General features: G+C 45.0%; 6 protein-coding genes across 8 annotated transcripts in view; 1 reads left to right on the forward strand and 5 right to left on the reverse strand.

The window, feature by feature from the left end:
- The first annotated feature begins 2,486 nt into the window (after positions 1-2,486).
- On the forward strand, positions 2,487-15,725 carry LOC140128353 (phospholipid scramblase 3-like). Its single transcript, XM_072149988.1, has 7 exons — positions 2,487-2,856; positions 7,690-7,820; positions 8,571-8,598; positions 8,913-9,070; positions 9,959-10,108; positions 10,710-10,850; positions 14,096-15,725. The coding sequence occupies exons 1-7, from the start codon at positions 2,844-2,846 to the stop codon at positions 14,354-14,356; spliced, it is 882 nt and encodes a 293-aa protein (XP_072006089.1). The 5' UTR covers positions 2,487-2,843; the 3' UTR covers positions 14,357-15,725.
- Positions 15,726-19,923: 4,198 nt separating this feature from the next.
- LOC140128355 (NACHT, LRR and PYD domains-containing protein 1-like) lies at positions 19,924-87,469 on the reverse strand. The gene is made up of 14 exons (XM_072149992.1): positions 87,093-87,469; positions 84,719-84,889; positions 80,667-80,837; positions 65,196-65,275; positions 55,834-56,130; positions 45,279-45,542; positions 44,469-44,551; positions 44,327-44,388; positions 41,509-41,732; positions 38,913-39,181; positions 37,960-38,088; positions 31,953-32,082; positions 31,825-31,875; positions 19,924-21,711 (listed from the first exon to the last, which is right to left on the reverse strand). Exons 1-14 carry the CDS (start codon positions 87,467-87,469, stop codon positions 21,374-21,376), a joined length of 2,646 nt encoding a protein of 881 aa, XP_072006093.1. The 3' UTR covers positions 19,924-21,373.
- Positions 87,470-88,167: 698 nt separating this feature from the next.
- LOC140128356 (NACHT, LRR and PYD domains-containing protein 3-like) lies at positions 88,168-116,593 on the reverse strand. Its single transcript, XM_072149993.1, has 5 exons — positions 116,508-116,593; positions 110,080-110,131; positions 99,306-99,359; positions 95,921-97,574; positions 88,168-88,345 (listed from the first exon to the last, which is right to left on the reverse strand). Exons 2-5 carry the CDS (start codon positions 110,102-110,104, stop codon positions 88,174-88,176), a joined length of 1,905 nt encoding a protein of 634 aa, XP_072006094.1. The 5' UTR covers positions 110,105-110,131; positions 116,508-116,593; the 3' UTR covers positions 88,168-88,173.
- A 3,501-nt stretch (positions 116,594-120,094) lies between these two features.
- On the reverse strand, positions 120,095-162,107 carry LOC140128354 (NACHT, LRR and PYD domains-containing protein 1b allele 2-like). Of its 2 annotated transcripts, XM_072149989.1 has the most exons (18): positions 162,010-162,107; positions 159,541-159,593; positions 157,502-157,555; positions 155,129-156,776; positions 152,645-152,815; positions 151,469-151,639; positions 148,173-148,343; positions 136,251-136,330; positions 133,784-134,080; positions 131,724-131,987; positions 128,176-128,249; positions 128,029-128,090; positions 127,266-127,489; positions 125,590-125,858; positions 125,054-125,182; positions 123,148-123,277; positions 123,012-123,062; positions 120,095-121,630 (listed from the first exon to the last, which is right to left on the reverse strand). In XM_072149989.1, the coding sequence occupies exons 2-18, from the start codon at positions 159,554-159,556 to the stop codon at positions 121,338-121,340; spliced, it is 4,104 nt and encodes a 1,367-aa protein (XP_072006090.1). In that variant the 5' UTR covers positions 159,557-159,593; positions 162,010-162,107; the 3' UTR covers positions 120,095-121,337. The 2 variants fall into 2 exon arrangements, with proteins under 2 accessions (XP_072006090.1, XP_072006091.1); XM_072149990.1 differs by lacking the exons at positions 120,095-121,630; positions 123,012-123,062 and having other exon boundaries at positions 123,145-123,277; positions 124,992-125,182.
- Positions 162,108-164,507: 2,400 nt separating this feature from the next.
- LOC140128357 (uncharacterized) lies at positions 164,508-219,585 on the reverse strand. Of its 2 annotated transcripts, none has more exons than XM_072149995.1 (16): positions 219,484-219,585; positions 205,499-205,914; positions 202,057-202,095; positions 200,466-200,765; positions 198,337-198,633; positions 187,839-188,153; positions 185,130-185,432; positions 178,366-178,539; positions 174,384-174,544; positions 174,189-174,241; positions 172,424-172,656; positions 172,028-172,317; positions 167,333-167,458; positions 166,487-166,631; positions 166,354-166,404; positions 164,508-165,337 (listed from the first exon to the last, which is right to left on the reverse strand). In XM_072149995.1, the coding sequence occupies exons 2-16, from the start codon at positions 205,842-205,844 to the stop codon at positions 164,991-164,993; spliced, it is 3,180 nt and encodes a 1,059-aa protein (XP_072006096.1). In that variant the 5' UTR covers positions 205,845-205,914; positions 219,484-219,585; the 3' UTR covers positions 164,508-164,990. The 2 variants fall into 2 exon arrangements, with proteins under 2 accessions (XP_072006096.1, XP_072006095.1); XM_072149994.1 differs by having other exon boundaries at positions 202,057-202,098.
- A 10,350-nt stretch (positions 219,586-229,935) lies between these two features.
- The window catches only part of LOC140125817 (uncharacterized), an 80,191-nt gene continuing 21,768 nt past the window's right edge, over positions 229,936-288,358 (reverse strand). The window contains exons 3-14 of the mRNA XM_072144688.1: positions 263,565-263,888; positions 262,246-262,287; positions 260,428-260,718; positions 250,771-251,043; positions 245,991-246,070; positions 243,786-243,841; positions 241,185-241,417; positions 240,815-241,104; positions 236,882-237,007; positions 236,447-236,591; positions 234,228-234,278; positions 229,936-230,613 (exon numbers count right to left, since the gene is read on the reverse strand). Of these exons, the coding sequence (XP_072000789.1) occupies positions 230,267-230,613; positions 234,228-234,278; positions 236,447-236,591; positions 236,882-237,007; positions 240,815-241,104; positions 241,185-241,417; positions 243,786-243,841; positions 245,991-246,070; positions 250,771-251,043; positions 260,428-260,718; positions 262,246-262,287; positions 263,565-263,888 (2,258 nt within the window). The 3' untranslated portion in view covers positions 229,936-230,266. The remainder of the gene's footprint in view (positions 230,614-234,227; positions 234,279-236,446; positions 236,592-236,881; positions 237,008-240,814; positions 241,105-241,184; positions 241,418-243,785; positions 243,842-245,990; positions 246,071-250,770; positions 251,044-260,427; positions 260,719-262,245; positions 262,288-263,564; positions 263,889-288,358) is intronic.

The raw sequence follows: 288,358 nt of genomic DNA on the forward strand, positions 1-288,358 counted from the left end.
ATTCTGGCGCACTGTTTTGCCAGAATTATCACAAGCTACAACCATCTGTGATAAGGTAATTTCCTGCCTCTTATTAATCACTTTACTTTAACACAGTTTAGGCGCAGTTTAGGCTCAATGTTAGATTCAGGCACTTACATGTGATCCTGCTACAAGCTCCTCTCTGCTTCTCCCACAGCCCAGAATGAAGATAACACTCACAGCAGCACCCAGGTGTGTGACACCCTGCACCCAGTGACCTCCTCAGCAGGGGCTTCTCCTGGAGGGGATCCGCCAGTGCCGGTCTCCTGCTGCACCCCTGTAATTCTGCACAGTATCCCCCTCAGATACTGTGCAGAATTACATGGGGGACATACATGGGGGACACTTGTATGTAGTATCTGCAACATTCTGCAAACTTTTGCAAAGTTCTGCAAACTTCTGAGCTCTCTTGCTCTGAGCTCAGGATTTTGCAGAATGTTTTGTAAATAGAAGGTGATGAACTGTAAATAGAGTCTGCAGCTCCTGTCTGTAATGTATCTAATGTATCTATTATATGTTCTAGTGCAGTGATGGCAAGCCTTTTAGAGACCGAGTGCCCAAACTACAACAAAGACCTACTTATTTATCGCGAAGTGCCAACACAGAATTTAAATTGTGATTTATACTCTCTTCTCTGTCACAGTTTTCATTGATACCAGCCCCTGAGGACACCAATAAAGCAGAAAATAGTCCCAGGTCGAGCTGTCACTTTAAAATACCTCTGTGCACAGCAAGTCTGGACTGTCTGGGACTGCAGGAAGATGCTTTGACTCATCTCTGGTGATGGCCTGAGTGTCCACGGAAAGGGCTCTGAGTGCCACCAGTGCCATAGGTTAGCCATCACTGTTCTAGTGTCTGGCTGAGCTCTGCTGCTAGAAATGAGCTGTTCTGCAAAGGGGCTCAGTGCTTTCTTCTCAGATAACGCCACCTTCGGGCTGGAGTGTTTTTGCGCCCGTTTTTGCGCCTAATTGCAAAAGTCGCACGTGATGAATATCATTAGGTGCAGCATAACATCTGGAATTGAACGATAGATGAGGGAAAGGTGGTTATTTTAGCTGCGCGGCTAATTTGACGTTTAATCGCAAACAGGGCGCAAAAACGGTGCGCCTAAACGAAAAGGCGCAAAAACAACAGAAAAAACAAGTGATAAATGTGGCCCCATGTTTCCTGTGAACAACGTGATTGGTCAATCATGGGGTTCACGTCATCAGGACCAGCACCGATCAGGTCCTGATAATTACCCTCAGTACTTGTAATGCTGATCGCAGCAAGTAGCAAGAGATGAAGCCGGGAATCACTGCCAGTGCAGAAAGCGTCTGCGTCTATTAACCGGGTTCAGGCAGAAGGACCCGTTCTGAACCAGGTCAATTCATCGTTAAGGGTTTTTTTTTTTGTTTCCCCAAAAAAGTAGTTTTGTAAAATGCCAGATTGACCCAGCACTGGTAACAATGGTAAAACATATCTCACAAGAAAAGTCCATTGATCAGAGTGAGAGACGTCAGGAGTGGAGGCAGCAGAAATTGAGTAGAACATTGCCCGATTCTTGCACTATGAGGCTCAAACTTCTGAATCCTAAAACGTTTATCAGTTCTACACAGACAGCGCAGGAAAGATAAGATGTGCAGCCTCTTCTTCTGTGGGCGCATTGCTTGGTATGTTCATCTAGAAACTCATCAACATTTGCCAAAGTTTAACATTTCCCGACATGTGACGGCCCTGAGTTGAGGCTCTTTAGAGCATAACAGGGACCCCCATATACCCCATTTAGGATGAAATAGTGACCCCCGCACTTGATGCCCTGAAAAGTGCCATACCTCTCCCTTCTGTGTATTTGTGAACTATATCCTTCTTACCTCACCTGTCCCTCATCCACACAAGTGAAGCTTGGTTAGAGGAACACTCTATATTCAGATAAACTGGAGAATATGGTCCCCTAGACCTGCCTTGATGTTTCGAGGACTGCCATTGTGAGAAACTTGTATATCACGTGGACAGGTACATGATCTTTCGTTTGAGAGAAAAATGACTTCTCCTTGAGGGTGTAGGACGTTTTTATGTGCCCTACGGTATAATACACTTTTAGCGATCTTTGCCGGTTTGCTTTTAGTAATATCTTTGTTTATTGTATACTGACTATTTGATTGTATCTTATTAAAAGTTATGTTTTATATTGGGCTCTTCCACAACTTGTACTCTCCTCTAACCTTGGCAGGTGGATGCGGCAGGGAACCTATGTTTACCCGCCTAATGTACTCCCATTCCAAAGTTATTACCATCTAACGGGACAACTGTGTAATTAAAAAAATAGGGTTTCATAAAACTGCTTTACCAGGTTCAGCCATTTATTAGTCCCACAGGCTTTAGACACGAATACTGATGGTTTCCAGTCTCTCTCATCACTTGTGTTACTAGAAATTCCTGTTAAGCGATGTCAGCAGCATCGACCCCTCCCCGTTACAACACAAGGAGCCAGATCCCTTCCCGTTACAACACAAGGAGCCAGATCCCTCCCAGTACAACACAAGGAGCCAGATCCCTTCCCGTTACAACACAAGGAGCCAGATCCCTCCCAGTACAACACAAGGAGCCAGATCCCTTCCCGTTACAACACAAGGAGCCAGATCCCTCCCAGTACAACACAAGGAGCCAGATCCCTTCCCGTTACAACACAAGGAGAACTTTATATTGTTTCCTCGTTGCACCAGACAGGAAGTTATCACAGAGGAAACAAGTGTTCAGGGAGTGGTGAGAGATGAACATAAGGAAGAAGTAACGCTGTGTCTCTGCTGTCCTCGAGCTAGAATCCAGGGCAGCATCTCCTCATGGATCCTGCAGGTAGGTGGCTGGGTCTTGTATTGAAAGAAAGGTGTCAGCTGACCCATGTTCTGTGATTCGGGGCTTCATCACAGACACAAAATACCACGATGCTGTGGCCAAGTTAAATCCAAAAAAGAGAAGAATTTCCAGCTTGTGAAGATCCAACAGAATTTAGGCTTAATTTTGACAGATTTAAAACATCCATGCCAGTTGCCCGCCCTCAATCATGACTCCATGAATGCTTTAAAGTTGGATAAATTAAGCCTGAATTCTGTTGGACCTTCACAAGCTGTAAATGTATCTCTTTTTTTGGTGGTTGTATCTAACTTCATATAATACTTTTCATTACCTGCTACATCCAGGCAATTGGCAGCAGTCTATAGAGAGCAAGCAGTGATGTCGTGTGTGTCCTGACACCTTTCTATCATAGCCAGCAGTGGTCAGGGGTCAGCATGGGTGCTCTGACCCCTCTGTGACTACACCCCCCATACACAGCGAGCTGCCATGTCCTGTGTGTCCTGACACCTTTCTATCATAGCCAGCAGTGGTCAGGGGTCAGCATGGGCGCTCTGACCCCTCTGTGACTACACCCCCCATACACAGCGAGCTGCCATGTCCTGTGTGTCCTGACACCTTTCTATCATAGCCAGCAGTGGTCAGGGGTCAGCATGGGCGCTCTGACCCCTCAGTGATTACACCCCCCATACACAGCGAGCTGCCATGTCCTGTGTGTCCTGACACCTTTCTATCATAGCCAGCAGTGGTCAGGAGTCAGCATGGGTGCTCTGACCCCTCTGTGACTACACCCCCCATACACAGCGAGCTGCCATGTCCTGTGTCCTGACACCTTTCTATCATAGCCAGCAGTGGTCAGCATGGACGCTCTGACCCCTCTGTGACTACACCTCCCATACACAGCGAGCTGCCATGTCCTGTGTGTCCTGACACCTTTCTATCATAGCCAGCAGTGGTCAGGGGTCAGTATGGGCGCTCTGACCCCTCTGTGACTACACCCCCCATACACAGCGAGCTGCCATGTCCTGTGTGTCCTGACACCTTTCTATCATAGCCACCAGTGGTCAGCATGGGCACTCTGACCGCTCTGTGACTACACCCTCCATACACAGCGAGCTGCCATGTCCTGTGTGTCCTGACACCTTTCTATTATAGCCAGCAGTGGTCAGGGGTCAGCATGGGCTCTCTGACCCCTCTGTGACTACACCCCCCATACACAGTGAGCTGCCATGTCCTGTGTCCTGACACCTTTCTATCATAGCCAGCAGTGGTCAGGGGTCAGCATGGGAGCTCTGATCTCTCTGTGACTATACCCTCCATACACAGCGAGCTGCCATGCCCTGAGTGTCCTGACACCTTTCTAACATAGCCAGCAGTGGTCAGGGGTCAGCATCGGCGCTCTGACCCCTCTGTGACTACACCCCCCATACACAGCGAGCTGCCATGTCCTGTGTGTCCTGACACCTTTCTATCATAGCCTGCAGGGGTCAGGGGTCAGCATGGGCGCTCTGACCCCTCTGTGACTACACCCCCCATACACAGCGAGCTGCCATGTCCTGTGTGTCCTGACACCTTTCTATCATAGCCAGCAGTGGTCAGGGGTCAGCATGGGCGCTCTGACCCCTCTGTGACTACACCCCCCATACACAGCGAGCTGCCATGTCCTGTGTGTCCTGACACCTTTCTATCAAATCCAGCAGTGGTCAGGTGTCAGCATGGGTGCTCTGACCCCTCTGTGACTACACCCCCAATACTCAGCAAGCTGCCATGTTCTGTGTGTCCTGACATCTTTCTATCATAGCCAGCAGTGGTCAGGGGTCAGCATGGGCGCTCTGACCCCTCTGTGACTACACTCCCCATACACAGCGAGCTGCTATGTCCTGTGCGTCCTGACACCTTTCTATCATAGCCAGCAGTGGTCAGGGGTCAGCATGGGGGCTCTGACCCCTCTGTGACTACACCCACATACACAGCGAGCTGCCATGTCCTGTGTGTCCTGACACCTTTCTATCATAGCCAGCAGTGGTCAGGGGTCAGCATGGGCGCTCTGACCCCTCTGTGACTACACCCCCCATACACAGCGAGCTGCCATGTCCTGTGTGTCCTGACACCTTTCTATCATAGCCAGCAGTGGTCAGGGGTCATCATGGGCGCTCTGACCTCTCTGTGACTACACCCCCCATACACAGCGAGCTGCCATGTCCTGTGTGTCCTGACGCCTTTCTATTATAGCTAGCAGTGGTCAGGGGTCAGCATGGGCACTCTGACCGCTCTGTGACTACACCCCCCATACACAGCGAGCTGCCATGTCCTGTGTGTCCTGACACCTTTCTATCATAGCCAGCAGTGGTCAGGGGTCAGCATGGGTGCTCTGACCCCTCTGTGACTACACCCCCCATACACAGCAAGCTGCCATGTCCTGTGTGTCCTGACACCTTTCTATCATAGCCAGCAGTGGTCAGGGGTCAGCATGGGCTCTCTGACCCCTCTGTGACTACACCCCCATACACAGCGAGCTGCCATGTCCTGTGTGTCCTGACACCTTTCTATCATAGCAGCAGTGGTCAGGGGTCAGCATGGGCGCTCTGACCCCTCTGTGACTACACCCCCATACACAGCGAGCTGCCATGTCCTGTGTGTCCTGACACCTTTCTATCATAGCCAGCAGTGGTCAGGGGTCAGCATGGGCGCTCTGACCCCTCTGTGACTACACCCCCATACACAGAGAGCTGCCATGTCCTATGTGTCCTGACACCTTTCTATCATAGCCAGCAGTGGTCAGGGGTCAGCATGGGCGCTCTGACCCCTCTGTGACTACACCCCCCATACACAGCGAGCTGCCATGTCCTGTGTGTCCTGACACCTTTCTATCATAGCCAGCAGTGGTCAGGGGTCAGCCTGGGCGCTCTGACCCCTCTGTGACTACACCCCCCATACACAGCGAGCTGCCATGTCCTTTGTGTCCTGACACCTTTCTATCATAGCCAGCAGTGGTCAGGGGTCAGCATGGGTGCTCTGACCCCTCTGTGACTACACCCCGCATACACAGCGAGCTGCCATGTCCTGTGTGTCCTGACACCTTTCTATCATAGCCAGCAGTGGTCAGGGGTCATCATGGGCGCTCTGACCTCTCTGTGACTACACCCCCCATACACAGCGAGCTGCCATGTCCTGTGTGTCCTGACGCCTTTCTATTATAGCTAGCAGTGGTCAGGGGTCAGCATGGGCACTCTGACCGCTCTGTGACTACACCCCCCATACACAGCGAGCTGCCATGTCCTGTGTGTCCTGACACCTTTCTATCATAGCCAGCAGTGGTCAGGGGTCAGCATGGGTGCTCTGACCCCTCTGTGACTACACCCCCCATACACAGCAAGCTGCCATGTCCTGTGTGTCCTGACACCTTTCTATCATAGCCAGCAGTGGTCAGGGGTCAGCATGGGCTCTCTGACCCCTCTGTGACTACACCCCCATACACAGCGAGCTGCCATGTCCTGTGTGTCCTGACACCTTTCTATCATAGCAGCAGTGGTCAGGGGTCAGCATGGGCGCTCTGACCCCTCTGTGACTACACCCCCATACACAGCGAGCTGCCATGTCCTGTGTGTCCTGACACCTTTCTATCATAGCCAGCAGTGGTCAGGGGTCAGCATGGGCGCTCTGACCCCTCTGTGACTACACCCCCATACACAGAGAGCTGCCATGTCCTATGTGTCCTGACACCTTTCTATCATAGCCAGCAGTGGTCAGGGGTCAGCATGGGCGCTCTGACCCCTCTGTGGCTACACCCCCCATACACAGCGAGCTGCCATGTCCTGTGTGTCCTGACACCTTTCTATCATAGCAAGCAGTGGTCAGGGGTCAGCATAGGTGCTCTGACCCCTCTGTGACTACACCCCCCATACACAGCGAGCTGCCATGTCCTGTGTGTCCTGACACCTTTCTATCATAGCCAGCAGTGGTCAGGGGTCAGCCTGGGCGCTCTGACCCCTCTGTGACTACACCCCCCATACACAGCGAGCTGCCATGTCCTTTGTGTCCTGACACCTTTCTATCATAGCCAGCAGTGGTCAGGGGTCAGCATGGGTGCTCTGACCCCTCTGTGACTACACCCCGCATACACAGCGAGCTGCCATGTCCTGTGTGTCCTGACACCTTTCTATTATAGCTAGCAGTGGTCAGGGGTCAGCATGGGCACTCTGACCGCTCTGTGACTACACCCCCCATACACAGCGAGCTGCCATGTCCTGTGTGTCCTGACACCTTTCTATCATAGCCAGCAGTGGTCAGGGGTCAGCATGGGTGCTCTGACCCCTCTGTGACTACACCCCCCATACACAGCAAGCTGCCATGTCCTGTGTGTCCTGACACCTTTCTATCATAGCCAGCAGTGGTCAGGGGTCAGCATGGGCTCTCTGACCCCTCTGTGACTACACCCCCATACACAGCGAGCTGCCATGTCCTGTGTGTCCTGACACCTTTCTATCATAGCCAGCAGTGGTCAGGGGTCAGCATGGGCACTCTGACCCCTCTGTGACTACACCCCCATACACAGCGAGCTGCCATGTCCTGTGTGTCCTGACACCTTTCTATCATAGCCAGCAGAGGTCAGGGGTCAGCATCGGTGCTCTGACCCCTCTGTGACTACACCCCCCATACACAGCGAGCTGCCATGTCCTGGGTCATGTCATGTCTGCCTTATTCACAGTGATTTAATTACACTTGTCTGATTTCCAGTAGATTACTTGACTTGTCACTAGTCACCTCCATTGTCACCAGTCATCATATTGTTTTAAATATTATAGCTCATTCATGTATTTTTTGTATTTTTTTAAGGATATAATGGGAGCAAGAATTTTGACCCGGTCCAAACCCAGCCTCAATGGCAGAACACTTTCCCACTCTCCCACCCAAATGAGAATTACACCACAGCGATAATTGCCCCAGGACTTAAGTGTCTCGTAGAGGTAAGAGCTGGAGAATAATTTTATGGGGTGCATATGGCCATCAAAAATGAAAGCGGTTTTCAAGTTGCTTGGGCAGGGGACAAAGGAAGGAATTAAAAATGACTTAACTGGCTCCTTATATCCGTTTCCATCTCATGTTTCCGCCTCATTCTCATTTATAGACACTCCCATCGGGGTCCAAAGTGTCGGTTTTCACAAGACTGTAGCCAATCAGTGGCCTCCAGAGGTCACAGAAGCAGAAATAGTGACACCGTCCTGGCATCTGTCATCTTTGAGGTCAATGATTGGCCGCAGCAGTCACATAACTGGGAGTTAAAGAGGATCCAGTGGCCAATAGACTGGAAATTCCCTTAAAGTGGCCCAAACGGTGTCTTTTTGTGATATGAGGGATTTTTGTTATAAGTAATAAATAATGGTTAGTGACTTGATACAGATTAGTCATTGGGGTCCTACAGCTTCAATTGCCCTGAGTATCAGATACCAAACAGATTAAAGGGGTTACCCGGGAGGTGGTTTTTTCGTAATGGCTGGGGGCGGGGCTATGAAAATAATAAAGAACATACGTATACTCACCTCTCCCCACGCTCCCGTTCATCTGCGCTGGCATCCATCATGGCCAGTGCCTTTTTGTACACAAAGCCAAGCGCAAATTTCACAATCGTATCTGTAACCTTCTAAAGAGACTGAAGGGCGACGTCTTATTCTTTCTTTCCTCCATGAGTTAAGATGATTTTATTCCTTTATCGATAGGTGGATGAGGTGACACTGCAGAAGAAAGGTGAGACCGTTTTGTTTTATTCTGTAAAATTTCAATTCTTTCCGTACTTTTTCTGTTACTAATCCTTGTCTGCTCTCTAGATCCTCATGGTGCGTACATAGTGGTGTTTACAAATGCAATGCAATGCCCAGGGGCAGTTCTCGGGGCAATTGTAGCTGCATTTCCAGTTATGCGATTGGAAAAACTCTTATTGAGAAAAACTAATAAAATAAATTTTCTCTAATTAACAAAACCCCAGGAAAGATAAACCCTAGATTGATCACTTTTGATATTGTTTGTTACATTTCTGATCCTTAGGTGAGATTTGTGTTCAGTTTTCTTCGACAGATCAGAGCAGACGCTCTTCACGATACGTCGGGAGTCGGAGTGCTGTGGACCTGCCTTTAATCTGAGGTTACAAGACCCGTACAGGAGGGATGTGGTGTCACTGTATAGAGAGTCCGACGGAGATTGTTGTGGAGGAGTCTCTTATGTAAGCCATATACTGACCCACATACTGACCCATAGTATTGACCCACATACTGACCCATAGTACTGACCCACATACTGACCCATAGTACTGACCCACATACTGACCCATAGTATTGACCCACATACTGACCCATAGTATTGACCCACATACTGACCCATAGTACTGACCCACATACTGACCCATAGTACTGACCCACATACTGACCCATAGTACTGACCCACATACTGACCCATAGTACTGACCCACATACTAACCCATATACTGACCCATATACTGACCCATATACTGACCCATAGTACTGACCCCCATACTGACCCATAGTACTGACCCACATACTGACCCACATACTGACCCATAGTATTGACCCACATACTGACCCATATACTGACCCATAGTATTGACCCACATACTGACCCGTAGTACTGACCCCCATACTGACCCATAGTACTGACCCACATACTGACCCATAGTACTGACCCACATACTGACCCATAGACACGTCTGTCCCATATGAGGTGGTATTGTGTTATGTATAGTTTCCCCCATGGTGGGAATGTGGGTAAAAACTGAACACTTACTGTTCTGTCTCACCAGATATCCTTCAGAATTTACACAAGTTCTGTAGAGCTTCAGATCTTGTAATGTAAATGCTTATGACCCAAATGATTCTTGGTAAAGTGTTGTCATTGATAAATACTCTTCCTATCCCAGGTAGGGCACAGAAAAATGATGTAGACCATCCGTATCCATTGTATGGTCAGTCAAGTACTAGACCTCAGATGTAGAGGTCCTTTATTCCACCCACAATAAGAGTTGACCAGATCCAAGTGTTTACTTCAAATCTGTCATAAATGGTCTTCCTTATCAAAATGTCTTTTTGTTCTCCAGCTGAAGATCATCGCTCTTCCTGGGACAATCATAGGTTACATCAACATTTCAAATTCTTCTCATCAAATGAATGTCTCAATCCAGATGAAGTTTGGAGAGACCGCCTTCACTGCAGAGCTGCCCCTATACAGCTCCCAAGACACTATTGAGGTGAGGTATGACCCATGTTGAGGTCCATCCATGACTCCTGCTTCTCCTGGTGGGGCATGTAGTTCTTGGAAGAGAAGACAACATAAAGGGGCAGATTTACTTACCCAGTCCAATCGCGATCCAGCGGCGCGTTCTCTGCGCTGGATTCGGGTCCGGCCGGGATTTATTAAGGTAGTTCCTCCGCCGTCCACCAGGTGGCGCTGCTGCGCTGAAAAGCATCAGAACGCGCTGGAGTTCACCGAGCCGGGCTGAGTGAAGGTAAGTGCAAGCTCCGCGACAGATTTTTTTTAAATGCGGCGGTTTTTCCGAATCCGTCGGGTTTTCGTTCGGCCAGGCCCCCCCTATTTCCGTCACGTGCATGCCGGCGCCGATGCGCCACAATCCGATCGCGTGCGCCAAAATCCCGGGGCAATTCAGGGGAAATCGGCGCAAATCGGAAATATTCGGGTAAAACGTCGGGAAAACGCGAATCGGGCCCTTAGTAAATGACCCCCAATATGTTACATCCACAGAGCGTTTGTTAATTCTCTTGTGTGACTGTAGTTGTATATGGTTAAACATGACATGTTCTAGGTCACGTGTAGCTTGTACTGTTCTGCAGATACTCAGTGTGAATGGGTCTTATCCCGTGGCCAAGATAATTAAGGAAGGAGAAAGAAAATCTTCCAAAGTCATCTTCCAGTTCCCCTTGGACATGGACGTTACATTGAAAGCTCTTATCTTGGCTGCATTTCTGTACATGGTGAGTTGTGAAGTGGAGTTAAGAAAGAAAACTGGTATTTACATGACCACCACCAGATACGGAGGCAAATGGTTTGGACACATATAATTATAAGAGGCGGATCCATTGTAAGAGAACTGAAGAGGGGTCCCTTTAAAAAATTAGTGTGTTGATCAAAAATTACATTATAGTTACACAGTGAAACTTGGGGTTCATGAAAATGCCAACCTGGCACTTGTTGTACAGGACGGTGAAACTTGGGGTACTGGACACTCACACTTGGGGGGACAGGACAGTGACGTGATGATACTTGGTGGTATAGGATAATGCCACCCTGACACTCAGGGTACAGGAAAGCTACAGGCTGACACTTGGGGAGAAGGACAGGGGCACGCTGACACTTGGGGGGACAGGACAGGGACACGCTGACACTTGGGGGCAGGACAGGTACACGCTGACACTTGGGGGGACAGGACAGGGACATGCTGACACTTCGGGGGACAGGACAGGGACAGGCTGACACTTGGGGGGACAGGACAGGGACACGCTGACACTTGGGGAGAAGGACAGGGACACGCTGACACTTGGGGAGAAGGACAGGGACACGCTGACACTTGGGGGGGACAGGACAGGGACATGCTGACACTTGGGGGGACAGGACAGGGACACACTGACACTTGGGGGACAGGACAGGGACACGCTGACACTTGGGGGGACAGGGACACACTGACACTTGGGGGGACAGGACAGGGACACGCTGACACTTGGGGGACAGGACAGGGACACGCTGACACTTGGGGGACAGGACAGGGACAGGCTGACACTTGGGGGGGACAGGGACATTCTGACACTTGGGGGGGACAGGACAGGGACACGCTGACACTTGGGGGGACAGGACAGGGACACGCTGACACTTGGGGAGACAGGACAGGGACACGCTGACACTTGGGGGGACAGGACAGGGACACACTGACACTTGGGGGACAGGACAGGGACACGCTGACACTTGGGGGGACAGGACAGGGACACACTGACACTTGGGGGGACAGGACAGGGACACGCTGACACTTGGGGCACAGGACAGGGACACGCTGACACTTGGGGGGACAGGACAGGGACACGCTGACACTTGGGGCACAGGACAGGGACACGCTGACACTTGGGGGGACAGGACAGGGACACGGTGACACTCGGGGAGAAGGACAGGGACACGCTGACACTGGGGGGGGGGACAGGACAGGGACACGCTGACACTGGGGGGGGACAGGACAGGGACACGCTGACACGCGGGGGGAAGGACAGGGACACACTGACACTCAGGGTACAGGAAAGCTACAGGCTGACACTCAGGGAGAAGGACAGGGACACACTGACACTTGGGGAACAGGACAGGACACGCTGACACTTGGGGGACAGGACAGGGACACGCTGACACTTGGGGGACAGGACAGGGACACGCTGACACTTGGGGGGACAGGACAGGGACACGCTGACACGCAGGGAGAAGGACAGGGACACACTGACACTTGGGGAACAGGACAGGACACGCTGACACTTGGGGGACAGGACAGGGACACGCTGACACTTGGGGGGACAGGACAGGGACACGCTGACACTTGGACAGGGCAGGGACACACTGACACTTGGGGGGACAGGACAGGGACACGCTGACACTTGGGGGACAGGACAGGGACACGCTGACACTTGGGGCACAGGACAGGGACACGCTGACACTTGGGGGACAGGGACACGCTGACACTTGGGGGACAGGACAGGGACACGCTGACACTTGGGGGGACAGGACAGGGACACGCTGACACTTGGACAGGGCAGGGACACACTGACACTTGGGGGGACAGGACAGGGACACGCTGACACTTGGACAGGGCAGGGACACACTGACACTTGGGGGGGACAGGACAGGACACGCTGACACTTGGGGGGACAGGACAGGGACACGCTGACACTTGGGGGACAGGACAGGGACACGCTGACACTTGGGGGACAGGACAGGGACACGCTGACACTTGGGGCACAGGACAGGGACACGCTGACACTTGGGGGACAGGGACACGCTGACACTTGGGGGGACACGACAGGGACACGCTGACACTTGGGGGACAGGGACACGCTGACACTTGGGGGGACACGACAGGGACACGCTGACACTTGGGGGGGGGGGCAGGACAGGGACACGCTGACACTTAGCGGGACAGGACTTCGATTGTAATTTAAATGGAAGACCTGCTAGGGGGAATCCAGGCATGAAGCTCACGACACTCAGTGTAGGGTCTGTTTATACTGAAAGTGTCGGAAAACATGCATATGTTTTCTTGGATGGGATAAGGAAAACCATGCCTCTTTTGCTACCTTGTAAGGCAGCTCCCTTGACATCAAGCATGACCTTTAGGAAGCCTTATGATGTGATGTGGGATTAAAACCAAACCAATATATCTATTCCAGAAGGAACAGACTCCCAACTATAGGCAGCGCAAGTCGAAACAGCGCTGTCTACAGTCGGGAGTCTGTTCCTTCTGGAAGCGATCTTACTGGTTTGGCTTAATCCCACAGCATATCATAAGGCCTCTTGTAGGTCATTCTTTATGTCAAGGGGCTGCCTTACAAGGTAGCAAAAGAGGCGTGGTTTTCTTTATCCCATCCAAGAAAACATATTTGCATATTTTCCGGCACTTTCAGCATAAACAGACCCTACACTGAGTCTCATGAGCTTCATGCCTGGATTCCCCCTAGTGGTCCACACATCTAGAAGAGGCTTTATGGCAGGTCTTTGATTTAAATTACAATTGGGTAAACCACAACTATAAATGATGAGAACATTTCTGTAATACCACAAAGGAACACACTGACACTTTGGGTGCAGGACAGTGACATACTGACTCCTTTACTCATTTTGTTGTAGATAAGATGATGTGAAGATGTTGATATTCTTGTGTTTTCTGGCATCATCCAAAATTTGGAAATGGTGGGAAAAGCCATAAGATAATATTAATAAATGAATTATTACTCACCTATTGTTCCTGGCAGTGGTCCAGCACTCCCTAATGGTCTATGTTGTCCGCTGCATGACCAACACCATAAGTCTGTCACCACTCGCTGGTCAAGACCTTCCAGGAGCAACGCAAGTGGAGTAGGGAATGACTTAGCTATCAGCGATGCTTTTACTACCATGGTCTTATTTTGTGCTGATCCTCATTCATATAATCATATCCTATTATTTAGATTTTTTTCTCTTTTTTTTTGAACAGAGATTTCAACTGAACAGAGAGTCCAGCAGCAGTTCTTCATCGGATAATGATTGGGGGATGGCAGCTGGAGGTTTTTTTGTAGATGATGGAGGAGGCGATTGGGGGGGTGGAGGAGGAGACTGGGGAGGAGACTGTGGAGGTGGAGATTGGGGAGGTGGAGGAGACTGTGGAGGAGGAGGTGGAGGAGACTGTGGAGGAGAAGGTGGAGGAGACTGTGGAGGAGGAGGTGGAGGAGACTGTGGAGGAGGAGGTTGTGATTAATCATAGTTTTGTTTCATACCATGTTGTGTTTTGGCCACCATCAGGCACCTTCAGTATATGTAATAGGGCTGTTTCATATTAATCTGTGATCAGTCAGTGATCATGGACGTGCCGTGGACTGATCTCTGGTGGGGATTGAATATATATGATGCACAGAGTTGTTGTTCCCCCAATTTGCAGCAGAGCCGACAGTTGGGAAATACCACCACAGTGATCAGTCCGTGGCACGGCACTCGTCATGTCCATGGCACGACACTCGTCACATCCATGGCACGGCACTGATCACATCCATGGCACGGCACTCGTCACGTCCATGGCACGGCAATGATCACATCCATGGCACTCGTCACGTCCATGGCACGGCACTCGTCACATCCATGGCACGGCAATGATCATATCCATGGCACGGCACTGATCACGTCCATGGCACTCGTCACGTCCATGGCGCAATACTCGTCACGTCCATGGCATGGCACTCATCACATCCATGACATAGCAATCATCACATCCATGGCACGACACTGATCACGTCCATGGCACTCGTCACGTCCATGGCGCAATACTCGTCACGTCCATGGCATGGCACTCATCACATCCATGACATAGCAATCATCACATCCATGGCACGGCACTGATCACGTCCATGGCACTCGTCACGTCCATGGCACAATACTCGTCACGTCCATGGCATGGCACTCATCACATCCATGGCATAGCAATCATCACATCCATGGCACGGCACTGATCACGTCCATAGCACGGCACAGGTCATGTCCATGGCACTGGTCACGTCCATGGCACAACACTCATCACGTCCATGGCATGGTACTCATCACATCCATGGCACGGCACTGATCACAAACTAATGTGAAACAGCCCATAGAAAAATAACACAAAGCAAATGTCTGTTGTTGGTCTTCAGCTTAGACCTTGTTCTGTTTTTTTTGTTACTTTTCTATGGTGAAACTTTTCTACACAGATCAGCATCAAAATCATATACAAGGCCATAAAATATTTTGATGCCAAAAAACTTAGTTTTTTTGTTTTTCAAGACTTCGGTCAGGAGTAACATCCATATATAGATGTAAAGGGTAATGTATGACTTTGTGATACCAAAAATACCCTTTATACAGGAAAAAAATCAGCAAGCATGTGGGATGAAGAACTTTCTAGAACTGTATTTCTTTATGTTGCTGTAGTAAAGCCGAATCACAAGTGGAGAACCGTATCAAGTAGTACCGCATCCATATACACTGCAGAGTCTATCAAGAAGAAGGAAAAAAAAAACCCAGTTGACAATTGTCCTCAAATTCTGAGAATACAGACACTTCAAGAAGATGATTGGCACTTTTTGACAACCATATCTGGGCACAGTAGTTGTGGGCATAGTAGTTGTGTACTGTACATGGACTGAAATCTCCGATAGGATAGGGGCACAATAACAGGGGGAGCTGCTAGGGGCTCAAAAACGGGAGCTACTGGGCGGACACAATAGGAGGGGAACCTGCTGGGGGGTACAATATATGGGGGCTTAAATATGAGGGGGAGCTGCTGGGGGGACAGTATCATAGGGGCTACAATGTGACAGGGAGCTGGGGGACACCATGTGAGGGGAAAATGGAGGGTACTAAATAGGAAATTATACTATGTGTAGGGGGAGGTGCAGTAGGTTCGAGGCAAAAGCCATGGCTTAGGGTAAAAAAAATTTCCAAAGCTCACATAGTCCTCTGCATCTTTTGTCCCTCTTTCCAACAAAAGTTTCGGGTTATGCTGTTGCATCATAATGACATCTCCACTTTTTGCTATGGAATGTCCTAAATTCTATGTTCTAATCTCCTTGTATCTACTGTATGTGGACCAATGATGTTCCGAAAACCACCAGCAGGAATCAATGGCTTTCATTCCTTTGAGTTTTTTTTCCGGTTCCACCTCAACAGTGACCACAAGTACCTGTGGATGTTCTCCGCGTCGCCTAAACCTTGTGATAATGTGGAAGTATCTGGGATATTGAAATAAACTAATATCTGTGTGTACGGTGGAGGGCTCTGCGATGTTTCCCTGACGATGGCCATGAGGATGGGGCTCGCTCAGATATATGGATAGAACAAGATCAAACAAGAACAAGAACCTCGGTGTCTTTGAGAAAAAAATTTATTACTTTACGTTAAAATCTGTGTCCACAACAATTTTGATACATATAATTTATGCTGTATGAAAATGTTATTAATATTTTGTATATATTTTCTTAAAACATTAAAAGACTAAACCACCAGATTTTTATTTACATTTCTACTAACGGAGATAGTTACCGCTCCCACTGCAGAACGAGAGGATTCACCTCAAACGTTTCAGAGAGTCACCTCGACACCCTTGGTCCCACAGCTTTACAAGAGTCCCAGTCCGCTCTCTGATGGCTGCCCCATAGGGTGAGGCCTTGCTATCTACCAGCAGTACGAGGAGGTCCTCCATCTCAAACCAACATCTCCATTAGGGCATCCCTGCTGAACAGGATGCTGTGGACACTGTGGCTAGGAAATCATCTATGAATGCTTAATGTCTTCAGATGTTCTTTTAGAGCTTATGTTATGGTTGAAGCGGATAAGGTCTTCCGAGCAGGAGATTTGGTCACATGAGGACATGTGTAGAACTCAATTCCTAAATGTTGGTGGGTCAAGCCAAGGGTCCTGTTCGGAACGGACATTGCATGTAGCGTTGGACATTGCATGATGGCGTTGGCTGATTACCTCAGAGATATATGGAGGGGGCAGGCTCTGGACGGCTTTGTGAGTGCACATTACCTTCCTCTGTACGTTGCCTGGAGGTCTTTTTTAGCATATTTCTGGGTTGCAGCATGAGTAAAAAAAATACTCCTCCTCCAGGCAGGAAACCCCGCTGCACAATTTGTGTGATTGTACGGAAGCTACAAGTAGCTATTAACATATCACTCACAACATTGTATTTCCAGAACCCCAGCAACACATTAAGGAGGTTTAGTAAGGACAGAAACACATTGCTGCTGTCTTCAGATTGTCTGTGGTATTGTACCCCGACATTTTACTTCAGTGCTGATCCATGGCCTAGTTCTTGATCTTCCAGTTCCCAGTTCCTGGTTTTGCTCCACCCCTTCCTTGATTGAACTTCCACCAGCTTCCTCCTGACTACACTACCTGCGTTATCCTCTTCCAATCGTCCCGGATTTTGCAGGAAAGTCCCAGTTTTTAACTGCTGGTTGGGAGAGCATTCCATGCTGTCTCTACTCCCCTGGGTTGTTCCGCCTCCTGGTCCTGTACATTACAGGCCAAATCATTGGGGCCAGGTGGAGGAGGAATTAGCTTCTTGCTACCTCACATGTCTGAAGGAGTCATATCAGTTGGTAGCTTCTCCCCTCGGCTGGCCCAGCCCCATCCTCCAAGTCAAATTCAGAGCCCAGAAGAAGAGGAAGAGGGACTGCTATGGGGAAATGAGGGAAGTTAAGTAACATTTTTTTTTGTTAATAACAGCAATCGGAGAAGAGGGGCTACAGTAAGAGATGGATGGAGGACAGGAAGCTACAGTATGAGGAGGGTGGAGGACAGAAGGCCAAACTACAAACTATGAGGAGGATGGAGAACAGGAGGCAATAGTAATGGTAGGATGGAAGAAGGGAGGCCACAGTACGGGGAGGATGGAGGACAGGAGTCCACAATATGATGGTGATGTAGATCAGGAGGCCACAGTATGAGGGAGATATAGGACCAGGGGCCACAATATAAGGCTGCATTCACACGACCATATGGGGGACATATGTACAGTCACCCCTCCTACTCTCCAATGCGCGGATGTATGCCCACCCGGCTACGGCCAGGTGGGCATATGTTCGTGTAAATGTAGCATAAGGGTGATGGAGGACAGGTGGCCACAATGTGAGGAGGAGAGGGGAGGGGGGAGGGGTACAGAAAGCTCAGTGATTATAAGTTTGGGGAGATAAATAAAAGTGGGGGACCAAATGTAAATTGAGGATAATATTAAAAAGGGGATATTATATGTTGCTGAGTTGCATCAGGTGTATTATATGGGTCCATGGAGGGAGTGGCCACTGGAAGGGGGCATTACACTATTCTACTTGCGGGTGTGGCAATGGGCGTGGTTTATAAATAAAGTCGGGAAGTATGTATTCTTACACAGATTTAAGGAGAAACAGACTCTTATAGAGGAAAAGTCATGAGCAGAGATGTACAGGGTCAGATATGATACCAGGTGAAGACATTGATGCAGCTGTAGATTGTGCTCCACCGGGAATGTAAAGATGAAGGACCAAACATTATCAGGACAAAACAGAGATCAGACATTTGAACATAGAAAAGTTTTTACTACAACAAGAAATACTGAAACGCTCTTCTCTTTTTCCCTCATCAGATGTGGTACAAGCGATGTAATAATGTCTACGCCTATGGGGGAAGTGTATTACAAAAAAAGAAAATGAAAACAAATAGGGATGTAATATTACCACTATACAAGGCACTGGTTCGGCCTCACCTGGAATATGCTGTCCAGTTCTGGGCACCGGTCCATAAAAAGGAGGCCCTGGAGCTGGAGAGGGTTCAACGTAGAGCCACAAAACTGATAAGGGGTATGGAGGGTCTTGGTTATGAGGATTTATTTAGTCTGGAAAAGAGACGTCTACGAGGGGACATGATTAATTTATATAAATATATGAATGGTCCATACAAAAAATATGGTGGTAAGTTGATTAAATCAAATCAAAAGACAAGGGGGCACTGTCTCCGTTTGGAGAAACCAAGGTTTAATCACCAGAGGGGACAGGGCTTTTTTACTATGAGAACTGTCAATCTGTGGAATAGCTGAGCTCAGGAGCAGAGCACAGCAGGGACAGCAGAGAGCTCAGGCGCTGGTCACAGCAGGGACAGCAGAGATCTTCAAGAAGGGTCTAGATGCCTTTTTACACCTAAATAACATTGATTGTTATGCTATGTAGGATTGTTTCCCCTAAATCCCTTCCTCATCCAATCCCTTCCCTTCCTTGGTTGAACTTGATGGACAAGTGTCTTTTTTCAACCATATAAACCATGAAATAAAAAAAAACAACTTTGCTTTTCCTTGTAAACACATTGGGGCAGATTTACTTACCCGGCCCATTCGCGATCCAGTGGCGCGTTCTCTGTGGTGGATTCGGGTCTTCCGGCTAAGGTAGTTCCTCCGCCGTCCACCAGATGTCGCTGCTGCGCTGAAGAGCATCGGAACGCACTGCAGTACACCGAGCCGGGCCGAGTGAAGGTAAGCGCGTGCCGAGCGACAATTTTTTTTTTAAATGCGGCGGTTTTTCCGGATCCGTCGGGTTTTTGTTCGACCACGATTTGTTCGATCGCGTGCGCCAAAAAACCCGGGGCAATACAGGGAAAATCAGCGCAAATCGGAAATATTCGGGTAACACGTCGGGAAAACGCGAATCGGGCCCTTAGTAAATGACCCCCATTAGGTATCACAACTACAATATACAAAGAATTATCTCACACACCATAATGATAGAAAATCATAAATATATTTTCTATTTTGTCACACTGAAAAATTTTACATGAAAATTGAAGAACATGTAATAAATATGACATCTATGTAGGGCAGAGATTATATAAACTTAACCCGTTCCGACCAGCAATATTATACATGCATCATAGAAGGAGTCTCAGGTCCTGAGATACTGACACTTACACTGGATAATATTCCAGCGCCCCCCAGTGGTGGGGCACATGTATTGTCTACCTTGTATATCTTTCTATAGAGAAGGTGAAGTTATTAAACTGAAACTGTGAATGAATAATCATACAGAAGGATGGACAATCACTTAGGGCAGAAATATGACAAGTTCCCCCCTGTAGGTAAGTGGCTGACACAATTTGCTATTGTATGTAATTCCCAAGATGTTGCGCAACATCCCAACTATATAGACAGTCACATAGACAGCTCGAGATACCTCAGCACTGAGTCTGGTAACAACCCCATGTAGGGATCGTTTATACTCAGCCATTATTAGCATTTGTTTGTTTCTATATTTTGTTATAATGATATTTTGCAACTGTTAATGTAGGATGAAGTATAATGTCCTTCAAAGGTCCTGAAATGGTTTTTGTGTACATGTGTATTGAGAACAGGAACAGATGTACAAGGATTTCATGGGTGAAGGTCCTTCTCAGTATAATATTTGGTGGGTGGTTTGGGTAGCCTTGGGCCCTTGGAAGGCTTGTGCCCCAGGCTACCGCCCAAACCGCCTGTATTATAATCGACTAGTGAAGCTGGAGCCTCCTGATAGATCCTGAACCTGGTAGGGGCACTATCATAGGTTGGTGAGCTTAGCACCAGCCTATGATCGATGTGCCCCATGATGAAACCCCTGGGCTCTGCAGTCATTTATGAAAGCCAGGATTGGTTCAGATTTCACAAGTGCAATGAACGTGAAGTCATCAGTGGCCGAGAGCAGAAGAACCAGAAAACAAAAGGTTCCTCAAAGGTTAAATATTACTTTTTCTTCTGTATCGTCTCCGCCAGCTCTTCTCCGATCTTCGGTCTTCTGTTCGGTGATATTTCGCTTCCACCACTGTAATCATTCTTCATATTTGTATTACTATACAATGTAAATAGTATGGTCCAAAGATTTGCATATTTATGGGACAATATAAATAATCAACCATCTGGGAAGGTCATATATTAGATTGACCACCTTTATGCTAATTTGCTAGCCACTATCTGACCCCCTAAAATACAGGACCATCAGAAGGCTTCCACACATTTCTGTTGCCCTGTCCATTATCTCGAGAAGTGGTTTAGGCCATTTTCACTCTTAACCCCAGAAAATAGACAGTACGGGCCATCACGTTGGATATTTGTGTTAGAACCTGGACCCATGGGGAGGATCATCTTGTTCTTTCTGGCGCCGATCCAAACCTGAACTGATAAACAAGGTTTGTCAGGTTTGAGAGGGTAAGTCCAATGCTGACATCCTTACATATACAAGATGATTTGTCTTCAGTAGAGCATGCATTTAAAGAGTCTTAAAAATTGTGAGGTTTCACGTGAAGCCTTTTTCTCCAGCTTCCTGATGATGGGACGGTTGTGTTTCCTCAGACTCTGGAGGACTTTGTCCTTGTCCTTATTACCCCAGGCTCTAATAAAATCATAGAGTCTCCTCATCTGTTCTTGGTCGGTGTTTTGGCTGCGCACCGTCTGATATTGTTCATATGTTAATAGATTTGGACCCAGGAGATCATCTAGAACAGGGTCTACAACAGAGATCATTTGGATCAGATCTGCTCGATGTTCATCCACAAAATGGAGTCTTTGCTCTTGAAGAGATGCACCGGCTCCTGTAACGAGAAATATGATCAATCTGCAAAAACTTTTCTAAACTATTACAGACATAACATAAAATATGAAACACACACAAAAGATCTACATTCCCTAAGAGCCACCAGGTCAGAAGGTCATGATCCCATTAGATAATATAACTTTATAGAACAACCACACACATATAATCTATGACACTCATTCTAGATAGCTTCGCTTTCCCATGGATATATGGAATTGGTAAAGTATCTCTGCGAATGATAAAGAAAGCTTCCAAATGTTTTACAGAACTACAAGGAACCATGGGATTCTATTAGAGATGAGCGAGCACTAAAATGCTCGGGTACTCGTTATTCGAGACGAACTTTTCCCGATGCTCGAGTGCTCGTCTCGAATAACGAGCCCCATTGAAGTCAATGGGAGACTCGAGCATTTTTCAAGGGGACCAAGGCTCTGCACAGGGAAGCTTGGCCAAACACCTGGGAACCTCAGAAAAGGATGGAAACACCACGGAAATGGACAGGAAACAGCAGGGGCAGCATGCATGGATGCCTCTGAGGCTGCTTAATCGCACCATTATGCCAAAATTATGGGCAACAGCATGGCCATGACAGAGTGACAGAATGAAGCTAGATAGCATCTAAAACATCCAATAATTGACCCTGACACTATAGGGGACGGCATGCAGAGGCAGCGGCAGCAGCGGCAGGCTAGAGAGTGGCATGGCGACATACCCTAAATGGACTCAGGCTTCAAACCAATGGGTGGCAGAGAGGAACCAAAGGAGGTGAGCAAGAAGCGCTCAAATAATATCGGTACATGATAAAAGTTTGCCAGTATATTTTGTGGATTACACAGCAGGGTGGCGACAAAGTTAACATGGAAGCCATGAAAACAACCCAAAATTCTGCCTGACACAGCTCGTTTGATAAGGGGACCATGTATGGAGGCAGTGAACTAGTAGTAGATTAAAGGTGCTGCAGTTAAAACTATGTTAGTTGGATCTTGGCATGGAGCTGGCGCTCCGCTGCCAGGCGAGCTTTCGCCAATCCAAGCCCCTGTCTCTAGGCTACTCCCCAAACAGTACTTCTAAGAACCTTTTGTATAAGATCAAGTGTAGTAGCGTTCTTATAAGTTTGGGATATGGCGGGTGAGGGGAATGTAAACAGATGCGCAAGAAGCGCTGAAATAATATCGGTAAATGATAAAAGTTTGCCAGTATATTTTGTGGATAACACAGCTGGGTGGCGACAAAGTTAACAACTTTGATGTGGAATCCATGAAAACAACCCAAATTTCTGCCTGACACACCTCGTTTGATAAAGGGACGATGTATGGAGGCAGCTATATGGACGACTTTTGGAGGTAGCAATGGAGACAACGTGTGGAGGCTGCTATGGAGACAATTTAATTTGGATAGTGCCTGTATGTGGCAGTCCCAAAAAAGTTTTCAAACCAGAGGAGCAGGTAGGTGGCCCTCCAGAATAATGAAATAGATTGAGTGCCTGTATGTGGCAGTCCAAAAAAGTTTTCAAACCAGAGGAGCAGGTAGGTGGCCCTCCAGAAAAATGGAATAGATTGAGTGCCTGTATGTGGCAGTCCAAAAAAGTTTTCAAACCAGAGGAGCAGGTAGGTGGCCCTCCAGAATAATGAAATAGATTGAGTGCCTGTATGTGGCAGTCCAAAAAAGTTTTCAAACCAGAGGAGCAGGTAGGTGGCCCTCCAGAAAAATGGAATAGATTGAGTGCCTGTATGTGGCAGTCCAAAAAAGTTTTCAAACCAGAGGAGCAGGGAGGTGGCCCTCCAGAAAAATGGAATAGATTGAGTGCCTGTATGTGGCAGTCCAAAAAAGTTTTCAAACCAGAGGAGCAGGTAGGTGGCCCTCCAGAAAAATGGAATAGATTGAGAGCCTGTATGTGGCAGTCCAAAAAAGTTTTCAAACCAGAGGAGCAGGTAGGTGGCCCTCCAGAAAAATGGAATAGATTGAGTGCCTGTATGTGGCAGTCCAAAAAAGTTTTCAAACCAGAGGAGCAGGTAGGTGGCCCTCCAGAAAAATGGAATAGATGTAGTGCCTGTATGTGGCAGTCCAAAAAAGTTTTCAAACCAGAGGAGCAGGTAGGTGGCCCTCCAGAAAAATGGAATAGATTGAGTGCCTGTATGTGGCAGTCCAAAAAAGTTTTCAAACCAGAGGAGCAGGTAGGTGGCCCTCCAGAAAAATGGAATAGATTGAGTGCCTGTATGTGGCAGTCCAAAAAAGTTTTCAAACCAGAGGAGCAGGTAGGTGGCCCTCCAGAAAAATGGAATAGATTGAGTGCCTGTATGTGGCAGTCCAAAAAAGTTTTCAAACCAGAGGAGCAGGTAGGTGGCTCTCCAGAAAAATGAAATAGATTGAGTGCCTGTATGTGGCAGTCCAAAAAAGTTTTCAAACCAGAGGAGCAGGTAGGTGGCCCTCCAGAAAAATTTAATAGATTGAGTGCCTGTATGTGGCACTCCCAAAAATTGTTTAAAACAGAGGACCGGGTAGGTGGCCCTCCAGAAAAATTAAATGCATAAAGTACTATAGCTAGAGCCAGTGGGCCCTGTCAAAAAATAGCCAGTTTCCTCTGCTTTACTGTACAAAGAGGAGGAGAAGGAGGAAAATGAGGAGGAGGAGGAGTGGATAAATTATTCAGGTTGAGCTTCCTTCACCTGGTGGAGATTGGAAATTATGAGAAATCCAGGCTTTATTCATCTTAATAAGCGTCAGCCTGTCAGCGCTGTCAGTCGACAGGCGTGTACGCTTATCGGTGATGATGCCACCAGCTGCACTGAAAACCCGCTCGGACAAGACGCTAGCGGCAGGGCAGGCAAGAACCTCCAAGGCGTACAGCGCCAGTTCGTGCCACATGTCCAGCTTTGAAACCCAGTAGTTGTAGGGAGCTGTGTGATCATTTAGGACGATGGTATGGTCAGCTACGTACTCCCTCACCATCTTTCTGTAAAGATCAGCCCTACTCTGCCGAGACTGGGGACAGGTGACAGTGTCTTGCTGGGGTGACATAAAGCTGGCAAAAGCCTTGTAAAGCGTACCCTTGCCAGTGCTGGACAAGCTGCCTGCTCGCCTACTCTCCCTCGCTACTTCTGGCAATATGTCATCAATCCAACCAGAGTTGAGAATGTTTTGGATTTGTTGTTGGTCAATGTTAAAGATGCTTATTGTCCAGTTACTCTGCCCCCGTTAGGAAGATCTGACCATAATCTAACCCTGTTATACCCCAAGTACTACTCAGTGAGACACAGTAAACCAATCAGTTCCTTCCAGATCAATGTTTGGTCTGAGGAAGTGGAGTGTGAATTACAGTCATGCTTTTTAACAACGGATTGGGACTTGTTCTTATGTGAGTCTGGAGGGGACATTAACATGTGTGTGGACACGGTGACTGATTATATTAATTTTTGTGTGGGTTCTATAGTGCCGGTCAAGACTATTAGGAAATACCTTAATTCTAAACCATGGGTCACTAAAGAGCTTCAAGTTCTTTTGAAGAGGAAGCATAAAGCGTTCCGGGTAAAGGATGGGGACCTGTATAGGGAATTACTGAAAGAGGTTAAAGTTATGATCCGTGAATGTAAAAATAGATATAAGGAGAAACTGGAAGGCAAATTGGCTGCCAACCAGGTCAGTGAGGTCTGGAAGGGTACGAAATTAATAACGGGGATGCAAGCAAAGATGGATGGTTTTTCAGGGGATAGAGATAATGCGAATGCCTTGAACTCCTTCTTTAATCGGTTTAGTACAGGGGAAGGGAACCCATGTATTGCTTGGGATGGGGACATTAACGAGGAGGATGTTATATTGGGAAGTCTGGCCAATAATGTTGTTGGTTTCTCAATTTTGGCAGGGGATGTAATATGTGAACTAAAGAAATTAAAGGTTAGGAAGTCGACAGGTCCGGACTACATAAGTGCGAAGATCCTTCGAATGTGCTCTGGGGAACTTGGTCCTGTTTTCTGTGAACTGTTTAATCGTAGTATTTCAGCTGCAGTGGTTCCTACGTTATGGAAGACGTCGTGCATTATTCCGGTACAAAAGGTCAGGGCTCCGAGAGAACCAAATGACTACCGCCCGATAGCGTTAACACCAATAATTATGAAGGTTTTTGAGCGTTTTATTTTGAGACATCTTGCTGAAGTAGTTGAACCGTATCTTGACCCTTTACAATTCGCATACCAACCACGTCTGTGTGTGGAGGATGCGATTCTTTATTTGCTCCACAGGGTATACATGCATCTGGACGAGCCGGGGTCTGAGATCAGGATAATGTTCTTCGACTTTGGGAGTGCTTTTAATAGGATTATCCCGAAACGTTTATGTCAGAAATTGGGTAAAATGGGGGTTGGTTCTGGCCTAATTCAGTGGATCTTTAATTATCTGATATTAAGACCGCAGAAGGTGAAAATTGGAAACACGGTGTCGGATGTGGTTGTGAGTAACATTGGAGCCCCACAGGGGACTGTTCTTGCCCCGTTTTTATTTACCATCTACACCGCAGATTTTCAAAAAAATAGAAGTCAGTGCTTCTTGCAGAAGTATTTGGATGACACTGCGATAATAGGGTGCATAAAAGGGGGAGATCTGTCTGAATACTGGTCGACCATTGATGTGTTCTCGGAGTGGTGCGACACAAATGGTTTGGAATTGAATCTATCTAAGACCAAGGAAATGGTAATCAGTTTCCGAAAAGAACGTGATACTGATGGTGAGCCTACAAAGATTAGGGGTGTCGCAGTGGAACGCGTCACAAACTATAAGTATCTGGGCGTCTATCTGGATGATAAGTTATTGTGGCATATAAATTCAGAGAAATTGTATAAAAAGGCGTCCGGGAGACTGTACTTTTTAAGATCGCTCAGGTCCTTTGATGTGGACCGTAGGATGTTGCTGTCCTTTTACCAGTCTGTAATTGGAAGTGTTTTATTTTATGCGGTGGTATGTTGGGGAAACAATGCTCGCACGACTGACCTGAACAAATTTAAGAAATTGGTCAGGAAGGTGAACTCAATTGTTGGTACTAAGACAGAGGATTGGGAGTCAGTCTTGTGTGCACGTATGCTCTCCAAATTTAAATCCATTGTATGTAATGAGAAAAACCCATTACATAACACACTGATGGGTCAGCGTAGCACATTTAGTAATCGGTTTTTGCACATGAAATGTAGAACGAATCGTTTTAAAAATTCTTTTATACCGAGGGCAATTGCATTAGTTAACATGGGCAAGGTTTTAATATGTAACCACGGTGTTATTCTTCTTTTTATATTTTTTATTGATTCTTTTTAAATAACTGTTATTATCTACATGTAAAGTATTTTGTATCTTACTCTGTTTGTATATGTATATCTGTGATCATGAATGGAGGTGTTGCTGCTGTCGTTGTGACAAAGTCAATTTCCCCTATGGGGACAATAAAGCATTCTATTCTATTCTACTTGTCCCGCAGAACTACGCACTCTGCCGCTAGCGCTGTCAGAAGGGAAATACTGTTTCAGCTTGTGCACCAGGGCCTGCTGGTATTCATGCATTCTCACACTCCTTTCCTCTCCAGGGATGAGAGTGGAAAGATTTTGCTTGTACCGTGGGTCCAGGAGAGTGAACACCCAGTAATCGGTGCTGGAATAAATTCTTTGAACGCGAGGGTCACGGGATAGGCAGCCTAGCATGAAATCTGCCATATGCGCCAGAGTACCAACGCGTAAGAATTCACTCCCCTCACTGGCCTGACTGTCCATTTCCTCCTCCTCCAACTCCTCCAACTCCTCTTCTTCTGCCCATACACGCTGAACAGTGAAGGACTCAACAATGGTCCCCTCTTGTGTCTCGCCAACATTCTCCTCCTCTTCCTCCTCATCCTCCTCCACCTCCACCTCCTCCGATATGCGCTGAGAAACAGACCTAAGGGTGCTTTGGCTATCAACAAGGGAATCTTCTTCCCCCGTCTCTTGTGACGAGCGCAAAGCTTCCGACTTCATGCTGATCAGAGAGTTTTTCAACAGGCCAAGCAGCGGGATGGTGAGGCTGATGATGGCGGCATCGCCACTGACCATCTGTGTTGACTCCTCAAAGTTACTCAGCACCTGACAGATATCAGACATCCACGTCCACTCCTCATTGTAGACTTGAGGAAGCTGACTGACCTGACTACCAGTTCTGGTGGAAGTTGACATCTGGCAGTCTACAATCGCTCGGCGCTGCTGGTAAACTCTGGATAACATGGTCAGTGTTGAATTCCACCTCGTGGGCACGTCGCACAACAGTCGGTGAGAGGGCAGTTGGAGGCGGCGCTGCGCTGCCCTGAGAGTGGCAGCATCTGTGCTGGACTTCCTGAAATGCGCACAGATGCGGCGCACCTTCGTGAGCAAATCAGACAGATTGGGGTATGTCTTGAGGAAACGCTGAACTATCAGATTTAACACATGGGCCAGGCATGGCACATGTGTCAGTCTGCCGAGTTGCAGAGCCGCCACCAGGTTACGGCCGTTGTCACACACAACCATGCCTGGCTTCAGGTTCAGCGGTGCCAGCCACAGATCAGTCTGCGCCATGATGCCCTGTAATAGTTCTTGGGCGGTGTGCCTTTTATCGCCTAGGCTCAGCAGTTTGAGCACCGCCTGCTGTCGCTTAGCGACGGCACTGCTGCTGTGCCTAGAGCTACCGACTGATGGCGCCATGCCCACGGATGGTAGTTCGGAGGAGGAGGTGGAGGAGGGGTGGGAGGAGGAGGAGGCATAGTAGGCCTGAAACACCTGGACCGAGGTAGGCCCCGCAATCCTCGGCGTCGGCAGTATATGACCAGCCGCAGGGTCAGACTCGGTCCCAGCCTCCACCAAGTTAACCCAATGTGCCGTCAGCGATATATAGTGGCCCTGCCCGGCAGCACTCGTCCACGTGTCCGTGGTCAGGTGGACCTTGTCAGAAACGGCGTTGGTCAGGGCACGGATGATGTTGTCTGACACGTGCTGGTGCAGGGCTGGGACGGCACATCGGGAAAAGTAGTGGCGGCTGGGGACCGAATACCGAGGGGCGGCCGCCGCCATGAGGTTGCGAAAGGCCTCGGTCTCTACTAGCCTATAGGGCAGCATCTCCAGGCTAAGCAATCTGGAGATGTGGACATTAAGGGCTTGGGCGTGCGGGTGGGTTGCACTATATTTGCGTTTCCGCTCCAGCGTCTGGGGTATGGAGAGCTGAACGCTGGTGGATGCTGTGGAGGATCGTGGAGGCGATGATGGGGTTTTTGTGGCAGGGTCCTGGGCAGGGGGCTGACTATCAGCTGACACAGGGGAAGGAGCAGAGGTGTGCACGGCCGGAGGTGAACGGGCTTGTTGCCACTGAGTGGGGTGTTTAGCATTCATATGCCTGCGCATACTGGTGGTAGTTAAGCTATTAGTGGTGGAACCCCTGCTGATACTGGTTTGGCAAATGTTGCACACCACAGTCCGTCGGTCATCCGGTGTTTCCTTAAAGAACCTCCAGACTTCTGAAAATCTAGCCCTCGCCGCAGGAGCCCTCGCCACGGGAGCTTCACTAGTTGACACATTTGGCGCTGATGCACCAGCTCTGGCCCTGCCTCTCCGTCTGGCCCCACCACTGCCTCTTCCAACCTGTTCTGGTCGAGGACTCTCCTCCGTCTCAGAAGCACTGTGTTCACCCGGCCTATCAACCCAGCTTGGGTCTGTCACCTCATCATCCTCCGATCCCTCAGTCTGCTCCCCCCTCGGACTTCCTGCCCTGACAACAACTTCCCCACTGTCTGACAACCGTGTCTCCTCATCGTCGGACACCTCTTTACACACTTCTTCCACTACGTCAAGAAGGTCATCATCACCCACAGACTGCGACTGGTGGAAAACCTGGGCATCGGAAAATTGCTCAGCAGCAACCGGACAAGTGGTTTTTGACTGTGGGAAGGGTCCAGAAAACAGTTCCTCAGAGTATGCCGGTTCAAATGCCAAATTTTCCTGGGAGGGGGCAGACTGGGGGGGAGGAGGCTGAGGTGCAGGAGCTGGAGGAGTGCCGATTTCGGTGACATGGGTGGACTGCGTGGAAGACTGACTGGTGGACAAATTGCTCGAAGCATTGTCGGCAATCCACGACATCACCTGTTTGCACTGTTCTGGCCTCAACAGTGCTCTACCACGAGTCCCAGTAACTTCAGACATGAACCTAGGGAGTGTAGCTCTGCGGCGTTCCCCTGCTCCCTCATAAGCAGGTGGTGTCTCACCCCGCCCAGGACCACGGCCTCTGACCCCTGCAGTAGTTGGACGCCCACGTCCCTGCCCTCATCCTCTACCCCTAGCCCTCGGGTTAAACATTTTGAAAATGAGAGTTATAACTTTAATTTTTTTTTAACTTTTTTTTGTGTTTTTTGTTTTTTTTTGTGTTTTTTAGTTTTTAAAACCAAACGATGCTATCCTATTGCTATGGCTATTTTCTAGCCAAGTATGAAAGCACACTGCTATGCCAGATGAGATGACGTTGAGTTATTAAAAAAATAAACGTAAAATAAAAAAGGAAATGGCAGACTGTGCCTAATTGAAATCCAACCCCTAATAAATTTTCCCACTTCGGTCTTTGCGATGGATATGTGCGTCACTAAGCGCAAAACACAGTGGTCGCAAGTCTCACTACAAATTGCTCACAATTTGCTAGTAGATGCACTGCAGCAAGTACAGCCACCAGCAGATCAACCAGAAATCAAATATATATAACGCTACTGTAGGCGTTTGGATTCTCCTATGGCTATTTTCTAGCCAAGTATGAAAGCACACTGATGAGATGACACTGAGTTATTAAAAAAATAAACGTAAAATAAAAAGTAAATGGCAGACTGTGCCTAATTGAAATCAAACCCCTAATAAATTGTCCCACTTTGGTGTTTGAGATGGATATGTGTGTCACTAAGAGCTAAACACAACGGTAGCAAGTCCCCCTGCAAATTCCTCACAATATGGTACTAGCTGCACTACTAGTGCCAGCAAGCCCAGCCACAAGCAAACAAAAAAAAAAAAGTATAACGTTATTGTAGCCCTAAGAAGGGCTGTTGGGTTCTTGTAGAATCACTCCTGCCTAACACTATTCTAATAGAACACCCTAACGCTTTCCCTGACCAGCAGCAGCTCTCTCCCTAGCGGCATCCAGACACAGAATGATCCGAGCAGCGCGGGCAGCGGCTAGTCTATTCCAGGGTCACCTGATCTGGCCAGCCAACCACTGCTATCGACGTGTAAGGGTACCACGTCATGCTGGGTGGAGTGCAGAGTCTCCTGGCTTGTGATTGGCTCTGTTTCTGGCCGCCAAAAAGCAAAACGGCGGGAGCTGCCATTTTCTCGAGCGGGCGAAGTATTCGTCCGAGCAACGAGCAGTTTCGAGTACGCTAATGCTCGAACGAGCATCAAGCTCGGACGAGTATGTTCGCTCATCTCTAGATTCTATACCATTGTGCGGGAACTACCACGTCCAGACAAAGGGGCACCCCATAGGTTGCCCTTGGCTAAACGTGTCATTTGCACAATGTGCTGCCAGTCTATAAAGAGGGGCAAATGTAAAAGTGAAGTAAACATGATCTCAGATGGAGACACCAAAAAAACCCTTGAAGCAACTGATGCTCCATCCGCTGCTTTGGTTGTCTAATCCCGAACAACTGCCTCACGAGCAAAGAGAGGATGTGATTTATTCTTTTTGTTGGTACAATCAATTGGCACCCTCTGATGACACCATGGGGGGCACTAACCGGCAGACCACTATGGCGACGCCCATGTGTGGCGCTGTTGTTGGGTTTGACCGCAGCAACTAACAGTTTAGCCAACAGCAGACATCTTGCCTGTATGGAGAGGCCACTGAGCCCTCTCCATACACCCTTGACAAAGACAAGTCGCTTAATTTACATATTTCAAGTCTTCACCTTTAAGTTACTAGATTTAGTTTCTCCCCTTGTATGATCGGTCCTGTAGTCAATGACTAACTTTCTAGTGAGTGTCAAGTCTTAGCATGTGAAGTCAGGGGTGATATTAATGTTGTCCACAACAATAAATCTCCAAATATCAAGAAGTAATCCCCTTATATAAGGACTAGAATGGCCCCTTAAACATTCACCTACCTTCATGTAGTGTAAGCTGTAATGGTGATTGTATAATGTTCTTTATGTCACCTAAACCATAAACACATAAATACCAATATTAATATAAATTTAATATGGAATGTAATAAAGTAAAGTAGAAGCCGCACTTTGTCTCAGATGAGTCGTCCAGACGGGATCTTTAGTGACTTCTTCACAGACGGACAAAAAAATTTCAGCATCTGTTTTCTTTAATTGGATCTCCGTGTACTGGTACCGCTCCGACTGGAACTTTAGAGTCTGAAAAATAACAGAAGACATTTCTAAAGTCTGATTTAAAGTAAAGCCTGATCATAACACTTGGCACAATTAAATATACAAGTACGTCGAAAATTTTGGTCACTGGCCACATCCCGACGTACATGTATGTCTCAATGATCACCTGGGCTCAGTAGCAGAGCCCGTGCCATTGCGGAGACAGCTCAGCTGTATATGAAAGTGGAGCTCCCGCACTAACAGCTGGGATTGCGATACTCACAATCCTCGTGATCCTGGCTGTTTAACGCCATAGACACTGCGGTCATAGTGACCACGGCATCTACGGAGCAGTACTGGGCATTCACCTAGTGGTTTGGCATCCTCCGTGCAGGTCATGGAAGTGCCGATAGATGCTGCGGGCATGGTGACCACGGCATCTACGGAGCAGTACTGGGCATTCACCTAGTGGTTTGGCATCCTCTGTGCAGGTCATGGAAGTGCCGATAGATGCTGCGGGCATGGTGACCACGGCATCTATGGAGCAGAACTGGGCATTCACCTAGTGGTTAGGCATCCTCCGTGTAGGTCATGGAAGTGCCGATAGATGCTGCGGTCATGGTGACCACGGCATCTATGGAGCAGTACTGGGAATTCACCCGGTGGGTCGGCATCCTCCGTGCAGGTCATGGAAGTGCCGACCGTTTCCAGGGCAGTCCTGAGGTCCAATTAAAAGTCAAATAGAATGAAATATTAAAATAATGAATAAAGATCCCCTAATGCCCCAGCAGATATAAAAATCTAATTTTACAATAAAAAAGTTAAAATCACCACAAAACCACTACACATTGGGTATTGCCACATCCTGTACAATAAAATAAAATTGGTACTAAACCCGTGTGGTGAATGCCGTAAAAAAGTTTTAAAAAATTACATGCAGAAATTTTTATATTTTCACATCCAACCTTAAGAAAAAAGATAAAAAGTGATCAAAAAGTAACATTTACCCCAACATGATACCAATAAAAAGTAAAGCTTGTCCTGCAAAAATCCCTAAACAAATCCATATACAGAAAAATAACAATGTTATGTGATGCAAAAACAAATCAATTTTTATGGCACGGCCAACAAAAAAAGCTAAAAAGCCTAAACCAGAATTTATGATTTTCTTTTCTTCACCAAGAAAGAGTTAATAAAATCTCATCAATTAGCTGTTTAAACCCCCTGAATGATGTACCCGAAAAGTGACTCTCATACCGGAAAAAATAAGCCCCCATATGTCCACATTACAAAAAATATAAACATTTTATAGCTGTACAATATGACAATGCAAATCTGCCCTGAATGACTCGGGAGAGATTGGGTAGTAAACTTTATGGATCTTTTCGTCATTTAATCCAATGTGAATTAAATAATTTTGGGCCAAAATTAATGTATTGTCCATAAATATACAAATTGTAAATTCCATCTCCAATTTGTTTTTACCCCTGTAAAACACCTAAAGGGTTAACAAACTTCTTAAAGTTAGTTTCTTATATATTGAAGGGTGTAGTTTGTATTTTGGGATAATTTATGGGGTTTTACCCTCTCAAAGTCACTTGAAAGCTGAGCAGGTTTTTGGCAAGTGTCATAAAAATGTGAAAAATGTGAAAATTGAGAATTTTAAAAACATTTTGCCAAATTTCCATTTTATTCATAACTAAATGCATCATCCAAATGTTTCCACTAATTGTGACGAGAAAACAATCTCAAAATTTCCTAAATATGTCAAAGCATTTGAAGGTTATAACCACTTATAGTGACACAGGGCAGATTTAAAAAATCAAGTGTGTTCCTTAACCGGTTCGCGCCCGCCCGCCGTGTATTCACGGCGGCGGTCGGGTCGCGCTGCATGGAGAGGGCTCACGGGCTGAGCCCTCTCCATAGCCGGTAAGTCTTTGCTGCATATTGCTAGCACCGATCGCGGGTGTTTTCACAGCGATGGCTGCCGGCAAAGCTGCCGGCAGCCTCAAACAGATAGCGGCGCATGGGCGCCGCCATCTTACCTGGGATCGCCGCTCCCCGTGACATCATCGGGGGGCGGCGATCCGTCTCCATGGTAGCCTCGGGTCTTCCGAAGACCCGAGGCTATTTCGTTTTAACCCCTTCATTACAATGTGCTGATAGCACATTGTAATGAATGAGGAAGAAAATCCCCATATACTGCCATACTGTAGTATGGCAGTATATGATAGGATCGATCAGACAACCTAGGGTTAAAGTACCCTAGGGAGTCTGAAAAATAGTATAAATAAAAATAAAAAAAAGTTAAAAAAAAAAAAAATTATAATAAAAAAACCTAAAATTTCAAATCACCCCCCTTTCCCTAGAACTGACATAAATATAAATAAACAGTAAAAATCATAAACACATCAGGTATCGACGCGTCCGAAAATGCCCGATCTATCAAAATTTGATAACGGTTTTTCAATGCGTTTAACCCCGTAACGGAAAATAGCGCCCAAAGTCGAAAATGGCACTTTTTTGCCATTTTGAAAAATCTAAAAAAATCGATAAAAAGTGATCAAAAGGTCGTACAGTCCTAAAAATGATATCATTGAACATATTATCAAATTTCGCAAAAAATGACACCACCCACAGCTCCGTGCACCATAGTATAAAAAAGTTATTAGCGCCAGAAGTTGGCAAAATCAAAAAAATTATTTTTGTACAGGAGGTTTTAATTTTTGTAAATGTATGAAAACATTATAAAACCTGTACAAATTTGGTATCCCCTTAATCGTACCGACCCAAAGAATAAAGTAGACATGTCATTTGGGGCGCTCAGTGAAAGACGTAATATCCAAGCCCACAAGAAAATGGCGCAAATGCGTTTTTTCACCATTTTCATTGCATTTGGAATTTTTTTCCCGCTTCCGAGTACATGGCATGGAATATTTAATACCATCACTATGAAGTGCAATTTGTTACGCAGAAAACAAGCCGTCACACAGCTCTTTACGTGTAAAAATAAAAAAGTTATAGATTTTTGAAGGTGGGGAGTGAAAAATGGACATGAAAAAACAGGAAAGGGCCCGGTCCATAACCGGTTAAGGGGTTAAATATTAAACTCCATTATTTGTCTTTCTTTACCGGCTGGAAGCAGTTGTTTACATGATCTTTTAGGGGGGAAGGGGGGGTTACACAATTTTTCTTTTTGCCAAAAAAGATGACGGGACACAGAAATTCCGCAGCTTTAGTCACTTTGTTTGCCTTTCTGTTGGTTCTTTTTCTTTTAGTATTTTTTATTTTAACGTAAAACAGAAAATTATTCAAACCAGAAGATCGAAAATGCATACATCCGGCAGTTTGATTGCGGTAATACAAATACAGTGTGTAGGAGGGAGGATGTGCAGAGTTCCTGCGGCTAAGGGTTAGTTTTGTATTGCTGCATTCTGATAGGTTGTTGTATTGAGGATTTTATTGGATAAAATAGACTAAGCTTGTGCAACACCCCTGCCAATACGTAGGCAGGCTGGTAGTTGCAAAGAACGCCCTCTCCAGGTCAGGAGCTGTCAGAGGGAGTCATGAACCATCTATGAAGTTTCTAGAACCTGGTCATTATGTAATCAGCAGCTGCAGATCCGGCTCAATAGTTAAGTGGGTGTAAGTTATTGACAAATGATGTTGCTGCATTGTAAACTGGTGTGTGATTGGAGAGGTGCTACCACCTGACCAGAAGGATAAAACCCCTGGGCAGGGAGGAACACAGGCCTCTTCTTAGACCACATGATCTGTCTTCAGAGACAGAGTGAACAGAGAGATACAGTGTGGAGTACACCTTCAGTACTGGCACCTAACCTAATCCCAGGACCAGAGTCAGGAGACTCAAATACAGAGCTGCAGCTTCCACAGCTTGGACACAGCTCCATTCCAGCCTGCATCTACTACCAGGCTGGTGCACTATTCCCGAGGACCACTTTCCACGATGACTCCAGTACAAGATCTGCTGTTAAACGTTTAGGCCTGTTGCCTGCTGTTGTTCAATAAAGAACCGTGAGTTAATTAGCACAACGTTGCCTCCGTCTGATCCCTGGATACGACTGTCACCACCACGGGCTCCCCATTCCTTACCCAGGGACCTATCTTACATACACTCAGGGGTTGCCTCAGGGAGAACAGTACATCAGCCTCTCCCTCCATATTTCTTGCACACACCACCTGCTGGAGAGCTGTCAGGCTGTAGGACAGCCCTCCGGTCCCCATACCAAGCACCGTGACCACAGAGTGCCTAGGCCGCAACCGCCAGCCAACGTTAACGTTATCTAATACTGCGGCGGAGTACAATGTAATCATCGGACCGCTTGCAAAGCAGTTCGACATATTCATGAGGGGGGCGGTCTGAGGCGCTGCCTCTTCCCTGGACCGCCCTGCTCGCTCCATAGGCCAGCGGCAACTGCCGCGCGTCATGCGGCAGTCACCCCCACTAACCACACCCCAATCCCGCCCCCTCATGAATACATCGAGCCACTTTGCGAGCGGTCCGACGTTTACATTGTACTTAGATAGCGTTACCGGAGGTTTACACTATCCTTCTAACACTGCTGCATTTGTTTAAGCACTACTTTAGTAAGCAGCTCCAAGTGCCAAAATTATGGATGACAGGTCCTCTTTAAAGTTCAGAGCCCCCCCCGCCCATTCAAAACAGCAAAGCCATGTCAAACAAAAATCATGGAGCAGCCAATGTTTTTTCGATTACTCTCCTAGCTGGGATTTTGTGGCCCATCCATCTGCCCCAGTTGCAGACATATAGATTCCCAAGAACCTGTGTTGGAGGATGAGGGTGTGGATGGGGGACCATCACAAGAGACAAACAATGATGATGAAACCCAACGGCTGTGGCCTTCTGCGATGTGCCAAAGGAGAAGGAGGGCAACGTTGAGGGCTCAGTTGTAGAAGATACCAGTGGTGATGATGAAGTCCTAGACCCTACATGGATCAAAGGCAGTGATAGTTTGGATAAAGAGGTGGTGGTCAGGAAACCCCAGGCAACCAGTGACATATGCAAGCGGGTAGCAAGGTTCAGCCATCAGCCCCCAGCCACAACTTTACATACTACTGTCCAGGTGCAACTAGGGACTCAGCCAACCCTTACGTTGCCCGCGGCTTGGCATTGTTTTACCCACAGTGCAGAACATGTGTCATTTACACACTATGCCACCAGTCTATAAAGTGCGACCAAAGCCTCAACAATCTGAGAACCTTGTGTATGGTCGTACCTTTGTAGCACCCTCGGGCCTGACCAGGTTGACGCACATTCCTTGCCTTGCAGGTGTGCTCAGGGCCTGCCAGAGCTGCTGCGTGCCGTGTGTGTGTTATTTCACCATTTACACCCTGCTGCTGGCCTGCAATTTATTGCAGTATATGGTAGAAGTGATCAGACCCAAGGGGTACTCATAAAGGAAAATAGTATAAAAAAACTACAAAAAAAAGTAAAACAAAAATAAAAACCTAAAATTTTAAAAATCACACCCCTTTCCATAGAACTGATGTAGAAATAAACATTTAGAATAAAAAAAAAATTGTAGGTATCAACGCGACCCAAAATGCATTTTTTTGCCTCTTCACAACACATAAAATGTTTAATAAAAAAGTGAGAAAAAGGTTCTATAGTCTGCAAAATGTTAGCAAGCAAAATGGTCCAAATGCATTTTTTTTTTGCCAATTTCACTACATTTGGATTTTTTTTCCATACTTCCCGATACATGGCGTGGAATATTAAATGCTAACAAGTACAATTTGGTACACAGAAAACAAGCCCTAATACAGCTCTGTACACAGAAAGGCAAAAACTAAAATGGGCCAAGTCGTAAAGGGCTTAAAAATCGGGTTCAACCCGCACCCATCAGTATCACAGCACAGGATATTCAGAGTATGAGATACCTCAGGACAGACGGACACTTCTGGATGCCCCGAGACGAGGTATTTCATGTTTGTGTACACAGTATTACTGGTGTGTTCAGGTTTTATGATTCTTTGATATCCACGGTATTTGTTTGTTTCGTCAAGATCCTGCAAAAAAATTATATTTAAATTAATCGATATTCAGTATATATATAAAACTGAGTGAATGTGTGTGTATGTATGTTTATGTCTGTGTGTATGTACGGTATGTATGTGTATGTTTGTGTATGCATGTGTGTGTGTGTGTGTATGTGTGTGTATGTATGTGTGTGTATGTATGTGTATTTGTCTGTATGTGTGTGTGCATGTTTGTGTGTGTATGTGTGTATATGTATGTGTGTGTGTATGTGTGTGTGAGTATGTGTATGTTTATGTATGTATGTGTATGTGGGTGTATGTGTGTGTATATTTGTATGTATGTATGTGTGTGTGTGTGTATTTGTATGTATGTATGTATGTGTGTGTATATGTGTATGTATATTTGTGTGTCCACTAAATGAATCTGCACCATTGCATTTACAATCACCACATTTTGCACAGCCGCTCCCGGTGAGTCGGGGAATGTTATAGATTTGGTTTTGAGTCTAAATTTTCACCCTGCAATTTCCAAAATCCACTTATTACCCACCATGCACAGGAGCCATTGTCTGCTGCTGCGGGGGCAGTTAGCAACCAATATTGAAATTGGATGCTGTGGATGGAAGCTTCTGGAATGATATCTGTTTTAAAGCTTCATATGGAAAAATACATTTCTTTCTCCAGCGCTCGAAATTTTGTCAAAATATCTCTGTCTTTATTGATCCATTAAAAAACACAGGATACACGGCAAAGGCCAACGCGCTTCAAACTATTAAGGTTAGTTCTTAATCAATCAAAGCTTCATATAGTAATTTTAAAATAGAAAACAATTACAGTAAGTAATGAGCACTTACCTCTTCTGCGTTTGTTGTATGGGGCAGTACATACAGATGGATCCGGTGCTCCTCCTCCGGGTCTCCTTTACACAATACGGTGAAATAAATAAGGACTATTCCATGGATCGGGATCGTTTTCCTGCCAAATCCAAAGAGAGCCCCAAGTAATGAAAATGTGGGAGCCTCCACTGTGATATAAAATGGGTCAATCCGGGTGGGTGTCTCCAGTGTCAGGTTTCCATCTTTAAAGTGAGCGCATTTAATCTGTGATGTGTCCCCACTAAATCCTGTAAGATACAACAATGACCTCACGAAGAGGAAGAACTTCAGAGACTTTCTATGTCTTTATCATTGGAATTGGACTTATCTCTATTCCTGATACATACAGTATATATATGGGCTGTCACAGTTACCATCTCAGGGCCACATCTGTCATGAGGCGAGATGAAAATCTCGCTTCAGGCAGCAGAATGCAAAGCCCTTTGGGGGGGGGGGGGCAAAATTTAGTATTCTAATGTGGTCGATTCGGGCACCGGATAAATTAATTGCACCTGTCTCTTTAAGACACGGGTGGGATTCATACGTAGGGTGACACAGCACCTGTCCGGCTATCTGTGTTGCTCCATACTATGCAGTGACACAGGCGGTGGATGATGACATCACATCCCCTGTTTCTATGCACAGAGCCGCGGCTGAGAGAAGATCCGGGAGAAGAAGAGAGCCGTCCGGCATAGGAGTACGTTGACTGCAGAGAAGTATTATTGTTTTTATTTTCAGTGGGCAGGTATTGATTAAACCAGGGGGGGCGGCTTGGGGGATCTCTATATATATTTAAATGGGGGCCGTTGTCCTCATATATATATACACTCACCGGCCACTTTATTAGGTACAATGTGCTAGTAACGGGTTGGACCCCCTTTTGCCTTCAGAACTGCCTCAATTCTTCGTGGCATGGATTCAACAAGGTACTGGAAGCTCCTCAGAGATTTTGGTCCATATTGACATGATGGCATCACACAGTTGCCACAGATTTGTCGGCTGCACATCCATGATGCGAATCTCCCGTTCCACCACATCCCAAAGACGCTCTATTGGATTGAGATCTGGTGACTGTGGAGGCCATTTGAGTCCAGTGACCTCATTGTCATGTTCAAGAAACCAGTCTGAGATGATTCCAGCTTTATGACATGGCGCATTATCCTGCTGAAAGTAGCCATCAGATGTTGGGTACATTGTGGTCATAAAGGGATGGACCTGGTCATCAACAATACTCAGGTAGGCTGTGGCGTTGCAACGATGCTCAATTGGTACCAAGGGGCCCAAAGAGTGCCAAGAAAATATTCCCCACACCATGACACCACCACCACCAGCCTGAGCCGCTGATACAAGGCAGGATGGATCCATGCTTTCATGTTGTTGACGCCAAATTCTGACCCTACCATCTGAATGTCGCAGCAGAAATCGAGACTCGTCAGACCAGGCAACGTTTTTCCAATCTTCTACTGTCCAATTTTGATGAGCTTGTGCAAATTTTAGCCTCAGTTTCCTGTTCTTAGCTGAAAGGAGTGGCACCCGGCGTGGTCTTCTGCTGCTGTAGCCCATCTGCCTCAAAGTTCGATGTACTGTGCGTTCAGAGATGCTCTTCTGCCTACCTTGGTTGTCACTGTTGCCTTTCTATCAGCTCGAAGCAGTCTGCCCATTCTCCTCTGACCTCTGGCATCAACAAGGCATTGCCGCCCACAGAACTGCCGCTCACTGGATGTTTTTTCTTTTTCGGACCATTCTCTGTAAACCCTAGAGATGGTTGTGCGTGAAAATCCCAGTAGATCAGCAGTTTCTGAAATACTCAGATCAGCCCTTCTGGCACCAACAACCATGCCACGTTCAAAGGCACTCAAATCACCTTTCTTCCCCATACTGATGCTCGGTTTGAACTGCAGGAGATTGTCTTGACCATGTCTACATGCCTAAATGCACTGAGTTGCCGCCATGTGATTGGCTGATTAGAAATGAAGTATTAACGAGCAGTTGGACAGGTGTACCTAATAAAGTGGCCGGTGAGTGTATATATTGGGACGGGGGACCTATATATGGGAGCAAGGTAGTAATTAAACTGGGTGAAAGGGGCTGTATATAGTTTGTATATAGTCAAACTGCGGGGGATCTAAATATGGGGCCAGATAGTAATAAAAATGGGTGGGGTCTATATTGGAGTCTGTATATAATTGAAGGGGGTGGGCTATATATTGGAGCCAGATAGTAATTAAACTTGGGTGTTGGACTAGTTTGATGGGTTGGATTGTAATTAAACTAGAGGGCGGCTGTATATGGGATACAGTATATAACTAAGCTGGTTAGGATCTGTATTATGGGAGCTGTATATAATTTAATTGGGGGATGTACATTGAGGCCTTTAAATATACTAGAGGGGGGCTGTATAAAAATGAATTAGAGGATACTTGTATATATAGTATGTATTCATTAGAATATATACAAGAATATGTTGCAAACCCTGCTTGCACCAGAGGTGGTAGCACACAGATGCAACAGGTCCTCTACCTGCAGCACCGGCTCCATCACCAGGACCTTGGACCTAGTTTGGCACTGGACTTACCTTTCAAGCACAGGAAATGAGGTAGGTACACTGCTGACACGGCATCAGGTTCACTGCATGACTGTATGTTAAACAAAGGACCCAAAATCTCATAATTTCCTGACATTTTTTTAAAGTGATCCCTCCAGGTGTCCAATTTATATTCAATAATAACTGGAGCTTTCAGCAGGAATTTGATTCCGGTCTTAGGGCAGCGGTAGAGCCCCGGAGATTTCACCTCTAAGCTGAAAGACGGGAGAGGTGAGGTGTTGGATGCTGGTTGGATAATCAATAGAACAATTTTTATACCAGCAAAAAATTCTGTTGTCTTTTTCTTTTTTCTTATTTTTATTGTTTTTAAGACAAGTAAAACATAAGTTAAGATACATTCTGAGCCCTCGTGGGCCTCGATTACACTATCATGTAGACAAATGAAAAAGTTAATGGGGTATTTCCACAAAGACAATAAACAGAGGGTAACAAAATGTCACATTCTATAATTCACAGTTCTTAACAAAAATGCTGAATTTCACAGATATAGGGGCTCATTTACTAAGGGTCCGAATTGCGACCTTTAGTCGGGTTCCCCAACGATTTCCGATTTGCACCAAACTGCCCTGGGATTTTGGCGCACATTACCAAATTTTGGCACATCGGCACCTGCTTTCGCGCGTCACAAATGGGGAGGTGTGGACATCGTACAACCCGACAGATTCGAAAAAAACGCAGGATTTAAAAAAGAATTTGTGTCGCAAGATCAGCACTTACAAGCACTGGGAAGAAGATGGTGAACTCCGGCGGACCTCGGCGAAGCAGCGACACCTGGTGGATATCGGGCGCACGGACCTTAGTGAATCCCAGCAGAACCCGAATCAGTGTCGGACAACACGCCACGTGATCGCTACTGGACCGGGTAAGTAAATGTTCCCCATAATTCCCACCTGTCTCTATCAGTCCTGCTGTACACAACTTCAGTTGCCACTAGACATGACCCTGGATCTTCTCACTTGGGGTCGGGGAAGCCATCTTGGATTTCTGTGGGATGGCCGTGCTTTCTGAGTTTCTCTCTCTCTGCTCTGTGCACCTAGCCCCGCCCCCTGCACTCTAATCCCACTCACAACGCAGTCCAGGATGGAGCTCACAGATGCTTACTTCCTGCCAGCAAACAACACATGATGAGGAAAGAAAAAATGCAAACTACAAACTCCAGGCAGATAAATGATCCGGGGGAAGGGGGAGGCAGGCACATATCTGTGAGAATGTAGCAGAGCTGACAGTGTGTAATAGGCATCTCATGCATCTTTCATCTCTCTGTGTGCCAGTGTGTTAGTACAATGTCAGAAGCCAGATGAAAGTGTATATACACCTGTACCCTGATAATGTAACCACACTGTCCCCCACAGATAATGGGGCAAATTTACTTACCCGGCCCATTCGCGATCCAGCGGCGCGTTCTCTGCTCTGGATTCGGGTCCGGCCGGGATTCATGAAGGTAGTTCCTCCGCCGTCCACCAGGTGGCGCTGCTGCGCTGAAAATCATCTCCACGCGCCGGAATGCACCACCTCGGACCAGGTGAAGGTAAGCGGTCACCAAGCGACACTTTTTCGGGTTTTAAATGCGGCGGTTTTTCCGAATACGTCGGGTTTTCGTTCGGCCACGCCCCCCGATTTCCGTCGCGCGCATGCCGGCGCCGATGCGCCACAATCCGATCGCGTGCGACACAATCCCGGGGCAATTCAGGTACAATCGGCGCAAATCGGAAATATTCGGGTAACACGTCGGGAAAACGCGATTCGGGCCCTTAGTAAATGACCCCCAATGTGTCTGCTTGGAGAGTCTATGCCCATAATCTGAAATTTTGCACAGAGCAGCCTAGGGAGTGATATGAGCTAAAACAGCAATAAAACTGAGTAACATTGTAAACTAAGGTGTTAAAATGATCTTTATTGTGTTAAGATCACTAGGGGATTGAGATTTTAGAATTTTCTTTTTTGTGGGAAAACCTCTTTAAGTACAGCAGTGCTTTTACATGAAACACAGTTATGGCATCTCCGTACATTTGGACAAAAGCTCTTGAGACAATATAGTGTAATATCAAGCAGGAGAAAACTATAATAGAGAAAGTATAAACTGAAAAAGAAAAAGGAGGAAATTACGTCCAAAAAGGCACTTCAGTCCACACCCTATGGTCGAGCCCGAAAATCCAACCCCTATGGCTAGAGGCATATGGTAACACACACCACATTCTCCCCAGCATCCGCAATACTTTTGATGGACTTAAAGATTCCCCCCCCCCAAATCTCAAACCATTTTAACTCATATATTGATGTCCATAAAACTAGCTATCACAAGACATTGGGGCTCATTTACTCCGAATCGGGCATTTTTGTCGGGTTTCCCAAATATTTCTGATTTGCGCCGATCGGATTGTGGCGCATTGGCACCGGCTTTCACGCGGCAGAAATCAGGGGCGTGGCCATTGGAAAACACGGCGGATTCGGAAAAAACGCGGAATTAAAAAAAAATTGTGTCGCAAGAATAGCACTCACATACACCGGGACGAAGAAGGTGAACTCCGGCGGACTTCAGCGCAGCAGCGCCACCTAGTGGCGCATGACCTTAGTGAATCCTGCCAAGCTCCGAATCAATGTTGGACAACGCGCTGCGGGATCGCGAATGGACCGGGTAGGTAAATGAGCCCCATTGGAGAGATACTCGCAGCCCAAATATTGGGACTCGTGGATGAATTGCAGGCACTTCCATGAATGTAATTCTGTAGCCATTTAAGATACTATTGAACCAGATTATGGCAGAACCAATTATCAGACCATAACTTACCGGTACCGGCTGCCGATTTTCTCGCTGACCGCTTCTGCTAAAACCTGGTTCTGGTCCTGTTTCTGCATATAAAGATATAATAATGGATTATAATCTCTGCTGTTTTGAATATTATGGTAAATATTTATCATAAAAATCTTACCTGACCACACAATTTGCAACTGATGTCGCCTACAATCATCTTCATACAACTTGACGGAGGTTCTTCAGCTTCCCGATTTATTTCTGCAAATGTAGGGAACGTTACATATTTTGATCTCACTGAGAAACTATAGTTTTAACCCCTTAACGACTTGGCCCTTTTTAGTTCTTTCACTTCCATTTTTTTTTTAATTTTGCCCTCTTCTGGCGCCAATAACTTTTTCATACTTTGGTGTACGGAGCTGTGGGTGGTGTCATTTTTTGCGACTTTTGATGGCGTTTTCAGTGCTATAACTTTTAGGACTGTGCGATCTTTTGATCACTTTTATTGATTTTTTTATATTTTTCAAAATGGCAAAAAAGTGCCATTTTCAACTCTGGGCGCTATTTTCCGCTACAGGGTATCTTTTTGAAGCCACCAGCAGCATTGCTGGCAGCGATCGTTGGGAAAACACCCGCAGTCCAAATGTTGAGTTTTATACATTTCAGCAGAGGTATGAACATGCTCTACATCTGTTATGGGCACTGATGCAAGAGCATTGAGGGCATTCATATGAATCAGGACAGCATGTTGGCCAACCTAAAGCATGTGATGAGTCATGGTCCTGTTTTCTTGCCCTCCTCATGGCTCCCCCGTGAATACTGTCCTTGCCAGGGCCAGAAGAGTTGAGGGTCATTGGCTCTGATATTGTATTTCTGGTCCTCAACGCCAACACTTCTTACCTAACCATAGCTGTACGTAAAGACCATGGTCATCAGCTTCATCTTAAGAGAATGTGACATAAAACATTAGATACATTTTTGGACTTACCCCTGATTATTGGTGGTCGATCAGTTGTTGTCAAGTCTTCATTGTATTTTTGGATAACTTTATAAGCCTTATACATCCTAATAAACTCCCAGTGTCTTGTGACATTACGCAGTTTTCCTACTTTCTCCTGGGATGTTCTCATCTCCATCACATCGGTGTATTCTTTGGGGGTCAGTAGATCCTGGTCCCGGAGATCAAGCAGGACCTGATCTATATTTGTTATCCATCTATTATCAGCTGAATGATGATGTTCTGTTACCTCACCTGAGGGAAGAATATGGGTGAAAGACACCTCAATACATACCTGGGGATGGTTTTGATTTTTTTGTGGAGTTTTTGGTTTTCTTCTCTTTAACCATCATTATTCTTAACTCAATTTAGTACAGAAAGCACCTGAAATGATAACCCACTGCTAAATGTTGAGCAGATCTAAATTTGCCCCCCAGACTAGAGATCTCTAACGTCTCTCGGTAAATATTTACTCAGATTGAGATTAAATACGTTTTAATTAGAGATGAGCGAACATGCTCGTCCGAGCTTGATGCTCGGTCGAGCATTAGGGTACTCGAAACTGCTCGTTACTCGGACGAATACTTCGCCCGCTCGAGAAAATGGCAGCTCCCGCCGTTTTGCTTTTTGGCGGCCAGAAACAGAGCCAATCACAAGCCAGGAGACTCTGCACTCCACCCAGCATGACGTGGTACCCTTACACGTCGATAGCAGTGGTTGGCTGGCCAGATCAGGTGACCCTGGGATAGACTAGCCGCTGGCCGCGCTGCTCGGATCATTCTGTCTCTGGATGCCGCTAGGGAGAGAGCTGCTGCTGGTCAGGGAAAGCGTTAGGGTGTTCTATTAGCTTACTGTTAGGCAGGAGTGATTCTCAAAGAACCCAACAGCCCTTCTTAGGGCTACAATAACGTTCTACTTTTTTTATTTTAATTTGCATCTTTTACCATTTTGTGAGGAATTAGCAGGGGGACTTGCTACCGTTGTGTTTAGCTCTTAGTGGCACACATATCCATAGCAAAGACCGAAGTGGGAAAATTCAGTAGGGGTTGGATTTCTATTAGGCAATAACTCAGTGTCATCTCATCTGGCATAGTAGTGTGCTTCCTTTGATACTTGGCTAGAAAATAGCCATAGGAGAATACAAACAGCTTCTTGAAGCCTACAGTAGCGTTCTATATATTTGATTTCTGGTTGATCTGCTGGTGGCTGTAGTTTCTGCAGTGCATGTACTTGCCAATTCTGAGCAATTTGTAGTGAGACTTGCGACCGCTGTGTTCTGCGCTTAGTGGCGCACATATCCATAGCAAAGGCCGAAGTGGCAAAATTCAGTAGGGGTTGGATTTCTATTAGGCAATAACTCAGTGTCATCTCATCTGGCATAGTAGTGTGCTTCCTTTGATACTTGGCTAGAAAATAGCCATAGGAGAATACAAACAGCTTCTTGAAGCCTACAGTAGCGTTCTATATATTTGATTTCTGGTTGATCTGCTGGTGGCTGTAGTTTCTGCAGTGCATGTACTTGCCAATTCTGAGCAATTTGTAGTGAGACTTGCGACCGCTGTGTTCTGCGCTTAGTGGCGCACATATCCATAGCAAAGGCCGAAGTGGCAAAATTCAGTAGGGGTTGGATTTCTATTAGGCAATAACTCAGTGTCATCTCATCTGGCATAGTAGTGTGCTTCCTTTGATACTTGGCTAGAAAATAGCCATAGGAGAATACAAACAGCTTCTTGAAGCCTACAGTAGCGTTCTATATATTTGATTTCTGGTTGATCTGCTGGTGGCTGTAGTTTCTGCAGTGCATGTACTTGCCAATTCTGAGCAATTTGTAGTGAGACTTGCGACCGCTGTGTTCTGCGCTTAGTGGCGCACATATCCATAGCAAAGGCCGAAGTGGCAAAATTCAGTAGGGGTTGGATTTCTATTAGGCAATAACTCAGTGTCATCTCATCTGGCATAGTAGTGTGCTTCCTTTGATACTTGGCTAGAAAATAGCCATAGGAGAATACAAACAGCTTCTTGAAGCCTACAGTAGCGTTCTATATATTTGATTTCTGGTTGATCTGCTGGTGGCTGTAGTTTCTGCAGTGCATGTACTTGCCAATTCTGAGCAATTTGTAGTGAGACTTGCGACCGCTGTGTTCTGCGCTTAGTGGCGCACATATCCATAGCAAAGGCCGAAGTGGCAAAATTCAGTAGGGGTTGGATTTCTATTAGGCACTAACTCAGTGTCATCTCATCTGGCATAGTAGTGTGCTTCCTTTGATACTTGGCTAGAAAATAGCCATAGCAATAGGATAGGATTGTTTGGTTTTAAAAACTCAAAAAAAAACAAAAAACACAAAAAAAAAAAAAAAACACAAAAAAAACACAAAAAAAAACAAAAAGAAGTAAAAAAAAAAAAAAAGTTATAACTCTCATTTTAAAAATGTTTAACCCGAGGGCTAGGGGTAGAGGACGAGGGCGGGGACGTGGGCGTCCAACTACTGCAGGGGTCAGAGGCCGTGGTCCTGGGCGGGGTGAGACACCACCTGCTGATGAGGGAGCAGGGGAACGCCGCAGAGCTACACTCCCTAGGTTCATGTCTGAGGTTACTGGGACTCGTGGTAGAGCAATGTTGAGGCCAGAACAGTGCGAACAGGTGATGTCGTGGATTGCTGACAATGCTTCGAGCAATTTGTCCACCACCAGTCAGTCTTCCACGCAGTCCACCCATGTCACCGAAATCCCCACTCCTCCAGCTCCTGCACCTCAGCCTCCTCCCCCCCAGTCTGCCCCCTCCCAGGAAAATTTGGCATTTGAACCGGCATACTCTGAGGAACTGTTTTCTGGACCCTTCCCACAGTCACAAACCACTTGTCCGGTTGCTGCTGAGCAATTTTCCGATGCCCAGGTTTTCCACCAGTCACAGTCTGTGGGTGATGATGACCTTCTTGACGTAGTGGAAGTGTGTAAAGAGGTGTCCGACGATGAGGAGACACGGTTGTCAGACAGTGGGGAAGTTGTTGTCAGGGCAGGAAGTCCGAGGGGGGAGCAGACTGAGGGATCGGAGGATGATGAGGTGACAGACCCAAGCTGGGTTGAGAGGCCGGGTGAACACAGTGCTTCTGAGACGGAGGAGAGTCCTCGACCTGAACAGGTTGGAAGAGGCAGTGGTGGGGCCAGACGGAGAGGCAGGGCCAGAGCTGGTGCATCAGCGCCACTGTCAACTAGTGAAGCTCCCGTGGTGAGGGCTCTTGCGGCGAGGGCTAGATCTTCAGAAGTGTGGAGGTTCTTTAAGGAAACACCGGATGACCGACGGACTGTGGTGTGCAACATTTGCCAAACCAGGCTCAGCAGGGGTTCCACCACTACTAGCTTAACTACCACCAGTATGCGCAGGCATATGAATGCTAAGCACCCCACTCAGTGGCAACAAGCCCGTTCACCTCCGGCCGTGCACACCACTGCTCCTTCCCCTGTGTCAGCTGCTAGTCAGCCCCCTGCCCAGGACCCTGGCACAAAAACCCCATCGTCGCCTCCACGATCCTCCACAGCATCCACCAGCGTTCAGCTCTCCATACCCCAGACGCTGGAGCGGAAACGCAAATATAGTGCAACCCACCCGCACGCCCAAGCCCTTAATGTGCACATCTCCAGATTGCTTAGCCTGGAGATGCTGCCCTATAGGCTAGTAGAGACCGAGGCCTTTCGCAACCTCATGGCGGCGGCCGCCCCTCGGTATTCGGTCCCCAGCCGCCACTACTTTTCCCGATGTGCCGTCCCAGCCCTGCACCAGTACGTGTCAGACAACATCATCCGTGCCCTGACCAACGCCGTTTCTGACAAGGTCCACCTGACCACGGACACGTGGACGAGTGCTGCCGGGCAGGGCCACTATATATCGCTGACGGCACATTGGGTTAACTTGGTGGAGGCTGGGACCGAGTCTGACCCTGGGGCTGCTCATATACTGCCGACGCCGAGGATTGCGGGGCCTACCTCGGTCCAGGTGTTTCAGGCCTACTATGCCTCCTCCTCCTCCCACCCCTCCTCCACCTCCTCCTCCGAACTACCATCCGTGGGCACGGCGCCATCAGTCGGTAGCTCTAGGCACAGCAGCAGTGCCGTCGCTAAGCGACAGCAGGCGGTGCTCAAACTGCTGAGCCTAGGCGACAAAAGGCACACCGCCCAAGAGCTATTACAGGGCATCACGGCGCAGACTGATCTGTGGCTGGCACCGCTGAACCTCAAGCCGGGAATGGTTGTGTGTGACAACGGCCGTAACCTGGTGGCGGCTCTGCAACTCGGCAGACTGACACATGTGCCATGCCTGGCCCATGTGTTAAATCTGATAGTGCAGCGTTTCCTCAAGACATACCCCAATCTGTCTGATTTGCTCACGAAGGTGCGCCGCATCTGTGCGCATTTCAGGAAGTCCAGCCCAGATGCTGCCACTCTCAGGGCAGCGCAGCGCCGCCTCCAACTGCCCGCTCACCGACTGTTGTGCGACGTGCCCACGAGGTGGAATTCAACACTGACCATGTTATCCAGAGTTTACCAGCAGCGCAGAGCGATTGTAGACTGCCAGATGTCAACTTCCACCAGAACTGGTAGTCAGGTCAGTCAGCTTCCTCAAGTCTACAATGAGGAGTGGACGTGGATGTCTGATATCTGTCAGGTGCTGAGTAACTTTGAGGAGTCAACACAGATGGTCAGTGGCGATGCCGCCATCATCAGCCTCACCATCCCGCTGCTTGGCCTGTTGAAAAACTCTCTGGTCAGCATGAAGTCGGAAGCTTTGCGCTCGTCACAAGAGACGGGGGAAGAATATTCCCTTGTTGATAGCCAAAGCACCCTGAGGTCTGTTTCTCAGCGCATATCGGAGGAGGTGGAGGTGGAGGAGGATGAGGAGGAAGAGGAGGAGAATGTTGGCGAGACACAAGAGGGGACCATTGTTGAGTCCTTCACTGTTCAGCGTGTATGGGCAGAAGAAGAGGAGTTGGAGGAGTTGGAGGAGGAGGAAATGGACAGTCAGGCCAGTGAGGGGAGTGAATTCTTACGCGTTGGTACTCTGGCGCATATGGCAGATTTCATGCTAGGCTGCCTATCCCGTGACCCTCGCGTTCAAAGAATTTATTCCAGCACCGATTACTGGGTGTTCACTCTCCTGGACCCACGGTACAAGCAAAATCTTCCCACTCTCATCCCTGGAGAGGAAAGGAGTGTGAGAATGCATGAATACCAGCAGGCCCTGGTGCACAAGCTGAAACAGTATTTCCCTTCTGACAGCGCTAGCGGCAGAGTGCGTAGTTCTGCGGGACAAGTAGCGAGGGAGAGTAGGCGAGCAGGCAGCTTGTCCAGCACTGGCAAGGGTACGCTTTACAAGGCTTTTGCCAGCTTTATGTCACCCCAGCAAGACACTGTCACCTGTCCCCAGTCTCGGCAGAGTAGGGCTGATCTTTACAGAAAGATGGTGAGGGAGTACGTAGCTGACCATACCATCGTCCTAAATGATCACACAGCTCCCTACAACTACTGGGTTTCAAAGCTGGACATGTGGCACGAACTGGCGCTGTACGCCTTGGAGGTTCTTGCCTGCCCTGCCGCTAGCGTCTTGTCCGAGCGGGTTTTCAGTGCAGCTGGTGGCATCATCACCGATAAGCGTACACGCCTGTCGACTGACAGCGCTGACAGGCTGACGCTTATTAAAATGAATAAAGGCTGGATTTCTCAGAATTTCCAATCTCCACCAGGTGAAGGAAGCTCAACCTGAATAATTGATCCACTCCTCCTCCTCCTCCTCATTTTCCTCCTTCTCCTCCTCTTTGTACAGTAAAGCAGAGGAAAATGGCTATTTTTTGACAGGGCCCACTGGCTCTTGCTATAGTACTTCATGCATTTAATTTTTCTGGAGGGCCACCTACCCGGTCCTCTGTTTGAAACAATTTTTGTGAGTGCCACATACAGGCACTCAATCTATTCCATTTTTCTGGAGGGCCACCTACCCGGTCCTCTGTTTTAAAAAATTTTTGGGACTGCCACATACAGGCACTCAATCTATTCCATTTTACTGGAGGGCCACCTACCTGCTCCTCTGGTTTGAAACATTTTTGGGACTGCCACATACAGGCACTCAATCTATTCCATTTTACTGCAGGGCCACCTACCTGCTCCTCTGGTTTGAACAATTTTTGGGACTGCCACATACAGGCACTCAATCTATTCCATTTTACTGGAGGGCCACCTACCTGCTCCTCTGGTTTGAAACATTTTTGGGACTGCCACATACAGGCACTCAATCTATTCCATTTTACTGCAGGGCCACCTACCTGCTCCTCTGGTTTGAACAATTTTTGGGACTGCCACATACAGGCACTCAATCTATTCCATTTTACTGGAGGGCCACCTACCTGCTCCTCTGGTTTGAAACATTTTTGGGACTGCCACATACAGGCACTCAATCTATTCCATTTTACTGCAGGGCCACCTACCTGCTCCTCTGGTTTGAACAATTTTTGGGACTGCCACATACAGGCACTCAATCTATTCCATTTTACTGGAGGGCCACCTACCTGCTCCTCTGGTTTGAAACATTTTTGGGACTGCCACATACAGGCACTCAATCTATTCCATTTTACTGCAGGGCCACCTACCTGCTCCTCTGGTTTGAACAATTTTTGGGACTGCCACATACAGGCACTCAATCTATTCCATTTTACTGGAGGGCCACCTACCTGCTCCTCTGGTTTGAAACATTTTTGGGACTGCCACATACAGGCACTCAATCTATTCCATTTTACTGCAGGGCCACCTACCTGCTCCTCTGGTTTGAACAATTTTTGGGACTGCCACATACAGGCACTCAATCTATTCCATTTTACTGCAGGGCCACCTACCTGCTCCTCTGGTTTGAACAATTTTTGGGACTGCCACATACAGGCACTCAATCTATTCCATTTTACTGGAGGGCCACCTACCTGCTCCTCTGGTTTGAAGAATTTTTGGGACTGCCACATACAGGCACTCAATCTATTCCATTTTACTGGAGGGCCACCTACCTGCTCCTCTGGTTTGAAACATTTTTGGGACTGCCACATACAGGCACTCAATCTATCCCATTTTACTGGAGGGCCACCTACCTGCTCCTCTGGTTTGAAAAATGTTTGGGACTGCCACATACAGGCACTATCCAAATTAAATTGTCTCCATAGCAGCCTCCACACGTTGTCTCCATTGCTACCTCCAAAAGTCGTCCATATAGCTGCCTCCATACATCGTCCCTTTATCAAACGAGGTGTGTCAGGCAGAAATTTGGGTTGTTTTCATGGATTCCACATCAAAGTTGTTAACTTTGTCGCCACCCTGCTGTGTTATCCACAAAATATACTGGCAAACTTTTACCATTTAGGGATATTATTTCAGCGCTTCTTGCGCATCTGTTTACATTCCCCTCATCCGGCATATCCTAAACTTATAAGAACGCTACTACACTTGATCTTATACAAAAGGTTCTTAGAAGTGCTGTTTGGGGAGTAGCCTAGAGACAGGGGCTTGGATTGGCGAAAGCTCGCCTGGCAGCGGAACGCCAGCTCCATGCGCATCATGCGCTTCTTGCGCATCTGTTTACATTCCCCTCACCCGCCATATCCCAAACTTATAAGAACGCTACTACACTTAACTTGGTGCAGGCTGGGACCGAGTCTGACCCTGGGGCTGGTCATATACTGCCGACGCAGAGAATTGCGGGGCCTACCTCGGTCCAGGTCTCAAAGGCCTACTATACCTCCTCCCACCCCTCCTCCACCTCCTCCTCCTCCGAATTACCATCCGTGGGCATGGCGCCATCAGTCGGTAGCTCTAGGCACAGCAGCAGTGCCGTCGCTAAGCGACAGCAGGCGGTGCTGAAACTGCTGAGCCTAGGCGATAAAAGGCACACCGCCCAAGAGCTATTACAGGGCATTCCACATCAAAGTTGTTAACTTTGTCGCCACCCTGCTGTGTAATCCACAAAATATACTTGCAAACTTTTACCATTTAGGGATATTATTTCAGCGCTTCTTGCGCATCTGTTTACATTCCCCTCACCCGCCATATCCTAAACTTATAAGAACGCTACTACACTTGATCTTATACAAAAGGTTCTTAGAAGTGCTGTTTGGGGAGTAGCCTATAGACAGGGGCTTGGATTGGCGAAAGCTCGCCTGGCAGCGGAGCGCCAGCTCCATGCCAAGATCCAACTAACATAGTTTTAACTGCAGCACCTTTAATCTACTACTAGTTCACTGCCTCCATACATGGTCCCCTTATCAAACGAGCTGTGTCAGGCAGAATTTTGGGTTGTTTTCATGGCTTCCATGTTAACTTTGTCGCCACCCTGCTGTGTAATCCACAAAATATACTGGCAAACTTTTATCATGTACCGATATTATTTGAGCGCTTCTTGCTCACCTCCTTTGGTTCCTCTCTGCCACCCATTGGTTTGAAGCCTGAGTCCATTTAGGGTATGTCGCCATGACACTCTCTAGCCTGCTGCCGCTGCCTCTGCATGCCGTCCCCTATAGTGTCAGGGTCAATTATTGGATGTTTTAGATGCTATCTAGCTTCATTCTGTCACTCTGTCATGGCCATGCTGTTGCCCATAATTTTGGCATAATGGTGCGATTAGGCAGCCTCAGAGGCATCCATGCATGCTGCCCCTGCTGTTTCCTGTCCATTTCCGTGGTGTTTCCATCCTTTTCTGAGGTTCCCAGGTGTTTGGCCAAGCTTCCCTGTGCAGAGCCTTGGTCCCCTTGAAAAATGCTCGAGTCTCCCATTGACTTCAATGGGGTTCGTTATTCGAGACGAGCACTCGAGCATCGGGAAAAGTTCGTCTCGAATAACGAGTACCTGAGCATTTTAGTGTTCGCTCATCTCTAGTTTTAATGTTATCTTTCTCTGTAAGACCAGTCCTGTGCTACGAATAAATCAATGGATTTATTTTGCTCCCTGAGCTCAGACCTGAATCCAAGATGGAGTCTATCACTCTGACAGGAGGTCTGACCATGTGCTCCCCCTGCACCGGGGTTTTATACTTCCCCTGGTCAGGTGGTAGCACCTCTCCAATCAGACTCCAATTTAAAATACAACCAACTGATTGGATAACATCTTACACCCATTTAACTATTGCCTTTCCAGGCAGAATATACAGCTGCAAGTTTTGCAGGCTCACCAGAAGGATTCTGACAGGGAAAGGACCCTACTCACAACTACCCCCTTGCCTATACGTTGGCAGGGGTGTTGCACATCCAATTGAAGAAATGTTTACATATGGCAAATTAATTAAATTAAATGTGAATTCCCAGATAGGAATACCCCTTTAAGTCTGAGATACTTAGACAAGTCAAGAGAGACCTTAACATCCAAGTATTTGAACTGTTCAACCACCAGGGTGACAGGAAGTGGGTGGTAAGAGGCATAGGTAGGGGACAGTGGAAGCAGGGAAGATGTCTGCAGGCACAAAAAGGGTCCAAATAACTCAATGAGCTGCAGCGGTGAGAGCAAAGAACACCCCGTATCACCTAGGTGAACTCCAGGATGTCAGCAGCAGCTAAGGATACTTTTTCAACTAGGGATCCTCAGGTACCACCCAATGGTTTGATGGCTAGAGCAAACAATAATGGGGACAGCAGGCATCTCTGTCTGGTGCCCAGCCCCATGTCAAATGAACCTGAAACATCCAGCTTTGTCCTCACCCTTGCCCTGGGGCTCTTTAGAGTAGTTTGTAAAAGGGTATAAAGACCAAAGTGTAAGTTGGCCTACAGCAGATAAAACCGCCCTGACACAATAGTACACAGAAAAGTGACAAGCCAATGACAAACAATTCTGAAACAGGGAAGGCAGGGTCATACCTGGAAATACACAATACTGATGGAAAAACAACAGATACAGAGAAGCAGAACTGGACAGAACCGGGTCAAAGTCAAGGTGGTGGTAAAGGGACAGAATTAAAAAGCAATAGAATGGACAATTAAACGTAGCCAAAGTCAGATACAAAGAATAGCAAGGTAGCAATAACACAAGAAAAGGCAATGAGAATGACTGCAAAAACCAGCACACTCTAAAGGAACTGAGTAGAACATAAAGGGAGTAATGGACACAGCCCCCAGCACTGACCGATTCACCTGCCCATGACTCAAGCCACAGACAAGACGATATCAAACTCTCACCCCGATTTTCCTAAGGAAAGATCCTTAAAGGAAGCTATCAATCACAGGCAGCACTGGGTGTGGTTCTCAAGCACAGAAGCCTAAAATCTGATCTGATCCTATTCAGAGCAATAAGCAAGGTATGACAGATGTAATTTGGGAGCTGTCCACAGTGGTAATCAAGTAGATAGAAGCACAAGGACCATCTACTATCACTACTCTACAACCTTAAGGAAACACTATATGAAAAAAAATAGAACAGACACTATATGAACACATGTATTTGAGGAGGCACCATGGCTAAGATCTGAGACTCTGTCAATCATGGGCCCATCTTAACCTCCCTGAATAAAATACAGATGTGGAATGTCCAGACTTACCGCTGATTGATGGTGGATGATCTACACTTCTCTGCTCCTCCACTTTCCGGTCTTCAATGGTCATTTTATTGTACTTTTGAATAACTTTAAAGCCCATAATCTTCTTAGCCTCCTCCCAGTGTCTGGTAATATCACACAGTTCTATCATCTTCTCCTCTGATGTTTTCTTTTTCATGACATCATCAAACTGTTGGTGACTCACTAGATTCTGGTCCCACAATTTGCACACAACTATATCAATATATGAGATCCACTGAATAAGATGTGGTTGGTGATGGTCTACAAAGTGTATTCCGTCTGTAGAGTCATAAATATGGAAAAGCACTGACACATTACTACAGGGCATGGTAACCAATCATTCAAAATTCTGTTGACCACATTCTGAGTATCATAGTAAATAACTTTGAAAAAGGTTTTAGGTCCATCAAGACCATCAAGACATTTGGACTACTTGGGCAACAACGAGACTGATGTGGCCCCTGATGAAAATGATTTTGATACCCCCTCTGTAGGTGAAGCCTCCTGTCTATGTAGATGGCAGAACATCCTCTCCTTTATGTGTAGAGGATGCTCCCTGTCTATGGAGATGGAAGAACATCCTCTCCTCTAGGTATAGAGCAGTGGTGGCGAACCTATGGCACGGTGCCAGAGGTGACACTCAAAGCCCTTTTTGTGGGCACCCAGGCCTTCATGCCAACAGAGTTGCCAGACAAGACTCAAAGCTTCCCAAGACAGCCCAGGACGTTCCATGCTCAGCGGCATTTTAAAGCAATATCTTTGGCTGCCACAACTACAGGAGGAGCAAGAAGGTTTGGATACATATGGGTTTTCATTGGAGCTTCTGCTCTGGTTCCCCTGATTCTTTTTCTTCGGGGGACCCTGGAGGGAAGATACAATCCAAATTTCTCCATCATGGTATTGGTGAACTCAGGACGCCAATATGATTGAAACCTGTGATACAGTAGGGATCAATAAGTTACTACAAAAATTGGCAGGCTGGCACTTTGTGACATGTAAATGGATATTGGTTGTAGTTTGGGCACTCTGTCTCCAAAAGGTTCGCCATCACTGGTATAGAGGATGCACACTGTCTATTGTGATGATAGAAACCCCTCTCCTTTTAAATGTAGAGGATGCTCCCTGTCTATTGTGATGGTAGAACCCCCTGTCAATTGTGGTGGTAGAATCTCCTCTCCTTCAGGTGTAGAGGATGCCCATTGTCTACGGTGATGGTAGAACCTCCTCTCCTCTAGGTGTAGAGAATGCCCCTTGTCTATGGTGATGGTAGAACCTCCTCTCCTCTAGGTGTAGAGAATGCCCCCTGTCTATGGTGATGGTAGAACCTCCTCTCCTCTAGGTGTAGAGGATACCCCCTGTCTATGGTGATGGTAGAACCTCCTCTCCTCTAGGTGTAGAGGATGCCCCCTGTCTATGGTGATGGTAGAACCTCCTCTCCTCTAGGTGTAGAGGATGCCCCATGTCTATGGTGATGGTAGAACCGCCTCTCCTCTAGGTGTAGAGGATGTCCCCTGTCTAAGGTGATGGTAGAACCGCCTCTCCTCTAGGTGTAGAGGATGCCCCTTGTCTATGGTGATGGTAGAACCTCCTCTCCTCTAGGTGTAGAGGATGCCCCCAGTCTATGGTGATGGTAGAACCACCTTCCCTTTAGGTGTAAAGGATGCCCCTGTCTGTGGTGATGATAGAACTGCCTCTCCTGCAGGTGTAGAGGATGCCCCCTGTCTATGGTGATGGTAGAACCTCCTCTCCTCTAGGTGTAGAGGATGCTCCTCTCTATGGTGATGGTAGAACCTCCTCTCCTCTAGGTGTAGAGGATACACCCTGTCTATGGTGATGGTAGAACCTCCTCTCCTCTAGGTGTAGAGGATGTCCCCTGTCTATGGTGATGGTAGAACTGCCTCTCTTCTAGATGTAAAGGATGTCCCCTACCTATGGTGATGGTAGAACCTCCTCTCCTCTAGGTGTAGAGGATGCCCCCTGTCTCTATTGATGGTAGAGCCTCCTCTCCTCTAGGTGTAGAGGATGAACCCTGTCTATGGTGATGGTAGAACCTCCTCTCCTCTAGGTGTAGAGGATGCCCCCTGTCTATGGTGATGGTAGAACCTCCTCTCCTCTAGGTGTAGAGGATGCCCCCTGCCTATGGTGATGGTAGAACCTCCTCTCCTCTTGGTGTAGAGGATGCCCCCTGCCTATGGTGATGGTAGAACCTCCTCTCCTCTTGGTGTAGAGGATACCCCTGTCTATGGTGATGGTAGAACCACCTCTCTTCTAGGTGTAGAGGATCCCCCCTGTCTATGGTGATGGTAGAACCACCTCTCCTGCAGGTGTAGAGGATGCCCTCTGTCTATGGTGATGATAGAACCGCCTCTCCTCTAGGTGTGGAGAATATCCCCTGTCTATGGTGATGGTAGAACCTCCTCTCCTCTAGGTGTAGAGGATGCCCCCTATCTATGGTGATGGTAGAACCACCTCTCCTCTAGGTGTAGCGGATGCCCCCTATCTATGGTGATGGTAGAACCACCTCTCCTTTAGGTGTAGAGGATGCCCTCTGTCTATGGTGATGGTAGAATCTTCTCTCCTCTAGGTGTAGAGCAGTGATGGCCAACCTATGACACGCGTGTCAGTGCTGACACGCATGGCCATTTTCAGTGACACACGGCCGCCGGAGAGTTAAAGTTCATCCTCGGCTCCTACACGGCCAGGTGCAGTAGCCAGGAGGCTGAGAGATTGTCCAGCACATTGTAATAAATAGATGATGTGGAAAATCCCCATATACTGCTATACTGTAGTATGGTAGTACATGGTAGGATCAATCACACAACCTAGGATTAAAGTACCCTAGAAGTTAAATAATTATACATATTTGTTATTTAAACTATAAATATCACAAAATTATGTTTTTTTTTGTCAAGGTGACACACCACCCGAGTTATGCTTGGTTTTTTTGCGAATTTTGACACACCAAGCTCAAAAGGTTGCCCATCACTGGTGTAGAGGATGCCCTCTGTCTATGGTGATGATAGAACCGCCTCTCCTTCTAGGTGTGGAGAATATCCCCTGTCTATGGTGATGGTAGAACCTCCTCTCCTCTAGGTGTATAGGATGCCCCCTGTCTATGGTGATGGTAGAACCTCCTCTCCTCTAGGTGTAGAGGATGCTCCCTGTCTATGGTGGTTGTAGAACCTCCTCTCCTCTAGGTGTAGAGGATGCCCCCTGTCTATGGTGATGGTAGAACCTCCTCTCCTCTAGGTGTAGAGGATGCCCCCTGCCTATGGTGATGGTAGAACCTCCTCTCCTCTAGGTGTAGAGGATGCCCCCTGTCTATGGTGATGGTAGAACCTCCTCTCCTCTAGGTGTAGAGGATGCCCCCAGTCTATGGTGATGGTAGAACTGCCTCTCCTCTAGATGTAGAGGATGCCCCCTGTCTATGGTGATGGTAGAACCACCTCTCCTCTAGGTGTAGAGGATCCCCCCTGTCTATCGTGATGGTAGAACCTCCTCTCCTCTAGGTGTAGAGGATGCCCCCTGTCTATAGTGATGGTAGAGCCTCCTCTCCTCTAGGTGTAGAGGATGCCCCCTGTCTATGGTGATGGTAGAACCTCCTCTCCTCTAGGTGTAGAGGATGCCCCCGGTCTATGGTGATGGTAGAACCTCCTCTCCTCTAGGTGTAGAGGATGCCCTCTGTCTATGGTGATGGTAGAACCTCCTCTCCTCTAGGTGTAGAGGATGTCCCTGTCTATGGTGATGGTAGAACCTCCTCTCCTCTAGGTGTAGAGGATGTCAGCTGTTCATGGTGATGGTAGAACCTCCTCTCCTCTAGGTGTAGAGGATGCCCCCTGTCTATGGTGATGGTAGAAACTCCTCTCCTGCAGGTGTAGAGGATTTCCCCTGTCTATGGTGATGGTAGAACCTCCTCTCCTCTAGGTGTAGAGGATGCTCCTCTCTATGGTGATGGTAGAACCTCCTCTCCTCTAGGTGTAGAGGATACACCCTGTCTATGGTGATGGTAGAACCTCCTCTCTTCTAGGTGTAGAGGATGTCCCCTGTCTATGGTGATAGTAGAACTGCCTCTCTTCTAGATGTAAAGGATGTCCCCTACCTATGGTGATGGTAGAACCTCCTCTCCTCTAGGTGTAGAGGATGCCCCCTGTCTATAGTGATGGTAGAGCCTCCTCTCCTCTAGGTGTAGAGGATGAACCCTGTCTATGGTGATGGTAGAACCTCCTCTCCTCTAGGTGTAGAGGATGCCCCCTGTCTATGGTGATGGTAGAACCTCCTCTCCTCTAGGTGTAGAGGATGCCCCCTGCCTATGGTGATGGTAGAACCTCCTCTCCTCTTGGTGTAGAGGATGCCCCCTGCCTATGGTGATGGTAGAACCTCCTCTCCTCTTGGTGTAGAGGATACCCCTGTCTATGGTGATGGTAGAACCACCTCTCTTCTAGGTGTAGAGGATCCCCCCTGTCTATGGTGATGGTAGAACCACCTCTCCTGCAGGTGTAGAGGATGCCCTCTGTCTATGGTGATGATAGAACCGCCTCTCCTTCTAGGTGTGGAGAATATCCCCTGTCTATGGTGATGGTAGAACCTCCTCTCCTCTAGGTGTAGAGGATGCCCCCTATCTATGGTGATGGTAGAACCACCTCTCCTCTAGGTGTAGCGGATGCCCCCTATCTATGGTGATGGTAGAACCACCTCTCCTCTAGGTGTAGAGGATGCCCTCTGTCTATGGTGATGGTAGAATCTTCTCTCCTCTAGGTGTAGAGCAGTGATGGCCAACCTATGACACGCGTGTCAGTGCTGACACGCATAGCCATTTTCAGTGACACACGGCCGCCGGAGAGTTAAAGTTCATCCTCGGCTCCTACACGGCCAGGTGCAGTAGCCAGGAGGCTGAGAGATTGTCCAGCACATTGTAATAAATAGATGATGTGGAAAATCCCCATATACTGCTATACTGTAGTATGGTAGTACATGGTAGGATCAATCACACAACCTAGAATTAAAGTACCCTAGAAGTTAAATAATTATACATATTTGTTATTTAAACTATAAATATCACAAACTTATGTTTTTTTTTTGTCAAGGTGACACACCACCCGAGTTATGCTTGGTTTTTTTGCGAATTTTGACACACCAAGCTCATAAGGTTGCCCATCACTGGTGTAGAGGATGCCCTCTGTCTATGGTGATGATAGAACCGCCTCTCCTTCTAGGTGTGGAGAATATCCCCTGTCTATGGTGATGGTAGAACCTCCTCTCCTCTAGGTGTATAGGATGCCCCCTGTCTATGGTGATGGTAGAACCTCCTCTCCTCTAGGTGTAGAGGGTTCTCCCTGTCTATGGTGGTTGTAGAACCTCCTCTCCTCTAGGTGTAGAGGATGCCCCCTGTCTATGGTGATGGTAGAACCTCCTCTCCTCTAGGTGTAGAGGATGCCCCCTGCCTATGGTGATGGTAGAACCTCCTCTCCTCTAGGTGTAGAGGATGCCCCCTGTCTATGGTGATGGTAGAACCTCCTCTCCTCTAGGTGTAGAGGATGCCCCCAGTCTATGGTGATGGTAGAACTGCCTCTCCTCTAGGTGTAGAGGATGCCCCCTGTCTATGGTGATGGTAGAACCACCTCTCCTCTAGGTGTAGAGGATCCCCCCTGTCTATCGTGATGGTAGAACCTCCTCTCCTCTAGGTGTAGAGGATGCCCCCTGTCTATAGTGATGGTAGAGCCTCCTCTCCTCTAGGTGTAGAGGATGCCCCCTGTCTATGGTGATGGTAGAACCTCCTCTCCTCTAGGTGTAGAGGATGCCCCCGGTCTATGGTGATGGTAGAACCTCCTCTCCTCTAGGTGTAGAGGATGCCCTCTGTCTATGGTGATGGTAGAACCTCCTCTCCTCTAGGTGTAGAGGATGTCAGCTGTCCATGGTGATGGTAGAACCTCCTCTCCTCTAGGTGTAGAGGATGCCCCCTGTCTATGGTGATGGTAGAAACTCCTCTCCTGCAGGTGTAGAGGATTTCCCCTGTCCATGGTGATGGTAGAACCTCCTCTCCTCTAGGTGTAGAGGATGCCCCCTGTCTATGGTGATGGTAGAACCTCCTCTCCTCTAGGTGTAGAGGATGCTCCTCTCTATGGTGATGGTAGAACCTCCTCTCCTCTAGGTGTAGAGGATACACCCTGTCTATGGTGATGGTAGAACCTCCTCTCTTCTAGGTGTAGAGGATGTCCCCTGTCTATGGTGATAGTAGAACTGCCTCTCTTCTAGATGTAAAGGATGTCCCCTACCTATGGTGATGGTAGAACCTCCTCTCCTCTAGGTGTAGAGGATGCCCCCTGTCTATAGTGATGGTAGAGCCTCCTCTCCTCTAGGTGTAGAGGATGAACCCTGTCTATGGTGATGGTAGAACCTCCTCTCCTCTAGGTGTAGAGGATGCCCCCTGTCTATGGTGATGGTAGAACCTCCTCTCCTCTTGGTGTAGAGGATGCCCCCTGCCTATGGTGATGGTAGAACCTCCTCTCCTCTTGGTGTAGAGGATACCCCTGTCTATGGTGATGGTAGAACCACCTCTCTTCTAGGTGTAGAGGATCCCCCCTGTCTATGGTGATGGTAGAACCACCTCTCCTGCAGGTGTAGAGGATGCCCTCTGTCTATGGTGATGATAGAACCGCCTCTCCTTCTAGGTGTGGAGAATATCCCCTGTCTATGATGATGGTAGAACCTCCTCTCCTCTAGGTGTAGAGGATGCCCCCTATCTATGGTGATGGTAGAACCACCTCTCCTCTAGGTGTAGCGGATGCCCCCTATCTATGGTGATGGTAGAACCACCTCTCCTCTAGGTGTAGAGGATGCCCTCTGTCTATGGTGATGGTAGAATCTTCTCTCCTCTAGGTGTAGAGCAGTGATGGCCAACCTATGACACGCGTGTCAGTGCTGACACGCATAGCCATTTTCAGTGACACACGGCCGCCGGAGAGTTAAAGTTCATCCTCGGCTCCTACACGGCAAGGTGCAGTAGCCAGGAGGCTGAGAGATTGTCCAGCACATTGTAATAAATAGATGATGTGGAAAATCCCCATATACTGCTATACTGTAGTATGGTAGTACATGGTAGGATCAATCACACAACCTAGGATTAAAGTACCCTAGAAGTTAAATAATTATACATATTTGTTATTTAAACTATAAATATCACAAAATTATGTTTTTTTTGTCAAGGTGACACACCACCCGAGTTATGCTTGGTTTTTTTGCGAATTTTGACACACCAAGCTCAAAAGGTTGCCCATCACTGGTGTAGAGGATGCCCTCTGTCTATGGTGATGATATAACCGCCTCTCCTTCTAGGTGTGGAGAATATCCCCTGTCTATGGTGATGGTAGAACCTCCTCTCCTCTAGGTGTATAGGATGCCCCCTGTCTATGGTGATGGTAGAACCTCCTCTCCTCTAGGTGTAGAGGATGCTCCCTGTCTATGGTGGTTGTAGAACCTCCTCTCCTCTAGGTGTAGAGGATGCCCCCTGTCTATGGTGATGGTAGAACCTCCTCTCCTCTAGGTGTAGAGGATGCCCCCTGCCTATGGTGATGGTAGAACCTCCTCTCCTCTAGGTGTAGAGGATGCCCCCTGTCTATGGTGATGGTAGAACCTCCTCTCCTCTAGGTGTAGAGGATGCCCCCAGTCTATGGTGATGGTAGAACTGCCTCTGCTCTAGGTGTAGAGGATGCCCCCTGTCTATGGTGATGGTAGAACCACCTCTCCTCTAGGTGTAGAGGATCCCCCCTGTCTATGGTGATGGTAGAACCACCTCTCCTCTAGGTGTAGAGGATCCCCCCTGTCTATGGTGATGGTAGAACCTCCTCTCCTCTAGGTGTAGAGGATGCCCCCTGTCTATAGTGATGGTAGAACCTCCTCTTCTCTAGGTGTAGAGGATGCCCCCGGTCTATGGTGATGGTAGAACCTCCTCTCCTCTAGGTGTAGAGGATGCCCTCTGTCTATGGTGATGGTAGAACCTCCTCTCCTCTAGGTGTAGAGGATGTCCCTGTCTATGGTGATGGTAGAACCTCCTCTCCTCTAGGTGTAGAGCATGTCAGCTGTCCATGGTGATGGTAGAACCTCCTCTCCTCTAGGTGTAGAGGATGCCCCCTGTCTATGGTGATGGTAGAACCTCCTCTCCTCTAGGTGTAGAGGATGCCCCCTGTCTATGGTGATGGTAGAACCTCCTCTCCTCTAGGTGTAGAGGATGCCCCCTGTCTATGGTGATGATAGAACCTCCTCTCCTCTAGGTGTAGAGGATGCCCCCTGTCTATGGTGATGGTAGAGCCTCCTCTCCTCTAGGTGTAGAGGATGCCCCCTGTCTATGGTGATGGTAGAACCTCCTCTCCTCTAGGTGTAGAGGATGCCCCCTGTCTATAGTGATGATAGAACCTCCTCTCCTCTAGGTGTAGAGGATGACCCCTCTCTATGGTGATGGTAAACCTCCTCTCCTCTAGGTGTAGAGGATGCCCCTGTCTATGGTGATGGTAGAACCTCCTCTCCTCTAGGTGTAGAGGATGACCCCTCTCTATGGTGATGGTAAACCTCCTCTCCTCTAGGTGTAGAGGATGACCCCTCTCTATGGTGATGATAGAACCACCTCTTCTCTAGGTGTAGAGGATGCCCCTGTCTATGGTGATGGTAGAACCTCCTCTCCTCTAGGAGTAGAGGATGCCCCTGTCTATGGTGATGGTAGAACCTCCTCTCCTCTAGGTGTAGAGGATGCCCCCTGTCTATGGTGATGGTAGAACCTCCTCTCCTCTAGGTGTAGAGGATGTCCCCTGTCTATGGTGATGGTAGAACCTCCTCTCCTCTAGGTGTAGAGGATGCCCCCTGTCTATGGTGATGGTAGAACCTCCTCTCCTCTAGGTGTAGAGGATGACCCCTGTCTATGGTGATGGTAGAACCTCCTCTCCTCTAGGTGTAGAGGATGCCCCCTGTCTATGGTGATGGTAGAACCTCCTCTCCTCTAGGTGTAGAGGATGCCCCTGTCTATGGTGATGGTAGAACAACCAAGCCATAGAGGACTCTCCCCTGCCTTGTTCACAGACCTAGATATATTGCATTTCTATGGTACCATTTTTGCAGGGATTAATTGTTATTTTGATGGGTAAATGAACTGTACTTTTCGTGTACTTTTGTTTATAGGTGTTAATTTTGGATTGGCACATGCCCTGCGGAGCAGAGTATAGTCAATTTATTTTTCTATTTTTATCAAAAATCTAACAGTGGTTTTTGGTTCTATATCTTATGGAATATCTTATGGAATAATGGTGGATCATACATAATGTATACAGAAATAAAATAAGTACCGAAGGATTCCTTACCATGTCTGAAACAGGAGGGATCCTCAGCGTCTCTGGGGGTTATTCTCTCCATAAGTAAGTCCAGCAAAAATATATAATCTCTGCAAGATTAAAAGTTATTTTACTCTAAAAAGTTCTGACAGTTGTTAGGCACATAAATGTGTTCACTACAGATACAGTATATACTCCTCCTTGATTGGTTTATATTTATCTGCGGTTTGACACACTTCTCTAACAAATGTATTCAATGATCTTTTCAGTAAGTATTTGACACTTTTATTAAGTCATTTTATTAAACTTTTATTTCTGAAGTAGAATATTCCACCTTTTATACTCATCTAAGGTTTTAGACTTTTCTCTAACAAAAGTATTCAATGTTTTTTTTTCTTTGTAGACAATGGGGCTTATTTACTAAGAGTCCCGCTGATCGCACTTTCGTCGGCTTTTAGAAATTTTCCAGATTTGAGCCAATGTGACAGCTTTTTAGAAGGGGATTGTGTCGCACACGCGGACTTTCATGTGACAGAAATGGGGGGGCGGGACGTCAGACTGAGCGTGGGATTTAACTTTAAAATTGTGTCACAAGACATGCACTTACATACACCAGGAAGAAGAAGATGAATTCCGGGGACCTGAGTGGGGAAGCGTCACATGCAGGATATCGGGCGCAGGATCTTAGTGACTCCCCGCACAGCGCATTATACACAGACAATGCACTTACATGCACCAGGAAGAAGAAGGTGAACTCCAGGGACCTGAGTGGGGAAGCGACACATGCAGGATATCGGGTGCAGGATCTTAGTGACTCCCCGCACAGTGCATTATACACGGACAATGCACTTACATGCACCAGGAAGAAGAAGGTGAACTCCGGGGACCTGAGCGGGGAAGTGACACATGCAGGATATCGGGCGCACGATCTTACTGACTCCCCGCACAGCGCATTATACACGGACAATGCACTTACATGCACCAGGAAGAAGAAGGTGAACTCCGGGGACCTGAGCGGGGAAGTGACACATGCAGGATATCAGGTGCAGGATCTTAGTGACTCCCCGCACAGCGCATTATACACGGACAATGCACTTACATGCACCAGGAAGAAGAAGGTGAACTCCGGGGACCTGAGCGATGAAGCGACACATGCAGGATATCAGGCGCAGGATCTTAGTGACTCCCCGCACAGCGCATTATACACAGACAATGCACTTACATGCACCAGGAAGAAGAAGGTGAACTCCGGTGGACCTGAGCAGGGAAGCGACACATGCAGGATATCAGGCGCATGATCTTAGTGACTCCCCGCACAGCGCATTATACACGGACAATGCACTTACATACACCAGGAAGAAGAAGGTGAACTCCGGGGACCTGAGCGGGGAAGCGACACATGCAGGATATCGGGTGCATGATCTTAGTGACTCCCCGCACAGCGCATTATACACGGACAATGCACTTACATGCACCAGGGAGAAGAAGGTGAACTCCGGTGGACCTGAGCAGGGAAGCGACACATGCAGGATATCAGGCGCAGGATCTTAGTGACTCCCCGCACAACGCATTATACACAGACAATGCACTTACATGCACCAGGAAGAAGAAGGTGAACTCCGGGGACCTGAGCGGGGAAGCGACACATGCAGGATATCGGACGCAGGATCTTAGTGACTCCCCGCACAGCGCATTATACACGGACAATGCACTTACATGCACCAGGAAGAAGAAGGTGAACTCCGGGGACCTGAGCGGGGAAGTGACACATGCAGGATATCGGGGGCACGATCTTAGTGACTCCCCGCACAGCGCATTATACACGGACAATGCACTTACATGCACCAGGAAGAAGAAGGTGAACTCCGGGGACCTGAGCGGGGAGGCGACACAAGCAGGATATCGGGGCACGATCTTAGTGACTCCCCGCACAGTGCATTATACACGGACAATGCACTTACATGCACCAGGAAGAAGATGGAGAACTCCGGGGACCTGAGCGGGGAGCGACACATGCAGGATATCGGGTGCAGGATCTTAGTGACTCCCTGCACAGCGCATTATACACGGACAATGCACTTACATGCACCAGGAAGAAGAAGGTGAACTCCGGGGACCTGAGCGGGGAAGCGACACATGCAGGATATTGGGCGCAGGATCTTAGTGACTCCCCGCACAGCGCATTATACACGGACAATGCACTTACATGCACCAGGAAGAAGAAGGAGAACTCCGGGGATCTGAGCAGAGAAGCGACACATGCAGGATATCGGGCACAGGATCTTAGTGACTCCCCGCACAGCGCATTATACACGGACAATGCACTTACATGCACCAGGAAGAAGAAGGTGAACTCCGGGGACCTGAGCGGGAAAGCGACACATGCAGGATATTGGGCGCACGATCTTAGTGACTCCCTGCACAGCGCATTATACACGGACAATGCACTTACATGCACCAGGAAGAAGAAGGTGAACTCCGGGGACCTGAGCCGGGAAGCGACACATGCAGGATATCGGACGCAGGATCTTAGTGACTCCCCGCAAAGCGCATTATACACGGACAATGCACTTACATGCACCAGGAAGAAGAAGGTGAACTCCGGGGATCTGAGCAGAGAAGCGACACATGCAGGATATCGGGCACAGGATCTTAGTGACTCCCCGCACAGCGCATTATACACGGACAATGCACTTACATGCACCAGGAAGAAGAAGGTGAACTCCGGGGACCTGAGCGGGGAGGCGACACAAGCAGGATATCGGGGCACGATCTTAGTGACTCCCCGCACAGTGCATTATACACGGACAATGCACTTACATGCACCAGGAAGAAGATGGAGAACTCCGGGGACCTGAGCGGGGAGCGACACATGCAGGATATCGGGTGCAGGATCTTAGTGACTCCCTGCACAGCGCATTATACACGGACAATGCACTTACATGCACCAGGAAGAAGAAGGTGAACTCCGGGGACCTGAGCGGGGAGGCGACACAAGCAGGATATCGGGGCACGATCTTAGTGACTCCCCGCACAGTGCATTATACACGGACAATGCACTTACATGCACCAGGAAGAAGATGGAGAACTCCGGGGACCTGAGCGGGGAGCGACACATGCAGGATATCGGGTGCAGGATCTTAGTGACTCCCTGCAGAGCGCATTATACACGGACAATGCACTTACATGCACCAGGAAGAAGAAGGTGAACTCCGGGGACCTGAGCGGGGAAGCGACACATGCAGGATATTGGGCGCAGGATCTTAGTGACTCCCCGCACAGCGCATTATACACGGACAATGCACTTACATGCACCAGGAAGAAGAAGGAGAACTCCGGGGATCTGAGCAGAGAAGCGACACATGCAGGATATCGGGCACAGGATCTTAGTGACTCCCCGCACAGCGCATTATACACGGACAATGCACTTACATGCACCAGGAAGAAGAAGGTGAACTCCGGGGACCTGAGCGGGAAAGCGACACATGCAGGATATTGGGCGCACGATCTTAGTGACTCCCTGCACAGCGCATTATACACGGACAATGCACTTACATGCACCAGGAAGAAGAAGGTGAACTCCGGGGACCTGAGCCGGGAAGCGACACATGCAGGATATCGGACGCAGGATCTTAGTGACTCCCCGCAAAGCGCATTATACACGGACAATGCACTTACATGCACCAGGAAGAAGAAGGTGAACTCCGGGGACCTGAGCGGGGAAGTGACACATGCAGGATATCGGGCGCACGATCTTAGTGACTCCCCGCACAGCGCATTATACACGGACAATGCACTTACATGCACCAGGAAGAAGAAGGCGAACTCCGAGGACCTGAGCGGGGAAGTGACACATGCAGGATATTGGACGCAGGATCTTAGTGACTTCCCGCCCAGTGCATTATACACGGACAATACACTTACATGCACCAGGAAGAAGAAGGTGAACTCCGAGGACCTGAGCGGGGAAGTGACACATGCAGGATATCGGGCGCAGGATCTTAGTGACTCCCCGCACAGCGCATTATACACGGACAATGCACTTACATGCACCAGGAAGAAGAAGGTGAACTCCGGGGACCTGAGCGGGGAAGTGACACATGCAGGATATCGGGGGCACGATCTTAGTGACTCCCCGCACAGCGCATTATACACGGACAATGCACTTACATGCACCAGGAAGAAGAAGGTGAACTCCGGGGACCTGAGCGGGGAGGCGACACAAGCAGGATATCGGGGCACGATCTTAGTGACTCCCCGCACAGTGCATTATACACGGACAATGCACTTACATGCACCAGGAAGAAGATGGAGAACTCCGGGGACCTGAGCGGGGAGCGACACATGCAGGATATCGGGTGCAGGATCTTAGTGACTCCCTGCACAGCGCATTATACACGGACAATGCACTTACATGCACCAGGAAGAAGAAGGTGAACTCCGGGGACCTGAGCGGGGAAGCGACACATGCAGGATATTGGGCGCAGGATCCTAGTGACTCCCCGTACAGCACATTATACACGGACAATGCACTTACATGCACCAGGAAGAACAAGGAGAACTCCGGGGATCTGAGCAGAGAAGCGACACATGCAGATTATCGGGCACAGGATCTTAGTGACTCCCCGCACAGCGCATTATACACGGACAATGCACTTACATGCACCAGGAAGAAGAAGGTGAACTCCGGGGACCTGAGCGGGAAAGCGACACATGCAGGATATTGGGCGCACGATCTTAGTGACTCCCTGCACAGCGCATTATACACGGACAATGCACTTACATGCACCAGGAAGAAGAAGGTGAACTCCGGGGACCTGAGCGGGAAAGCGACACATGCAGGATATTGGGCGCACGATCTTAGTGACTCCCTGCACAGCGCATTATACACGGACAATGCACTTACATGCACCAGGAAGAAGAAGGTGAACTCCGGGGACCTGAGCCGGGAAGCGACACATGCAGGATATCGGACGCAGGATCTTAGTGACTCCCCGCACAGTGAATTATACACGGACAATGCACTTACATGCACCAGGAAGAAGAAGGTGAACTCCGAGGACCTGAGCGGTGAAGTGACACATGCAGGATATCGGGCGCAGGATCTTAGTGACTCCCCGCACAGCGCATTATACACGGACATTGCACTTACATGCACCAGGAAGAAGAAGGTGAACTCTGGGGACCTGAGCGGGGAAGTGACACATGCAGTATATCGGGTGCATGATCTTAGTGACTCCCCGCACAGCGCATTATACACGGACAATGCACTTACATGCACCAGGGAGAAGAAGGTGAACTCCGGTGGACCTGAGCAGGGAAGCGACACATGCAGGATATCAGGCGCAGGATCTTAGTGACTCCCCGCACAACGCATTATACACAGACAATGCACTTACATGCACCAGGAAGAAGAAGGTGAACTCCGGGGACCTGAGCGGGGAAGCGACACATGCAGGATATCGGACGCAGGATCTTAGTGACTCCCCGCACAGCGCATTATACACGGACAATGCACTTACATGCACCAGGAAGAAGAAGGTGAACTCCGGGGACCTGAGCGGGGAAGTGACACATGCAGGATATCGGGGGCACGATCTTAGTGACTCCCCGCACAGCGCATTATACACGGACAATGCACTTACATGCACCAGGAAGAAGAAGGTGAACTCCGGGGACCTGAGCGGGGAGGCGACACAAGCAGGATATCGGGGCACGATCTTAGTGACTCCCCGCACAGTGCATTATACACGGACAATGCACTTACATGCACCAGGAAGAAGATGGAGAACTCCGGGGACCTGAGCGGGGAGCGACACATGCAGGATATCGGGTGCAGGATCTTAGTGACTCCCTGCACAGCGCATTATACACGGACAATGCACTTACATGCACCAGGAAGAAGAAGGTGAACTCCGGGGACCTGAGCGGGGAAGCGACACATGCAGGATATTGGGCGCAGGATCTTAGTGACTCCCCGCACAGCGCATTATACACGGACAATGCACTTACATGCACCAGGAAGAAGAAGGAGAACTCCGGGGATCTGAGCAGAGAAGCGACACATGCAGGATATCGGGCACAGGATCTTAGTGACTCCCCGCACAGCGCATTATACACGGACAATGCACTTACATGCACCAGGAAGAAGAAGGTGAACTCCGGGGACCTGAGCGGGAAAGCGACACATGCAGGATATTGGGCGCACGATCTTAGTGACTCCCTGCACAGCGCATTATACACGGACAATGCACTTACATGCACCAGGAAGAAGAAGGTGAACTCCGGGGACCTGAGCCGGGAAGCGACACATGCAGGATATCGGACGCAGGATCTTAGTGACTCCCCGCAAAGCGCATTATACACGGACAATGCACTTACATGCACCAGGAAGAAGAAGGTGAACTCCGGGGATCTGAGCAGAGAAGCGACACATGCAGGATATCGGGCACAGGATCTTAGTGACTCCCCGCACAGCGCATTATACACGGACAATGCACTTACATGCACCAGGAAGAAGAAGGTGAACTCCGGGGACCTGAGCGGGGAGGCGACACAAGCAGGATATCGGGGCACGATCTTAGTGACTCCCCGCACAGTGCATTATACACGGACAATGCACTTACATGCACCAGGAAGAAGATGGAGAACTCCGGGGACCTGAGCGGGGAGCGACACATGCAGGATATCGGGTGCAGGATCTTAGTGACTCCCTGCACAGCGCATTATACACGGACAATGCACTTACATGCACCAGGAAGAAGAAGGTGAACTCCGGGGACCTGAGCGGGGAGGCGACACAAGCAGGATATCGGGGCACGATCTTAGTGACTCCCCGCACAGTGCATTATACACGGACAATGCACTTACATGCACCAGGAAGAAGATGGAGAACTCCGGGGACCTGAGCGGGGAGCGACACATGCAGGATATCGGGTGCAGGATCTTAGTGACTCCCTGCAGAGCGCATTATACACGGACAATGCACTTACATGCACCAGGAAGAAGAAGGTGAACTCCGGGGACCTGAGCGGGGAAGCGACACATGCAGGATATTGGGCGCAGGATCTTAGTGACTCCCCGCACAGCGCATTATACACGGACAATGCACTTACATGCACCAGGAAGAAGAAGGAGAACTCCGGGGATCTGAGCAGAGAAGCGACACATGCAGGATATCGGGCACAGGATCTTAGTGACTCCCCGCACAGCGCATTATACACGGACAATGCACTTACATGCACCAGGAAGAAGAAGGTGAACTCCGGGGACCTGAGCGGGAAAGCGACACATGCAGGATATTGGGCGCACGATCTTAGTGACTCCCTGCACAGCGCATTATACACGGACAATGCACTTACATGCACCAGGAAGAAGAAGGTGAACTCCGGGGACCTGAGCCGGGAAGCGACACATGCAGGATATCGGACGCAGGATCTTAGTGACTCCCCGCAAAGCGCATTATACACGGACAATGCACTTACATGCACCAGGAAGAAGAAGGTGAACTCCGGGGACCTGAGCGGGGAAGTGACACATGCAGGATATCGGGCGCACGATCTTAGTGACTCCCCGCACAGCGCATTATACACGGACAATGCACTTACATGCACCAGGAAGAAGAAGGCGAACTCCGAGGACCTGAGCGGGGAAGTGACACATGCAGGATATTGGACGCAGGATCTTAGTGACTTCCCGCCCAGTGCATTATACACGGACAATACACTTACATGCACCAGGAAGAAGAAGGTGAACTCCGAGGACCTGAGCGGGGAAGTGACACATGCAGGATATCGGGCGCAGGATCTTAGTGACTCCCCGCACAGCGCATTATACACGGACAATGCACTTACATGCACCAGGAAGAAGAAGGTGAACTCCGGGGACCTGAGCGGGGAAGTGACACATGCAGGATATCGGGGGCACGATCTTAGTGACTCCCCGCACAGCGCATTATACACGGACAATGCACTTACATGCACCAGGAAGAAGAAGGTGAACTCCGGGGACCTGAGCGGGGAGGCGACACAAGCAGGATATCGGGGCACGATCTTAGTGACTCCCCGCACAGTGCATTATACACGGACAATGCACTTACATGCACCAGGAAGAAGATGGAGAACTCCGGGGACCTGAGCGGGGAGCGACACATGCAGGATATCGGGTGCAGGATCTTAGTGACTCCCTGCACAGCGCATTATACACGGACAATGCACTTACATGCACCAGGAAGAAGAAGGTGAACTCCGGGGACCTGAGCGGGGAAGCGACACATGCAGGATATTGGGCGCAGGATCCTAGTGACTCCCCGTACAGCACATTATACACGGACAATGCACTTACATGCACCAGGAAGAACAAGGAGAACTCCGGGGATCTGAGCAGAGAAGCGACACATGCAGATTATCGGGCACAGGATCTTAGTGACTCCCCGCACAGCGCATTATACACGGACAATGCACTTACATGCACCAGGAAGAAGAAGGTGAACTCCGGGGACCTGAGCGGGAAAGCGACACATGCAGGATATTGGGCGCACGATCTTAGTGACTCCCTGCACAGCGCATTATACACGGACAATGCACTTACATGCACCAGGAAGAAGAAGGTGAACTCCGGGGACCTGAGCGGGAAAGCGACACATGCAGGATATTGGGCGCACGATCTTAGTGACTCCCTGCACAGCGCATTATACACGGACAATGCACTTACATGCACCAGGAAGAAGAAGGTGAACTCCGGGGACCTGAGCCGGGAAGCGACACATGCAGGATATCGGACGCAGGATCTTAGTGACTCCCCGCACAGTGAATTATACACGGACAATGCACTTACATGCACCAGGAAGAAGAAGGTGAACTCCGAGGACCTGAGCGGTGAAGTGACACATGCAGGATATCGGGCGCAGGATCTTAGTGACTCCCCGCACAGCGCATTATACACGGACATTGCACTTACATGCACCAGGAAGAAGAAGGTGAACTCTGGGGACCTGAGCGGGGAAGTGACACATGCAGTATATCGGGGGCACGATCTTAGTGACTCCCCGCACAGCGCATTATACACGGACAATGCACTTACATGCACCAGGAAGAAGAAGGTGAACTCCGGGGACCTGAGCGGGGAGGCGACACAAGCAGGATATCGGGGCACGATCTTAGTGACTCCCCGCACAGTGCATTATACACGGACAATGCACTTACATGCACCAGGAAGAAGATGGAGAACTCCGGGGACCTGAGCGGGGAGCGACACATGCAGGATATCGGGTGCAGGATCTTAGTGACTCCCTGCACAGCGCATTATACACGGACAATGCACTTACATGCACCAGGAAGAAGAAGGTGAACTCCGGGGACCTGAGCGGGGAAGCGACACATGCAGGATATTGGGCGCAGGATCTTAGTGACTCCCCGCACAGCACATTATACACGGACAATGCACTTACATGCACCAGGAAGAAGAAGGAGAACTCCGGGGATCTGAGCAGAGAAGCGACACATGCAGATTATCGGGCACAGGATCTTAGTTACTCCCCGCACAGCACATTATACACGGACAATGCACTTACATGCACCAGGAAGAAGGTGAACTCCGGGGACCTGAGCGGGAAAGCGACACATGCAGGATATTGGGCGCACGATCTTAGTGACTCCCTGCACAGCGCATTATACACGGACAATGCACTTACATGCACCAGGAAGAAGAAGGTGAACTCCGGGGACCTGAGCCGGGAAGCGACACATGCAGGATATCGGACGCAGGATCTTAGTGACTCCCCGCACAGTGCATTATACACGGACAATGCACTTACATGCACCAGGAAGAAGAAGGTGAACTCCGAGGACCTGAGCGGGGAAGTGACACATGCAGGATATTGGACGCAGGATCTTAGTGACTTCCCGCCCAGTGCATTATACACGGACAATACACTTACATGCACCAGGAAGAAGAAGGTGAACTCCGAGGACCTGAGCGGGGAAGTGACACATGCAGGATATCGGGCGCAGGATCTTAGTGACTCCCCGCACAGCGCATTATACATGGACAATGTACTTACATGTACCAGAAAGAAGAAGGTGAACTCCGGGGACCTGAACGGGGAAGCGACACATGCAGGATATCGGGGGCAGGATCTTAGTGACTCCCCGCACAGCGCATTATACACGGACAATGCACTTACATGCACCAGGAAGAAGAAGGTGAACTCTGGGGACCTGAGCGGGGAGGCGACACAAGCAGGATACCGGGCGCACGATCTTAGTGACTCCCCGCACAGCGCATTATACACGGACAATGCACTTACATGCACCAGGAAGAAGAAGGTGAACTCCAGGGACCTGAGCGGGGAAGTGACACATGCAGGATATTGGGCACAAGATCTTAGTGACTCCCCGCACAGCGCATTATACACGGACAATGCACTTACATGCACCAGGAAGAAGAAGGTGAACTCTGGGGACCTGAGCGGGGAGGCGACACAAGCAGGATACCGGGCGCACGATCTTAGTGAATCGCGAGTTCATTTTAATTTTCGCCAGACAATGCACAGCGGGGATTGCGACAGACAGGGTAAGTAAATGTTACACGATCTTAGTGAATCGCGGGTAAGTAAATCTGCCCCAATGTGTTAGAGGTAAATTACAAGATTTTTTTAAACTTTTATTAAATCATTTTAGCAAACGTGAAAACATTTTAAGGTATGCTTTTTTTTTAATAAAGAAGTTTTAAATATAACTTTTAGAAGGGAAAACCAAACATGAAGATGATGGAAAACCTACCCAGAAACAAAAAAATAAAAGGAAGGATGAAAAAATACCTAGGGATCACATTATGACAAGCCTGGAAGCCTGTTGGGGTGATTGTTCGTCTAAGGCTAAGGCCATGTGCCCTCGACATAAAGACCTAAAGGCAATAAAGACTTTGTGCGGGAAAAAGCAATAACCTCTTATTGTAACCTCTTCCTGTCCTGTAAAAATGGATTCTACATTCAGAGTTTAACTGTGGGGAGTTATCGAGCACTGGTCACAGTCCTGTCGCGATCCCCGATCCGACGAAGATGAAGTCTGGCGCGATTCACGTAGCTCGTGCGCCCAATTTCCTGCATGTGTTGCTTCCACGCTCAGGTCCGCTGAAGTTCACCTTCTTCTTCCTGGTGTATGTGAGTGCATGTCTTGCGACACAATTAGAATTTAAAATCCAGCGCGTAGTCCGAATCCGTCGGGTTGTCCAACGTTCACGCCTCCCAATTTGCGCCGCATGGGAGTCAGCGTGATTGCGCCGAAATCCTATCGCGTGCGCCAAAAACCTCTTTTAAATGCGGCGCAACACGGAAATCGCCGGGAAACCCGACGAAAAGGCAGTCCGCGGACCCTTAGTAAATGAGGCCCATTATATGTAGTTTAATTGTATCTCATATGAAAGTGCTCAGCTTCTGCTACTTTCACACTGTTTAGCTGCTATGAACAGATTATGCACAAGTCGCCCATCTCCCGGTGTTATGCTGATATACAGAGGATTATCACAAAATTTTTTTCATCTATTGACGCTGCTCAGTGTGGGAGGGGAAAAAATTGGAAGGATGTCTTATGTTGTTTATTTAAAGCGATCTTCACACAGTTTTTAATTGAAGGAATATATGTATATGGCAGATTAATTGAAATATGAATACCCCAACAGAAATACCCCTTTAACCCTTCCTGCTCCACGGCGGAAATATCCAATGCTGAGTGCAGTGACTTAGCGCTCAGCGGCGGATATATCCGACTCTGAGCTGATGCCGGCTCAGCTCTGGATCAGAATACATGGGGTTACATGGGTTTACTCCCCGAGTAACATCCGTGGATGGAGTGGGCTCCGATTGCTGGTGTTCGACCTGTTAAATGCTGCTGCGACTGCGGCATTTAAACTCCATTTTGGGAATCTCTGCCCCATGATCTCCCCTCTCCCCCCCGCATCATCTTCGGGATCTCAAGGGGTTAACAATCTTCCTAACAGCTGTTTCTGATAGCTTAAGGGGTGCAGATTTGAAAATGGGTTGCTACACAGGGGGTTTTTAAATGTTAAATATTTAAAATTTCTTTCAAAACAGTAATTATCTACAAAATAGTCAATTCTGAAAATACGGAAAAGCGACATTCGATTTGTAAGCCGCATGACTTCAAAATAAATTTCCAGGCATATTAAAAAATAATGAAAATGTAAATTAGACATATTGGGAACTTAATTAGGTGGTAAATCTATCTGCCTGAAAGCACAATGATTTTGAATTTCAAAAATGGCAAATTTTTCTTTTTTTGGAAAATAAATTCAAAACTTATCAGCCAATATTTACCACTAAAATTAAGGACAACATGTTGGGAAAAAACTATCTCATAATCGCTTTGATAAGTTACAGTGTTAAAAAGTTAGAACCATATAAAGCGACAAATGTCAGAATACAGAAAATGGGGCTGCACCTTAAGCTATAAACTGGCTACGTCCTTAAGGGGTTAAGCTTGTGTTTTTATGTAAACAGTGGTTGTCTGTTAGACTTGAAGCACATCTACATTAGTGTGTGTCTGGGTGTTCTGCTGCTGGTCCTGGAGTAGGATAACCACAGATGTTGGCAATAAAACAATGTAAAGAAGAGCAGTCAAAATTAATCCAGAACAATTTAAGAGTTGTTGACGTTGTTGACTTAATTTAAGAGTTGTTGAATTGTTTACAGTGTTCCAATGGATGAACACTCACGATGTGCACCACCTAATGAATTTAATAACGACCAAAAAGAAACGGGGAACATGGGGAGAAAGAAGGGATTGGAAAGAAAAAGATGTGAGTGTAACTTTAAAAATTAACTTTTATTAATTGTTTAAAATTGTTGAGTATGTTCTCATACTAATCTGTAAAAAAATTTCTAGTATGGCAGTAATTTTGGCTGACGTACTATTATCCTAGTCACATGGGTGATATGAAAACACCCTGGGATTTGTAATCGGGTGTGGGTGCCCTTATCATTAATTATACCCTCCCGAAATAAATATTTCTCCCACGTAATTGTATTGTGGGGATTAAAGGTTCAGGGATGAGCTTGATAGATAAGTCAGTCCCAGCGCTTTTTGGCAACCTGATACAATGCTCTAATCATATCTATTGTCACTGTCAGAGTAGCGATCGTAATATCAGTAGCGTATATCGCTCTCTGACCAGTGACACAGTATCGCGCCAGCAGTTAGCTCTAGTGGCTGGATCGCGGCTCTTGAGAAACAAACACTGCGTTTCCCTTTACTGCCGCAGCGCGATCGCTGTTGTCTCAGCTAGCGTGCGTCCACACCGCTGAGACTGTCAGCTTGTTTGTGCGCTGATGACTGATATCTATCTCTGTAAGTGTTGATAGCAACTATCCCTGATAAAATCTGTCCCTAAGCTGTGACTAGAGATAAACTAATAGCGTCCCGACATGTGTTTCGCCGGGTCTCCCCGGCTTCTTCTAAGGGCCAGGGAAGCCGGGGAGAAATCTCTAGTTTATCTCCAGCCACTAGAGCTAACTGCTGGCGCGATACTGTGTCACTGGTCAGAGAGCGATATACGCTACTGATATTACGATCGCTACTCTGACAGTGACAATAGATATGATTAGAGCATTGTATCAGGTTGCCAAAAAGCGCTGGGACTGACTTATCTATCAAGCTCATCCCTGAACCTTTAATCCCCACAATACAATTACGTGGGAGAAATATTTATTTCGGGAGGGTATAATTAATGATAAGGGCACCCACACCCGATTACAAATCCCAGGGTGTTTTCATATCACCCATGTGACTAGGATAATAGTACGTCAGCCAAAATTACTGCCATACTAGAAATTTTTTTACAGATTAGTATGAGAACATACTCAACAATTTTAAACAATTAATAAAAGTTAATTTTTAAAGTTACACTCACATCTTTTTCTTTCCAATCCCTTCTTTCTCCCCATGTTCCCAATTTAAGAGTCTAAATCATTCCGAATCGAGGACATGTACATATCATTGCTGTAAAAGTGGAATCTGGAGGGTTCTAATCACAGTGATGTCTCTTCCTATATACATCTTTTATACTCACAGTAATGTCTCTTCCTATAAACATCTCTTCTACTCACAGTATTGTCTCCGCCTGTACACATCTCTTATACTCACAGTCATGTCTCCTCCTGTACATATCTCTTATAATCACAGTATTGTCTCCGCCTGTACACATCTCTTATACTCACAGTAATGTCTCCTCCTGTACACATCTTTTATACTCACAGTAATGTCTCCTGTGCACATTTCTTCTACTCACAGTATTGTCTCCTCCTGTACACATCTCTTATATCACAGTAATGTCTCCTCCTGTACACATCTCTTATACTCACAGTCATGTCTCCTCCTGTACATATCTCTTATAATCACAGTATTGTCTCCGCCTGTACACATCTCTTATACTCACAGTAATGTCTCCTCCTGTACACATCTTTTATACTCACAGTAATGTCTCCTGTGCACATTTCTTCTACTCACAGTAATGTCTCCTCCTGTACACATCTCTTAAATCACAGTAATGTCTCCTCCTGTACATATCTCTTATACTCACAGTAATGTCTCCTCCTGTACACATCTCTTATACTCACAGTAATGTCTCCTCCTGTACATATCTCTTATACTCACAGTAATGTCTCTTCCTGTATATATCTCTGATACTCACAGTAATGTCTCCTGTACACATCTCTTATACTCACAGTAATGTCTCCTCCTGTACACATCTCTTATACTCACAGTATTGTCTCCTCCTGTGCACATCTCTTATACTCACAGTAATGTCTCCTCCTGTACACATCTCTTATAATCACAGTAATGTCTCCTCCTGTACACATCTCTTATACTCACAGTAATGTCTCCTCCTGTACACCTCTCTTATATCACAGTAATGTCTCTTCCTGTACACATCTCTGATACTCACAGTAATGTCTCCTCCTGTACACATCTCTTATGCTCACAGTAATGTCTCCTCCTGTACACATCTCTTATGCTCACAGTAATGTCTCCTCCTGTACACATCTGTTATACTCAAAGTAATGTCTCCTCCTGTACACATCTCTTATACCTACAGGAATGTCTCCTCCTGTATATATCTCTTATGATCACAGTAATCTCTCCTTCTGTTTTCATTGGGGCTTAACTAAGGGCTTTGCACCAGTTTTTTGACAGACTTTGCACATTCTTTTAGATATAAACTTTCACACGTATTTAAGAAGTGTCAGATTCATGATTTCTGGTGCATGTTTTTAATGAATCTGTGGCACCCAGCATTATACAAGGGAAGAGCAATTTTAGTGCAGTTTCCTACATTCTTAGTAAATGTTCCCCATTGTACTTGTGTCTTATAATAACAATAATGTCTCATCCTGTACACATCTGTTATATTCATAGTAATTTCTCCTCCTGTACAACTCTTATAGTCACAGTAATGTCTCCTCCTGTACACATCTCATATACTTACTCTAATACTTTTATCCTGTAGGATGGACTGGACAAAGCTTTAATCAAGTCACTGAGGTGAGGACCAGACATACGGTTACCGGAAAGGCAAAATATCTTCAGTGACTGGTTATTTATGGTTATTGATACAGGCTGGATGTAGAATGTGTCTGGGAGATCATTCCTAGTCAAGCTGGAAGAAGATGAGAGGTGGATAACATGTTGATGCCACTTTATTCAATGTAGACGTGTCCAATATTATCTTGAATTTGTTAAAGCACTTCACTTTCTCAGTAACTAAATACAAAATGCATGTGTAACTCTTAGAAAATTATGCTTCATATTACAAACAGTTCATATGATATAATATATGATATATTACAAACTTCATATTACAAACAGTTCATATGATTTAAAGACATTAAAGGGATAGTCTCATGTGGAAATTCACATATAATGTGATTCATCAGACATATACACTCAGCGGCCACTTTATTAGGTACACCTGTCCAACTGCTCGTTAACACTTAATTTCTAATCAGCCAATCACATGGCGGCAACTCAGTGCATTTAGGCATGTAGACATGGTCAAGACAATCTCCTGCATTTCAAACCGAGCATCAGTATGGGGAAGAAAGGTGATTTGAGTGCCTTTGAACGTGGCATGGTTGTTGGTGCCAGAAGGGCTGGTTTGAGTATTTCAGAAACTGCTGATCTACTGGGATTTTCACGCACAACCATTTCTAGGGTTTACAGAGAATGGTCCGAAAAAGAAAAAACATCCAGTGAGCGGCAGGTCTGTGGGTGGAAATGCCTTGTTGATGCCAGAGGTCAGAGGAGAATGGGCAGACTGGTTCGAGCTGATAGAAAGGCAACAGTGACTCAAATCGCCACCCATTACAACCAAGGTAGGCAGAAGAGCATCTCTGAACACACAGTACATCCAACTTTGAGGCAGATGGGCTACAGCAGCAGAAGACCACACCGGGTGCCACTCCTTTCAGCTAAGAGCAGGAAACTGAGGCTACAATTTGCACAAGCTCATCAAAATTGGACAGTAGAAGATTGGAAAAACGTTGCTTGGTCTGATGAGTCTCGATTTCTGCTGCGACATTCGGATGGTAGGGTCAGAATTTGGCGTCAACAACATGAAAGCATGGATCCATCCTGCCTTGTATCAACGGTTCAAGCTGGTGGTGGTGGTGTCATGGTGTGGGGAATATTTTCTTGGCACTCTTTGGGCCCCTTGGTACCAATTGAGCATCGTTGCAACGCCACAGCCTACCTGAGTATTGTTGCTGAGCATGTCCATCCCTTTATGAGCACAATGTACCCTGTAACATCTGATGGCTACTTTCAGCAGGATAATGCACCATGTCATAAATCTGGAATCATCTCTGACTGGTTTCTTGAACATGACAATGAGGTCACTGGACTCAAATGGCCTCCACAGTCACCAGATCTCAATCCAATAGAGCATCTTTGGGATGTGGTGGAACGGGAGATTCGCATCATGGATGTGCAGCCGACAAATCTGCAGCAACTGTGTGATGCCATCATGTCAATATGGACCAAAATCTCTAAGGAATGCTTCCAGCAACTTGTTGAATCTATGCCACGAAGAATTGAGGTAGTTCTGAAGGCAAAAGGGGGTCCAACCCGTTACTAGCATGGTGTACCTAATAAAGTAAGTGTATATATATACACTTTCCTTTAGTTAGATGTTATTAAATAAAATGTCTTTGGGTGAAGATAATTTCCCATAAATGTAACCATATGGTCCCTCAGACAGCTGTCCTTGGATACAACCACAGCTGCCGGAGTGATAGCACACAAAAACCCCAAACATTTTCTGTATATGAAATAGCCGGGAGTTACTACATGTCCCTCAGTCATTCTGTGGTAATGATTGCTGAAACCAGCTGGTCGGGCAGCCTCAATAGCTCATGTCTGGTGGCTGCAAGAGTGCAATGGTGGTAGTATCCAAGAATGACCATGGACTAAATGGCTACATTTATGGGACATTTCCTTCACACAGGTACTTAATTTTTAAATGACATCCAATTGAAGAACTGTATATATTTGGCAGATGAAGTTAAATGTGAATGGCCAGGCTGGAATACCCCTTTAAGGAGAGAAATGTAATGATGAATAAAATCTGGTTGTGGGATTAAAACTTTTCCTACATGAGACAAGATAGATAAAAATCGTAATTTTGGTAAGTTTTTGAAAAATTATGTTACGCCGTCAACTATGATTTTGTTTTAACGTACAGATAAGGTGATACCATATATGTGGGGATTGTATTGTGGTTTTCACATTTTTCTTGTGTTCTATGTATAGGTGTCCCCGATGGTCATGGGAATGCAGCCTACCAGGCAGGGTCACATAAGCAGAGGCTGTACAATATGGGAAACAGAGCAAAAGGGCGTATCCTTAGGGCAATGTAAAACACCCTTTACTAATAAAAGGGTTTATAAGCTCACCCATGACCTTTGTACCTGTCCACACCTTGCATTCCACCAAGTGCAAGTAGTTGGAAATATGAAACCAGCAAACAGAATGCAACAAACTAAAGTGTTCACACAACACAATTCAGGAAGTTTGAGAAGCTTCAAATGATGGTTAGGTCTTCTTTTATTGAGCTTAGGCACATATAGCAGGTATATAACAAAAATGCAAATGTTATTTCTAGGATGGAATAAGGAAAACATTGCCTCTTTTGGCTACCTTAAAAGGCAGCCCCATTAACATCAACCCTGACTTTCAGGAAGCCAAATCAGTATATCTATTCCAGAAGGAACAGACTCCCAACTCTAGACAGCGCTGTTTCAATGTCTTTGCATCTCAGTACATTGGATGGAGCTCGTTTAGCTGAGTGAGAGACTTTTGACTGGGATTGGGAAATAAGAGATCTCCTTATAGAAGGTTGTTCAATAAAACCACCTTGCAGGTGTGTGGAGACTTATAGCCATTGATGCTTGACTACAGGATTCTGGAAAATATGAAAATTTCCAGTATGGGATAAAGAAAACATTGCCTCTTTTGGACGCCCACCAAGCTCGCCAATTAAGGCCGCCTTGTAATAGGGGCCTTAAAAGGAACCTGTCACCAGGGACCTCATTTTCACTAAAGACAGAAGCGCATCACACCTGCATTGCAACTATGCCTTTCTGCTTTCTCTAAGCATTTGCACTACAGTATAATTGTGTAGTCCCAGGGTTGGGCTTTGGTTTGGCTGCATTTCAAAAAACAACACGTCTTGTGTGGTTCTCACTCCTCAGCTCTCAGCCCCCACCTTTTTGCTCCTGTACAGCGCCTCCCTCCCCTACTGTCATCTCACCAGGCTGTGAGCTCTTTTCCTGTGAAGGCTGAGAGATCAGGAGTCTGCAGCACAGACAAGTCACATGTTGTTTTTTGTTCTGTGTGTTGAATTGTCATATGGTCCAATATAAAGATCTGTAGTATGCAAGCTGGGATTAGGAGCGGGGGTGAGTCAGGACTAACTGAGGAGCACCTATTGGATAATGATGCCTGGTTCTAGCACTGTCGGTTGTCTACAGATCCTATAAGACTAAGTACACATATCCACTTTGGGTTTGGTTACTCAGTACAGCTGTGGACAAACATAGAAGAAGTCAAAACTTATGGTAAATGATATCCCTTCTATTTACCATAAATTACAATAAAATTGCATGCATCTTTTCTTATTATTTTACTATTAGTTGGAGTAGCAGAAGCATGTTGTTCATTGTAAATAGTGGTGGGGGCTTATAAATATTGCCATTGGGTCCAGAATAATATAGTTACCCCACTGACTGGTAGAAGTGGCCTCACCAAGCCTCCACATCTATGCCTAAAAGCCAGATCTTACTAGACAAAGGTCGAGATGACCGAAACGTCGTAAAATTTTTGATCTGTTATGTATATTTCTCTTTTCAAGGCTAAGGCTATTTTATGTGAAATATTCACTGAAAAAAAAAAATTGCAAAATTCATTCCCATGTGTGCCATATTATCTATATAGTTGCACAACTGTTGCACGTATCTCATCCTGTACAAATCTCATACTCACCGGAAATCCTCCATCCTGCAGCCTGGACTGGACAGAGCTTCCATCAAGTCACTGAGGTGAGGACAGGAGAGATCATTATAAGACACATGAAGAGTCCTCAGGGAGGGGTTATTCCTTATTACAGATGCCAACTTGATACAAGATGTGCCTGGTAGATTGTTCAAACTCAAACTGTAAGAAGACAGTATCACAGATTACACCAGCGAATATACATAGCTAAAATAATAGCTGAAAATAACAGTCAATTATTGTCTCTCCTACATGGCACCTGCCTAAACTCCTGTGATAGATTTTTGTAAGAAAACTCCTCCCATTCTGTAAACTTTTCCTAGTTGCCTTGTGTCAAACGAATTAATACCTACAACAGGCAAACTCTACATAACTAAATTCATGACGAAAAAAAATATGTAATCAATACTGAATTCTCAATAAAACACACATAATACCGTATATACTCGAGTATAAGCCGACCCGAGTATAAGCCGAGACCCCTCATTTTACCACAAAAAAATGGGAAAACCTATTGACTCGAGTATAAGCCGAGGGTGTAGTATACAGCCAGCTAGCCCCCTGTAGTATACAACCAGCCAGCCCCTGTAGTATACAGCCTGTCCCAAGTAGTATACAATCAGCCTGCCCCCGTGTATTATACAGCCTGCCCCCATGTATTATACAGCCTGCCCCAAGAAGTATACAGCCTGCCCCCATGTATTATACAGCCTGCCCCAAGAAGTATACAGCCTGCCCCAAGAAGTATACAGCCTGCCCCCATGTAGTATACAGCCTGCCCCAAAAAGTATACAGCCTGCCCCAAAAAATATACAGCCTTTCCTCAGTATGCCTAGCGAATAATAAAAAAATAAACTTAATACTCACCCTCCAACAATACTCACCTTTGATGCTTAGTTGCAGCTCCCGGTCCTCGGCGGCGGCTCCCGGTCCTCGGCGGCAGTGGCTCCCGGTCCTCGGCGGCGGCGGCTCCCGATCCTCGGCGGCGGCGGCTCCCGATCCTCGGCGGCGGCTTCTCTCTTCTATCTTCACTTGCCGGCAGTCGCGTCCATGCGACCTGCCGGCGGGCGCACAGTGCGATGCGGCGGTGTCGCCGCTGATGACGTCATCAGCGGCGACAACGCTACATCATATTGTGCGCCCGCCGGCAGATCGCATAGACGCGACTGCCGGCAAGTGAAGATAGAAGAGAGAAGCCGCCGCAGAGGATCGGGAGCTGCCGCCGAGGACCGGGAGCCCGCGCCGAGGTTCCGAGAGCCGGAGGGTGAGTATTAATTATACTTAATTATACTTTTTATTAATTATTGACTCGTGTATAAGCCGAGATGAGGTTTTTCAGCACATTTTTTGTGCTGAAAAACTCGGCTTATACACGAGTATATACGGTAAGTTAATAAATGACCAAGTACAGGACAGCAAACAACAAAGATGTCAAACTGGAGGGATAAATCAATGTAAGTAGCATAAATAACAATTGTAATCTTTGACACAGGTTTTCAAAAAACTCTACATATAGGGGTTAATAAGATATCCCCAAAAAAGTCTAATGTAGCTAAAATGCAGCTGATAATAAACATAATCATTGGTGTCTACACTAAGCAAAGATGTCTACCAATTTTGTTGATATGGGTATGGCCCCACGGTGAGAAAACCCCAACATGCAATTCCGCTAAACAAACCTTCGTCCAGGGCTGTGTTGTCATATATAACAAAAGCATGGAATATAAAACAGAATAAAATCCATCCTTTTCACACCCACTGGTAACATCTGTGATCAGTTCTGGTACCGATGCCCATTGCTTTTATGCCAATGGTATTTAAATTCCGCTGTCGGCTTTGCCAGTCGCATTAAAGGGTTAAAACCTACACCATCGGCATGTTTATGTCAGGTAGTGGGGCGCCTAAGTGGACAAGCGAAAAAGAGGCTTCTGAGCTGGTCAAGCTGACCAGGTGGCAAGGACAGAGCGGCAGGCATCACAAGAGTTTTCTTCCCGTCACCCAGGAGAGTTACTCCAGGACTAGCCCTTTCATGCCAGGGAGTGCTGCATAGTTGAGGGAAACCCAAAGAGGAGACTTGAGGAGTGGGAAAGCAAGCCAGGTCACTAGTGGAGGCAGAGAGCAGAGGGTAGCATGAGACTAATTTAAATTCCAGAAACTTTGGTAGAATTTAAGCAGTTATGACCCACACTGACCACATTTAAATGTATATGCCAATGCAGCTTTGCCAGTAGGATTTAGAGGGGTAACACTCACTATAATGCCAGGTGTGTTTGGGTTCAGGTTAACCCACCAAACGAGAACCATCCCGAGTCCGCTCATCACTGGTCATCAAATGTCTCCTCTGATAAACATCTCTTATACTCACTGTAACTCCTCTATCCTGGATCTCGGACTTGACAGAGCTTCCATCAAGTCATTGAGGTGAGGACCAGACAGGCCGTTACCATCAAGGTCAAGTATCTTTAGGGACTGGTTATTCCTTATTCCAGATGCCAATTGGATACATGACATGTCTAGTAGTTTATTATAAGACAAACTGAAAAAAGGAGAATTGTGAAATACAGAAGAAAATATCATGAAAGAGGGGCCTAGATACACTAGATCCACAGATGATATCACATATGATAGCATTAGACACCGTTTGCACCACATACTGGACTGCTGGATGCACAGCAACTCAACAAAGATGTCATGTAAAAAGTAATTCATGTTTCTCATGCACATACCAATGGTACTGAGCATAGAATACAATAAAAATGCTCATGTCTTAAACTCACTGCAATATCTCCTCCTGTACACATTTCTCATCCTGTACTCGTCTCTTATAGTCACAGAAATGTCTCCTACTGTGCAAATCTCTTATACTCCCTGTAATGTCTCCTCCTGTACACATCTCTTATACTCACAGTAATGTCTCTTCCTGTATACATCTCTGATACTCACAGTAATGTCTCCTGTACACATCTCTTATACACACAGTAATGTCTCCTCCCGTATACATCTATTATATCACAGTAATCTCTCCTCCTGTACACATCTCTTATACTTACAGTATTGTCTCCTCCTGTACACATCTCTTATACTTACAGTATTGTCTCCTCCTGTACACATCTCTTATACTGACTGTAATGTCTCCTGTACACATCTCTTATACTCACAGTAATGTCTCCTGTACACATCTCTTATACTCACAGTAATGTCTCCTCCTGTACACATTTCTTATACTCAAAGTAATGTCTCCTGTACACATCTCTTATACTCACAGTATTGTCTCATCCTGTTCACATATATTATAACATAGTAATGTCTCCTCCTTTAAACATCTACTATACTCACAGTAATGTCTCCTCTGGTGCAGATCTCTTATACTTACAGTAATGTCTCCTCATGTACACATCTCTTATACTCACTGTAATTTCTCCTCCTGTGCACATCTTTTATACTCACTATAACTCTTCTATCACGCAGTCTGGACTGGACAGAGCGTCCATCAAGTCACTGAGGTTAGGGCCAGACAGATGATTATTAGATAGGTCAAGTCTCTTCAGGGAGGGGTTATTCCTTATTACATATGCCAACTGAATGCAGGATGTGTCTGGTAGATCATTACCAGCCAAGCTGTAAAAAGAAGAAGCAGATGAGTTCAGTTACATATATTGTCCATTACTACAGTCAATTCTTTAATAATACAGCTTAAATGCTCATAATTTAATGGAATTTCAATTTGGATGCAAAATTTTCATTAAACGTGCCACCAACATGTCCCTGTGCCAACTTTTTTCAAAATTCTGTCATAAAATGGAAAAGGTGTGAGGCATAAGCTACCCACCACCTCTGTCTCTGCCTACTTGTCAGGCTCTGCACTAAACTGCAGGCAGAAACTAGACAGTGGACCCTACAGTACTAAGTGCACAGTCCAAGATATGGAAGCAGAACTCCAGAGTAAATGAAAGTAAATCTTTATTCCACCTGTGGCAAAATACAACGTTTTGGCTAGCTTTATGTAGCCATTCTCAAGCATGTTTTGCGGCGGGCTCTGGTGAAGACCCGGTCCCAGGTCGACTAGTACCATCTCCCGTGGTGGTCCAGAGGGTCCACGGACTCCCCGTCCTGACACATGTTTAACGTCATAAGGCCTGGTTCCACTGCACCACTGGATCTAATGCTTTCATGATATAATACAAACATTGTCAACATCGTGCAATTCATACTGTGACCATAGATACAGAGTAAAGTAAGAAATCTAGTATGAATAGAGTACATGAGGAGCACCATCCATCGCCGGATCCATCTAAAGGCCTCTGTTGGAAATTATGTAACTGAGGGACGGAAGGCTGTGCTGGTGAAACTGGCATTTCTTCAGTTTGGCGTACAGATGATTGGCACAAAATTGACCAAGAACTTGGCATACGTGTGTCTGGTAGAATTCAAGGTCTGGAGAGTATACCAAGATGTCGTCCAGGAAGACCACAACTCGATTATAGAGAAGATCCTGGAAAATGTCATTAACAAAGTCGAAAAGGCATTACAAAATATTCAAAATGCCTGTCACGAGTATTAAACGCTGTCTTCCACTCGTCACCTTTGCGGATCGGGATGAGATTGTAAGCACCCTGAAGATCAAGCTTGGTGAACACCCTGGAACCGCGAAGGTGATCAAAAAGTTTCGTAATCAATGGCAGGGGGTAGCGGTTTTTAACCGTGATCTTGTTCAGCTCACAATAGTCTATACAGGAAATTAAGGAGCCGTCCTTCTTGGTGACAAAGAGAAAACCTTTACCAGCCGGAGAGGAGGACTTGCATATGAAACCCCTCTGCAGGTTCTCCTTGATGTATTCAGACATGGCAGCCGTCTCTGGAACCGAAAGCTAATAGACACGACCTCTGGGAGAAGTGGCGCCCGGAAGGAGATCCACAGGGCAATCATAGTGACGATGTGGTGGCAAAGTCTCCACTTGTTTCTTAGAGAAGGCATCAGAAAAGTCCCAGTAAAAAGCTGGCAGACCCTCCAGAGACTTGGAAGACACAGTAGAGGACAAGATCGGAAGTGGCGCCACCATACATCGGGATTGGCATTCAGGGCTCCAACGCCGTATCTCACCAGTCTTCCAATTGATGACTGGGGCATGGAGTTGGAGCCAAGGAAGACCCAGAAGAAGAGCTGATGTGGAGCGAGGCAGGACATAGAAGGCCAAGTTTTCTTGATGTAGGGCTCCAACCTGAAGATGGATAGGCTCCTTGCGGTACCGGACCGGATCAGAAATAAGCTGTCCGCCTACAGAGGAAATTGCGAGGGGTGACTTGAGGGGAACCACCAGAATGTGATGCCAGGAGACCAGAGCGGCATCCACAAAGTTCCCTGCAGTACCAGAGTCCAGGAATGCTGAAACTTGCACGGGAGCAGCGGTGCCGACACTGAGGAGCACCGGAATAGTCAGACATGGAGAAGCTGACTTAGGGACGACTCTCCCAAAAGACCTAAGTGCTGGCGTTTCCTGGACGTTGGGGACGGACTGGACAAGTCCCGATGAGGTGCTTGGGACTGGCACAGTACAGGCAGAGGTTTTCTTGGAATCGTCTGGATCATTCCCCAGGCGTAAGTCGAGCTCTGTCAACCTGCATAGGCTCACCTGCAGACTGTATGACCGGAGACTGGAATGGCTTCTGGAAGACCGGCGCCAACCGAGGCAGACGTGGAAGCCAGACTAGAGGTCACTTGTGCCACAACTCTTCAGCTCGTTCTAAGAACCGCACGTCTATCCGGGTGGCCAACGTGAGAAGAATACTCAAGGTAGCCGGCAGATCACAGGCAGCCAAGGCATCTTTTACCCATGAGGACAGTCCTTTCTTAAAAGTTGCCCATAAGGCTACCTCATTCCTACAGAGTTCAGACGCCAAGGAGCGGAACTGGACAGCGTATTCACCCACAGATGTGTCTCCTTGGCGTAGGTTCAGTAGTGCTGTTTCCACTGAGGAAGCTCGTGCTGGTTCCTCAAACACGGACCGCAACTCTGCCAGGAAGTTGGTAAGGGTGGCCATGACTGGATCATTCCAGTTAGGCATAAACAGACTCAGCCTAGGCTCTGGTGCTGGTGATCTAGCCGGGATGACAGGAGAAATCGCAGGGGTGGTCAATGGAACTGCTGAGGGAGTAGTCACCGGGGCCAGATGTTGAGGCCAAGAGTCAAGCAGCTGTTGGAGAGTGGAAGCGACGTGGACTAAAAGTTCACCTTGGGCAGCAATCTGCTGTGACAGCTGGGCGACACCGGAAAGTTCAGCCAGTATCTGACGTGGCTCCTTGGTGGGGTCTATGGCCAGATCTTACTGTCAGGACTGTGTGTCTGTGCACCCTCTGGACCACCGCAGGAGATGGTACTAGCCGACCTGGAACCGGAGTCTAAGTGGCACCCGGTCTTCACCAGAGACAAGCCGCAAAGCGGGATGGGCTTGCTGCGGCGGGATACCACCAGGTCGTTCCACAGGTGCGACTATCCCGCGGTGGATGCCAAGGTAGTAATACAGGAGACAGTCTGTACCCGTGGTGACGGCAGGAGAATAGCACAGAAAGGCACACTAGGACTTATGTCAGGTGTCAGGAACACAGGAACAGACTGGCACACAGAAACGCAGGAATCACAGGAATGTAGGAATCACAGGAACACAGAAATCACAGGAGAGCTTTCTCTTCAGGGGAAGTTTGAAGATCCGGCAAGAGTCACAGGAAGAGGCAGGCACTTATAGCAGGCCAGCGCCAATTATCGGCGTGCTGGCCCTTTAAATCATTGCGAGCTGGCACGCGCACCCTCGGAGATGGGGATGAGAAGCAGCCGCTGTAGCCAGGGACGGTAAGAATTGCAGAGCTCCGGGGGTACACTTTGGGGCACGCTTGCGCCCGCAATCTGAGACATGGATCGTGGGAGCACCCGTGACAATATGTTGACTCAACAAACTGCAGATCATGCCTGAGCCCTAGAAGTAGTTATTATCTGGACATGCAGGTGCAACATCAAACTTTATTACTTCAACTTCAACCCCCATAAAGGCAACATGGGCGAGTAGATCACCCCATGTTTTGTTCTATTTCTCTTTCTTCTCTACCTATAGTTTCTACTCTGTTTGCAGTTGGAAGGCTTGAGCTTAACTAGACTTGTCCACAATTTCCTGCAGGACAGAAGTACCAGGTACTTTCTTTTAAATCCAAGGAAAAACGAAGATAGCCGGAGCACTTGTATATAAAATCCAAAATCACTTTATTGGGTATCCATTAAAATAGCACACATCTTGTGCATAAACGGTGCAGGTTATAAAGGCAGAAACCTACACGTTTACCATCAAAAACTGGGAAAACCTATTGACTCGAGTATAAGCCGAGGTAGGGAAATGCATTGGTCACAGACCCCCCCCAGTATGTAGCCAGCCTGCCCCCAGTAGTATACAGCACAGCCCCCAGTAGTATACAGCACAGCCCCCAGTAGTGTACAGCACAGCCCAGCCTGCTCCCAGTAGTATACAGCTTGCCCACAGTAGTATACAGCCTGCCCAGCGTTAAAAAAAATAAGAAACTTATATACTCACCCTCCGGTGGCCCCGACGTGCAGCGCTGCTCCCCCGATGTCCGCGTGAGTCCTCTTCTGGCTTCCGTGCCCGTCTTCTTGCTTCTCTAACTTTGTGCCGGGCGCCGCCATTGCTCTTCCCCGGACGGCACCGCCATTGCTCCTCCCGGCTCGAAGTTAGAGAAGCAAGAAGAGGTGCGCGGAAGCCAGAAGAGGACCCGCGCGGAAATCGGGGGAGCAGCGCTGCATGTCGGAGTATATAAGTTTATTATTTTTTAAATATTTTTTAAGTATATATTAAGTATATATATTAAGTATTGACTCGTGTATAAGCCGAGAGGACGTTTTTCAGCACATTTTTTGTGCTGAAAAACTCGGCTTATACACGAGTATATACGGTACGCTAAATCATTTTTGGAATTCATGCCGTGGGGATACCTGGAGTTTAGGGCAAGAATCCAGAAAGCCTCCCTTCTTAGGAAGAGTTTTCTCCAGTTTCCTCCTCTAAGTGGTCGATTAACATGTTCGATACCAAAAAAGGAAAAACTAGAGAGATTTTTGTTGTGCATATCTATAAAGTGTTTAGCGGCTCCTGAAGCATTGGAGTCGCCGTTTTTAATGCTCGTGAGATGCTGAGCTATCCTTGTTTTTAATTTTTGTATTGTGCAACCAACATAAATGACAGAGCAACACGTGCATTGAATGATGTACACCACATATTGCATATCGCAGTTAATAAAAGTTTTTATCCTCCTGCTTGTGTTGGTATCAATTTTGAATTCTAGCATTCTGTTAGCTGCATATACGCACACGTTACATCTGTTGCCTCCACATTTGTAAAAGCCTGTCACAGATAACCAACTTCGAGGGTTGGCACTGGTATTAAAAACGCTGGGTGATAAAATATTACCGAGAGTTTTACCTCGTTTAGCGACGCTTCTATGGCCATCCTTCATAACCTCACACAGTATATTATCCTGATTAAGTACAGGAATGTATTTTCGAATAATATTTTTAATTATGTTAAATTGTGCACTGTAGGGGGTGCTGAAGGTAGGTATATGTGTAGTTGTTTGATTAGAGATGGGAGTATCTCTTCCTTTTAATAATTTTTAAAAAAATTTAAAACAGCTTTTTCTCTTGCATTTTTTAACATAGATGGAGAATATCCCCTCTTCCTAAGTTTACTTTCAATATTAGATGACTGTGCATGAAATTCCACATCGTTTAAACATATGCGTCTTGCTCGTAAAAATTCACCGTATGGAATCGCATGCACAGTATGTGGGGGGTGGCAGCTAGATGCAGACAAAATGGAGTTGCCTGCTAGAGGTTTGGAAAACATGGTAGCAATAACAGTTCCACCATCAGGTGTGACTTTCAGTGGACGGTTGTTCAGATTAAATTTATATAGTTGTTATTGATATATGCAACAAACTCCGAAAATAACTCTGCTTCCCCATGCCATACCATCAGTATGTCATCCACATACCTACCATAAAAAATGATATTCTGTAAAAAAGGATTGTATGTGGAAAAAATAGTTTTTTCTTCCCACCATGCCACAAATAATATGGCTAATGATGGGGAAAATTTTGAGCCCATCGGGGCACCACAAACTTGTAAAAAATATTCATCATTAAACATGAAAAAATTATTGTTCAGTAAATATTCAACACAAGATATTAGAAAGATTTTTAAATCTGGATCAAATTGACTGTATTTATTTAGGTGGTAGTGAATGGCATGGATGGCCAGGGTATGGGGAATGCAGGAATATAAATTGACGACGTCACAAGTACCAAAAAGAAAAGACTTTTCCCATTTGAATTCATCAAAAATTCGTAGCACATCTGAACTGTCCTTAAGAAAACCCGGTGTTCTGACCACGAGTGGCTGTAGGTGTGAATCCACCCAGGCACTGAGTCGCTCATTGAGAGACCCAATGCCTGAGATGATTGGTCGAAGTGGGGGAGGAAAGACATTTTTATGAGTTTTCGGAAGGCCGTGAAATATGGGCCGGATAAATATTTAGCAGTTTTAACATCCAATACCCCCAGAGATAAACCCTCTTTAATCAGTTGATTTATGGTGCACGTGGCAGAAGGCGTGGGATCTAATGGAAGTTTGACATATGTATTAGGATCATATAAGATATCCCTCGCCAGTTGCACGTACAAATGAGAATCCATCATAACAACTGATCCTCCTTTATCCGATTTTCGGACTATAAAGTATTTTTCTTAAGTGTGTGCATGGCTTTGAATTATGCATCACTAAGGTTACATTTTTTAGTACATCTCACAGGCTGAATTGTGTTATTTAATATATGTAACTCCTTTTCCACTAATGTCTGGAACACATCAAGCTCTAGATTTTATCGGATAAAAATCATTGTTAGTCATGGCATATTTCACATTAGAAATGTCAACAGTTGAAACATCTTTGAATTCACTGAGCTCATGTAGATCCAATATGGCATTCTGTTCGTGGAACAGGAGGTCAGTGTCCACAATTTCCTGCAGGACAGAAGTACCAGGTACTTTCTTTTAATTTTCACTGCGACACATCTGCATTCTTGGGACAATCTATCGACAAAGGCTTTACTTCTCCACCGTGTTTCTCAACAAGTTGCTGCTACATTTTGTTGATATTGCTGTACAGGATTTTACTACTAAGGTAAGGACTGTACTACTTTGCCTTCTACTTATTAAGATCTTTAAAGGTATCTTAACCCATATGCAATGTAACCTATAAGGAACTATACTAACAGATACTACATATACTTCCATAAGTTTATCAGAGATGGTCAGAAACTTAAAGGAAACCTACCACTTGAAGTGGCAGGTTTCAGATGGAAATACCGAGCACCAGCTCAGGGTGAGGTCAGGGTGAGCTGGTGCCGGAGCTTATTTTCGTTAGTGTTTTAAACCGCGGTATTGTGGTTTAAAACACTTTTTAAACTTTATAGCCGGCGCAGGGAGGTACGCGCTCGGCGCTTACCATGCGCGCGGCTCACCTTTACTTCCTATGTAGCCGCGCGCACGGTCGCGCGTATGGTAAGCGCCGAGCGCGTACCTCCCTGCGCCGGCTATAAAGTTTAAAAAGTGTTTTAAACCGCGATACAGCGGTTTAAAACACTAACAAAAGTAAGCTCCGGCACCAGCGCACCCTGATCTCACCCTGAGCTGGTGCTCGGTATTTCCATCTGAAACCTGCCACTTCAAGTGGTAGGTTTCCTTTAAAGGAAACCTTCCATGAGGAATCTACTACCTGAAGTAGATCTGATGGTTGATTCCACCTGCCTTCCTCTGTCCTTATCTGTAATTTCAAAATCCTTGGAACCTAACCTAACTCATTAAAAACTTCATGTTAGTAATATGTTAATTAATTGCAGAGGCTACTGGAGTAGCCTGGTCCGACACCGGGAGCTAAGACTACTCCACCCCCCAGTAGCCTCTGCAGTTATTTTAAATATTACTAAAATAAAGTTTTTAACAAGTTTGGTTCCAGGATTTTTAAATCACAGACTAGGGCAAAGGCAGAAAGAATCTACCATCAAATCTTCTTCTGATAGTAGATTCCTCATGGTAGGTTTCCTTTAATATCACAGAAAGATAAAATATATTTAGATTTTTACCTCAGTTCCTGAAGGTTGTGCCACATTGGTGCAAGTTTCCCTAATTTTTCATGGTCTATTGAACATTGAGTTAGATTAATTTCTTTTATATTTGTGCAGGATTCCATGATGGAAGCTAACACTGTGCAGTCTAGAGCTGAAATGGCAAATCCAGAAAAGTCCAATTTTGTGTATGAATTTAGTGATTCCTGTACTAGAGCCTTATTCTGAGCTTCAAAAAAATAGAAGAATGTCTTAAGATGATATCGCTTTATTGTTTTATTTTCCACCAGCTGATGCTTAGCCAAGTCCTTTAGCCAAGTGATGACTTCTCTGGAGGCCTGATCTGCTTGTGTGTCCAGGTATCCAGTTAGTATTGACCTGGTGGAGGCATCTGATAGACCACACAGGAAGCGGAGGAATATCTCACTACGTCCATCTTTTAGTGATTTCTGTAACTTCTCGGTAGAATAATCCACATAATGCACCAAGGCTGAGAAGAATTCCTGAAGAGTGAGATGTAAGAATGAGTAGGACACAGGTTCCTTCAATTCCATCAGAAAACTTGAGAAGAGCTTTGACTTATTGTCCACATGGAAAGATTCCAAATCTCGATCATCAAATATAATCCTGCGATTCAGGACTCCATGTTCTGCCATCCATCCCATGGACTGCAGGAGCTTCTGGGCGCCACTTTTCTTTAGGCTGTGATTGGACAGGATGTTGGCGACAAATATGGCAAAGAGCTGGGTCACGGTTTTGGGTAATAATGAGACCTGCTGGTCACTTCTTGTTGTCTGGAAGCTCTTGGATAATACAGTACAGATGATCCAGCAGTAGGCCGGGAGGTAGCAGAATGGGTACAGTGAGTCATTCTGGTTCACATAGGTAAAAGCCTCTTCTGACTGTTTAGGGTTAAGAAAAAAATTTTCATAGAATATCCGTCGTTCTTCTGTTAAAATTCCCATGATCTCTACTTTACACTGGAAAACTAGACGATCCGTTGCTGTCAGTCTGCTTGGGTGACTGGTCATTAGAACAGAACAACCATTAAGAAGAGACTTTCTCACTAAACTACCCACAATGTGACCACAAGGCTCAGGCTGTTTAGGATCAGAGATCAAGTGACCTGATGTGAAATCCATTGTCTGATTGCTTTCATCTAATCCATCAAATATAAAGAGAAGTTTCTCTCGATCTCGTAAGATGATCCAAAGTTGATTCTCCAGATACGGGTAATGCTGAAGGATCATGGTCTCTAGACTAACCTTATCCAGTCTGTTGAGCTCTCGAAATGTGAAGAAAAAGACAAAAGAGAATCTTTGATAGAGATCCCCCTTCACCCAGTCATAGACAATCTTCTGCATCAGCGTGGTCTTCCCTACACCGGTAACTCCAACCACCATCACCATATGTGGCACAGATGTGGATTGCTGGCTCCAATGGAAAAACTTGTCAGGGAAAATGTGTTCTTTACTTAAAAAATCTTCATGTTTCAGCGCTGTCTCTTTTAGCACATTTTTAAAGCGTTCCCTGAGGTGATCATTGGAGACTATGATGAGGTTCGAATAATGGAATGGAAAATTTTTCTCCTCCAGCTTATTTCTCAGAGGGTTGTTCTTTATAATCTTCTCACTTTTATCATATAAATATTTCTTATGACTGTTCTGGAGGTCTATGGAAAAAAATTAGAAAATAAAAATGAAGATGAGAGCAAAACACAAATCACAATCTTTAGTAGAAGAGTATAACAGAGCTACATTGATAATCCTTGGTCCCGTTACAGCAAAAAATTTTGAAGCTCCAATTGTGATAGGGGTACATTTTTTTTTTAATAAAATATATAAAGTTTCGGGTTATATACAAATTCAAGAACAAACCTATGGAACCTATCTTGTACGTAACCCGGGGGCTGTTTGTACACTAAAAAATTTCCACGATGGGGGTTAATCTAAGAGCACAGCATGGTAGGGAATTGGGAAATCTGGAATCTATGGGAATTAGGAGAACCAAAGTAGTAAAATGGACTTTGTTTTATCATATGTTCAGCTACACTTAGGCCCCATTCACACAAACGGATATTTTGTGACCAGATATCCATCCATATAGACGCCTACGGTGCCCGGCCACGTTGAACACACATGTGTCTCACCATACCCTACCATTGACAGGAAAAAGATAGGGTTTCCCTTATATGGGCAGCATGTGTCCCTATGGAGAGGGGATGGCTGAGCACTGCGTCACCCCGTCATGTCTCCAGCCATAATGTATGCAATGCCTGGGTCCTGGCTCAGGCGTAGCATACATTGGGGCTCATTTACTTACCCGGTCCATTCGCGATCCCGCGGCGCGTTGTCTGACGTTGATTGGGAGCTTGCCGGGATTCACTAAGGTTGTGCGCTCGATATCCACTAGGTGTCGCTGCTGCGCCGAGGTCCGGTGGCGTTCACCATCCTCTTCCTGGTGCATGTAAGTGCGTGTGAAGCAACACATTTTTTTTTTAAAATACCGCGGTTTTTCCAAATCCGTTGGGTTTTCAGACGACCACGCCCCCAATTTCCGTTGCGTGAAACCCAGCGCCGATGCGACACAATCCGATCGTGTGCGCCAAAAACCCGGGGCAAAACAGCGCAAATCGGTAATTTTCGGGAAACCCACAAGCGGTTTTCGGGAAACCCACAAGCGGTTCGAGCCCTTAGTAAATGAGCCCAACTATGTGCATGATGCCTTGATGGAAGTGAGCTGTTTCCTTCCTCAGACATTACAATTGTAAAACATTGTTACCCTTTTGCTCAGTGTATTTATAGTATCTCACACAAATAAGTGCACCCCTAACATGTCTGGAAATATTTTATTTGACACTGATATACAATGTAGATTATTCAGTGTACAGCTGTTATACCAGAAAAAATTTGATGGGTTCTTAAAATAATTCAATACAGCTATATTATTAGCCATGTCTAATCCCCTGTTAACAAAAATGATTATATCCTTATGCAAAAAAGGCCAAATTACACCCAAAGTGTCAATATTTTGACACCATTATTTTCCAGCACTTCCTTGACCCTCTTAGGCATGAAGTTCAGTAGAGCTTCACAGTCGTAGCTGCTACTCCCTTGGTGCTGCGCCCATAAAGTCTATGTTTATGTATTACCAGTAAGTGCCGCCGGTCCTTCTCTATTAAGATTGGAGACTACAAAGAGAATTGTATTTATATTATTTAATGTTACAAAATAGAAAATACTTTAAAACTGGACAAGTTTTTTTTACATTTTTATGGAGGTACCTTACTTGGAAAACCTCCTCTGATGGTGCAGTATCTTCTTTATATGGTTTGGTTGTATTGATTGACCTTCATAGGGTCTGGGGACATTGTTACTGTAATTTTAAAATAATGAGCACTTACCTCTCAGTTGTGGAGGAAGCTGATGTCCGTGTTTATCCAGGATTTTGAAGTCATCTAATAAGAAGTGACAGATGTGTAGGATTATCTACTACTTATTATAGTACAAGAAGAAACAATATACAATTATATAATATTATAGAACAGTCCCCGAGAGAAGCTCCTACTACTATAGTGCACAGGTAAGTCGTCGTAGTCAATAAATAACACTTTGTAGGTAATATTGACCACAGATAAAATATGCACATTGAATAGTTCTATAATTTAACACCATTCTTCCATAATCCATTGCAATGATGTGTAGCTAAAGGAGTCCTTGTATTCTTTCACTGGAAGACCTGTAATAAAGTCAGTCCCCGACTTAAGGACACTCGACTTACAGATGACCTGTGACCTCTGGTGATGCTCTCTCGATGCTGATAATTTACCGATAACTTTACGGTGCCTACAATGAAGCTCTATTGTTAATTCTTGTTTTCATATCAACCGAAAATGTTTAAAATGGTTTTTCGGTTGATTCGGGTTAAAATGGTTGATTTTTGGTTTCAGGGACCAAAAAATGTATTTTTCTGGAATTACACTTATGAAATATACCTGCTCTGACTGACAAACAAACCCATAAAACCCGTCTTGTACGTAACCCTAGTACTGCCTGTATATATTACAATTATATGCTCAAACCAGTGCATATACAACACAGAAACCAGGCTCTGTACATATATACAGAACCAGAACCAAGCTCTTACATTCCCGCCCCCTTCATGATCACTCTCCTTTTTCTGTCCAAAAGGATCTTTAGGAAGATGAAATAAAAGAAGTTTTTACAAAAACGGTGAGTGTTACCATCTTTATCCAGAATTTAATCTGTTTGTATAAATAGAGAACCAGAACAATGCTCTGCACATAAAAACAGCAACAGAAACAGGTTCAGTAAATAAATGATGCAACAGAACCAATATCTGTACATAAATGCAGCACCGGAGCAACCTCCGCCAGCCACACGGAGAACAGTGATATCTGTACTTATCATCTATAGATATATATAACTCATGTCTAGATTGGCCCATCTTGTAGGCGTCTAGGGGGGGATATCAGCCTATTATGGCAGCTTTGAGATGCATAGACTTCTTTGAGTGTTTTGGAATGGTATTTTAATACATATAAATAAATGTTCTATATATTAATACTTTGTGATATACTTTTTTTCGGCTTTATTATAACACCAGCTCTTTAAAAGCTTTTTGATACTTATCCTCATACCTGCCCATTTACCTCCTTTCCTGCCTACCTACCCTTCCCCTCTCAGCCTCCTATCCCTTCCTCCTTTCTCTTGTTGCTCAGAAACAAAATGCCTACCTTACACATCAAAGGGTTAACATTGTATGGATGGAACATGGTGCCTCCGATACCCTCCCCACCCTCCACCCCCGTTTTTTCTGCTCACCTGGGCCTTCCCTTCCCCCTTCACTTTGATTGTCTAACACGTGAGCCTTCAATTCTATGGATGAAACAAAGACTTAACAAAGACTTTGTGCACATGTCTGCCCAACCGATCCGGTCTTTACGGTTAATCTGTTGACCCCCCCACTGACAGCAATGTTATGTGATCCTATTGGTCTCCATTCTCTTTTTTATGTACCTGTCATTCATTGCCGTCTGACCGGTTTGTAGTTCTCGACTGTACGCAAGATAACAATGTATGTTTGTTTTAAGCGTTATACATTGTTTGCCTTTATTGGAATCCCGGTCCAATAAGAACCTTGGAACCTTGTTTTGTGTCTTTCTTGCCACCGAACCAATGGCTTCCATAAATGTTACCACTGTAACCAATGTCAGAGGTCTAAACACCCCAGAATTCTAACCCTCTTAGTTCATACCATACCACCTATGAGAAAGTGGCTAGAGGTGCGGGCATTATTATATCCAAATAAGTGTCAGTCACTCACACGCTCACTTGGTCAGATCCAGAAGGTGCATAATAGTCAAAAGTAATATTGGTCAATTATCAGTTACACTGACTTCCATTTACGCACCAAACAAAAGACAGTGGGCTGAGAGAGACATCAAGCAAGATGCAAGATTTATCTGAAGGTATTAGAATTACAGGCGGTCCCCTACTTAAGGACACCCGACTTACAGATGACCCATAGTTACAGACGGACCCTTCTGATCTCTGGTGAAGCTTTCTGAATGCTTTCCTATAATCTCAGGCTGCAATGATTAGCTGTAAAGTGTCTGTTTGAAGCTTTATTGATAATCCATAGTCCCATTACAGCAAAAAATGTTTAAACTCCAATTGTCACTGGGGCAAAAAATTTTTTTGTCTGGATCTACAATTATAAAATATACAGTTTCGACTTACATACAAATTCATCTTAAGAACAAACCTCCGGAACCTATCCTGTACGTAACCCGGGGACTACCCGTATACAGGGGCGGACTGGGAATTTAAAATGGCCCTGGAAAAAACTGTAAAAGCGGCCCCATTTTATGGGCGGAGTCAAGACAAGTGGGTGTGGTCAGACAATATGGGTGGGGTCATAACCGACAAATTGTTGGTATATATAGAATAACACATTTAATCCTGCCTTCTTTATACAAAATAAAACTACTAAAATACGTTTTCCCATATACAAGCTAACTATCTATAATCCTGCCCCCTATGTACAAAAATAGAACTACCGTACTATAATACTGCCCACTATGTACAGGAATAGAACTACTATAATACTGCCCCCTAGCTACAAGAATATAACTACTATAATACTGCCCCCTATGTACAAGAATATAACTACTATAATACTGCCCCCAATGTACAAGAATATAACTACTATAATACTGCCCCCTATGTACAAGAATATAACTACTATAATACTGCCCCCTATGTACAAGAATATAACTACTATAATACTGCCCCCAATGTACAGGAATATAACTACTATAATACTGCCCCCAATGTACAAGAATATAACTACTATAATACTGCCCCCAATGTACAAGAATATAACTACTATAATACTGCCCCCTATGTACAGGAATATAACTACTATAATACTGCCCCCTATGTACAAGAATATAATTACTATAATACTGCCCCCTATGTAAAAGAATATAACTACTATAATACTGCCCCCTATGTACAGGAATATAACTACTATAATACTGCCCCCTATGTACAAGAATATAACTACTATAATACTGCCCCCTATGTACAAGAATATAACTACTATAATACTGCCCCTATGTATAAGAATATAACTACTATAATACTATCCCCTATGTATAAGAATATAACTACTATAATACTGCCCCCTATGTACAGGAATATAACTACTATAATACTGCCCCCTATGTATAAGAATATAACTACTATAATACTGCCCCCTATGTACAGGAATATAACTACTATAATACTGCCCCCAATGTACAAGAATATAACTACTATAATACTGCCCCCTATGTACAAGAATATAACTACTATAATACTGCCCCTATGTACAAGAATATAACTGCTATAATACTGCCCCCTATGTACAAGACTATAACTACTATAATACTGCCCCTATGTACAGGAATATAACTACTATAATACTGCCCCCTATGTACAAGAATATAACTACTATAATACTGCCCCCTATGTACAAGAATATAACTCCTATAATACTGCCCCCTATGTACAGGAATATAATTGCAAAAAAACTGCCTCCTATGTACAGGAATATAACTACTATAATACTGCCCCCTATGTACAAGAATATAACTACTATAACACTGCCCCCTATGTATAAGAATATAACTACTATAATACTGCCCCCTATGTACAGGAATATAACTACTATAATACTGCCCCCTATGTACAAGAATATAACTACTATAATACTGCCCCCTATGTACAGGAATATAACTACTATAATACTGCCCCCTATGTACAGGAATATAACTACTATAATACTGCCCCCTATGTACAAGAATATAACTACTATAATACTGCCCCCTATGTACAAGAATATAACTACTATAATACTGCCCCCTATGTACAAGAATATAACTACTATAATACCGCCCCCTATGTACAAGAATATAACTACTATAATACTGCCCCCTATGTACAAGAATATAACTACTATAATACTGCCCCCTATGTACAAGAATATAACTACTATAATACTGCCCCCTATGTACAAGAATATAACTACAGGCGGTCCCCTACTTAAGGACACCCGACTTACAGACAACCCATAGTTACAGACGGACCCCTCTGCCCACTGTGACCTCTGGTGAAGCTCTCTGGATGCTTTAAAATAGTCCCAGATTGCAATAATCAGCTTAAAATTGTCTGCAATGAAGCTTTATTGATAATTCTTGGTCAATTACAGCAAAAAAATTTGAAACTCCAATTGTCACTGGGGCAAAAAAAAAAAATTGTCGGGAACTACAATTATAAAGTATACAGTTTCGACTTACATACAAATTCAACTTAAGAACAAACCTACAGTCCCTATCTTGTATGTAACCCGGGGACTGCCTGTACTATAATACTGCCCCCTATGTACAAGAATATAACTACTATAATACTGCCCCCTATGTACAAGAATATAACTACTATAATACCACCCCCTATGTACAAGAATATAACTACTATAATACTGCCCCCTATGTACAAGAATATAACTACTATAATACTGCCCCCTATGTACAAGAATATAACTACTATAATACTGCCCCCTATGTAGAGGAATATAACTACTATAATACTGCCCCCTATGTACAGGAATATAACTACTATAATACTGCCCCCTATGTACAAGAATATAACTATTATAATACTGCCCCCTATGTACAGGAATATAACTACTATAATACTGCCCCCTATGTACAGGAATATAACTACTATAATACTGCCCCCTATGTACAAGAATATAACTACTATAATACTGCCCCCTATGTACAGGAATATAACTCCTATAATACTGCCCCCCTATGTACAAGAATATAACTACTATAATACTGCTCCCTATGTACAAGAATATAACTACTATAATACTGCCCCCTATGTACAAGAATATAACTACTATAATACTGCCCCCTATGTACAAGAATATAACTACTATAATACTGCCCCCTATGTACAGGAATATAACTACTATAATACTGCCCCCTATGTACAGGGATATAACTACTATAATACTGCCCCCTATGTACAAGAATATAACTACTATAATACTGCCCCCTATGTACAGGGATATAACTACTATAATACTGCCCCCTATGTACAAGAATATAACTACTATAATACTGCCCCCTATGTACAGGAATATAACTCCTATAATACTGCCCCCTATGTACAGGAATATAATTGCAAAAAAACTGCCTCCTATGTACATGAGCACCTTACATAGAGGGGATGGCAGCAGTCCTGTGTAAGAAAACAAAGGTGGTCAGGCTGCAGCAGGCCATCGTAAAATATGGACCTATGGGGTGCAGCAGACCTGTGTAATTAATCCACATGGCTGCTGCACCCCATGGCAGCATATTATATGCAGGAATGCTGCGCCAGGCCTCCCTATCTTTCCTTCCACAGGACTTCTGTTTCTACCTCGTGTAAAGCAGAAAGTGTCACACTTTGTACAGGATTGTCAGAAGTGACATTTAGCTACTCACAGGTGATGATCATCTCCATCAGGTATAAAAGTGCACTGATTCTCCAGGCCTTCACTTGTCGATAAAGAATTCACGCTCACGTTTAGTTGCTTCCTTGCAGCTCCTCTGTGAGCCTAAAGACACTACAGTCACTTACACTATAGTGTCACCTGAATAACACTGTGCTCCTAAGCAATATAATATATACCCCTCACACCACAACTGACCACACGGTGCCCCCACATATATCATATATACCCCTCACACCACAACTGACCACACTGTGCCCCCACATATATCATATATACCCCTCACACCACAACTGACCACACTGTGCCCCCACATATATCATATATACCCCTCACACCACAACTGACCACACTGTGCCCCCACATATATCATATATACCCCTCACACCACAACTGACCACACTGTGCCCCCACATATATCATATATACCCCTCACACCACAACTGACCACACTGTGCCCCCACATATATCATAGACACCCCTCACACCACAACTGTACACACTGTGTCCCCACATATATCATATATACCCCTCACACCACAACTGACCACACTGTGCCCCCACATATATCATATATACCCCTCACACCACAACTGACCACACTGTGCCCTAGGATAAATTATGTGTGTACTAAAATAATAATATTTACATTGCCACTTATAATTTACTATAAAACATACATATGTTAAATCCACATATACTGCCGTACTGTCGCATTGCAGTATATGGTAGGACCAATCCAGGGGTATGAAAAAGAAAAAAAAAAAAAATTATAAAAAAGCTAAATATTTAAATCACCCACTTTCCCTAGAACTGATATGAAAATAAACAGTAAAAATCATAAACATGTAAGGTATCCCCGCAAAATGTCCTTTCTATCAAAATATAATAACGCTTATTCTCGGTGTTGAACCCAGTAATGCAAGTGATCAAAGGCCGTACAGATTTCAAAAAGGTAGCAAAGAAAACATCAGCTCATCCCGCAAAAATTCACACCTTTACACAGTCCCGTACACCCAGAGGTATCACTAAGATATTTCTAGAAGAGTAATATTACTCCTCTTACTACTTTTGAGGAGTATATAATTTTCAGTAATACAAGTATATACCGTAACTCATGGCGGTACAGAATGTTGATAGACGCTATTTATATAATCATGTGTCAGTGTCTTCTGTGTTTAAATTGAGGCAGTTGTAGTGATGTTACATTATGCATTGCCCAGACTGGAGCCACCAACCCCCCCCCCCCCCCCAACCAGACTGCGACTGCAGCCACCGAAACCTCCCACCACCAACCTGTGGCTGCAGCCACCGAAACCTCCCACCACCAACCTGTGGCTGCAGCCACCAAAACCTCCCACCACCAACCTGTGGCTGCAGCCACCAAAACCTCCCACCACCAAACTGTGGCTAACGCCACTGACACCAAACACCAAGACTGCAGCCGACGCCGCCGAGCCCCAGTGGCCAGACTGCAGCTGATACTGCACATCCATGATGGTTGCTTTGTAAAAAGCTTTTTTTTTTTTTTAAAGAAATTTTATTTCATTTTTTTTTTGTTTGTGTGTGTGTGTGTGGGGGGGGGGGGGGGGGGCATTTTTTCATTATTTTATTAATTGAATTTGCATCTTTGTCATTTTTTGCCACCTGTGCACCCTCCAGACATGCAGCCCCACGTAACACACACCTCATGCCACCTCAGCACCCGCCAGACATGCAGCCCCACGTAACACACACCTCATGCCACCTCAGCACACGCCAGACATGCAGCCCCAAGTAACACACACCTCATGGCACCTGAGCACCCGCCAGACATGCAGCCCCACGTAACACACACCTCATGCCACCTGAGCACCCGCCAGACATGCAACCCCACGTAACACACACCTCATGCCACCTCAGCACCCGCCAGACATGCAGCCCCACGTAACACACACCTCATGCCACCTCAGCACCCGCCAGACATGCAGCCCCAAGTAACACACACCTCATGCCACCTCAGCACCCGCCAGACATGCAGCCCCACGTAACACACACCTCATGGCACCTGAGCACCCGCCAGACATGCAGCCCCACGTAACACACACCTCATGCCACCTGAGCACCCGCCAGACATGCAGCCCCACGTAACACACACCTCATGCCACCTCAGCACCCGCCAGACATGCAGCCCCACGTAACACACACCTCATGCCACCTCAGCACCCGCCAGACATGCAGCCCCACGTAACACACACCTCATGCCACCTCAGCACCCGCCAGACATGCAGCCCCAAGTAACACACACCTCATGCCACCTCAGCACCCGCCAGACATGCAGCCCCACGTAACACACACCTCATGCCACCTCAGCACCCGCCAGACATGCAGCCCCACGTAACACACACCTCATGCCACCTCAGCACCCGCCAGACATGCAGCCCCACGTAACACACACCTCATGCCACCTCAGCACCCGCCAGACATGCAGCCCCACGTAACACACACCTCATGCCACCTCAGCACCCGCCAGACATGCAGCCCCACGTAACACACACCTCATGCCACCTCAGCCCCTGCCAGACATGCAGTCCCATGTAAGATACAGGTGTTCCCTGACCTTACTACAGCCATCCTATCTCCTCCTGTGAAGCCCCCTCACCTCCATACACATGTTTGCTCACAGTCCCCCTACCAGTTCTTCTTGCAGGCAGCCATTACAGCTCCACTTCCTGCACTGTGAGGAGACTGTGTATAAAGCCACGCCCCTTTCCCGGAGGCTCCGCCCCCTCCGGTGACATCACTGCTGCACGGAGCAGCTCCCGTAGGATACAGTGTGAGCTGAGCGGTGCCGGCCTGCGCGCTGTACACCTTACCTGTGCGCTCCGGACACTCAGCTCACAGGCAGCGGCGCTTCACTGCCGCTGTGTGTCACTAGTACCCGCATCAATTATAAGATGTGGGTACTATTGATTAAAGTTGTAGGAAGTTGTAGGGGGAGAGGAGACCGGCCCCAGATAGAGGAGATCGGCCCTGTCCAGCCAGAAACCGACCGGCCCACCGGGAGAATTCCCGGTCAGTACAATGGCCAGTCCGCCCCTGCCCGTATAGGAGGAGACTGAAGTCTTAGCTCTTTACCCCTCTTTTTAGTGCTACAGGGACCTCCATTCACTCAAAAAAATCCTTTGGTTCTATATACAGAAAACTAAGGGACATTGGAGTTGTAAGGGACTTGGATCATTCTCAAGTCTCCGCCTCATTATGTCTCTTCGACATCCCCAGTAGGATCCACAGTAACCATTTCCAATTTTTTCCAATAAAATCTCTACCTAGAAAACAACCCAAAAGACACCTCTCGCTCCATCACTTGTGAAACACCCAAAGGGTTTATAGGGGGGAACTTATACCCTTTTATTTAGGACTACCCAAGCAATTCATAGTTGTGATGATGACCCTTTACCAAAACCCGAGTGCTAGAATTAGGGTAAATGGAATCCTCTCCAACTCATTTAAAATGTCTAATGGAAAGCATCAGGGTTGTCCCCTCTCTCTACCCTCTTCATCCTGGTCATGGAGACACTACTCCAAGCCATCAGACTTCACCCCAATATCAATGGTTTTACAGCCGGTAAGGACCACCATTTGACTGCAGCCTCTTCTGACCATCTTTTACTGCTCCTCACCACCCTCAACGCATTCCCTCACGACGTCCGGTGTGGAATAGTTGTTGCGGCGGCAGTGTATTCCTGGTACCAGGAAAGGTCCTGTGATTGGAAGAAAAAGAGGTGTGCCATTTTTGGACTTTATGATTGGGTAATCACATTAGGGTTTTTACCTATGAAATCCCATAGAAAGTAGGTGTGTTTGTGATTGGACAGAACAAAGTATATCACCTTCTTGTTAGGTTAATACAATTTAGTTTTTTTTATACTAAAAACTCTATAGGAAGTAGGCAAACTTATGGTTGGAATAACAGTGCGCCATTTTAAAACTTATGATTGGTCATCAAACACTTTTACTTATAAAATCTCATGGGAAGTAGGCACCTCCATGACTGGATGGAATGGGGGAGGGGGGCATGATCTTTATGATTGGTCAATGGAATCATGCCTGTTTATGTTGTAAACCCTGTAGAGTTACGCATTGGAGAAAAAAATCTGTGAGAATTTTTTGGACCTTGTGACTGGTCATTCTTATTTATTTATCTATTTTTTACATCAGAAATCCCTTAGGATGAGTGACTACAAGAGAACAGACAAACTTCACAGAATCTCTCACCACAGACAGAGAAACAAGCTACTAGAAAGTATAGATGTTCCTACAGAACAGAGTCAGGGATAAGCTGCAGGTACAACAATCCCCAGCAAATACTGAATGACAAAACCAGCCGTAAATGGAGCCCGGCCCCTCCTGATAGGATAATACAAATTACCACAGCTGAGACCTAGAAACCCCAGCAGATAATGCAGCAACAAAAAGACAGGTATAAAAAAATCAGTCCACATAGCATAGGGGTAGAGAACCCACGAAAAAGGCCAAATGTCAACGGTTCAAATCCTGACAAAAATAGAGAACCTCCTATTCCCGTTTCCCAACTGCTCAGCTCCTATAAAGCTCACTCCCCCTAATTCAGGTTTTTGATGTTTTGGACACTGTCAGAAGACATCTTGCCTCAGTATCTGCAAAATTCCCTCTCCGATATGACATTGGAGACTGGAAGAGAGAAGAATAAGAGCATAGCGGGGCTAGTACTGGCCACTGTTGCCATCTCCCTGTCCAGAAGTCCCCGGGGTCCGACAACAAGTGGCCAGTCTGGTTGTTGAGTCCGGTGGACCGGGCTCTTGGACTTGTCTGAACCTATCATGGGACACTTTGAAAAATTTGTACGATGTGAGACGGTCTGGCTTAACTGTGCGCTGTCTAATTTTATGACGCTCGGGATAAATAAGTCCCATTGGCTTTTATGTGATGATGGTGTTAAGAAAAGAAATCCAGCGTAATCATTCACAGATGTATCTATAAGGGAATAGTATAGGCGAGATATCCGGCCAACATTACCCCCTGTTTACATAAACTTATTTACAAAATATTCAGCAGTCATATCATAGTAATAACTCCTAGGTACTTACCATCACTGGGATGCCTGTCACTCATTGCTGAGCCGCAAATATACTAAATTCACTGAAAAAAAAAAAATTACATTAAGAAGCAAAAATACAATTTTATCTCAATCTCTGGGATATGTTCTGGATTTGTTGATGTGTCTGACTGCGGAATAACTTCAGTGTTTAGAGTCTGATGATGGAAAAATAAGTTCTTTAGTTTACAATCAGGTCCATAGACCTGAAGACATGGAAGGGTCACTTCCATCATTTTAGAAGAAACCAAATCCTAATGGAGAAACAGGGGCCAGTGGTGACTGATGTTACATACTGTACAAGGTTTACTATTCATATGATGATACCAATATTATGTATATAGGATGTAAATCTAGTGCGTAAGATAATACCTCATTTAGATTGTGAGACGCGAAAGCAAATAATTTCTGTTTTATCTTCCATTTCCCCCCAAAAAATAATACGTGAACAATAAATTAATAAAACTGTGAATGAAATGTATCCTAATATACTGTAGTCTGGATACTGGATAAGGGTGGTTTGGTCACCAAGCATGAGAACAGCAGAAGCTGTGACAGTTCAAGGTAGGAGGATGGACTATTGGCTACTAAGTGGGGCAGGAACTATGACTTTGGCTACTCTACGGGGTGCTGTGACTGTTGGCTGCTGTGAGGCTGCTTGACTATAGGATACTATGGGGAGCTTTGACAATTGGCTACAATGTGCACCAAACACTGTAACTATTTGTGGCTGTGAACATCCTGGGGGGGGGGGGTCTAGTGGTACTCTGTTCAAGGGCCCTTATTCCAGAGCCCTATATGAGAAAAACAAATCTATACTCACCTTTTGGCTTCTTCTCCCAAGCCCCGCGGGTTTATCTTCTGCTCTTCTGGCCCAGGCGCATCACTATGATGTGGCGGTGTCGCGACCATGTGATGTATGCGCTGCGTGGGCCCTTGATCTATGACGTCACGCATCACTGCGACAGTTGCTTCTATGGGAGAATTGTGACTATTGATTACTGTGTGAGCACTGTGACTATTGACTACTTTGGGGGCACTGTGATTATTGATACTGTGGGGGTAATGTGACTATTGATACTGTGGAGGCACTGTGACTATTGACTACTGTGGGGGCACTGTGGCTATTGATACTGTGGGGGTAATATGATTATTGATACTGTGGAGGCACTGTGACTATTGACTACTGTGGGGGCACTGTGACTATTGACTACTGTGGGGGCACTGTGACTATTGATACTGTGGAGGCACTGTGACTATTGACTACTGTGTGAGCACTATGACTATTGACTACTGTGGGGGCACTGTGACTATTGATACTGTGGAGGCACTGTGACTATTGACTACTGTGGGGGCACTGTGACTATTGATACTGTGGGGGCACTGTGACTATTGGTTACTGTCGGGGCACTGTGACTATTGAGTAATGTGGGGGTAATGTGACTATTGATGCTGTGGAGGCACTGTGACTATTGGTTACTGGGGGGCACTGTGACTATTGATACTGTGAGGGTAATGTGACTATTAACTACTGTGGGGGTAATGTGACTATTGATACTGTGGAGGCACTGTGACTATTGACTACTGTGGGGGCACTGTGACTATTGATACTGTGGGGGCACTGTGACTATTGATACTGTGGAGGCACTGTGACTATTGACTACTGTGGGGGCACTGTGACTATTGATACTGTGGGGGCACTGTGACTATTGGTTACTGTCGGGGCACTGTGACTATTGAGTACTGTGGGGGTAATGTGACTATTGATACTGTGGAGGCACTGTGACTATTGGTTACTGGGGGGCACTGTGACTATTGATACTGTGAGGGTAATGTGACTATTAACTACTGTGGGGGTAATGTGACTATTGATACTGTGGGGGCGCTGTGGCTATTGATACTGTGGAGGTACTGTGACTATTGACTACTGTGGAGGCACTTTGACTATTGGTTACTGTCGGGGCACTGTGACTATTGACTACTGTGGCGGTAATGTGACTTTTGATACTGTGGAGGCACTGTGACTATTGGTTACTGGGGGGCACTGTGACTATTGATACTGTGGGGGCACTGTGACTATTGATACTGTGGAGGCACTGTGACTATTGGTTACTGGGGGACACTGTGACTATTGATACTGTGGGGGTAATGTGACTATTGACTACTGTGGGGGCACTGTGACTATTGGATACTGTGGAGGCATTCTTATGATTGGGTATTGTGGGGGCACGGTAACTATTGGCTATAATGGGGGCAGGAACTGTGACTATAGGCTGCTAACCCATAATTACATCACTACTGACAGTAAATTATGTCACTGCTTATTTCCTCCATCCCTGCAAAATGACCTCATTATTGATACACTGTTGACCCATCAATACAGAAGTTATAATCAATCATTAAAAACTGCCTAAAAAGTAACAATTGTGATAAAGTTCCTTAAAGAATCAGTAAATGTCTACAGACATCCTGCATCCAGAGGAGAGAGGGGATTGCTGTTGGTCAGTGTATCAGGCCACAGTAACCCTGTCCTAAACCTGGGTATGGTTTGGCCACAGTATACCACGGGGTGTGACTGCTATGGGCATGAAAGGAGAGAACCTCATGCTGTGGCCACCATCTTGAATTGACCTCAACACTGCAGAGAACATTGGAGAATCATCCAGCAAAAGATCTATGAGGGGGGAGGGGGCATTCACATCCGAACAGCAGCTCTGGGGGCGATTCTGACATCACGCCAAGAAATTCAAGCAGAAACTCACAAGTTCAATGGATGCAAAAATTGTGCAGGAGACATCACAGAAGGTTCCTGTGTTACATGTAACTTGGCCTGTTGGGATGTTTTGGAGTGAAATCGCTTTTGATATCAGTGAATGTGACCTCCTAAAGCTGCAAATTCAACAAATGACCATTTTCAGTTCTTTACAACCTATAAAATGTTTGGAAACTCTGCTGTGCAGGATAATATGGACCTGGGCATTCGATTTATTTTTTTAATTTTGAAGAATATCCGGTTATCATTGGGAGGTTTGTTCAATAAAATTCGATTTATACTCTTAACGGGTGATGACTTTTATTATTCTGATTGTCATTTGTATCGACCATTTAGGAAAATCAGAGATAAATATCATTTGCAGAATATTTGGGATATTTCTTAACATTTTTATACATATACTATACACCCATCTAATGTGAAAGCCAGGTATAGTGTACCCTAAGGCAGTGATGGCAAACCTTTTAGCGACCGAGTGCCAAAACTGCAACCCCAAACCCTCATTTATCGCGAGGTGCCACCCAAAAATTAAAGCAGTAACTTATTGCTCCCTGTTCTTCAACAATGTTCAGTCATAGCGGCCTCCTGACGACACCAACATAGTAGAAAGCAGGGAAAATTTGCTTCATTGTAGCTTCTTTCCAGTGTCCCTCTGTACACAGAAAATTGTGGGGCCAGTAGAAGGTCTTCCAAAGAAATTAGGCCCCGTCTCCCTCTTCCTCAGTAGCCAAGTAAGTCACTTTAAAATATCACTAAAAGCTGCATATTTGCTTCCCAGTTGCTTGGAACTGCAGGAAGATTCTTTGAGTCCTGTCTGGTGTGCTGGGGGGGATGGCCCGGGTGCCCACAGAAAGGGCTCGAGTGCCGCCTCTGGCACCCGTGCCATAGGTTCGCCACCACTGCCCTAAGGGATAAACTCTATTCTTGGGTGTGTAAAAAAGCCTAGGCCGGACTATATCCCTCTTGGCCATGATGTTATCACTTCGCTGGTTTTCTCAGGGGGTGTGACTAGGAGAGGCAGGGTTAAAAACATAACTATTAGACTCATATAGACACACACATTTATAGACCTATAGACATAAACATATAGAGGCACATTTACTTACCCGGTCCTGTCGTGATCCCCGAGGTGCATTGTCTAACGAGGATTAAGTCCGACGCAAGTCACTAAGATCGTGCGCCCGATATCCTGCATGTGTTGCTTCCCCGCTCAGGTCCCCGGAGTTCACCTTCTTCTTCCCGGTGTATGTGAGTGCATGTCTTGCGACAAAATTAGAATTTTAAATCCTGCACTTAGTCCGAATCAGTCCAATTGTCTGACGGCCACGCCCCCAATTTGTGTAGCATGAAAGTCGGCGCCGAAGCGCCAAAATCCGATTGTGTGCGCCAAAAACCCAGTGAATTGCTGCGCGAAAGGGAAATAGTCGGCAAACCCGATGGAAATGCGCTGTGCGGACCCTTAGTAAATGTGCCCCATAGTTCTTCACGCACACACATTTATACACTTGCACACAGAAATGCACACATATAGAGCATATAGCAGGTGGTTGTATCCAAGGGCAATTATCTTGTTTTTAATGGACAACATGGTCACATTTATATGCAATTATCTTCACACAGGTAACATTTTTTAATAACACTCAATAAAAAAAGGTATATATATGTCCGAAGAATTAAACTAAATGGGGCAAATTTACCTACCCGGTCCTGTCGCGATCCCCGATCCGGACGGTCCGGCGAAGATGAAGTCCGGCGCGATTCACGTAGGTTGTGCGCCCGATTTCCTGCATCTGTCGCTTCACCGATGAGGTCCGCCGGAGTTCACCTTCGTCTTCCCGGTGCTTGTAAGTGCGTGTCTTGCGACACAATTCGAATTTTAAATCCCACATGTAGTCCGATTTGCGTCTCATGAAAATCGGCACAAAATCCGATTGTGTGTGCCAAAAACCCCTGTTAAATGGAAACCCCTGTTAAACGGAAACTCCCGTTAAACGGAAATCACCTGGAAACCCGACGAAAATGCCGGGACCCTTGTGTTTGTAAATGAGCCCCAATGTGTTTGTCCAAATAAGAAAAGACAATCTACAGAAAATCATAATACACACATCTGCTGCTGCAGAACCTTGTAATATGAAAGTGCAGAACATCACCATACACACCTCAGCTGCTCCAGAACATCACACAACACACTTTAGCTGCTGAACATCAGAATATACTCAGAATGTACTCAGAACATCACAATGTAGCTGCTGTGAAACTTCATAATACACACGTCAGCTGCTGCAGAACATCAATACACAATAAATACACATACATACCTGAAGACATATGCACACACAGACACTTAGAGACACATAAACACATATATATACAAATATGCATGTACACACATAAATATGTACACATACATTCAGGGGAAAGATATTGAAGGGAGACAGCCATGGCCCCCCTCCCTGCAGGCCCAGTCACGGCACCCACCAAACTGATTACATATCAGCCCCTGTAGTATATAGCCAGCAAGCCCCCTGTAGTATATAGCCAGCAAGCCCCCTGTAGTATATAGCCTGCCAGCCCCCTGAAGTATATAGCTTGCCAGCCCCCTGTAGTATATAGGTTACCAGCCCCTGTAGTATATAGCCAGCCAGCCAGCCCCCTGTAGTATATAGCCTGCCATCCCCTGTAGTATATAGCCTGCCAGCCCCTTGTAGTATATAGCCAGCCCCTGTAGTATATAGCCTGCCAGCCCCCAGTAGTATATAGCCAGCCAGCCCCCTGTAGTATATAGCCACCCAGCCCCCTGTAGTATATAGCCTGCCAAACCCTGTAGTATATAGCCAGCCCCCTGTAGTATATAGCCTGCCATCCCCTGTAGTATATAGCCTACCCCCTGTAGTATATAGCCAGCCATCCCCTGTAGTATATAGCCTACCCCTGTAGTATATAGCCTGCCAGCCCCCTGTAGTATATAGCCTGCCATCCCGTGTAGTATATAGCCTACCCCTGTAGTATATAGCCTGCCAGCCCCCTGTAGACATCATAGTGTGTGTCAATGCCGGCACACATAGTAGAATGTCAGTAAGCGGCTGACATCACGATGCCTGCGACGGGCCGGGATACGGAGCTGATGCCGAGGCTTATACTCGAGGATATATGTTACATTCCCCCCTAGGGAATTTACCCCCCTATGGTCTCTTACACACAAACATTTTTTTCACATCTTTGCTCCAGTGATTTTCACTAATGTCTCACTGGGTTGTTTAAAAGTGCATTTTCACAATTCATTTTTTTTTTCACTTATCCAATATCGTTAGGGGGGAAAAAAACATCCGGCTCTAAAATGTTTTCGAATGACCATTGATAAGTGGAAAACATTCCATCTGTTTCTTATCACATTGTCACTACAATCACAGAGCTCCCTATACAAACATACAAGAGACTGAACGCCCCGGGGAGGGGACAGGACGCAGGCGAATGCCGGGACTATGACTTATGAGTTGTGTTACTGCTCTGTTACTATGTATATACACAAAGAGAATGTGCAGCAATATATATATATATACGGTATATATATAGAAGTGTATCCTCGTGTGTAACATGATCCGTGCACAGTATTAGTGATTTAGTGATGTATGAAGTATAAAACATACCCAGGGCAGTAAAGATTATTCCCTCCACTTCTCCCGACTGAGGAGGACACCTGTGAGCATGCTGGACAGCGCTGCACTGTGTGCTATATGTGGCGACCCTGTAACCTTGACAATGGGAGCGTCAGAAAGGGAAACCAGAAGACGTACGGTGGACACAAACAGGTCAGGTAAGTCCAGCTGTAGCACTGGATAACATGACTGGCTCAACCTGTTAGCCCAAAGCGAGTGTGGTGTAAGGGAATAGAAGGAACCACCTATTTTCTGTGATAAGGAAATGAGTTATCTCACCTTAAAGGGAACCTGTCATCAGGAACAGGCACAATAAACCTTACTCACCCCGCACTGATGAAAAGTGCAGCACAGGCTCTCCAGCTTAAATCTGACTCCTACCTTTAGTAATTTCATTACACAAAGTCTTTATGTTTTTGTCTATGCTGGCTCTATCCAGTGGTGTGTGGCTCCACCCACCACCAGGTGGCCACGCCCCTCACCATACAGTGAGAGGGACAGTATTTTGGTAAGGACAGGAAGTGGACAGGAAGAGGACTTTCTGTCTGCTCGGGACAAGATTTGAAGAGGCACTGAGCTGTCAATCAAAAGACAGAGGCGTGGTTTACTGGCAGCCTGGAAAAAAAGATGACTCTTCTGTTCAGAATATGATGCTTGTATATGTAATGACTATTGTTGCCAGAGAATATTACGTTATTCTACCTGGTTCAGAAAAGTGTGATCACTGAGGATAGCGGACACAAATACCTAATGCAGAAGTCCTGTTCTCTTTTATAAATGGATCATAAAAGTCTTGGTGTGGGTGAATAGCGTCCAATAATACGTTGTTTGTACCGGTGCAGTCGCGGTATTGTTTGGTGTTGCAGGTCTTTTAAAATGAGGAAATCAGGAATTTAGGGACAGGGACGTGGCTGTGGTACCGCTGGTGCTACAGGGAGAGGACATGTTTTGTCTTTGCATGCTCCATGTTTGTTGCTGCCAGAAGGTGCCAGGGCATGTGGGGTGTACTGGTAGGCCCCAATAGGTCACATGAAGTTGAGGCATTGGACAATTACACGGCAGCTGTGGACTGGGGTCGAGGAGCAGACAGATGAGTGGTTGCTACTGCTAAACCTCAACTCTGGCAAGGAGGTGTACGACAGTGGCTGGAACCTTGGAGCATCTTTGGGCCGAGTCAATTTGACGCACGTCTTGTGTATTGCACATGTGCTCAACTTGGTGGTACAAAGGTTCCTGGCCACCTATACAGCCCTGCCACAGCTGCTGCTTGAATTGCGCGGCGTGCGTTCCCATTTTCGGCTTCAGATCTTATTGCTTGCCTATCCACACTGCAGAGGAACTTTGGCCTGCCCGGCCACTGCCTCATTTGCGATGTACCAACTGGGTGGAAAATAGCAGCACGAGGAGGAAGTCACCAAGACAGCACAGGAAATTCATATTTTTCAACTCACGATTAATGGAAATTTGCAAAAGTGTTTCAATTCCATTGAATAGAACTTTAAATTAAAAAAAAGATTAAATTCTGGATTAATGAAAATTCCATATTCCAAAATGTTTAAATTTCAGATTTATTTTTAACTTCAAATTCAAATTTTTCAATTTCCAATGAATGGAATTTTGAACTAAAAATTGTTTCAATTCTGGTTTAATGGAAATTCAAATTCAAAACGGTCTTATCCTCGACAGTCAAAAATGAAGGGACATTTGTTTCTAGTTACAAAAGTTTTTTCTACCAAAGTCCCCGTCAACCATTCTGGTCTATTTTTTAGTCTATTGGTCTGAATGAAGGTTTATACATTTTCATCATTTTGCTTATGTTAGGTTCCCATCATTTCTGTTTGTCCGGGATTAAACCATTTTGGTCTATTTTCTTGTCTTTTAACTAAGGAATTTTCCCTTTCTTAAAGTTAGGGGCATTGTAGATCATTAAATTACATCTACTAGACACATATCAGATCTTTTAGGCAACAAGGAACTGCTGTATATGACATGTTATAGGTGACGTAGATGACTTGTGTCACTGCTGGGATTGTATTTGGCAGGTGATAGAACCGCTTAGAATTCACATCATAAAGTTCAATCTGAGAGAATCTTATTCCCCATAGTCGGGGATCCTCATGTGTTATGCACACTGTATGCGGCTTTCATATGTCTTGCACTGAGGAGAAGCTTCCAGACTCTGCCATAAAGCCCCGACTGCTGGAGGCCGCAGTGATAGGTGACTCCCATCTGCCTACTACATCTCCGGAGCTCAGGGATCTTGGGGTCTTCTTTATTTCTCTCACCAAAGCTCTTCTCCCACGATTGCTTAGTTTAGCTAGACGGCCAGGTCGAGGAAGAGTTGTGGTTGTCCCAGATGTCTTCTATTTAAGGATTATGGAGGCCACTGTGCTCTTAGGAACCTTGAGTGTTGCATGAATTCCTTTGTAACCATGGACAGATCTGTGCCTTGCCACAATTCTGTTTCTGAGCTTTTTGGGGGGTTTATTATACCTCATGATTCTCATGTGGTCTGACATGCACTGTGAGCTGTGGGCTGTGAGGTATGTGATTTTTCTAATAAGGGCCAATCAGGTTTAATAAATTTGCTAAACATGTTTAATTAAACACAACTGGACTCCAATGAAGGATTAGAATCATCTCAAGTAGGATCAGAAGGAAATGGACAGAATAGGAGTTCAATTTGAGTGTCACAGCAAAGGGGTTATCCGGGTTTAAGAAGTTACTCAGGGCCGGGCTGGGGCGAGCAATTTAAAAATAATAAACATGTACTTACCTCCTCTGGCGCCGCTGATGTCCCGTGACACGGTCCGTAGGATCTGTGCCCCTGTTTGTTTATAGGGGCACAGTGGCCACACACATGGAGCTTCTGCCCAACGCAGGGACCAGCCCCACCCATCCGTCCCTATCTCTCAGCATTAGCACTGGGGGAGGGCCCCGGCCCGTCTCTAAATTATTCTTAAACTTGGATAGTTCCAACATGTGATATTTCAGTTTTTCTTGTTTAATAAATCAGCAAAAATATCTATATTTCAGTTTTTTTCATGACAGGGTGCACATTAATGTACAAAGAGTGTACATTAATGAACAAAAAAAAAAGTTTGATCTTACCAATTGGCTGCAATGAAACAAAGAGTTAAAAATTTTAAGGGGTCTGAATACTTCCCATACCCACTGTACACACACACACACTCAAATACATTATATACAGACCACACACACATACAGTATAATTACACCCAATACACACCCAATACTCCAGATGCCGGGCCCCTTTGACACTGCAGGCCCCATAGCAGCTACCTAGGCTGCCACCCCTGTAGTTATGCCCCTGCAGTGTATTGTAGGTGATTGTGAACTGGTTGGTTTTCAGGTTATGTGTGAAGGTTTGGAAGGTGAGGGACAACCTGACACATCAGAAGCTGAAGGTCCAGTGCAGAACACAGGTAACATATGGGACGGTATCGGATGATATATGGAGGGGACAGGATGTGGACGTCTTTGTAAGTCATGGTTAGTATTTTAAATACTGAACAATATGAAATCTTTTTTTATACATTTTATTTACATTTATTATATTTATTTTCTCAACTAAAACAATCTGCTATAATGTACAGTATGAAGAATAGACCCTCATTCCAGATATGGAGAAGAGAAACTGTGTGAGGGTCCGTTCACATGTTCAGTTTTTCAGATGCAGTTTTTGTAGCTGATAATGGATGAGAAATTATCATTGAGAGAAGCTGCTCCTCCTTTATTTTTTGCTGGTTTGGACAACAGAAACTGCATCTAAAAAACTGAACGTGTGAACGCATCCTCAAGCTCTTTGGCAATTCGCTGGTTCCTGAGGTTATAGCTAATTGGTGGGAGGTTAATGGGTGGGACCATGAGTGTCCACCCCCAGACTAAGGCATTGTGCCGAAACACGCAACATTGTGCCTGTTGTTTTGGTAGGTGCTGGGCTCTCAGTCAAGAGTAAGTGGTTATTCAGCATTTACTACCTCCCAGGGTAGTGCACTTCATTTGAGAAAGAGTCTAATAATGAGCACGTTGCTGTGCACAGTATACATCACTGGTTATATACTTATCTCCTTCTCATACAACCTGAATTTTCTGGCTGCATGCTACTCATACTATACCATTTTGTTACCCTAGTACCCTATGTAGGAAGTGAATGCCGGACTTGTAGGGGCCCATATTATTCATATAGCCCTGGGCCACCCTTTCCGGTATATACGGCCAAGCTGCATGGCTCCCTCTGGAGAAGAGAGGGGTGACCAGTTGAACGTATGCTACACCCAAGTCCTGGCCTAACCTAGCATACATCGTGTTGGATATCATATATGAATTGTGTCAGCCTCCCTCGACTTGCTCCCGTTTTCTTGATTGACTGCTTTTGTACGATACACTTGTAATGTAATTTTGTGGATATTTAATGTATATAGTATGTATTCTTTCAGCTAAGCTGACTTTCATGTTTTGTAATATCTTGGTTCAACCTGAGTTGAATTACTATGTGTGATGATTCTTAAAAGTTTTGAAGAACTTGGTAAGAGGTTTTATCCACCAAGTGGCTTTCAAAACCCAACCTGACTTGTCCTCTGGCCCATCACATACATGAATTAGAGACCCCTTCTTCTGTGATATGGCCATTTAGACTGATCATAATCATTAATAATGAACCTTCTGGGGTGACCACCCTGGGACAGTGCTGCCTTCGTTGTGACACTACCGATACAGGACCGTCGGATGGCTTCCATAGATTTTCTGTTGAGATGCCTCCTGGATCTCAGCGTTATCTGGAGATTATCTGGTCCAGTGTCAAACTAAGCCCCTTTCCAGATGATTGATGATGGAACGGTTGTGTTTCCTCAGACTCTGGAGGACTTTGTCTTTGTCCTCATTACCCCAGGACTTGATATAGTCATAGAGCCATCTCATCTTTTCGTGGTTGATGTTTTGGCTGCGCACAGTCTGATACTGTTCACTTGTTAATAGATGTGGACCCAGGAGATCATCTAGAACAGGGTCTACAACAGAGATCATTTGGATCAGATCTGCTCGATGTTCATCCAAAAAATGGAGTCTTTGCCCTGGAAGAGATGCACAGGATCCTGTAATGAGAAATACGATCAATTGGCACAAGCGTTTCTGGGCCATTACACGGCTATAACATAACATTTTAAAGAACAGCCCCCACCTTTCATACACACACAAATCATGTTGTCAATGTTTAACGGTTCGAGTCCATTTGAACCGGTCCAGCATCTATCAGTACAAAGGAGTCCGTACCAGGTTTGTGGGACGTTTCTGTATGGAATCCATTACATGTCTTTGCACCCACTGTATTGGCAGGGCCAATACAATAATGCAGGCAGTCCCTGGGTTACGTACAGGATAGGTTCTGCAAGTTTGTTCTTAAGTTGAATTTCTATGTAAGTCAGAACTGTATACTTTATAATTGTATCTCCAGGCAAAATTTTTTGGGTCTCTGTGACAATTGGATTTTAAAAATGTTGGATTGTCATAAAGACCAGGATTAATAATAAATCTTAATTACAGACACTTGATAACTGTTACAGCTGTTTATTGTAGCCTAGGGCTAAAGTGCAGTAAATTACCAAAATCCAAAGGGCCGTTTGTAACTCAGGGTCATATGTAAGTCAGGTGTTCTTAAGTAGGGGACCGCCTGTATACAATATTAGCTGTAATAGCCAATATAACCCACACAATTGCAGTTGATAGCAGTTATATCCAGTTTTGTCACTGAAGAAGAAGTGCAATACTTCGATACGTGCTTGGTAAAATTATTCTACTTTATTGAAGCATTAAAGAATATACTATCTTAGTATAGTATCGAGTCGGCCGATCCTTTCCACCGATTGCTGCAGAAGAACACTACTCCATTAGAACCTGATACCAGCACAGCCAACGTTCAGCAGGAAGCGGGTCTCAGCAATAGTTAATATCGAGCAGAAACAATGTTTGTTATGCATTCATAGTGCACCGGCTGCACCTATTACACGTGCACAAGGATATACGACTACGCATGCGCATAAGGCATGAATCCGCTTCACTCATATCGCTGTCAGTAAGGGATTTTTTGAGACTGTGTGCAGCAGTAGGTCACTTACTGTATTTTTCGGACTATAAGGTACACAAAAAAATCCTTTGATTTTTTCAGAAATAAAAGATGCGCCTTATAGTCCGGTGCGCCTTATATATGAACTGTACTTCGTATGAACAGGGGAAAGAAAGAGAGCCACAGGGAACCAAACAGGACTAACAGCTAGCCTTAAATATGAACCTAGACATTTTAGCAGGCATTTATTGATGGTGCGCCTTATAATCTGGTGCGCCCTATAGTCCGATAAATATGTAGGGAAATATAGAAGTAGGGAAATCGATGCCTTGTTAAAACTGTATCATAGGCCATACAGTGTTGGATATGGTCCTATGTATCCTACCAGAATGGCCCTTTATACATTCACCTACCTTCATGTTGTATTAGCTGCAATAGAGACTGGATCGTGTTCTTCATGTCACCTAAAACAGAAACAAATACCATAAATATCCTCACAGCAAAGTAAAATGGGGGTGGAAACGGAATAAAGTAAAGTAGAAGCCGCACTTTGTCTCAGATGAGTCGTCCAGACGGGATCTTTAGTGACTTCTTCAGAGACGGACAAAAAAATTTCAGCATCTGTTTTCTTTAGTTGGATCTCCGTGTACTGGTACCGCTCCGACTGGAACTTTAGAGTCTGGAAAACGTTAAATAACGGGATCAGTAAGAATTTTTTTTGGGGAGCTAGAGTAAAGTCTGTTTCAAAGTGAAGACCAGCCTGGTCAAATTTTCTATTCCCAGCCTCCATTTTCTACATATTAAACTCTATTTTTTTGTCTTTCTTTCCTTTATTGAAGCAGCTTGCTAAAATAGGACCTTTCTTTACCCCAAATATATCAAGCTCCAAAGACCAGGATGTAGGGGCATATGTATTAATTCAGGGGCACTTTGAATTTTGCTCCTAGCCCCCACCGTTCCCGGAATACCAGTCTCTGACTATTCTAAGTCCAGGATCGGCAGAAAGGAGGAGCTCCAGCACCAGTGGGGGCGTGTGAGTATATGCTAAACTTCTCTGACACCATCCAATCAGTGGCAGACAGTGGCAGAGAAGTAGCTTCCTTGTGGTGTCTCACTATGCTGCTGCTAGCGGACCACTCTGCCTGCTGCGTGGCTCCGGCTCTGCACTGTGATCACTCAACCGTGTGTGCAGCTGCTTTGCTTGGTCAATAAAACACACCGTGATATTGTGAGATATCTTCTTCAAATTAACTATTTATACCTTTGTGCACCAGGACGTACTATACCGTACAGGTACTGCGGGGGGTGAGCTCACGGGCTGAGCTCTTTCCATACACAGCAGGTGTCAGCTGTATAATACAGCTGACACTCCCCTGTTACTGCCATGGTTGGTGCTGGCCCCAATCGAGGTAGTTACCTTGGATGGGCAATCGATGCCCCCCATGACATCATTGCCATCAGTAAAATTGCTATATACCACAATACAGTAGTAGTGCAATGAGCAATCAGACCCTGCAGGGTTAAATTACCTTACAGGGTCTGAAATAATAGTAAAAAAAAATAAAATAAAAAAAGCACAAGTTCAAATCACCAAGAAAACATCTAAAAACAAAAAGTAAAAAGCATAGACACATGAGATATTGCCATGGCCCAAAATGCCCGTTCTATCAAAATATAAAAAAAAGATTATTCTCGTTTGTGAACACGGTTACAGAAAATAGGGCCCAAATGTCCGAATCGCCACTTTTTCACCAATTTTCATTCAAGACTATTTGAATAAAAAAAAATGAAATGATAAAACAGTCATATAGATCTTAAATTGGTGTCAAATAAGAATTGCCTGTACGTACCACAAAAAATAACACCTCACACCACAGGTCCGTACACCAAAGTGCAAAAAAGTTACTGGCTAAAAAATTTGGCAAAATGTCAAATATTTTTTTTTTTGCACAAAACATTAAAATTTTTTCTAAAATCTTCTAAAACCTAATAAAACCTATATAAATCTCTGTGATCGTATTGACCCAAAGAATAAAGAGAAAGTATCATTTGGAGCACAGAATGAAAGCCGTAAAATTGGAGCCCACGGGAAAACGCCGGAAATGTGTTTTTTCTTGTTTCGGTTATATTAGTTTTTAATAGATTTTAAAACATTTCACATCTAACTTTTACAAACTTTTGTCCACTTTTTTGTTTCGATTTTTATCAGTTGCAAAATGGCAAAAAAGTGCAGTTTATTTGGACTTTTCGGTACGATAGGAGAAACCCCTTAGGAATTGTGTCCCAGGGCCCAGTGGACTCTAGTTACGCCACTGCTCCCGTGCATCTCCCATCTCCCATACTCCCCCCCATCTTCCTACATTACACAGTCACCCCACTGCTAAGCTACTTACCTAGCGTCACTATCCACACCCATCAGTATCATAATGCACAGGATATTCAGAGTATAAAATACCTCCGGACAGACGGACACTTCTGGATGCCCCGAGACAAGGTAATCCATATTTGTGTACACAGTATTCCTGGTATGTTCAGGTTTTACGATTCTGAGATATTTATGGTGTTTGTTTGTTCTGTCAAGGTCCTAAAACATGATATTAAAATGAATCCATGCGATCATTATTATTGTTATCACTGTAATCAGAACTTTGTGCAAGTGGTTAGTAGCAGCAGGACTGTGAAATATGGATTTGTATTCCAGAATTGTAGCTGGACTTGGTGTACTGGAGCACGTGATCACTAATAAATTGCCCAACAGCTCCTCCCCTGAGCTCTTCTTTGAGCTTAAGTTGTATCAGCCTTCTAGTTGTATACTACAGTAATCACGAAGGACAATACACCAAATAATGTACAAAAATACTTTATTAACAAAAAAATATAGACACGCTGCTTTCGTCTGAGGGATTGTCTGTCATCCTGGTAGATGCAGTGGATATCAATATGGCTAATCACGGTATGTACTCATATACTCATACTTTAGAAAGCACTTACCTCTTCTGCGTTTGTTGTATGGGGCAGTACATACAGATGGATCCGGTGCTCCTCCTCCGGGTCTCCTTTACACAATACGGTGAAATAAATAAGGACTATTCCATGGATCGGGATCGTTTTCTTACCAAATCCAAAGAGAGCCCCAAGTAATGAAAATGTGGGAGCCTCCACTGTGATATAAAATGGGTCGATCCGGGTGGGTGTCTCCAGTGTCAGGTTTCCATCTTTAAAGTGAGCGCATTTAATCTGTGATGTGTCCCCTCTAAATCCTGTAAGATACAACAATGACCTTGTATCACGAAGAGGAAGAAGTTCAGAGACTTTCTATGTCTTAATCATTGAAATCATTGACATGTGGGCTATTACAGTAACCTCTATGGATGGACACATTTCATGAGACTACACTATCACCAGGGCATAGTTGTAGCGCCACAAATGCCTGATATAGCAGAATGGTGACAGTCACCACGTATGAGCATCCACTTATCCATTCATTCCTCTATTTGTTTCATTCTGACTTAATTTCATAACAAAGCAAAGAACATTCTGCATTTGGTCAATATTTTTTAGCTGACACTAAAAAAGCTCCCCTTGACACCGGTGTTACCCAAGCTAAGCTAAGCTTGACACGCCGGGATCACCTAGAAAAGAAATTTATAATTAGCAGCACGAAGCACTGGGATGAGATTTCCGGCACTCCAGACTGCTAACTATGCCCGCACCTCCCTCTCCCTTGTGTGACACCTCCTCACTCTCCATTACTCTCAGCATGGGAGAGGGAGGGGCTGAGACATGCATAATTAGCAGCCCGAAGACCTGGACATCTTGTCCCCGCTCTCCGTGCTGCTAATTACAAATTCATTTTCTAGGTAATCCTGGCATGTCAAGACTAGTGACGGACAATGCCGGGATCTAGATGAAGAGGAGCGGAGGGGAGTATTTCTTTTTTTTTTTTCTAATGGTTAATTTTCTTTAAACCCTTTAAACACAATAGTCATTGGAATCAATGGATTTTCGACATTTGTTTTCAGCTGATTCCATTCTATATTATGAGCATTTAATAAATTCTCCATAGAGGGGGCTCATCATGTACATTGTATTGGGTTACCGGCTTCCACTGTGTGTCGCTGATTGTAGAGAAGAAAAGAATGTCTTATCCAGAGCAGCCGTATGTGGATTCCTTCCTGTAATAATCCAGATACAGGCAGTCCCCTACTTAAGAACACCCGACTTACAGACGACCCCTAGTTAAAGACAGATCCCTCTGCCCACTGTGACCTCTGGTGACCTCTCTGGATGTTACTATTGTCCCAAACTACAATGATCATCTGTAAAGTGTCTGTAATGAAGCTTTATTGACAATCTTTGGTCCAATTACAGCAAAAAATTTTGAACCTCCAGATGTCATTGGGGCAAAAAAGAAATTGTCTGGGTCTACAATTATAAAATTCGACCTGCATACAAATTCAACTTAAGAACAAACCTATGGAACCTATCTTGTATTTAACCCGGGGACTGCCTGTAAATCATTTCTATGCTCACATCTACCCCATTATCTTGCGCAGAGTTTCAGTAGTGTTTAGGGTATATATCTCTTTAGTTATAATCACAATCTGTGAACATTATTTTTTTCATGCATCACCAACACCTGGGACCTCTTACAGCATTGGACTTACCTTTTAAGCACAGGAAATGAGGTAGGTACACTGCCGATACAGCATTTGGTTCACCGTGTGTCTGTATGTTAAACAATGGGCCCAAAATCTCATAATTCCCTTGAAAATGGTTCAAGTGATCACTCCAGGCCTCCAAATTATATTCAATAATAACTGGAGCTTTCACCTGAAATTTGATCCCAGTCTTCCTGCAGTGGTAGAGCCCCGGAGATTTCACCTCTAATCTGTAACACCAAGAGATGGTTGATGGATTAATAACGTACGTTCTAGGGATGAGAGGACCAGTAAAGAATCAGATTTGGGTATCGAACCCGATTGCTCATGCCCACTGGAACCACCCACAATCGGTTCTGGTACTAATCACGGTTGTTACTCGTGGCACATACAGTACATGCCACAATTTTTCTTAGGCTAGTCATGAGACCCAGGTTGGAGGAGCCGAACACAAGTTGTTCAGCCCTGACAAGAACATGGCTGGTTTGGTCCAATCTACTCATCACTAATCCTAAATGATGCCTAAAATGTCACATAATTTTATGACTTTGTGTTCAACAGTGAGTATACAATGAAAAGATACTCATTCTGCATGTACTAACCCATTGCATTGATATATAGACAAGTCTGGCTGCTGCATTAATGCTTAAAGGGGTTAACTTGCTGATTGGTGGGGGTCTCACCATGCTCAGCAATCTCCATCAGCTCCATAGAGATGAATGGACACGCCAAGCTGTCTCCTCCACTCATCTCGGGGAGCAGAACTTACCGGTACCTGCTACCAATTCTCTCGCTGACTACTTCTGCTAAAACCTGGTCCTGGTCCTGTTCCTACATTTAAAAAAATCAATAATAGATTAACTTCCCTCTGTTTTGACCATCAGGGTAATTTTTTTAACCATAACAAAAATCTTACCTGACCACAAAATTCGCAACTGAAGTCCATCTTATGACAACTTGCCTGAGGCTCTGCAGGCTCCTGACTAGTTTCTGTAAATGTAGAGATAGAGAAGATATTTATAGCTCTAAGATACAACAGAAATTCAAGACCACAGAGTTTCTCATTATTTTAGACTTACAGACAACCTCAAGTTACAAACGGACCTCTGGATGTTGATAATTTACTATACTTTAGGCCTAGACTACAATAATAAGCTGTAACAGATATCACAGGCGTCTGTAATGTACCTTTATTGTTAATCCTGGTTCTTATGACAATCAAACATTTGTAAAATCCAATTGTCACAGAGACCCAAGAAATTTTGGCTGTGGTTACAATTATAAAATATACAGTTCCGACTTACATACAAATTCAACTTAAGAACAAACCTGCATCTTGTACATAACCTGGGAACTGCCTGTAATTAAGAATGTTTATTTGACAACCTTTTTCTTTGTATATTAGTACACAGATTTGTGTTATTTAAGTTGATTATTAAAGAAAACCCACCATGTGATTTGATGCAGTATGAAGCAATCATACCCTGAGAATGCTGTAGCTACACTGATGCAGGATCAGGTCTTGGTTAATCCCTGAGCTGAGCGGTTTTGCTGATAAAACAATTATAACATTATGATAATGAAGCTCTGTTGCTTCTATGGCTGGTTCAGTGCTTCTCCTAGCAGGTGAGTTTTTCTCTGCAGGAGAGGATGATGCAATCACTGTTCTCCCTGCCAGACAGAATAATCAATTGCTGCACCATCCCCCAGCTGCTGTGTATGAGTCATCCAGTTTAGGTTGATTAGTCATGCTTGACTAACCTCTATGTATAATTAGAAGCTCAGTGTCTAATATGTTGATCAAGGCTGCCAGAATGACCCAGATTTCCCAAGGTCCTGAATGTTATAATTGTTTTTCCAGCAAAACCACTCAGCTCAGGGATTAACCAAGATATGATCCTGTATCAGTGTAGCTACAGCATTCTCAAGGTATGTTTGCTTCATAATGCATCAAATCAATTAGTTTCCTTTAAGAAACTGTTCTAATAACAGGTCATTACTACATAACTAAAACCTATCCCTGGATTCAGACCATAATAAAACCATTGTTGCTATAGAGTAGTGTGACGGAAGAGGGGGGCGTGGGGTGGTCCCTTTTACATATTTTAGATAATTCCGTGTCTATACATTTGCTGTCACTGCCACCAAGGTAAGTCCAAGAGGAGGCTGCCTGGGTCATTGATTCATGTAAATGATACAATCTGCTACTTCACCACAGAAAATTCTGTAAACGCACATTGCCGACATTCCTATCATCAAAGGTAATAAGATAAACACTGCACTACTTCTGCTTCTTACTAAGGGTCTGAATTGCGTTTTTCCGCCGGGTTTCCAGAATTTTTCCAATTTGCGCCGAATTGCCCCAGGATTTTGGAGCACACAATCAGATTGTGGTGCATCGGCGCCGGTTTTCCCGCAACAGAAATCCGGGGCGTGGCCGTTTGAAAACCCGACGGGTTCGGAAAAACCGCTGAAGTTTAAAAAAAAATTGTGTCGCAAGAATAGCACACACATGCACCGAGACAAAGAAGGTGAACTAGTGGACACCTAGTGACATCTGGTGGACATCGGGCGCACAATCTTAGTGAATCCCGGCAGAACCCGAATCAGCGTCGGAGAACGTGCCGCTGGATCGCGACTGGACCGGGTAAGTAAATCTGCCCCTGTGACTTAGAGTTTTCTTAGAACAGTTCCTTCATGTGGTGCCCTGGACGTTTTGAGACCAAGATGGCTCTTATTTTAATGATGCAACCAGCAACATATGCAGCACCCAGTGACTGGCTGTGTCATGGCTGTTGGTTACCCACCACTTACCCAAATATTCCCTATCTTATTGGGGGGATTTATTTAAGCCTGTACTATTGTAACAGCCTTGATTATGTTACAATTCCTGGCAATGTGCAATGGGGGAAACATCATGCTCTGGCAATAGGTTTCAAAGACTCTCAGTGGGAGGACTATTGGATTTATAAGCTCAGTTCCTAGGTTGCTTCTAAAAAAAGCTTCCAATATACTGAACACACTACTAACTCAACTTCCCTCCTGCCTCACTGCTTTCATCCAAATTAACAATTGGTTTCGAAACACAAAACAACTGGTAATCCACCGGTGCTTGTCCTCCCTTATTAGTGAGATGAAACCGGAAAACAATAAGTAACCAATATGTGGGCATGTAACATGGACCTATACCAGGATTATATGAAATACCCCCCAAAATCCTAAGGAAAACCTGTTAGATTTGGACCCCTCTGTGAGTCGGAGCTACCGGCTGGGGCTGCTCTGTTGGCCAGATCCACCACCGGATAAGCAATAGACATTCATTGTATATTTTTCTGCAAGGTGTTTGATCACGAAATGAGGGTCAGGTCATTCCACTGAATCCACCGTACCTTGATACAATACTTTATCTTACTCCAACCAGTGTGTGTCATATGAGGTACAAGTAGGATTTTTGGGGGTATTTTGTATAATCCAGGTATACTTGGCTACTTATTGTTTCATCTCTAATGAGTGAGGACAATCGCCGGTGGACCACCAGTTGTGTTCTTCATGCTTTGGTTACTGCATCTGCTGGTTACTGCCTCTACCAGCAGCAAGTCCCTAATTTCTAGGTATATAGTAATATAGAGAATCACAGGAGTTTTTGATCAACTAATTACAAGCTGTTCTATTGCCGATGATATAATATATCAGACTCCTGTAGGCAAGTTCACATTACCCACAATGTAAGCTTGGAGTTCTACATTCTTTCTTTGTAAAAATTGGAAACACAAAGTTGGACACCAGCTACGACAGGACAAGACTTATTACAATCATTCTTTGATATTAGGATGGTGTATCCCTTTTTTAAATATGATACACACTCGTCATTTATCCATATTTTCATACAATTCGTTGTTTTTGCTTACACCTTATTTTCCCGTAGGTCTAACGAAGACACTAACGTTGTTCTTGAAGGTCAAAACACATAACCAGCATCTGCATCAACAAGTAATCTGTGTCTGTCCATCCTGATGGCCCCATGGCAGTTCTCCTAAGATCCTAATACACTACAGGGTAGAATGCAGCAGTGGAACTTCATCGGCCTCATAATTATACTTTGCTTTTATGGTTTGAGCCCATTAAGAAGGTTCCATTTGACCACAATTTTCTACAAACCTCCTTATATCTTACCATAATGCACCATTCGTGAAATGGTTTGCTAGGAATCCAGGGTTGGGTAAGTAATAAATAAATAAAAATATAGTATACTTACCCTGCTCGGGCTCCTGATTCTAGCGTTGCGGGGGCAAGCTGTGTACCCACCATCCCTGGCAGGGCCAGAAGAATTAAGGATCACGGGTCTGCTGCTATCCGTGGCCTGGTGATGTAGAATGGCTCCCTTGACCCAAGACACGTGCGGACCATAGTCATCAGCTGCATTTTAAGTCAATTAGTTATCAAGCATCATATATTCAGACTTACCCCTGATTATTGGTGGTCGATCAGTTGTTGTTAAGTCTTCATTGTATTTTTGGATAACTTTATAAGCCTTATACATCCTAATAAACTCCCAGTGTCTTGTGACATTACGCAGTTTTCCTACTTTCTCCTGGGATGTTCTCATCTCCATCACATCCGTGTATTCTTTGGGGGTCAGTAGATCCTGGTCCCGGAGATTAAGCAGGACTTGATCTATATTTGTTATCCATCTATTATCAGCTGAATGATGACGTTCTGTTACCTCACCTGAGGGGAGAATATCGGAGAAACGCACATCAATACACACCTGGGGATGGTTCCCTATTAATTATCGAAGTAGATGCAGCGAATTCTAGACACAGGATTGTAAATAAAAAAATTTGTGGAAAATAGTCTTGCTCTGCTGTTCATTAGAGGAATCCCATTTAAAGTTTTGGGGGCATCTCTCTAATAGTCAAAATTCCCTATTATTCAGAATTGCAACTGGTTTATTAATATAAAAGATCAGAGATATAAATTAAAAAAAGAAGCTCCTCCTTATAACGCTTTGTTGTTAATAATAATAAAAGATATGTAACTCACACTCAAAAAAAAAGGTGACCCCTAAAAATATTGTGTAAGAAGCAATCAGGTGCCAGATGACAAAGAAATCACAGCCATTAAATTCAGCAGCAGCAGGTTGTTCAGCCAGCTCTGTCCCCGCACACAGTGGGACACATTTATTAAGCAATCTGTGCCTGGGTATCAGTCAATCTATAGGTAGATGTCCTTTAAATCAAGTTGTGAGATTGTACAAATTGATTTTCAGATATATGTCATATCAACTTACTTATGGTAAACAAGGCCCCCATAATCACCTGGCACACTGCTGCCAGCATCAAGGCCATCAAAGCTCCTGGTATTCAGATGTATGTCATATCAACTTACTTCTTATGGTAGACAAGGCCCCCATAATCACCTGGCAGACTGCTGCCAGCATCAAGGCCATCAAAGCTCCTGGTATTCAGATATATGTTATATCAACTTACTTTTTATGGTAGACAAGGCCCTTATTATCTCCTGGCACACCGTTGCCAGCATCAAGGCCATCAAATTTCCTGGTATTCAGATGTATGTCATATCAACTTACTTCTTATGGTAGACAAGGCCCCCATAATCACCTGGCAGACTGCTGCCAGCATCAAGGCCATCAAAGCTCCTGGTATTCAGATATATGTTATATCAACTTACTTCTTATGGTAGACAAGGCCCTTATTATCTCCTGGCACACCGTTGCCAGCATCAAGGCCATCAAAGTTCCTGGTATTCAGATATATGTCATATCAACTTACTTCTTATGGTAGACAAGGCCCCCATAATCACCTGGCAGACTGCTGCCAGCATCAAGGCCATCAAAGCTCCTGGTATTTAGATATATGTTATATCAACTTACTTTTTATGTAGACAAGGCCCCCATCATCGCCTGGCACACTGCTGCCAGCATTAAAGTCAGAAGAGCTCCTGGCTGGGCCCAGTTGGATGCCAGCACTGTACGATCACACAGAAATATCTCATTACGTCCAGCTCAGGCTGCTCAAGTGTTATTAAAGTACTTGCAATAAGGACTTTGTGCGGCACAATGCCTGCCTGGGCACCTAGTCCTGTAGACACTCCACCTGTGTAAGAGCCGCGTTGGACACAAGGGACCGGTGAAGTTGGTGGCCATGGGAACACTGGGAGAGGTCTGTGATTTTATATATATTTATATGAGCCACTATATTTAATAATTATAATAAAAGGAGAAATATGTTATATAGGGTGAGGGAGAAATTATTGGAATTGAAGAAGGCATTACAATAAATAAATGGGACAGGCTCTGCATGAACTCACAAACTGGAGGAGACATTATACGGGAGACAGCATTAATATAGGGGTCCTTGCTTTATGGACTGGGGGGCACTATATATTTTTAATATTTTTAAAAGGAACCCACTGAGGCTTGGTCAACCATGGGCCCATCTTAACCTGGAGTCCTCCCTGAAAGCAAATCAGATAAGAAATGACTGATAAAGATCCAGACTTACCGCTGATTGATGGTGGAGGATCTACACTTTTCTGCTCCTCCACTTTTCGGTCTTCAATGCTCATTTCATTGTAGCTTTGAATAACTGTAAAGCCCATAATCTTCTTAGCCTCCTCCCAGTGTCTGATTATATCACACAGTTCTATCATCTTCTCCTTGGATGTTCGCTTTTTCATCACATTGTTGAACTGGTTGACATTGACTAGATCCTTGTCATAAAACTGAGATACAACTAGATCTATGTATGCGATCCATTGAATTAGATCCGATTGGTGACGGTCTATAAAGTCTACCCTGTCTGCACAGTGAGAAATATAGAAAACCATAGACATTTATACCGGGCAAATTTACCAAACTTTCAAAAGTTGCTTACACATGAGCGAGTTTGTTTCCAATTTGCATCAAACCCGTAGCGTGTGCTGCCCGGAATGTCCGACCTGAATGCTGAGCAACCGGAACTGAACTGACATGCTGAGACCAGTTCAGCGCTAGGGCTGAACGTCTGGACAGAACACACAATGGGGCACATTTACTTACATGGTCCCTCGGAGTTCCCGAAAGTGCATTGCCGACGACAATGCACTGTGCCGCGATTCACTAAGATTGTGCGTCTGATATCCTGCATGTGTCGCTTCCCCACCGGAGTTCACCTTCTTCTTCCTGGTGCATGTAAGTGCATTGGATGCGACACAATTTGAATCTTAAATCCTGCGCTCAGTCCGAATTAGTCAGATTGTCCGACAGCACCCCCCCCTATTTCTGTCGCATGAAAGTCAGCGCAGCTGCGCCAAAATCCGATCACGTGCAACACAAACCCCAATTAAGTACCCGTCACACCTGAAAATCCGCCAAAAGTGCGATCCGCGGACCCTTAGTAAATGAGACCCTTTGAGTTTAATGTGAGTTGGATGCAACAAACTCACTCGTGTGTAAGCAGTCTTAGTGGCATCTACAAATATCAAGATTTTTTTTATTTAGCTCTTTATTTCGAAATTTCAGAAACAGAAAACAGATAGTAAACAAACTAGTACCATGATAAATTATAAAGAATATAGAATAAAAGATATGCAATACGGAACTGTATACACATCAAGCATAGAAGGCGGGACCAGACCATATTAGTAAGAATGTGGAGGAGCAACCTAGCACATGGTTCCCTAACATTACTAGGAAGGAGATTAAGGAAGGAGGACTACTCGGTCTAAGCCCCTTTCACAAAAACATTGAGGGGAACAATATCTGGCTACACAATGGGGTCCCCAAGAACTACTCTGGCAACTGCATGTATGTGACCCCAAGCACAATTTGGAATGCAAAAAACAAGCCCTCATATAGCTCTGTACACAGAAACATAAAAAATGATGGCTTTTCCAAAGTGGGGAGCAAAAAATGAAAACACAAAAATGAAAAACCAAATTGGAGGATAGCGATTTAACTCTTTTAATTATACTGGGGGTCACATGCACACGATGGGGGTAATGACTTTGGAGCTCCACTTTCATCAGATTTATTAACGTGGCTTTAATATGCTGGTATTGTCTTATGTTAGGGGGGGGGGAGTGTTGGTAGTGGAGTGCAATTTTTTTTGCACAAAATTCTACAAAATTGCAAATAATAATACATTTGGCGTAAAAACACCTATGAGATTAGATTATGTAAAAAAATCACAAAAAATCCAACAATGCGATTATTTTGCACACAAAAATAACCAACATAGACCAAATTTAATCTGATAAATGTGGCCCATTGGGATGTAAAATATATGTATTAGAGCACAATTGGAAGTCACCAAATTCCTAAGATGAAAACAAGTGGGTAAAAAAAATTATTGCAAGAATGATGTATCTAAAAATATATTTATAAAAACTTGGTATCAGGCACCAGGGGTAGTGGACCCACTGGAGCACCATGGACGATTACGTGAGCCAACACCTGGGACCAGAGTCTGTGGTACCCGGTTTCCACCACAACCCACCGCAAAGCAGCATGGACTTGTTGTGGCGTGGTACCACCAGGTCGTTCCACAGGCGTGACTTTGTCCGTGGTGGCGGCCAAGGCGAGATACAAAGATGTTGAGCAGAATCGTAGTCGGGGACAGGCAGGAGGTTAGGACAGGCAGCACAGGATCAGAGTCCGGGATGAAGCGGAAGGTCAGGACAGGCAGCAAAGGAGCGTAGTCAGGAACGGAAGCAGGGTTACAATGGGAATTCAGAACACGAGCACAGGGCATTCGGAACAAAGCTTTCTCAAAAGGCACAAAGATCTGGCGGGGTGGGCAGGGAGAGGCTGGATTATAAAGGATTCTGGGAATGGTCAGCACCAATCAACGGTGCACTGCCCCCAAGAGACGGGGACGCACATACGACCGCCGGAGCAAGTTAATAATTGTAAGTTTCTATGAAATATCCTCTGGAATCATGGTGCAGCATATGTATACAGAGAAGGAGTAATAACAGAGGGATCCTCACCATAACTGAAAGAGGAGGGGTCTGCACCGTCTCTGGGGGTTATTCTGTCCATTAGTAGGTCCAACAAGAAAATAAAATCTCTGCAAGATTAATAAAAAGGGTTCCAGTTAAAGCATGAATATTCTTGAACCTCCATAACACAGTGGACGTAGCATATATATATATATAATATTAAGCTGAGTGCATGTGTGTATATATGTATGTGTGTATATATGTGTATATGTATGTGTGTATGTGCATGTATGTATGTCCGCTAAATGAATCTGCACCGTCGCGTTTACAGACACCAAATTTGCTCTTTGTGACTCAGGGAACATCATAGACTTGGTTTTGCGTCAACATTTTCACAGTGCACTTTCCAAAATACAGTTATTAACCACCATATACAGGAGCCATTGTCTGCTGCTGCTGCTGTTGCCGCAGTTGGAAGCTGAGATGTGATTGGTTGCTGCTCTGCCACAGGTGATTAATATGAGCTCGGAGCTGTGATTGGTTACTACAGGCAATGAGTATAAGACGCTTATGTGTGAGGTAAGATGGATAGGGATACAGAGATAGGGGGAGATTTATCAGAGGTGTCTGAGGCAAAACTGTTCTAGTTGCTCATGGAAACCAATCAGAGATCAGCAGTAATTTTATAAACAGCTGTGGGAAAATGAAACTTGAGCTCTGATTGTTTGCCATGGCCAAGTAGAGCAGTCCTGCCCTCAGACACTTCTGATAAATCTCCTCATAGACAAAGTGACATTCGGAGACAGGGACAGTCGCTGGAATGAGAGTGTCAGAGACAGTCCCTGCAATGAGAGTGTCAGAGACAGTCACTGGAATGAGAGTGTCAGAGACAGTCACTGCAATGAGAGTGTCAGAGACAGTCACTGCAATGAGAGTGTTAGAGACAGTAACTGGAATGAGAGTGTCAGAGACAGTAACTGCAATGAGAGTGTCAGAGACAGTCACTGCAATGAGAGTGTCAGACACAGTCAATGAAAGAGACTGCCAGAGACAGACAATCACTGAGAGTGTCAGAGAGTCACTGAATGAAAGTGACAGATACAGTCACTGAAAGAGACTGCCAGAGAGATGGAAGTTTATAAAAAAGGGACGGTCAATGACAGAGAAGGTCAGAGGCAGTGAGACAGTCTAAAGATATATATAATATTTTTGTTAACCCATTCTATTTTGTTATATAATTACAGAAAAGAAAAAAACAAGAGCAAAGGGAATCAAGGCTTCACACAACAGGAATATGAGAATAATCTTTATTAAACATAGCAGTGATAAAATATGTCATAAAATGAATGCATCTCAGGAAGAGTAAATACATACACGCCAGGTAATAGGTCCAAATATAAATTACTATACTATAAATATAGTCAAAATGTAATATAGCCAATAGCACACAGATATATACAAACGTATAAATAAACACCAAATGGCATAAAGTGTGGGTGACACAGAGGATAGTGTAGGCCAAATAACACTGAGATAAAGAGCAAACAGTAGTGCAAACATAAGCGCCGAAAACGGCAGAAAAGTAAACACAGAGGGGCATATTTACTTACCCGGTCCATTCGCAATCCAGCAGCGCGTTCTCTGCGGTGGATTCGGGTCCGGTCGGGAAGTCCACTGAAATGCACTCAAGTTTACCGACCTATTCCTAGTGAAGGTAAATGCAAGTTTTGCGACACTTTTTGTCTTAAATGCGGCGGTTTTTCCGAATCCGTCGTGTTTTCGTTCAGCCATGCCCACCGATTTCCGTCACGTGCATGCCAGCGCCGATGCGCCATAATCCGATCGCGTGCGCCAAAATCCCGGGGCAATTCAGGGGAAATCGGCGCAAATCGGAAATATTCAGGTAACACGTTGGGAAAACGTGAATCGGGCCCTTAGTAAATGACCCCCAGTGTGTGGAGGTGAGTGGACAAAGTATTACCTGGCGTGCACCCCCGATGTGCGTTTCAACCGCAGCAGGTCTTTGTCAAGTTAAAAGCAATTATTTACTATACTATCCCGGGCAACGCTGGGAGCTACAGCTAATATATATATATATATATATATATATATATATATATATATATATATATATATGTATAATATGCTTTTAATAAAAGGGTTTTATATCAGTAATTTTGGGATTCTTATGAATAATTGTTAATTTATATTATATTTTTACTCTATAAAATGCAGCAAAAAGTTAATTGCTGACAGTTGCTAGTCCGATTAATGTGTAACACACTATACATACTGTAAAGACAAACATGAACACTATGGGGGTCATTTACTAAGTTTTCGCGTTTTCGCGACGTGTTACACGAATATTTCCGATTTGAGCCGATTTTCCCTGAATTGCCCCGGGATTTTGGCACACGCGATCGGATTGTGGCGCATCGGCGCTGGCATGCACGTAACGGAAATCGGGGGGCGTGGCCGAACGAAAACCCGACGGATTCGGAAAAACCGCCGCATTTAAAACAAAAAAAGTGTCACGGAGCTTGCACTTACCTTCACTAGGAATAGGCTGGTGAACTTGAGCGCGTTCCGATGCTTTTCAGCAGCGCCACTTGGTGGACGTCGGAGGAACTGCCTTAGTGAATCCCGGCCGGACCCGAATCCACTGCAGAGAACGCGCCGCTGGATCGCGAATGGACCGGGTAAGTAAATCTGCCCCTATATGTACCCTAAACACGTAGACTATACACAGACACATACTATAGACACACATATTATACATATACTGAGTTTTCTCTATACACGGATGTCATCACATTGGAATTGGAATTGGACTTTAGTTTTAGAGCCACAGAACCTGCAGTTTGCAGTAATTGAAAGGAATTTTTCCATTCTGGCGTTTTTCCCGTCCAATCATCTCAGTGCAACGTGCGCAAAATATATGAGGAGTAGATATGAGCGAGTAGGTCTAAATTCAGGTTTAATGGGTTTGACTGAATTTCATGACAAAATTTGGTTCTGTGCCTAGACTTTGGATCATATTTGACACAAACATAAAGTCATTAGGGACCTACATTCTAACACCAAAAAATTCTGTAAAATGGGATTGAAAGGGCTAGGGGGCTGAAATGGTGCGCTGCCCAAAATTTGCTAGGAAAAGTCAAGTACTTTTCATTTACATATCATTAAAAATTTAAATAAAAAATGATGTCATAGCAGAGAAAGGTGCTCTGCGTGTTCAGACCCAGTTATTTACATGGATGAAACAATAGAAAAACCAGACACCCTTCCTCTCATCCTGTTTGAATCAATTCTAGGTGTTTAGACCCAGTTATTCTCTCTGAATTGAAAAAAAATGTAATTTGAAATTCTGGGATTGTGTAAGTGAAAAATTCAAAATCAAGTCCCAGAAATGCTGAACTTATTCTGACACTGGCAAAACCAAGTTGCATGGGATCCAAGGCTTCTTCAGTCTTATCATGGCTTGATAAATGCTTGGATGTTTGCTGTAGAGAGGTGAATCATCTTGTGGTTGATGACTCCACCGCCAGCTAAACACATACTGTGACAGCAGGGCAGAACCGCATCTGCAGGGCATATAGTGCAGGCTCCGGCCACATGTCCAATTTTCCCACCCAGAAATTGAATGGGGAGGAGTTATCTGAGTCACATTCTTCCTCATGGTACTATGTGCCCTATCTGATGGTGGTGGAGGTTCAGCTGAAGTCAACATAGTATTTCACATTGTGGCCATGGTGGTCTTCCCATTGCGCCAGCGACTTACTCCTCCTGGCCTGGCACCTGTTCCGCTTCTTCTTCCTTATCTGTCTTAAGAGCTTTTTTCAAGCAGGTAAAAGATGGGGATGGTCAAACTGATGATGGCCTGGTGCTGATTGGTGCTGATCATATTGGTGGAATATTGGAAGCAGCGCAGCACCTTTACAAAACTTTACTTTCTATTCATGATTTAGGGGAAGGAAAGCTGAATAGATGATTCAGACAGGCTTGGTGATGATTGTGCTGCTGGTGGTGGCCACGTCACACCCTCCATTTGCAAGGAGACAGGTGTCCTTGTGACTTGGAAGCTTATGGAACAGGCCAGGTGTCACGATACTGGTGATATATTGCTGGAATCCAATAGCAGGGACTAGACAGGACACTGAAAGCACCAAGGGTGGACACAGGAGGTGCAGCGAGCAGACTGGGAAACAGTAGTACTACAACAGGCAGGTAATCAGAACTTGCAAAAGCCAGGAGAACAATCTGGGAGGAGTAGTTCAGCAAGCAGAAGGGAGGAACAATCCGGAGAAGGAGTTCCAAGCAAGAGGACTGTCCAAGCAGGAGCTATACACAATACTCAAGCAATGTCTACTGAGCAGGACAGGAAATATATACAAAACAGGAAGTAAGATGGCACCCGGTTGAGACAACATCCACCATCTTAACTGAGGGCAAACTTGAGGGCAAGGCAAACTAAATGGGGAAAGGCAGACCATGCCTGACATTACTCCCACCTCAACAGCGGCCTCTGGACGGCACTTGATTCGGCCTATTAGGATGTCTTTGATGAAACTGTTTGATCAGTCTAGGAGCATTAACATTATTCACAGGTTCCCAGGAATTCTCTTCAGGTCCATAACCTTGCCACTTAATAAGATACTGTAGGCGGTTCCTAAAAATTCTTGAGTCCAAGATTTTCTCCACCACAAACTGTTCTTCTCCGTCTATCTCCACAGTATTCGGAGGAGGAAGTTCACGTTCCGGAAAAGGATTGGGTATGACAGGCTTTAAAAGAGATACATGGAAAACAGGATGAATCTTCATAAATTGCGGGAGTTTGAGTCGAACAGCTACTGGACTAATTATCCCCATAATCTTGTAAGGTCCGACAAATTTCTGTCCCAGTTTTGATGAAGGAACCTTAAGTTTCAGATTTCTGGTGGACAGCCATACCTTATCCCCAATTTTAAAAACTGGTGCTGGTCTACGGTGCTTATCTGCAGTCTTCTTGTAATTGTCTTGGGCGGTCTCTAGTGTTCTTTTCAATAATTCCAAATTTTGCTGTAGCATAGAAATCCTTTCCTCTACCGCAGGAATAGATGCCATGGTGGGAAATTTTGGAAGGATATTTGGATGATAGCCTACATTTGCAAAAAAGGGAGTTTGTTTGGTGGAAGCGTTTTGAGTGTTGTTATAGGAAAACTCAGCAATTGGGAGCAGATCTATCCAGTCATCTTGCAAATGGCAAATATAACACCGGAGATACTGTTCAAGAGTCTGATTTGTGCGTTCCGTCTGCCCGTTAGACTGAGGATGAAATGCGGTTGATAAATTGATTCTGATATCAAGTGCCTTGCAAAAACTTCGCCAAAATTTTGATGTAAATTGCACTCCACGATCCGAGACAACTTCATCAGGGACTCCATGAAGACGGAACACATTATGGACTACTAAATCAGCGGTGTGTTTCGCAGAAGGTAGACCCGTACATGGAATGAAATGTGCAGCTTTGGTGAGCCGGTCCACTACTACCAGGATAGTATCTTTACCTTTAGAAGGGGGTAGATCTACAATGAAGTCCATAGATATAGAACCCCAGGGACGAGAGGGGACTGCCAAAGGCTGTAATAAGCCTGTGGGTGAGGAACGTGGTGTCTTGCATCTGGCGCAAATATCACAGGACTTGACATATTTTCTTACATCCCCTTTAAAACTGGGCCACCAGAAGAAACGGGCTAAGAATTCTTGGGTCTTCTGTACTCCTCTGTGACCAGCTAATTTTGAATCGTGGACTAATTGTAGAATCTTTAATCTTACTGTTTCGGGTACATACAGCTGTTGCCCATGAGTCCACATCTTGTTTTTAAGCATTAAATGTAAGTCATCTGGTGGTCGAGATAACAAAGTGTCGGTGTCATAGGCTACTCGTATTTCTTCAAGCAAGTCTTTATTATGAATTACTCCAACAAAATTAGATTCAGGAAGGATGGTCTTTGGTGGAACTGTAGAAGAGTCATTGGAGAATATTCTGGACAAAGCATCAGCTTTACCATTACGGGAACCAGGCCTATATGAGATCACAAAATTAAATTGATTGAGAAATAGACTCCAACGAGCTTGACGAGGGGACAAACACTTGGCAGATCTCATGAATTCCAAGTTACGGTGGTCAGTTAGAACTATTATTTGCTGTGAGGCTCCCTGAAGAAGATGTCTCCATTCCTTAAAGGCTGCAATGATGGCTAGCAATTCTTTGTTCCCCACATCATAATTCTTTTCAGCAGGTGATAAGCGTTGGGAAAAATAAGCACAGGGGTGCAATAAGCTTTTCTCTCCTCTTCTCTGTGACAGAATAGCTCCTATGGCGCAGTCTGAAGCATCTACTTCTATGATGAAAGCAAGTTCTGGATCGGGATGAACTAATATAGGAGCTGTCGTAAATTTGGATTTTAGCCGAGAAAAGGATTCCTGTGCTTCAAAAGACCATGTAAAAACGTTCTTTTTCTTAGTCAGCTGTGTGATAGGGGCGATTACTTCTGAGAAATTTTTAATAAAACGTCTATAAAAATTGGCAAAACCTATAAAACGTTGTACGTCCTTCAAGTTCTTAGGAGTAGGCCAGTCAATAATTGCTTTGATCTTGCTGGGGTCCATCTGTAATCCGTGAGGCGAAATTATGTAGCCGAGGAATTGGATCTCAGTCTGATGGAATTCACATTTTTCAATCTTAATGTAGAGATGATTTTTTCTTAATCTTTCTAAAATGAGCATCACATGACGTTGATGTTCTTCCACCGAGTTGGAAAAGATCAAGATATCGTCTAGGTAGATAACTACAAACTGGTCCAGAAGATCTCTGAAAATATCATTGACAAGATGTTGGAAGGTGGCTGGGGCATTACATAAGCCAAAGGGCATAACGAGATATTCAAAGTGTCCATAACGTGATCTGAAAGCTGTCTTCCATTCATCCCCGGGTCTTATGCGGACTAAATTATAGGCACCACGTAGGTCTAATTTGGTGAAGATTTTAGCATGTCGTACTCTCTCTAGAAGCTCGGGGATCAGTGGTAACGGATAACGGTTTTTAATAGTAATTTTATTTAGCTCACGGTAGTCGATGCACGGTCTTAGTGAGCCATCTTTTTTCTTTACAAAGAATATGGGAGCCCCTGCTGGCGAGGAAGATGGACGGATGAACCCTTTAGCTCGATTCTCTTCTATATAGTCCTTAAGGGCCTGTAGTTCTGGGCCTGCCAAAGGGTAGATGTTTCCAAAAGGTATAGATGCACCAGGAAGCAACTCTATGGGGCAATCATATGGTCGATGTGGAGGGAGTTTATCTGCATTTTGTTTGTCACAGACATCTGCAAATTCCTTGTATACAGGAGGTAATTCTTTTGTCTTGACATCCTGTACTGACTTCTCACGACTTTGTTCAGACTGGTGTGCCAGAGGAGAATCACCTGTTGGGAAACATACTTCCTTAGTTTCCCAGTTGATAACAGGATTCTGTGCCTGTAACCAGGGCAAACCTAGGATAACCGGAAAATGTGGAGATGAAATCAATAGGAATGGTAGAACTTCACGGTGATGGGGTGTTATAATGACTTCAAGTGGCTCTGTTTCTTGATCCACTGGCCCTGAACTCAGTGGAGAACCATCCACAGTCTCCATTACCATGGGTGAAAGTTTTTTACAACACTTTACCCCATGCTTCAAAGCAAAAGAGAGGTCCATGAAGTTGCCACTAGCTCCGGAATCCACCATAGCAGAGGTGGGTATCCACTGAGAATTAATCAGAAGCTTGATTCGCAGAAAACAATGGGAGTCTTTATTCTCTTTCTTAATATGAGGAGCCACTGAAGAAATGGAATGGATTACTGTATTCTCAGGTAATTCAGCTTCAGAAGCAGTTGATTCCACCTCAGAAAAGTCAGGATCCGCAAGGGCTGCTACAAACTTCCGTGGGCGGCTAGGGCAGTTGATAAGGAAGTGGTCAGACTTCCCACAGTAAAGGCACAAGTTCTCCCGCAGCCTACGCTCCCTTCGGTCACTGCTTTCCCTTCGAGATACGGAATCTACTTGCATAGGCTCACTCACTGGTTCCCGGGAAATTTTCCTTTGGGGTTCCCTGGAGATAGAGACAGGGAGAGAGGAAGGTTGATTAATATCATGATTCCAGGTAGCCCATCTCTCTTGTCTTCGTTCAGACAGTCGGGTGTCAATTCGAATGCAATGGTTAATAAAGGCATCCAATTCTACGGGGGCCTCTGCACGAGCAAGTTCATCTTTTAAGGAGCTAGATAGCCCTTTTCTGAAAAAAGATAATTTTGCTGCATCATTCCAATCAGTGTCGATAGCCCACCTCTTGAAATCCATTGCATATTCAGTGACTGGGCGTCTGCCCTGGCGTAAGGCTAGTAATGATGCTTCAGCTGTGGCAGCACGATTGGGGTCATCAAACATCTGACTCATGGCATCGATGAAGTACTCTAAGTTGTTCAGCCGGGCATCTTCAGTCTCAATTAATGGATTTGCCCAAGCGATGGCTTTATGTGTCAACAACATAATTATACACAAGACTTTAGATTTGTCCGTAGGAAACAGAGTAGGATTTGCAGCGAAGTATAAGCGACACTGGTTGAGGAATCCCCGGAATTTGTCGCGGTCTCCACCAAATCTGAATGGTGGCAATTTAGGCACTGTTGTAGCTGCTGGGATCTGTGGTGTAGTCTGATTCTCCAAATGGGCTATCCGATCAGACAGCGTCTGCACAGTATTGCGTAGATCTTGAATTGCTTGTCCATAAACCTGGGTGTTGTGATTGGACTGTCCTTTAAAGGCATCATATGCATTTTTGAAAGTCTGCATCTCAGTATGCATATTAGTCACAGTAGTTTGGAGTTGTTTAATATGAACCTCCAAGTTTCCAGTCCCGGCGGACTCCATCTTTAGGGCTTGAGTATCCTGTCACGATACTGGTGATATATTGCTGGAATCCAATAGCAGGGACTAGACAGGACACTGAAAGCACCAAGGGTGGACACAGGAGGTGCAGCGAGCAGACTGGGAAACAGTAGTACTACAACAGGCAGGTAATCAGAACTTGCAAAAGCCAGGAGAACAATCTGGGAGGAGTAGTTCAGCAAGCAGAAGGGAGGAACAATCCGGAGAAGGAGTTCCAAGCAAGAGGACTGTCCAAGCAGGAGCTATACACAATACTCAAGCAATGTCTACTGAGCAGGACAGGAAATATATACAAAACAGGAAGTAAGATGGCACCCGGTTGAGACAACATCCACCATCTTAACTGAGGGCAAACTTGAGGGCAAGGCAAACTAAATGGGGAAAGGCAGACCATGCCTGACACCAGGCCAACTGGAGCAGCCGGGGGAGCATTAGGTGTTTACAGGCTTTTTGGTGTCTCAGGCACTGCAGCTCATGTTTTCTTTGTAGGTGCCTGGTCATACATGAGGTGCTTAGATTGTCAACACTTTGGCCACAATTTATAGATTGGTGGCACAGTCTAAAAATTACACACGTTCTCCATTCTGTGAGAAAAAAAACCTACTCTGCAGACATCATGTGGGATGGTCTACAGTCCACACTTTCATCCTCTAATAAAAGTTCTGGGTGATTTTGGAACTCTATCTCTGATTCTATGGCAGGTAGATGGGTCTGAATACCAGCCTGGAGACTCATCATACAGCTTGACTGACTGTTTCATAGCTTGTGGCTGAGACAGCTTTGCCACGCTGATGGTGAGTGGGGTGGAGGGCTTTGAACTTCCAACTGCGGATGAGCACAGTAAAGATAATCCTATGGAAGTTGTGGCACTGTCTGCCATGTAAATGACCAATGCCTTTAAGGAGTTGTCGACTTTCAGCAAATATTTGATATGCTTTGTGCAAGGAAAAGTTATCAAATTTTCCAATGTACTTTCTGTATCAATTCATAATGGTTTTCAAGATCTCTGCTTGCTGTCCTGCTATAAAAGCAATTTTTACTTCCGGTGGTTAGAAATCTGTCCATGTGATGTGATGGATATGCAGGTGCATGAGACGTTATTATCATACAGCTCCTGTTACTCTCTGATAATAACAGTACGTGCACCTGCATGTCCATCACATCTCATGGACAAATTTCTATCCACCGGAAGTAAACAAAGAAGCTTTCTATGGCAGAACAGCAAGCAGAGATCTAGAAAACCGTGATGAATTGATACAGAAAGTATATTGGCTAATTGGATAACTTTTGCTTACACAAACCATATCAAATATTTGATAAAGTGGATGACCCCTTTAACTTTGTGTGACCTTTATTGGGCCACACGCTGCACACCCTGGCACCTACTTGCACTAAAAGAGGTTTCAGCAGGTAGAGACGAAACATGTCTTCTCCCTGCAGCATTAACTCCATCACAACCACTTGAAAAAGCACCACGGCCATCTCCCTGTCCCTTCATTCTTCATTTTAAAAGACATGCAGTACCAAACTATACTGTGACAGGACCATTATGCTTAAGGTATTAGAGGATGCTATTCATTGACAACATCACTTTTATCCATACATAACTGTGAATTATTCACTGACAGCATAAACTTTAAAATCAAAGTATGATGCATGATGACATAAACATTTTGTGGAGCTGAATAATAGACAGACAGGACCTCCAAGTTCTTGATGGATAATTCAGTTATTGCAAATAATCCTGTTTGATCTTTGCAAGTATTGCTGTATAGTTCTTTAAAATCTATAAGAATGTACCTGCAATATAGCAGACTGTGGATAGCCTAATTTAGTTCCTCAGAGAGTCCTAATAAGGGTAAGTGTTTCAGATTTTCATCTATCCCTAATAACCGCATCCTTCTTTATATATACACCTAAGTGCCCTGTGAAGGGTAAGTTCTGGTTTTTGAGAAGTCTTTACCTAAATGACTGGCCCCTTGAGGAACAGAAATCTCTTTTAGCTCTGTCTTCTTTGTACAATGGCATCTGGACATGAGACCCTGCTTCGATAATACAGAGTCACATGCCCAGCTCGGCCAATCTCAGGCATGAAGAGGACATGCACAACACAAACACAAACCCAGATCATGGACAGAATTGTTTGTTTGATCATTGGGTCTGTATGTGCTAGCCCGCCAAATTTGGTACTAATACGATTTTGGCGGTTGGGTTTACGTCGCAAAAAAATGGGGTCAAAGGTGGTTCAGAACTGACCTAAGTGAATTGGTTAATCACAGTAATGTCTCCTCCTGTACACATCTCTTATGCTCATAGTAGTGTCTCCTCATGTACACATCTCTTATACTCACAGTAATGTCTCCTCCTCATCTCTTATACTCACTGTAATGTCTCTTCCTGTACACATTTCTTATACTCACTGTAATGTCTTCTTTTGTACATATCTCTTATACTCACAGTAATGTTTCCTCCTGTACACATCTCTTATACTCACAGAAATGTATCATCCTGTACACATCTCTTATACTCACAGTAATGTTTCCTCCTGTACACATCTCTTATACTCACAGAAATGTCTCATCCTGTACATATATCATACTCATAGCAATATCTCCCTGTACGTCCCTCATATTCACTGTTATGTCTCCTCATATACACATCTCTTATACTCACAGTCATGTCTCCTCCTGTACACATCTCTTGTACTAAATGTAATGTCTCCTCCTGTACATATCTTTTGTGCTCACAATAGTGTCTCCTCCTATACACATCTCTTATGCTCACAGTAATGTCTCCTCCACTCATTTCTTCTACTTACAGTACTGTCGCCATCTGTACATGTTTCTTCTTCTCACAGTAATGTCTCTTTCTGTACACATCTCTTTTACTCACAGTATTGTCTCCTCCTGTACATATCTTATATACTCACAGTAATGTCTCCTCCTGTAAACATCTCTTATACTCAAGGTAATGTCTCCTCTTGTATGCATCTCTTATACTCACTGTAATTCCTCTATTTTGCTGTCTGCACTGGACTGAGCTTCCATCGAGTCACTGAGGTTAGGACCACATAGACATTTATAAGACAGTTCTAGAATCTTCTGTGATCGGTTATTTTTCATTACAGATGCAAGCTCGATGTAGGATGTGTCTTGCAGTTTATTTTTAGCAACACTGTAAGAAGATAAGAAGTGGGTAACATGTTGATGCCACTCGGTTTAATATAGATGTGAACAATTTTTTTCTTTGTTAAAAGACTATTATTTCTCAAGAAACAAATTAAAAAAAGTAAAAAAATGTTTTCTCATAACAATTCACCTGCCATAAAGACAGTAACAGGATTCTACCGTCTTCTGTATTTTAAACATTTGTATAGTAAAAGGCATTTGTAGCAAACTCTATTTGGGCGGGCTTTGGGATTTCTGAAAAAGATGTGAGTTTTAGAGGTGGCACTCACATCTGTCATGTGATATTGATCATGTGTCTATCCGATATCATGTGATAATAAATACAGAAGAAGGGAATAACCGTTTAAGGAAAGACATCTAATAACAGTGTATTATTAAATCAAATGTCAAAAGTAACACTTATGTGCATGTAGCTGCTTGTCTCAATATGTATATATGGTATATTGTCTCTCCTCACAAAATACACGGAATTTGGGGTTGTTTCTGTTTGTGCTGTGGAAATAGAGGGCCATAACTATAACCAGAACTTTTTATACTTTCCAATTTACAGAGCTGTGTGGGGGCTTGTTATCTGCAAGACAATTTGCATTTTTTTACCATTTTGTGAAAGGTACTCGGAATCTGAAAATAAAAGTAAAATTTTTGCAAAAGAGTCTATATATTGCCATATTCTGTTACCCATAACTTTTTATATATCTGAATACGGAGCAGTGACAAGATGATTTTTTCATTGATAGTCGGGGCACAATGGGAAGAGGGTAATATGATTAACCTCCACTGGTCATTATAAATGGGGGTATTATGAGTGGGTGCTACAGAATAGGAGGCACCAATTGGGGAGAAGAGGCTAAGAAAGAAAGTAGGGTACAGGACACAAGACATTATACAGTAGATGTCACATGATGGAGGCTTTGTTGGGTGAGCCACATAAAATTCACAATACACTGGATGGGGGTAAATGGAAGGTTTAGGCAAGGCCTCCAGTGAGCTTGGTCACCTCTTCAGGGAGTGGGTGAAAAGCTCTGGTCTGGAAACTTATTTCTAATCTGTATACAAACAGAGAGAAAAAAAAAACACAGGAGCCAGAGGCGCTCGATGTGTAGATGATCCTAAGGTGACTTTTTGTGCTGTGCAGGTGGCTATAATATAAATGCTATAATAGATAGAATCATCCACTGCCAGTGGGAGTTTGTTTCGGTATGAATACCGACAATAGCCAGGTAGTAGGTGATCGGCCAGTGAAGGCGTCTGTTGGATTTTCCCGTTTATCCTCAAAGGATTAGGCGTGGTATATTCTTCAAGGTGATCAACTTAAAACATATAAAAATGTTTAAAACAAATAAATAAATAAATGGATGAAATGGCAAAACGCGTTTCGAATCAGTTGCAACTGATGAAGAATCCGTTCTGGATTCGAAACACGTTTTGCCATTTAATTAATTTATTTTTTTATACATTTTATATGTTTTAAGTCATTCAGCTTAAATTTTTCTGTATAAATAAAATCACTTGAAGAGTATACTGTGCCTAATCCCTTAAGGATAAACGGGAGATTCCAATTGACGCCCTCATTGGCCAATCACCTACTACCTACCTATTTCTAATCTGTTTAAGACAAACTGTGATTTTCAAGAAAATGAGCTACGTGTCAAAACCAAAAATGTAGCCAGCACCACTCTGTGGAACCATGCCGTGTATGAAGTGCTGTCATGTCTTGCAGTTGTCAGAGCATAGTGGCCACCAAGAACAATAAGGGATTCCTTGCAGCATCCAGCCTGCCCCCAGGGGAACTACAATACTACTTCTTACATGTCATCATCCATGTAGGCTTCTCTAGCTTGGATGCCTCCTTCTCCACTTGGTCAAAAATCTCCGGCATCAATAATGGAATGGCCATGGCCAAGAAGCAAGTTTATGCACCAGCCATTCCACAGTTTGCAAAATTAATCCGTACCTGGCCAAATTGCTGATTGAGTAGTCTCAGCCTTACAATTCAGTTGATTCTGTTGACTTAAGCTGATGGCTTGTGCTCAGCAATGCTTCAAGATCCCTGGCTGGCATTACTTCTCCCAAAATCGACCCAAGCTGTCTCTCCGCCAGCTCCATGTCAATAAGCTTGTGAAAGACAATGGTCAACCATGCTGTACTTAGACCAAATGACACATTCACCCTGTATGTCACATGTGATGGACCTTGTTAAAAGAATTTACTGGCCGATGCAAAGCCCTGGCAAAGTCAAGTACATTGTGCAATCATTTCCGCTATTCCTAACTGGCACCTAACACTCTCCTGGACCTGCAGCATCAGAAAGCTCTACCATTTCACCAAGTGATTCATGGCAACTGAAATTTGACATTGCACATGCGGGAGAAGCTCTATTAGCAGATGTGTTTATTTAGCCTTGGTAACAGTGTCCACTCTTACTACTCTTAGTTCCTGCCTTTCCGGCTACCATGTTATTACCTGCTGACAAAATCTTCCTTACAATGACTGCACCTGCTCCTGCTGTCATGCCACAAACACAATTATGAAACTACCGGCACCTGTCTGACAATATGTAACAGCTGTTACTGCCACCATCACCACCAGTGCAGGAATCAATACTTCCTGTTGATCCTTTACTTCTTCCACCATTCACACTTTGCTATCATCTATAAACAGCCAATCTATTACCATACCTGTTACTACTGCGTGACGTCACCAAGCTCTCAGCACCTATCGCGCATGCGCAGATACTAACTCTCGCACAGCCGGCCGGCAACAGATGCCGAGAGCTTGGTGACCACGCGGCTCTCGGCACCTAAAGGAGGACGGTTCCAATGAAGGAGGCGTGAATATTTAAACATCAGAAGCCATCGCCCTTCCGAAGATGACGTAGGAGTAGCACCGGAGGGCTATTTACATATGTAAGGTAATCGTTTTTTTAGCAAAACTATAGTTCGCAGAGATTAACTAAAGTATGTGCCGGCATCAGTATTAAATAGCCTACCGGGTAGTCTGCTGTGGTAGGTTTCCTTTAAGTCATCCATTTTTGAGAACTAAGTCTGTGTGCATTAAGGTCAAATCATGAAGCATTAATTTTTTCCAAATAACACTAAGTCTTATACTCACTATAATTCCTCTATCCTGCAGCCTGGACTGGACAAAGCTTCCATCAAGTCCCTGAGGTGAGGACCAAAGAGTTGGTTATAAGACAGGTTCAGTATCTTTAAGGAGGGGTTATTCCTTATTCCAGATGCCAAATAGATGCAGGATGTGTCAGGTATAATATTAACAGCCAAACTGTAGGAACACAATACCATACAATAATTCTATAATATACAGCAGCTCTAGCAAGGTGTCAAATCAACAGGTGTCTATATCATATACATAAAGATGGTAGAGAGCAGAAAATAGAATTAAATCAATGTATATATTTTCCACCCATGCCCCTTCCTTTACATAACTCTTATCACAATTATGTCTCCTCCTTTACACATCTCTTATACTCACAGTATTTTCGCCTCCGGTACACATTTCTTATTCCACAGTAATGTCTCTTTCTGTAGATATCTCTTATGTGAAAGTATTATCTCCTCCAGTAGATCTCTTATATATCTCCTCTTATACACATTATATACTATTATGATACAGTATTATCTCCTCCTGTACACATTTCATATATTCATAGTAACGTCTCCTCCTGTACACATTTCATATATTCTTAGTAATGTCTCCTCCTGTACACATCTCTTATATTCATAGTAATGTCTCCTCCTGTACACATCTCTTATATTCATAGTAATGTCTCCACCTGTACACATCTCTTATATTCATAGTAATGTCTCCTCCTGTACACATCTCTTATATCACAGTAATGTCTCCACCTGTATACATTTCTTATATTCATAGTAATGTCTCCTCCTGTACACATCCCTTATATAACAGTAATGTCTCCTCCTGTACACTTCTATTATATAACAGTAATGTCTCCTCCTATACACTTCTATTATATCACAGTAATGTCTCCTCCTGTAAACATATCTTCTACTCACAATAATGTCCCCTCCTGTATGTATCTGTATACTCACATTATTGTTTTCTATTGTACACATCTCTTATATCACAGCAAATTCTTCTCCTGTACACATTTCTTATATTCATTGTAATGTCTACTCCTGTACATATCTCTTATATCAAAGTATTATCTCCTCATGTACATCTGCTATATCACAGTAATTTCTCTACCTGTACACATCTCTTATATTCATAGCAATGTCTCCTCCTGTACACATCTCTTATACTCACTGTAGCTCCTCTATCTTGCAGGCTGGACTGGACAGAGATTCCATCAAGTCACTGAGATGAGGACCATAAAGACGATTACAAGTCAGGTCAAGTATCCTTAGGGAGGGGTTATTTCTTATTACAGATGCTAATTGGATGCATGACGTGCTTTCCATATAATTTTGAGCTAAACTGTAAGAACAAAAAGATGATGTGCTTAACATATCTGAATGTTTGACACATAATGGACAGTATCATACATGATCATTTAAAATACACTATAACTAATTAACTATCTATCCTTTATGCTAATTAACCTCAGATGATAATAGTGCATGGAGTAGCCTGTCGGAAAACTGGGGCAAAGACTACACCACACCCCTGCAGCCTTTGAAGTCTCACCTCCATGTGCGGTTCCGCAGACCTTTTTGGCTATTCAGCCATCCAAACACATGTGCAATAACCTCTTTTCGGCAGTGAATCAAGTTACTGCACATGTGTGGCAATGGAGGTGAGACTTCAGAGGTTACTGGGGTGTGGAGTATCCTGCCTGACTGCCGGGGACTACGGCAACACCACGCCCCTGTAGATCTATGATCTATGACAAACTATACTGTGACAGCATTTTGAGGATCAAGCTTTTACTGCACAGTTTTCATTGAGATGAGCACTTTTAATAACCACACTTAAATTCACACTATACAAAATGATTAGCAGTTCTATGATTCACATCCTAATGTACACTACACACTATGATAAGCGCTTCTATAATCTTTGTATATATACGCATGTTATTCACTATGATAAGCACTTCTGTTATCCACATATTAATGCACGTTATTTAATATGATCAGAACTACTATTATTCACAATAGTGCAAACTATTCACTGTGATGAACACTTCTATCATCCATGTATTAATGTGCGCTATTCTTTATAATGAACACTTCTATTATCCATGTATAAATGTGAGTTATGCACTGAGAAGAGCACTTTATTTATTCAAGTATTGTCGCACTGTTCAGTATGATGGGAGCTTTTACTATCCACATATTAATGCACACTAATCACTATAATGTGCACTTCTATTATCAAACTATTAATGCATGCTACTCAAAAGCGTAACTATAGGGGTCCTGCTATGGGGCCCACATCTGCTATGGGGCCCACAGTGTCAAAGTATTCAGATTTGAATATGCTTTATGTGGATATTTGTGATTTATATATGCTCTAAATGTTTTTGCATATGTGATGTGCATATGCTGTATGTCTGTGCATATATGATGCATGGGTTTATATATGCATTTATGTATATATGGTGTGTGTATAGTATATGTATACTTTTAAGGGGTAAATGAGGTCCCATTCAGATGTTTACTATGGAGCCCTGCCTCTCCTAGTTATGCCACTGATGCTGCTTACTATGATGAGCTCTTCTATGATCTAATGTGCAATATTTAATATGACGAGCACTTTTATTATCCATGTATTACTCTATTCACTGAGAAGATCAATTTTAATATCCACATATTAATGCAGGCTATTCACTGAAAGAAGCAATATTTCAATGATTGATAAGGATTTATGCCATTTCTGGAGCAGAATACTATACAGATCTTGCTGGATGATGCAGTAAATGAATGGGCTCTCACACCTTTGGCACACCGCCAAACTTCGAAGTAAGTCTCCTAGATGAGTTATGAATCTATGATACATTCTATCTATGTATTGGCTACATTTCCATCATCTGGGGATTGGCATGAATGCCCACCTTGGTCTCAGTCTGTTTTAGAACCCCAGGGAGGGAAATACTGAGAACTCTATTGGAAGCATAGGAGCTGAGCTGTTCAAACATGCTGGGGACCCATTTGAATTTGATGACTCCGCCTTTTTATGACCTTCCATTGAGGTTTTCTGATCTTCCCTAGGGGAGGGAAACTAGGATTCTCCCAGGGACAGGGAGTGTGCAAAAAAGGGGTTAAATACCAGATGACAAGTAGAGCTTTCTTCTCTTGTAGAGGAAGAATGGAACACACTCACACACTTATCTTACAGTGGTTGGAACAACAGAACTGGAAACTAGTTTATCATTGTCTCCATCAGAGTTCCAGTGGAGAGACTCGAGCAAAAAAACTCTGTCAGTTCCGACCTGGTCTACAGATTGGAACTGGCCAAGTTTTCGCCTATATCCACTAAGAGCCCAGGGCCTCTTAGTGAATATGGGCACAGGACCACCATTGGGAGGAATTACCATCCTGCCAATCTTAATGAGTTCCCCTCTACATCTAGTCTTCTCCAGACTTGTGATTCCATATAGACTTAAGATCACCAGCTTTTATTACTCTCACCACCATGTTTATCTCTCTACAACGGAGACCCTATTCATGATCTGAAATATATAAATATTTAACATTACAAAGTTTTAATTTACTACTTTGTCCTCTCCTCATAAAGATCACCAAAGGTATATGACCCCCATACACAATATAACATACAGCATTTTACCTCAGCTTCTGTAGGTTATGCATCACTGGTACAAGTGTTCCTATTTTTTCGGGGTCTAATGAACATAGGGATAGATTGAGTTCTTCTATATGTGTGCAGGATTCCATGATGAATGCTAACACTGTACAGTCTACAGACGACATGGAAACTCCAGAAAAGTCTATTTTTTTCACTGATTGTAGTGATTCGCGCACTAGAGTCTTATTCTGTGCTTCAACAAAATAGAAGAATGTCTTACGAAGATGTTGCCTCTCTTTTATACTTCCCATCAGTTGTTCTTTGTTAACTAAGTTCTTAAGCCAAGTCATAACATCTTTGGAGGCCTGATCTGCTTGTGTGTCCAGGTAACCAGTAAGTATTGACCTGGTGGAGGCATCTGATAGACCACATAGGAAGCAGAGGAACATCTCACCACGTCCGTCGTGAAAGGAAGTGGCTCTTTTCAGTGAATTTTGTAACTTCTCCGGAGAATAATCGACATAATGCACTAATGCAGAGAAGAATTCCTGAACGGCGAGATGTAGGAAAGAATATGTAACATCTTTATTTGATTCTATCAAAGAACTAGATAAGAGCTTTGACTTATTGTCCACATGGAAAGATTCCAAATCTCGATCATCAAAAATAATGGTGCGATTCATGACTCCATATTCTGCCATCCATCCCATGGACCGTAGGAGCTTCTGAGTGTCACTTTTATCCAGGATTTGATTGGACAGAATGCTGTTAACAAATATGGCAAAGAGCTGGGTCACTGTTTTGGGTAATGAAGAGACCTCCTGATCAATGCTTGTTTTTTGGTTGATTTTGGATAATACTGTACAGATGATCCAGCAGTAGGATGGGAAATAGCAGAACATGCTGAATGTGTTCTGCTTCACATAGTTAAAAACCTTATCTGCCAGTTTAGAGAAAATGTGTCTAAAGTAAATCTGCTGTTCGTATTTTGAAAAACCAATGATCTCCACCATGCGCTGGAAAACATCACAATCAATATATCTCAGTCTGATCGGGCGACTGGTGATTAGAACAGAACAACCATTCAGAAGAGACTTTCTCACCAAACTGACCACAATCTGACCACAAGGTCCGGTCTGTTTAGGATCAGGGCACAAGTCATGTGATGCAAAATCTATCGTGTGATTGCTTTCATCTAAACCGTCAAATATAAAGAGAATTTGTTCTGGTTCTTCTAAGATGTTCCCCAGCTTCTCCTCCAGATATGGGTAATGATGAAGGATCATGGACTCCAAACTAACCTTCTCCAGTCTGTTGAGCTCCCGAAATGTGAAGAAAAAGACAAAAGAGAATCTTTGATAGAGATCCCCCTTCACCCAGTCATAAACAAACTTTTGCATCATAAAAGTCTTCCCGATACCGGGAACTCCAACCACCAACACCATATGCGGTACAGGCCTGGATCTCCAGCTCCTATGGAAAAACTCATTAGGAAAGATGCTTTTATCTAATTTCTTTTCATGTTTAACCACGGTTTCCAAGAGTTCATTCTCAAAGCATCTACTGGAGTAATGAGCAGAGTAAGTGATTAAGTCCAAACAACGTGCTGAAATTTTTCCCTCTAGAGGGCTGTTCTCAATAAGCTTCTTAGTTTTCTCAAATAAATATTCCTTGTGACTGTTCTGGATGTCTATGGAAAATAAAAATGAAGATTAGACCAAGAGACAAAGCAGAATCTTTAGTAGAACAAATGACAACCAACCTTGATAAAGAGGGTTACACTAACATGTATTCTGTGATGGTGACTTGAGTGCGTTATTCTAAGGGCACAGCTAGTAGGGTGAAAATCTGGATGTTTTAATTAAGAGAGTATAAAAGAAAGTGAAAGAGATTAAGCCAAATCCAATAACCTCCTCCCCATTCACACCCGAGACTGAGGAGTCTCATGACACAGAGGAGGGAAATGGCTTATTGGGGTGTAGTCACTTTTGGTGGCAGCTGTTTAGACAATAATAAAACAATTTTACACTGCAAAACGAGCTAAACATTAACTACTTTACAATGTATCAAAGTGTCATATCTTCAGTGTTGTCCCAAGGAAAGCTATAATACAATATTTCCAAAATGTTGGATAGGGCATGTCCTGTTGATAGGGCCCTACTTGTATTTGTGGGAAAACCCCTTTAAGGATGTAGTAACTTTTTAGAAATACTATATATCATGAGCTTGTTGCTGGTTCTGTATTTATGGGATGATCGTTGTTTGGTATTTCCGTACAGTGAATATTGTACCTAAATGAGGATCAGGTCCTGGAGACATGCCGAGCTTGGTTCTCCATTATCTTCTCTATATGGTTTGGTTGTATTGATTGACCTTCATAGGTTCTGTAGACATATTAAAATAATGAGCACTTACCTCTCAGTTCTGGGGGAAGCTGATGCCCGTGTTTATCCAGGATTTTTAATTCATCTAATAAGAAGTGACAGATATATAGGATTATGTAGTGTATAGTACAAGTCTCATCAGTGCTGGTGCTGCAGATGTACAGTAATAGAAACATGATAAAAGCTCCTACTGCTATAGTGACCAGGACGGCATGAAGGAGACATTACAGCTCAGCATTCATTAGACCAGTGCTCATGGATATATTATAGGGGATCTGTAGCAACTGGGCAACTGAGCACAGCTCGATAAATGTGCCCCAATATGTTTACCCAGTAAGTCGCGTTCTAGCTATGGACTATAGAGAGATGGCAAAAAAAGCAGCTACAATGTGGCAGCCAAAGATCAGTGACTCCAAGATTCCATTAGCTGAAATTACACCAAATTTGATTCAAGTCCAAATTGATGATGCTCCAGTTGTCCTGGAACGCACTTGTTTGCGAGAAAAAGTCTTGTGTCTGTGTCTTATAGTCTGGAGTTCAGAAGGATCCATCAGTGCTTCAATCATCAATCACTTTTACTTTATTTCATTATTTATTTATTTTTTTTCCCCTTTCAACATTTCAAAGAATGTTTGCAGGGCCACATCACTTTTGGGGAATTTTTCCTATTTTGATATCACTGAAAATATAAAGCCTGACTACAGACAGCGGCGCCTTATTGGGAAATTAATTTTTTTTTTTTTAAAAAAGGCCCCAGGAGCCTGCAGTTCCAGCACTCTGGACAAGGACAGGGCGGGAGGGCTTGTTTCCTTCGGACCTAGAAAAGTTCTCCCTTTTAGAGAAGAGAAGAGTAGCGGTAGCGCTAGTAACCCGGCATGGAGAACATTGGCTGTATATGGGTGATAGTAGCAGTCGTAGTAGATACGGAGACAAAGCATGAATAGTGATGTCTGTAGGGCCGTGATGGCGAACCTTTTAGAGAAAGAGTGCCCAAACTATTACCAAAATCCACTTATTTACCGTGAAGTGCTAACATTGCATTTTAAGCAGTAATTTATTGCTCCCTGTTCTTCCTCATCTTTCAATCTTATCGGCCCCCGAGGCCATCAATACAGTTGAAAGTAGGAGGGCAATTTTAGACTCTCATTGTAGCTTCTCTCCATGGTCTCTCTGTAGAGGAAGAATTGAAGGTCCAGCAGGAGGACCTCCAAAGACAATGCAGTTCTGTCAGCACCTTCTCACTTTTCCTACAGTTCCAAACAGCCAATGAATTGTCGCTTTAAAACAGCACTGAGAGCAACATCTCTTAAGTTGCCTGGGACTGCAGAAAGATTCAGTGGATTTGGTCCTCTTTGGTGAACTCTGTCCTGAGGTCGACGGCTTGAGTGCCCAAAGAAAGGGCTCTGAGTGCCACCTCTGGCACCCGTGCCATAGGTTCGCCACCACTGCTGTAGGGGGATCCGCAGCTCAGAGTGGTCACTGCACTGGTGGTACTGCACTGGTGGTGGTGGCGGCAGCAGCTGTTGTGGTACATATTGGCAGAGGGCAGCAGTGCTGTGGTTATGGCTGTGGCATGGTAGCACCAGCTACAGCTATAATAAGATACATGATGGTCAGGAGGCAACATCATGGTTGGCCAGGTAGACCCCGAGAGCGACAAGAAGGAACACATCAGCAATGCCCCATCTATGCATCTGCCACAGGAGTGTGACCAGGAGCCTAAAGCCTCCTGCACATGGACCTAAATGGCCGCTTCCATGTAACTGCTAAATAGAGGACATCCTATTCCTGATATGCAGAGTAACCACCCAGATCTTCACCCTCTCATCTCCCTCCCTGGCCACAAACATGTGGAAGCTTTAAGCACAATGTTATGTGCATTTTGATGTTTTGGACACTGTCAGAAGACATCTTGGCTCATTTGGACCATTATCTAAAGTGATAAAACCCCCCTCTCCACTATGACACTAGAGGCTGGAGAGCAGAGAGGGGCAGGAGTGGCCACTGGTGAAATGTCCTACAAAATATACAACAGTCATATCATCGTAATAATAACTCATAGGTACTTACCATCACTGGGATCCATATCACTTATTTCTGAGCCGCCAAAGATACTAAATTCCCTGCAAGAAAACAACTATATTCAGAATAAAAAAAAAACAATATTATCTTAATCTCTGAACGAAATATTCTGGATATGTTGATGCATCTGTCTGCGGAATGACTTTAGGGTTTAGATTTCATGATCGAAAAATGGAAGTTCTACATTTTACAACCCGAACCATAGACCTGCAGGCAAAAGAGGGTCACTTCCATCATTTTAGAAGACACCAAATCCTGATGGAGAAACAGGGGCCAGTGATGACTGATGTTACATACTGTAGAAGGTTTAATATTCATATAATGATACCAATATTACGTAATCACATCATTTAGATTGTGAGAAGCAGGAACAAACAAGCAAACAAAATGTCCGTCTTATGTTCCATTTCCCCAGTAAAAAATTATAATATTCATCAATAAATATTATAAACCCTAAAGTAATGTGGTCTGGATACTGGTACCAGGCAAGTAGGTGAGCAGCAGAAGCTACAACAGTAAAAGGTAGGAGGGTAGACTATTAGCGACTATGTGGGTCGGCACTATGACTTTTGGCTGCTGTGAGGCACTTGACTTTTGGCTGCTGTGAGGCACTTGACTTTTGGCTGCTGTGAGGCACCATGACTTTTGGCTGCTGTGAGGCACTATGACTCTTGGCTGCTGTGAGTTACTATGACTTTTGGCTGCTGTGAGGCACTATGACTTTTGGCTACTGTGAGGAACTATGACTTTTGGCTGCTGTGAGGCACTATGACTTTTGGCTGCTGTGAGGCACTATGACTTTTGGCTGCTGTGAGGCACCATGACTTTTGGCTGCTGTAAGGCACTATGACTTTTGGCTGTTGTGAGGTACTATGACTTTTGGCTGCTGTGAGGCACTATGTAGGGTAATTGAGGGGCATTTTATCCATTGGCTACAATGTGTGGCAAAACTGACTATTTGCTACTGTGAATGTAAGCACTGAAACAATATTGGCTACTGTGAGTGATTTGTGACTATTGGCTACTGTGAAGCTACTGTGACTATTAGATACTGTGGAGGCACTGTGACTATTGGATACTTTGGAGGCACTGTGATTATATGATATTGTGGAGGCACTGTGACTATTGGATACTTTGGAGGCACTGTGACTATTGGATATTGTGGAAGCACTGTGACTATTGGATACTTTGGAGGCACTGTGACTATTGGATACTGTGAAGGCACTGTGACTATTGGATACTGTGGAGGCACTGTGACTATTGGATACTGTGGAGGCACTGTGACTCCACAGAGGCGCTCTTCTGGAAGAGCCACAGGTGCCCCTGCAACCCACCACTTTCCGGATGGCCAGAGCGCGCACACCGGCACTGCCCACTTTCTGGGTTCCTATAAAGACCGGGTTCTACCAGATAGGTCCCGGACATGTCCCCAGTATATAGGTAGCCACAACACATGCCTCCAAGTAGACAGGTAGCCACAGAACACGCCCCCAGTATATAGGTAGTCACAGCACATACTACCAGTAGATCCATTGCCACAGCACATACTTCAGGTTGATAGGTAGCCACAGCACATTCCCCCAGTAGATAGCTAGCCACAGCACATACTACCATTAGATAGGTAGCCCCAGCACATGCTCTCCAGTAGATAGGTAGTCACAGCAAAAAAAAAAAAAAAGAATATTCACTTACCAGCGCTCCCTGCAGCCAGCTCCTCATCGCTCCCGCACTCTTCTCTTTAAACCAGGTTTAGACGGCGCCTGGGTCGTACAAAGGACGTAGGCAGCGGTAACATCGCTGCCTGTGTCCAGTGATCTGTCTATGACACACAGCAGCCATCACTATTTATTAAAGATCTGTCTGAGAGCCAGATGCAGCCAACAGAAGAGCCACATCCTGAGCCATAGGTTCCCTACAGAACATCACTTTTAACAATTAAGCTGCTGCTGAACATTAAAATATAGCTCATATCTGCTGCAAAGCCTCATAATATGCACCTCAGCTGCTACATGCTGACATATACATGCAGATACACAAGAAATACACACACATATGAGCAGCCTTATGCACGCACATACAGACACATGCACGCATGATTCCATGCACAGACACATACATACAAATATGCATGCATTGTGCACACATATAAATACGCACACAGTTTTATGCACGCACAGACAGACACATGCAGACACCTATATACTAATATGCATGCACACATATAGATACACACACATACACACAGCCTTATGCACACACACTTGTCATACATGACAGACACATGCAGACATGTATATACTAATATGCATGCACACATATAAATATGGACACATACATGCAGCCATATGCACACACATACACATACAGAGACATAATGTGCATTCAGACACATGCGGGCACTTTATATTCATTATTCATACACACATACACACACATACATACCTGGTACATACTTACCAACAGTGAAGTCGGTGTCAGGCCTGCAGTCTTGCCAGGAGGGCCGTGCTGTTGTTGGTGCACGCTCCAGTACAGTCCGGGAGGCAGAGGGTTACTCCTCACAAAGATCAGCTTCCTCTTTCTGTTTAGACTTTGTGTCCCTCTCCTGCTGTGCTCCACCCCCTGCTGTGCTCCGCCCCCTGTTGTGGTCCACCCTCTTCCCAGTTACCAGACTTGTAGAGAGCATAGAAAGGAGAGTGCAATGATCTGCACATAGGGGCCCAGAGCTCCAGGACAGGTGGCAGGGGCCCCCTCCACTAGCGGGTGAAGCCCAGACAGTCTGTCCCTGTGGGCCTGGTAAAAAACCCTGGCACCTAACAGAACTGATGACATATACCTGCTCCCAATAAATCATATTTATATATTTGATATAATAATTCACATGCAGCGCCCACATTATTTATATTCAGCCCCAGCCAATGAAATCATGTATATACATTGTATAGTAATATATTACACATCTCTATATGTGTATATACTGAATATACCTTGTCTATGTCCTGACCCACCACAATAGTTAGAAGTTATGCTCTGAACTTATCATGGAACTGGATAAGAAGTTTGTGCCCCCCTCATTCTAGTGATCAAATGACACATCACACACACACACTATATATATATATATATATATATATATACAACATATGTGTTACCTGCTATGTGAGCGCAGTGTAGAGGAAGCACAAAGAGGAAACAGCAGAACCAGTCACGTTTACTGATTTAACCCCGTATGTGCTGAGTAGATGATTGTCTAGAGGCTCATTATTTCCTTCTCTTCCTCCTTCCCTCTGTTTCTTATCCTATTACCAGAGCTACCAGTACAAACACACAAAGCACTGAACGCCCCGGGGAGGGGGCAGGACGCAGCCGAACGCCGGGACTATGACTTTTGAGACGTATTACTGTATTGTAGCCGTATTGTTGACTGAAGGCAGTTCAGCATTTCTGGTAGTTACTAGTAATATAATAGTAATAATCTTTATTTTTATAGCGCTATCATATTCCATAGTTACTATATATATATAATCCTTTTCCAATTACAGCAAAAATTTTCGAAAATCCAGTTGTCCCTGGGACAAATTCTTTTTTTTCTGGAGTTTGGTTCCGACTTACATACAAATTCAACTTAGAAACAGACCTACAGAACCGATCTTGCATCCAGCTGGAAGTCCTGCACAAGTCCCAGGTGCAGACGTCCCACCAAGTGAAGAGACCGGCCATGCTGAAGGCCGGTGGAGCTGATCTGACACCATGAGCTTTTGGGGTGCCTGCCAGTAGGTCTGTACCTGGTGAGGTAAATTTATGTTTTGGTGAATCCCACCCCTAGCATGTCACCTGACTCCTCCTCTGATTGTTTTATTCCTGTGATTCAAATAAAGCTGTGGCCATTTCACCCATTAAGTTATGTGGTTGTGTTTACATCTGTCGAGATAAGGAAGAAGTGAGAACCTTGCGCTTTTTGCAGCCTCTGTCCCTGCCTACTTTCCCCCCTGAATTAAATTGGAGGTGATAACTGGGCAGTGCTCCCTATCCTGGGTTCATGCACAGAACAATAAGACTTTCTGCACATGTTCAGGATTCTGTGTGGATTTTATGCACAGATTTTGTTGCAGGAAATCTGCAGTCACAGAAGCTTTTAAGTGCATGTCATTCTGACAAGTGATGTAGATGTAATGTATGGTATGCATTTTTTTTCTTCAATGTGGAAAATCAATGTCATTTTTCTTGTGCACGCATGTTTTTACACTAGAGTGTAGGTCATGTGAAAATCTGTATAAAATGCATCATAATGCATAGGCCTGCAGGAAGAATGCATGTAAATCCACATCAAAAACACACTACAAATATCAGCAATCTGCACCAAAAAGGAACATAAAAATACAGATATTTCATCCAGATTTTCTGTATGACAGTCCGCAACATGTGCAGTAAGTCTAAGACCAAGAAACCAAAAAAAAAACAGATACAGAAACAATAAGTGATATCAGGCAAACTGGGTCAAAACCACAAGGGTGGCGAGGTACAAAATCGCAGCAAAAGCACAATAGAGATGACTGATAACTAGAGCTAAAATACATGTCTAAGAGGCACCAAATAAAGTCACATGTGAGTAAACGTGGAGTTTCTGGATGAAGCCGTAGCGGCTTATTGGTCCAGCTCCTGTGGCACACACCTAGCCCCCCACAGAGCATACACCTGGTGTTGTACTCAACTAGGAGAACTGCAGAACTAGAACCGGTGGACTTCATTCCAGTGTTATAACACATTAGTTGGTTCTTTTACAAATCATCTCTATATGATTATTATGTAAGTATTTTTTTTTCTCCCCATAAAAGGGGTGAAAGCTGAATTTACCTCCTGCCTCTTCTATGTGTAAATATTTTTTCTGAGAAACTTTCATTCCAAGGGCAGAATAAAACAAACACATGAAAAAAATACTTTATTGAAAGTCACATCCCTCTATCATCCTTTTTACATATTTAGTTGTTTTTATTCCGGAAACAATGTATTTTTGCGGCATACAAGGGCTTTTCGTCTGTGGGACATATTGCCACGTAGTGTACAATAAAGTAAGAAAGTAAAAAAAAATTCCAGTTGTGGTAGAGTATGGAATGAGATACACAATTAGGCTGTATACAGCATGTACCGTACCATTGCGGAATAGGGTGCATACGTTCCCATAACTTTCAGTGGGCCATGCATCCATCTATCTTGATGGAAGTATTGCCCATGGGGCTGTTCTCGAGGGGTAAAAGATAGAGCTGGCTCTATTCTCCCTTGTAATTATGGCGGTGCCTATTGAGAGGGGAGCGGTAAGCAGTGTCTGGGCTTTTTTATGAAATTGAAATGGAAATCACTTCGAGCTGTAACGTCTGACTACCCTGACAGGTCTACCCTGGCTGTGTCGCAGTTGTAAATGTTCTTTACTTTTATTATATCTTTTATAAGATGCAGCACTTAGAGGTACGAGACAATTTAGAAGATTCATGGGAGTCTGTAGGTTCTCCATTCTCCAGCTTCCTGATGATGGGTCGGTTGTGTTTCCTCAGACTCTGGAGGACTTCGTCTTTGTCCTCATGACCCCAGGCTCTTATATAGTCATAGAGTCTCCTCATCTGTTCTGGGTTGGTCCTTTGACAGAAAACTGTCTGATACTGTTCGTATGTTAACAGATTTAAACCCAGGAGATCATCCAGAACCGGGTCTATCACAGGGATCATACGGATCAGATCTGCTCGATGTTCATCCACAAAATGAACACTTTGCTCTGAGAGGAGATTACGGCCTCCTGTGATAAGGAATATGGATTATTGTCAAAGCCACCTGATAATAACTCCTCACAATCCACCGACACATCTAATACATAAAGGGAAACATTGACCACTCCCACTAAGGGCTTAACATCCCACCTACTTGACCACCCACCCAACCAACACCCACCTGACTCACTGAAATGTATTAAAATGAATACCTTATAATACAACCTATTGTATAATGTTCAATTTTATATGGAGAACATAGTTTTTATATTAAACTACCATATCTTATAGAACAACAGCCTTTCATAAAAATTACAACCAGGTTTTTAAAACTCTTGCCATGGGATGAAAAAGCTTTCATATGGTTTTATTGTTTAAATGAAATCTACCACTTTGAAATCCCCTATTTAAACCAAGCAGAGATCTTTGTCGCTACTTGCAAATTAGCTCCGGGCGCTTCTGTGCTCGTCACACAGGGCGCTCCTTCTGCTTTAAGTTATGCACGCCTCTTGTGTGCTGTGTAGTCTCCCATTCTGCAGTTCCCAAGAGCCGGCCATGTCAACTGGTTCTTGGGAACTCTCGCGCATGCATGCACGGCATCACTATCATACTGGCTGTGCGATAGAACCAGCTGCATCATATGGGTGACAAGCATGTGTTCTTGATAGTTGGGTGAAGTCACCGGCTCTTGAGAACTGTGGAATGGGAAGGAGTGGGTAGATTACACAGCACGCAGGAGGCGTGCATAACTAGAAGCAGAAGGAGCTCCGGACGAGCACCGGAGCGTGACATGGCCTAATATGCAACATTTTAAAGCAGATTTTTTTTTGCATAAACCATAAAGTTTTCTAGGTTTATCAAGATAAGATCTTGATTCTACAGGGTGTTAAGGTGGTTTAAATAGGGGGTTTCAAAGAGGAAGATTTACTTTAAGATTGGAAACTGGTTCTGTTTGTTCTTTCTTACCTCGGGAGATACATCTCTATCTAGATCTTGTAGTTTCCAGTCATAGATCGATATTCAATATATAAAAGTCAGTACCTACCTGGGAGAGCTGGGAGCTTTGACATTGGGTTTGGTAAATTTAGCATATCCTCTGAAAATACACACATACATAGAAATTTTATTTTTAGATCTACAACCAGTCGTATGGAGATTTTCCCATCACTTTGTTTTACCTGCAGACACCACAGATTTCCATATTGTAGAATCTACATCTTCTTGAAGTATAGACAAATTCACTTCAGACTCAGAGTTTCCCTTTATCCTGATTTCTGTGAAGGAATATATCTCCGAGGGGCAGTGGCTTTCGAACAGCAATGTCTACAAAACAAGCAAGTAACTTATAAAGTAGGGTATACAGATTTACATCAGCCAAACCAATCAGTGGGATTGATAAACTACTAATGCATAATATTCAGGGGTGCAACATCCGTGAGGTGAGTTGAGTCTCTTGCCTCAGACAGCACCACAATCCCTTGATCTAACTCCTAAATGTGTCAGTATGGGTGTGAGACACTGCATGGAGAACCCGTTTACCCATATAACCTGATATATTACTTTTGGATGAGACGGAGGGGGCACAATTGTATATAGCTCACCACAGGTTCCCCCCTGATAATGTGCATGGGGTCACTTGAGTTGAGGATCAGAGTAAGATTTCAGCATGCCTGATCCTTTTGTTCTAGGTAAGATAGAATTGTGTAGCGCTGCTTACAGTGACTTAGTTATTGCACCAGGGTGTTACCTAACTCTACAGATGTTACGTATCACATTTATCAAGGAGTAAGACCAGGCATGACAATCATCTCTACAGAAGCTCCTTCCTCTGTCCCCATAGTCAATCTTCATTTATATAGGACCATCATATTCTGCCGTACTTTATATATCATCACAACCAAAGTAAGAGATAACATAGCACTAAGACAGTCAGACGACACAATAGGATTAGGCTCCTGCTCGCAGCTTATATGAATATATGGCATAAACCCCCCAGAACCCTACAGTGTATATAGTAGACGTACCTCGGGATTTACACTTACAGCCACAGGTCCGCTGATTCGGTATATCTTATTGCTGTACACGGATGTTGTCTGATGCGGTTTATGAATTCTTTGGAATGAAAATCTTGACTCAGTTTGCTCTACCTCCTATAACATAACAAACAACACATTGGCCCTGTACACATTGCACCTATAGAATAATCTAATCTATGGGCATCCACAAAACGTTGATCAAGCTTTTCTATAAAGCATTTTCCATTCTTTTGGAGGTTTGTCTACAAAATTTTAGTGTAAAGCCTGGGAAAAAGGCAAGTTGTCCACTGGTGGGTGGAAGCCTCCAAAGTAGACGGAAAAGTAGGCAAAATAAGCAGGGGCACAGCCCTAGTGTAAAATGTAAAAATCATGTACGCAGGAGGTCTGTCACCTGGTGGCTCTAGGTATAGCTCTACAAACCAAGATCCTGGCAGCTGGTCTCGTTGTAGCAATTCTACACTCTGTTCCAGTTGACCAGGGGCGTGGGGATGAATGAGTAATGCTGACCTCAAAGGAAAGGAGCTCATAGAAAATTGGACCTTGAGTAGGAATCTTAATAACACTGACACGTTTCAGTATAGGACTTAGACCTCCAGGCTGATGGTGGTCGACTCTGTCCTTAAGGCTAAGCACCGTGCTTTGGTCTTATCCATGATCAATGGACATACACTCTAGTCACTCCAGTCTGAATACACTATATACCTGCTCAGACATGTCTTGCTCCAGGCTGGATACATTATATACACTCACCGGCCACTTTATTAGGTACACCATGCTAGTAACGGGTTGGACCCCCTTTTGCCTTCAGAACTGCCTCAATTCTTCGTGGCATAGATTCAACAAGGTGCTGGAAGCATTCCTCAGAGATTTTGGTCCATATTGACATGATGGCATCACACAGTTGCCGCAGATTTGTCGGCTGCACATCCATGATGCAAATCTCCCGTTCCACCACATCACAAAGATGCTCTATTGGATTGAGATCTGGTGACTGTGGAGGCCATTTGTGTCCAGTGACCTCATTGTCATGTTCAAGAAACCAGTCTGAGATGATTCCAGCTTTATGACATGGCGCATTATCCTGCTGAAAGTAGCCATCAGATGTTACAGGGTACATTGTGCTCATAAAGGGATGGACATGGTCAGCAACAATACTCAGGTAGGCTGTGGCGTTGCAACCATGCTCAATTGGTACCAAGGGGCCCAAAGAGTGCCAAGAAAATATTCCCCACACCATGACACCACCACCAGCCTGAACCGTTGATACAAGGCAGGATGGATCCATGCTTTCATGTTGTTGATGCCAAATTCTGACCCTACCATCCGAATGTCGCAGCAGAAATCGAGACTCATCAGACCAGGCAACGTTTTTCCAATCTTCTACTGTCCAATTTCGATGAGCTTGTGCAAATTGTACCCTCAGTTTCCTGTTCTTAGCTGAGTGGCACCCGGTGTGGTCTTCTGCTGCTGTAGCCCATCTGCCTCAAAGTTCGACGTATTGTGCGTTCAGAGATGCTCTTCTGCCTACCTTGGTTGTAACGGGTGGCGATTTGAGTCACTGTTGCCTTTCTATCAGCTCAAACCAGTCTGCCCATTCTCCACTGACCTCTGGCATCAACAAGGCATTTCCGCCCACAGAACTGCCGCTCACTGGATGTTTTTTCTTTTTCGGACCATTCTCTGTAAACCCTAGAGATGGTTGTGCGTGAAAATCCCAGTAGATCAGCAGTTTCTGAAATACTCAGACCAGCCCTTCTGGCACCAACAACCATGCCACGTTCAAAGGCACTCAAATCACCTTTCTTCCCCATACTGATGCTCGGTTTGAACTGCAGGAGATTGTCTTGACCATGTCTACATGCCTAAATGCACTGAGTTGCCGCCATGTGATTGGCTGATTAGAAATTAAGTGTTAACGAGCAGTTGGACAAGTGTACCTAATAAAGTGGCCGTTGAGTGTACCTGCTCAGTGATGTCCTCCTCCAAGCTGGATACACTATATACCTGCTCAGTGATGTCCTCCTACAGGCTGGATACACTATATACCTGCTCAGTGATGTCCTCCTACAGGCTGGATACACTATATGCCTGCTCAGTTATGTCCTCCTACAGGCTGGATACACTATATACCTGCTCAGTGAGGTCCTCCTACAGGCTGGATACACTATATACCTGCTCAGTGATGTCCTCCTACAGGCTGGATACACTATATACCTGCTCAGCAATGTTCTCCTCCAAGCTGGATACACTACATAACTGCTCAGTGATGTCCTCCTACAGACTGGATACACTACATACCTGCTCAGCAATGTTCTTCTCCTAGTTGGATACACTATATACCTGCTCAGTGATGTCCTGCAGGCTGGATACATTATATACCTGCTCAGTGATGTCCTGCAGGCTGGATACACTATATACCTGCTCAGTGATGTCCTGCAGTCTGAATACACTATATACCTGCTGTGATGTCCTGCAGGCTGGATACACTATATACCTGCTAAGTGATGTCCTCCTCCAAGCTGGATACACTATAAACCTGCTCAGTGATGTCCTGCAGACTGGATACACTATATACCTGCTCAGTGATGTCCCTTCAGGCTAGATACACTACCCACTCGAGTCATCAAGATTCTGAGTCAAGGTCCAAGTTTTTAAGAGCGCCATTCCTCTATATATGTTTTCCTTTCAGGTCAGCATTATGTTCTACATAATGTTAGAGAGTTTTTATGGGAGCATAAGTGATTTGAGAGGTTTTATTACAACACGCTTTGTGGTTTAATATTAAAGTTGTGATCAATAGATTAAGTGACATTAATTATATTGGGGAGTCCAGTGGGTTTTGCACATCAACAGACTCCAATCTTTCCTTCCTTTATAAGAAGACTGAACACAAGAGTAGATCATGAATGCTTTCCCAAAACCTTATACCAGATTATAGTACAAATATAATACAATAGGAATGATGTAATACCAGTGTCAGGCACCAGGGACCCACTGGACCACCACGAAAGATGACATAAGACGACACCTGGGAGCGGAGTCTGAGTGGTACCTGGTTTTCACAGGAGCCCGCCGCAGAGTAGGTTGGACTTGCTGCAGCGTGGTACCACCAGGTCGCGCCACAGGTGCAACTTTGTCCGCGCTGGTGACCAAGGCGTAGTACATAGTCATAAGGCAAAACCGTGGTCAGGAACAGGCAGGAGGTCGAGACAAGCAGCACAGGATCAGAGTCGGGGACGTAGCGGTAAGTCAGGACAGACAGCACAAAAGCAAAGTCAGGACCAGAATCGAGGTCACAACGGGAAATGAGAGCAAGGAACACAGCTTTCTCTCAGGCATAGAGGTGCAAATATCCGTCAGGGGGCAGAGGAAGAGGCAGTTCATTTACTAGGGTAGGCGCCAAGCCAGCACATGTGTGCACTAGGGAGCGGGATTGCACGCGCCGGAGCACAGGAGATACCCCTGGAGCCGGGAGAGGGGAGAGATACTGCGGCTGGGCTGCAGAGACATGGGGCACACGGGTCCACCTGTGACCCGAGACTACTTAGCAGCAGCATCAAGTTCCTGCGTCTCCTCCTGCTACTCCGGTTTCCCTGCTTCCTGCAGTATCTAGGCTGAGACTCTCTAAACCTTCCAAGTATGATGGAGATCACAGGGTGTGCAGGGGCATTATCGCCTTTTGCTCCTTGCAAATTGAAATTATGATGACATATTTTGTCACAGAACGGTCTAAAGTGGCTGCTGAGTAGTCATCAATTGCTGCAACATGGCGGTGACTACTGGGACTGCTGGGCCACAATGGTGGTAGGATCAGCAAGGCCAGGTAGTGGAACCTTGACAGGATCCATGTCCGGATCTTACTGTCAGGCACCCGAGCTAGTGGACCCACTAGACCACCGCGGACGATGACGTAAGCCGACACATGGGAGCGGAGTCTAATTGGTACCTGGTTTTCACCTGAGCCCGCGGCATAGTGAGATGGACTTTCTGTGGCATGTTACCACCAGGTTGCTTCACAGGCGCGACTATGTCCACAATGGCAGCCAAAGTGTAGGAGAGAATCTTAAGGCAAACGGTGGTCGGGGACAGGCAAGAGGTCGAGACAGGCAGCACAGGATCAGAGTCGGGGACGTAGCAGTAGGTCGAGACAGGCAGCACAGGAGCAAAGTTAGAAATGGTATTGAGGTCACCACGGGAAATCAGGATAAACGCACAAGGCAAGGAACACAGCTTTCTCTCAGGCATAGAAGCACAAAGACAGAGGTAGAGGCAGTCCATTTATTAGGGCAGGCGGCCAGCAGCACCAATTGTACACACACTAAAAAGCGGGGACATGCTTGCCGCAGCGCAGGAGACGCCACTGGAGCCAGGAGAGGTGAGAGACGCTGCGTCCAGGCTGCAGGGACATGAAGGGGCACACGGGTGCGTCTGTGACCCGTGACAACCAGCACAAGTAATAATATGAGATCATGTGCAGTGTTATAATATTATGTCATGTTTAGTAACAGAATGAAATATAAACTGGTTCTCATATGAAATATAATAAGTAAAACTATATCCGTTCATTTTTTTTTAAAAAATTGATATGCTCCGCCCACAATCTTAAACAAATGGCTCCATTCAATGTGGTTCTGAATCATTAGTTCAAGGCAAGGGAAGACCATGAATAATTGGATTAGATACCTTCTCCACGGTGCGGATCCTTGGCAGTAGATACAGGTGGAGAATGAAGCGTTGTATAAGATCGTCCCGGGTAATTGTATTACAGAATAACAGAACCATCCCGTGATAAGGAATGAGCTTTATTAATTCTTCTTTTAAAAGGGTTAAAGGATATAATATCACCCCAATACAGGAGAAGGAGGGGTTATCCAGCACAGCGTACATGGCTTCTGTTCTGGAAGGGGCTTCCAATACCACATTATCGTCCTTGTAATGGAAACATCGAATCAGAGATTCATTTCCTTGAAAACCTGCAAAAAAATTATGCAAATAAAATGTGTTAAGACAAAAATGATTTAGAATTTCTATAAATGCTGCATAAATATTTTTGATAATGAAAATCTTACTGTAAATTACCTCCAATACACAGACAATGAGGTAGGTAGACGGTGGCCACTATGTTAGGTTGTAATCTGGATTTTATGTTGAAGAGAGGACCAATAATCTCATATCCACCATGTAGAGTCTGTAGGACCTCACTGTAGTTACTCCATGAATCCACCTCATACTCAATGGTCACAGGTTGTGTAACCCGGAACTGGATCCCGGATTGTGAGCAGCGGAACAGTCCTGGAGAGGTCAGTGATAGACTGAAAACAGAATGTTATGGTTAATTTACACTTTAATAGGAGCAAAACATGTTCTGAAATGAGTCTGTGGGAGAGAAATGACAGGATGTAAGTATGAAGAACCTTCCAAAAACAAGGAAGAGAGGACGTTGCTCCTCACAGAAGGCTAGTGCTGAGCAGACCAGGACTGCAAAGTATGATATGTGCCAAACTTTGAGGTTTGGGTCTGTGATCATGGAATAAACCCTCAGTCAGATGTCTGGGTTCGGCTGCCCAATAAAACCCAGGATCGGAGCTGGAACAATTTGCAGGTGTTTTCTCTTTGAATGAGCTCCTCAGCACCATTTCTATCATTGTGGCGGACTTCATCAACTTTTTTGATAAAGGAAACAAATAGATCAGAAAAATCCCCACTGGGATCTGCTCATAAAAGACGCCTATCTGAAGAACCCAAGTAAAGTTCATACAGGTGTCTCGAAATGTAACCATAAAAGTATTTATGCTGCCCAGTTATCAATAATGGATGAAAATATTTCTCCTCCAATGCTGGAAGAGAGGTTTATAAAATGAAGCACATGTTCAGTTTTGATTCCTCCTGCCATCCATGTAGAGGACCCTTGTCTTTGGTTCCTGCCATCTATGTAGAGGACCCTCATCTTTGGTTCCTGCCATCTACGTAGAGGACCCTCGTCTTTGGTTCCTGCCATCTATGTAGAGGACCCTTGTCCTTGGTTCCTGCCATCCATGTAGAGGACCCTTGTCCTCAGTTCCTGCCATCCATGAAGAGGACCCTTGTCCTCAGTTCCTGCCATCCATGAAGAGGACCCTTGTCCTCAGTTCCTACCATCCATGAAGAGGACCCTTGTCTTTGGTTCCTGCCATCCATGAAGAGGACCCTTGTCCTCAGTTCCTGCCATCCATGAAGAGGACCCTTGTCTTTGGTTCCTGCCATCCATGAAGAGGACCCTTGTCTTTGGTTCCTGCCTTCCATGAAGAGGACCCTTGTCTTTGGTTCCTGCCATCCATGAAGAGGACCCTTGTCCTCAGTTCCTGCCATCCATGAAGAGAACCCTTGTCCTCAGTTCCTGCCATCCATGAAGAGGACCCTTATCTTTGGTTCCTGCCATCCATGAAGAGGACCCTTGTCTTTGGTTCCTGCCTTCCATGTTGAGGATTTTTGCCCTTGGTACATGGACATTCTTTTCCTCTACCCTACAAAACTGCCAGCTATATGTAGACCTGTAGTTATGGCACAGATAGCCATGGAGTCGGGGAGAGAGCCAGAGATAGCGATGTACTCTTCAATTTCTGATGTTCCTTTATTATTAAGTAGAGAGTCAGGATGAATACTCGACCTGTAGCTCCATCACTTAGCAGCTGGACCCCCATGATCAGATTGTTATCCTCTATCCTGTGGATAGGGACTTATAATAAAACAAGGCACAACCAACATACACAACACTGTCTTTATATGGATGTGCTATATGTCACTCAAATATGGCGGCTCCTGAACAACATGACTTGTGTTATAACATTCATGGAAATGGTCCTACCTGTATGTGCCGCCAGTCATAGAGGGGGTTACAACTTGCACCGGTTCCTGTGCCTGAAGAAAAAAATGCATAAATTGGTTAAAAGCTTAAATTTTGAGCCTGTAGACTGGGATGGGAAAGTTGTGATATTAAAATGGATATTTTGAGGACAGATGACCCCATAATGTTTGTCACATAAAGTACAAATAATATTACCATGTTACACAGGTTACAGTCCATCTCATTAATGATGGGCCTCTCAGAGGACCTCTCAGACTCTTCAGCTTGATGAGTGTTGACCTTGGGTGTCGAGTAGACCATGGGCACCTCCTCACATATTACTTGATTGATGTTGGCCATGTTGGAGTATAGATTTTCTGAATTAACCCAGAGAGAAAGGGAAAGTTGGATGAGATGGTTTTTTGGTCCTCTTTAGGGAGTATAGCCCGGGACCCATGTACAGCGAGTCCCTGATGGTAATGTTGTCCAGGACCAGCACAGAGCCAAATGTAAAAAATGTTTGAGACAAGTGACTGGTAGAGAGTAGTGATCCAAATACTATAACTGATCCAAAAGAATGTATGGATATACAATGTACAAAGTGCAGGGCATCCTGACCTCACCCTCAGCTAAGAAAATCCTTGTTCCAACTCCCCAACACACATTTCGTTAAGGTCTCCTCAGGACTTTATGGACTGATGTCTACATCCAATAGTTGGCCCTGTTCTCTGTATTTACAATTTAGACTTGTCCCTAAACTTGGATACAATGGGGCAGATTTATCAGAAGTCAGAATGTTCTTAGTTGCCCATGGCTCCCCTTTAAAATGAAAGCTGAGGGGTCAGACCAAGACTTTTTTTTGTGCACAACCTATTGTTTGTTTGAGACATTTTTTATGCATTACTTTTTAAATGAGATATATAATAAATTACAGTATCTCTTATTGAACTCATGTTTTGTTCATTTTTTGGGGAGGCTCATCTCTCTTATGGTGAATGATAGAGAGTATTGATGAGTAAACCTGAAGTGCACACGTCAGGTCGGTACCGAATTTCACAGTTTTGGCAGCTACAAACCCGGTGTAACAGCCCAGAGTATGCCCCCAGCCCAGACTATACCCCAGGGTATAAAGTGGCCTAGGCCAGAGTATACCCCCAAGGTCAGAGTATACCCCCCGAGGCCAGAGTATATCCCCATCAATAGCATTGTGATACACACAAGAATTGTTTAATTTATCTACATTTTATTTGAGATTCAGCACAGGTAAGTTATAGCCTTCCAGCCCCTGTAGTATATAGCCAGCCTGCCCTCCCTGCAGTATATATATAGCCCCCTGTAGTATATAGCCACGAGCCCCCTGTAGTATATAGCCTGCCAGCCCACTGTAGTTTATAACCTGCCAGCCCCCTGTAGTATATAGCCTGCCAGCCCCCCTGTAGTATATAGCCTGCCAGCCCCCTGTAGTATATAGACTGCCAGCTCCTGCAGTATATAGCCTGCCAGCCTCTTTAGTATATAGCCTGCCAGCCCCTGTAGTATATAGCCTGCCAGCCCCTGTAATATATAGCCTGCCAGCCCCAGTGGTAATATAACCTGCCAGTCCCCTGTAATATATAGCCTGCTAGCCCCTGTAGTATATAGCCTGCCAGCCCCTGTAATATATAGCCTGCCAGCCCCAGTGGTAATATAACCTGCCAGTCCCCTGTAATATATAGCCTGCTAGCCCCTGTAGTATATAGCCTGCCAGCCCCTGTAATATATAACCTGCCAGTTCCCTGTAGTATATAGCCTGCTAGCCCCTGTAGTATATAGCCTGCCAGCCCCTGTAGTATATAACCTGCCAGCCCCCAGTATGGCCAGCACATAAAAAATAAACAGAGTACTCACCATTCTGACTCCCCGGGCAGCTCCTCTTCTATCTTCAGGTGCGTGGGCGCCGGCTCAGATGACAGCAGTGGACCTGAAAATAGAAGAGGAGCAGCCTGGGCCTTCGGAATGGTGAGTAGTCAGTTTAATTTTTTTTGTATACCCGAGTGTAAGCCGAGTGGAAAGTTTTCAGCAGAAAAATTGTGCTGGAAAACTCGGCTCATGCTCGAGTATACACGGTAAGTGAGAAACCTAAGTATTTCTGCACACATCACTGTCCATCATCCCCACATGGAGGTTTTCTGATGCAGTTTTGTAGCCGGTGAAGATCTTACTGGGTGAGAAGATATCATGGAGATGCTGCTGCTCCTCTTATTTTTTCTCCACTCCTGATTTGGACATCAAAACTGCTTAACCCCCCCCGCCCCCCATTCTTATCTCGGCAGTCACATTGTCATATACAGACATTGCTACAATGACATTTTGTTTAAAGAATGCAAAGATAATTTCTCATAAATGTCACCATTTTGTCTCATAGAAAAAGATATTTGTCCTTGGTAACAACTGTTTACGGATATGTGGTGTAAACATGATGTTCACCTGTCCTGACGCGTTCCCCAAAAGTGCATTGTCCGTCCAGAACGGCGACAATTACACCGCGTTTGCGTAAATGCAACGTCAAAGGGATGTTAGTCTACGCTCACACATTTATTTACATAGTGTTAACATTGCACTGATTTAAACAGTTTACATGAACATAATGGGGCTTATTTACCAAGTGTCCGCAACAGCACTTTCTTTGGATTTTTCGTGAATTGCTCTGCTGTGATAGGTATTTAACTGGGGATTGTGTCACATGCTATCAGATTGTGGCGCAGCTGTGGCTTCCATGCGACACAAATTGTGAGGTGTGGCGTCGGATGATCCAACGGATTCGGATTGCGCGCAGGATTTAACTTTAAAATTATGTCGCAATACAATGCACTTACATGCACCAGGAAGAAGAAGGTGAACTCCGAGGACCTGAGCGGGGAAGCGACACATGCAGGATATCAGGCGCAGGATCTTAGTGACTCCCCGCACAGCGCATTATACACGGACAATGCACTTACATGCACCAGGAAGAAGAAGGTGAACTCCGGGGACCTGAGCGGGGAAGCGACACATGCAGGATATCAGGTGCAGGATCTTAGTGACTCCCCGCACAGCACATTATACACGGACAATGCACTTACATGCACCAGGAAGAAGAAGGTGAACTCCGGGGACCTGAGCAGGGAAGCGACACATGCAGGATATCGGGCGCACGATCTTAGTGACTCCCGCACAGCGCATTATACACGGACAATGCACTTACATGCACCAGGAAGAAGAAGGTGAACTCCTGGGACCTGAGCGGGGAAGCGACACATGCAGGATATCAGGTGCAGGATCTTAGTGACTCCCCGCACAGCACATTATACACGGACAATGCACTTACATGCACCAGGAAGAAGAAGGTGAACTCCGGGGACCTGAGCAGGGAAGCGACACATGCAGGATATCGGGCGCACGATCTTAGTGACTCCCGCACAGCGCATTATACACGGACAATGCACTTACATGCACCAGGAAGAAAAGGTGAACTCCAGGGACCTGAGCGGGGAAGCGACACATGCAGGATATCGGGCGCACGATCTTAGTGACTCCCCGCACAGCGCATTATACACGGACAATGCACTTACATGCACCAGGAAGAAGAAGGTGAACTCCGGGGACCTGAGCGGGGAAGCGACACATGCAGGATATCGGGTGCAGGATCTTAGTGACTCCCCGCACAGCGCATTATACACGGACAATGCACTTACATGCACCAGGAAGAAGAAGGTGAACTCCAGGGACCTGAGCGGGGAAGTGACACATGCAGGATATCGGGCGCAGGATCTTAGTGACCCCCTGCACAGCGCATTATACACGGACAATGCACTTACATGCACCAGGAAGAAGAAGGTGAACTCCAGGGACCTGAGCGGGGAAGTGACACATGCAGGATATCGGGGGCACGATCTTAGTGACTCCCTGCACAGCACATTATACACGGACAATGCACTTACATGCACCAGGAAGGAGAAGGTGAACTCCGGGGACCTGAGCGGGGAAGCGACACATGCAGGATATCGGACGCACAATCTAAGTGAATTGAGATCTCAGTGCATTATTGTCGGACAACGCACTTTCATTGAATTCCTCTGGACGGGTATGCAAATGTGCCCCTTGGTATGTGGATGTCCTGTACACATACAGAAGAAGGTCTGATCCCTAGAAGTTATATCAGATTATGGTTCATACTAACCATATATTGTCTGGTCTTCAATGGTTTCTTTGTTATATTTTTTGAGCCCATCGGATAATGTTTTCTTTTTCATATAGCTTTCTTTTAGTTTTCTTCCAATGTCACCCATTTCTCTTATCTTCATCGGGGATCTTGCAGTCTGAAGCTCATACACAGCCTCTTGAACTTGAGTAACTTATGAGGGAAAAAAGACCAAGCTTTATTACTTTTTGGAAATTGTTCTATCTTTCTAATTGTATTATGAAATACATTGAGTAAAGTTATCTGCTTTATAATACTAAATCAGCTTCCTACCAGATTGGAGTGCATTTTTTTTTATTTATTATGTAGTCTTAAAGGGATTGTTCCCTTTAAGTACATTCCAGCAAATGATTGATATTGTTTGTGCAATGAAAAGTGATACAATTTTCCAATATCATTTCTGTATCAATCTTTCATGGTTTACTAGATCTCTGCTTGCTGTCTTTGTGCTATTATGCAACAGGAAGCCTCATCATTTACTTCCTGTAGATAAAAACCGGTCCATGGTCATGTGATGTCACACAGGTGCACGTCTCGTTATAACACACAGCTGTGATGACTCTCTGTGATATAACAAGCCGTGCACCTGTGTGACATCACATGACCATGGATGCTTGCATTCTTTCTATGCTTAGTATAATATTCTCTGCTAAGTATAATATTCTGACAAGTATGAGACTGCAATTATACATTGAATGGATATAACATCAAACTCTCTTCTTCTCTTCTACAGGTATGTATCTCTCACTTATCTACTCTGTCTTTTAATCCAGTCTCACTCTCTGCAATGGTATATATCTGCTAATTGCCCTAGTATTACATGTGTCTGTTTCTTTCTGTAACATTTGACCCTTTTCTGTCCTACCTGATTTAATGTTCATCTCTGCCCCTCAATGAGTTTGTTTTTCTCTGTTTAGAACTTGATCCACATGTGTTAATTCTTTTAGATTAATTATTTTATGAGCTAAATGAGGGTCTGGTCTCTTGTCTTCTCTGGGTATAAATTTAGTTATAGTAGTGGATGCTTGCATTCTTTGTTTGCTTAGCATAACATTCTGCTAAGTATAATATTCTGACAAGTATGATACTGCAGTTATACATTGCAGTATAATATTCTGACAAGTATGAGACTGCAGTTATACATTACAGTATGATATTCTGACAAGTATGAGACTGCAGTTATACATTGCAGTATAATATTCTGACAAGTATGAGAATGCAGTTATACATTGCAGTATAATATTCTGACAAGTATGAGACTGCAGTTATACATTGCAGTATAATATTCTGACAAGTATGAGACTGCAGTTATACATTGCAGTATAATATTCTGACAAGTATGAGACTGCAGTTATACATTGCAGTATAGTATTCTGACAAGTATGAGACAGCAGTTATACATTGCAGTATAATATTCTGACAAGTATGAGACTGCAGTTATACATTGCAGTATAGTATTCTGACAAGTATGAGACTGCAGTTATACATTGCAGTATAATATTCTGACAAGTATGAGACTGCAGTTATACATTGCAGTTAGACAGGGCAGGAGACAGGTTAGATAGCAGAGTAAAATGAACAATTATGTTTGTTTAAAAATGTTTTCCATTTTCTCTCTCTTTGCTACGGTTGTTTTACTTGCCTACCGTCCATCTATTCCGCCAGTACCAACTATCCATATCAATGCCTCCCGTCTTCACCCACCTTTCTACACCACTCACACACTCTCTACGTTATGTAACCAGACTAACTTATCACAGTGTACTGCTGTGAAGCAAGAAATAACTTCTTGTAAATCTCTAAAGCATCTTTGGTCTCTTCTCTTTCGCCTTCTGCTTGCTGCAGGGGAAATCTCTCCTAAGCCAGGGCCACCTTCTGCTTATTTTAACCCTTCACACAGAAACCCTGCTAACCTTATAAAGATTCAGTGTATCCCCACTTTTCCTCCTCCACCCGTAATCTCTTTTAAATGTGCCCTATGGAACGCCTGCTCTGTGTGTAATGAACTAGAATCCAGTAGGATGACTCCGCCTTGGTTGTGGCATTAGCTTATGGCGGCTTACACTTTTCTTACTGTTCCAGACCTGAGAATAGGCAGGGAGGTGGGGGTAGGCATATTCCTCTCTCCATGATGCACTTTCCAGGTCTTTCCTCCTCAACCCTCTCTTACTTTCCCATCTTTTGAGGTTCACACCCTCAGTTCCTTGACCACTTTGCCTCTTGTCTACCTCACTTTCTATCCTGTGACATTCCAACCATCATCATGGGAGACTTTAACATCCCTGTTAACACTCCCATTTCCCCTCTTGCCTCTCAGCTCTTAGCACTCACTAGTTTTCTAGGTCTGTCTTCAATATCTAATTTTACCAATTCTTCATTTCCACTTTCAGATCAAAACCTCCTATCTTTTACATTCAATAATCCTTCTCATTCTCAGAATCCTTCCACCCATTGTTCATACCGGAACCCACATGCAATAGATACTCACCAACTCACAGAAACCTTACAGTCTGCACTGTCCCCCATATCCTCTTTCACCTGTCCAGACCTGGCTACTAACCACTATAATCATACAGAAGCGTGCTAGATGGGATGGCACCACTCACTATCCGAAATTTTCAACACAGACGCAGGCAACATTGGCACACCAAAAAAACTGTTTCCTTCGGCAGTGCTCCAGGATTGCCAAACACGTGTGGAGAAAATCGCGCACATCTGAAGACTTTTTAAACTTCTGCCCTTCACCTGGCTAAACAGGTCTATTTTACTAATCTTATTTCCTCTCTCTAGCAACCTCAAAAGGCTCTTTAATACTCTTCACTCCTTACTAACACCAAAGAAGCAGCCACCTGGCCCCTACTTTAAGGATAAAAGTTATTGCATTTGTATGGAAATAATTGCTCAATCCTCTCACCCCACTAATCCCCTTCCCTCTTGTTCCTTACCTTGTTCACTCTCTTCCTTTGAGCCGGTCACAGAGGAAGAAGTGTCTAGGCTCCTCTCCTCTGCTCGCCCCACTACCTGCATCAGTGACCCCATCCTCTCGCATCTCGTACAGTCTCTCTCCCCAGCAGTCACTTCTCACCTCACTAACATCTTCAATCTCTCTCTCTCTTCTGGTGTCGTCCCCTCTTCTTTGAAGCATGCTGTTGTTACCCCATTACTAAAGAAACCTGGATCCATCCAGTGCTACTAACTACCGACCAGTTTCTAACCTCCCTTTCATCTCCAAACTCCTGGAACGCTTGGTCTATTCTCGACTGTTCTGTTTTCTCTCAGCTAACTCCCTTGACCCCCTACAATCTGGTTTCCGCTCTATGCATTCCACTGAAATTGCCCTTTCTAAAGTCTCTAATGATCTCCTCACTGCAAAATCCAAAGGTGACTATTCCATCCTCATCCTTCTGGATCTATCAGCAGCGTCTGATACTGTGGATCACCAGCTCTTCCTCAGGATGCTTTGCTTCATTGGCCTAAAGGACACTGCACTCTCTTGGTTTTCTCCCAATCCCTCTGACCGCACTTTCAGTGTCTCCTTTTCTGGATCTTTCTCTTCTCATCTTCCTCTCAGTGTTGGGGTTCCTCAGGGCTCAGTCCTAGGTCCTCTTCTCTTCTCTCTCTATACTGCCCCCATTGGACAAACCATCAGCAGATTTGGTTTCCAGTATCATCTTTATGCTGATGACACCCAGCTATATACTTCTGCACGTAACATCACCCCTGCCTTACTCCAGAACACTAGTGACTGTCTCTCTGCTGTCTCTAACATCAATGCCTCTCTCTACCTAAAGCTTAATCTTTCTAAGACAGAACTTCTTATCTTTCCACCCTGTACTAACTTACCTAACCCTGACCTCTCCATCTCGGTCTGTGGAATCACTATAGCACCGGGGCACAGGCCGCTGTCTTGGGGTTATGCTGGACTCTGACCTCTTCTTTTTACCATATATTCAATCTCTTGCTCACTCTCGCCAGATGCATCTCAGAAACATCTCCAGAATCCGACCGTTTCTGTCAATTGAAATTTCTAAAATGCTAATGGTTGAGCCGATTCACTCTCGACAAGATTACTGTATCTCCCTACTAATCGGTCTTCCACTCGTTAAACTCTCTCCTCTTCAATATATTCTTCATGCAGCAGCCAGGCTCGTATTTCAGACCAAACGCTACACGGATGCCTCCAGTCTGTGCCAATCACAGCACTGGCTGACCGTCTCCTTCCATATTCACTTCAAAATAATAACCCTCATCCACAAAGCTCTGAATAATGCTGCACCTGCCTATCTCTCTTCTCTCATTTCAGTCTATCGCCCTTCCCGTACTCTTCGATCTGCCAATGACATTAGATTAATCTCTTCCTTAATTCGAACCTCTCATGCACGTCTCCAGGACTTCTCCCAAGTTGCACCAATTCTCTGGAATGCCCTTCCCCGGACTCTCAGACTAATACCCACCCTCCAAAGCTTCAAACCTGCTCTTAAAACCCATCTCTTTAGTAAGAGCCATCACACTCGCTAACTGCATGAAATATCAACTCTGTTTATTAATCCATCCTATGTCCTATCTCCCATCTGTTATCTGGCAAACACCAGATATATACCAAGCTCCAGACTTCTCTGCAGTCCCATTCACCTTGGACCATGTATGTAATATGCAGATGATGACTGATTCAAGTAGCAGAATTTTTATTTATTACATTATTTATTAAATTATTTTATATTGTTCCCTTACCTCCTTACCTCTTGCGTCCCCTTCATCCTCATAGACTGTAAGCTCTTGTGATCAGTGCCCTGACTCGTATTGTTGCATTTGAATGTTTGCACTTGTAATGTAATATTATATGTGTATATGTCCCCTATGATTTGCAAAGCTCGGAATTTAATGGCAATATATAAATAAAGATTATTATTATTATTATTATGGACCAGTGTTTATCTACAAGAAGTTAATGATGAAGCGTCCTGTAACTGCTTGGTGTCTATACTTGCAGGTACTATGCTGCACCCAATATGTAGGGAACAAACTGGTTGGTTACAAAGAATGTGGTCAAAATATGTACAAATAAACTTATATCCCTCAATGACAAATGTAAATAAGTGCAGAGGGATGTAAAAACTATAGCAAGTGAAAGTACAGTTGAGCAAAAGGAAAGGTCGGAGAGTAAGTTTGCTCAGAATAACATTATAGAGTTGTAGTCGGGACTCAAACAAATTCGGCTTTAAGAACGAGCCAGCAAATCACGGGATGTAATTCATATTGGACATTCACTGGATATGTACATGGGAGGGGCCTATATAGGGGGGACTGTATGTAATAAACTGGGTTGGAGCTAATATATAGGGCAGGATTTTAATGAAACGTGGGGTGGGGCTGTATATAAATAAACCGGGGGGAAATCTGCATGTGCAGGGCTGCAATTCTGGGTCATCAGTGGGCTTGAGGCTGATGGGCCCCTATGCAAAATCTGTGCACGGCCCATTATTATAATGTACAGTTTACATTACTAGTCTTCCCATATGGGAAAGTGACCCATGATGGGCCCCCTAAGCCTTTTGGGCCAGGTTGCGTTCGCACCCTCTGCACCCCCCCCCCCCAAGTTACACCCCTGTGGGTTACTAACCTATATGGGGGCACTTGTGAAGCCTAATGTCTGGTACAGACAAACCCCCCTTTATCACTAGGCAGTTTCAGTATATCCGTTGTTATCCTAGATCACTTGTCTTGCCAAACTGAATCACATGACAAACTTTCCACTATTCTGAAATATCGAACTGGGATGCATATATGGGCCGCAGATGACACATAAATCAGCCTTGGTGGCAGAAACATTTTCAAAAGAGCAACACTTCCCATCATATTAAAAAGTTAGACTCACCATTACTGAGGAGCATGTTGTCTGGGCAGAGGAGAAGTGATTTACAGTTCATTTTAATGATGAAAGAATGTTTAATATATTTGGATCTGATGGAAAACATGTTTGTTGACAAAATCAGGAAAGACTGAACCCAAATTGTGTAAATAAGTCAGTGACTGGTGGTGGAGGAAGTGTCAGGGTTTGGGGAATGTTTTCTGCAGGAGGAGTTGAACCACTCATACAGATACATGGCAGAGGGATACAAGTATCAGAACCTTCTACGAAAACACGCGGCTCCTTCCTTGTGTTCATCAATCAGCCAGCAATGGTGGACAATTCCTCCTGTCACACAGCAAAATGGGTAAAGTAGTTCCTTGAAGGAGAAAACTCTGAAACAATGAATAGGCCACAGTCCTGATCTAAACCCAAAATAGAACCACTGGAAAATCCTTGGTAACAAAGTTATGGCCAAGACGCCCACAAGTCACAGAACTGTGGAAGGAAGAAGAGCAGAGCCGATCCCAGTCGAGCCGTGTGAGAGACTAGTGATGTCCTGTGGCCGGGGCAGGAGTCCTGTGTACTCCCTACTGACTGGTGACTGCTGGGACCTGCAGGAAATGTCATTCTAACCTTTCTCTGGGCTCCAGTTATTGCTGTTCTCTAATTATCATCATCACGTTTTTTGAAAAATAACGTTTTTATGTTAAAACTTTTGGTGATTTGGTAAAACTTTGTTCTATTGACCTGCTGACCCCTTACAAAAAAAATCATAAAATGTTGATCAGTGGAGACTACATTATTTCGGGAAAAGTCATATACATACACATAGAGAAGAAGTCATAAGTTTGTTTTGTAAAGTGAATCAATTGAATATTAGATTCAGACTTACGGCCGAAAGACTTTAGATCCTCCATCATTTTGCAGTTTTCCTCTATTTCCAATTCTACAATTGTGTCTTCATTATATTTTCTGAGAATGTGATAAGCCAAATACTTCTCGATATCCTCCCAGTTGCTGATTATTCCACACAGTTCTCTCCTCTTCTCCTGGGACGTTCTCTTCCGCATCATCATCACCTTGTATTGTTCTCGAGTAAGTAGATTATGGTCCAGGAGTTCTCGTAGAACTGCATCTAATTTTAATATCATTTCAATAACATCTGATCGATGATCATCTATAAACTTGACCTTTTCTGTAGAGTGAAGGTCGGAGAAAAACACAACATCACTACATGTCTGGGGATGGGTCTATTTTATTTTACTGAATTCTGAGTTTCCTGATGAAAAATACTTATTGTAAAAGATCCCCAGTTATTACACGCAGGTAGTAGGGTCTCATTAGGTTTAGATTTTTTCTGTTTTATTATATTTGTTTATCCTGATGCCATAAGTTGGACTCTACACTCCACCGAGCATCAGCCTGATGAAGAGACCCATGTGCTCTAGAATTGGTCATTAAGATCCTTAGTAGAGATGAGCGAGCACTAAAATGCTCGAGTGCTCGTTATTCGAGACGAACTTTTCCAGATGCTCGAGTGCTCGTCTCGAATAACGAGCCCCATTGAAGTCAATGGGAGACTCGAGCATTTTTCAAAGGGACCATGGTTCGGGAATAAAATGTGTTAATTAATTGAAAAAGAATGTCTTCTGATAAGTTAGCAGATGTATGCAAACATCTGCAATCTATTCTTCACTGTTCCGCGCGTATATTATCTCCCGACAAGTTAACAGATGTGAAGAACAGTGAAGAATAGAATAAAAACAGTGAACACAGGATCATTTAAGTGAAAAACACAGTGAAGAATAGATTGCAGATGTTCTGCACATCTGCTTACTTGTCGGGAGATACGCTGTCCCGGGATCCGCTGCTCTTCTTCCACTGAAGTCTCCCCGATGTCTCCGTGCCCCTCGATGTCTCCGTGCCCCTCGATGTCTCCGTGCCCCTCGATGTCTCCGTGCCCCTCGATGTCTCCGTGCCCCTCGATGTCTCCGTGCCCCTCGATGTCTCCGTGCCCCTCGATGTCTCCGTGCCCCTCGATGTCTCCCCGTGCCCCTCGATGTCTCCGTGCCCCTCGATGTCTCCGTGCCCCTCGATGTCTCCGTGCCCCTCGATGTCTCCGTGCCCCTCGATGTCTCCGTGCCCCTCGATGTCTCCGTGCCCCTCGATGTCTCCGTGCCCCTCGATGTCTCCCCGTGCCCCTCGATGTCTCCGTGCTGCCGCTGCCCCATGTCTCTGTCCTGCTCACCGTGTTCTTCAATGTGTTCTTCACACATATATATTGTTCTTCACATACTATTTTGTTCGCACCGTTCCGCGCGTATCTTCCGACAAGTAAACAGATGTGCCGAACATCTGTAATCTATTCTTCACTGTGTTCTTCACTGTGTTTTTCACTTAAATGATCCTGTGTTCACTGTGTTCACTGTTTTTATTCTATTCTTCATTGTTCTTCACTGTGTTTTTTTAATTAAATGCTCGATCTCGAGCAGGGGAAATACTCGTCCGAGCAACGAGCCGTCTCGAGTACCTTAATACTCGAACGAGCATCAAGCTCGGACGAGTATACTCGCTCATCTCTAATCCTTAGTAATCATGGATCATACAAAGTAATTAACATGTCCTGATATATATTTTTTTTTGTGTTTTTAAATTGTATATGAGGCCACCGCCATCACTAGTTGGTATGAGATAGAAAGAGCAGAGGAGAGAAGGAGCAGTAGAAAACTATTTGCATGTTAAAAATCAGTGTTAAAGATCAGGCCATAGAAGAGCCATATTTTTTTAAATCCCTCCAATCAAATTAAAAAAATAGAAAGATGCATCAAATTTATTATCCAATGTGACCCATTGGGGCACATTTACTTACCCGGTCCTGTCACGATCCCCGAAGTGCGTTGTCCAATGAAGATGAAGTCCGGCATGATTCACTAAGATCCGTGACAGAGTTCACCTTCTTCTTCCCGGTGCATGTGAGTGCATGTCTTGCGACACAATTTGAATTTTAAATCCCGCGCTTAGTCCGAATCAGTCGGGTTGTCCGACAGCCATGCAACCCGATTTGTGTTGCATGAAAGTTGGCGTGATAGCGCCAAAAATCCAATCGCGTGCGCCAAAAACTCAGTGAATTGCGACACAAAAGTGAAATAGTCGGGAAGCCCGACGGAAATGAGGTCCGCGGACCCTTAGTAAATGCCCCCCATTGTGATGACTCTGGTGCATTCCCATACAGCCAGGCATATCATGTGTACACAATTAGTAAGTCTACCCCAGTATTTCTGTTTGCAGATGACCACAATCAGGGCCAGCACTGGACATACCTGGGCAGGTGTCGGGTCGCAGAGCTTCTGGGGGGCCCACATAAGGCTGTACATATGTATCTGAAGAATCCATAGGGAGTGGGGGGATGTGTATAAATAGCCATGAGGGGGCTGTTTGGGATGATAAACCAGGGAATATTTTAGAGAATAGGAGACTGTTTAAATTCTGAATTTTATATGACGCCATGTGAGTTCACTGTTTTGTCGCCCAGGGGCCTACTGAAACCTGGAGCCAATAGCTATTTCCTTATGTCCGATAGAGATCATTTTTTAAAACTTACTGATGAAGAATTGTGAGAAAATAATTTTCCTCATCCTCTCCTCCATGTTCATATCTTCAAAGATTTCCTCATTATATTTTCTGAGAACTTGATAAGCCACAACCTTCCCAGTATCTTCCCACTGACTGATAATATCACAAAGTTCTTCCATCTTCTCCTGGGATGTTCTCTTCTCTATCACATCATCGTACTGGTCCTGGGTCAGGAGACCCTGTTCTCGTAGATCACATAGGACTGGATTTACATTCATTATCCATCTGATAAGATTGGATCGGTAAATATCTATGAAGTTCACCTCGTATGCATGAGGGAGACCTTAAAGAAAGAAACATTGGAAATATATAACATGATGAGACATCAAGTCAACTTTGTTGGAAACTACATTTACACAGATATGGGCCAAATTTTTGACGAAATCATTGCATCTTTAAGTCCGACTTCAGATGTTACTTCACTTAATACGTGGCTACTTTTGCAACTTTTTGGCATGTGGAAAAAAAAAATGTTTACGTGTTTGGAAATAGTTTGATATTTTCTAGCTTACTATACTACTAATGATAGAATGTACAGACATGTCCTTTAAAGAGGTATTCCTCCCACGAAGACTAGATTCTTAAATATACTCAGGATAACAAAATATCAAATAGAAAGATATAAAAAAGTTCAGCGGCACTCACCAGACAGTGCGAAGAGTACTTTATTGAGGTGTGCACAGGTACAGAGCGGGGCCAAGCGGCGACGGGCCGTTTCACGCTAATCTAGCGCATTCTCAAGCCAAATGACGTCACCTCCCGGCGCCGCGCACAATATATGCGTCGGAGCCTGTCGGCGGCGCCATGGAAACAATGATATAACAATAAGCATAAAAAATGTATGTGAATGTGACAGTTAAAATACACACAGTATAACAACATTAAAACCACGTCGGCACTACGTGCCGGTACTAGGACCTGCTGAAATAGGTATTAATAGAACACGGGACACAGTAATCACCTACAAGTGGAACGTTCCATCCAGAGTCCGATGGACAGAAAGTGTGATAGATCAAGACAGACATAACTAAAGATTAGGCAACGGTAAGTACATTTATAAGAAGCAGCTATAGTCGTTCCTGTCGTTCAGACCTAGGGCGCCCGTGGCGTTAAACCGGATGATCTGTCTACTTTCCTGCCTAAGTTGCTGCTTTTTTCTATCCCCACCAAGGGGATCCACTTTTATCTGTTCAATCCCTGCAAAACGTAAGACCCGTGGGTCACCACCATGCTGTTTTTTAACATGATCGATCAGTCTGGGGCAACCGTCCCCTGTACTGATCGATTTGTAATGTTCTCTAAACCTGACATATAACTTTCGTATTGTTTTTCCAATGTAGAAAAATTTGCATGGGCAAAAGATGATATATACTACATATGTCGATTTGCATGAGATGAATGATTTAACCCTGTGTGTGACGCCTCCCAGTTGGATGGTTTTGAGCTGACTGTTGTATTCACAGAATTTGCAAGAGCCACACCTGAAGTTACCCATCGGGACACTCTTGTCCAACCAGGATTGGTTCTGTGTGGAAAAATGACTTCGCACAAGCATGCCCCTGACTGTGGGACACCGTCTAAAGGCAATACATGGGCGTTCATTAGTGATGTCCTTAAGTTGGGGATCCTGACTTAGGATACTCCAGTTCTTAGCGATAGCCTGACGTATGGCTCTTTCACAGGGACTAAACTCAAACGAAAAAGTGAGCTTTTTTCCTCTTTTTATAGGTTTTTGGCCCCCTGTATATTGCCTATTTTTTCGTCTGGAATCGACATACAACAGGTCTTTTTGGGACAACATAGTGGCCTTTTTATAGGCCTCTAGGATGATCTCATTAGGGTAACCCCTAGCTAGAAGTCGTTCACCTAGTTCCTTCGCTTGTTGGCAAAATAGAGTTGTTGTTATACTGTGTGTATTTTAACTGTCACATTCACGTACATTTTTTATGCTTATTGTTGTATCATTGTTTCCATGACGCCGCCGACCGGCTCCGACGCATATATTGTGCGCGGCGCCGGGAGGTGACGTCATTTGGCTTGAGAATGCGCTAGATTAGCGTGAAACGGCCCGTCCCCGCTTGGCCCCGCTCTGTACCTGTGCACACCTCAATAAAGTACTCTTCGCACTGTCTGGTGAGTGCCGCTGAACTTTTTTATATCTTTCTATTTGGATTACCTTTGCTCTTGCTGAGCACCACCGTATTCCGAGTTGTGCAAGAAGGCCTTACCACCCTGTCAAGACCCCTGCCGGGTGTTATTGGGATCCATGTATTATCTTGGTCTGATGGTGCCAGACTACTGTCTTCTCCGTTGATTGATAACAAAATATCACCTTCTCTAATTCAGTGTTATTAATAAAAATTCTGCATCTCACAGATATAATTCCCACCTTTCCCTATTGGTCCTGGTGTACACAATTTTGCTTGCCCCTGGATCTTACCATAAATTTTCTGGCTTAGGGTCGGGCAGGGCAGATTTTTCTCATGAAAATCTTCTGTTTTCCGCCCGCTGCAGTGTCTCTGCCTCATGTCCCTTCCCCTATATTCCAAGAACAGCCCACATATACGCACAGACTCTCATACTTCCCACCGGAAAGTGTGAGGAGACTAAGATCTTTATAGAAGGGAACGGTGTGTTTTATAGCTCAGATGTAGCAGAGCTAAAGCGTGTCATTGTGTGTTATATTCATCTCATGATTTTCATCTTCTCTCAACTCTGATCTCTCTTTTTCTATGTGTGAGATACTGGTAAATGTTCAGAAGCTAAATAAAAGTGTATATAAACCATGTACCTTGATGAACTAAGCACATTGTCAGCACACATCATCTCATAGCAAAGAGGGATCATAAGTGTCTGCTTAGAGTGTCCCCGCTCACACTCTGGAATCTTACACTGACCATCACCTGAGTGATAGGAGCTAAAACAGCAATAACACTGAGTAACATTGTACAGTAAAGGGGTTACAAATTATCTTTATTGTGTAGAAATCACTAGGAGATTGAAATTTGAGAACTTTCTTTCATGGGAAAACCCCTTTAGTTTTTAGATTCAAACATATCTTTAAAAAAAATTACTTTTGGGTACCTCTTTGTTATAGAGCAAACGTATCATGAAAAATGTCTAGCAGTCAACAGTTGACAGACTTTGAGGGAGGAAACATTATTGGACTGAGAAAAATTGCTTGACCTAGCTGTAAGGTTTTAAGAACAAATGTCATGTAAAAGAAAACACATATGTCTAATACTGTAAGGAAGCACCTGATGTATACTGAATGCTCTTATTATAATAGTACATAGTATAGTAGTACCAATAATACATATAGTATAGAAGTACATGCATAGTATTAACCCTAGTGTCAAAGGGGACAAAAATTACCTTCAAACTGTAAGAAATAACACAGTACAGTACTTTTTTGTTTAAAAATGTACAGTACGTTGTAGAGATGAGCGAGCACTAAAATGCTCGGGTGCTCGTTATTCAAGACAAACTTTTCCCGATGCTCGAGTGCTCGTCTCGAATAACGAACCCCATTGAAGTCAATGGGAGACTCGAGCATTTTTCAAGGGGACCAAGGCTCTGCACAGGGAAGCTTGACCAAGCACCTGGGAACCTCAGAAAAGGATGGAAACACCACGGAAATGGACAGGAAACAGCAGGGGCAGCATGCATGGATGCCTCTGAGGCTGCTTAAACGCACCATTATGCCAAAATTATGGGCAACAGCATGGCCATGACAGAGTGACCGAATGAGGCTATATAGCATCTAAAACATACAATAATTGACCCTGACACTATAGAAGACGGCATGCAGAGGCAGCGGCAGCAGCGGCAGGCTAGAGAGTGGCATGGCGACATACCCCAAATGGACTCAGGCTTCAAACCAATGGGTGGCAGAGAGGAACCAAAGGAGGTGAGCAAGAAGCGCTGAAATGATTTCCTATGTGAACAAAAGGTTGACGGTATATTTATTCGATAACACAGCATGGTGGCGACATAGTGACCAAGTTCCATAACGTATCTGGTGAAACACCCGAACAATGCGCCTGACACAGCTCGTTTGATAAGGGGACGACATGTGGAGGCAGCCATGGAGACGACTTCCATGATTAAGAGTGACAGTATGGGGCATCCATATTGCTTCTATGATTGAAACTTCAGGTCTCCAGCATGGCGGCGAAAGATGCGCCGAGTTCCATTATGTATCTGTTGAAACACCTGAAAATTCTGCCTGACACAGCTCGTTTGATAAGGGGATGATGTGCTGTATATCCTCTCGCGCTCCAGCGTCTGGGGTATAGAGAGTTGAAAGTTGCGCATGGATACATTGGTGGACGCTGTGTAGGATCGTGGAGGCGAAATGGACAGGAAACAGCAGGGGCAGCATGCATGGATGCCTCTGAGGCTGCCTAATCTTGGGATGGAGCTGGCGGTCCGCTGCCAGGCGAGTTTTCGCCTGTCCAAGCCCCTGTCTCTCGGCTCCTCCCCACCAAAAATGGGCCTGGGGGCCAGAAGCGTTTACTTTGAAAAAATTATAATTTTCAAAGCAGGCGGGGTCGTTTGAATATTTTATCTAGGAATAATGGAATAGCAAAGTGGTTCTATTTTTAATTTTTTTTTTCGGAAATGGTTCCATGATTAAGAGCGACAGTATGGGGCATCCATATTGCGCTGCTATGATTGCAACTTCAGGTCTCCAGCATGGCGGCGACAGATGGGCCGAGTTCCATTATGTATCTGGTCGTTTGATAAGGGGACGATGTATGGAGGCAGCTACATGGACGACTTTGGGAGGCAGCTATGGAGATGATGTGTGGAGGTAGCAATGGTGACAACATGTGGAGGCAGCTATAAAGACGACGTGTGGAGGCTGCTATGGAGACAATTAAATTTGGATAGTGCCTGTATGTGGCAGTCCAAAAAAGTTTTCAAACCAGAGGAGCAGGTAGGTGGTCCTCCAGAAAAATTAAATAGATTGAGTGCCTCTATGTGGCACTCCCAAAAATGGTTTAAAATAGAGGACCGGGTAGGTGGCCTTCCAGAAAAATTAAATACATAGAGTACTATAGCTAGAGCCAGTTGGCCCTGGCAAAAAATAGCCAGTTTCCTCTGCTTTAGTGTACAAAGAGGAGGAGAAGGAGGAAAATGAGGAGGAGGAGTGCATACATTATTCAGGTTGAGCTTCTTTCACCTGGTGGAGAATGGAAATCCTGAGAAATCCAGGCTTTATTCATCTTGATAAGCGTCAGCCTGTCAGCGCTGTCAGTCGACAGGCGTGTACGCTTATCGGTGATGATGCCACCAGCTGCACTGAAAACCCGCTCAGACAACACGCTAGCGGCAGGCAAGAACCTCCATGGCGTACAGCGCCAGTTCGTGCCACATGTCCAGCTTTGAAACCCAGTAGTTGTAGGGAGCTGTGTGATCTTTTAGGACGATGGTATGGTCAGCTACGTACTCACTCACCATCTTTCTGTAAAGATCAGCCCTACTGTGCCGAGACTGGGGACAGGTGACAGTGTCTTGCTGGGGTGACATAAAACTGGCAAAGGCCTTGTAAAGCGTACCCCTGCCAGTGCTGGACAAACTGCCTGCTCGCCTACTCTCCCTCGCTACTTGTCCCGCAGAAGTACGCCCTCTGCCGCTAGCGCTGTCAGAAGGGAAATACTGTTTCAGCTTGTGCACCAGGGCCTGCTGGAATTCATGCAGTTTTTCAACAGGCCAAGCAGCGGGATGGTGAGGCTGATGATGGCGGCATCGCCACTGACCATCTGTGTTGACTCCTCAAAGTTACTCAGCACCTGACAGATATCAGACATCCACGTCCACTCCTCATTGTAGACTTGAGGAAGCTGACTGACCTGACTACCAGTTCTGGTGGAAGTTGACATCTGGCAGTGTACAATCGCTCTGCGCTGCTGGTAAACTCTGGATTACATGGTTAATGTTGAATTCCACCTCGTGAGCACATCGCACAACAGTCGGTGAGCGGGCAGCTGGAGGCGCAGCTGTGCTGCTCTGAAATGCGCACAGATGCGGCGCACCTTCGTGAGCAAATCAGACAGATTGGGGTATGTCTTGAGGAAACGCTGAACTATGAGATTTAACACATGGGCCAGGCATGGCACATGTGTCAGTCTGCCGAGTTGCAGATCCGCCACCAGGTTACGGCCGTTGTCACACACAACCATGCCTGGCTTCAGGTTCAGCGGTGCCAGCCACAGATCAGTCTGCGCCGTGATGCCCTGTAATAGCTCTTGGCCGGTGTGCCTTATATCACCTAGGCTCAGCAGTTTGAGCACCGCCGTCGCTTAGCTACGGCACTGCTGCTGTGCCTAGAGCTACCGACTGATGGCGCCGTGCCCACGGATTGTAATTCGGAGGAGGAGGTGGGGGAGGGGTGGGAGGAGAAGGAGGCATAGTAGGCCTGAGAGACCTGGCCTCCACCAAGTTAACCCAATGTGCCGTTAGCGATATATAGTGGCCCTGCCCGTCAGCACTCGTCCACATGTCCGTGGTTAGGTGGACCTTGTCAGAAACGGCGTTGGTCAGGGCACAGATGATGTTGTCTGACATGTGCTGGTGCAGGGCTGGGACGGCACATCGGGAAAAGTAATGGCGGTTGGGGACCGAATACCGAGGGGCGGCCGCCATGAGGTTGCGAAAGGCCTCGGTCTCCACCAGCCTATAGGGCAGCATCTCTAGGCTAAGTATTTTGGAGATGTGGACGTTGAGGGCTTGGGAGTGTAGGTGGGTTGCACTGTACTTCCTCTTGCGCTCCAGCGTCTGGGGTATGGAGAGCTGAACGCTGCGCATGGAGACATTGGTGGATGCTGTGGTGGATCGTGGAGGCGAAGGTGTGGTTTTCGCACGGGAGGTGTTTGGGCCGGGGTCCTGGCTGCTGGCTGAATAGTAGAGGAAGCAGATGACACAGGGGAAGGAGCAGTGGTGTGCCCGGCCTTGGTTCCATTGAGTGGGGTGTTTAGCATTCATATGCCTGCGCATAATGGTGGTGTTTAAGCTGGTAGTGGTGGGACCCCTGCTGATCCTGGTGTGGCACAGGTTGCACACCACAGTCCGTTGGTCATCCGGTGTTTCTTTAAAGAACCTCCAGACTTCCGAAAATCTAGCCCTCGCCACGGGAGCTTCACAATGTGAAACATTTGGCGCTGATGCACCAGCTCTGGCCCTGCCTCTCCATCTGGCCCCACCACTGCCTCTTCCAACCTGTTCTCGTCGAGGACTCGCCTCCGTCTCAGAAGCACTGTGTTCATCCGGCCTATCAACCCAGCTTGGGTCTGTCACCTCATCATCCTCCGATCCCTCAGTCTGCTCCCCCCTCGGACTTCCTGCTCTGACAACAACTTCACCACTGTCTGACAACTGTGTTTCCTCATCGTCCGACACCTCTTTACACACTTCTTCCACTACGTCAACAATGTCATCATCACCCACAGACTGCGACCGGTGGAAAACCTGGGCATCGGAAAAGAGCTCAGCAGCAAACGGACAAGTGGTTTGTGACTCTGGGAAGGGTCCAGAAAACAGTTCCTCAGAGTATGCCGGTTCAAATTCCAAATTTTCCTGGGAGGGGGCAGACTGGGGGGAAGGAGGCTGAGGTGGAGGAGTGCTGATTTCGGTGACATGGGTGGACTGCGTGGAAGACTGACTGGTGGACAAATTGCTCGAAGCATTGTCGGCAATCCACGACATCACCTGTTCTCACTGTTCTGGCCTCAACAGTGCTCTACCACGGGTCCCAGTAACTTGAGACATGAACCTAGGGAGTGTAGCTCTGCGGCGTTCCCCTGCTCCCTCATCAGCAGGTGGTGTCTCACCCCGCCCAGGACCACGGCCTCTGACCCCTGCAGTAGTTGGACGCCCACGCCCTCGTCCTCTACCCCTAGCCCTTGGGTTCAACATTTTCAAAATTAAAGTGTAAACTGTAAATTTTTTTTGTGTTTTTTTGTTTTTTTAAGAAAACAATGCTATCCTATTGCTACGGCTAGTTTCTAACCTACACTGACAGCACACAACAGGATTTTGTGCTGTGCCTGATGACTTTTAGTTTTGAAAAAAAAAAAAAAACAGACTGTGCCTAATTCAATCAAACCTCTAATAAATTGTCCCACTTAGATATTTGAGATGTGTGTGTCACTAAGAGCTAAATAGAACGTTCGCAAGTCTCCCTGCAAATTCGTCACAATATGGTACTAGCTGCACTACTAGAGCCTGCAAGCCCAGCCACAAGCAAATCAACAAAATATATATATATAACGCTATTGTAGGCCTAAGAAAGCCGGTTGGGTTCTTGTATGCCTAGTTTCTAACCTACACTGACAGCACACAACTGGATTTTATGTCACTTTAAGTTTTGAAAAAAAATAAAAATCGTCGGACTGTGCCTAATTCGATCAAACCCCTAATAAATTGTCCCACTTAGGTGTTTGAGATGGATATGTGTGTCACTAAGAGCTAAATAGAACGTTCGCAAGTCTCCCTGCAAATTCCTCACAATATGGTACTAGCTGCACTACTAGTGCCAGCAAGGCCAGCCACAAGCAAACAAAAAAATAAAATAAAATATATCGCTAATCTAGCCCTATCAAGGGCTGTTGGGCTCTTGTAGACTCACTCCTGCCTAACAGTAAGCTAATATAACACCCTAACGCTATCCCTGACCAGCAGCAGCAGCTCTCTCCCTAACGGCATCCAGACAGAGAATGATACGAGCAGCGCGGGCAGCGGCTAGTCTATTCCAGGGTCACCTGATCTGGCCAGCCAACCACTGCTATCGACGTGTAAGGGTACCACGTCATGCTGGGTGGAGTGCAGAGTCTCCTGGCTTGTGATTGGCTCTGTTTCTGGCCGCCAAAATTCAAAACGGCGGGAGATGCCATTTTCTCGAGCTGGCGAAGTATTCGTCCGAGCAACAAGCAGTTACGAGTACGCTAATGCTCGAACGAGTATGTTCGCTCATCTTTAGTACGTTGTATTTATTAAAAAAAAAAATAATATTAGTGATATCCAAAAATATCATAAAATAAAAAACGGTAAAACAATAACAGAATAGATAACATCCGATCAATCCATAAGACAAATATATAAGTCATAAAAAATCTCTATACACAAAGACCCTGGTGAAATAGTAACAATACAGGTCCAGCAATCTGTTGTAAAATAAACTAAAAGTTTCACCTTACCACTTGTAGTTTTCTCTGTTACTCTGTATAGTAAAGGAATCGATTCTACGTTTGCATAGTTTATTTCTTGAACCAGTATGAGAATGGAAAAAAGATTTAACTGTACTTGCCATCCAGTTTGTAACTGAAGCCGTCTGTTGGCGAACTCCTTTCTCCTTCGGCAAAGGAGTGCAGTATGGAGTGTGCATGCGCCTGACGGCACCCATTGAAGTCGGTAGATTGTTACTAAAAGTGCACAACTCCTGATGCCTTCTGAACTTTTACATAACTATTCACCTCTCCCAACAAAACACATAGGGGGTCATTTACTAAGGGCCCGATTTGCGTTTTCCCGACGTGTTACCCGAATATTTCCGATTTGTGCCGATTTTCCCTATATTTCCCTGGGATTTTGGCGCACGCGATCGGATTCTGGCGCATCGGCGCCGGCATGCACGCGACGGAAATCCAACGGATTCGGAAAAACCACCGCATTTAAAACAATAAAAGTGTCGCTTGGGACGCACTTACCTTCACTTGGTCCGGCTCGGTGAAGTTGAGTGCATTCCGATGCTCTTCAGCACAGCAGCCCCACCTGGTGGCCGGCGGAGGAACTACCTTGATGAATCCCGGCCGGACCCGAATCCACCGCAGAGAACGCGCCGCTGGATCGCGAGCGGACCGGGTAAGTAAATCTGCCCCATAGTGGAGGAGCCACCACAAAGGACCAATGAATAAACACGATCAGTAAAATACTAATCTGATGTAAAACAAACCGCCATTGTTTTTGGCTGTAAAGTTTGGCATCCATTTTAAACTTGGCAGCAGTATTGTGCAGAATTCACCAAATTCATGAGGAACGCTGCATGAATCTGGCGCATGCTTCAGGCGCCAAAATTGCATGACCTGAGTGCACCAGTTTTTTCTGGTGCACTCCGTGTAACGGGCGTGCGACACATTTATGTTGGATTTCCGACATACCGTAAATGTGACGGCCGGTGCAAATGTGCACCCGGATGCCCATTTCTGTGCACGAAATACTGGCACAAACACTTCAAAAATGTATACACAACCAGTTTGTACGGGTAATTATGTTCAGTCTGTGCCAGAATTCTGCTTTAATAAATGTGGTCCATTGACAAAAAGTGTCAGGAAAGGTGCAACTGTGACACAAAGCAGGAGGAACTTATAAATACGACTGAGACCACAACCAACAAAAATTTAGATGCAAGCAAAGACAAAAAAGTGTTGGAGATACAATAAAGGATCAGTCCCTTTGTGTCCTACCGGTGTAGACTTCTTGGTCCGGGTTCTCCCATTTCCATTGCTTAATTTTCAAGTTGATGATTTCTTTATTGTACTTTCGGAGAATGTTATATGCCGTATACTTCCCGGGATCGTCCCAGCGGCTGACAGTATCACATAACAATTTCATTTTTCCCTGAGACGTTTTCTTTTCCGAAAATTCCTTATACTGTTCTGGAGTCAGTAGATTCTGGTCCAAGAGATCCCGGAGAACTGGATCTACATTTGTTGTCCTTCTAATAAGATGAGATCTGTGACGATCTATAAAGTTCACTCTTTCTGTGTAGTGAGGAAAGAATAGTTTAGTAGAGACAGATTTAGAATAGAAAATGTGAATGCATTTTTATGTTCCCCCCCTATCTGCCCCCCTGGACGAGAAGAAAAAAAAAATCACATTCATAAAGTTTATTCATATACAAAGTAATAAATTATATACACACCCCAATGATCTATTGCCCAATTTGTATCATCTTCTAGAATTTGACCCTAATGTAAACCAATGTAGAAAATGAAAACGAGAGCAAACCTTTATATATACCAATCTGATGAACCATTGGAGCAACACTGATCTGGACTAATTCAATAAGGATCCGAGCCAAAACTTTTAGAAAAAAATTAAATTCAGCAAATTGAATTTTGAAATTGGAATTCTTGCTCAAGCTGAGTATGGAAGAGCAGAGAATTCCGCACCTTTCTGAGCCCCTGTGTAATGGCAGGTTGGGACCTCCTAATACGGTCTAACTGGGCGCCAACCTAAGCCATGGCCAGTAACTGGTCAACAATCCATCCCTACTCTAAGTAGTAGAAAACCCAAATTTTGTTTGGAAGTTTCGGATTTCGCTGGCGCTCAAAAATATAAACTTCTCTCTTTGGGAGATGTTTATTGGGAACACACAACGCGTTTTGACTCGGGATTCAAGCCTTCGTCAGGCATAAAGATAGTGTTCTCTTAGCAGACGACCGCTAAGAAGAGGATGCCGGCAGCCACACCACGAGACAATGCAAAGCGCTATAAGGTGAGAGCATCCACTATTAATAATTTTGACATATACAGCTCGCATACTACACCATGATAGCACTCTTTGTCCTCCCCCCCCCCCCACCTTTTTTTTTCTCTCCTACACCTGACCTCATCTTGGAGTACCCACGATCTCCAGATACGGCTTCCAGGGTATTATCTTCAGCTTATCCCTACTTCAAGGTGAGGACACAAAACAACACTCACAAACAAATAAAAAAGCGAGGTCAGGGGTCCGAGTCACAATAAAGATAGTATAGACAGCGCAAGTCCTGAAAGGGTTAGTCAAAAGTACAAGAGCCAAGATGGGAAAACCAGAATAATAAGAAGTATGTAGAGAGTATAGCAAACAGAAGGCTAAGTTATAGTATAACCAGCCTAGGACCAGCTTTGAGTAGGAATATATATATAGCTAGGTAACTGTTGCTGGATCGGAGCTGAGTTCTGCAGGAATTAGGTGTCGTGCAATCTGCCCTAATTCAGCCAAAAACAGAGGAAAGTCAACACCCCCTAAGCCTCCTACTGTGGACAGCATACGATGTTGGCTCGGATTACACCCTATCACAGTGGTGGCGAACCTATGGCACGGGTGCCAGAGGTGGCACTCAGAGCCCTTTCTGTTGGCACCCAGGCCTTCAACCCAACACAGTTTGCCAGATAGGACTCAAGACTTTCTTCTGTGGTCCAATATAGACCAGAAAGTGCCAAGCCCAGTGCTATTTTAAAGCAACATCCTTGGCTGCCAGAACTACAGGAGGAGTGAGAAGGTGTGGATAGAGATGGATTGTCATTGGAGATCCCGCTCTGGCTCCCCTGATTCTTCCTCTTCAGGGGACCCTGGAGAAAATCTACAATACAATTTTCTCCATTTTTCTATTGTATTGGTGAACTCAGGACACCAATACGATCAAAACCTGTGATATGGCAGGGATCAATAAGTTACTGCTTTGTCATGTTGGCACTTTGCGACATATATGTGTGTTTTTGTTGTAGCTTGGGCACTCTGTCTCCAAAAGGTTCGCCATCACTGCTCTATCACATTAAATATACTATATCAGAAAACAATATCAAAATATCAGAGAGTAAAACTTACTCCTGAAGCGCTGGGAGTAAATCTTTTTCCACATCCAGTTTTTCATTTCTAAGACTTTGATGACATCTCCATTATGTGTCCTCAGTACTTCATAAGCCAAGTACTTCCCAGCATCCTCCCAGTGTCTGATAATATCACACAGTTGTCTCATCTTCTCCTGGGTCGTTCTCTTCTCCATCACATCATCGTACTGGTCCTGGGTCAGGAGGTCCAGGTCCCAGAGATCATGTAGGACTGGATCTACATCTGTTATTCTTCGAATAAATTCTGATCGATGACGGTCTAATAAGTTGACCTTGTCTGAAAAAGAAATGACCATATTTTTTAAGATGAGGATTTTCCTGTTCATGATACACAACAATGATAGTGGAGTCGTAATAGTTCTTGAAGCTTCAGGTTTTTAATACTATTGTCCTTTCAATGGGTTTATGGATGAGATGTGGTATATTATATGCAAAAACAACACAAAAAAAACACAATACTTAGAAGTATCAATAGGTATTCAGCAGCAATAAGCAGTGTAACATCTGTCAACGTGGACGAAGGCAGAGACAGTGTAATGGAACAGAAGTGGGAATACGAAAACCCAACAGGAGACAATGGGGGGTTTTCATCATACGCCAGCGCTTGTGCGTATGATAGCCTCGCCGCTGCTCTGGCGCAGCCGGATACATCAAAAGGCTCCGGCCTCCGGTCGATGCATTGGTGTTCCTGTCACCGCATCGGTGCACTTGCTGCATCCAGCAACCTTTCATGTGTAAGGACCTGACCTAGAAATAAACATTGTGCATGGTCCCCATGGATACAACAAGGGGCTGGAGATTCTTGATGTATTTGGCTGCGCCTTTTGGGTGGCGGGGCTATCATATGCCGGCACACGAGTACTGATGTATGATAAATAGCCCCCAGTTTCTTTAAGATTTTGCTGTAGCTGCAAAGTATACATAGACTGCCCCTTTAATATTTTTCTAAATGATACTGGAACTGCAAACTAAACTGAGATTGTGCCATTAAAATATTACTGGATGATGCTGGAACTGCAAGATTTTCTGAAACTGCCCCTAAAATATTTTGCTGGAACTGCAAACTATACTGAGACAGTGGCTCATATATATCAGAACTGGTGCTATCTGCCTTACTGCAGTTTGTCTCCCTCATGTGCCGGTCTCCTAGTCTCCCCTTTTCAAAGAACCTCACAAGTGGCAGTTAAAGGAAACCTACTACCACGGATCTACCGTTTATTGGATGTGAGGATGTGAGTGTATCTGAGGTGACATGGCACAGCTACTCCACGCCTCATTAGCCTCTTTGATCCTCCTACCAGATACCCTCGTCCACGAAGCCTGCCGTCTGCGCATGCGCAGTAGCTCCAGCTTCGGAGCAGTGACCGCACAGCCACATGTGCAGACGGCTTCGCGGACGAGGGCGTGCTGAAGATGACTGGTAGGAGGATCAAAGAGGCTACTGGGGCCGTGTAACCTCAGCTCCGGCTACTCCACGCCCCAATAGCCTCTTTAGAAAATCTCTTTAGAAAATCTCCGTAGATCCACCTACCACCCGTGGTGGGTTTCCTTTAAGTCGATTTTCTTACCTATGAAAGCTGTTGTTCCCAGTCCATGTGCTGCAGTATCTACTGCGAATACAAAACCAGTAAGTTACATGTTAGTTTTCAGCAAATCTATCATCAGAGGAATTTAGGGAAATTAGAACAAAAGGTAAACGTGAGTCTTTTGATTTTCTCTACTTTTATAAACCGATGCTGCTCCATAATCTCAGAGAACAAACTATTACCTGAAATATGTCCTACACCGGGATGACACAACTAGCAAGCAAAAGCTGAAATCTCCAGTCAGTTTCATTTGTAGATATCCCAATATTTTTGCCCATTGAGGAAATTATTGACAACTTCCAACAGAGCAGTCTAAAGGGAACTTGTAATTTTCAGCTGGTGACAGGTTCCAATAGCCCCTTCAAGGATGAGTTTCACAATCCCTTTGTCGGCATTCCACATGATTTCAGGACATTATAAAAGTATATTAGCGTTACTTAGCTCCTACAACGTTCCGTGAGTCAAGAGGGGGGTTGACTGCTCGGAAGGCCAGAGTCCCCTTCTCCTTGTTTAGCTGTTGTAAGCAGGGGAAGGAGTGAGGAGAGGCAGAGGGAGGGGGGTGAGTGAGGAAAAAGGGTAGATCAAGGAGATGGGGACTTAGAGCTGTCTCCCCATGTGACTCGCTGGATGGTGTTGGTAGGGATCCAGATAATGTCTAATATACTTTTATTAAAGGAAACCTACCTTCACGGATCTACCTATAAAGGTAGAGGGTGGTAGGTGCATCTATAGGATGTGAGGATAGCCCTTTTAAGGGCTAATCTTCACGTTCCCGCAATCTTTTAATAACATTTAACTCCCTAAAATGCAGATTTTCTGAAGCTGAGGCTTCACGGCACGGCTACTCCACGCCCCAGTAGCCTCTTTCATCCTCCTACCAGAAATCTTTGACACGCAGCTTCTCATCCGCGAAGCCTGCCGTCTACGCATGCGTAGAACACCAGGCCCACTGCTGCGTGCCAAAGATTTCTGGTAGGAGGATCAAAGAGGCTAATGGGGCGTGGAGTAGCTGTGCCGTGAAGCCTCAGCTCCGGCTACTCCACGCCCCAGCAGCCTATTTAGAAAATCTGCATATTAGGGAAATTAAAGTTTTTAAAAGGGCTATCCTCACGTCCTATAGAAGCACCTACCATCCGGGGTGGTTGGTTTCCTTTAAAGGGGTATTCTCATCTGAGCATTCACATTCAGTTTGTCAACATTTCTTCAATTAGATGGTATTAAAAAAAATGTTCCTGTGTGAAGATAATTTCTCATAAATGTAGTCATTTTGTCCCTTAGAAACCAGATAGCTTCCCCGGATACGACCACCTCTGCTGGAGGGATTGCACAAAGAAACAAAAAGTTTTTGTATATGAAATGTCCGGGAGTTACTGCAGGTCCCGCAGCCGTCCTGTGGTAATGATCGCTGAATCCTGGTGGTCAGACAGGGGTCATTAGCGCATATCTGGCCACCGCTGCCAGAGTGTGAGGTGGTCGTAACTGAGGAAGCTATCTCGTTTCTAAGGCACAACATGGCTGCATTTATGGGAAATTATCTTCACACAGGAACATTTTTTTTTAATAACATCCAATTGAAGAAATGTTTATATATGGAAGATTAGTGAAACTGAATGTGAGTGCCCAGACGAGAAAACCCCTTTAAGTACTGAATTTATTCAGAATTACGACAAAGGCATTTTCAAACTCATCATTGCTGAGGCTATTGGAACCTGTCACCAGCTGAAAATGACATTCCTGGTGACAGGTTCCCTTTAAAATCAATTTTTCTTTTCAATATGTCAACATATGGGAAAAGTTGAGGAAGGACATATTTGTAAGTCTCTCCTAATATGAGTTGTGAATTTAATAGACTGTAGACCACTTGTACTGTCTTTGTGGTGAGGAATAGCTGTAAGGGGTACAGATCTGTCACTCACCCCTTTGCCTTTGTGCCTGAGGAGGTAAAAAGAAAACGAAGACCAGGAGCATCATGTATAACATTGGTCTATCACCCCGTGGTCAGTGGCATTGTTCTTGTGGCGCTCCCAGTGTAGCAGGCCAGAATAAATCTGTCTTAGATTATACCCGGGTTTGTTTGGCCTAGACCAGAGAATACCCCGGGGTATGAAATAGCCAAGGCCACACCCCAGACCAGAATATACACGTCCACCGTGGAGCTTGGGTATATACAGGCCAAGGCCACATTATACCCCGGGGATAAATTCTCTACCAGGGGGGATTAAAGTAGCCTAGGCCGGAGTACATCCCTCCAGTCTATAAGTCATCACTGGTTTACTCATTGACATAATGCCGACATAAACCGTTTTAGGTACACATAATAGGAACGCAATGGGGCTCATTTACTTACCCGTTCCTATTGCGATCCCGTGGCGCGTTGTCCGACAAGGATTCGGGTCTGCCGGGATTCACTCAGATCGTGCGTCCGAGTTCCTGCAGGTGTCGCTGCTGCGCCGAGGTCCGCTGGAGTTCACCTTCTTCTTCCTGGTGCATGTGAGTGCTTGATCTTGCAACACAATTCGTTTTTTAAATTCCATGGTTTTTCCGAATCCGTCGAGTTGATCGGCGGTCATGCCCCCCGATTTCTGTTGCGTGCAAGCCGACGCCGATGCGCCACAATCCGATCGCGTGCGCCAAAAATCCAGGGCAATTCAGCGCAAATCGGAAATATTCGGGAAACCCGACGAAAGTGCGGCGTTCGGACCCTTAGTAAATGAGCCCCAATGTTTACACATTCACATCAGAAAATCTGAACGTGTGATAATTCTGTATGTGAAACTATAAGATTTCAGTCAGTTCAGTTTCTAACTTAACTTCTCAGAGCTGAATCCCCAATAAAATGTAGAAAAATATAGTATTCCCGTGCATATCACACTGCTGCTTATGGGGTATTAAATGGCCTAAGGAGGTATGAATAGGCTCATTTATACCCCAGGGTAAAATATAGCCTAGGCCACTGTAACCCGGGTATACTCTGGCCAAATGCTGGGCCCTTACAAACTTTTCATACTGATAATGGGGCACATCTATCAGGAGCTCTGCGCCACGCCAGCTTATTGCTAGCACTTGCGATTATTTTGCATTCTCCGCCACCTTCACGCCATCAAGAAGCCTCTTGGTGTATGCCTCTTGTGTAGGTGAGGTTTGGCCAACACAACCCGCATTCTCAGATTCTCAGTGGGTTCTTCCTTAATTTTCCTTTAATAACCTATCCATTGCCGTCTTTAGTGAAAATGAGGTGCCTGGTGACAGGTTCCCTTAAATGAAGTATATTAGAAAGATGTTCACTACATCACACACACAATAAAACGATTTATGATGACACTTTAAAGTGTGACCTGCATATTCTCTCATCCAGAATTTCTTCAAAACTGTCTAGATTTTGCAAGATGTTACCACCAGTCCTTTAAAGAGACTCACTCTTTACCTTCATTCAGGTCGTGTCGGAGGTCCTCACTAACTTTCGCCTCTTTTATGTCCTCCAGAACAGCCAAGGTCACTTCAGCTCCATAGGCACATCTATAATGGTCCAGAATCTGATCTACAACATGTTCTGGATCTCTCCCCATCAGCTCATCCTTGTGGATATTTTTATATTCTTCTCTGATTTCCCAAACACTCAGTTTCTCTTTGAATCTCTGGAAACTTGAGTCCTTCAGCTTCATCAGAGCCTTCACCAAGGCCGCCCGTAACGTCGGCGCCATCCTGATATCAGAGAGAGTTGGGTCACTTTCTGATGTGGACTTCCCTTCCGATATCACTTCTTCATTCATTAGAATTGATCTAAATGGTTCTTAGTGCTGTGTATCTGAATGATGGGTCTTAGGCTTCTGCTGTAGACGTCTATGAGATAAAATAGAGAACAAATAAACCTACAAATAACAATTCAGAGCTTAATTTCAGATCACTCCCGGATGCAGACCTATGCGTTTGCTGGAACGTCCGTCGTGTAGGCATCTCCAGGTTTTTTTTATGTACATGTGTTTCCCTCTTTCGTTAGTGGGAACATATAACATTCTTATTCTGTTACATTAAAGGGGTTTTCCTACTTTGGCTATAATCAGGCAGGTGGTCTGGGGAGGTAAGTTGTAAAAAAAGAAAGCTGTACTCACCTCCTCCATTGCTCCCCGCGTCCCGCTCCGCTGTCTCGCTGGTCCGTGTCCCTATTTGTTCAGGGGCTCTGCTGAGTTTGGCTTCCGGTCCGACCGGTCTCATTATCTCGGGGCAGGGTACAGCGCTTGGAATAGGGACGGGTGGGTGTTGCCAACCACCTCGGGCGGAAACGGAACTCAGTGAGATGGTGGCGCGGGTCTCCGGGAGGGATGGAAGAGGTGAGTACATCTTTCTTTTTATAAAACTTACCTCCGCAACCCGCCTGCCTGATCTTTTCCATAGTCGGACAACCCCTTTAATGCACTTTGAATACAAACAAATACTAAACCATTGAGGGATAGTTTGATGTTTACATTTTTTTGAAAGATTTTTACATTGTGCTGCTAATTTTTATATGTTCTTTATTTGAGGGTTTATATGTTTGATTGCACAGAAGTGCCACCTAGTGGGTAACTCGCCCTATAGCCGGTGTGTGAATAAATTGTATGTTTCTTTTCCTCTAAACTTCGTATTTTGTTATATAAAATAGAAAACAGATTGGAAACTATAAAACTGATGCAAATAGCACAATTATCCCTAAAAGGGGCAATGGTTTCACATGGCTCTCCCAAAGGTGGTGAAAACCATCTTTATTGTACCCACAAGACAGAAGTTACCTCACACTTAGCAACATCAAGTTATAATCCCCTTCACGCAATAGGACGTACTTGTACCGGGATGATGTCTGGTAGTAAAAGCTCACAGCCCAGATACAGGAACTTGGAACTGGAGAAGATAGAAACTGCTTGGGCAGCAAGTTTAGGGCAGGCTCTTTATAGGGCTTTAGGTTGGATGGAGGGAGATCGTCCTCAGTGTGAAGACAACAGCAGCTAGTCTCTGCAGGCCGCGTGTCCTATAGCAAGGATCACTAAGATTGTTCTCCAATTGTTTTGGAACTTCGAAGACAGAGGGAATAAAAGTAAACTTCCCCTCTGGCAGGGATTCTGGTCATCCAACAAATTTGGAAGCTTGGGGCAGAACAGGATTGACAAGCATAAAATATTAGTTATAATTGATCAGCAAGTAAACCCTCCTTCACGGCAGACAAACATTACAGCTGCACTACCCGTTATGGACAGAAGAGGGTGCCAATAGCCTCACAGAGGTGATCAGGCTCAATGGGACATAAGGGAGCACATTATTTTGTAATGACTCTACATAGTGGGCCGTTACTCATATCATGAAAAGGTGCAAATTCCTAGCGCAGGGACACCCTGTCTGGCGCATGCACTGTAGCCTGTGCCCGGGTTCCTGGAGCTAAAGTACAATTCTACACCAGACAGGGCCTGGCAAACATGTCATCAGGGCACCAGTGGGGAGAAATCAAGACTGAGGTATTATCCGCCCAGTCATCATATATACCCCTTCTTGTGCTGAGCCTCCCAGCTTTGTGTGCAGCTTGACTTATTGGGGCTCATTTCCCAAGGGTTGTGTTTCTCACTCTTGTTGGACTGTTCGCCTTTTTTGGGGATTACACAGCTTGCACAGGTATTTAATCAGTGATTGTGTCACACGCGATCGGATTTGGTCACATCTGCGCTGGTTCCATGCAACACGATTTAGGGGGCGGCCGTCAGACGATTTGACTGATTCGGACTGAGCTCGGAATTTAACTTTCAAATTGTTTCGCAAGACAATGCACTTACATGCACCAGGATGAAGAAGATGAACACCGGGGACCTATGCGGGCAAGCGACACACGCAGGATATCAGGCACAGGATCTTAGTGACTCCCCGCACAGCGCATTATACACGGACAATGCACTTACATGCACCAGGAAGAAGAAGGTGAACTCCGGGGACCTGAGCGGCGAAGCGACACATGCAGGATATCGGGTGCATGATCTTAGTGACTCCCCGCACAGCGCATTATACACGGACAATGCACTTACATGCACCAGGAAGAAGAAGGTGAACTCTGGGGACCTGAGCGGGGAAGCGACACATGCAGGATATCGGGTGCAGGATCTTAGTGACTTACCCGCACAGCGCATTATACACGGACAATGCACTTACATGCACCAGGAAGAAGAAGGTGAACTCCGGGGACCTGAGCGGGGAAGCGACACATGCAGGATATTGGGTGCACGATCTTAGTGACTCCTCTCACAGCGCATTATACACGGACAATTCATTTACATGCACCAGGAAGAAGAAGGTGAACTCCGGGGACCTGAGCGGGAAAGCGACACATGCAGGATATCGGGTGCAGGATCTTAGTGACTCCCCGCACAGCGCATTATACACGGACAATGCACTTACATGCACCAGGAAGAAGAAGGTGAACTCCGGGGACCTGAGCGGGGAAGCAACAAATGCAGGATATCGGGTGCACGATCTTAGTGACTCCCCGCACAGCACATTATACACAGACAATGCACTTACATGCACCAGGAAGAAGAAGGTGAACTCCGGGGACCTATGCGGGCAAGCGACACATGCAGGATATCAGGCACAGGATCTTAGTGATTCCCGCACAGAGCATTATACACGGACAATGCACTTACATGCACCAGGAAGAAGAAGGTGAACTCCGGGGACCTGAGCGGGGAAGCGACACATGCAGGATATCAGGCGCAGGATCTTAGTGACTCCCCGCACAGCGCATTATACACGGACAATGCACTTACATGCACCAGGAAGAAGAAGGTGAACTCCGGGGACCTGAGCGGGGAAGTGACACATGCAGGATATCCGGTGCACGATCTTAGTGACTCCCCGCACAGCGCATTACACACGGACAATGCACTTACATGCACCAGGAAGAAGGTGAACTCAAGGGACCTGAGCGGGGAAGCGACACATGCAGGATATCAGGTGCAGGATCTTAGTGACTCCCCGCACAGTAAATTATACACAGACAATGCACTTACAAGCACCAGGAAGAAGAAGGTGAACTCCGGGGACCTGAGCGGGGAAGCGACACATGCAGGATATCGGGGGCACAATGTTAGTGACTCCCCGCACAGCGCATTATACACGGACAATGCACTTACATGCACCAGGAAGAAGAAGGTGAACTCCGGGGACCTGAGCGGGGAAGCGACACATGCAGGATATTGGGTGCACGATCTTAGTGACTCCTCTCACAGCGCATTATACACGGACAATTCATTTACATGCACCAGGAAGAAGAAGGTGAACTCCGGGGACCTGAGCGGGGAAGCAACAAATGCAGGATATCGGGTGCAGGATCTTAGTGACTCCCCGCACAGCGCATTACACACGGACAATGCACTTACATGCACCAGGAAGAAGAAGGTGAACTCCAGGGACCTGAGCGGGGAAGCGACACATGCAGGATATCGGGCGCACAATCTTAGTGACTCCTCGCACAGCGCATTATACACGGATAATGCACTTACATGCACCAGGAAGAAGAAGGTGAACTCCGGGGACCTGAGTGGGGAAGCAACACATGCAGGATATCGGGTGCACGATCTTAGTGACTCCCCGCACAGCACATTATACACGGACAATGCACTTACATGCACCAGGATGAAGAAGGTGAACTCCGGGGACCTATGCGGGCAAGCGACACATGCAGGATATCGGGCGCACGATCTTAGTGATTCCCGCACAGAGCATTATACACGGACAATGCACTTACATGCACCAGGAAGAAGAAGGTGAACTCCGGGGACCTGAGCGGGGAAGCGACACATGCAGGATATCAGGCGCAGGATCTTAGTGACTCCCCGCACAGCGCATTATACACGGACAATGCACTTACATGCACCAGGAAGAAGAAGGTGAACTCCGGGGACCTGAGCGGGGAAGTGACACATGCAGGATATCCGGTGCACGATCTTAGTGACTCCCCGCACAGCGCATTACACACGGACAATGCACTTACATGCACCAGGAAGAAGGTGAACTCAAGGGACCTGAGCGGGGAAGCGACACATGCAGGATATCAGGTGCAGGATCTTAGTGACTCCCCGCACAGTAAATTATACACAGACAATGCACTTACAAGCACCAGGAAGAAGAAGGTGAACTCCGGGGACCTGAGCGGGGAAGCGACACATGCAGGATATCGGGGGCACAATGTTAGTGACTCCCCGCACAGCGCATTATACACGGACAATGCACTTACATGCACCAGGAAGAAGAAGGTGAACTCCGGGGACCTGAGCGGGGAAGCGACACATGCAGGATATTGGGTGCACGATCTTAGTGACTCCCCGCACAGCGCATTATACACGGACAATTCATTTACATGCACCAGGAAGAAGAAGGTGAACTCCGGGGACCTGAGCGGGGAAGCAACAAATGCAGGATATCGGGTGCACGATCTTAGTGACTCCCCGCACAGTGCATTATACACAGACAATGCACTTACATGCACCAGGAAGAAGAAGGTGAACTCCGGGGACCTATGCGGGCAAGCGACACATGCAGGATATCAGGCACAGGATCTTAGTGATTCCCGCACAGAGCATTATACACGGACAATGCACTTACATGCACCAGGAAGAAGAAGGTGAACTCCGGGGACCTGAGCGGGGAAGCGACACATGCAGGATATCAGGCGCAGGATCTTAGTGACTCCCCGCACAGCGCATTATACACGGACAATGCACTTACATGCACCAATAAGAAGAAGGTGAAGTCCGGGGACCTGAGCGGGGAAGTGACACATGCAGGATATCCGGTGCACGATCTTAGTGACTCCCCGCACAGCGCATTACACACGGACAATGCACTTACATGCACCAGGAAGAAGGTGAACTCTGGGGACCTGAGCGGGGAAGCGACACATGCAGGATATCAGGTGCAGGATCTTAGTGACTCCCCGCACAGTAAATTATACACAGACAATGCACTTACAAGCACCAGGAAGAAGAAGGTGAACTCCGGGGACCTGAGCGGGGAAGCGACACATGCAGGATATCGGGGGCACAATGTTAGTGACTCCCCACACAGCGCATTATACACGGACAATGCACTTACATGCACCAGGAAGAAGAAGGTGAACTCCGGGGACCTGAGCGGGGAAGCGACACATGCAGGATATTGGGTGCACGATCTTAGTGACTCATCTCACAGCGCATTATACACGGACAATTCATTTACATGCACCAGGAAGAAGAAGGTGAACTCCGGGGACCTGAGCGGGGAAGCAACAAATGCAGGATATCGGGTGCACGATCTTAGTGACTCCCCGCACAGCGCATTACACACGGACAATGCACTTACATGCACCAGGAAGAAGAAGGTGAACTCCGGGGACCTGAGCGGGGAAGTGACACATGCATGATATCCGGCGCACGATCTTAGTGACTCCCCGCACAGCGCATTATACACGGACAATGCACTTACATGCACCAGGAAGAAGAAGGTGAACTCCATGGGACCTGAGCGGGGAAGTGACACATGCATGATATCCGGCGCACGATCTTAGTGACTCCCCGCACAGCGCATTATACACGGACAATGCACTTACATGCACCAGGAAGAAGAAGGTGAACTCCGGGGACCTGAGCGGGGAAGCGACACATGCAGGATATCGGGCGCACGATCTTAGTGACTCCTCGCACAGCGCATTATACACGGACAATGCACTTACATGCACCAGGAAGAAGAAGGTGAACTCCGGGGACCTGAGCGGGGAAGCAACACATGCAGGATATCGGGTGCACGATCTTAGTGACTCCCCTCACAGCACATTATACACGGACAATGCACTTACATGCACCAGGAAGAAGAAGGTGAACTCCGGGGACCTGAGCGGGGAGGCGACACATGCAGGATATCGGGCGCACGATCTTAGTGACTCCCTGCACAGCGCATTATACACGGACAATGCACTTACATGCACCAGGAAGAAGAAGGTGAACTCCGGGGACCTGAGCGGGGAAGCGACACATGCAGGATATCGGGGGCACGATCTTAGTGACTCCCCGCACAGCGCATTATACACGGACAATGCACTTACATGCACCAGGAAGAAGAAGGTGAACTCCGGGGACCTGAGCGGGGAAGCGACACATGCAGGATATCGGGGGCACAATGTTAGTGACTCCCCGCACAGCGCATTATACCCGGACAATGCACTTACATGCACCAGGAAGAAGAAGGTGAACTCCGGGGACCTGAGCGGGGAAGTGACACATGCAGGATATCAGGCGCAGGATCTTAGTGACTCCCCGCACAGCGCATTATACATGGACAATGCACTTACATGCACCAGGAAAAAGAAGGTGAACTCTGGGGACCTGAGCAGGGAAGCGACACATGCAGGATATCCGGTGCACGATCTTAGTGACTCCCCGCACAGTGCATTATACACGGACAATGCACTTACATGCACCAGGAAGAAGAAGGTGAACTCAAGGGACCTGAGCGGGGAAGCGACACATGCAGGATATCGGGCGCAGGATCTTAGTGACTCCCCGCACAGCACATTATACACAGACAATGCACTTACATGCACCAGGAAGAAGAAGGTGAACTCCAGGGACCTGAGCGGGGAAGCGACACATGCAGGATATCGGTCGCACGATCTTAGTGACCCCCGCACAGCGCATTATACACGGACAATGCACTTACAAGCACCAGGAAGAAGAAGGTGAACTCCGGGGACCTGAGCGGGGAAGCGACACATGCAGGATATCGGGGGCACGATCTTAGTGACTCCCCGCACAGCGCATTATACACGGACAATGCACTTACATGCACCAGGAAGAAGAAGGTGAACTCCAGGGACCTGAGCGGGGAAGCGACACATGCAGGATATTGGGTGCACGATCTTAGTGACTCCCCGCACAGAGCATTATACACGGACAATGCACTTACATGCACCAGGAAGAAGAAGGTGAACTCCAGGGACCTGAGCGGGGAAGCAACACATGCAGGATATCGGGTGCACGATCTTAGTGACTCCCCGCACAGCGCATTACACACGGACAATGCACTTACATGCACCAGGAAGAAGAAGGTGAACTCCGGGGACCTGAGCGGGGAAGCAACACATGCAGGATATCGGGTGCACGATCTTAGTGACTCCCCGCACAGCACATTATACATGGACAATGCACTTACATGCACCAGGAAGAGGAAGGAGAACTCCGGGGACCTGAGCGGGGAAGTGACACATGCAGGATATCGGGTGCACGATCTTAGTGACTCCCCGCACAGCACATTATACATGGACAATGCACTTACATGCACCAGGAAGAAGAAGGTGAACTCCGGGGACCTGAGCGGGGAAGCGACACATGCAGGATATCGGGTGCACCATCTAAGTGACTCCCCGCACAGCGCATTATGCACGGACAATGCACTTACATGCACCAGGAAGAAGAAGGTGAACTCTGGGGACCTGAGCGGGGAAGCGACACATGCAGGATATCGGGGGCAGGATCTTAGTGACTCCCCGCACAGTGCATTATACACGGACAATGCACTTACATGCACCGGGAAGAAGAAGGTGAACTCCTGGGACCTGAGCGGGGAAGCGACACATGCAGGATATCGGGGGCAGGATCTTAGTGAATCGCAGCACAGCGCATTATTGCGTCATTGTGATGCTTTTCCAGTTTACCCTGAAATTTTTAAGAACCAAAATTGAACCAAAATGATACTCAGGAGTTTTGTTCATTACTACCCATAATCATACAATCACAGGGAAACTAATTTTGTAGCAAATATCTTAACTCACACACTGAGGGAAATTTATCATCAGACATCTAGACCTCATTTAAAGGAAAACTATCACTAGATTTTTACTAATAAACCTAATGACAGTTCTCATAGCGTTAGACTAACTCTTTCCAGCATTTCCCTCAACTCCCAACTCCCCCCCCCCCCACCCGCTCCTTTGGGCAGAGCAGAGGTTGATGTTAACTGAAGGGAAAGGGGATGAGGGACATGCCAGGAGACATAAAATTAAAGACACATTGGGGTACATGTATGTAAGTCCGGCTTTGTCCGTCTGTTTTTCTTTATTTGTCCTTCAGGTCAGGTGTATCTCAGCGTTTTTTTCTTATTGATACATGTGGCTTTCGTCTTAAGAGAATTTGTGACTTTTTTTTTTAAACAAAAATCCCAAATAATATCCAAAAGTCCCAATCAGTTCTATGTTAATTTCTACTCCTGGGAAGGGGCAGCCTTAGACTTATGTCAAAGTCTGCAACTTTTTATAAAAGGTCACTATTTGCACATCGGGATTCAGGTGATATCTTAGGGAACACTGCACAAAACTTGACAATTGAGAACTTTGAGAGGACAATGTTTTTGGTGCAAAAAAGTCGCATGAAAAGTCTTAAAAATTAAAGAAAATTGATAAATGTGTTCTATTGTCTTGCATGAATAACACACACTTTTGGTACTCGCTGCTCCTTTTGGCAGGGTGGCCAATAGTCTTACAAAGTTCATTTTCTGGGGATAGGAACTATGCAGTTTTTTAGTTAAAAAAGTGTGGGCAAAAGTTACTATAGTGTTATAGGAACCTGTCATTAGGCTTATTCAGGCCCGGCTCCAGCACCCGGCATACCTGGGCAAGTGCCGGGGCCCAGAGAGCTGCCGGGGGCCCACACACACGCTGTGAACATCTTCACTTCCTGTTTTGACTGAGGAAGTGTCCTGTGCCCTGCACTGTTCCTCCCTCACTGGGACAAGGCACAGGAGAGTTAGAGGCTGCTCAGCAGCCTGTGAGATACAGCACATAATGGGTTAACCCACCCTTCCCCCATCTCCTCTTCACACGGAGCTGCAGTATAGCAGAGATCTGGCAGCTTAGAGATCGGGACGAAGAGATGGAGGAGGAGGAGGAGAAGCCTGAAGACTCCTCTGTGTGATGCCAGGGCTGCTGCAGACACCATGGGGTGTAATGGTATGTCACATGTATGGCTGTGTATGACTGATCCATATGGTGAGTGTATGGTATGTGTGATGATGTGTTTGCCTACATGCTTGTCTGTATGTATCTGTCTGTATGTAGCTATACTTGCTGCATGTGTGACTGCCTGTATATGTCTTGCTGCATGTGTGACTGCCTCTATATGTCTTGCTGCATGTGTGACTGCCTGTATATGTCTTGCTGCATGTGTGACTGCCTGTATATGTCTTGCTGCATGTGTGACTGCCTGTATATGTCTTGCTGCATGTGTGACTGCCTGTATATGTCTTGCTGCATGTGTGACTGCCTGTATATGTCTTGCTGCATGTGTGACTGCCTGTATATGTCTTGCTGCATGTGTGACTGCCTGTATATGTCTTGCTGCATGTGTGACTGCCTGTATATGTCTTGCTGCATGTGTGACTGCCTGTATATGTCTTGCTGCATGTGTGACTGCCTCTATATGTCTTGCTGCATGTGTGACTGCCTCTATATGTCTTGCTGCATGTGTGACTGCCTGTATATGTCTTGCTGCTTGTGTGACTGCCTGTATATGTCTTGCTGCATGTGTGACTGCCTGTATATGTCTTGCTGCATGTGTGACTGCCTGTATATGTCTTGCTGCATGTGTGACTGCCTGTATATGTCTTGCTGCATGTGTGACTGCCTGTATATGTCTTGCTGCATGTGTGACTGCCTCTATATGTCTTGCTGCATGTGTGACTGCCTCTATATGTCTTGCTGCATGTGTGACTGCCTCTATATGTCTTGCTGCATGTGTGACTGCCTGTATATGTCTTGCTGCATGTGTGACTGCCTGTATATGTCTTGCTGCATGTGTGACTGCCTGTATATGTCTTGCTGCATGTGTGACTGCCTGTATATGTCTTGCTGCATGTGTGACTGCCCGTATATGTCTTGCTGCATGTGTGACTGCTCGTATATGTCTTGCTGCATGTGTGACTGCCTGTATATGTCTTGCTGCATGTGTGACTGCCTCTATATGTCTTGCTGCACGTGTGACTGCTTGTATGTGTCTTGCTGCATGTGTGACTGCCTCTATGTGTCTTGCTGCATGTGTGACTGCCTCTATATGTCTTGCTGCATGTGTGACTGCCCGTATATGTCTTGCTGCATGTGTGACTGCCTCTATATGTCTTGCTGCATGTGTGACTGCCTGTATATGTCTTGCTGCATGTGTGACTGCCTCTATGTGTCTTGCTGCATGTGTGACTGCCTCTATATGTCTTGCTGCATGTGTGACTGCCTGTATATGTCTTGCTGCATGTGTGACTGCCTCTATATGTCTTGCTGCATGTGTGACTGCCTGTATATGTCTTGCTGCATGTGTGACTGCCTGTATATGTCTTGCTGCATGTGTGACTGCCCGTATATGTCTTGCTGCATGTGTGACTGCCTGTATATGTCTTGCTGCATGTGTGACTGCCTGTATATGTCTTGCTGCATGTGTGACTGCCTCTATATGTCTTGCTGCATGTGTGACTGCCTGTATATGTCTTGCTGCATGTGTGACTGCCTGTATATGTCTTGCTGCATGTGTGACTGCCCGTATATGTCTTGCTGCATGTGTGACTGCTCGTATATGTCTTGCTGCATGTGTGACTGCCTGTATATGTCTTGCTGCATGTGTGACTGCCTCTATATGTCTTGCTGCATGTGTGACTGCTTGTATGTGTCTTGCTGCATGTGTGACTGTCTCTATGTGTCTTGCTGCATGTGTGACTGCCCGTATATGTCTTGCTGCATGTGTGACTGCCTCTATATGTCTTGCTGCATGTGTGACTGCCTGTATATGTCTTGCTGCATGTGTGACTGCCTCTATGTGTCTTGCTGCATGTGTGACTGCCTCTATATGTCTTGCTGCATGTGTGACTGCCTGTATATGTCTTGCTGCATGTGTGACTGCCTCTATATGTCTTGCTGCATGTGTGACTGCCTGTATGTGTCTTGCTGCATGTGTGACTGCCTCTATGTGTCTTGCTGCATGTGTGACTGCCTCTATATGTCTTGCTGCATGTGTGACTGCCCGTATATGTCTTGCTGCATGTGTGACTGCCTCTATATGTCTTGCTGCATGTGTGACTGCCTGTATATGTCTTGCTGCATGTGTGACTGCCTCTATATGTCTTGCTGCATGTGTGACTGCCTGTATATGTCTTGCTGCATGTGTGACTGCCTGTATATGTCTTGCTGCATGTGTGACTGCCCGTATATGTCTTGCTGCATGTGTGACTGCCTGTATATGTCTTGCTGCATGTGTGACTGCCTGTATATGTCTTGCTGCATGTGTGACTGCCTCTATATGTCTTGCTGCATGTGTGACTGCCTCTATATGTCTTGCTGCATGTGTGACTGCCTCTATATGTCTTGCTGCATGTGTGACTGCCTCTATATGTCTTGCTGCATGTGTGACTGCCTGTTGGTTTGTATGTACATGAGAAGGAGAGAGGCTTCTGTTTCAGCAGTGATGTGTATTAGGAGGTTCTGCAGCAGCTGAACTGTTATTGTGATGTATTGAAGCAGCTGAAGTGTGTATTATGATGTTAGGCAGCAGCAGTGATCTGTATTATGAGGGGTGTATAATGAGGTTCCGCAGCAGCTGAGGGGTGTATTATGAGGTTCCGCAGCAGCTGAGGGGTGTATTATGAGGTTCCGCAGCAGCTGAGGGGTGTATTATGAGGTTCCGCAGCAGCTGAGGGGTGTATTATGAGGTTCCGCAGCAGCTGAGGGGTGTATTATGAGGTTCCGCAGCAGCTGAGGGGTGTATTATGAGGTTCCGCAGCAGCTGAGGGGTGTATTATGAGGTTCCGCAGCAGCTGAGGGGTGTATTATGAGGTTCCGCAGCAGCTGAGGGGTGTATTATGAGGTTCCGCAGCAGCTGAGGGGTGTATTATGAGGTTCCGCAGCAGCTGAGTAGAATCTTCAGTTTTATTACTTGGCAGAGGGGCACAAAGTTTTAGGCTTGTCCTGTTGGTTAAATGACCTCAAAACTGCCCTTTCCGTGATACGGCTGTTTGGGATGATAAATTAGGGAATATTTTAGGGAACAGGAGACTGTTTTAGTTTCTGAATTTTAAATGCTGCCACGTGAGTATACTGCAAAGGGGCCCCCTGAGGTTCTGTCGCCCAGGGGCCTACTGAAACCTGGAGCCGGCCCTGGGCTTATTAGTGATAATCAGTTGACAGGTTCCTTTTAAGTATTGTTGATCACATTGTGGCTTTGATCACATTGTCATTTTATTAAATATTGCAGCAGTCTTATTCATCCTTGTAACCTTTTTTTTCCCAAAAAGTCCCAGTATATAAATTCTTGGTTGCACGGCCTTGCATTGCAGAATAATAATTTTGTCACACATTTTGTGACACATTTAAGGTTAAAAAGTCACCAAAACAGAAACAACTTTTTGTGACTTTTTGCTGATAAAAAGAAGGTGGTTTATAAATGATACATGACCCCCAGTGTATCCTCAGTCTCACTGACACTGACGTCACTGGTTTTCCATAGTGACGTGTGGGGCAGGTGATCACCAAAAGTGGTCTAAATGGGGTTTATTACTTATTTTCTCCAGAAAACTGAAGGGACGGCATAGTAGATCTGCCCTTGGGTTGTTTTTAGTCCTTTGAAAATCTGGAATTTTGCAGGAAAACTAAAATTTCCAAAACTCGTACACTAGTACAGTAAGCAAGGTAGGAACACCCCATGCCGGCCCACTCTACCACCTGGTACGGCCCCCTTCATGCCCCTCTATATGGACTTGTCATGGAGGTGGCATAAGGGGGAAAATAAGTTCCTGGCTGTGCACCAGCAATTGTGATTATTTCAAAGCTTGTATGCCAGAAAACTGGGTTACTACCATTGATAAATCTCCGCCTTTGACTCCATCTTCCTTAACCTTTTGCCCATGAGGATTTGTCTTTACGCAAATAAGATAATAAGCAAGAACCCCAGACCGCTAAGCAAAGCATCGAAAGCTGGTAGCCCAATATTGCTGGTGTTGACACAAGGAATCATATACCACATACAGACATTACATGCACAGACTACGAAACAATAGACAGAAGTTACAGAACGTGGCACCACATATAAGAACATAGACCGATATTGTGACCTACTAACACTCCGTTTCCAAAACAAGTGACAGAGATCATGGGGGACATGTATCAGGGCTTCTACGTCAGAAAATTAAAATAATCACAATGCCTTGTGAACCGGCAGGGATTTCAATTATTATCCGCTTTGCGCCACCTCCACGCCAAGGGGGAGAGGGAATGGGGACGCGGATGGCCTTGGAGTGGGCCGGCGCAGAGCATTCCTGCCCCACACCTGGACATTTGCTGCAGTCAGCGCCATATTTGCACACTAGGTACAACCTGTCGTATAAAAAGACACTTACCGACCCCCCTGAGCACCGGCGTGTTATTAATCTCCCCCTGGGTGTGGTGATGTTTCGGAGGATAGAATTGCTGCACCAGGCACATTACACAAGACACAGAAGTGTGCAAAGGAATAAGAGGAAACACGTCTGACTCCAAAATATTTAACCCCATACTGTAACTTTTGTTACAGGTTTGGACTCGTTCTTCTCTTATCCTATTAGATCTCCATACAGAAAGTGATAGTAAATAATGTCACATGCAAAGCTCTGCACTGAATATACTGAGGAGAGGACAGAGAGGAGAATTTGGGGCAAGGTACTGACCCTGGACAGACCCCGCACTGAGCCCCCTGTAATAGGTCACTTCCATTCGTTATCTTCTGTTTCTGTGTTACTTCCTCTTGTCATTAGGACATTTAAACCTCCGAATACTGGGAGGAGCCAAAGCGCAGTCACTGGGCTTCAGAGGTTTTCTTTTTTTTCTCCATAACTTTAAATTTAAACATTTTATAACAACAAAAAGAAAAAAATAACAAGGAGTAAAGTGGATCCCCGAGACAGAGGGCTACCTCACACATTGTAGCAAACTTAACTGAAAACAGGACTGCATGCATAAAAAACATACCCGTAATCCCCAAGACAGGGGGCTACCTCACACATTGTAAATGAAAACAGTATTACATGCAAAGTTATGAGAAGATTCCGAAATTGCCATAGTAATACAGCAGTACATCAAAATAGAAGGGGGGTTAAAACTAACCAAAAGGCAATCCACGTACTAATAGTATCATTAATATATCATAATAAGAGGACACTCATTGGTAGGTAGATCTCTTATGAGTGATAACCCAACCATTAGGTATTGCGCCTGAGGAAGGGAAATTGTGCAGCCTAACCAGGGACGGTGAGGTCCATAGAATGTAACCACTTTTCCCAATATCTCTTGTAAGTGTCAGCCTGACCAGTCCGTATAGCTATAGATGCTCTATGTACAACTACATTGAACTTCACATTCTATAGTTTCATTTCGGGACTATGTGGAACTTCCATAATCTCTATATAAAGTCTTGCAGTGATGAGAATGTGGAATATAGTTGAGCAATCCATTTTAGGCAAATTTTCTATCCCCAGTGTACCAGTGCAGCACTGGTGGACCCAAAGGATGGGGGTATTTCAACACTTTTGTGATAAGGGACAGAATATTCTTCCAGGAAGTTAGTAATGATGAGCAGGACCACCAAATATGGAGTACCGAGCCCGTCTCTGACCGGCATCTCCAACATTTACTCGATGTAGACCGGTACATTTTTAATAGCCTACATGGGGTAAGATACCATATCTGCCGTCTAGAGATGGTAGCACTGGTAGCTAAGGCTATTTGCCACTGTTTATCTGGGGGATAGTGCCAGAAGGTGAGTACTAAGTTTATTTTTTTTATATACCCGAGTATAAGCCAAGTTGGGCTTTTCCATCACAAAATTTGTGCTGAAAATCTCCGCTTATACTCTAGTATATATACGGTAACTAAAAACAGGATTTAGCAGATCTTGCCTTCAAACATTTTACTAACTAAGCACCCCGTTTGTTACTCCGCCAGTAATAGGACATTTTTACCTTCTTCAAGGCAAATTTGACTCGTGAATATTGAGTTTGTGCAGCTGTGAAGAAGTGGATGAAATCTTGGAGGCTCTAGTGGGGGAGAAGGCCTGTTTGTGGAGTTCTACGAGATGTCCTAGTAGTTTGGTCTCCTGATAGGAGTGAATTAATTTGGCGTGAGCTGGTTGATAAAATGACCTCTCAAGGTGGTACACCACAGGGCAGGATCATCGACAAATTTGTTATCGTTTGTCAGAAAATAATAAGAAGTTACAACAGGGGGATAAGTGGTTGTGGATAATGGTATTACCATGTTTCCCCTAAAATAGGACATCCCCTGAAAATAAGACCTAGTACAATTTTGTTCAATCTTAGAAATATAAGGCCTCCCCTGAAAATAAGACCTAGTGGCAGACATTGCTACGTCTCACCCCAAGTCGTACATTAGTATTAGTAGTTTTTTTAGATGCTGCAATAGGTTATGACATGGGGGAAGAATTGCGGAATAAAATAATGTACTGTTGCAGGACGAATGCGCTACAAGAAGCTACATAAACATGAAGTGCTCATTCCTAAACATGAGATTCGGGCCAAATATTCCAATAGTTCAGAGTTTGGAGAGTTATAAGGATGTTTTAGAAGTTGATTCTTTGTTCACCAATAAATGTAAATTCTTGTTCATGGAAAAATAAGACGTCTCCTGAAAATAAGACCTAGCGCCTCTAGGAGGAGCAAAAATTAATATAAGACACTGGGGCAGATTTACTTACCCGGTCCGTTCGCGATCCAGCGGTGCGTTCTCTGCGCTGGACTCGGGTCCGGCCGGGATTCATCAAGGTAGTTCCTCCGCCGTCCACCAGGAGGCGCTGCTGCGCTGAAGAGCATCTGAACGCACCGGAAATCACCGGGCCGGACCAAGTGAAGGTAAGCGCGTCCCAAGCGACACATTTCTTTCTTTAAATGCGGTGGTTTTTCCGAATCCGTCGGGTTTTCGTTCGGCCACGCCGCCCGATTTCCGTCGCGTGCATGCCGGCGCCGACGCGCCACAATCCGATCGCGTGCGCCAAAATCCCGGGGCAATACAGGGGAAAACGGCGCAAATCGGAAATATTCGGGTAACACGTCGGGAAAACGCGAATCGGGCCCTTAGTAAATGACCCCCCAATGTCTTATTTTCGGGGAAACATGGTAAATCGGCAGGCTGATTTTGTAGGGGCAGCAAATGGTTGTTGTACTGACAATGAGATAGGTGCGTGATCTGACCAGGAGATGACGCTCACAGAGACCTCCAAAACTTGAAGCAGCATTTGTTCATCTACTAAAAATAGTCAATTCATGTATAAACCTTATGTGGTGTGGAAAAGAAGGTAAATATAAGCTATATTTAAAAATAGTTTTGGAGGAGTGTTATATAATGGAATATTATCATTCTTTTCAGTGTGCGTTAATAAATTCTTCCCAAAATATTTTACTTGAGTGACACCAGAAGGACTGAGGGTAATTACCATATATACTCCAGTGTAAGCCGACCCTAGTATAAGCCGAGGTACCTAATGTTACCACCAAAAACTGGAAAAAACCTGTAGACTCAAGTATAAGCCTAGGGTGAGGAATGCATTGATCACAGCCTCCAGTATATAGCCACTAAGCACCCCGTAGTATATAGCCAGCCCTTAATGGTATATATCTAGCCCCCTGTAGTATATAGCAAGCCCCTGTAGTATATAGCTAGCCCCCAGTAGTATACAGCCAGCCCTCAGTAATAAATAGCTAGCCCCCTGTAGTATATAGCAAGCCCCTGTAGTATATAGCTAGCCCCCTGTAGTATATAGCAAGCCCCTGTAGTATATAGCTAGCCCCCTGTAGTATATAGCAAGCCCCTGTAGTATATAGCTAGCCCCCAGTAGTATACAGCCAGCCCTCAGTAGTAAATAGCTAGCCCCCTGTAGAATACAGCCACTCCTCAGTAGTATATAGGCAGACATGGATAGCCTCCTCGGGTGAATTAATTACCGACTTGACTCCATTTCTAGTCACAGGAAAACTCCACCTGTATTGCATATTGTGGGCTCTCGGGATGGTAGTACTGCTCTGGAAGTCTTTCCTCTTAGCAAGGGTAAAATACTGCAGTTTCCATGAAACAGGTTGGAAGGTCCGGATGGAACCTCACTGACGAGGCAATTTTTTCTTTGATGTGATAGAAATGTATTCTAGTGATGACATCTCCAGGGGTGGATTGAGATAGATATTTTGGTTTGGGTAACCTGTCCACCCTATCAATGCACAGATCCATTTAAGTAGCCTCAGGTAGAAGCAAAAAGTATTGTAGTGCCCCTGATTTAACAGACTATGGGATGCCGCCGAAGCAAAGGTCGTTCCTTTGCTATCTATCCTCAATGTCAACTATTTTCGTTTTGAGGCATTCAATTTCTCATCAAGAGTGTTGGTGGCGTCATTTATTGCTATGAATCCTGGTGAGTTCAGCTAATTTATTCTCTATGTGAGAAGTTCCAAGAGTGTCCAAGACCTACGCCTTTATGCACTGCTCAAAAAAAAGGGAACATTCAAATGACACGTCCTAGATCTGAATGAAATATTCTCATTGAATGCTTTGTTCTATACAACAAAATCAATCAAAAAAATTACCAATGGAAATCAAATTTATTTACCAAGGAAGACCTGGATTTGGCATCACCCACAAAATTAAAGTGAAAAAAAACGCTACAGGCTGATCCAACTTTGATGTAATGTTAGTAAAACAAGACAATGACCTCCCTACAACACCTCAAGCTGTGGCAAGAAGGTTTGCTTGTCTGTCAGCATAGTGTCCAGAGGCTGGAGGCATAGGAGAAAGGCCAGTACACCAGGAGATGTGGAGGGGGCTATAGGAGGGCAACAAGCTGTCTCCGCCTTTGTGCATGGTGGAAAAGGAGGAGCACTGCTAGAGCTCTGCCAAATGACCTAGAGCAGTCCACAAACAAGTCTGCACACATGGTAAATAACCTACTCCATGAGGATGGTATGAGGGCCCAATGACCACAAATGGGGTTTGTGCTCACAGCCCAACAGTGTGCGGGATGCTCCCTGTCAGAGAAGACCAGGATTGGCAAATTCGCCAATGGTGCCCTGTGCTCTTCACAGCTGCAAGCAGGTTCCTACTGAGCACTTATCAGATATGACAGTTTGGAGATACCGTTAGGAGCTATCTGTTGGCCGCAAAATCCTTCAACATGACTAATATGGGGTGGCATTTCTTTGTGCTTGACAGAAGTAGCCTCACTGCCATTAGATACCAAGATAAGATCCTCAGACCCCTTGTGAGACCATATGCTGGTGCAGTTGGCCCTGGGTTCCTCGTAATGCAGGACAATGCTAGACCTCATGTGGCTGGAGTGTGTCAGCGGTTCTTGCAATATGAAGGCATTGAAGCTAAGGCCTGGCCCGCTTGTTCCCCAGACCTGAATCCGATCCAAGCACATCTGGGACATCATGTCTCGCACCATCCACCAACATCACGTTGTAGCACAGTTGGCGGATGCTTTAGTCCAGGTCTGGGAGAAGATTCCTTAGGAGACCATCAGAACCTTATCAGGAACATTGCCGAGGCATTGTAGGGAGGTCATACAGGCACGTGGAGGCCATACACAATAATGAGCCTTGTCTTGTTTTACCAACATTACATCAAAGTAGGATCAGACTCTAGTGTGTTTTTCCACTTTAATTTTGTGGGTGACTCCAAATCTAGGTCTCCCTTGGTCAATATATTTGATTTCCATTGATGATATTTTTGTGATTATGTTGTCAGCACTTTCAGATTTCTACAAAACAAAGTATTCAATATTTTATTTGTATTCATCATTTAGAAAATGTGAAAAAATATCAATTAGGTTGGTACCTTTCTCCCATAAAATACTTATGATAATTCCTGTTGGAGGCAATGTGAATCCGTGGCAGTTCAATTTCATATATGGTGGGAGTGTCCATTTGTTAAAGATTTTTGGGATTATGGGACTTATTTCTGTCGGATTGTTCATGGTTTTGGGGATTTGTGCCGCTGGGACAGGGATTTCGAAGGGGATTGTGTCGCACGCGATCGTATTTTGGCACATTGGCGCCGGCTTTCATGCGTCAGAAATCGGGGGAGGGGCCGTTGGACGATCCGACTGATTCGGACTGAGCGCGGGATTTAATATTCAAATTGTGTCGAATCCAATGCAGAAGGTGAACTCCGGGGACCTGAGCGGGGAAGCGACACATGCAGGATATCGGGCGCACCATTTTAGTGATCGCGGCACAGGGCATTGATGTCGGACAATGCACTTTAGGTGAACTCTGTTGGCCGGGTAAGTAAATGTGCCCCAATGTGTTTTAATATCTAAAGTTATCAATAATAACTTAACCACAAGCCCAGAATTAGCCTTGCTAAACATAGGTCTAATAAAATATAACTTTTATTATGACGTCTTTTAAAAGACTGAGAACAAATTCCTCAGTATTGAAATGGTAATACACAGGCCATCAACATGTATTATTCTATTGACGGCTAGCAACAAATGGAACAACAATTGGAGCAATACCCGATCACTCCACTAAGTGTCATGCACGTCTAGTGTTTTAGCACCTCTATCATGTGGGATGTGATACACATGGAGGCTGTGACAGCCAGGAGGGTGAAATATAAGCCCACTTATGTTCTGCAGTACACCGCTAAGGACGGTGAGTTGTACCATTCAGCACCTAATCCTGCCCAACCCTCCCTCAGTGTTATGAGAACTCCGAAAGATACATCAATATTCTATATCTATTCCATAAGAGCTCATACTGGTCGGGGGGGAGAAGGTTTTGGGCTTAGAGGTGCATCTTCCGTCATTCACGTAATACACAGATACGTTCACATTTCCAAACGCCATGCACAATTAGACGGATATCAGTCATTCTCTGTGTTTATTTCTGTATTATAGATCACAGATATGACAAAAGGTAAGACGCACCGTTCAATATCACCATGTGCATCCTACATATGTGCATACTACATCGATGCACATCTCTAGTGTTTTGAGTGCCCTGTCTTGTCATGCATCTCTTAAAACACACACCACTTATTTAAGGTAACACTTTGCATGCACACTAGGTGCTCGTGCACACTTTCATACGTATAGCCTCAACGCGTTTCACCCGCTTTTGAACGGGATCATCAGGAAGGCAAGCAAACAAGCTAATGCATGGTAGCACTAGTTATTCCCATAGGGACAAAAAAGGCTGGACGTCCTGATGGTGGGCGCCAGTAATCCAGTGATAAAGAACAAAATAATAAACACCATCAGGACGCCGGCATTGGGATGATAAGCCGCGAGTCGCGGTGAAAGGACGCCTATATTTAAAGGGCGGCAGGCCACGCCCCCACTGACCAGCCCTCCCGTACCAGCCGTTCTATTAGTCCATTGGTTTGGACTGAACAGTGAATCACGCGAGGGGTGGGCGGGGTTAGTCTTCTGGAGTTGGATTATCGCTCAGGTAAGTGTGCTCCTTGCGTTCTTCCAGACAAATCCAGTGTATAAAACACTGGAAACGCATGGGTCTGCACAGGGTGATGAGATCGAGAGTACCCTCTATCGCAGAGTCAAAGCTCCGTTATGGGGCCGTGCATTAGTACATCCTGAAGCATATTGGGCATTGTGTATTGAGTATATTGGTGATATTAGCATATTGGGTATAATAGTGACATAGCTCAGTAGTGGATAGGTAATGCTGTTATATACACTGCTGCTACATCCACCAGCTATACACCACCAACTATACACATAGGGCGAGCCTCTGGTATATGAGTGTGTCGCCCAATTTGTACATCAGATACAGATGCCTAGGTGGTAGATATTAACTTAAGTTAAGTCAACTTCCTCTATAGTGTATGGTAATGGTCCACAGTGTCTAGACACTGGGTGCATACCCTGTGCATCTAGATAGTTGTGACACTGGGTGCCCACTCTATGCACCTAGACACATATTGCGGCAGAGATCATTTACTATCTCGCGAGGTACTGCCGGAGTATAGTAGAGGTATACTGTGCATAACCCTCTCGGGGGTCAGTGCTCTGATCTTAGAGAGCAAGGTGTGGATAAGGTACTGATACCTGAGGAGGTGGTATTTGAGTCACCCTGAGTGGTAGAACGGGCCGCTTAGGACTTTAAATATAGGCGTCCTTTCACCGCGACTCACGGCTTATCATCCCAATGCCGGCGCCCACCATAAGGACGGCGGCACTTTGTTTATTATTTTGTTCTTTATCACTGGATTACTGGCGCCCACCATCAGGACGTCCAGCCTTTTTGTCCCTATGGGAATAACTAGTGCTACCATGCATTAGCTTGTTTGCTTGCCTTCCTGATGATCCCGTTCAAAAGCGGGTGAAACGCGTTGAGGCTATACGTATGAAAGTGTGCACGAGCACCTAGTGTGCATGCAAAGTGTTACCTTAAATAAGTGGTGTGTGTTTTTAGAGATGCATGACAAGACAGGGCACTCAAAACACTAGTACGGCGCAAGTCGGGAAGGGGTTAACATTAAGATTTTGCATTGTGTATGTTTTGTGAGATATTACATGCAACTAACGTATTAGATAAAGATTAGAGATGAGCGAGCACTAAAATGCTCGAGTGCTCGTTATTCAAGACGAACTTTTCCTGATGCCCGAGTGCTCGTCTCGAATAACGAGCCCCATTGAAGTCAATGGGAGACTCGAGCATTTTTCAAAGGGACCATGGTTCGGGAATAAAATGTGTTATTTAATCGAAAAAGAATGTCTTCTGATAAGTTAGCAGATGTATGCAAACATCTGCAATCTATTCTTCACTGTTCTGCGCGTATATTATCTCCCGACAAGTTAGCAGATGTGAAGAACAGTGAAGAATAGAATAAAAACAGTGAACACAGGATCATTTAAAGGGCACTTACCACCCCGATTCTACCTATAAATGTAGATCGGGTGGTAGGTGGATAAATGGGACGTGAGGATAGCCCTTTTTTGGGCTAATCCTCACGTCCCGGCTATCTTTTAGAAAAGTTTAATGCCGGCATATGTAAATTTTTGATGCGGCTGCTGGGGCGTGGAGTAGCGGGACATGAGTATACAAGTCGCGGCTACTCCAGTACTCCAGTAGCCATGTTACTCTGCCTACCATTTAATCTTCCCCTCCCTTGTCCTAGTCCCCGGCACATGCGCAGAAGGCCGCAGACGCTGGGGGAATCGGACGAGCTGCGCGCCGAAGATTAAATGGTCAGCGGAGTAACGTGGTTACTGGGGCGTGGAGTAGCCACGACTTGTAGCCTCATGTCCGGCTACTCCACGCCCCAGTAGCCGCATAAAAAAATTTACATATGCCGGCATTAAACTTTTCTAAAAGATAGCCGGGACGTGAGGATTAGCCCATAAAAGGGCTATCCTCACGTCCCATTAATCCACCTACCACCCTATCTACCTTTATAGGTAGAATCGTGGTGGTAGGTTCCCTTTAAGTGAAAAACACAGTGAAGAATAGATTACAGATGTTCGGCACATCTGCTTACTTGTCGGGGTGATACGCTGTCCCGGAATCCGCTCCTCTTCTTCCACTGAAGTCTCCCCAATCTCTCTACCCTTCCCGATTTCTCTACCCTTCCCGATTTCTCTGTCCTGATCCCCGATGTCTCTGTCCTGTTCCCCGATGTCTCTGTCCTGTTCCCCGATGTCTCTGTCTTGCTCCCCAATGTCTCTGTCCTGTTCCCCGGTGTCTCTGTCCTGTTCCCCGATTTCTCTGTCCTTCCTGCTCACCGTGTTCTTCAATGTGTTCTTCACATACTATTTTGTTCGCACCGTTTCGCGCGTATCTTCCGACAAGTAAGCAGATGTGCCGAACATCTGTAATCTATTCTTCACTGTGTTTTTCACTTAAATGATCCTGTGTTCACTATTTTTATTCTATTCTTCATTGTTCTTCACTGTGTTTTTTTAATTAAATGCTCGATCTCGAGCAGGGGAAATACTCGTCCGAGCAATGAGCCGTTTCGAGTACTCTAATACTTGAACGAGCATCAAGCTCGGACGAGTATACTCCCTCATCTATAATAAAGATGTATGTGTTATATTTTATCATATTAAATTTAAATAAATGTATTATTGAATAAAACAATTATCTTTACAAACCACTCTTACTAGTGCCCACAACTTTTTATGCTCATTTTTAACATTTTTAACCGTTAAGGTGTTAGGGCTAATGTGGCAGCACCTTAGACTGGGTAAGAACCTCCTGGTTGAGTTGTTTACACTTCATCATCATCATCATACATATTTGTCACAACAAGGGTCGGCTGGATGTCGGCTGGACACTGCTGCTCAGGTGACTCAGTGCTGGTTACTCTTTCTTCTGTAACCTGACTCTGTGAACGTCAGCCTGGTCTGGTTCTTCTGTGACCGATAGTACATCTGTATCCTGTCCACCACAGCCGAAGTAGGCTCTGTGCATCCCAGTACTGTAACCTGTATGCGAGCCTGTATCCTGAACCCCAGTGTGAACTGTAACCTGTATCTAACCCTGTGTATCCTGAGCCTTTATCTGTAACCCCTTATCCTGATGGTAAATGGTAACCCTAAACCAGAAACATGTACTCGGAGCCCAGTTTCGGAGCCTGCGCACTATTCCGGTGCTTGTACCCCAGTCCCATGCCGGTCTGCCGATGGGTGCACTTACCTGCCCTGACAGAAAACATAAATACTCATCTGAAGGCCTGACGCTCTGTACCTTGATGTAACATTTGATACATGGCAGAGACACTTCTAAATGCAACTTTTTCCAGATGGTGACTAAATTTAAAATTCATAATTTTATTTATCCGGTGGTTAATCCGATGCTGTGGGGGTTAATACAACTCAACCAATTAGTGGTCTGTGCTGATCTCAGCAGTGCTGTCCATGATCTGCCTGTACGGGCAGGATGTCCCTACTTCACTTTTAAATGTATTGTCCAAAAAATTATGCTTTTCCAAAAATACTACATATTTGATCATATTTGATCCAGTGCTGCAAGTGACCCGAAACAGCGACCTCTGGGACTTAGAGGATGTTCTGGTTCGGTCAGTCCATAACACAATACTGTTTGTTTGGCCGAGGGTGGCCAAGAAGATCTAGAATGATTGTCGCACCATAATGAGATAAATATTTAGCTGCCATTTTCAAAAGAGTTTACATCTATAGTTATTTCGTGAAGTGCGGGGTTCATCGCAGTCTACAGGATCTCCACTCTCCAGCTTCCTGATGATGGGACGGTTGTGGTTCCTCAGACTCTGATAGACTTTGTCTTTGTCCTCATGACCCCAGGCTCTTATATAGTCATAGAGTCTCCTCATCTGCTCTTGGTTGGTGTTTTGGCTGCGTACGGTCTGATACTGTTCGTATGTTAATAGTTTTAGACCCAGGAAATCATCTAGTACCGGGCCTACCACAGAGATCATACGGATCAGATCTGCTCGATGTTCATCTACAAAATGGACACTTCGCTCTGGGACTGATGCACAGGCTCCTGTAATGAGAAATATGACCTTTTGGATATAATGTTCGATAACAGAATTAAAAATACACCATCCCACCATTACCTTTCTACCGGCTGAACACAAGGCCTTGCATCCTATTGGAATGCTTATACTCTACCAACCGATTAGATCTCAGAAATATTATGCAGGCTTGATTACAAGTTCTCATGTATCTACCATACATGCTGTAGATAAAATGATCTCTACAAATAATAACCAGATTTCTAAATTGTTGCCAGAACTACCATAGACTGCGGCACTGGGTGCACCCACCCATGATTGTAGCATTGACCAGAATATTGAAAAAGATTCTTGTCAATGGCAAAAAATGGGAGAGGCTAATAAATGGGGGCGGAAGAGACATCTGGAGAGAAGTAGTTTGTTCTGCAGTGTTCATGGAGCACACAGTTAATAAAGCTGTGGAAGAAGTCAAAGCCCCCGGTGCTACACGGACACTATGGGGGTAATTTACTAAGGGCCAGATTCGCATTTTCCCGACGTGTTACCCGAATATTTCCGATTTGCGCCGATTTTCCCTGTATTGCCCTGCGATTTTGGCGCACGCAATCGCATTGTGGCGCATCGGCGCCGGCATGCACGCGATGGAAATCGGGGGGGCGTGGCCGAACGAAAACCCGTCGGATTCGGAAAAACAGCTGCATTTAAAAACGAAAAATGTGTCGCTAGACTCGCGCTTACCTTCACTCAGCCGGGCTCGGTGTAATCCAGTGCGTTCCGATGCTCTTCAGCGCAGCAGCAACATCTGGTGGACAGCGGAGGAACTGCCTTAGTGAATCCCGGCCGGACCCGAATCCATCGCACAGAACGCGCCGCTGGATCGCGAATGGGCCGGGTAAGTAAATCTGCCCCAAAGTCAACTACCCTGTGTTTACACGGAGCTGAACATATGGTCAGTTCCAGGGGGTGGTCCCTTCAATCACTAGATACTATTGGCCAACCCCTTATACTATAGGAATAACAGAACCCCATCTGATAAATTATCATCCAGGCAACATTAAAGCATCTCAGTAAGTATACCGCATGCTTGTGTCATATAAATAGTGTACGTGTATCCTATGTGGCAGCCATTTTTACTTTTTTCGAAACTCATGATTAGCTATTTCCAGTTGCCAGTACAAGCCTCGGCTATGTGTCTTATCCTACTGTAGGATAACTGTTTTGTCACTCATTGGATGACTAAAGATGTCCGGCTCATCCATTGACATCACAACAGACAGAGCTGAATACATTTTCATTTGTATCCTCCATGGAATTGGCTCTCAGTCTTGAAAAATAAAATTAGACTGATAATTAACTTTGTGAATTTCAGTCCCCTCAGAGTCTCAATGCGCCCTCATTTATTTTTAAACTACAGGGAAAACTTTCAAGAAGAGAAAAAGGTTTATAAAAGGCCAATAATTTTTTCAGTGTCCGATTTGCCCTCTCATTATACTCTGTGGAAGACTATGAGCAGACCAGCCCTTTAACCTCTTAAAGAATTGAGCCCTCTCCATATAAGCCAGGTTGTTGCTGCATATTGCATCAAACACCCCCGGGTAACACCCATGATCAGTGTTGCCACAAATCGCTGGTGATAACCCTTTGACTTTGATTGTTGCTCCTTTTGACATCACTGCAAAGCGATGATTAGTTGCCATGACAGCTTGAAGACTCCAGGACCTATCATGGCTGTAGATCTGTAACACTGGGGCAGATTTACTTACCCGGCCCATTCGCGATCCAGCGGCGCCTTCTCTGCGGTGGATTCGGGTCTTCCGGCGATTCACTAAGGTAGTTCCTCCGCCGTCCACCAGATGTTGCTGCTGCGCTGAAGAGCATCGGAATGCACTGGAGTACACCGAGCCGGGCTGAGTGAAGGTAAGCGCGTGCCGAGCGACTATTTTTTTTTTTTTAAATGCAGCAGTTTTTCCAAATCCGTCGGGTTTTCGTTCGGCCACGCCCCCCGATTTCCGTCACGTGCATGCCGGCGCTAATGCGCCACAATCCGATCGCGTGCGCCAAAAACCTGGGCCAATTCAGGGAAAATCGGAAATATTCGGGTAACATGGCGGGAAAACGCGAATCGGGCCCTTAGTAAATAACCCCCAATGTGTCATGTGGAGTGCACAGTGAATACTGTAAAATCCAAGCCCAAAAGAAAATGGCACTAATGTGTTTTTTCCAATATCACCACATTTGGAATTTTTTACCCACTTCTCAGGACATGGCATGGAATATTTAATACAGTGGGACACATGTATCATAGTTTTTCGGCTGCCACTTTTTCAAGTTTCCTGAAGTGGACTACTTAATCATTGCAATGTATCTTAAGTTTTTCCCTTTGTGATACACGTGATACGCGTTTCCTGTTTAGTCTCACTTTTGAGACTTATTGTGACTTATTGTGATGTGCGACTTTTTAATTTACCAAAAGTAAGTCTGGGTCTAGCGCGCTCTGTTTAGGCGCAAGAATGGGACAATTCCAAGCCCAAAAGTCGCAACAAATTTAAAAAACATCTGGGCCACAAAGATAAATCTGGCTAAGTTTGGTACGCTGTTTGATTCTGCGCCTAAGAAGTTGCAAACTGCAAAAAGTCGCACCAAAATAAAAGAAAAAGGAAGCAACAAGCCCTCGCACAGCTCGGTACTCAGAAAAAGCTATAGATTTTTGGAGGTGGAGAGTGAAAAAATGTTAACACAAAAGCAGAAAAGGGCCAAGCTGTTAAGGGTTTAAAAGATCAACTTTCTGGGGCAGATTTACTTACCCGGTCCATTCGCGATCCAGCGGCGCGTTCTCTGCGGTGGATTCGGGTCCGGTCGGGATTCATTAAGGCAGTTCCTCCGACGTCCACCAGGTGGCGCTGCTGCGCTGAAGGGCATCGGAACGCACTCAAGTTCACCGGCCTATTCCTAGTGAAGGTAAGTGCAAGCTCTGCGACACTTTTTTTTTTTAAATGCGGCGGTTTTTCCGAATCCGTCGGGTTTTCGTTCGGCCACGCCCCCTGATTTCCATCGCGTGCATGCCAGCGGTGATGCGCCAAAATCCCGGGGCAATACAGGGAAAATCAGCGCAAATCGGAAATATTCGGGTAACACGTTGGGAAAACGCGAATCGGGCCCTTAGTAAATGACCCCCTTTATGTTAAATTGGGGCGTCTGCTCACAGGTTTTTTTTACTGTAGTTGTGATGCCTCAGGTTACACAGCAATATTTGGTCATGGTATAGATGTGATAGACAAATTATCCATGTATCATCAGTTTTACACTACAGGCAGTCCCCGGGTTACGTATAAGGTTCTATAGGTTAGTTCTTAAGTTGAATTTGTATGTAAGTCGAAACTCTATACTTTATAATTGTAACCCCGGCCAAAATTTTTTTGGTCTATGTGACAATTGAATTTTAAACATGTTGGATTGTCATAAGAACCAGGATTATCAATAAAGCTTCATTGTAGACACCATTGATAACTGTTATAGTGGTTTATTGTAGCCTAAGTCTACAGTACAGTAAATTACCAACAACCAGAGTCTGTAACTAGGGGTTGTCTGTAAGTCGGGTGTTCTTAAATAGGAGACCGCCTATATAGAGAAAATCAGAACATACCTGAATGAACCGTAGGCTTTGATATTGCGGATGATAAATCTAACATTTCAGCTGTTAGAAAGAAAAAATACATATAAATAATTCTTAAATAAAAAAAAAAATCCTTAATCTATGAATAGTATATAGGATGAGATCCGAGATCCAATAATTAGATAACTAGAATTAATATTAGTGATTACTATTATAGCCCCAAAGATCAAACAAAGGTCACCTATCCGGCACGTCTACCGGTCGTCTGTTCTAAGCAGCCGATACTTCGGTTATTACCGGTGATCTCCGATTTAGTTGAATTCACTTGACTTGTTTCAGCATCTACACAAAGAACGGAGCCAACCTGTGCCGTGTGTCCCCACCTAATCAGATATTTAGGACCCCTCCTTAGGATAGATAATCAACTTATTTTTGTTGTAACAACCCCTTTACCCTTCTAGCCCTTATGATGCAAATGCCCGTGGAATAATGGTGCGGAGGCGGACCAGCGCTCAAACGTCCAATGAATTGTTGGAGCCTTGTGGAAATTTCAATCCTTTATTGTAAAAATACAACGCGTTGCACGTGGGGTAACGGGAGGTCATAGGTTATAGGTCATACAAAATCAAGTAACAAAATATTTAAAAAATCCATTATGGAATCTCTGGCTGATGAGGTAAAAGACAGAAGTCTTCACTTTATTATCTCAAGAAAGCGGAGAAGAACTTATAATGGATGTATATTGGTAAATTACCTAATATCCTGCCCCCCACACACAGAAAACACAAGGTAAAGTGGCCAACCCCTTTAAGGTAATGAAAATCCCATAGCGGAGTGAAATCAAGTTCCCCCTGTGTTTTTATTTCTTTCATGGTCTATTAACATGTTGGGTTAATAGAGACACTTCCCTTTTTTTCTACAGTTAGAATATGGTGATAAACTGAATATAGTGATAGAATAACCACATTATTAAAGAGATTGACCTGTCACCAAATTCTACCACCATGACTAACAATGCCTTTCGAAAAAGGGTGGCAAGTCCTTCCTATATCACCTAAAATTAGCTGCCAGGGGGGCACTGTACCTTAATTACAGACATTTTTCTGATATGCAAATTAGCTTTTCTGACTCATGTCTGCTGGCTGTGACTCTTCTCCTCTCCCAGGCTGTCAGTGAAACACACCCCATCATTCTGGCTAACAACCTTGTGTCTCTTTAAATCACCCCCCTTCCTCCTTGTACTCTGCCAATATTCAAATACAGACAAATAAACCTCAATTTAATTGCAGGAAATATTGTGTAATTTTTTTTTTTACACGGTGCCTTGTGTTTAATTCATATGATTTGGCCAGAGTGACATCATCGCAGGTACTTTAGTTTTCTAACAATAGCAAACTGTAGACCATGTATGTGATCATATGAGATTACGGAGAAAGAGTAGTAAAGCCCATAGAGGATGCTGTGACTTCATGTGGTCAGATACATACACGGGGTACAGTTTGCTATTGTTAAGAGGTTAATGAACCTGAGATGATGACACCCTGGTCGCATGGCATGAACTGTTGAATACTAAAAAGGCATAAGGCATGGGGAGGAGAAGATGGGAGGGACCTGATTAGCAGAACACGCCCCCTCTGATGCCAGGTAATATAAGATAAAAGGTGATTTATGTGGATGTAAGGGGAACAATGTTTAGCTAAAAGAAGGGGGTCAGTCAGTTATTAGAGCTCTATAGGAACCTGTCACTGTGCAAATGTTGTGACAGGTTCCCTTTAAGCTAACTCTATTGCAAAATATCAAGTGTGTAATCATAATGGGGGTCATTTACTAGGGGCACGATTTGCGTTTTCCCGACGTGTTACCCGAATATTTCCAATTTGCGCCGATTTTCCCTGAATTGTCCCGGGATTTTGGTGCACACGATCGGATTGTGGCGCATCGGCACCGGCATGTACGCGATGGAAATCGGGGGGTGTGGCCGAACGAACACCCGACAGATTCAGAAAAACCGCCGCATTTTTTTAAAAAAAGTGTCGCGGGACTCGCGCTTACCTTCACTAGGAATAGGACTGTGTACTTCAGTGCATTCCTGCGGGCCTCTGGGAACTTCAGCGCAGCAGCGCCACCTGGTGGACGTCGGAGGAACTACCTTAGTTAATCCCGGCCGGATCGCGAATGGACCGGGTAAGTAAATCTGCCCAATGAGTTTACGTGTCATAGTCAGCGCGATTATCACTGAGGTTACTTACCTCCGGACACTGAGGTTTCCCACACTGTATCGTTGCAATTTTCTGGACATATAGACACATCCACCTCTGTGTTTCTCTCTCCTTCCATACTGATTTCTGTGTAGGCGAAGATCTCTGATGGGCAGTGACTCTCAAAGAGCAGCATCTAAAATGTAGACATGTAGAACCTCAGTGTATAATGGTCACATTCTGTGGCAACGCACGGAGTAGATTTATATATTCTAAGAGCAGATAATAAAGCAAAGATAGAGCATGTAGTAAATAATGTATTAAATGAATCACAGCTGAACATGTGACTTTGATGTAATTGCCCAAAAATAATAATTTGCCTCAGCTTAGAATGTTCTAGATATGTTTTATTTTACTCTTAGTTATGCAACATTTAGAGGATTCAAAACTATTTAAAAAAAAACTAACGAGAAAGTAAAAACTCACTTTGGGGAACACCCGGGCGGCCATGGGTCCATGAATTTTGTATTTCTTCTTAAAATACAAAGACTCTGTCTGAGGGGGTTTAGAAATTCTTTGGAATGAAAATCTCATTTCCGAAATCTCAACCTGCTGTTGAGAACAAAGATAATGTTAATTATAACAAAGTTCTGTCTTTTCATAAATCTCTAGTTAGACGACGAGTGTACAGAATAGACATGGGAGGGAGGGAGGGCGTTTCACAACCCAAATTTACTATTAGACCACATAGGTAGACAACAATTTCCAGACAGATCATCAAAATCAGAAAAAGAAAAAGGGAGTAAAGTCGCGGATGGAAGGGGCCCACATCCTACCAAACGGCAGACTGTGGGTCTACGACAAGGGAAGATAATCAATTGTATGCAAGTAAGACAATGGATTATGAGAGCAAAGTGATCTGCGCTCTATGACTGGGCACTCTATGTGATGTCATCAGGCTGCGACATCGCCGCCTCATATAGCATGCGTGGGCGGACCACATGGAGGTGCCTCTGCCTGCACTGCTGCACAGGAAGCTGTGAGGAGAAGAACAGGAGGTGACTATAGAGTTCATTATTCTTTGTTAAAATTTATGATGGGGCCCTCGTGCTGTGAGAATTTCATTAATAAGGGGAGACTGCTGGACATTTCATTAATAAGGGGAGACTGCTGGACATTTCATCAATGAGGGGAGACTACTAGACATTTCATTAATGAGGGGAGACTGCTGGACATTTCATTAATGAGGGGAGACTGCTGGACATTTCATTAATAAGGGGAGACTACTAGACATTTCATTAATGAGGGGAGACTGCTGGACATTTCATTAATAAGGGGAGACTGCTGGACATTTCATTAATGAGGGGAGACTGCTGGACATTTCATTAATAAGGGGAGACTGCTGGACATTTCATCAATGAGGGGAGACTGTTTGAAATTTCATTAATGAGGGGAGACTGCTGGACATTTCATTAATGAGGGGAGACTGTTTGAAATTTCATTAATGAGGGGACGCTGCTGCTGGGCATTTTGTTAGTGAGGGTAAGCAACAGGACTTGTAGGCATAGTAGAGGATTATTTAAATTAAGACCAGTAAGACTATGGAATTATTTGGCAAAGGATATTTTTATGGGAAATAGAAAGAAGACCTTTCATCTCCATCATTATCTCCAGCTCTTTGTATCTTTTAATAATAACATATACTGTGAGGATTCCAGTACAGTTAGAATTTCTCTCAAGCTTCCACTGTTCCAATGAAATTTGTGCCATTGTTTTGGCATCCAACAGGATTATGACCACATCCACTGTCTAAAAGGTGGTAACTGGCTGTTTGCTCCAAACTAGGACCACCCACCTGACAGTGAAGAGACTAATTGGCACATTAGGTTAAAAAAAAAACAAATGGCAATGATTTCTCTGGAACATTTAGGGCTTGACAAAAATTCCAGTTGCGCAGTAGAGGGGCACATATATAAGATGGATTTGTTGGAAGTGGTGATAGGTTGGAGGTTGTGGGGATTTTTCCCGATTTATAGTTGAGAAGTAAATCTGCTGCAAAGATTAGGAGCGATGGCTACTGCCACATACATGTGATGTACAATCACTATTTCCAATGAGAATTATCCTTTACTCAAAGAAAACAAACCTATAGAAACACTGGGATGTAGACAGGGTTCTATAGAGGGGTTGAGGATAAAAGTTGGTTCAGCAGATTCCCCATATTTACTGTATACAACATCTCATCACAAATGTCATCTGAATAGTAAGAAATTAAAATAACTAATAGAAGTAGAAAGTCAGAACAAATTGTAAGTTCAGCAGAAGACTTTCTAGACAAATAATAAAGTGTAATTTGTAGCTAATTTTGAGTGTTTGGCATTTTTTACTTTATTAAGGCATTCAGCTTGTTTTGTGAAGAAGCTGCCTGTAGAGACCTCCATAGCAAAAAAGTGACCGTGGCCTGTATTCAGTATGTACAGTATATGCCTAAGGCCTCATGCACACGAACATATCCCCTCCCGGCCGTAGCGCGGCAGACATACATCGACGCACGGGAGAGGAGGTGGTGAATGCTGCTCACACTGGGCGGCCACTCTCCATAGAAAATAGTAGCCGCATGCTCTATCCTAAGCCATATCGATGGTCGTGCGAATACTATGTTCTATGGAGAGGGGTGGGAGTGAGCAGCGCTCACCCCCTCCTCCTCTCCCACGCGCCAATGTTGTGCTCACCGTACCAAGCCCGGGCACTATAGCTGTCTATGGGGGAAGTATGTAAGTCTACCAATGGGTCGTGTGCATGAGGCCTGATGGTTACACAAAGGTCAGGGAGTAAGAGTTCTCCTTGTGGACAGTTTGCCACTTAAGACCACGTAGCATGCTGAGACTTATAGTCATTGATGTTCTACTAGGAGACTGTAAAATATGCAAATAAGTTTTCCAAAATGAGTCAACGAAAACCACGCCTCTTTTGCAACCTTATACGGCAGCCATCTTAACATTAAGCATGACTTTCAGGAACCCTAATGACAGGATGTGCAATTAAAGCCAAACCAGTATATCTGTCCTATCCAGGTCAACATTTGCATGTTTGTTCATTTGTATGTTCTCTCCGTGTTTGCGTGGGTTTCTGGTTTCCTGCCACACTCCAAAACATACTGGTAGGTTGATTAGATTGTGAGCCCCACTGTTTCGAGGTGGTTGCACTCTTTCTCTTTAGTACATTGTAGTTAACTAGTTAAGCCGAACGAGAGGCTTTTGACTAGGGTCAGGAAGAAACAGTTCTCCTTACAGAGAGTTTGCCAATAAAGGGGTTTGCCCATGAAAGAAAATTCGCAAATTTCAATCCCCTAGTGCTATTTACACTATTAAGATAATTTTAACCTCTTACTGTACAATTTTACTCAGATTTATTGCTGTTTTAGCTCCTATCACTCACTGATGGTCAGTGTAAGATTCCAGCGTGTGAGCAGAGACTATATAAGCAGACACTTCTAATCCCTCTGTGCTGTGAGATGCTGTGTGCTGACAATGTGCTTAGATTATCATGGTACAAGGTTTATCTACACTTTCATTTACCTACTGAACATTGTACTTAGGCATAGAAAAAGAGAGATGAGACAGATCAGAGATGATAAGATTCATGAGATGGATATAACACATAATGACAGCTCTGCTATCTCAACCATTACATAAACTGTCCGCATTGCTATATTCCTCTCTCTTCTGGATAATAACCTTATCTGCTTGTAGCTTGAAAAGTAAGTCTCCTCACACTGTTGCTAGCCGGCAGTAAGTCTGTGTGAGCTCATCTTGGAATGCAGGGGGAGGGGCTGATGCAGAGAGGAGCTCACTGCAGCATCAGACAGGAGAATAATCCGTCCTGCCTGACCCTAGACTTCTGATTTATGGTCTGATCCCGGGGCAACTGAAATTGTATATACCAGGACTGATAGAGACAGGTTGGAATTATACCTGTGAAATGCTGTGAACAGGCCTAAATGCTATAGTCTGCCGAATTTATTGTAGTCTCCACCAGGTCAGACCAGGTAGAAACTGGCGCTTCCGGATATACCAAAGGCCAGAGTCCTTTGTGTGTTTAGGAGGTTGAAGTATTTAAAAAGATGTTTAACTTAATAAATATTTAAACTCTGTTATTTTTTAGGGGTGGGAATTGGGGGACAAATGTCTAAACACTGGGAACTGAATGGGAATTTCATGGCAGTCATCCTTTTAGACTTTTTGGAAGAATGTCTTTTCCGTGAACTGAGGAATTTTATGGAGAGGTAACTTTGTCTTTGTTTGGGATATGGGTGAGTATGCGGCTTCAAAGGTTATATATACCCTAAACAGACAAAAATGTAACCTTCAAAAACAAATTTGTCTATTTTATCTAGATAATTAGGAATGGATCAGATACCTTCTCCATTGTGCGGATCCTTGGCAGTAGATACAGGTGGAGAATGAAGCGTTGTATAAGATCGTCCCTGGCAATTGTATTACAGAATAACAGAACCATCCCGTGATAAGGAATGAGCTTTATTAATTCTTCTTTTAAAAGTGTTAAAGGATATAATATCACCCCAATACAGGAGAAGGAGGGGTTATCCAGCACAGCGTACATGGCTTCTGTTCTGGAAGGGGCTTCCAATACCACATTATCGTCCTTGTAATGGAAACATCGAATCAATGATTTGTCTCCTGTGAAACCTACAAAGCATTTGAAATTAAATAAAAGACAGAAATAATTGTAGAAGAAGAGAATAATAGTATGTAACATTATTCACTACCTTCTATGCATAAACAATGAGGTAGGTAGACGGTGGCCACTATGTTAGGTTGTAATCTGGATTTTATGTTGAAGAGAGGACCAATAATCTCATATCCACCATGTAGAGTCTGTAGGATCTCACTGTAGTTACTCCATGACTCCACCTCATACTCAATGGTCACAGGTTGTGTAACCCGGAACTGGATCCCGGATTGTGAGCAGCGGAACAGTCCTGGAGAGGTCAGTGATAGACTACAAAAGCAGAAATTTTTAAAAATTAATATGTAAAATCAATCTTAAATAAGACCATACAATGATGGGGAAACTACTACTACTAAGTAGATCCAGTCGGCGTGTGAGAATGATTTAGCAATACAAAAGAAAGGAAAACAAGGGGGCACTGTCTCCGTTTGGAGAAAACAAGGTTTAATCACCGGAGGCGACAGGGCTTTTTTACTATGAGAACTGTCACTCTGTGGAATAACCTGCCTCAGGCGCTGGTCACAGCAGGGACAGCAGAGAGCTTCAAGAAGGGTCTAGATGCCTTTTTACACCTAAATACCATTGATGGTTATGTTATATAGAACGGTTTCCCATAAATCTCTTCCTCATCCAATCCCTTCCCTTCCTTGGTTGAACTTGATGGACAAGTGTCTTTTTTCAACCGTATAAACTATGAAACTATGAAAGGGGAGAGTAAATTAAATACATTATCCAGGAAATTGTCTGGATGAGAGGGGAAAAGTTTTGAGATAAGTGTTAAATTGGAAGATTACCGTATATACTCAAGTATAAGCTGAGGTACCTAATTTTAACACAAAAAACAGAAAAACCCATTGACTTGAGTATAAGCCAAGGGTAGGAAATGCATTGGTCAGCCAATTCCCCCCAGTATACAGCCAGCCCCTGCCCCCCAGTATAAAGTCAGCCCCTGCCCCCTGTATACAGTTAGCCCTGGCTCCCCAGTATATAGCCTGCCAGCCCCTGCCTTCTCAGTGTATAGCCTGCCAGCCCCTTCCCCCCCAAGTATATAGCCAGCCCTTGCCCCCCTAATATACAGCTAGCCCCGGCCCCACAGTATATAGCCTGCCATCCCCGGCCCCCAGTATATAGCCTGCCAGCCCCTGCCCTCCCCCAGTATATAGCCTGCCAGCCCCTGCCCTTGATATAAAGCTAGCAGTCCCTGCCCCCCAGTATACAGCCTGCCAGCCTCTTCCCCTCAATATATAGCCAGCCCATCCCCCAAGTATATAGCCGGCCAGCCCCTGCCCTTGATATAAAGCTAGCAGTCCCTGCCCCCCAGTATACAGCCTGCCAGCCTCTTCCCCTCAATATATAGCCAGCCCATCCCCCAAGTATATAGCCGGCCAGCCCCTGCCACGAGCATGCCAAGCCTATAAAAAAAATTAACACTGTACTCACCTTTCAGATGCCCCCCGTAAGTCCTCTTTTAGCTTCGTGTTCCTCCAGCTCCATCTTCTGGTTCCTCCGGCTTCTCTTCTGATTGCGGCCGGCACACACAATGATGTCAGCCGCTTGCTGACATCATTGTGTGCGCCACCGGCATCGCGCAGGGACCCAAAGAGGAGGCAGAGGAACCCCAAGAGGAGCTGAAGGACCCAAAGAGGAGCTGAAGGACCCAAAGATGGACCTGGAGAACCTGAAGCAAGAAGAGGACCTGCGGGAGAGTCAGAATGGTGATACAGTGTCATTTTTTTTGTATAGACTCAAGTATAAGCCGAGTCAGGGTTGTTCAGCAAAATTTTGGTGCTGAAATACTTGGCTTATACTCGAGTATATACGGTAATGGGAAGGTGAAGTGGGATGGAGGGTAAAATGAGGACATAGATATTTTTATTTGTTTATGTGTCTGGTCATAACTGTTTAGTCATTTCAACATCTTTATTTTGGATTTAACTGAACTAAACAATGTTACTGCTATTTTATTTTTATAAAAGTTTGTCGTACATTATTAGCAATGGGTGGACCTGTTAGAATATGGGCTCAACCGAACCCAAATTTTAGCATCACATAGCTTTGGTTACACTGTGTGTTATAAGGAGCCGTGCACCTGACCACATGACCATGGATCGGCGTTTATCTACAGGAAGTAAACAATGACACTTCCTGTTGAATAACAGCAGAAAGACAGCAAGCAGAGCTCTAGAAATGTGTGAGGAACCGATAAAGAAAGTGCACTGGACAATTGTATAACTTTACAATACACAAACAATATCAATTATTTACTGGAATGTACTTAGGCTACATTCACACTGCCGTATGGGGGACGTATATACGGCCGATATACGTCCCCCATAGACGTCAATGGGCGCACTGCGCCCTACGGGAGCGGTACGGTGCAGTTAGGGCATGTCCTATCTCTCTCCGTAGTACGGCGCCGTGCGCCATAACTTCCTATGGAGAGGGGCGGGGGAGAGCTGCGCTCACCTCCTCTCCCCGTGCACTGCCGTTGCCCGCTACGGTACGGTACGGCGGGCAACGGCAGTGTGAATGTAGCCTTAAAGTGGACAACCCCCTTAAGGAGAGAAAAAAACACTCACATGTAAAGATTTTGTGATAAGACTGAACATGTATAAATTATCCCCACAGGGCAACTTACTGGTAGATGCTGCCAGTCATGGATGGGGTGATTAATTGAACAGAATTGTCATGTACCTAATGAAAGAAAAGATGATAAATAATGAATGAACCATAAGTACGGTTATAATTATACATGGTTCTCTGCAACACAATTCTATTGCAATTTAAAAAATCTTTACAATTGTTCCAGAACTCTGGTTCTTGCAACTATAGATACCAAGATATAGGAGTCTGAAGTAATGTTCCCCCTCAAGCTCTATGCAAATGAGCAAACACTATTCTGCTCATTTGCATATGAATTTAAAGGCAATTTTCGAGTTCAGAAAATGGATGAGTTTTAGTACAAAAGCGGAAATACTAGAAAGGATATAAAGCGTGACAACTAGAGATGAGCGAGTATACTCCTCCGAGCTTGATGCTCGTTCGAGTATTAAGGTACTCGAAACGGCTCGTTGCTCGGACGAGTATTTCCCCTGCTCGAGATCGAGCACTTAATTATAAAAAAACAGTGAAGAACAATGAAGAATAGAATAAAAACAGTGAACACAGTGACCACAGGATCATTCAAGTGAAAAACACAGTGAAGAATAGATTACAGATGTTCGGCACATCTGCTTACTTGTCGGAAGATACGCGCGGAACGGTGCAAACAAAATAGTATGTGAAGAACACATTGAAGAACACGGTGAGCAGGACAGAGACACCAGGGAGCAGCACAGAGACACCGGGGAGCAGCACAGGCAGCGGCGGGCACGGAGACACTGGGGCAGCGGCAGGCATGGAGACACTGGGGCAGCGGCGGGCACGGAGACACCGGGAAGGGCAGAGAGATCGGGGAGACTTCAGTGGAAGAAGAGGAGCGGATCCCGGGACAGCGTATCTCCCGACAAGTAAGCAGATGTGCTGAACATCTGTAATCTATTCTTCACTGTGTTTTTCACTGTGTTTTTCACTTAAATGATCCTGTGTTCACTGTTTTTATTCTATTCTTCACTGTTCTTCACATCTGATAACTTGTCGGGAGATAATATACGTGCGGAACAGTGAAGAATAGATTGCAGATGTTTGCATACATTTGATAACTTATCAGAAGACATTCTTTTTCAATTAAATAACACATTTTATTCCTGAACCATGGTCCCTTTGAAAAATGCTCGAGTCTCCCATTGACTTCAATGGGGCTCGTTATTCGAGACGAGCACTCGAGCATCTGGAAAAGTTCGTCTCGAATAACGAGCACTCGAGCATTTTAGTGCTCGCTCATCTCTAGTGACAACATTTTATTAGGTAAACAGATACAACATTTTTGTGTCAAATATGTCTCCATTTCTATATATATACTATATACACACACATATTGCATATGTATATTTTAGATCTTGATGTGTATTTCTCAAAACATCCCCTTTTTCAACGTTTTCACACGCACACTTTGATTTTAGTGACTACAGTCCAAACTGTCACCAAAATTGAAAAAGACCAAGATCAAAATCAATGTAATTTTTCCCGGGGAATCCGAATAAACAATGGGGGAGGGGACAGAGTCTGGTATTATTGGATAGAGTTTTAAAAAAATACTAGACCTATATTTTTTGTTTTTTGATCCTATATGTATTTCGTGAGATATTCCATCTCTATCTCTTTACACTGTGGGGCTCATTTACTAAGGATCCAAATCGCGTACTTTCGCTGAGTTCCGGGCGATTTCTGATTTGCGCTGAGTTGACCCGGGATTTTGGAGCATGCGATCGGATTTTGGCGCATCTGCGCCGGCTTTCACGCGACAGAAATGGGGGGCGTGGCCATCGGACAACCCCACGGATTCCTAAAAAGCGCTGAATTTAAAAAGCGATTTGTGTTGCAAGATCAGTACTCACATACACCGGGATGAAGAAGGTGAACTCCGGCGGATCTCGGTGCAGCGGCAACACCTGGTGGATATTGGGCGCACGGACCTTAGTGAATCCCGGCAGACCCGAATCAGAGTCGGACAACGCGCCGCGGGATCACGACTGGACCATGTAAGTAAATGTGGCCCTGTATCTTATGTGCTAAATAATGGACTGGTGGGAATTTTCCGGTGCTAGGCCTCAGCATCAGGACCCACAAGAATCCATTCTCCTCCTCTATTCAAAGTCCTCCAGTAAGTGCAGGACGTTTCCATAAGCCACTGTACGAAGTATGGAGAATACTTGACCATTACACCAGTCCATATAAATGTTACCGTATCACAGCACGTTCCGCTCCTGTCCTCTTGGATCATCTGGGTTGGACTCTGGGAGGCTCCCGATTCTTCACTTGGATCTGTATATAATAATAAATTTAACCACATGAGGATAAATCTTAGCAGTTTTTCTGTCTCTGAACTGGTGTAAAAGCAGGAACTAAACTGAAGACACTGGGGGTCATTTACTAAGGGCCCGATTTGCGTTTTCCCGACGTGTTACCCGGATATTTCCGATTTGCGCCGATTTTCCCTGTATTGCCCTGGGTTTTGGCGCACGCGATCGGATTGTGGCGCATCGGTGCTGGCATGCACGCGGCCGAAATCGGGGGGGCGTGGCCGATCGAAAAACCGACGGATTCGGAAAAACCGCCGCATTTAAAAAACCAAAAGTGTTGCGGAGCTTGCACTTACCTTCATCCAGGATAGGCCGGTGTAATCCAGTGCGTTCCGATGGTCTTCAGCGCAGCAGCACCACCTGGTGGACGGGGGAGGAACTGCCTTAATGAATCCCGTCCGGACCTGAATCCACCGCAGAGAACGTGCCGCTTGGGGCAGATTTACTTACCCGGTCCATTCGCGATCCAGCGGCGCGTTCTCTGCAGAGGATTCGGGTCTTCCGGCGATTCACTAAGGCAGTTCCTCCGACGTCCACCAGGTGTCACTTTTTTTTTTTAATGCAGCGGTTTCTCCGAATCCATCGGGTTTTTTTAAGGCCACGTCCCCCAATTTCTGTCGCGTGCACGCCGGCGCCGATGCGACACAATCCGATCGCGTTCGCCAAAATCCCGGGGCAATTCAGGTTAATATCGGCGCCAAACCGAAAAATTTGCGTAACACGCCGGAAAAACGTGAATCGGGCCCTTAGTAAATGACCTCCATTGACCAATCATATTTACTCAGAAGTGCAAAAACTGTCCCGACTGATGACCAATCAGTTACCAGGATTAAGACAACTGTTCTTCTGTTGCTAATTTCTGGAACTAAGGGTGGATTCCCGCTAGCGTGTGTGTTGTGGGTCCATTGTGCATCCATCATGCATTGGGGCTCATTTACTTACCCGGTCCTGTCGCGATCCAGCGGCGCGTTCTCCGACAAAGATTCGGGTCTTCCGGTGATTCAGCAAGCTTGTGCGTCCAACTTCCTGCAGGTGTCACTGCTGCGCCGAGGTCCGCCGGAGTTCACCATCTTCTTCCCGGTGAATGTGAGTGCTTGATTTTGCAACACACTTTGTTTTTTAAATTCCGCGGTTTTTCCAAATCAGTTGGTTTGTCTGACGGCCACGCCCTTTGTGGCGATTGCGGCGAAATCCGATCGCGTGTGGCAAAATACCGGCGGAATTCGGTGCACATCGGAAAATGTCGGGAAACTGACAAAAGTGCGGCCGCGGAGCCCTTAGTAAATAAGCCCCGTTGTCTGTATTTGCTTCTCTTTTTGATCCGTGTCCACAAGAAAAAACTGAAGCCTCATCATTTTTTTGCTTTCTGTGCTCCATGAAAAAAAAAAGGACAGGTTGCAAAAATTTTTTTTCACAAACAATAGAAAAAAATTTACTGATTTCATAAACACCAATTGAAAATAATGGCTCAATGAGGCATCGGTGAAAATCACGCCAATGTGGAAGCCCTACTAAAAACTCAAGCATATTGGATAAAGCTGTGGATTCCTCCTTAGTCCTAATAAAATTAACAGTAATCAAAATTTTAATTAACACAACATCCCCTTTAATTACCGTAGTTCCTCGTTTAGAGCTGGTGATTTCTCTGCCTTCTCTCTCTGTAATCAGGGCGGTATTTAGTGATGATGGTGATGCCGTGGGAGCTCGTGCCTCTACTTTACGTTTTAAAAAGCCTTAAAAATTCCTCCCATATTTGTTTTGCTAGGAGTAGAAGTCCCTGTTTTTTTTCCAGAGAATGTTATAATTTGGGCAGCGCAGGGGTGAGGATACACTGTGCAGTTGTATGCCGGGTGGGGTTCAGAGAGGGTTGCAGTGCAGAGAGTTAAGCGACACATCCTCCCATCTTCACCCAAAAAATGCCAGCAGCCACCCCTTCCCTTTAACCTTACCCTAAGAACTCTTTCACATTGGTGTTTCTCACGTCCGCGGTCCAGTGATTTCCACGGACGCCTCACTCAGCCATTGATTTCTAGAGGTGTTTTCACATTGGCTTGTATTTTTACTGATCCGTTGTCCGTGGAAAAATTATGAAATGTTTTTTTTTTTTTCACTGGTGCGGATCACGGAAGTTGATAGAAGTCTCTGGGTCTGCAGAAAATACTGATGAAACATCTGGGTTTTTTTTACACTGATGAGGCTGAAAAATTAGGTGAGATGTTTTCAAAGAAATGTTAAACCTTCGGGTTTTTTTGCGGACACAGAGACAAAACATGAGAGAAACGGAGACACTGGGGCAGATTTACTTACCCGGTCCATTTGCGATCCAGCGGCGCGTTCTCTGCGGTGGATTCGGGTCCGGCCGGGATTCACTAAGGTAGTTCCCCCGACGTCCACCAGGTGTCGCTGCTGCGCTGAAGTTCCCCAAGCCCGCCGAAATGCACTCAAGTTCACCGGCCTATTCCTAGTGGAGGTAAGCGAAAGTCTCGCAACCCTTTTTTTAAAAAAATGCAGCGGTTTTTCCGAATTTGTCGGGTTTTCGTTCAGCCATGCCCCCCGATTTCCGTCGTGTGCATGCCAGCGCCGATGCGCCAAAATCCGATCGCGTGCGCCAAAATCCCGGGGCAATTCAGGGGAAATCGGCGCAAATCGGAAATATTCGGGTAACACGTCGGGAAAACGTGAATCGGGCCCTTAGTAGATGACCCCCACTATGTGGACGAAACGAAACAGATGCCCAACTGAAGCTGAGCACTGACGCCAATGTGAATGAGCCCTAAGTTTCACCCATTTACTCTAAATATAATTCACTAACCGTTAACCACTAAATCTACTAACCCTACCTCACTACCCCTTACACACTAACCCTAATCCATAACCCTATCCTACTCGGCCATTACACAGCAACTCTAATTACAAGCAGCCCCAACTACTGAGGACAGGCGTAGCAGTTGTACCCCCGTGTGGACAAGGTTTTTGGGGAGGTTTGCAGTTGAGAGGAGAACCAAATAATACATCCGCTCAACTAAATAAAACAAATTTCTGTAGCCAATCCCATCCAACCATAACCCTAACAGAAGCAGGTGTTCAGCTCCGCTCTATTTGCCATGGGCCACACTCCAATTGAGTGTGTGCTCATCACTCCTTCTCCTCTACAGCTTCAGGAGCGCAGAAGTTTCTTGTTTGGCTGGTGGATAAGTAGTCAATTTTTTTTCTTTAGTAAAAATTCCTCTGCTTTCCTAAAGTTTCCCCTCTAAAGGGACCACCTTAGGCGCGGCACCAGTGCCTGGTGGATGCTATGACCCTGTGTGTAATGCCTCTGGCACTGGAGGATTCCAGGATCAGTTGACCGGCATAGGCACAAATTGCCTACCCCCTCCGTCATTCCATACTGATTGCATTGTATATACCTATTGTATACTTATGTTAGGGCATCAGATAACATATATGAGCTGGAAAACCCATTTGTTTCTTGGATCCAACAATACGTTCAGACCTCAGATTAGCCAAAAGAAAACACATGTAGACCCCAGACCAGATCCCATAATTTACTTTGTCCAATCCTGCTCAAGCTCTTAATCCCGACAACAGTCAAAGTGTTTCATGGACCACAATGCCATTGTGCTAATATCTCCCTTGCTAGGTAACAGGAAGTCCAAGGCAGCAATGTGTCATGAAAACTCTCGGCAGGGGCCTACAAACAATATATCCAGAATGGCCAAGTGGCACTTAAACGTTCAGATGATCAGATGATCAAAAGTGAGGTTTATTCTACTGTGGATACTTGTGAATAAACCGTCGTCAAGTCAATATTTTACTTAATTAGATTATAACCAAAGGGTAACAGCTGACTGCACCCGTGTTATATAAAGTATGTGCTTATATGTGAATGACACATTGTTTAGGGAAGACTCAAGTCATTGACCCAGATTGTGGGGAAAGGTCGGGACTAGAGATGAGCGAGCACTAAAATGCTCGGGTGCTCGTTACTCGAGCCGAACATTTCCTGATGCTCGAGTGCTCGTTTCGAGTAACGAGCCCCATTGAAATCAATGGGAGACCCGAGCATTTTTCAGTAAAATTACAAACTGAACGAGCACAGTGAAAGAACACAGTGCAGAACAGATTGCAGATGTTCGGGAACATCTGCGATCTGTTCCGGAGACACGCGTGCAGAACAGATTGCAGATGTTCTCCGCAATAGTATTTGAAGAACAATATGTGTGAAGAACAACTTGCAGATGTTTGGAAACATCTGCAAGTTGTTCTTCACACATATTGTTCTTCAAATACTATTGTGGAGAACACCGTTCTGCACGCGTGTCTCCGGAGCAGATCGCAGATGTTCCCGAACATCTGCAATCTGTTCTGCACTGTGTTCTTTCACTGTTTTCTTCAATTAAACAATTAAATTAAATGTTTTAATTGTATCTTTTTACTGTTCTTCACTTTTTTTTTTTAAATTAAATGCTCGTTATCGAGCAGGGCAAATACTCGTCCGAGCAACGAGCCGGTCCGAGTATGCTAATACTCGACCGAGCATCAAGCTCGGACGAGTATACTTGCTCATCACTAGTCGGGAGTAATAAAAACCTTAGAGCTCACATTTTATAACAATTAATATTCCCAGCAGCCCCATCTCATGTCTACAATATATTTCCTTACATTTTCGCCTTCTGTCCGATGTTTCCAGGTCACTGATGACCGTGTAGTTGTATCGCCAGAGTGAAACATAGAATTGATCCTTCATTGTGTAATCCCGATAACTGAATATTTCACACAGATGCATCATCTTCCTTCGAGTTGTGGACAGACGTTGTAGAAATCTGTGCAGTTTGTGACTAAGAAGTTGATTGGATTGGAGATCATTTATAACTTGATCGATGTTCTCTATATTCTCAATCAGATGAGATCTGTGTCTGTCTATAAAGTGATCTTCTGTAGAGACAAGAATGTGGCTATTGAAGTTATACTAACAATATTCCACAACATAATCAATATGCCGGCACCCAGCAACTGATGATGTCTGGTCACAAAAGAAAATATATTCAACTTATATTACAAATATACTTTATTATCTTTTTATCAGATTACTAATGATTTCCACCTCGAGGACCAAGCCCTAGTGTTCAAAAAACAACATGCATCACTTAAAGGAAATCTACCACTCACTTACACTAAGATTAAACTGAACTTACTCACCTATCCTCCTCTTCATTTGCTCAAAAGATAATGAGTGTTTTTTTTCGAAACAAATTGGGGCACATTTACTTACCCGGTCCTCTTACGATCCCCATTCCGGACTGTCCGACACGGATGAAGTCCAAGATTCACCAAGATCATGCACCCGAGATCCTGCATGTGTTGTTTCCCCGCTGAGGCACGCCGGAGTTCACCTTCTTCTTTCTGATATATGTGAGTGCATTGTCTTGCGACAATTTAAAATTTAAATCCCGCGCTCAGTCCGAATCAGTCGGGTTGTCCAACGGGCACCCCCCCCCTCACCTCAGATTTGTGTCGCATGAAAGTCGGTGCGATTGCGCCAAAATTCAATCGCGTTCACCAAAAACCCCTGTTAAATGCGGCGCAAATCGGAAATAGTCGGGAAACCCAACGGAATTGCAGTCCGCGGACCCTTAGTAAATGTGCCTTATTGTACAGACAGGTTGCCATGACAGCTAGTACCCTTACCAAAAGTCCCATCACTTAAAGGAAATCTACCACTCACTTACATTAAGATTAAACTGAACTTACTCGCCTATCCTCCTCTTCATCTTGATCCCAACGCTTGTCTACTTCAAGCTTGACAGGCTGGGATTCATAAAAAGGAGCGCGGTGCTCCAGGCTGCAAATTATTCACGTCTCCTGCGTGAGTCCCAGCGTGTCGAGCTTTAAGACCACCACCGGGATCAAGATGAAGAGTAAAATAGGTGAGTATGTTCAGTTTAACCGGTTAAGGACCGGGCCCTTTCCTGTTTTTTCATGTCCATTTTTCACTCCCCACCTTCAAAAATCTATAACCTTTTTATTTTTACACGTAAAGAGCTGTGTGATGGCTTGTTTTCTGCGTAACACATTGCACTTCATAGTGATGGTATTAAATATTCCATGCCATGTACTCGAAAGCGGGAAAAAAATTCCAAATGCAATGAAAATGGTGAAAAAACGCGCCATTTTCTTGTGGGCTTGGATATTACGTCTTTCACTGAGCGCCCCAAATGACAGGTCTACTTTATTCTTTGGGTCGGTATGATTAAGAGGATACCAAATTTGTATAGGTTTTATAATGTTTTCATACATTTACAAAAATTAAAACCTCCTGTACAAAAATTATTTTTTGGATTTTGCCAACTTCTGGCGCTAATAACTTTTTTATACTTTGTTAGCACGAAGCTGGCTGCAAGTAGGCGCAGTGCGGCCATGACAGGCAGGGATGAGAGGAGAGAAAATGATGGGTGGAGTGGTCTTGGGGGGTGGAGATTTTAGTGCTAAGTTGATAGGTGGGTTTAAAATGGGGGGAGGAGATAGTGAAGGGTTTATATAGGAGGTTCAGGAAGGGCAGCCATCTTTTGGCTTGAGAAAATTGTCAGAGGAGGTTGTCAGTTGTTTCGCTAGTGGTTAGGGCCTAGTAAGGGGTACGTGAGAAGGGAGGCAGGTTAGGTCAGAGAGGGCCAAGATTAGGTTAGGTAGTGTAGGTGTATTTTAGGATGGCGGAGGTGGAGGCCTTTTTAGAAAAAATGAGGGAGCAGGCCAGGGAGAAGGGCCCAGAATGGGTGAGAAGCCAGATGTTGGCAATGACTGGTGGCGACATACCTGGGCGCCCGGCGAGTTCCAGAAGATCGCGGCCTCCAGAGCGACTGAGCCCCTCGGTCTCTCCGATGCGGGGGCAGCGGAAGGCGAATGCTGCAGCCGGCAGCGGCAGCGGTGGTCAGTGGTGGAGGTCTCGGGGCCCGGCGGGAGAAGTGGCGCAGCAGGTTCCGGCCAGCACAGTGGTCGGAGGTAGAGTCCAGGATGCAGCAAGGCCGGCGAAGATGGCGCCGACACGTGGCAGCGCGGTTAAGAGGCGGAGCGGAGGAGGATCCGGGAGAAGGGGCGGAGCAGGAGCGGTGACGCGCGAGGAGGAGGAGGAGGTTGATGACGTCGACGACGATGACGCCGACGAGGAAGAAGAGGAGGAGCCGGTAGCGAGAGGTCGGAGGCGGAGCGATGGAGGAGTCACCAGGCCAGCGGTGAGTGCCAGGGATTCCAGGGGAGCGCCAGGGGGCAGCGGCGCTGCGAAGAGGCGGCGGCGGGTGGAAGCGGGCAGCGGCCGCCGAGTGCTGGATGGCAAGAGGAGGAGCCAGCTGGGAACCGCGGCTAGGCAACGTCAGCGGGACATGGCGGTGGGGGAGCGTGAGGACAGCTCTCCCACCAGGAGGCGGGGGGCAGGCAGTGGAGCATATAGCTCCAGTCCCGAAGTGCACAGGGCGGGTGCTAGGCGGGCGGCCCCGTCGGAGGCTGCAGGTGTGGTGGCGGGGGGGGGCGGTGCACCCCCTCTAGGAGACATTGGAGAGCCGGGAATGCATAGTGTGGGCGGGCATAGGGCTGCTGGGGGGTTTCAGCCGAGTTCGGCGGCACTCAGCAGCAGTATGGGGGTTCAGGGGGAGGACCAGTCTGTGGTGCGCGGTGTCTCCTCTGTTCTTTTTCCGTTACAGGCTCGCGGCGGCGCTGAGACGGCTATCTTGGAGACGTTGCGGCAGGCTTTAGGCACGGCCCAGCCAGGACAGGCTCCGGGGATGGCGGTCTCGGCAGGTGTTCCGGCGGAGTCCAACACGGCAGGAGTCGCGCCGGTGCCATCGCCTGTGGCGGTGGGGATATCGGCCTCGCCAGGAGCTGCGGCAGTTGGACAACATTCTCTGCCAGGATCCGGGATGGTCGCAGGAGCTTTCAGCTCCTCAGGAGCAGCAGGTGTCTTCAGCGCTGCTCAATCAGGTGGGTCTACAGGCACGCACACACTGATACAGGGAATTACACAAACAACAGTAGGACAGGGCAGCGAGCTTGTGCTGGGGGGGGCTGATATGTCCTCGGGTGGAGCGCTGCAGGAGATATTAAAGGGAGTACAGCGGTTAGTAAAAGTAGTTGAGCAAGTTCAGGGGTCACAGCGGGCTGGGCCGTTAGCGGTTTGGACTGGGGGCGTTAGCTCGGGTACGAGTACGGGGGCTGGGGTGGTTGCGAGGCAAGAACAGGGAGTAACCACCGGTTCGGCAGAGACAGGGGTGCAGACGGAGAAGGAGGATGCGGCTTCTAAGCCGCTGCCAGTGTCGGATGGGGCGAAAGCTAGTCTGTACATTTGTATGAGGGGGCCATTAGGGGCTCATTTAAAACCAGAGGTTAAGGAAAAGATATGAAAGAAAGAGAACCTGGACATTTTCACGTTGTTGCCGTTGGAGCGCTTTAGTGTTGAAAGGTGGGAAAAGGGAAAGGAGCATAGGAAAGAGGAGGACGAGGAGAGGAGAAGGTTTAGGTTGATTCCTCGTACATTTGGAAACTGGTTAAATGCGTTTGCTATATTAGCAAGCGTGGTGGGCGAGAAGCGCCCTGAATGCTGCTCGGCACTGTGGTGTTACTTTGTGACAGTGTGGGATGCGTATAAAAACTATGGGGGCACGGCATGGTTACAGTACGATGAGCAGTTTCGGCAGCGCATGTCAGTGCAGCCGTCATTAGAATGGGATCACAGGGATATAGATCTGTGGATGCGATTGATGACGTTGCCCAAGGTTCCAGGGAAGGGGTCGTATTTTGGGGGGGTACAGGTGGCAGGATCGCCTTTTCAGCCAGGGCCCGACGGGGGGAAGCTTGGGAGCCCGTCGGGCGGGGTTAGAAAGGGTGTGTGCTGGCGTTTTAACGAAGGCTCCTGCACATGGGGGGTCTCATGTATATTCCGACATGAGTGCTCAGTGTGTGGGGGAAGTAATCACCCCTTCTCCAGATGTTTTAAGAGAAAGGGAGCTCAGTTGCAGCGGGCCAGGGACCCCACTCAAAAAGGGGATAACTCCAGTGCGCCTCGCCGCAATGATGCCGTGGCTAGAGACATACCCAAATAGGGAAAAAGCTTTGCTGTTGAAGGAGGGTTTTAGTGTGGGTTTTCGGATTCCATTTAGAGAGGGATTGGGGGGTTGTTTTGCAAGGAATTTGAAGTCGGTAGCTGAGTTTCCGATGGTAGTTAGGGAAAAGTTGAACAAGGAAGTGGCGTTGGGTAGGATGTTAGGTCCGTTTTCTACACCCCCCGTGGCTGAGTTGAGGGTGTCCCCTCTGGGTTTGGTCCTGAAAAAAGAGGTCGGGAAGTTTAGGCTGATACACCATTTGTCTTACCCAAGAGGGGCGTCAGTTAATGATGACATCGATACTTCCTTGACGTCGGTGTCATACACGTCTTTTGATGCAGCAGTAGCTCTAGTAAGGGAGACCGGGCGGGGAGCCCTTATGGCAAAAGCCGACATTGAGGCTGCATTTCGATTGCTACCGGTTCACCCGGAGTCGATGCATTTGTTGGGGTGTTGTTTCGATGATTGTTATTATGTGGATGCTTGCCTCCCGATGGGATGCTCCATTTCATGTGCATATTTTGAGGCGTTCAGCACATTTTTGGAGTGGGTCATCCGGGAGCGTGCGGGTTCGAAATCAGTTATACACTATTTAGACGACTTTCTTTGTGTAGGGGTGGCTGGTGGTTATGGTTGTAGTATATTACTGGCTACCTTGGAGCAGGTTTTCGCAGAGTTTGGGGTGCCGTTGGCGGCGGATAAAACTGAGGGCCCGGTGACAACATTGTGTTTTCTAGGCATTGAAATAGATTCAGAGAAGATGGAATGTCGCCTGCCAGATGCTAAGTTAGAGGACCTTCGTTTGGGGGTGCAGGAGGCGTTAGTGAAGAAAAAACTTACATTGCGCCAGCTGCAATCATTGTTAGGCAAGTTGAATTTTGCTTGCCGCATTATGCCAATGGGGAGGGTGTTTTGTAGACGTCTTGCACAGGCAACAGCAGGGGTGCGTAGGTCGGACCATTTTATCAGACTGCTAAGTGGACATAGAGCGGATTTGATGGTGTGGGACAGTTTCTTGGCTAAGTACAATGGTCGGACATTGTGGATGTCCGCACCAGTCTCTAACTTGGAGTTGCACCTGTACACGGATGCAGCCGGAGCCGTGGGTTATGGGGCTTTCTTTGACGGAGAATGGTGTGCTGGGCAGTGGCCCAGGCAGTGGGTGGAAAAGGGCCTGACGGCTAATCTGTGCTTGTTGGAGCTGTTCCCGATTGTTATGGCAGTAGAGCTGTGGGGGTGTCAGCTAGCGGACAAGTGTGTTGTGTTTCATTGCGATAACATGTCAGTAGTACAGGTAATCAATCAGCAGACGGCATCTTCTCCTGAAGTGATTGTCTTGCTGCGACACTTAGTGTTGCGCTGCCTGGATTGGAATGTGATGTTTCGGGCGGTTCATGTTCCAGGAGTGGATAACACTATAGCGGATGCTCTATCTCGCCTACAGCTGGAAAAATTCAGGGAACTGGTGCCGGGGGCGGCGAAGGAGCCGAAGTTGTGCCCGGACGCGGTTTGGGAGTTGGTAACTTAAAGATTTTGTATTGGATTCAGAGATCGTTGGCGCCATCCACATGGTTGGCATATCAGAAGGTATGGAAGGCATGGTTTCTTTTTCAGGATGACTGGTGTGCTGGAGGGTTGCCTTGGGTCAGAGGGGAGGCAGTGATTTGTTACATTTCAGAGTTGTTAGAGAAGGGAGTGTCCAGGGCTGGGGTTCAGAAGTCATTGGCTGCACTATCATTTCTGTTTAAACTTTGCGGAGGGGTGGATGATACGCAGTCATTCATTGTTAGGCAGGCGGTTAAAGGGTACGTCAAGCAGGGTGGTCCCCCTGATGGCAGGAGGCCGGTGTCATTTAACTTATTGCACGAACTGTTGGGGATGTTGCCGGCGGTGTGTGTGTCGGAATATGAGCGGGTTTTGTTTTGTGTGGTTTTTTCCTGGGCATTTTTTGGGGCCTTTCGGGTGGGGGAGTTGGTTAGTCCCAGAAAAAGTTCCCCGGGAGGGATACAAGTGCACCATGTGGTAATGGGGATGGAGGAGGTGCGGATTACTTTGGTGGGGTCAAAAACTGATAAGTTGGGTAAGGGTTTTTTGGTTTCATTGCGCAGATTGGAGGGTCAGTTGGTGTGCCCGGTGGCGAAATATGAGGCTTTTGTGCGGGTGCGTGGGGGAGCGGCCAGCTCCTTGTTTATCCATGCTGATGGGTCACCATTGACTAGATATCAGTTTGCAGCGGTATTTAGGGCATGCATAAGGAGATTGGGGTTAAGAGAAGGGGAATATTGTTCACATTCCTTCCGTATAGGTGCAGCTACGGAGGCGGCTAGATGGGGTATGTCTGAAAATGAAGTAAAGCGCATTGGCAGGTGGGAGTCGCAGCGCTTCCGGTCATATGTGCGTATGCATAGAGTGGAGCGTTAGGGGGTAGGCATTGTAGGAGTAGAGAGAGGCAGAGGCGTCTATCGGGATGGGAGTGGGTTATTGTGTTTAATTGTTTGTTCATTACGGATAGGTTCACGCAAGTGCGTGGTGTGGATGTTTGGCCATTCCTTCATCTATTGGGCGGAGAAGCGAGCGCAGCTGCGCTTAGGTGGTAGGTCATTGGGGCTGGATGAGGATATGGTAAGTGTACGATGGTTTGGCTTTAGGGGATTGTGCTGGGACAAGGTAAGGTTCCGATTAGAAGGGGTGCCAGATGTGCTGGTGTTGCATGTCGGGGGCAACGATGTTGGCAGTTTTCCAATGTGGCCATTGATTAAGACGATAAAAAGGGATTTGTTATGGATGTTGGACGAGCATGCGGAATGTCTGTTGGTGTGGTCTGAGATGGTCCGCAGATTGAGGTGGAGAGAGGCGGTGTCAGTGCCAGCTCTGAACCGTACACGGAAGAAGATCAATAAAAGTGTGTCAAAGTTCGTGCGCCTAAATGGAGGTTTAGTGGTGCGGCATGATTTGCTTGAGGAGGAAGTGAGTTATACGGGCCCGGATGGGGTACATTTGACAGATTTGGGACTGGATGTGTTCAATTACGGTTTGGCTGAAGCAGCTGGCTTTGCTGTGCGGGTGTGGAGGGGCATGCCGGCTTAAGGGGTCAAGCCGCCATGCGGTGGCGGGGGCGGGGTTCTTGGCAACAGCTAATTCAACTGGTAAAGTGGATAACAAGTTGAGGAAAAGATGGTGTGGTTATTTTAAGTCCGGAAGTTAAGATGATTTATGCCAGGATCCTTCATGGGGGTGGCCTCCCCTTTTAGGACCTGGTTGGTTTTATTAAGTTTGATGGTTAGTCACCTCTGCTCACGCCACTTGCTTGGAGGTTGGCGGCTAGTGGTTTTGGTAGTTGTGACATCGCACGCCGAGCGTGCTTTCTGTGCATATATATAATGGTATATAAAGGCACCGGACGAAGATGATTATGGAAATATTGGTGGCAATTTTTGGAAGCTGTTGTCAAGGACTCTGCTCACCCATCATTTTAATTTGAAAAAGAATTGTTATATGATTGTTATATTTTTTGTGTTTTAACAAAGTTTGTTTTTTACAGATTGTAAACATTTTCAATAAAGGCTGTGACCAATCACCTTCCAATTCAAAAAGTTGTATGTATGTTTATTTAGTTAGAAGGGGTTGGTCAGGCAGAATTCTTTTACTTTCCTTTCATCTCTAATCGTACCGAGTCAGCAATTGCCTGGGTGATGGTATACGGAGCTGTGGATGGTGTCATTTTTTGCGAAATTTGATAATATTTTCAATTATATCATTTTCAGGACTGTACGACCTTTTGATCACTTTTTATAGATTTATATTTTTCAAAATGGCAAAAAAGTGCCATTTTCGACTTTGGGCGCTGTTTGCGTTACGGGGTTAAACGCATTGAAAAACCGTTATCATATTTTGATAGATCGGGCATTTTCGGACGCGTCGATACCTGCTGTGTTTATGATTTTTACTGTTTATTTATATTTATGTCAGTTCTAGGGAAAGGGGGGTGATTTGAAATTTTAGGTTTTTTTATTATAATATTTTTTTTTTTTTACTTTTTTTTTTTTTATTTATACTATTTTTCCGACTCCCTAGGGTACTCTAACCCTAGGTTGTCTGATCGATCCTATCATATACTGCCATACTACAGTATGGCAGTATATGGGGATTTTCCTCCTCATTCATTACAATGTGCTATCAGCACATTGTAATGAAGGGGTTAAAACAAAATGCCACGGGTCTTCGGAAGACCCGAGGCTACCATGGAGACGGATCGCCGCCCCCCGATGACGTCACGGGGAGCGGCGATCCCAGGTAAGATGGCGGCGCCCATGCGCCGCTATCTTTTTGAGGCTGCCGGCTTTTTGAGGCTGCCGTGCTAGCACCGATCGCGGGTGTTACCGGTAAGCCTTTGTTGCAATATGCAGCAAAGACTTACCGGCTATGGAGAGGGCTCAGCGCGTGAGCCCTCTCCATGCAGCGCGAGCCGACCGCCGCCATGAATACACGGCGGGCGGTCGCGAACCGGTTAATAACTTTAGAAAGCTTTAATTTGCTCAAAAGATTATGAGTGTTTTTTTTTCGAAACAAATTGGGGCACATTTACTTACCCGGTCCTCTTACGATCCCCATTCCGGACTGTCCGACACGGATGAAGTCCTGACGCAATTCACCAAGATCATGCACCAGAGATCCTGCATGTGTTGTTTCCCCGCTGAGGCACGCCGGAGTTCACCTTCTTCTTTCCGATATATGTGAGTGCATTGTCTTGCGACAATTTAAAATTTAAATCCCGCGCTTAGTCTTGAATCAGTCGGGTTGTCCAACGGGCACCCCCCCCCCCCTCACCTCAGATTTGTGTCGCATGAAAGTCGCATAAATGCAGCGCAAATCGGAAATAGTCGGGAAACCCAACGGAATTGCAGTCCGCGGACCCTAAGTAAATGTGCCTTATTGTACGGACAGGTTGCCATGACAGCTAGTACCCTTACCAAAAGTCCCATGGCTGTAAATACAGGATCTTTAAAATAGCAATTCAACAATATACAGCCGAACTACTGTCCAGTAAGTACAGTTTGTACTTGTGGTGTGGTCATTTATGGCTTTTTATTTTTATTTAATAGACTTTTAGATATTTCTCAAACCTTTCTTGCATTTCGCTTCTCTCACCCTTTAGGAGTATAAATTAAAGGATTGGATTTTCTAGCACCTAAAATGATAAATTCCACTTCTACAAAAGGGATCCCAGACTTACCATTGGGCGATTTGGGTCTCCCAATCTTTTTCCAGCTTAGCTCCAAATCTTTGATGATTTCTTCATTGCACTTTCTGAAAGCGGTGTAAGCCATATACTTCCTATCATCCTTCCAGTGCCTGGTAATATCACACAACCCTCTAACCTTCTCCTGGGTCGTTGGCCTTCTAGTCAAGTCATAGTACTGTTCCCGGGTCAGCAGATCTCGTATCCTGAGATCGTACAGAACTGGATCTACATGAACGATTCTTTCGAGGTCTGGCCGGTGATTGTCAATGAAGTTCACCCTGTCTGCAGAATGGAAGGAAGGAAGAAAGAGTTGTGTGAGATGTGTGTGCGGTACTTTTCACTCTTCTACACTGACTGTTGCAGTAGAGGAATCTATCGCAGAATAAATATAATGGGGGTCATTTACTAAGGGCCCAATTCGCGTTTTCCCAACGTGTGACCCGAATATTTCCGATTTGCGCCGATTGTACCTGAATTGCCCCGGGATTTTGGCGCACGCGATCGGATTGTGGCGCATCGGCGCCGGCATGCTCGCGACGGAAATCGGGGGGCGTGGCCGAACGAAAACCCGACGTATTTGGAAAAACCGCGGCATTTAAAAACCGAAAATGTGTCGCTTGGTGAAGCGCTTACCTTCACTTGGTCCAGCTCGGTGTATTCCGGCACATTCAGATGCCTTTCAGCGCAGCAGCGCCACCTGGTGGACGGCGGAGGAACTACCTTCATAAATCCCGGCCAGACCCGAATCCACCGCAGAGAACGCGCCGCTGGATCGCGAATGGGCCGGGTAAGTAAATCTGCCCCAATGTACTAAACTATTTTTATAGTATCATATAAGATACAGATTTAAGTCCATCCATTCCATCCTATGATCCAACAGTGGTGGTCCAGATGAAGTTGTAGGAATCTGTAGTAAAGAGTGTGGTAGGAGGATTCAAGGTTACGTTATCTATGTGATGATATATTATGATGAAGATGATAGAACTATTGGGGAAAGATTTACTTACCCGGTCCTGTCGCGATCCAGCTGCGCGTTGTCCGACGAGGATTCGGGTCCGACGCGATTCACTGAGCTTGTGCGCCCGAGTTCCTGCATCCGTCACTTCTGCTCCGAGGTCCGCCGGAGTTCACCTGCTTCTTCCTGGTGCATGTAAGTGCGTGATCTTGTGACACATTTCAATTTTTCAAATTCTGTGGTTTAGCAGAATCCGTCGGGTTGTCCGACGGCCACGCCCCCAGATCTCTGTCGCGTGAAAGCCGGCTCCGATGCGGAAAAATCCGATCGCGTGCGCCAAAATCCTGAGGCGATTTGTCGCGAAGCAGAAAAATGCGTCCGACGGCCCCTTAGTAAATGAGCCCCAATGGGGCAGATTTACTTACCCGGCCCATTCGCGATCCAGCGGCGCGTTCTCTGTGGTGGATTCGGGTCTTCCGGCGATTCACTAAGGTAGTTCCTCCGCCGTCCACCAGATGTCACTGCTGCGCTGAAGTTCCCCGAGGTCCGCCGGAATGCACGAGCCTATACCTGGTGAAGGTAATGTCGAGTCTTGCGACAATTTTTTTTTTAAAAAGCGGCGGTTTTTCCAAATCCGTGGGGCTTTGTTCGGCCACGCTCCCCGATTTCCGTTGCGTGCATGCCAGCGTTGATGCGCCACAATCCGATCGCGTGCGCCAAAATCCCGGGGCAATACAGGGAAAATCGGCACAAATCGGAAATATTTGGGTAACGCGTCGGGAAACCGTGAATCGGCCCCTTAGTAAATGACCCCCAATGTGTCTACAAAGTATCTTCTAGTCTCAACTTCTTACCTGTAAACATCATTGTTCCAAGTCCAAATTTTCTCATGTCCACTGGCAAAGAACAAAAATAGAAAGATATATGTAAGTGCAACTCAATAACAAAGCATTAAAGGGGTTGTCCAAGAGTAATAAAAAATAACAAGATGGCCCGGAGTCTGCATAAAAAAAATAAACTTGTACATACCTTAACCACACTCCCTGTGTCCCGCGCCGCTGTCCCTCCACCCCATGCCTTTATTTGTGTACTGGTGCACAGAAGCTCCGCTTGGACAGCTTCCGGGTAGCCAGGCACAGCCACACGCCCCATGTTCCAGCACTGTATAAGGTGCTGCGACACAGTGATGGGTGGGCATGCTGAGCAAAACTTCCACAAACAAACAAGGGCACGGCATGGAGGGACCACGGTGTGGGACACCAGAAACGCTGAACAAGGTAAGTACAAGTTTATTTTTTTATGTAGCTACCACCTTTTTTTTTTTATTACTCACGTACAACCCCTTTAAGGGGTCTTCCAGTGATAATAAGTTAGTCCCTCTCCACTCACAGATCAGCACTGGACTCAGTGATGGAAACCCCACAGATCAGAAGAACGGGATTCTGCAGGTTCTCTGCTTCCTGCCCCTCCCACCTGCATTACAAGACCAGATCAGACACAGGCACTTCCTGCCGGCAAACAGCAGCATGCAGAGACTTACTCTACAAGCAAAAGAAAGTTAAGGTCTTTATCCAGGAGGCATACAGTGGAGCTGAGTCTATGCATGTTATAGGTAATTTAACAGAGCTGAGAATGTCATTATGTGTAATATGCATCTCATGGATCATCTCATCTCTGATCTGTCGCATCTCTTTTTCTATGTGTCAGATACTAGTAGAATGTTCAGAAGCTAAATCAAAGTGTATCTAAACCTGGACCCTGATAATCTAAGCACATTGTCAGCTCACAGAATCTCACAGCACTATGATAGGAGCTAAAACAGCAATAACACTGAGTAAAATTGTACAGTAAGGGGTTAATAGAATCTATGGACCTGAACCCGCAAAGTTAGCCATGGACCCAAACTTATCGGTTTGGATTTGCTCAACTCTAGTAATCATACTTTGGTCTATTTTGTTAGTAGCAGCAGAACTGTGAGAATATATTAAGTATACATATTTATTATTATCCCCTTGTTTGGTGTTGAAGTGTATGGAGAGTGTTAGAGGAATGAATATAATAATGACATCACGCAGATGGCATGACACATGTGCAATGTGGATGTAGAATATGTAATAGTAAAAGCTGAATATTAAAATTTTCCATAACATTTTTGGGATTTCTAGATTCTTACCATTCTTCAGGTCATCCTGCAGTTCCTGACGGACTTTCTTCTCATTGATGTCCTCTAGGATGGCCAGGGTCACCTCAGCCCCATAGGCAGATCTAAAATAGTCAACAATCTGCCCAGCAACGTGATCCAGACCTGCCCCAGTATTCCAATGCTTTGGGATATTTTTATATTCTTCTCTTACTTCCCACACAATTAGATTCTCTATGAATCTCTGGAAACTTGAGTCCTCCAGCTTCTCCAGAGCCTTCAGCAGGACCTCGTGTAATGTTGGTGCCATCTTCGGTGCATATGAATGACGATCTGTGTTCTCCGTCATGAACAACTCTGTGATAAATTCATACAATTATTGAGTTATTCATGTTCTGGTAAATGCAGAAACTTCTCACTTGTCTCATCTTGTTATTGGTGTCAGTCATTATTCTGCTGTTTTTGATAAATATTTATAAATAAAGACTTAATGTTAAAAGCGGACAAAAATGATGATGTAAATTTGTAAAAAAACATGGAGTGTAACTTTTTCTATCCCACCTTTTATTTGTGACGTTAGGAGGGGAGGGGATAACCTGTGCCATCATCTATTGTCAGTAGTGATGTAATGATGGGTCAGTGTTATCTATATAGAGGTCATTGTACAGGGAGGGGGAGGGGATAAGCTGTGACATCATCTATTGTCAGTAGTGATGTAATGATGGGTCAGTGTTATCTATATAGAGGTCATTGTACAGGGAGGGGGGAGTAGATAAGCTGTGACATCATCTATTGTCAGTAGTGATGTAATGATGGGTCAGTGTTATTTATATAGAGGTCATTGTACAGGGAGGGGGGAGGGGATAAGCTGTGACATCATCTATTTTCAGTAGTGATGTAATGATGGGTCAGTGTTATCTATATAGAGGTCATTGTACAGGGGGGAGGAGGAGATAAACTGTGACATCATCTATTGTCAGTAGTGATGTAATGATGGGTCAGTGTTATTTATATAGAGGTCATTGTACAGGGAGGGGGGAGGGGATAAGCTGTGACATCATCTATTGTCAGTAGTGATGTAATGATAGGTCAGTGTTATCTATATAGAGGTCATTGTACAAAGAGGGGGAGGGGATAAGCTGTGACATCATCTGTGTTCAGTAGTGATGTAATGATGGGTCAGTGTTATCTATATAGAGGTAATTGTACAAAGAGGGGGGAGGAGATAAGCTGTGACATCATCTATTGTCACTAGTGATGCAGTGATGGGTAAGTTTTATCTATATAAAGGCCATTGTACAGGGAGGGGAAGGAGATAAGCTGTGACATCATCTATTGTCAGTAGTGATGTAATGATGGGCCAGTGTTATCTATTTAGAGGTCATTGTACAGGGAGGGGGAGAATATTAGCTGTGACATCATCTATTGTCAGTAGTGATGTAATGATGGGTCAGTGTTATCTATATAGAGGTCATTGTACAGGGAGGGGGAGGAGATAAGCTGTGACATCATCTATTGTCAGTAGTGATGTAATGATGGGTCAGTGTTATCTATATAGAGGTCATTGTACAGGAAGGGGGAGGAGATAAGCTGTGACATCATCTATTGTCAGTAGTGATGTAATGATGGGTCAGTGTTATCTATATAGAGGTCATTGTACAGGAGGGGGAGGAGACAAGCTGTGACATCATCTATTTCCAGTAGGGATGTAATGATGGGTCAGTGTTATCTATATAGAGGTCATTATACAGGGAGGAAGAGGAGATAAGCTGTGACATCATCTATTGTCAGTAGTGATGTGATGATGGGTCAGTGTTATCTATATAGAGGTGACAGTACCGGGAGGAGGAGGAGATAAGCTGTGACATCATATGTTGTCAGTAGTGATGTAATGATGGGTCGGTGTTATCTATATAGTGGTCATTGTACAGGGAGGGGGAGGAGATAAGCTGTGACATCATCTATTGTCAGTAGTGATGTAATGATGGGTCAGTGTTATCTTTATAGAGGTCATTGTACAGGGAGGGGAGGAGATAAGCTGTGACATCATCTATTGTCAGTAGTGATGTAATGATGGGTCAGTGTTATCTATATAGAGGACATTGTACAGGGAGGGGGAGGAGATAAGCTGTGACATCATCTATTGTCAGTAGTGATGTAATGATGGGTCAGTGCTATCTATATAGAGGTCATTGTACAGGGAGGAGGAGGGGATAAGCTGTGACATCATCTATTGTTAGTAGTGATGTAATGATGAGTCAGTGTTATCTATATAGAGGTCATTGTACAGGGAGGGGGAGGAGATAAGCTGTGACAACATCTATTGTCAGTAGTGATGTAATGATGGGTCAGTGCTATCTATATAGAGGTCATTGTACAGGGAGGAGGAGGGGATAAGCTGTGACATCATCTATTGTTAGTAGTGATGTAATGATGAGTCAGTGTTATCTATATAGAGGTCATTGTACAGGGAGGGGGAGGAGATAAGCTGTGACAACATCTATTGTCAGTAGTGATTTAATGATGGGTCAGTGCTATCTATATATAGGTCATTGTACAGGGAGGGGGAGGGGATAAGCTGTGACATCATCTATTGTCAGTAGTGATGTAATGATGGGTCAGTGTTATCTATATAGAGGTCATTGTACAGGGAGGAGGAGGAGATAAGCTGTGACATCATCTATTGTCAGTAGTGATGTAATGATGGATCAGTGTTATCTATATAGGGGTCATTGTACAGGGAGGGGAGGAGATAAGCTGTGACATTATCTATTGTCAGTAGTGATGTAATGATGGGTCAGTGTTATCTATATAGAGGTCATTGTACAGGGAGGGGGAGGAGATAAGCTGTGACATCATCTATTGTCAGTAGTGATGTAATGATGGGTCAGTGTTATCTTTATAGAGGTCATTGTACAGGGAGGGGGAGGAGATAAGCTGTGACATCATCTATTGTCAGTAGTGATGTAATGATGGGTCAGTGTTATCTATATAGAGATCATTGTATAGGGAGGGGGAGGAGATAATCTGTGACATCATCTATTGTCAGTAGTGATGTAATGATGGGTCAGTGTTATCTTTATAGAGGTCATTGTACAGGGAGGGGAGGAGATAAGCTGTGACATCATCTATTGTCAGTAGTGACGTAATGATGGGTCAGTGTTATCTATATAGAGGACATTGTACAGGGAGGGGGAGATAAGCTGTGACATAATCTATTGTCAGTAGTGATGTAATGATGGGTCAGTGCTATCTATATAGAGGTCATTGTACAGGGAGGAGGAGGGGATAAGCTGTGACATCATCTATTGTTAGTAGTGATGTAATGATGAGTCAGTGTTATCTATATAGAGGTCATTGTACAGGGAGGGGGAGGAGATAAGCTGTGACAACATCTATTGTCAGTAGTGATTTAATGATGGGTCAGTGCTATCTATATATAGGTCATTGTACAGGGAGGGGGAGGAGATAAGCTGTGACATCATGTATTGTCAGTAGTGATGTATTGATGGATCAGTGTTATCTATATAGAGGTCATTGTACAGGGAGGGGGAGGAGATAAGCTGTGACATCATCTATTGTCAGTAGTGATGTAATGATGGGTCAGTGTTATCTATATAGAGGTCATTGTACAGGGAGGGGGAGGAGATAAGCTGTGACATCATCTATTGTCAGTAGTGATGTAATGATGGGTCAGTGTTATCTATATAGAGGTCATTGTACAGGGAGGGGGAGGAGATAAGCTGTTACATCATCTATTGTCAGTAGTGATGTAATGATGGGTCAGTGTTATCTATATAGAGGTCATTGTACAGGGAGCGGGAGGAGATAAGCTGTGACATCATCTATTGTCAGTAGTGATGTAATGATGGGTCAGTGTTATCTATATAGAGGTCATTGTACAGGGAGGGGGAGGAGATAAGCTGTGACATCATCTATTGTCAGTAGTGATGTAATGATGGGTCAGTGTTATCTATATAGAGGTCATTGTACAGGGGGGAGGAGGAGATAAGCTGTGACATCATCTATTGTCAGTAGTGATGTAATGATGGGTCAGTGTTATCTATATAGAGGTCATTGTACAGGGAGGAGGAGGAGATAAGCTGTGACATCATCTATTGTCAGTAGAGATGTAATGATGGGTCAGTGTTATCTATATAGAGGTCATTGTACAGGGAGGAGGAGGAGATAAGCTGTGACATCATCTATTGTCAGTAGTGATGTAATAATGGGTCAGTGTTATCTATATAGAGGTCATTGTACAGGGAGGGGGAGGAGATAAGCTGTGACATCATCTATTGTCAGTAGTGATGTAATGATGGGTCGGTGTTATCTATATAGAGGTCATTGTACAGGGAGGGGGAGGAGATAAGCTGTGACATCATCTATTGTCAGTAGTGATGTAATGATGGGTCAGTGTTATCTATATAGAGGTCATTGTACAGGGAGGGGGAGGAGATAAGCTGTGACATCATCTATTGTCAGTAGTGATGTAATGATGGGTCAGTGTTATCTATATAGAGGTCATTGTACAGGGAGGGGGAGGAGATAAGCTGTTACATCATCTATTGTCAGTAGTGATGTAATGATGGGTCAGTGTTATCTATATAGAGGTCATTGTACAGGGAGCGGGAGGAGATAAGCTGTGACATCATCTATTGTCAGTAGTGATGTAATGATGGGTCAGTGTTATCTATATAGAGGTCATTGTACAGGGAGGGGGAGGAGATAAGCTGTGACATCATCTATTGTCAGTAGTGATGTAATGATGGGTCAGTGTTATCTATATAGAGGTCATTGTACAGGGGGGAGGAGGAGATAAGCTGTGACATCATCTATTGTCAGTAGTGATGTAATGATGGGTCAGTGTTATCTATATAGAGGTCATTGTACAGGGAGGAGGAGGAGATAAGCTGTGACATCATCTATTGTCAGTAGAGATGTAATGATGGGTCAGTGTTATCTATATAGAGGTCATTGTACAGGGAGGGGGAGGAGATAAGCTGTGACATCATCTATTGTCAGTAGTGATGTAATGATGGGTCAGTGTTATCTATATAGAGGTCATTGTACAGGGAGGAGGAGGAGATAAGCTGTGACATCATCTATTGTCAGTAGTGATGTAATGATGGGTCAGTGTTATCTATATAGAGGTCATTGTACAGGGAGGAGGAGGAGATAAGCTGTGACATCATCTATTGTCAGTAGTGATGTAATAATGGGTCAGTGTTATCTATATAGAGGTCATTGTACAGGGAGGGGGAGGAGATAAGCTGTGACATCATCTATTGTCAGTAGTGATGTAATGATGGGTCGGTGTTATCTATATAGAGGTCATTGTACAGGGAGGGGGAGGAGATAAGCTGTGACATCATCTATTGTCAGTAGTGATGTAATGATGGGTCAGTGTTATCTATATAGAGGTCATTGTACAGGGAGGGGGAGGAGATAAGCTGTGACATCATCTATTGTCAGTAGTGATGTAATGATGGGTCAGTGTTATCTATATAGAGGTCATTGTACAGCGAGCGGGAGGAGATAAGCTGTGACATCATCTATTGTTAGTAGTGATGTAATGATGGGTCAGTGTTATCTATATAGAGGTCATTGTACAGGGAGGGGAGGAGATAAGCTGTGACATCATCTATTGTCAGTAGTGATTTAATGATGGGTCAGTGCTATCTATATATAGGTCATTGTACAGGGAGGGGGAGGAGATAAGCTGTGACATCATGTATTGTCAGTAGTGATGTAATGATTGATCAGTGTTATCTATATAGAGGACATTGTACAGGGAGGGGAGGAAATAAGCTGTGACATCATCTATTGTCAGTAGTGATGTAATGATGGATCAGTGTTATCTATATAGAGGTCATTGTACAGGGAGGGGGAGGAGATAAGCTGTGACATCATCTATTGTCAGTAGTGATGTAATGATGGGTCAGTGTTATCTATATAGAGGTCATTGTACAGGGAGGGGGAGGAGATAATCTTTGACATCATCTATTGTCAGTAGTGATGTAATGATGGGTCAGTGTTATCTATATAGGGGTCATTGTACAGGGAGGGGGAGGAGATAAGCTGTGACATTATCTATTGTCAGTAGTGATGTAATGATGGGTCAGTGTTATCTATATAGAGGTCATTGTACAGGGAGGGGAGGAGATAAGCTGTGACATCATCTATTGTCAGTAGTGATTTAATGATGGGTCAGTGCTATCTATGTAGAGGTCATTGTACAGGGAGGAGGAGGGGATAAGCTGTGACATCATCTATTGTTAGTAGTGATGTAATGATGAGTCAGTGTTATCTATATAGAGGTCATTGTACAGGGAGGGGGAGGAGATAAGCTGTGACATCATTTATTGTCAGTAGTGATGTAATGATGGGTCAGTGTTATCTATATAAAGGTCATTGTACAGGGAGGAGGAGGAGATAAGCTGTGACATCATCTATTGTCAGTAGTGATGTAATGATGGGTCAGTGTTCTCTATATAGAGGTCATTGTACAGGGAGGAGGAGGAGATAAGCTGTGACATCATCTATTGTCAGTAGTGATGTAATGATGGGTCAGTGTTCTCTATATAGAGGTCATTGTACAGGGAGGGGGGAGGAGATAAGCTGTGACATCATCTATTGTCAGTAGTGATGTAATGATGGGTCAGTGTTATCTATATAGAGGTCATTGTACAGGGAGGAGGAGGAGATAAGCTGTGACATCATTTATTGTCAGTAGTGATGTAATGATGGGTCAGTGCTATCTATATAGAGGTCATTGTACAGGGAGGGGGAGGAGATAAGCTGTGACATCATGTATTGTCAGTAGTGATGTAATGATGGGTCAGTGTTATCTATATAGAGGTCATTGTACAGGGAGGAGGAGGAGATAAGCTGTGACATCATCTATTGTTAGTAGTGATGTAATGATGGGTCAGTGTTCTCTATATAGAGGTCATTGTACAGGGAGGGGGGAGGAGATAAGCTGTGACATCATCTATTGTCAGTAGTGATGTAATGATGGGTCAGTGTTATCTATATAGAGGTCATTGTACAGGGAGGAGGAGGAGATAAGCTGTGACATCATCTATTGTCAGTAGTGATGTAATGATGGGTCAGTGCTATCTATATAGAGGTCATTGTACAGGGAGGGGGAGGGGATAAGCTGTGACATCATCTATTGTCAGTAGTGATGTAATGATGGGTCAGTGTTATCTATATAGAGGTCATTGTACAGGGAGGGGGAGGAGATAAGCTGTGACATCATCTATTGTCAGTAGTGATGTAATGATGGGTCAGTGTTATCTATATAGAGGTCATTGTACAGGAGGGGGAGGAAATAAGCTGTGACATCATCTATTGTCGGTAGTGATGTAATGATGGGTCAGTGTTATCTATATAGAGGTCATTGTACAGGGAGGGAGGAGGAGATAAGCTGTGACATCATCTATTGTCAGTAGTGATGTAATGATGGGTCAGTGTTATCTATATAGAGGTCATTGTACAGGGAGGAGGAGGAGATAAGCTGTGACATCATCTATTGTCAGTAGTGATGTAATGATGAGTCAGTGTTATCTATATAGAGGTCATTGTACAGGGAGGGGGAGGAGATAAGCTGTGACATCCATAGGGTATGTTGCTGGATTTGGTATTTTTTTATTGGAATAAAATTTGGAAATTCAGTGATATTAAATTCCAAAATTCTTAAAGAAATATTGTAATTTTCTGGTAGTTATAGCCATTGTTCTACATAAATACATAGCATTTTCTGTTTCTTTTAGTTGCATATTTTTTATTATTTCATCATCAAAGTTCCCTTTTTGTCTCTCAGTTATGTGGAAATGAGGAATGAGGCACCAGGAGAGTGGAACTAAGAGGCGAGGGCACCACAACCTCCTCCTCACTGATAGGGATGTGGGTCACGAGATGACTACTTCCTGCTCCCGCATCACATTGCGTGTCCTGTGCAGCTCTTAGGGTGTTAGAGAGAGGAAACAAATAATACAATTCTATATAAAATGTTAAGCTACAGGGTGAAACCACGGCGGGGAATAGACCTGTGATTATTTGTGGACAGTAATCCTAGATGTAACAACCAAAGCCAGAAAGCTGCTGCCAAGACTAATAATATAATGAGGTTCATCAAGAAATGTTTATATTAGGGATCTAGATGATAAAAAAGATAATAACATATCAGAGCAGACATTATGGGGCACATTTACTACCTACAGTGCAGTGTGTACTATGTGCAGTGTCCTGTGTAGTGTGTATAGTGTGTATAGTGTATATAGTGTGTATAGTGTATAGTGTGTGTAGTGTGTATAGTGTACTATGTGCAGTGTGTACTATGTACAGTGTCCTGTGTACTATGTGTAGAGTCCTGTGTACTATGTGTATAGTGTACTATGTGCAGTGTGTACTATGCGCAGTGTCCTGTCTACTATGTGCAGTGTCCTGTGCAGTTAGTACTATGTGCAGTGTGTACTACGTGCAGTGTCCTGTGCAGTTAGTACTATGTGCATTGTGTACTATGTGCAGTGTCCTGTGTACTACGTGCAGCGTGTACTATGTGCAGCATTCTGTGCAGTGTACTATGTGCAGGGTGTGTACTATGTGCAGTGTCCTGTGCAGTCTCTACTATGCGCAGTGTCCTGTCTACTATGTGCAGTGTCCTGTGCAGTTAGTACTATGTGCAGTGTGTACTACGTGCAGTGTCCTGTGCAGTTAGTACTATGTGCAGTGTGTACTATGTGCAGTGTCCTGTGTACTACGTGCAGCGTGTACTATGTGCAGCATTCTGTGCAGTGTGTTCTATGTGCAGTGTGTACTATGTGCAGTGTCCTGTGCAGTCTCTACTATGTGCAGTGTCCTGTGTACTATCTGCAGTGTGTACTATGTGCACTGTCCTGTGTAGTACGTGCAGTGTCCTGTGTACTATGTGCAGTGTCCTGTGTAGTGTGTATTATGTGCAGTGTAGAGATGAGCGAGCACTAAAATGCTCGGGTGCTCGTTATTCGAGACAAACTTTTCCAGATGCTCGAGTGCTCGTCTCGAATAACGAACCCCATTGAAGTCAATGGGAGACTCGAGCATTTTTCAAAGGGACCATGGTTCGGGAATAAAATGTGTTAATTAATTGAAAAAGAATGTCTTCTGATAAGTTAGTAGATGTATGCAAACATCTGCAATCTATTCTTCACTGTTCCGCGCATATATTATCTCCCGACAAGTTAGCAGATGTGAAGAACAGTGAAGAATAGAATAAAAACATTGAACACAGGATCATTTAAGTGAAAAACACAGTGAAGAATAGATTGCAGATGTTCGGCACATCTGCTTACTTGTCGGGGTGATACGCTGTCCCGGGATCCGCTGCTCTTCTTCCACTGAAGTCTCCCCGATGTCTCCGTGCCACTCCCCGATGTCTCCGTGCCGCTCCCCGATGTCTCCGTGCCCCTATGTCTCCGTGCCCCGATGTCTCCGTGCCCCGATGTCTCCGTGCCCCGATGTCTCCGTGCCGCTGCCCGATGTCTCCGTGCCGCTGCCCGATGTCTCCGTGCCGCTCCCCGATGTCTCCGTGCCCCGATGTCTCCGTGCCGCTCCCCGATGTCTCCGTGCCCTGATGTCTCCGTGCCGCTCCCCGATGTCTCCGTGCCGCTGCCCGATGTTTCCGTGCCCCGATGTCTCCGTGCCCCGATGTCTCCGTGCCCCGATGTCTCCGTGCCGCTCCGTGCCGCTGCCCGATGTTTCCGTGCCCCGATGTCTCCGTGCCGCTCCCTGATGTCTCCGTGCCGCTCCCCGATGTCTCCGTGCCCCCATGTCTCCGTGCCGCTCCCCGATGTCTCCGTGCCGCTGCCCGATGTCTCCGTGCTGCTCCCCGGTGTCTCTGTGCTGCTCCCCGGTGTCTCTGTGCTGCTCCCCGTTGTCTCTGTCCTGCTCACCGTGTTCTTCAATGTGTTCTTCACACATATATATTGTTCTTCACATACTATTTTGTTCGCACCGTTCCGCGCGTATCTTCCGACAAGTAAGCAGATGTGCCGAACATCTGTAATCTATTCTTCACTGTGTTTTTCACTGTGTTTTTCACTTAAATGATCCTGTGTTCACTGTTTTTATTCTATTCTTCATTGTTCTTCACTGTGTTTTTTTAATTAAATGCTCGATCTCGAGCAGGGGAAATACTCGTCCGAGCAACGAGCCGTTTCGAGTACCTTAATACTCGAACGAGCATCAAGCTCGGACGAGTATACTCGCTCATCTCTAGTGCAGTGTGTTCTATGTGCGGTGTGTACTATGTGCAGTGCGTACTATGTGCGGTGTGTTCTATGTGCGGTGTGTACTATGTGCAGTGTGTTCTATGTGCGGTGTGTACTATGTGCAGTGTACTATGTGCAGTGTCCTGTGCAGTGTGTTCTATGTGCGGTGTGTACTAAGTGCAGTGTCCTGTGCAGTCTGTACTATGTGCAGTGTCCTGTGTACTATGTGCAATGTGTACTACGTGCAGTGTGTACTATGTGCAGTGTCCTGTGTACTATGTGCAGTGTGTACTATGTGCAGTGTGTACTATGTGCAGTGCGCACTATGTGCAGTGTGTACTTTGTGCTGGGTGTACTATGTGCAGGGTATACTATGTGCAGGGTATACTATGTGCAGTGTGTAGTATGTGCAGTGTGTATTATGTGCAGTGTGTGTACTATGTGCAGGGGATGTACTATGTGCAGGATGTGTACTATGTGCAGTGTGTACTATGTGCAGTGTGTACTATGTGCAGTGTGTACTAAGTGCAGTGTGTACTATGTGCAGTTTACTATGTGCAGTGTGTACTATGTGCAGTGTGTACTATGTGCAGTTTGTACTATGTGCAGTGTGTACTATGTGCAGTGTCCTGTGTAGTGTGTACTATGTGCAGTGTGTACTATGTGCAGTGTGTACTATGTGCAGTGTGTACTATGTGCAGTGTGTACTATGTGCAGTGTGTACTAAGTGCAGTGTGTACTATGTGCAGGGGATGTACTATGTGCAGGATGTGTACTATGTGCAGTGTGTACTATGTGCAGTGTGTACTAAGTGCAGTGTGTACTATGTGCAGTTTACTATGTGCAGTGTGTACTATGTGCAGTGTGTACTATGTGCAGTTTGTACTATGTGCAGTGTGTACTATGTGCAGTGTCCTGTGCAGTGTGGTCTATGTGTGGTGTGTTAAAAGTTCCAGTTATCCAGAATTGAAATTTTTTTCAATTTGAAGTTCCATCATTTCGGATTGGAAAAATTAAAAATTTGAAGTTCCATTTATCTGGAATTGAAACCTTTGTAATTCTGAAGTTCTATCAATTTGAAATTGAAATATTTTAGAATTCGGAGTTCCATTAACCCCTTAGTGGCCCTGATGACTGAGGCCTATTTTTGAAACCCAGCATGTGTCAATTTATCCGGTTATAACTTTAGAAGGCTTTAACTTTCTCAAGTGTTTTTCAATTTTTTTTTCTGTGACATTTCATACTTCATGTTAGTGGGAAATTTTGGTTGATATATTTAGCATTTATTTATATAAAAAAAAAGGTGAATTTGTAAACATTTAGAAAAAATGAGCTATTTTCAAACTTCAAAATAATCTGTTTTTTAAATTGATGGTCTACCTACCCAAATTAGTTACCATATATAGTTACATGTATAAGCCGACCCGACTATAAGCCAAGAACCCTAATTTTAACACAAAAAGCTGGGAAAACCTATTGACTCGAGTATAAGACGGGGGTGGGAAATGCATTGGTCACAGCCTCCTCCCAGTATATAGCCAGCAAGCCCCATGTAGTATATAGCCTGCAGGCCCCCTGTAATATATAGCCAACAAGCCCCCTGTAGTATATAGCCAACAAGCCCCCTGTAGTATATAGCCTGCAAGCCCCCTATAGTATATAGCCTGCCAGCCCCTGTAGTATATAGCCTGCCAGCCCCCTATAGTATATAGCCTGCCAGCCCCCTGTAGTATATAGCCAACAAGCTCCCTGTAGTATATAGCCTGCAAGCCCCCTATAGTCTATATCCGGCCAGCCCCTGTAGTATATAGCCTGCCAGCCCCCTATAGTATATAGCCTGCCAGCCCCTGTAGTATATAGCCTGCCAGCCCCCTGTAGTATATAGCCTGCCAGCCCCCTGTAGTATATAGCCTGCCAGCCCCTGTAGTATATAGCCTACCCCTGTAGTATATAGCCTGCCAGCCCCCTGTAGTATATAGCCTGCCATCCCCTGTAGTATATAGCCTGCCAGCCCCTGTAGTATATAGCCTGCCAGCTCCCTGTAGTGTATAGCCTGCCAGCCCCCTGTAGTATATAGCCTGCCAGCCCCTGTAGTATATAGCCTGCCAGCCCCCTGTAGTGTATGGCCAGCAAGCCCCCTGTAGTATATATAGCCCGCTCCCTGTAGTATATAGCCTGCCCCATGTAGTAAATAGCCAGACAGACCTCTGTGGTATATAGCCAGACAGCCCTTGCAGTATATAGCTTGCCAGCCCCTTTATTATATAGCCTGCCAGCCCCCTGTAGTATATAGACTGACAGACCCTGTAGTATATGACCTCCCTCCTCTCCCCCCTCCCCCGGCAGGCCCTATTCTGACCCTCGTCTCCCCGTGCGGTCAGTCGTAGGTGCCATGATGTCAGCCGCTTCCTGACAGCATAGTGTGTGCGGATGGCTGCGAATTAGGGTTTTTCGGCACATTTTTTTGTGCTAAAAAATTTGTCTTATACTTGAGTATATACGGCATTCACCATATCTCAGCTTTGTGTTTTTTAGAAGTGTCCGTTTGTTTTATTAGGACGCTAGAAAGATGACAAATTGAACAGCATCCTCTCACATATTTTAATGAAAATTTTTGAATCAATTATTTTAGGGGCCATCTCATTTCGGTAGGGGTTTTGAAAGGTCCCCCCCCCCCCACAAATCCCCCCGTTCTATTAACTTTACCCCTCATTAACTAAATAAAAGCAGAAAATGCATCTACAAATATGTTGGGCAGTTTTTTTCCGAGTAAGATGACCTGACCCCCCCACATGTTGATGTATTGCAAGGTTATTGCAGTGCATTAGTATGAACTAGTGATCACATGATCACTAGTTCATATACTATTATTGTAAAAACAAAAAAGTACAAAAAAACACAAAAAAAGAATAAAAAATAAAAATAAAATGTGTTAGAATGTCCCAAAAGCCCCCAACACATATAAAACAATAAATAATAAAAAAGGGAAAAAAACACAACATATTGGGGGTCATTTACTAAGGGCCCGATTCGCGTTTTTGCGACGGGTAACTGAATTTTTCCGTTTTGCTCTGATTTTCCCTGTATTGCTCACGCGATCAGATTGTGCATGCAGGCGACGGAAATCGGGGGGTGTGGCCGTACGAAGACCCGACGGATTCGGAGAAACCGCCGCATTTAAAAAAAAAAAGTGTAGCTGGACACACACTTACCTTCACCCGGCAGAGGATCGTGCACTCTGGCGGACCTCGGCGGACTTCAGCGCAGCAGCGACATCTGGTGGACGTCAGAGGAACTGCCTTAGTGAATCCCCGGAAGACCCGAATCCACCGCAGAGAACGCGCCGCTGGATCGCGAAAGGACCGGGTAAGTAAATCTGCCCCATTAGGTATCACCGAGTTCCAAAATTCCCAATCAATGAAAATTTAAAAATGGTTATTTCGGCAGTGAACCGCGTAATGGGAAAATGCGCTCATATATCCAAATCGCCACTTTTTGCCCTATTACAACACATAAAAAATGTTATAAAAACTGACCTAAAGGTCACTTAGTCCCGAAAATGTTAGCACTAAAAATGTCAGATTGTCCCGAAAAAAAATTCAAACTTAGACAACTCTGTACTCTCAGTATGGAAAAGTTATTCGACTTAGAATATGGTAAAAGTAATCTTTTTTTGGGGGGTACAAAAAGTTTTAATTTTGTTAAAATCTATTAACACTTTAACATATACAAATTTTGTATCCCTGTGATCCAACTAAACCAAAGAATATATTAGAGATGCCATTTGGAATGTACAGTGAAAGATTGGCGCAAATGCAGGTTCTTGTAAATATTACTGCATGTTGAATTATATTTCCGGCTTCCCAGTACAAGGAATGGAATATAAAATACTGTCACTGGGAAGGACAATTTGTTACACAGAAAAATAAAAATGTTATTGATTTTTGAAAGTAGGGAGCGATAAACAGGAAGTAAAATGGAAAAAGCCCATCAGGGGTTAATATGCCCCCGATACCACGTGATAAAAAGTTTACAAATTCTCTCGGATAAGGGTTTGTGGTACCTGAGGCCACGGTCACACGTCACATTTTGGTAACATTTGGAAACACAATCCAAAGTCTCCACTCGTGATCACATGTTTTGGTAACTTTGTGATTCCAACATGTTAACTGAACGCAACGTAAATGCAATCTTACCGCAACGTGCGATCGCAGGCGGAGCCTTTGGACTGTGTTTTAAAAAGCAAAAAAACAAAATGCTGCATGTGAACGCTGCCTCAGGGGCTCTACAAACACGTCCTGGCACCTGAAAACTATCCTGCCCTACAAAAGCTCAAAGGCTCCTCCCCTTCCGCTCGCACCATGTGCCCTGGCAGCAGGTTGTATCCACATGGCGGGGGGAAGGTGTTATTTTAATCCTGGATCAGTAGGAATGTCACTGCACCAATGTAATACGTCTCAGTGCCCTTAAAGGGGCAATAATTTTATATTTCCACTTAATAATAATAAAAGCCTTTTCTGTACCACTCACTGACCTGGACACGGCAATAGCTGATGATTTACAAGTCACTGCCTAGCACGATGGACCCTATGATAAGCAGCAAATTCTCCCACAGACACAGATAACGAATAATAGCCTCTGTTTGTTCATCAGGTTTGTGGGTGCCAAAAGCATGAAATTCGGTATGAACCTAAACTTTGCATCAATCATTACATCACTACTGACAATAGATGATGTCAACGCTTATCTCCTCCCCCTCCCTGTACAATGACCTCTATATAGATAACACTGACCCATCATTACATCACTACTGACAATAGATGATGTCACAGCTTATCTCCTCCCCCTCCCTGTACAATGACCTCTATATAGATAACACTGACCCATCATTACATCACTACTGACCATAGATGATGTCACAGCTTATCTCCTCCCCCTCCCTGTACAATGTCCTCTATATAGATAACACTGACCCATCATTACATCACTACTGACAATAGATGATGTCACAGCTTATCTCCTCCCCCTCCCTGTACAATGACCTCTATATAGATAACACTGACACATCATTACATCACTACTGACAATAGATGATGTCACAGCTTATCTCCTCCTCCCTGTACAATGACCTCTATATAGATAACACTGACCCATCATTACATCACTACTGACAATAGATGATGTCACAGCTTATCTCCTCCCCTCCCTGTACAATGTCCTCTATATAGATAACACTGGCCCATCATTACATCACTACTGACAATAGATGATGTCACAGCTTATCTCCTCCCCCTCCCTGTACAATGTCCTCTATATAGATAACACTGACCCATCATTACATCACTACTGACAATAGATGATGTCACAGCTTATCTCCTCCCCCCTCCCTGTAGAATGACCTCTATATAGATAACGCTGACCCATCATTACATCACTACTGACAATAGATGATGTCACAGCTTATCTCCTCCTCCTCCCTGTACAATGACCTCTACATAGATAACACTGACCCATCATTACATCACTACTGACAATAGATGATGTCACAGCTTATCCCCTCCCCCTCCCTGTACAATGTCCTCTATATAGATAACACTGACCCATCATTACATCACTACTTACAATAGATGATGTCACAGCTTATCTCCTCCCCCTCCATGTACAATAACCTCAATATAGATAACACTGACCCATCATTACACCACTACTGACAATAGATGATGTCACAGCTTATCCCCTCCCCTGTTAACACTGACCCACCATCACATCACTACTGACAATAGATGATGTCACAGCTTATCTCCTTCCCCTCCCTGTACAATGACCTCTATAAAGACAACACTGACCCATCATCACATCACTACTGACAATAGATGATGTCACAGCTTATCTCTTCCACCTCCCTGTAGAAAGACCTCTATAAAGACAACACTGACCCATCATTACATCAATACTGACAATAGATGATGTCACAGCTTATCTCCTCCCCCTCCCTGTACAATAAACTCTATATACATAACACTGACCAATCATTATATCACTACTGACAATAGATGATGTCACAGCTTATCTCCTCCCCCTCCCTGTAAAATGACCTCTATATAGATAACACTGACTCATCATTACATCACTACTAACAATAGATGATGTCACAGCTTATCTCCTCCCCCTCCCTATACAAAGACCTCTATAAAGATAATACTTACACATCATTACATCACTACTGACAATAGATGATGTCACAGCTTATCTCCTCCTCCTCCCTGTACAATAAACTCTATATACATAACACTGACCAATCATTATATCACTACTGACAATAGATGATGTCACAGCTTATCTCCTCCCCCTCCCTGCACAATGACCTCTATATAGATAACACTGACCCATCATTACGTCACTACTGACAATAGATGATGTCACAGCTTATCTCCTCCCCCTCCCTGTACAATGTCCTCTATATAGATAACACTGACCCATCATTACATCACTACTGACAATAGATGATGTCACAGCTTATTTCCTCCCCCTCCCTGTACAATGACCTCTATATAGATAACACTGACCCATCATTACATCACTACTGACAATAGATGATGTCACAGCTTATCTCCTCCTCCTCCCTGTAAAATGACCTCTATATAGATAACACTGACCCATCATTACATCACTACTGACAATAGATGATGACACAGCTTATCTCCTCCCCCTCCCTGTACAATGACCTCTATATAGATAACACTGACCCATCATTATATCACTACTGACAATAGATGATGTCACAGCTTATCTCCTCCTCCTCCCTGTACAATAAACTCTATATACATAACACTGACCAATCATTATATCACTACTGACAATAGATAATGTCCCAGCTTATCTCCTCCCCCTCCCTGTACAATGTCCTCTATATAGATAACACTGACCCATCATTACATCACTACTGACAATAGATGATGTCACAGCTTATCTCCCCCCCTTGTACAATGACCTCTATATAGATAACACTGACCCATCATTACATCACTACTGACAATAGATGATGTCACAGCTTATCTCCTCCCCCTTCCTATACGATGACCTCTTTATAGATAACACTGACCAATCATTACATAACTACTGACAATAGATGATGTCACAGCTTATCCCCTCCCCCTTCTTGTACAATGTCCTCTATATAGATAACACTGACTCATCATTACATAACTACTAACAATAGATGATGTCACAGCTTATCTCCTCCCCCTCCCTATACAAATACCTCTATATAGATAACACTGACCAATCATTACATCACTACTGACAATAGATGATGTCACAGCTTATTTCCTCCCCCTCCCTATACAAATACCTCTATATAGATAACACTGACCAATCATTACATCACTACTGACAATAGATGATGTCACAGCTTATTTCCTCCCCCTCCCTGTACAATGACCTCTATATAAATAACACTGACCCATCATTACATCACTACTGTCAATAGATGATGTCACAGCTTATCTCCTCCCCCTCCCTGTACAATGACTTCTATATAGATAACACTGACCCATCATTACATCACTACTGACAATAGATGATGTCACAGCTTATCTCCTCCCCCTTCCTATACAATGACCTCTATATAGATAACACTGACCAATCATTACACCACTACTGACAATAGATGATGTCACAGCTTATCTCCTCCCCCTCCCTGTACAATGACCTCTATATAGATAACACTGACCCATCATTACATCACTACTGACAATAGATGATGTCACAGCTTATCTCCTCCCCCTCCATGTACAATGACCTCAATATAGATAACACTGACCCATCATTACACCACTACTGACAATAGATGATGTCACAGCTTATCCCCTCCCCTGTTAACACTGACCCACCATCACATCACTACTGACAATAGATGATGTCACAGCTTATCTCCTTCCCCTCCCTGTACAATGACCTCTATAAAGACAACACTGACCCATCATCACATCACTACTGACAATAGATGATGTCACAGCTTATCTCCTCCCCCTCCCTGTACAATGACCTCTATAAAGACAACACTGACCCATCATTACATAACTACTGAAAATAGATGATGTCACAGCTTATCTCCTCCACCTCCCTGTAGAAAGACCTCTATAAAGACAACACTGACCCATCATTACATCAATACTGACAATAGATGATGTCACAGCTTATCTCCTCCCCCTCCCTGTACAATAAACTCTATATACATAACACTGACCAATCATTATATCACTACTGACAATAGATGATGTCACAGCTTATCTCCTCCCTCTCCCTGCACAATGACCTCTATATAGATAACACTGACCCACCATTACATCACTATTGACAATAGATGATGTCACAGCTTATCTCCTCCCCCTCCCTGTAAAATGACCTCTATATAGATAACACTGACTCATCATTACATCACTACTAACAATAGATGATGTCACAGCTTATCTCCTCCCCCTCCCTATACAAAGACCTCTATAAAGATAATACTTACACATCATTACATCACTACTGACAATAGATGATGTCACAGCTTATCTCCTCCTCCTCCCTGTACAATAAACTCTATATACATAACACTGACCAATCATTATATCACTACTGACAATAGATGATGTCACAGCTTATCTCCTCCCCCTCCCTGCACAATGACCTCTATATAGATAACACTGACCCATCATTACGTCACTACTGACAATAGATGATGTCACAGCTTATCTCCTCCCCCTCCCTGTACAATGTCCTCTATATAGATAACACTGACCCATCATTACATCACTACTGACAATAGATGATGTCACAGCTTATTTCCTCCCCCTCCCTGTACAATGACCTCTATATAGATAACACTGACCCATCATTACATCACTACTGACAATAGATGATGTCACAGCTTATCTTCTCCTCCTCCCTGTAAAATGACCTCTATATAGATAACACTGACCCATCATTACATCACTACTGACAATAGATGATGACACAGCATATCTCCTCCCCCTCCCTGTACAATGACCTCTATATAGATAACACTGACCCATCATTACATCACTACTGACAATAGATGATGTCACAGCTTATCTCCTCCTCCTCCCTGTACAATAAACTCTATATACATAACACTGACCAATCATTATATCACTACTGACAATAGATGATGTCACAGCTTATCTCCTCCCCCTCCCTGCACAATGACATCTATATAGATAACACTGACCCATCATTACGTCACTACTAACAATAGATGATGTCACAGCTTATCTCCTCCCCCTCCCTGTACAATGTCCTCTATATAGATAACACTGACCCATCATTACATCACTACTGACAATAGATGATGTCACAGCTTATCTCCCCCCCTTGTACAATGACCTCTATATAGATAACACTGACCCATCATTACATCACTACTGACAATAGATGATGTCACAGCTTATCTCCTCCCCCTTCCTATACGATGACCTCTTTATAGATAACACTGACCAATCATTACATCACTACTGACAATAGATGATGTCACAGCTTATCCCCTCCCCCTTCTTGTACAATGTCCTCTATATAGATAACACTGACTCATCATTACATAACTACTAACAATAGATGATGTCACAGCTTATCTCCTCCCCCTCCCTATACAAATACCTCTATATAGATAACACTGACCAATCATTACATCACTACTGACAATAGATGATGTCACAGCTTATTTCCTCCCCCTCCCTATACAAATACCTCTATATAGATAACACTGACCAATCATTACATCACTACTGACAATAGATGATGTCACAGCTTATTTCCTCCCCCTCCCTGTACAATGACCTCTATATAAATAACACTGACCCATCATTACATCACTACTGTCAATAGATGATGTCACAGCTTATCTCCTCCCCCTCCCTGTACAATGACTTCTATATAGATAACACTGACCCATCATTACATCACTACTGACAATAGATGATGTCACAGCTTATCTCCTCCCCCTTCCTATACAATGACCTCTATATAGATAACACTGACCAATCATTACATCACTACTGACAATAGATGATGTCACAGCTTATCTCCTCCCCCTCCCTGTACAATGACCTCTATATAGATAACACTGACCCATCATTACATCACTACTGACAATAGATGATGTCACAGCTTATCCCCTCCCTCTTCTTGTACAATATCCTCTATATAGATAACACTGACTCATCATTACATCACTACTAACAATAGATGATGTTACAGCTTATCTCCTCCCCCTCCCTGTACAATGACCTCTATATAGATAACACTGACACATCATTACATCACTACTGACAATAGATGATGTCACAGCTTATCTCCTCCTCCCTGTACAATGACCTCTATATAGATAACACTGACCCATCATTACATCACTACTGACAATAGATGATGTCACAGCTTATCTCCTCCCCTCCCTGTACAATGTCCTCTATATAGATAACACTGGCCCATCATTACATCACTACTGACAATAGATGATGTCACAGCTTATCTCCTCCCCCTCCCTGTACAATGTCCTCTATATAGATAACACTGACCCATCATTACATCACTACTGACAATAGATGATGTCACAGCTTATCTCCTCCCCCCTCCCTGTAGAATGACCTCTATATAGATAACGCTGACCCATCATTACATCACTACTGACAATAGATGATGTCACAGCTTATCTCCTCCTCCTCCCTGTACAATGACCTCTACATAGATAACACTGACCCATCATTACATCACTACTGACAATAGATGATGTCACAGCTTATCCCCTCCCCCTCCCTGTACAATGTCCTCTATATAGATAACACTGACCCATCATTACATCACTACTTACAATAGATGATGTCACAGCTTATCTCCTCCCCCTCCATGTACAATAACCTCAATATAGATAACACTGACCCATCATTACACCACTACTGACAATAGATGATGTCACAGCTTATCCCCTCCCCTGTTAACACTGACCCACCATCACATCACTACTGACAATAGATGATGTCACAGCTTATCTCCTTCCCCTCCCTGTACAATGACCTCTATAAAGACAACACTGACCCATCATCACATCACTACTGACAATAGATGATGTCACAGCTTATCTCTTCCACCTCCCTGTAGAAAGACCTCTATAAAGACAACACTGACCCATCATTACATCAATACTGACAATAGATGATGTCACAGCTTATCTCCTCCCCCTCCCTGTACAATAAACTCTATATACATAACACTGACCAATCATTATATCACTACTGACAATAGATGATGTCACAGCTTATCTCCTCCCCCTCCCTGTAAAATGACCTCTATATAGATAACACTGACTCATCATTACATCACTACTAACAATAGATGATGTCACAGCTTATCTCCTCCCCCTCCCTGTACAATGTCCTCTATATAGATAACACTGATCCATCATTACATCACTACTGACAATAGATGATGTCACAGCTTATCTCCTCCTCCTCCCTGTACAATAAACTCTATATACATAACACTGACCAATCATTATATCACTACTGACAATAGATGATGTCACAGCTTATCTCCTCCCCCTCCCTGCACAATGACCTCTATATAGATAACACTGACCCATCATTACGTCACTACTGACAATAGATGATGTCACAGCTTATCTCCTCCCCCTCCCTGTACAATGTCCTCTATATAGATAACACTGACCCATCATTACATCACTACTGACAATAGATGATGTCACAGCTTATTTCCTCCCCCTCCCTGTACAATGACCTCTATATAGATAACACTGACCCATCATTACATCACTACTGACAATAGATGATGTCACAGCTTATCTCCTCCTCCTCCCTGTAAAATGACCTCTATATAGATAACACTGACCCATCATTACATCACTACTGACAATAGATGATGACACAGCTTATCTCCTCCCCCTCCCTGTACAATGACCTCTATATAGATAACACTGACCCATCATTATATCACTACTGACAATAGATGATGTCACAGCTTATCTCCTCCTCCTCCCTGTACAATAAACTCTATATACATAACACTGACCAATCATTATATCACTACTGACAATAGATAATGTCCCAGCTTATCTCCTCCCCCTCCCTGTACAATGTCCTCTATATAGATAACACTGACCCATCATTACATCACTACTGACAATAGATGATGTCACAGCTTATCTCCCCCCCTTGTACAATGACCTCTATATAGATAACACTGACCCATCATTACATCACTACTGACAATAGATGATGTCACAGCTTATCTCCTCCCCCTTCCTATACGATGACCTCTTTATAGATAACACTGACCAATCATTACATAACTACTGACAATAGATGATGTCACAGCTTATCCCCTCCCCCTTCTTGTACAATGTCCTCTATATAGATAACACTGACTCATCATTACATAACTACTAACAATAGATGATGTCACAGCTTATCTCCTCCCCCTCCCTATACAAATACCTCTATATAGATAACACTGACCAATCATTACATCACTACTGACAATAGATGATGTCACAGCTTATTTCCTCCCCCTCCCTATACAAATACCTCTATATAGATAACACTGACCAATCATTACATCACTACTGACAATAGATGATGTCACAGCTTATTTCCTCCCCCTCCCTGTACAATGACCTCTATATAAATAACACTGACCCATCATTACATCACTACTGTCAATAGATGATGTCACAGCTTATCTCCTCCCCCTCCCTGTACAATGACTTCTATATAGATAACACTGACCCATCATTACATCACTACTGACAATAGATGATGTCACAGCTTATCTCCTCCCCCTTCCTATACAATGACCTCTATATAGATAACACTGACCAATCATTACACCACTACTGACAATAGATGATGTCACAGCTTATCTCCTCCCCCTCCCTGTACAATGACCTCTATATAGATAACACTGACCCATCATTACATCACTACTGACAATAGATGATGTCACAGCTTATCTCCTCCCCCTCCATGTACAATGACCTCAATATAGATAACACTGACCCATCATTACACCACTACTGACAATAGATGATGTCACAGCTTATCCCCTCCCCTGTTAACACTGACCCACCATCACATCACTACTGACAATAGATGATGTCACAGCTTATCTCCTTCCCCTCCCTGTACAATGACCTCTATAAAGACAACACTGACCCATCATCACATCACTACTGACAATAGATGATGTCACAGCTTATCTCCTCCCCCTCCCTGTACAATGACCTCTATAAAGACAACACTGACCCATCATTACATAACTACTGAAAATAGATGATGTCACAGCTTATCTCCTCCACCTCCCTGTAGAAAGACCTCTATAAAGACAACACTGACCCATCATTACATCAATACTGACAATAGATGATGTCACCGCTTATCTCCTCCCCCTCCCTGTACAATAAACTCTATATACATAACACTGACCAATCATTATATCACTACTGACAATAGATGATGTCACAGCTTATCTCCTCCCTCTCCCTGCACAATGACCTCTATATAGATAACACTGACCCACCATTACATCACTATTGACAATAGATGATGTCACAGCTTATCTCCTCCCCCTCCCTGTAAAATGACCTCTATATAGATAACACTGACTCATCATTACATCACTACTAACAATAGATGATGTCACAGCTTATCTCCTCCCCCTCCCTATACAAAGACCTCTATAAAGATAATACTTACACATCATTACATCACTACTGACAATAGATGATGTCACAGCTTATCTCCTCCTCCTCCCTGTACAATAAACTCTATATACATAACACTGACCAATCATTATATCACTACTGACAATAGATGATGTCACAGCTTATCTCCTCCCCCTCCCTGCACAATGACCTCTATATAGATAACACTGACCCATCATTACGTCACTACTGACAATAGATGATGTCACAGCTTATCTCCTCCCCCTCCCTGTACAATGTCCTCTATATAGATAACACTGACCCATCATTACATCACTACTGACAATAGATGATGTCACAGCTTATTTCCTCCCCCTCCCTGTACAATGACCTCTATATAGATAACACTGACCCATCATTACATCACTACTGACAATAGATGATGTCACAGCTTATCTTCTCCTCCTCCCTGTAAAATGACCTCTATATAGATAACACTGACCCATCATTACATCACTACTGACAATAGATGATGACACAGCATATCTCCTCCCCCTCCCTGTACAATGACCTCTATATAGATAACACTGACCCATCATTACATCACTACTGACAATAGATGATGTCACAGCTTATCTCCTCCTCCTCCCTGTACAATAAACTCTATATACATAACACTGACCAATCATTATATCACTACTGACAATAGATGATGTCACAGCTTATCTCCTCCCCCTCCCTGCACAATGACATCTATATAGATAACACTGACCCATCATTACGTCACTACTAACAATAGATGATGTCACAGCTTATCTCCTCCCCCTCCCTGTACAATGTCCTCTATATAGATA

Source organism: Engystomops pustulosus, chromosome 4 (assembly GCF_040894005.1).
Source record: "Engystomops pustulosus chromosome 4, aEngPut4.maternal, whole genome shotgun sequence".
In the NCBI taxonomy this organism is placed as follows: Eukaryota; Metazoa; Chordata; class Amphibia; order Anura; family Leptodactylidae; genus Engystomops; species Engystomops pustulosus.

Bases quoted from the DNA above. Each gene is read 5' to 3' on its own strand.
- LOC140128353 (XM_072149988.1), top strand. The intron at 7,821-8,570 runs GTAAGAGCTGGA...CTTTATCGATAG, and splicing joins GACTTAAGTGTCTCGTAGAG to GTGGATGAGGTGACACTGCA. The intron at 10,851-14,095 runs GTGAGTTGTGAA...TTTTTTGAACAG, and splicing joins TGGCTGCATTTCTGTACATG to AGATTTCAACTGAACAGAGA.
- LOC140128355 (XM_072149992.1), bottom strand. From the start codon at position 87,469: ATGCTCAGTACCATTGGTATGTGCATGAGAAACATGAATTACTTTTTA. The intron at 44,552-45,278 runs GTAAGTCCAAAA...CTACATTTGCAG, and splicing joins TCGACCACCAATAATCAGGG to AAATAAATCGGGAAGCTGAA. The intron at 39,182-41,508 runs GTAAGTCCAGTG...TGTATCTTACAG, and splicing joins TCATTTCCTGTGCTTGAAAG to GATTTAGTGGGGACACATCA.
- LOC140128356 (XM_072149993.1), bottom strand. From the start codon at position 110,104: ATGAGTGACAGGCATCCCAGTGATG. The intron at 97,575-99,305 runs GTAAGTGCTCAT...TTTTTTCCATAG, and splicing joins GCTTCCTCCACAACTGAGAG to ACCTCCAGAACAGTCATAAG. The intron at 88,346-95,920 runs GTAAAAATCTAA...TTCTTTTTACAG, and splicing joins CACAACCTTCAGGAACTGAG to CTTGGCTGGTAATGATCTAC.
- LOC140128354 (XM_072149989.1), bottom strand. The intron at 123,278-125,053 runs GTATTTTATACT...AACGTTTTCCAG, and splicing joins AAGTGTCCGTCTGTCCGGAG to ACTCTAAAGTTCCAGTCGGA. The intron at 123,063-123,147 runs GTGCGGCTTCTA...TTTCTGTTTTAG, and splicing joins GACGACTCATCTGAGACAAA to GTGACATGAAGAACACGATC.
- LOC140128357 (XM_072149994.1), bottom strand. From the start codon at position 205,844: ATGAATGAAGAAGTGATATCGGAAGGGAAGTCCACATCAGAAAGTGAC. The intron at 178,540-185,129 runs GTAAGTCTGAAT...TTCCCTCATAAG, and splicing joins GGATCTAAAGTCTTTCGGCC to TTACTCAAGTTCAAGAGGCT. The intron at 166,632-167,332 runs GTACGTCTACTA...CTTGTTTTGTAG, and splicing joins CTGTAAGTGTAAATCCCGAG to ACATTGCTGTTCGAAAGCCA.